Raw genomic sequence first — 238,613 nt, 5'->3', positions numbered from 1 at the left:
CTTGTCCTTGTTGACGGCCGGATATGGGTGTTACGTTATGGCAAGATATGAAAAAAAGGTGTAATAATCTCTTCATAATCCATAAAAAGAGCAGATTTGAATATATTGTGAGACGATCTTGTCTTAGAGCCGAAGGCGTATTAGTCAAGTTCTGGCTTCAGGTCCAACCGTTCTACGATATTTGTCCGTCTCGGGATGGTGACACGCACTGTAGTCATACGATCTCGGGCAGTAACATATACGGACATATTGTCTGGCAGGCGGTTACAAATATTGTGTTTTGAGCACATTTCATTCGGATCTGGTGATTATCTATTTGCGCTACATCGTTTATTGCCGGCTATTAGATGTCCGCGGTGTTGATTTTACTGTTTCAGTAGTCGAACGGGTTTCATATTACACGGGTAATCGAGTCTTTATGTCCATGTTAGATACTTCATTGAGGTGAATTAGAAGAGGTGAACCCAGCACACAAGGGATATGATAAATAAAGTCAAGTTTACTAATGGATAACAGGTTCAACATCTCTCTGATATTTGTTCATTTGTCAGGGAACAAATATAACGCCGAACACTTTACCCTACATCAACTTTATTATTTACTTTAGCATTAACCGTCCTGCTCTTATGGAATGAATGGATAGTATATATCTACAAATATTGTCCAAAACAATCTTAGCGCTTGCTCAACCACTCACTCACTCAGGACCCATCTCAATCACCATCCATCCCACTCACACACTTACTCACCCACCCGCCCACCATTTTAATGACAATCCTTCCTAACCACTCACTATCTCACCCACCATCAAATCCATTCACACACTTACTCATCCGCCCACTCACGATCTCACACACCCACTCATCATCTCTCACACTCACTCATCATCTCACACACTCACTCATCATCTCACACACTCACTCATCATCTCACACTCCTCATCTCACACTCACTCATCATCTCACACTCACTCTTCATCTCACACTCACTCTTCATCTCACACTCACTCATCATCTCACACTCACTCATCATCTCACACTCACTCTTCATCTCACACTCACTCTTCATCTCACACTCACTCATCATCTCACACTCACTCATCATCTCACACTCACTCATCATCTCACACTCACTCTTCATCTCACACTCACTCATCATCTCACACTCACTCATCATCTCACACTCACTCATCATCTCACACTCACTCATCATCTCACACACTCACTCATCATCTCACACACTCACTCATCATCTCACACTCCTCATCTCACACTCACTCCTCATCTCACACTCACTCCTCATCTCACACTCACTCATCATCTCACACTCACTCCTCATCTCACACTCACTCCTCATCTCACACTCACTCTTCATCTCACACTCACTCATCATCTCACACTCACTCATCATCTCACACTCACTCTTCATCTCACACTCACTCATCGTCTCACACACTCACTCATCATCTTACCACACTCACCATCTCACTCAGAATCCCTCCTAACCACTCACCCATCCATCCACCCTACCAACCCTAAATAGAAATGATAACAGTCATGGCTTACTGGGAACAGATAGCTGACATGTAGCAGCCATTATGCCCACAGAAAATATGTTGGTAGAATATACTGGAAGATTAACACGTGGACGGAATAGTATTTATGGTACATTACCTCAGTTTACTAAAGTAGTAATGTTTGAGTTTTTTCCCTGCTGATCTTGTCACCATCAATTTCGTTAGCGAATCAATGTTAGTGTCCACGGCTGGCCAGACATCAATCTGTTGTATCCCGTGCCATGATATTGCTGGAATATTGCTAATAGCGGCGAAATCTAAACTCACCTACTCTGTTGGACCATTGTCTGATACACCTCTCCACACATACACCAGTCTGCTGCACTACCATATGACACACCTGTCCACACATACACCAGTCTGCTGACCACCATGTGATACACCTCTCCACATATACATCAGTCTCCTGCACCACCATGTGATACACCTCTCCACATATACACCAGTCTGCTGCACCACCATGTGATACACCTCTCCACATATACACCAGTCTGCCGCACCACCATGTGATACACCTCTCCTCATATACACCAGTCTGCTGCACCACCATGTGATACCCCTCTCCACATATACACCAGTCTGCTGCACCACCATGTGATACACCTCTCCACACATACACCAGTCTGCTGCACCACCATGTGATACACTTCTCCTCATATACACCAATCTGCTGCACCACCATGTGATACACCTCTCCACATATACACCAGTCTGTTGGACTACCATGTGATACACCTCTCCACATATACACCAGTCTGCTGCACCACCATGTGATACACCTCTCCACATATACACCAGTCTCTTGGACTACCATGTGATACACCTCTCCATATATACACCAGTCTGTTGGACTACCATGTGATACACCTCTCCACATATACACCAGTCTGCTGCACTACCATGTGATACACCTCTCCATATATACACCAGTCTGTTGGACTACCATGTGATACACCTCTCCACATATACACCAGTCTGCTGCACCACCATGTGATACACCTCTCCACATATACACCAGTCTGCTGCACCACCATGTGATACACCTCTCCTCATATACACCAGTCTGCTGCACCACCATGTGATACACCTCTCCACATATACACCAGTCTGCTGCACCACCATGTGATACACCTGTCCACACATACACCAGTCTGCTGCACCACCATGTGATACACCTCTCCTCATATACACCAGTCTGCTGCACCACCACGTGATACACTTCTCCTCATATACACCAATCTGCTGCACCACCATGTGATACACCTCTCCACATATACATCAGTCTGTTGCACCACCATGTGATACGCCTCTCCACATATACACCAGTCTGCTGCACCACCATGTGATACACCTCTCCACACATACATCAGTCTGCTGCACCACCATGTGATACACCTCTCCACATATACACCAGTCTGCTGCACCACCATGTGATATACCTGTCACTATATATCACTATAAGGTGCACTTACTGTCTGTGGGAACAGTGTCTGTTCATTGGTCTTACAGTCGGTATATTATACACGTGACTGAAGTACGTAAGTAGACAACTGAAGAGGGATATCACCCGGGACTAGATTTTCGGAGGTTTCTTAGCGCTAAATAATCGTAAGTTATTGTTGATTTATGGCACTTACGACTATCTTAGCGCTAAGAGAGCTTTGAAAATCTAGGCCCAGAGGATGATGTTTGCAGCTGACGCAAGCACTCGCCGGGGATGGCAGATGATTCTGATGCTGAGATGGCGGATGTTATCCGTGTGGTGGGTGGCTACACTACGCTGTGGTCACCAGTGGTGGTTCATGCCGTCACAACAATCAGCATTTGAGAACTGCGAGACGGTATTACCGTGGTGGCCATACTTTCTGGCATTCTATGCTATCATAATCATTATCATCACCATCCTCCTCTAGCCCTTTGGCTTTCTGTTTTGAATTATCACCTCCTTTACATATATATAGGTGTCAACTAGATCTCGTGTGATTTTCATCTACTATATTTACATCAGCCAGCTTGACAACAAATATAATAAAACTACTGATAAATTACACAGTGAGCGTAACCTATGATACTACACGTAACGTGTGAGCTTTACATCTTGTGAGTGTGTGAAGCGCCTGTATAATATACCTAGTGAGTATGTTCGTTAACGCTAACGTAACTTGCGTCAGGAAAAGGGTAGATGTATATTACTAAGTATTTTAACTGCATCAAGGCAGATATATGTAACGTATGTGTCCATATAAAGGCAGGTATATGTATTAATTAGATTGTTGTGTCTATATTAAAGCAGATGTATGTCACAGATAGTTGTGTAAATATTTCGGCTGATGTATGTAACAGATAGTTAATATTAAGGCACATGTACTTAACAGATAGTTGTGTCTCTATTAAGACAGATGTGTGCAAGTGAAAGGTATTGTACCGATAATTAGCCTGGTGTATACAGACTGATTAGTGTAACTATGATAATGCTGGTGTATAATGACTGATGGCATTCTGCACGTGTTTAAACACTATATCCATATATGGTTTCCTAATGAAGATATGCGTGGCGGATGCATATTATTTAATGCTGCTGTAGAAAATATGGAATTCATCTCGTTATATATGAAGATATCAATATTCTCTAGGACACTTTACTGTGTTTTTAATTCATTATATTTTGGGGAGGATGACATTCATCAAGGTGTAGCAACACGCTGAGAACTGTGTATCTGACATCCACGCGGACAGTTGGCCGTAACACTAGTGCGGTCATGGCAACAGGTACTCCACCATCCGGTCATAGTCACTGGAGATGAACAAGCGACAAGAAACACAAGGATCAAGCAGCCTGTGAGGACATTTTACCCTTCTCTTCATATATTCTCACAGCATAAACGTGAGTGAGAATTCATCACATTAACAGTACTTGGTGCTCTCCATATAAACTGTTGGAGGCAGGATCTCCTTCGGCATTACCCACTGTCGTGCACACGCTCCCACCTTGCGCAGTGTTCGTTATTACACTGCATCAACTCACCATGTGTCGGCTGTAGTATCCAAATATCCTGTCAACACTAAGGGAGGATGACAATATATGGATGAACAACTTGTATATCCATCAATATATTGTCATCTTTCCTTACTGCCCCAAATTCTAAATGTCCCGAGACTGGCTCCACATTACTCCATGTCCCGAAACTAGATATAGATTACTCCATGTCCAGAGACTGGATACACATTACTCCATGTCCCGAAACTGGCTCCACATTACTCCATGTCCAGAGACTGAGTCTACATTACTCCATGTCCCGAAACTGGATATACATTACTCCAAGTCCAGAGACTGGATATACATTGCTCCATGTCCCGAGGTTTGGTCTACGTTACACAATGTCCAGAGACTGGGTCTACATTACTGCATTACAAGAGAGTGGGTCTGCGTTACTCCATGTCAGCAAGGTAGTCTACATTCCTTCTTGCCTTAAGGGTCGCGTGACTGCGAGATCACAACTGGAATCTAATGTCATTCTATTATGCATGCGGTCGTGCTGGATTTATCCTCGAAATCTATTCTTACACGCTGAACAGTCCTGAAAGGGTTATTTCGATGCATTCCGCAACTGAAGTTTCAGAATATAGGGTCGCAAATTGCTAGTCTATTTCTGGTCTTTCCTCAATGTCGTGAGAAATCACAGGAGTATACTCTTTTCCGGTAGTATAAGCAAACGCCACTGCCTGGCAACATTGATAAACGGGCATATTGTTGGAAATACTTAAAGACAACAACTATTGTCTGAACCGCGGTCTTGTCGGACAACGGTTAGTCATCAGCAAGTTTCAGACCGTGAAGTAGCTGTCAATCAATAGTCACCACGGAGGAATGCTGTGCCCATGGTAACATTGATTATCAATCAATGTCTGAACAGCATAGGCCTTTTGTGCCCGACGTCTGACCGAGGTGCCTTAAGGCTAATCCTTTAAACGAAGGACGTACTTAGCTCTAGTTAGCCTTGAATATATGCCAGGGAGTGTCTTCGGGGATGGTTGGGTGTATGGTGGGATGGAGCTACAGTATGCTGAATCTATCAGTCTCCAACGTCTGTGGCAGGCGGTTGAAGACGGCACATGATTTATATTCACTTTCAACGTCACAAGGTTAGGTCCCGTATGTTCGACCTTTGGATGGGTATAGAAACAAACTGGTTGGTTTAGAGGGGTACGTCGTTTAGGTCGGCTAATTTCAGACAATGGGCAGTCAGTGCTTTTACAACGGTACAGTTAATGCTAAAATGTTCACTGAAAAATAACGGAACAAGGATCGCGCTGTAATATGTCGACTTTTTATTTGTGCTTTCACTTAGGCAGTAATTTCTATTCTCTACATGATAATCATTGATTCAGTAATTGCTATTTTCTACATGATAAATAATACATATAAATAAAGTTGATAGTCTTTAAATAAAATAACATAAATACCTAATGAATTTTTACGTGTTTTACATGTATAGTTCATAGAACTTAAGTATAACCGAATCACGATCATGAGAACTTAACCGACTAGGACGTGTTGTCTAGGCACTGTATCAATGTCAGACCGTTTCTTGGAAGCTTGAAGTTCAATGTGTCAAATCGTCGCTCCAAATCTCTGTAGTTCGTTTTTTGAGAGGCAGTCTTTGGACGGCATTATAATGAATAAAATTTGTATAAATCATCATAACGGATGGTTGTATTTTGATACACGCGCACATTATACATTAAGCTATCCACTGTATTAATATTATTAAGGTAATTAGGGCTTCTTGCCACAAGGCAGATGAGTTATTGTTGTTCATGGTAGTTTTATTATTTGTTATTCGTCATATTTTGTGCTACTCGTACAATAGCACTGCTGGACAGAACGTGTAGACAATATCCATGTGGATGTGCACCAACATGAAGCTGTTTCTGCAAAAAAACCAAGGCTCTAATTCAAAATTAATTCCAAAATTTCAATTTGCATAGCAATGATCTCCGAATCTACACCTCCAAACTGTAGGACCCGTGGGGCTAAGAGGCACCGTTTGGCCGTTATAATGGATTCAAGGAAGTTTGACGTTTTCGACGAGTAAGCATTTCCGCAATCATCAACTCGCAATGTATAATGTCAAGATTTTTGCTTCTGTTGTTAATTGTTAACTCAAAAAAAATCCCAAGGCCATTACTATTTCAGTTATGCAGCTAGAACCTGACCTCATACAGTAACTTTATGTGCTAAACATTTCTTCCTCTTTGATGCATGTCATAATGTGAATTTGTTTGGCGGCCATGTTGGCTTTCTGCAGATTCCGTCTTTTTACATTAGAAACAGCGCACTAACACTAACGCACTAACACTAACGCACTAACACACTAACGCACTTACACACACACTAACGCACGTACACACACACTAACGCACTTACACACACACACATTAACACAGATGTTCTCTTTGTATTTTGGCTCCTGTAGAGGCTCTGTTTGGTTCTTCGGTAGAATTAACGTCATGTTGGCATGCTGCCTTCATTCCCCTGAGCCAAGTTTATAATCAGCATCCTCCTGAACTAGGCTTGCATCATGCACTCCTGCGTATCTCATCCTCGTGACGGACACGCTGCTGCCTCAACCATGACCCATGCGCCTGCCACTTCTTTGGTAGAATTCCAAATCCATTTTGAACTCCCCTCCTCGCCTTTACCAAGCTGCAGTTGGTTTTCAGCTCCACTTCAGAGTCCCCTCCTCGAGTGAGGTTTTCATTAGATACTGTCAAAGTGTAAATGTGTCGTCAGCCAGGATGAAGTAAGGTATGTCTTGGTCATTGCTGAGTAGTGGATCAGCAGGAGGAAACCAGCTGAGGTGTCCTGAAGGCATCCCTTGACTTCAAAATTGTTGAAGATCTGGGCATCAGACAGACCGTCCATGTCAGTGCACGTGAATGTAATGTTCGTGGAATTGCAATTAGGACATTCGAGGAGAAGCCCTTCAGCCCTTGTAGGTATGATATAGGGATCCTGATCTGGGAGGTTTATGTATGGTAACATGCTTTCTATTGTTACGGTTAAGAATTTGCCGTGACAAACGATGTAAGGAACCCCCTGTGAACCAGCAAAACAGAACAAAGATAAGACTAAAGTCACAAAGTCACAAGACAGTTTCACAATACCGATTTCAAATACAATACAAGTGAGACAAAATCTAAGGTTATGGGTCACGAAATATAATATAACAAACTCACCAAAGTCTTAGTGCGAGAGAGAAACAGTAATGCATAATGTAACATAGCGAGGGGTCTGACGGCGGTTCTGAAGAAGCGTTGGCAGTGATTGACATGATACTCTCGTAACACTATGATGGGCTCCAGTGGCACGAGACATGTTCCAATTGAGTTTCAATCAAAGTCTAAGCCAAAATAAGATAAATCGTGGCTATAATATTCACCAAAACGCATTCACATGCACTTGTCTAGGCATACATACATACAAAATGTTCCAAATAGCGATTTTAGTGAGGTCTGTCCCACTCTTCTTGCAGCGCTTAGCCAAGTTCATCGAATATGGCATATGTTTCGTTACTATCAGAAGATCAATTTGCTTGCTGGCCAGAACTCCTCTGTGTGTGACTATTTGCAATTTTTATTGTGTGTAGTGTGTAGTGTACCTTTCTTTTTGACAACATTGTTTCCATTTTCTTGCTTAAACAAATCGACGTGACTATAAATGCAAACTCACTAACTCACTATTCAACAGTGTAAACAGAATAATAATAATAAAATAAATGTATACTTTCTAGAGACGGCCTATCCAGGACACAGGTAAATGATGTCCAAATGTTATTAACAACCTCCAAATTTCAAATTATCTTTTAATTATTTCTTTTGCCGTACAGGGATATCATTACCTTAAACCAGGCTCAAGAGGACCCCTAAGTCGAAATATGCTGCATCCTTTGATTTTGATTTTGGTAGTGTTTTAAAGTATCACCGCTGATATTTACTGTAAAAATGCCCAAAATTATTCACCAAAGGACTGTAATCATAATACGATGTGACTTTGCAATTGCATAAAACCTAATATCGAATCAAGCTCATTAAAATCTTAGTTTTCGCTACGAATCAACAAAGATCTGAGGACACCCATTGCAAGTGACATCAGAACGAGCTTTCATTCGACAAATCAGGGCATTCCACATTAGGGAGGCGACTGTCTAATCATGTCCCCTGGAGAATGTCCCTATAGGATATTACAAACGATGGCTAGGGACTCAAGGACGAATAAAGAGGTGGTATCTAAGTTTGAAACAGTCATGCTACTATTTCTTGGGCACTGAGTGATACCACTTTGGTCGGAGAGAGTAGTAACGTATGGGTTTTAGAAATGTTTATCGGTTATCTACAATTTCACGTTTTGGGCAATTTTCATTTTAAAAGTTATCAAAGAATAATCACTTTTATTGGGATTCTGTATTTCGCAAGTTGTTATGGGATGGTGCCAATTTGTTATTTGAAACTGACAGCCTTTAATAGAAGATACCTGTCAGTGTATTTAACAAGATGTCTCGAGGTGTAGCGCATGTTCTGGTGCTCTGCTATCTCCGGTGATAGTGATTTTATTGACGTTTCAAATATTGTGCTTCGGGTTGTCACTGTAACTATAAAATGTTAAAATACTTCCTCAGTCAGCAACAGCAGAACTAGTCTTCTACGTCAGATTCTGTTCTTCAGTTGTGACCTGCTCCCACGTACCAGGACGTCCTGTAATGATGACACGGGGCACAATGAGAGCCAGTACACTACAACAACATAAGATCAGGCATAGCCACTGTGTGACAGTCCCTCTCAGTGCTTCACCCATCTTAACAGTGGGTATTATGTCAATCATTCTTGTATGTAATCGCCCGAAATCAAACTGTAAATTGGTCCATTAGCCCGTATATTACCGAATAAAGTGTCTGTCTGTCTGTCTGTCTGTGAAATCAAACTGACATCAAAACCTATCATTGACGGCCTGTTCTCCCTAGCTGCACATTCCTTCTTCATTAATTACGGCCCTTCCTCTCTCCCCTAGTGGGACTGCCTTGGCCAGCTGCGGGTTCTCTCTTGCTCATTCACGATTCACTGTCCCCAGCTGTATGTCCTGTCTTCTCCATTCACGATGGGCGTGTGTGAGAGAGAGGATTGGTGTTGAGGGGGGTGGGTGGGTGATAGGGCTGGTGTTAAGGTGTGTGTGTGTGTGTGAGAGAGAGAGAGAGAGAGAGAGAGAGAGAGAGAGAGAGGACTGATGGTGAGGGGTGTGTGTGAGAGGACTGATGGTGAGGGGGGGGGGGTGAGAGAGAGAGAGGACTGATGGTGAGGGGTGTGTGTGAGAGTGGGCTGGTATTGAGGGTTTGTGTGTTAGAGGACTGGTGTTGAGGGGGATGTATGGTAAGGACAGTAAGGTGGTGTATGGTATGGTAAGGTGGTGGTGATACAATCAACTTTTTGTTAGACACCCTTCTTGAGACTGGTGCACCAGTGGTGATGAAGTCAGGATGGTGAACCTTTGGTGATACATTGATGACGCTGTACTGGTGTACTGACCTACATCATGTGATAATGACTTGATGTTGGGCAACAGAATCTGGTCAACAACATGGCGTCCTTTCGTTGCAGTCTACTGTCACTACAGTTAATCCACAGGGCGCCATGGGTGTGGTGACGTAGAACAAAATGTGCTCTGTGTCACATAGTTCTCACTGTACACACACTGTACACACTAGTTGCATCACTGTATGTGGGCTATATATACTTCTTACTGTCAACACACTATACGCAGAGAGTGCGTCACGGTTATATATACTGCCGGCTATATATACTGCTTTCTGTGAGGATACACACGGATGTGTCATTCTGCAATACTTTAGTTGTAGCACGGTGAACACATCTGCAATACTTTAGTTGTAGCACGGTGAACACATCTGCAATACTTTAGTTGTAACACGTTGAACACATCTGCAATACTTTAGTTGTAACACGGTGAACACATCTGCAATACTTTAGTTGTAGCACGGTGAACACATCTGCAATACTTTAGTTGTAACACGGTGAACACATCTGCAATACTTTAGTTGTAGCACAGTGAACACATCTGCAATACTTTAGTTGCAACACGGTGAACACATCTGCAGTACTTTAGTTGTAACACGGTGAACACATCTGTTATCCTTTAGTTGTAGCACGGTGAACACATCTGCAGTACTTTAGTTGTAGCACGGTGAACACATCTGCAATACTTTAGTTGTAACACGGTGAACACATCTGCAATACTTTAGTTGTAACACGGTGAACACATCTGCAATACTTTAGTTGTAGCACGGTGAACACATCTGCGATCCTTTAGTTGCAAAACGGTGAACACATCTGCGATCTTTTAGTTGCAACACGGTGAACACATCTGCTATCCTTTAGTTGCAACACGGTGAACACATCTGCCATCCTTTAGTTGTAGAACGGTGAACATCCATAAAATACTGATATTTTTACTGATATTAGTTTTCCTTCCACATACCAAAGCACAAGAACGACTAAAGTTAAGTCAATATTCATTATTTGTTTTTCATCATTAGTGTCGAGACCGATCATGATTAACCGTGCGATATTTGACAAGACTTTCCTCAAGGTTCTACTGGAGACTCTTGTATTGATAAATCCATACTGAGCAGCTCACCAAAACCTCTGCAGCTTCATCAACGCACATCGCGTGCAGACCGACAGCTGTTGCTATAGCAACCAGTCAAATAGCGAATATCGTCTGCTTGCCATCGTTTCAAGAAACAACGTTTCAACGTTGATCACGCTGACCAAGCAAACGGAATATGATCATGGGCCTTGGTTAGACGTCGTAAAGGTTACTGAAAAGATTGGTTCAGATTAACCATCACGTTAAAGACGTAAAACTAATTTCTCTACAGCAATCCAAATGTGTGTGGCATGAACATTAGGGTAGGAAGGATTCCTGGTTACTGTTCTCTGATGGAGTCACGACATCCCTCTTAGGGTACTTAGCCCCCAAGTGTACTGATTCCAGCGTCGTAACATCTTCTCTGAGGATTTGACGTCATCACAACTTCTCTGTAAGACTCGATGTCATCACATCCTCTTTGAGGACTTGATGTCATCACATCGTCTCTCAGGACTTGACCTCATCATATCTTCTCTCAGGACTTGTCGTCATTACATCATTTCTGAGGACTTGATGTCATCACATCTTTTCTGAGAACTTGACGTCATCACAACCTCTGTGTCAGACTTGATGTCTTCATATCCTCTCCGAGGACTTGATATCAACACATCGTCTCTGACGGCTTGAAATATTTACTCTCTTACAATTCTGTTCTTAACGTGATGGTGTATTTCAGTTGATCACCCATTTGTGCATGAAGACTGTAGTCTTATCTCACATGTGTAAGGCAATATACAAGGTACTCTTAATCTACAACATTGACCTAACTTTGTCAATCAATCCATTGCTGAACTGACATCTGGAACGGAATGAAGACTTTGTTTAATCTCGAAGCTGGATTAGAGATTATTTGTTACACCATACATTTGATTATATTAATGATGTGCACATTAGATAAAACGTACAGGCCGACAATATCCATACGTTGTCCTTTGCATATGTACCACTTGGTGAGTTGAAGAATTCAGATATGAAATGATATATGGGGACGTCAATAGCGGTCCTTGCATAACCTTATGTAACAGAAGCCAATTTTTACATCCCTTGCAGTGCATTCACCTTTGTTATTTTGTCTTTTCAGGGACAGTTGTATTACCCCCAACGCAATAACGAACAACGTGTCCTTCCTAGAAAACACAGATTCTGTTTATCCACTGGACTATGTGCGTCCACGCACCAAATTACACTCATTCGGAACGTCGAGGCTGTCCTGGCGGTCATGGTAACTGGCAATTAATTCTGGAAGTCATTGTAATTTATGTAAATTTGGTTGTCATCCGCTAAAGACCACAACCGCCACGTCCTACAGTTCTACTTCTGTCGTGGCAATGAGGTCAAGTGTGTAAAGTTTCAATTGTCATGAAGTGGAAAAGATGGCAACCCAAATAGAACGCCTTTCACTGTGTGAAGTTAAATGATTAAACCATAGGTCGTCATTATGACGCGCAATTTGGACAGCTCCATTTAACTAAGGGCACGTGTCGGGTCGAGCTTTTTCTTCGTAAGATGAAACTAGTAGTGAGTCTCATATCAACGTCGTTGCATATCCACACAACTAGTTGAGCAACCGTTTCACAACTGATCATCCTGTACGGCATAGCCAGGACAAACGACTACAGCCATATGCAGTTGTTGGTGCAATAGAGGCTAGCATACAGTATACAGTCCTGGTCTCACACCAGCACGTGAAGCTAGGCGAGTCTGATAGTTTAAGGAATTGTTCAACGTGGTATTCCTGGGTAGATCAGTAACAGGTAATCAGTACATTTAACGGAGGAACTGACGCAAGGCGCTTAGAATGTGACAACTGACTGACTGTGTGTCAGTTTAATCCAGTGACATGGATCCTAGTTTGTGATTGCAGCCACAGGTGTGTCTGATGTAGGTTACTTGCTGTGTGTCAGTTTAACCCCGTGACGTGGATCCTAGCTCGTGCTATCAATCACAGATGTGTCTGATGTAGGTTAATTACAGATCACCCTGGTTAACTGCAAATTCCATAGTTAACTCACTGTAAACAAACGCTGAAATGATGATACATAGAAAATAGTTTATACACTCTTTGGGGAAAGAGGGTGATAGACTAACATGTTTCCCCTCCACGCACTTCGACGTAATTTGTGGTAGTATATCTGTATATATCTGTTGACGTATAAATCAAGCTACAGATGCTCCATCGGGTTCTCGTCAGCAAGCCAGTACCGTTTGTATTGAAGTCAACAGTTAGACCAGTTGTCTGTGTTAATGCGACGTCATGTTGAAACAACTCGCTCTGTTGGTTGATAACCAGACGGATGCTACCGTTGAAGAATATGAACGATGTACCGATTTCTTGTCAGATCCCCACAAGTCACATCTCCGTGTGTAGGATATGACCTCCTACATCACAACGGATAAGCTTCCGATTCTATCAACTTGTTTGGGGCAAAACGTTCGTTTCGACGTCAATAGATGCCCCACCCTCCCCTAGTCATGGTGCTTTCGTGTACATTGAAACGACGTGAAACTGTGAGTTGGCTCTCCAGCATCAAGACGTCCTAAGGCGATGTTGCCATTAGCAGTATTCAGTCTCGCACTTTTCTAACGTCCAGTAAGGAGACAAAATGTTCCCTTACCTTTGATCTGTTTACAATGCCATTGTCATTTTACATGATCGTCACAATATACATGTTCCTTCTACATTTGTGTTCTGTGCTATTTTCATGCAGTCGTTTTACTGAGTTAAAAAAGAACCTTCACAAAACGTAATTTGTAAAAATAATGAATAATTTTTCTCTGATGATACATGTATGTATCCGAAATGGACTCCCTATCTTTCGACTCCAGAAAAACGTTAGCAAAACCCACTCAAACCCATCCCACGTGCAGTCGATCACGTGATCTTCGCATCGAAGTTTTATTCATTTGCACGTGTTTGTATTGGCCTCACGAATTGCAACCACAGTTCTAACGGTACTTTAAATGCCACGATTGTCGAATGTGCAACGTGAACATGCCGTTGACATGTTGCAAGTGGGAAAATCAGTTATTGACGTAGCAAGAGCAATGGGATGCAGCCGTCGTACTGTGTATGGCTTGCGAGGTCGTCTACAACAAAATGGCACCACTTCTGATCGCCCAAGGTCGGGTCGTCCACGTGTGACATCACGAGCAGAAGACTGTCAAATCGTCCTGCGACACCTTCGTAACAGATTTCTGCCGGCTACACGAATCAGGGCTGAGATGTTTAGAGGTGGACTAGTACTGTCCTCACAGACCTTTCGAAATCGGTTGCGGGCTGCCAGTCACCATTCTGGACACCCATATTGTGGGCCAAAATTGACGCTGTTTCATTAACGTCAACGTCTGCTGTGGGCCCAGCGTCACCTCCGATAGACCCAGAGAGACTGGAATCGAGTCGTCTTTAGCGATGAATCCAGGTTTACCCTCAGATTCGCGGACGACAGACATAGAGTCTGGAGACGACGCCCAATGTTGTGTATAGGAAGTCGACAGATTCGGGGACGGAAGTTGCATGGTGTGGGGTGCTTTCTGTGGGAACAACCATTCCCGACTTCTGGCCATTCGTGGAAACCTCACAGCTGCTGCTTACCGCGACCAGGTGCTCACTCCTGAACTTGTTCCTTTCATGGCGGCCATGGCCCAGTCGATGAGGAGACGTGTTTGGCAGTGTTGGATGCACGGGGCGGACATACACAAAATTAAACTTAGAAATTTCGAATTTTTATTCTCGTGACTTGACATTCTGTATACCCATGTTTTGGAACGGCGATGTAGCCTAATGGAAGTGGTAGTGGCATTGTCAGTGTATCGAGTACATCACACAGATTTCTGCAATGAAATAATAATTTAACCATCCTATCATCTCTTGTTCTTTTATAGTGCCCTGAATGTGAAGTTTCTCTTTTGACTCTGAATATAACATTACTTCTCTTAAAATGGAGCCAATAGACAAATATAGTTTTGAAAAATGACTTTCTGTGAAATAGGTTTTAGTAGGTTTTAACTAGCAGCATCTCATGGAACATGGTGTGCATAAATCAAGAGTAGGGGACACTATTTTGGCCTGTTACAGTCTTATAACGAGGCAGGCATCTTTTTCTTCTATTGTTTTTATTTGTTGTTCTGTAATCTATTTGATTTCTCTGAGAAATCGAATAACACAGACTAAGAAAACTTAAATTTACGTACAATAATGTTGATATTCCTGTTTAAGAAGTACAACTCCTGTCATCAAAATCAATGACAGTTGCTGGGATACAGCTTTTACCTTTGGACAGAATACATCTCAAAGAGGTAACGTTGAAAACTGAGATCATGCAGTCTACGTTACCACCATATGTATTCTAGAAGACCACTTTGTTTCAATCATTATGATGTAACATGAAACATATTTACAACAAAATTTTGCCTTGTACAAAATGTTATCCCCTACTGACCAGAAATCAATGTAATATTCGTGCTTGGAAAGGGCACCACATGAGAAAACAGAACAACTACGAGTAACATAACATTTTAGCATACGTTACCTCTCATTGTATGGTAGTTCTGTAGCTTACGGTGCACTTGTTATCATGAATTATTATAAAACAATGAACATTACGTATTGATGAAACAATATAAATAGATGCCATGGGAAAGTGACTAAGTATACCATTATAAGGTTAAGAATGTTCACTGTAGTGTAATTACGTTACCAAGGTCAAGAATGCTTGGAAACATAATTCAGCATTTTTTTTTTATTTACTACTATCTGGATTTTGTATAATTAGTTTTGTGTTCATGATACTATGTATTAGTTGTATGTGAAAAGAATGCACTGTAGCTGCCGAGTGGATCACATCACATAACGTATGTCACATCACAGAGATTACATTTGCATGTATTGTGTATCACAGACTGACTCTGTGAATCATCTGTGACATATTACTGCAAGTTGCTGCATCCTCTTGACGCACTGGCCTCTCTATTGTCGGTTATGTCTGAGATTTTATGTTGTATATTTATATAAATTTATTTACGCCATGTAGATTACATCCCTAAAAAACTAAACGATATAGACTCTAATTATGATATTATTATGAAAGCCACCGGGGGTAACCGTCTGTTTAGCTTCAACACATGTTCCTAGTTACTTCTTCATCCATTTAACATCATTTTAAGAATTTGAACAAGGTATTTTAATGTTCTAGATATTGTTAATTCATCAGTTACATAGATTACGCACATACCGGAGGCAATGTAAGTATGGTAATCTCTTTTTAAAAAGTAATATTTAAACGCCATTCTTTTTTTCTTGAAAGAACAACATTACAGAATATTTATAAATGCTATTTGAAAAACGTTTTCAGGATTCTGTATCATGGGTTACATAGTAGAGATAGGTACTCCGTCTGGCGACAAGCGTTTTGTAATAAAACCAGTCCTTTGAACACCTAACAGCAAACATATAGTTAAATACAAACCCTATTTCTTAAGGCTACAGTTTAAGTGCGACAGCAATATTAATATATGGCTCCGCTTCATAGAAAAATTGTGATAAGGTTACAAATGTTTAAAACTGTTGCGTGTATGCACTTTACTAACTACCGAACACGTGACTGACATCGTGTAGCAAACAATATTGTGTTTGTGTTGAACGCGTCATTCACAAGAAATCTGCTTATATCCGTTTCCCTTTTCGTAGACATCTACGTGAGGTTAGTGAAGGGGAGAGCGATATCACGCAAATAAGACCCTCACATTATGACGTGTGTAGCTGAGGATGCCCGTCAGTGAAGGTGAAGACCCTCACATTATGACGTGTATAGCTGAGGATGCCCGTCAGTGAAGGTGAATACTCTCACGTGAAGTAAAAACCTAATGATTTTTAGCTATAATTTCATTTAACATATAAAGCTGTGACATATCACAATGTAGTAGAATGACAAAAGAAGATATGTGAATCATCAGACGGCAAGCGTTGGGAAAAAATATAAAACTATAAAAACAAAGCATAAGCCAGGGATTTGTTTCAAATCCAAAGCGCACTGTGTTAATCGCATTTCCGCCTCGTATCTCGGATTGACACAGAGCCATTGCCTAGTCTGATAGACGACTGAGACATTTAACTCACTTGCAGACGCCAAGCGACGTGCATAAAACAAAATGTCAATTATTCACCCGGTTACCATGTTTACAAATAGGTACATCGTCCCACATACACAGCTCGACGCTACTAAATTCTCGACACAAGATCCTTACATGCCTGGATGAGCTCCTAAAGACAAATGTAAAAGGTGCAATGTTAAACTCCTGAAACCAAGGACGTTAAAATAACATAATGCCCCAACGTCGAAGAGTCTTTTAAATTACTAACCCCCTAGTAGACGGAGGAACCCCCCTGTAGAAGGAGGAAGTGAACAAAGTTCATAACCATTGCAGGAAAACTAGGTAGGCATACTGTTTCACCTGGTGAGACTGCAAGTCATACGGCATGTAGGTCCCCAACTGGCACAAGCTAGGGTTGGACACACGATAACTATAACATAAGGTCGTTTGACCACTTTCTGAAAGGCATTGTGTAATCACAAGATCACTATTGTGGACATGATCTATCTCACTTTAACAAAAATCCATAATTTGATAATAAAAGCGACAAAAGACATGCATATAATCGTAAAGCGGCCTTTCTCAAACAGCAAACTAAAGTTTTGACAACATTATGTTGTTGAAATCTTCAAAGTTGTCAAACTTGCGTTTTCACCCGACAAACACATGTTGTCAAACTTTCGGTCACGTTACAATTTCGTTGACTGCGATTGGTTGTTTCTGAACAACACGAGTTTGACAACACTTCATACGTCAAAGTCGAGTTAGACAACACCGACAGTTTGATGGAAAGGTTGGTGAGAACAGACACCGATCCTATTTCTCGACAACATTTTGACAACTCTGAAATTGGTGTTGGTGGCGAGTTGTTGAAATGTTCACACTCTCAAACTCGAGTTTGACAATATGTGTTTAAGACAAGTGCAATGGACGCTGCGTTATATGTGCCTATCCGACAACAATCCCTCTTGAACACTCCGGTAACAGCCGGTCTTCAGCAACTCATGTTTGTCGTAAGAGGCGACCAACGGGATCGGGTGGTCAGGCTCGCTGACTTGCATAGATTGATGTTCGTGACATCAAACACGGGTTTATTAATGGACTAGCAGCCTTCGTATAGCTGGGCTGATGAGAATTTACGTGTCACGGATGTGTTATCCAGGGTTTACCTCACGGATTATCAATGTTACAATCTGCCGGGACGACATCGATCCTCTATGAGAATGCATAGTATGATAGACGTAAGGGCAGCAGGACAACACCAACACCTCCATATGTTCATCACGTTGTAACGGCTTTCTTAAATTGAGAAAGCATGACATTGCCGTATTGTCGCAGCTAGCAGACCCATCCCAAGAGCCTGGAATCCAAATTAAGGCAACGGTATTTACGACAAGCCCACAACCGGCCGATAACGCATGCTCATTTGGACCAATTTCTTTCGTTTAGGGCGGGTCTTCCCGTTACTAGGTAACGTAAAGTGAAACAAAGTGGTAGAACATGTGATTCAGTAAATCATATTTTGCAACAATAAACTAAATTTTGCAAAGTGATAGAACACGAAATTTTGTTAGCAAAACATTAATTTAACACAAACACAATGCACAAAACTAAATTGAATGGCCATGGACAGATCTTATGTTGATATTGTAATGTGTGGCATCCATTTGGTAAATCTGTTGTTGGTATTGTAATATGTGGCATTCATAGAGTTAATCTGTTGTTGGTATTGTAATATGTGGCATTCATAGAGTTAATCTGTTGATGGTATTGTAATATGTGGCATTCATAGAGTTAATCTGTTGTTGGTATTGTAATATGTGGCATTCATAGAGTTAATCTGTTGTTGGTATTGTAATATGTGGCATTCATAGAGTTAATCTGTTGTTGGTATTGTAATATGTGGCATTCATAGAGTTAATCTGTTGTTGGTATTGTAATATGTGGCATTCATAGAGTTAATCTGTTGATGGTATTGTAATATGTGGCATTCATAGAGTTAATCTGTTGTTGGTATTGTAATATGTGGCATTCATAGAGTTAATCTGTTGTTGGTATTGTAATATGTGGCATTCATAGAGTTAATCTGTTGATGGTATTGTAATATGTGACATTCATAGAGTTAATCTGTTGATGGTATTGTAATATGTGACATTCATAGAGTTAATCTGTTGTTGGTATTGTAATATGTGGCATTCATAGAGTTAATCTGTTGATGGTATTGTAATATGTGGCATTCATAGAGTTAATCTGTTGTTGGTATTGTAATATGTGGCATTCATAGAGTTAATCTGTTGATGGTATTGTAATATGTGACATTCATAGAGTTAATCTGTTGTTGGTATTGTAATATGTGGCATTCATAGAGTTAATCTGTTGTTGGTATTGTAATATGTGGCATTCATAGAGTTAATCTGTTGTTGGTATTGTAATATGTGGCATTCATAGAGTTAATCTGTTGTTGGTATTGTAATATGTGGCATTCATAGAGTTAATCTGTTGATGGTATTGTGATGTGTGACATTCATTCTATTGGTGTTATCACCCGTGAAGGTCCCGGGGTAGAATAGGCCTTCAGCAACCCAAGCAGAAGGTGACTGTGCTTGTCGTAAGAGGCGACTAACGGGATCGGGTGGTCAGGCTTGCTGACTTGGTTGACATATGTCATCGATTCCCAATTTCGCAGATCGATGCTCATGTTGTTGATCACTGCACTCGATTATTTACAGACTGCCGCCATACGGCTGGAATATTGCTGAGTGTCCAACTCACTCACTATTGGTGTTACTGTGGCGTGAGAGACTGAGGGGGTTGATCTGTTGGTATTATGATGTTTGACATTCATTCTATTATTGTTATTGTTCCGTGTTAGTTTGAGGGGGTAATCTTTTGTTGGTATTGTGATATGTGAAACTCCGAAGTTTACCTGTTGTTCCAAGTATTCGATGTCAGAACGAAATAACTGTAATTTGAACACAGTTCTTCAGACAGAACTGTCAGATATGTGTTAAGCACATGCATGTAATGACAATTTTGAAGATCAGATTATAATGTATTCACTTGTTACACATGTCAACTGCTTTTAGGACACCGCATAAAAGAGATATTTTACCATGCTAAATTATTTCACCTTGCATGGATACGGACATTAAATAGACTGATATATATGTTGGATGTTGACTAACGTTTAGCGTTCCGAATAGGTGTTTGCCAACATCGTCTCAAACATTTCCTTAGACTTTCATTCTTTCAGACAATAATTCAGACACGTACAGTTGGTTTGAAAAATGTAGAATTCCGTGGGTGAGTGCATGAATACGTCTATTAGTTTGGTGTTGACTTCCTACTCTGTTGTACAAGTGTGGAACCTATTCAACAACATCCAGTCGGCAACTAGTGTAGACGTGTCCTGGCTGGCGTCCTTACTAACACATGTATATTGTTTCCATGCAACATAGCTTCAGCACCTGACATGTGTTAAAACTAACCTCGATCGTTGTCATGGTAACCGGGTTTGAGAAGGATCTCTTTATCCTAGGTTTATTCGTGCGGAGCGTAGCTTATCATCCTCTGTCTAGCGCCTCCCTGCCATTGGCGCTCGTTCCTGATTTCAAGGATACCTGATATCTTCTGTATTACATATCGGGAAGACGTTGTTCCCATAGCAACGTGTGTTTAAATTACTTCTACGCGTCAGTTTCACATCGTCATATGGTGTGTTGTTTCATTAAACAGCTACAATATTTGTAAAAAGTTTGTCAAACCGCATTAGTGCCAACTTCTTCTTTCTTATACCTTTAAACCGAAGTGTTTCGCCTGAGGATGACAGACTTCGCTTCAGGAGAACCGATTCAGTGATTCGTTATTTCCAAATGTATGAGTCGGGGGGTCGAGGTATCAATATCTTCTGTATACATAGTGTATACTAATTCTTCTGTTGTATAATAAACACATATCAAATATCTACAGCCAACCCCCAAAGTTTAAATTTGATAACGCAAAGTATTTGATAAACCATTTTATTTATAACACTCAAGCAGAGGCACGTTTAGCAGCAATCGTAGTTCGCTATATTGTAACCAATTTCGGTTGTTCTATGCATACAGTGACGAGAATGACGTTCTATGTGGTTCTGTCCTGTTGATGTTCAGCTGCACTCTAGTTTACGTAATCCAGCGACATAGATAAGAGTGCCAATGTGGGCATGTTGATCAGGCGCCATTGATAACGAATGTAGATCCCTCTAAACAGCCCACTACTAAACTGCACCTCTAAAACACTTGTATACCAACAAAAGGTCAGTGAAGCATAACCTATCCGGATTTCCCTCTGTATATCCATATAGCACACCGTGTGTCAAGGCAGTCGTGGTTTGCTGCCCGGGTGTGGAGTTCAGTGCTTTTGTTTGTAGCCTGGACCTTTGTTCTGACCACTGATCTGGTGGGGCGACGCAAGCCATTTGACCTTTCCAAATGGACTTCTCTCGCTACAATATCTTGACTTAATACCTGTAGGTTATGTGCACTGTCTCATTCCATGCCCTGTATCAGATATGTACATTTTCTCATTCAGTGCCGTTATCATTAAGGTATATTGTCTCATTCAAATGCCTATATCGATATTATATACATGTATTGTCTCATTCAATGCGCTATGTCAGTATGTATAGTCTCATTCAGTGCGCTATATCAGTAATGTATATTCTCTCATTCAGTGACCTATATCGATAACGTATATTTTCTCATTCAGTGCCCTATACCAGTAACGTATATTGTCCCATTCTATGACCTATATCTCTAACGTATATTCTCTCATTCAGTGAACTATATCGATAATGTATATTCTCTCATGCTATGACCTATATCAGTAATGCATATTGTCTCATTCAGTGCCCTATACCAGTAACGTATATTGTCTCATTCAATGCCCTATATCGATATTGTATATTGTCTCATTCAGTGCCCTATATATCAGTAATGTATATTGTCTCATTCAATGCCCTATATACCAGTAACGTATATTGTCTCATTCAATGCCCTATATATCAGTTATGTATATTGTCTCATTCAGTGCCCTATGGCAGTAACGTATATTGTCTCATTCCATGACCTATATCGATATTGTATATTGTCTCATTCAGTGCCCTATATATCAGTAATATATATTGTCTCATTCAATGCCCTATATATCAGTAATGTATATTGTTTCATTCAATGTCCTATATATCAGGAATGTATATTCTCTCATTCAGTAACCTATATCGATAATGTATACTGTCTCATTCAATGCCCTATATATCAGTAATCTATATTGTCTCATTCAGTGTCCTATTCCAGTAACGTATATTGTCTCATTCTATGACCTGTATCAGTGTGTATATTGTCTCATTCTGTGACCTATATCAGTAATGTATATTGTCTCATTCAATGTCCTATATATCAGTAATGTATATTGTCTCATTCAGTGCCCTATACCAGTAACGTATATTGTCTCATTCTGTGACCTATATCGATATTGTATATTGTCTCATTCAATGCCCTATATATCAGTAATGTATATTGTCTCATTCAATGCCCTATATATCAGTAATGTATATTGTCTCATTCAATGCCCTATATATCAGTAATGTATATTCTCTCATTCAATAGCCTATATCGATAATGTATACTGTCTCATTCAATGCCCTATACATGTATATCAGTAATGTATATTGTCTCATTCAGTGCCCTATACCAGTAACGTATATTGTCTCATTCTATGACCTATATCGATATTGTATATTGTCTCATTCAATGCTCTATGTCATTAATGTATATTGTCTCCTTTATTGTCCTGTATCGACAGTGCATATTATCTCATGCAAAGCCCAATATCGGTGATGTATATTGTCTCATCCCATGACCTATGTAGGTAATGCATGCTCGTATTGTCTCATTCAACGTCCTCTGTCGGTAATGCATATCGTTACATTCAATGCCCTTAATCGACAACGAACATTGTTTTGTTCGTATATATGAATCCATTTCTTTTCCTTTTTTTATACTCCATCAGCTCCATGGACTGCGAGACCTCGGTCCATGTGGTGTTGTGCTGTATCACCGGGTCATACACCCCATCAGCTCTGTGGACTGCGAGCCCCTGCGAGGTCTGTGTGGTGTGGTGATGGGAGGACGTACTTTATTTGACAAAAGGTTTCTCAGTAGGCGTACCAAATTCAAAATTCGTGAAATATAACACTGATATTTTGGACTGTCTCCCAAGGAAACCAGTATATGTCATGAAACTGCAAAAGCGGAGTAATATTCACATTAAAAAAACAAAACAAAACAAGACATTGTCTGCTCAGGTGATGTACAAAACCTGAAAACAACCGTTCATTTTCGTTTCATGTTTCTGATACTGTCCAGAATTTCCCTCATGGCCTGTATGTGTGATTGCTTTGAAAACATCGATGGAGTCCTGGCCCGTAAGGCCCGCCCCTGGGTGTGTGACGTACGTTAGCGTGGACACCCTCTTGCACATCGCCAAGGCGTGGCCGTGGGCGAAACATTTTGCATGAACGACAGATTTGGCCTGAGATATTTCGTACACGTTGACTGTCTACGCAGTCTACAGAGAAGAGTTTGATATTGTGTTTGAGTTTATATTTTATTTAGCGGTGTAATTATATGTGGTGAAAATGAAGTATATATTTGATATCTGCTGTAGATTATACCGGTCAATGAGGAAGTCGCCAGTGAGTGACAGTGACAAGCACGTTACTAGGGGTCAGTGAGGTCCGACAGGGGACGATCAGTCAGCGTCATTTATTATACACATTCATGGACAGGTATTTACTTACATGAACCTGAAAGATATAGATTAACATGAACCTGATAGACAAACATTTGGGTATTGCTTTTTCATAGAATCTTGCCTGTTTTTTTTAATTTTCTCATAATTTAGAAATATATATATACAACATTAGTATCTAGGTCAGTTCATAGTTCATGTCACAAAAGCCTTGATTGGGCTGCTTCCTGTCACAAGAATATAATCAGAAAATCTTTTACAGTCCTGCGTCTTCAAAGAAATTTTGAACCTGTCTGAACAGAATCTGACGGGTGTGTATGGATAAAACTGAGCACTGATAGTGACCATATTTGTAGGTTTTATATAATATTACTGTATGGGTATGTGTGTAGCAATATTATACAGGCCTATCTAAGCATATTTTAGAATCTGTGACAAAATGTATAATATCTGAGAGAGACAACAACAACGTTCCACTGACCGAAGACAGATCACTTACACATTTGTTTACAATTTAAAGTCACAGCTGTACGTCTCGTGCGTCCTATATAACGCCACACTCAGCGCTCGATATTGGCAAGAAAAGGATATAAATCAAAGTTATGTATCCGGCCTGATTTAAGACTGCCCGGGTTTATTAGTCCGTTAATAATTGATTCTTAAGACAAATTTATTTTCTAACTTCTCTGATGAGGTAAACATTCGTACACCAATACATCTACCAATAACGTGGAGATCCATACTCCACTACACCCACTGATAACGTGGAGATCCATACTCCACTACACCCACTGATAACGTGGAGATCCATACTCCACTACACCCACTGATAACGTGGAGATCTGTATTCCACTACACCCACTCATAACGTGGAGATCCATACGCCACTACACCCACTGATAACGTGGAGATCCATACTCCACTACACCCACTGATAACGTAGAGATCCATACTCCACTACACCCACTGATAACGTGGAGATCTGTATTCCACTACACCCACTGATAACGTGGAGATCCATACTCCACTACACCCACTCATAACGTGGAGATCTGTATTCCACTACACCCACTGATAACGTGGAGATCCATACTCCACTACACCCACTGATAACGTGGAGATCCATACTCCACTACACCCACTGATAACGTGGAGATCCATACTCCACTACACCCACTGATAACGTGGAGATCTGTATTCCACTACACCCACTCATAACGTGGAGATCCATACTCCACTACACCCACTGATAACGTGGAGATCTGGAGCCTTAGAACCTATGTGCCGACCCCTGCAATTCAAGAAATTATCGGCGATGTCGTCTCGTGGATGGCTGTCATTTTTACCTGATCTTTAACACATGCTTTAGAGGACGACAGAAAGAGAGGACGACACCCACATTTAAAGGAATATCGATTAGTACCGCCAAGCTTGGCATGCTCATTTTATCCATTAGAACCTCTTTTAAACTCAATTAGCCCAAAATCAATGATGCTTAACCATGTCGATTGCGGAAAACATTAGTATGAACAATGTTTGTCACACAACCATCGTACATAATTTCATGGGGCCTGGTTGCATAATATGACCCTGAGCCAACACACACAAGTTTGTGTTGACCTCTCCTTTCTGCTCCTGCATGTGTCGGTCACTGTCTACCTGTCTGTGTCACTGTGGTGTCAATCTCTCTCTGCCTATGTCTATGTCACTGTCTGTCTGTGTTACTGGCCATCTGTGTCGCTGTCTATCTGCCTGTGTCTGTGTCACTGTCTTTATATGTCACTGTCTACGTCACTGTCTATTGGTCTGTGTCTGTGTCACTTTCTATCTGCCAGTTTCTGTGTCACTGCCTGTCTGCATGTGTCTGCGCCACTGTCTGTCTGCCACTGGCCATCTGCGTCACTCTCTATCTGCCTGTGTCTTTGTCACTATCTATTCGTCTGTGTGTCACTATCTATCTGCCTGTGTCTATGTCACTGTTGATCTGTGTCTGTGTCACTGTCTGTTTGCCTGTGTCTGTGTCTCTGCCTACTGGTCTGTGCATGTGCCACTGTCTATTGGTCTTTGTCACTGTCTATCTGCCTGTGTCACTGTCTATTGGTATGTATCTGTGTCACTGTCTATCTGCCTGTGTCTGTGTCACTGTCTGTCTGCCTGTGTCTGTGCCACTGCCTATTGGTCTTTCTGTGTCACTGTCTATCTGTTTGTGTCTGTGTCACTGTCTATTAGTCTGTGTCTGTGTTACAGTCTATTGGTCTGTGCCACTGCCACCTGCCTGTCACAGCTTATTGGTCTGTGTCTGTGTCACTGTCTATCTGCCTGTGTCTGTGACACTGTCTATTGGTCTGTGCCACTGTTTATTGGTCTGTGTCTTTGTTACTTTCTGTCTTCCTGTTTCTGTGTCACTGTCTGTGTGCATGTGTCTGTACCACTGTCTATCTGTCTGTGTCTGTATCACTCTGTCTTTCTATCTATATGCTTGTGTCTGAGCCACTGTCTGCCTGTGACTGTGTCACTGTATGTCTCACTGTCTGTCTGTTCACTGTCTGTCTGCTTGGACCTGTGTCACTATCTGTCTGTGTTACTGCGCTTCCTCCGGTATCTGGGGAACTGTGTCTCCGCCTGTGTGTCATGGTCTGTGTCACAGTCGATCTGCCTGGGCCTTCGTCATTGTCTTTCTGAGTTACCTCCGGTGTCTGTGTTTCTGACTGTCTGTTTCGTTGTTCCATGCCTTTGTCTGCAACTCTGCCTGGATGACTCTGTATTTTTGCCTCTGTTTCTACCCGTGTGTCTGACGTATCACCTTTCCACCACTGCATAGACACCGGGATGTTATGTGAAGACGGAAACGTTGTATTTAGTTGCTATAATTAACACCCAGTTCAATGTTAAGCTTTGCATCCAGTGTAGCTCCGTCACGCAGGCGATGACATATTGTCAGCAAATGTTAAATTTCCTGTTTGTAGAATACATTAGACGCTTTGTCTAAAACAGGGTATACCTATTATAAGTGTAGGTATATGATCAGAATAGATAGATAGATAGATAGATAGATAGATAGATAGATAGATAGATAGGTAGGTAGATAGATAGATAGATAGATAGATAGATATAACCAGGGTATACGTATTATCAGAGTATGTATATTGTTTCTGACCAACACAACAACTGGATAACAACCATCCCTAAAACTAGCAAGAAAACAAAACATCTGTCCTGTTTAAACTGGAAATGTTGTGAAGTTATGCAGCAATATCAATGTCTGAAACTGCATTTCTTTGTTTGAGAGGGCAAATGCACGCCTCAGAGAGAATCAACAACGAACAAGTCGGGGACACCCTTTCCATCGTCTTCGATGGTTCTTCGTGCATTATCAAATAGATCTCTCATTACACCATATAAAGCATCTCTGAAAAAACACAGACTATATGACAGTGGTAATAATCTGCCCTGTCTACAGTAGGCAATCCATCCTTCATGTACCCCTTCACATGTCCACGGTTCAAACTGCTGGCGTCTCTTTTATCATACACAGACTGCCGGTTGTAGTGTCTGTAAAGCTTTCGACCTTGCAGTCATGGACACGTTTCTAAATCAACAAAATACGGGCGTCTTTGGAGACAGGTGTCTCTCACTAACAGCATCGTAATACCTGTGTTTGGCATTGAGACAGGTACTTATTGTTACCAACAATCGTAATTCTGGTGATTAACGTTCAGGCAGGTGCCACTATCAGCAATCGTAATACTGGGGTTTAACTTTCAGAATGGTGCCACTATCAGCAATCGTAATACTGGGGTTTAACTTTCAAACTAGTGTCACTGTCAGCAATCGTAATACTGGGGTTTAACTTTCAGTCTAGTGTCACTATCAGCAATCGTAATACTGGGGTTTAACGCGCAGACAGCTGCCACTTTCAGCGATGTTAACAGTAGAGATTAACATTCAGGCAGGTATCTGCTACTATCAGCAATCGTAATACGTGTGTTTAACGTTCAGACAGGTTCCTATCACTGGTGTTGAACGCATGGTGCGGCACGTCACAACTTTTATCGTATGACGTCTTCAGCTGACATTAACGAAACTATACAGAATCACTCTTGTTGTGTCACATCATTCTTAATGTATTTCACTGGAATATATTGCTTCGTTAGTGATTGTGAGTACAAACACTTGGACGAATTCATAAAGAGAAATAAAACAGAAAAATGTATTCTATTTAGATACATTTTGTTCAAGACTCAAAGCTCTAGGTATTTAAAAAAGTATTTACAACAACAAACACATAAGATGATATGGAATATATTGATGGGATAATGTGACTGCACATTCTATCAGTCGTATTCTCCTAGTGGTGTGTCCTCGTGTCCAAACCTCGAACAACTCGTACATTGGGGTGAGCTCGACCCTCCTAGCATCGTCATTATTAGGTTCTGGGCAAGGCCGTCAGTCGCAAGTAACTACGCTAACCTTAGTGCAGTGTGAAAGAATGCTAAAGGTTGTTTCGTGAGAGGAGCCTCCTGTTTGATAATGACCACTTGTTTCGTGAAAGGAGCCTCCTGTTTGATAATGACCACTTCTCCATGTCTGAAACCGGTTCCAGTGCACAGACTGATGAGTGTGCCGGTCACGCATCAGGCGTGCTCGTTCTCGTCGACAGTATCGCACCACGGCCCGCTGAACATCGTGGGAAATCATTAGGAATCAGAATAAACAACTGAAGCCTTTCACGGACAGATGGGACTATTTTGGCCCAGAGCACCTGTTCTGAAATGTTCCGCCTGTCTAACCTAAGGACTTTAGATCTCTGAGTTTATGACAATCCGTGTCCAGGGGAAGGGCGTCCTCTTGCCAGTAAACATTTGTAACAGAAAGTGTACAGCAAGTGGACATCCGAGATTCAGACTGGACGCCAGTCCACAATATATCAGACTACATATCAGACTACATCTTCAGCCTTCATCTCAGCGTGCAGCCTTCATCTCAGCCTGCAGCCTTCATCTCAGCCTGCACATCGTCAAATTGGTTGACAAGTTGCTCTGATGAGGTCTGGTACAACTTTGTCACAAACCAAGCAATAATGGTCGTTTCGCATTACCTAAAATGTAAAGGTTTTTAAACGTCCCATGTTACAACTAAAAGATAAAAGTTATCACTATTCGATAAAATAATATGCATCGCTAATATTCATCGTTGATAAAATTGACGAAACCAACATGTTTCTTTGCCGGTTTTCAAACACATACATATATATGGTAGTCTCATGTTATTTTACAATTTCTCGTTTAAGGTTTTCTCTATTTGCAATAATTAAGTTCTTTTATATATGTCAAAAGTAACTTCTTTTTTGTCTAAAAGAGTATTTGCTTCGAAAGGAATTATTTCCCTCTTCATGTCAAGTAATCGTTTGCAAACACCACAGATATTTGGATGGAATGAAACTACATATCAATTACTTTCAAGTATTGAGGGTACTTTCTCGGGACCAATGTATGTTTGTTTTTCAGCTGACAGAGTAATATAGTTCTTATGCTGTAACCAATTAACTACTAGGGGCTATTGTAAAGCGTTTGAGCATAAAACACTTCTGATATGTGCATGGTAAAAACGAATGTATGACTAAGATGTCACTAGTTCACGACAGAAACGGATAAGCTGGAGTACAGGGTAGACATGAAGGTCCTCGAGGGCCACCCGGCAAAGCACACTGAAGTGCTATTGATAGCAGTAGTCCCATGTCCCTTCGAAGAAAAAAAACTTTATGACTGCTCTGTTCTAACGTTTATCCATTCCTTCCGTTTTAATAGCGGTGCATATGATTACATATCACGTGACAGGGAACCAACGACATCTGCCTGTCAATAATTATGTTTATAAATCGGTTTATACGGTTTATTTTTATCACGCACCATAAAACAGAAGTATTTTAGGCTCAACAGTTTTTGATAGCCCCTCATATAGGTTTCGAACATTGGTTTCCTGGAAAATAAAATATCCCAATCCTTGTGAGTAAATTGTGAAAACATTACATAGTTTAATTTGCTAGTATGTCCATGGACATGTCGAAATGACACTGGTCGGGTAGGCAAGTTTACGTAAGGGTTTCTATAACTGTTAACTATTCAGTTTCTCAGTATGAGACGTGGCAATTTTTAAGCTCTTCATAATTCAATTCTGGCTAGCTGACAATCTCTGATAATTTGTTCTTTTTTTAATGCACATGAATACGATGAAGCCAATTATGAAAATGTTAAAAGTCCATCCGCAAAGGTTTCGTGATCTTTATTGTCCCTTATCATACGGAGATAGCCATATAAAAAAATGCTAGGAGCGTTGGGCATTTTGTTGCATTTTGATAGAGTTATTTGTCAGGTCTACTGAAGTATATGATGTGGGCTAGCATTGAATATTTATTTGTGGATTCTTCCAAGCCTGCTAGTGGACAAAACCTGTCTAACAACACCTTCCTTGGCATGCACCATGCTTATTTCATCCACTATACTTCCATTTCTGTGATATAAAGACAGAGCTAGCTTATAAAGACTCTCGCTTCTTTTTCAAATAGTGTTTGGAATTGTACATTTAAAAGGTTCGATTATGCTGAAAATATATATTTCCATAATGCGTCAGTTTTCTAACTGTTGGAATTTCATTACGCACATGTATGATAACTGTGAACAAGCCATGCCAGTTCTCTTTATGTCTGTTTCAGAAATTTAGTCTCCACGACCATTAGTACCTCTTATGTCTTTGTCTTACGCATATCAGCTCTCATTTAATAACTGTGTACATATGTCACAAACATGGTCACGCGTGAGTGCTAACTAATAAAACGGAGCACAGTTGTTAAGATCCGAGTCAGTGAGTACAAGGATAATCAGACGTAAGTTGGCCTAAGACCACCACAAAGCGTGGCAATATGTGGGCATCCCAGCATAGTAACATCCAAGACAATACCAGCACACAAACATTCCATCATACAACATACCAGCATACTGCGCTTCCTTTCACCAACATAGCAGCTAGATACGGTTTGTCTTAAGACATATAAACACACTAAGGGTTGGGGTACCAACGTAGCAACGCGCCATGGTGAACATATTCACATGGCAACTCACTGTTTTAACAATAACCATTACATAATTATGTTATCTGAAATACGCCAACACTGAGCTTTCCAGTTAGGAGATTAACATTCTGTGTTGGAAAATCAAAGGTGCATAACGAGAATAAAACATAAATTTGAATTATAAGCAAGCACGTAGCGTGAAATTTTAAATAGAACATCTAGAGCTATTGTACTTTGGTTGTATATCTCTGATTTTCCACCACAGTACGTTTATCTCGATTCTGCCGTTACCGCGTTATTGAGATTTGAAGATAATGCGTAATGTGTTGGAAATCGGTATACAGCGTGATTTTGTACCTCCGCATGACTTTGTTTAAGCAATCACAATACAGTATTTTCTGAATTCATGGCAGAATTGTCTGTAACGACCTGTACCGATATAGTACAACAGTACCAATGATACAGGTTACCATGTACACGCAATTACCGCGTCAATACCAGTCTACAGTCATGACTATTGTATCGACCATAATGCCATATCCCTCAATGTAACGCCGTCATGTTATACATCTGATGTGGTGTGGAGAGTGAATAGAATGTAGTACTGACCATAATGCCATATCCCTCAATGTAACGCCGTCATGTTATACATCTTATGTGGCGTATAGAGTGAATAGAATGTAGTACTGACCATATGTCATATCCCTCAATGTAACGCCGTCATGTTATACATCTTGTGTGGTGTGGAGAGTGAATAGAATGTAGTACTGACCATAATGCCACATCCCTCAATGTAGCGCCGTCATGTTATACATCCTGTGTGGTGTGGAGAGTGAATAGAATGTAGTACTGACCATATGCCATATCCCTCAATGTAACGCCGTCATGTTATACATCTGATGTGGTGTGGAGAGTGAATAGAATGTAGTACTGACCATAATGCCATATCCCTCAATGTAACGCCGTCATGTTATACATCTTATGTGGCGTATAGAGTGAATAGTATGTAGTACTGACCATATGCCATATCCCTCAATGTAACGCCGTCATGTTATACATCTTATGTGGCGTATAGAGTGAATAGAATGTACTACTGACCATAATGCCATATCCCTCAATGTAACGCCGTCATGTTATACATCTGATGTGGTGTGGAGAGTGAATAGTATGTAGTACTGACCATAATGCCATATCCCTCAATGTAACGCCGTCATGTTATACATCTGATGTGGTGTGGAGAGTGAATAGAATGTAGTACTGACCATAATGCCATATCCCTCAATGTAACGCCGTCATGTTATACATCTTGTGTGGTGTGGAGAGTGCAGAGAATGTAGTACTGACCATATGCCATATCCCTCAATGTAACGCCGTCATGTTATACATCTGATGTGGTGTGGAGAGTGAATAGAATGTAGTACTGACCATATGCCATATCCCTCAATGTAACGCCGTCATGTTATACATCTGATGTGGTGTGGAGAGTGAACAGAATGTAGTACTGACCATATGCCATATCCCTCAATGTAACGCCGTCATGTTATACATCTGATGTGGTGTGGAGAGTGAATAGAATGTAGTACTGACCATAATGCCATATCCCTCAATGTAACGCCGCTATGTTTGACATCTTGTGTGGCGTATAGAGTGAATAGTATGTAGTACTGACCATAATGCCGTATCCCTCAATGTAACGCCGTCATGTTATACATCTGATGTGGTGTGGAGAGTGAATAGAATGTAGTACTGACCATAATGCCATATCCCTCAATGTAACGCCGTCATGCTGTGCATGTTGTGTGGCGTATAGAGTGAATAGAATGTAGTACTGACCATAATGCCATATCCCTCAATGTATCGCCGTCATGTTATACATCTGATGTGGTGTGGAGAGTGAATAGAATGTAGTACTGACCATAATGCCATATCCCTCAATGTAACGCCGTCATGTTATACATCTTATGTGGCGTATAGAGTGAATAGTATGTAGTACTGACCATAATGCCGTATCCCTCAATGTAACGCCGTCATGTTATACATCTTATGTGGCGTATAGAGTGAATAGAATGTAGTACTGACCATATGCCATATCCCTCAATGTAACGCCGTCATGTTATACATCTAATGTGGTGTGGAGAGTGAATAGAATGTAGTACTGACCATAATGCCATATCCCTCAATGTAACGCCGCTATGTTTGACATCTTATGTGGCGTATAGAGTGAATAGAATGTAGTACTGACCATAATGCCATATCCCTCAATGTAACGCCGTCATGTTATACATCTTATGTGGCGTATAGAGTGAATAGTATGTAGTACTGACCATATGCCATGTCCCTCAATGTAACGCCGTCATGTTATACATCTTATGTGGTGTGGAGAGTGAATAGAATGTAGTACTGACCATAATGCCATATCCCTCAATGTAACGCCGTCATGTTACACATCTTATGTGGCGTATAGAGTGAATAGTTTGTAGTACTGACCATATGCCATGTCCCTCAATGTAACGCCGTCATGTTATACATCTTATGTGGTGTGGAGAGTGAATAGAATGTAGTACTGACCATATGCCATATCCCTCAATGTAACGCCGTCATGTTATACATCTTGTGTGGTGTGGAGAGTGAATAGTATGTAGTACTGACCATAATGCCATATCCCTCAATGTAACGCCGTCATGCTGTGCATCTTGTGTGGCGTATAGAGTGAATAGAATGTAGTACTCACCATAATGCCATATCCCTCAATGTAACGCCGTCATGTTATACATCTTATGTGGTGTGGAGAGTGAATAGAATGTAGTACTGACCATAATGCCATATCCCTCAATGTAACGCCGTCATGCTGTGCATCTTGTGTGGCGTATAGAGTGAATAGAATGTAGTACTGACCATAATGCCATATCCCTCAATGTAACGCCGTCATGTTATGCTCCTAATGTGGCTTAACCGCAAACACTGGCCTACATATATTCCACAAGCAGGCAGCCATATAGCTGCCAGATAAGACAGAGCACTATAGCAGTTGGTTGCATAGACGAGACATAGTGATAAAGCACCATTAACTGTTAACCAAATCTACAGTGGTTAACATAGCACTACCCTGTCCTGGAGCCCTCAGCCCCAAAATAACCTTTACATCTAGTTAATAACACCGAACTTTCATAGTAATACCTTCTTAATGTTTTTGTGTACAAATATATGTGGAGAATTATGATGATGTGACATTAACACAGATCGATATATAACCTGTCCCTTCGCCCGTTCGACCTCTGTTCACGGTGTGCGTTCTTTGTTCACGGGCAGCCCACACATTCTGTCCGCCCTCAAGTGAACACAGTCAACTGCTATTATGCCGAGTAGATGCTGCTCACGATACCTGGCATACTGCAGTATTGATTAGTGTACACTGAAATACTATAATACTGTAGTTAAGCAAGGTACATAACGAAAGTACAGATACTGTCGGGGTAGAGAGGTTTAAAACACGTGTGTGCCTGTGGACACTCATGTCCTGGTATGACTGATTCTTATACAAGGTATGTGGTCTGTTTACAATGCAATGAACCTGAGTCCTGGAATACTGGGAACGCCGGGGATGCTGAGCTAGGGCGTCTCATGTCAATAGTTTCATGCCATCGTAGCCAAATTAAATGCTTCACTGACCTTGTCCAGTCATACGTCTTTCGCAGCTGACACATTTCAATCAAATATGAAACTCTTGTCCTTACTGATACACAGTCAATATTGCAATACCCTGCACTGTTTATTCCATTGCCCCTGACAGAGAGACCAGCTTTCAACAGCAGGTGTTTGTGATTGTGTGATCCTGTGCATAGAATTCTGGTCACTAATCACTTGTGTGAGTGAGTGAGTGAATGGGTTTAGTTTTCCGCCACACTCTTCAATATTCCAACTATGTGGTGGCTATCTTTAAATAATCGAGTCTAGATCAGACAACCCAGGGGTCAACAATATGAGCACCGATCTACGCAATTGGGATACGATAACATGTGTCAACCAAGTCAGCGAGCCTGACCACCCGATCCCACTAGTCGCCACTTGCGACAAGCATGGGTTACTGAAGATCAATTCTAACTCTAATCAGTTGAAGTTAATCAACGTTGAGCGAGGAAAGTCCCTGGATGGATGACCTTAGTTGGCAGCTTGACTCCTGACAGCTTCTAGGACTACAGTCCTGCCCCATATGTGATACATGTGGTCTCACCTAACACAAGAGCGTCTGTTAAAACTTGCCTCCGTTCATAAAGCAGAAAATGGGTACCCGACAGGATAACTCGTGAATACAACCTTCTTGTTCCACACAGTCCTGGTTACCAGAGGAAAAATGAACTGCAGAACTCTTATTTATAATTTGTATAGGCTTTGAGACAGTACATGGTGTATTGACTTCAGCACCATAGAAGTACATATCATTGTTAATATGAGGCCTCTACAAGTGTGTGTCATTTGTGTCACACGTGATCTGACCAGAGTACCACATGCTCGGATGTGTCATCGTGACCAGACATCGTTTGTCACGCTGCCAGCCACTAGATCTACACACAAGTATTAGAACGTTCTAATGATATGTCGTGAAGACCACCAACATTCATGTTTACAAATCGTACAGAGCATATTATATTATGTTGATGTTTATGCTTTACCATATCATTGTTATCACTGAGACCAGTAGGTCGACGCTGGCAGCAGACGCTGACTGATGTCCGGAAGGACAAGGTCATTCTTCTGCCCAGTGATATGACGTAACATTCCTCAGTAGTAAACTATATCGACACCAGATTTAAATAGAAGTGTCAATTGTTTTATTTCTATGTATCTGTACCTTCTTGGTTTCATCGCTGATCCTATTAATTAAACTCCGCTGCGGTGACAGTACAAGGACGGTACCAACAACAAGGCTAATGAAGTAAGTAAGTACATGCAGAGATTCACGTGATTTGCCCCTCGCAGTGCTTTGTCAACTACACTTATAGGTCAAGTCCCGAACGTTACACAACAGCCATGGTAAACATCTCATGTCTCATGTAGAAAGTTCCATTGAAAACGTGTCCATCATCTGAGTGCGTGTGCGTGAAGGGGGAGTGGGGGGGGGGGATCAGGATCGTCACACGTGCAGTTGGGAAAAGGTTCACCTTGTATGGGGTGAGTCAGTGGCATGTGCAGCTGGGATAGAGTTTACCTTGTATGGGGTGAGTCAGTGACATGTGCAGCTGGGATAGAGTTTACCTTGTATGGGGTGAATCAGTGGCATGTGTAGCTGGGATAGAGTTTATCTTGTATGGGGTGAATCAGTGGCATGTGTAGCTGGGATAGAGTTTACCGTGGATGGGGTGAATCAGTGGCATGTGCAGTTGGGATAGAGTTTACCTTGGATGGGGTGAATCAGTGGCATGTGTAGCTGGGATAGAGTTTACCTTGGATGGGGTGAATCAGTGGCATGTGCAGTTGGGATAGAGTTTACCTTGGATGGGGTGAGTCAGTGGCATGTGTGGCTGGGATAGAGTTTACCTTGGATGGGGTGAATCAGTGGCATGTGTAGCTTGGGTAGAGTTTACCTTGGATGGGGTGAATCAGTGGCATGTGCAGTTGGGATAGAGTTTACCTTGTATGGGGTGAGTCAGTGGCATGTGCAGTTGGGATAGAGTTTACCTTGTATGGGGTGAGTCAGTGGCATGTGCAGCTGGGATAGAGATTACCTTGTATGGGGTGAATCAGTCACACGTGCAGCTGGGATAGAGTTTGCCTTGTATGAGGTAAGTCAGTCACACATGCAGTTGGGATAGAGTTTACCTTGTATGGTGTGAATCAGTGGCATGTGCAGTTGGGATAGAGTTTACCTTGTATGGAGTGAATCAGTGGCATGTGCAGCTGGGATAGAGTTTACCTTCTATGGGGTGAGTCAGTGGCATGTGCAGTTGGGATAGAATTTACGTTGTTTGGGGTGAATCAGTGGCATGTGTAGCTGGGATAGAGTTTACCTTGTATGGTGAATCAGTGACATGTGCAGCTGGGAATGGGTTCACCTTGTATGGAGCCACACGTGCAGTGTACATTCTGTATTTAAACGGAAAGAACCATACCGCTCATGACAGGTCCCGTCAACTCTAGTTGCAGATGAGGGTTACAAAGCCAAGATGTGGCAATTACAGATTTTGTAACATTTGATTCACTTGTTCAAGTGTTCAGATAAAATACCCATGTTGTATGTTCATGAAGTATTGAGTTCAAAGTGACCGTGCAAGCATGCCTAGTTTCCACTAGTACACCATTTCCGTGTACAGATATTCACTTCCTCATTTCTTTTGTAATTCTTCTTTTCACATAGAATGATAATACAAGGAAATGTAAAAAGACACATTTCCGGGTGGCTTCAACTTGTTATCATTCAGAAAAGACTATAGACATATATTTTCAGAGGTCGAAAAACACATCTCAGTGGATTGCATGATCGGCTTTAAAGAACAGATCTTTACGTCACATCCGAAACTGAGACAAACTGTGCGATGAGCAGTGAAATGGCTGTCATATAGCGACCGCCTGTGGTAATGTAGAGATAGGTACGTGGATTGACAATAACGATTTAAACCGAAGGGAAACAGTTCTGTTTCAGGGCATGGTGGTGATGACGTATGCTGCTTCCCACCGGTGGCCATGTTAAATTGTTTTCTATAGTTCCTAAACCCACGTTGAGAGGTGTTACCATGCTACATGTGTGTTCTAGACAAGGGAATATTAATAGCTTTTTCATTGTGAGAGAATGTGTGTTCACCAAGCATAGTTTTATACACACACTACAATGTCCAGCTATAGGGAAAAGCCGCAGACACGGACTAAAGTGTCAACCAAAATATTTTGGTTGATCTCGTTGCTAGTACATTCACGCTCATGGATAAAACAAGTCAGTAAATCCAAGCGTGATAAATGAACGGTTTCCTCAGTACTGTTAAGCCTACACCCGTATTAATATGTCCTTATCTCAGTCTCTAAATGGGGTAAATCTGGAGCCCCCGGATGTGGGTAAGCTTAAATATGACGGGCGTCACTGCACATACAGTCCGTGCAGTTACCGTCTTTGTGACTGCTGAAGTCTACACGCGTTCCATGAGCCGTCTGTGACTGCTAAAGGTCATACAAAGTGGTGATGCTCCAAGATGGGTTTCACAGCCTGTGGTTACCACTGACTCTCATCGACTATGTCCCAACTAAATTGAGTGAGTGAGTTAATATTTTAAGTTACATCGGCGTTATTTCAGCCATATTGTGACAAAATATAATTATAGATTTATAGTAACTAAATCAGACTGGGACGAGGGCCTTAACGTTTCCCAGCACCCGCCCCAAGGGGGTTGCTCTTCAAGAGTGCTTGTCCTAACTAAAAACTTCAAATACTTTAATCATTGTAGTTACTGAGACTTCGCGGGTTTTAACTTCTTTGGTTCATTGTTGAATATGAGAAAGAAGGAAAGAAAGAAAGAAACGGTCGCAGGTAAGTCCTTCGACTAAATACCGACGTGATACTGTGTATTTCTGTTTGACAGAAGATATTCCCGTGAATAGAATATGCCCTACGTCACGTTGTAAGATCTGGCTTTCCGTAACCTTAGTGACAAGACGCATTATGTTGTTGGTTTCTTGTTTAACACAACATCTAGCAAAAATCGAACCATATGAGGGGATATAAGAAATCGAGCCGGGCGCAATAGGTCTAGTGATTAACAATAAAACATTGACAATGAGTCGATGACACTGGTCAACCAAGTCAGCGAGTCTGACCGAAAGAGCTTGACCGTCCGTCCCGATCTTCACATGGTTTGCTGAAGATCTGGGGCCCTTTTTACAAAGCCAAATACCTCGTAACTTTTCTCGTAGCATTTGCACCCCTTTTGTTACAGTATGCCAGGTACAAATGGTACGAGAAAAGTTACGAGATCTTAGGCTTTGTGAAACGGGCCCCTCAGTTCTAAATCGGATCGTCACGGGTCCTGAGATGAGTACTTTTGTGTTATTATTCATTTGTAGTTACGTCCTTTTCTAGCATGTTTGCGTCTTGACTTCTATTGGGTATTTGGAATCAACTTTAATGTAATGTCGGTTTGTTTTCCCGCTGTAATTCTTTCAAACACTACCATGTGTTTCTGATAGCTAGGAAACAGCGAAGTGACTCTAGTGATGTACATACTTGTAGCTGTTTACACCTTACACTTGTAAACCTGGCTTCATTTTTCAATATGAAATGTTCTTGCAAACTTTGATAAAGGATGTCAGAATATATAGAGTATACTTATCTAGTTACTTTTAAGAAATATCAGAGTAGATTTACAACTCCGTAGTCAGTTTTCATACGTGGTATATATATATATTATACATAGTCATGACGCCTTCACTATTTTCACTGTTCAACACTATACTCTAAAATAGGTCTGGAAAATCCACATTACACCATCGGTACAGCAAAGGGGACAAAAATTAACCACAAAATACAAAAAGTCTTACTTAGTACCACATTCCGACCAAATTGAAATCAAATCACTATCATGTTTCACCCTTATACTTAGAATTCAAATAAATTTGTCCTATTATCAAAGATAATTTGACATGTTTTATTTCCTGATCTCCAAAAATAGTTTCTAACTTAACGAAGAGGTTGCTTAATAAGTAAATGAATGTCATCGTGTATGGTAGTGTTGTTGCACTTAGTGCTGAAACTTGCTTGGTCTTCCATTGCAAGCTAAGAGGTCGCATATCGGAAAACAGCGCCCAGTCACTGGACTGCCTGAAGAGCCCGGATGTACAGTGCGCTCTTGTGTTTAGCGTCCGCCATGTTGTATGGCCTGCCAGAAATTGACGGTGGCGAATGGGGTCAGAAGCCGATGGCGATGACTTGTTCGTCTTGAAGAAACGCACATCTAGCATACGAAGTCTTTGAAAAACCATGGTAAGGTCATAGTAATTTGTTAATTGAATTCATCCAGGAAAGGCGCCATTTCATTTCTTGGAAAGTGTCAATAGCCTTGTCATTCAAGACCATGGAAGGCTGAAGAAACATACAAGGGTGTCTTGTCGGCTGGTTTTGTGCCGTTAGGAAGTCATTAAATAAGCTTTCTTGTAAATTCTGAATACAATAATAACCATAGCCCGTGCCACAATCGGTGATTTTTTAATCGTTAAGTTCATTTAGATTCCTGCAGTTGTTGACATGGTGGTTGCCCATATTGCTGGCAATGTCAGTGGGCATATAACATGGTCATCCTTTGTCATTACAAAAAATAGACTCAGTATATGACACAGGATCAATGATGAAACCATAAAATATTCCAAGGATGGCCCACATGTGGCTATGACCACTTGTCTTGTTAAAGAATATACTTCTTCATTTTTATTGATTTTTATTGAACTTTGGACTTACAAAAGTTTTTGAAAAGTGATTTAAATTTACACATGTTGATTTTAAGTTAATACTATGGTTTCATTGACCATTTTTGGAGATTTGTAGAGTCCAGCTGTTTGTTTTTCACCATTTCAAGTTCATGACCTACTTTTACGTTACCCATGATCTGGTGGTATTGGTTCATATTCTTCCTCATTAGTATATTTCAAACTATGAATGAATACAAGTTAAGTCGCTTTGCATTTCTTTTCTGCTCACAGTTGCAACAATATGCACAACAAGTACAAGGATGTTTACAAGATCAATGTAGTTAGTGAAGAAGAGTTTGTAAGTTTTTTTCGCAAAACCACTACCTTGATACATAGAAGGGATTTGCCATTTGCTTGACTGGCTTGTTAGTTTAGCAACAATTAAAATAATATCCAAAACATGTACTTTCCTCAGTCTAAGTAAACTTAGTCTCAGTGTATTTCGTTACACTCTACAACTGAGTCTAACAAAACCTAGTAGAAGGTTGCATCAGGTAACCTTTGAGCAGCAAATGGCTGTCCAATCAAATGCGAGACGCTTAAAGAGATTTAACCAATCAGACAACGGCTACTATTTAGGGAACGGAGGGACTTGCAAAAATATTTAAGTCACTGACATGATCTCATCACAAACAAAAGTCCGCACATAACAGAGTTATTTGACCTGCAGTATATACGTGTTGGGGTTTCTGTTGACATGGTTACCATAAGCTAATATTTCCACAAGATAACATCCTTGAATATTGCGAAAAACACTATTTTTCAGTGACTGTTTATTCACCATTGTCATGGTTGTACGTACGCCATATGCATCACCCGGAAGCGAGCATATGCTAAATAGCATTCGGAATCGTTTGGGTACGAAACTTTTCAAGATGAAAAGTTCAAAAGGTATTTGCGAATATGCACTTTCATGATCTGGTAAGCTGTGTTCTGATTGGTCAATCTCAAAGGTTACCTGACACAATCTCCCATAAAGTTTTGTTAGATTCAGTAGTGGAGTGCAACGAAAAGTACTGAGGATAAGTTTACTTAAACTCACATTTTCTTGCAACAGGGCCTTCACTTAAGACATGAGTGCCACGGAGTGTTCACTGCTTTGCATCATATTTCAAGGTGACCATGATAGCATGGACATCAGTGTTTTGTTAATATTTCATAGACTAGTAAGCCATGAAAGGCAATACCAAAACTTATGATGAGAGGTTAAAATTTCATTTTGATTAGATTGTTGAAATGAATTGATGCAATGAATTGATGCATCCTATCTACATGATCTGTGACCTAGATATACAAACAAGAAACCATTCCATTAACAGCAACACATTTTAATTACAGTAATCCCTTTCATTATTGATACATTGCATGTCATGTCATGGGTTTTCAAATGTTCAAGAAGATCAGGTGCTGCATTGATTATCATGGGAACAAGCATAAGACATGTTAATTTATTGGAGACAACTTTATCTTGATCACAAGCTGTTTTCTGAGTATGTACAATGTGAGAAGCAACATGCCACATTATGTCAAAAATGAACATTGACATCCAAAAACATGAGACATTGGTAAACCTGTAATGGTCCAACAATATCTAATACTGAGTACTAACAATACCTAGTGGTCAGAAGGAGTCAGATGAAAATTATGTTTTGAATAACCTTTTCCACATCACCAGTATTGTTTGTCTGTATTTCATTTTCGTCCTGTCCATATCAAGATGTTTCATGCAGTGTTAATAAAGAAAACAAAAATGCAAATGGCTTTGTGCCCTTAGCCAGGGCAGTTGATATATGTATACAAGGGTATAGTAACAGTGTTTGCCCTAGACATGAAAATCATCATGAGTGTCATGAGAGAGGGTCATGGACATATTTTGGGAGTCAACTGTGATTGTCTATTAATGATTGAAAAAAAACACAAGGTAAAGGTCAGGTATTTAATCAGCACTGAGCAGTCAACTGGGAAAACAATAAACTAAGTAGTTTTAAACAACAGCAACTTACAGCTTAGATATTCTGAACTTAGAGCCCAGTGGCAATGTGTCAACAATGACAAAGCTTTTAAATTCACTGCATATTTGAGGTAATATGTACATCAAATACACAGGTTGTCTGCACCAGGGCAAATACTGCAGTAACCCATTGCCCAATGTCCCAATGAAGTGTATTTTTCTGTCAGGCAAACCAATTTGTAGATCACTCTGCCTGTGTCCAGTTGATTTTTCAATGTTAATTATGTTGTTTAAATAAAAAACTGAACAAAGAAAATTGCCTAGTGTGGTGGAAAATATACCAGGGCAGCAAGTGATTTAATGGGTACCATTGTACTAGAGTACACAGCAATATTTATAAGTGATTTTCACCCCAGTAATTTGATTGCATGTACTTATAAATGCAGTTGGAAATCTGTGAGCTTTTTGTACTGATTAATTCCTAAGACAACTGGCAGTGAGAGTGACAGTAGTGACATGTTTTGCAGTGTTAATTGGTTGCCAGTTATACTTGTCACCTAATAGTTGATAGGATTTATGAAAAGTATGAATCAAAGGTTACTTCATAATGTATAGCAATTAAAGGCTCTTCTATAAAATGGGGGTTACTGATGCAGTACTGCTAGTCTGATGACCAATAATTGTCCATTTTGTGATATTGTACTTGGCATTTCCAACGGTTTTTAATGCTTTGGTTTCTTCTTAATTTTGTTCAGTATCACAAATTCCAGTAATGCCTTATTCCATTAAGATATGAACTTTATGGGAAAAAAATTAATGTTCACCAGCAACACTGAAACACAAAAGAAAAGTTGCACTGATAGCGTTTTTTTAGAGCACATACATTAATTCACTCTAATTAACAATCAAAACGAAGGACTGAGTTCAAACTTGACAATTATTGTTAACACATTTTCGGGAATCACATTTAGAGTTCACACAAGCACAGTCACCCCAAAATGGTACCATTAAATTACCCTAAGGTCAGTATTGTGTATAGACCCTTATGGACATCTATGAAGGTGTTGCAAAGTCTGTATATGGAATGCTGTGCTCCCGGTGGAAAACCCAGGCACTCTCTTGATCTGCGGCAAGAGATCAGGAGGTACCAAATTAAGGTCACCGAGAACAATCTGGAGCCTGACGACAGTGTACTTGGGATGCAAGCGAGACATTTCAAAGGCGAGGTCCGCATTTGCTTTATCATAAAGGACAAGATCAGGTTTGTTGTCTCGAATTCGTCTCAGGCTGTATATTGGCCTATTCCAGAGAAGTTTAAAAGCATCATTCTCCATGATGCCCTGGACATGTTCAGGGTCATAGCATGGGTGGGCCTTGGGGTCAAAGCCACAGACATGGTGGAGACAGTAGCAAAAGCAGCAAGCCATGCCATCATGTCTTTTAAGATATGCTGTTTGTGCCAAGGAAGGACATACTCTGACAAGAAGTTGGACAATCACTGTAAATTCATTGCAACGATATCATTTCATGTTCACATTTGGATTAAGAATCACGTTCTGGCGATTGTGAGTGGGAAGTGACTGGTCCTGAGCAGCAAATAGGAATCCCTCAGTTTCACATGTGAGACAAGCCAACTTCATCCAGGCGAAGGAGTCGGTTGGATTGCTGTTCTGCTCCACACATTACATGTACACATAATGCAATGGCTTCTCAGACAGTCTTTCCTCAAAGACCGACTCTGAGCAGACTTGATGAAGGACTTCACCTGGTTTACCCCCATTGCTGTACTGTCCAGCAGTACATCACCATCAACAAAATCAACCTTAAATTTCAGATTGTGTCTAACAACCTTGGCACGCTTAAAGTAGATGTGGATTTCTTGCTTTCATTGTGAGTCTTGACATGCATCACCAGAGGATCATCCGATAAATAAATATGTGCAAAAGTACACAATAAAATCTGTCATGAAGAGTCTCCACATTAATCAAACCCCGACCTCCAGAATTGATTGGCATATATAAATGATTAAGAGAGGAATAATGGTGATGTGCTGTGTTATCAGACATGATCCTTCTGGGTCAGTTGGTCAAGACTCTGGATGTCTTGTTTTGTCCAGTCAAGTACTCCAAAGGAATATTAGAGGACTGGCACAGCAAAAGTATTGGTGGCTTTGACCTTGTTTCGAGCATTTGGCTCTGAACTCCAGATGTTCTTTAAATGAGATTTATTCTCGGCCCAAAGTTTATCTTGAATCTGGGCATTCTGGAGCTTGTCTCGAACTTGAATTCTAAAATAGGTGTATGCCTGATCTTCCACAAGAAGCTCAATAACTCCTCCCCCTTGTATCCTGACCGATCCATCATTGGTTACCTTGCCACGTTTCAAGTGAAGAGTATTACATTTGTCAAGTCCAAATGACTCGACAAAGAGAACCCTATTGTTTCAAATTGGGATCTCCTTTGGCAAGGAGCTTGATGTCATCCATGTAGAGAAAATGAGTAAGTGGTTTTGGGGATCTGTGCTGTGGAGGTCCGGGATGGTAGCCCTCCTCCCTATTGAGCAGAAAACTCAAAGGATTTAAAGACAAACAAAAAAGCAAAGGACTGAAATAGTTCCCCAGAAATATTCCCCTTCTGATTGGAATAGATTCTGAAGTCTGCCCCTACACCTGCACCTGTGAGTACATCTCAAGTTGAGTCAACCAGCAGCTCATTAAAGACTTGAGTAAATCAAGTAGTCGCTGAGTTAGGTCAATGCACTGAAGAGACTTCAGAATCCATTCGTGAGGGACAGAGTCATATGCCTTTTTGTAGTCAATCCTGCACATGGAGAGGTTGTGGTGATAAGTTTTAGCCTCTTCCAAATCATTTTCTGTACAAGAAGTTGTTCCTTTCATCCACAACATCCCTTTCTTGCCCACTTCTGCTCTCTGTAAATTATGTCATTGGAAGAGCAGGAAGATGACAAGAGGTTTGTCAAACACCCTGTGAATAATTTGTATTGTGTATTCAAACATGTGATAGAGCGGAAGTTTTTGGGATCAGTCAAGTCTCTTTTCTTGGGGAGAAGTATTGTGCAACCTTTGAAGAACCATGGTGTAACATCACCTGTGTCCACAAGAGAAAAAAAAGTAAAACAGTGAAGAAGTTGTGCTTGCACACGGAGAAACAGTTTCCAATACCGATTTTGAATGCCATCATGCCCTGGAACTGTGTTAGATTTGGACTTCTTTATAACAGTCTTCAGGCAATCTGGTGAGACAAACAACCTGTTTAATTTCTCATGCATTGCATGGTCATAATCACAGAACCATGGTGCCTCCAGGTTACGGTCAAGGGGTATAGACCACAACTGTTTCCAGAACCTTTCATTGGCATCTATGGGAGGCCGCTATCATGCTCATCAATACCACTTGTCTTGAGTTGCCTGTAAAATTGCTTTTCATATCATTTCTAGAGAGTTTCTGTCCAAACCTTTTTTTTTCTCCTCAAGGGAATCATGAATTTGGAGAAGCACCTTTTCTTTTGTTGTCTGGTATTGTAGTTTAATTTTCTCCATATTGCATTTTGCTGTTATGACGTTAAACTCCCTGATCTTATTTTAAGGCACAGCTCTATCCATGAAATGTTTCTTCGAGTTTCATTAAGTTTTACAAGAAACTGGTTTTTCTTTGGTCTTTTGTTGTTATTATTAGAGGGTTTGTCTTTTAGAAACTGAGTGAAGTTACTCTTATGTTCAAGCGGCAGCATAGACTCAGCAATTTACTTCATGTAACGAACAGTCCTCAGAAAGTTTCAAAGAAACAGCTTCATTTAGTAAATCAATTTCACTTTTGGGAAAAGAAACATTTAGTTGTTTGATTGGCCTCCATTGTTTTCAAAAGTAAATCACAAATTTCATCATAAATAGAATTGAACAATATGTAAAGAGGATTTTTGGGAAAATCTTCAACTGAGGAATAGGAAGAGTGAGGGTCCAAACTTTCGGGCCAATTGGCTCTACGCCGGAAGAGTTTCCATCAGGAAGAGGTAAGAGGTTAACACAGAAGTCCATCAGAAGTTTGGAGTCAGCTGCCACTTGAGCAGTTTGCTCTTGCAAAGGTTCCTGACGGGCACCAGTTGTGGGTTGAAGTGGCTCACGGGGTATGTGATTTCTAAGCCACCGGAGTTTGATCTTGGAGATTTTTCTCCGTCAGTTAAAGGTCACATGCAACGTAAAACACAACTTTGCAGATTCTGATACCTTTCGTTATGCACTTACCGAAACAAATCATAAAAAATGCCAATTCAACCTATAAAGTTGAAAAAAACGTGATGAAAAAAAAGCCCGCGAAATCAGAGTTCAAACGTTTCACTAAATTCCCTCCAGCGCTGGGGGGAAAACTGGTTTCAACAGCTGTGCTGGGCTGCGTCCATAACGCATGCGCAGTGAATAGGTTCGCGGAGATTTGAAACGGTATACATGCCCAGCGTCTGAGGTCGTGAGCAGTAGTCTAATCTTGGCTGTGTACACAAGTACATAATCTACTCGTTACGTAAAAAACCTTGTTGATTGTGGTAAGCAGTCTCTGTCACAGAGAAAGCTCAGTGTCTGGTTTATTCACACCTATATGTCTGCCTGCCTGTCTGCTAAAGACAACATGCAATACACAGCTTCAATCATTGACCACATGCAATTTGAACTTAACACCTATCAGACTATACAACATAAAGAAAATAAGATGATTTATGACTCGTGCACTCGAGTTCCGTATCTGCCACATTATGTAACTAGGCACGTGTGATACACATGACATGTTTGTATGTCTGTGGGTTGCAAACAAACTACATTCATTTTTTTCGGATGACTGGATCTGACGGAAACTGGTGCAAACTCTTGTCAGCTTCAAGTCCTGCTTTGTACTTCGACGAATGACAGTTTCCAGTTCACCATCTCTGCTGAGATAATTTTTGATTGAATCGAACGAAAATTCAGAGAACATGTATTTTCCAAACCCAACATCTCTATATACATTCTTCATGGATAACGACTTCTTTTAGTGTATATGATTTTGTTTGACAACAGTATATGAATCCATACTGAAACGACACATCAAGTACACAAAAAGAAGTTGTTATCCATAAAGAATCTTACTTTCTTGTGACTGGCTATACTTCTAAAATGCCCATCAAACAGATCATCTTTCTGTACACACAATGAACCCTCAGCATATCAGCAAATGAAACAGCCAATCGGAAGCCGTCATTACACTTGAGTGCATATCCACCTGCTATGACTGGGTGCGGTCTCCCGAGGGCTTCGTTTCGGGGGAAGTAAGCCCAAGTACAAAATATTGCACTTTTGAATCGCGATTGTACGCTTATAATTTTGTTTATTTGTTTTTTTAAAAGCAGCAATGTATATTATATGTCATGAATAAGTGATAAATGTGTTTTAATTATGTTTGATTTTTTGGTTGCATGTGACCTTTAAGTATACATGGGCATAGCATTGTCCAGATGCAGCTTTAGCGACTTGCCGTTAATTTGTGGATTTTCAGGCCATCCTATTGCTGTCGCACACTCAAGTAGAGTGATTTGTCTTCATAAACTTTGATGACAGATAAGGTTAGAGCCAACTTACACTAGGTTACAGGTATCCGTGCCACTCATTTTCAGGTAATTAAAGTTCCATTATTTACATGCTCCTTTCATCTCTGCAATATTTGAAAATCATAGTGTTAATATTTTAATACTGGAGAAACATGAACCAAATTTAACCAGGCACTATGCAAATGAGACAGAGCTTTCTGTAAATGAATGACCCGCCCAAGTGATGTAGAATTATCATTAAAAGTGGATTTCAGCATTGTATATGCGACGTGTACATGTACTTTCAAATCAGTTTGAAATCATAATCAATTTAGTTACATTTACTACCCGTAGCATTGAATTATGTGGTTTTGATTAGTGATTTTAATGTGTCAGAGGCCACACAGTCTTTGTTTTTTATGCATATTTTCTCTTTACATTGCATCATATACATAGGTTTTCTGCGTGAAAGGGAACCTTGAGCCCAATACGAATAGACGCGTCTATATTGGTTTTCATGTCTCTCATTTCCATAACTGTCAGGATAGAAAATGTTCTCTTCATAATCGTTGTCATGGATGATCACAGATAGGGCAGGATGATCAGATAAGGTAACTATGTTTCATGCAGTATTTTGATTCAGCTTGTGTTAAGAACAGTAAGTTGGCCTTTAGTTGGAAGGTAGTTTTCCTGGACCATCCTGAAAATGTGTAAGATTATCTCATGTTTTACAGAAGCAAAGTTACAATAGTGGCAGGTAACGTGTTTCTTGTGGAAGATATATGGGAATTGCTAAATGAATTTCATTATTGCTACCTTGAAAGTAAGAGGATGAAGCACCTTTTCTGAAGAATATTAATTCACACATTGTATACTCGATCATCAGTCGACAAGGAATGCATAAGGAATGCACATCAAGGCTTTCTTACTCTTATCACTGCTTGTGAATGTGAAAACAATCACAGGGGCTCGTGGAGTCTCCTGCTGAATGTTTTTACAGAGCTTCCCTGCTGTAAGGGTGATCTTGAAATGTATTTAGTACCCTTGTGTTCAGTTTTCAATCACAACATAGCTGCAGTGACGTGCTGTCTGTTAAAGGAAAACAACACCCCGGGGGTGCCATTTGAATTATGCTTGTGCAACTAGATGCTAATTGTCAAAAAAATGACACTACACCACAGGAATGGTCAGTTACACAGCAAACAAACATGCTTAGTGGATTGATCACAAGCATCATGGTTATCTTACACAGAGGGTTAGTAAAAAGTAAGTATGTTTGTGTAGGGTGGGCAATAACACCAAACACAGTCAACCCACTCAAGATTTTAGTTTATAATCAGTTAATTTTGAATATGTGAAGAAATACCTTCTAAGTTCGAGTGTTATTGCCCATATTGACAGAAATATAATTAATAACAAGATGAGAGAAGTTGCAATGGCCAGGAAATGATTGTCAGAAGGGGTTCAATCAATTTTGTTTAGAGTTCCTGAATTATTCCATTTTATTATGTTTATTAATATATGTAATAAATATACCCTGTTTTTAACCTGAAAATGTGAACTGTTTACTTATAAACTGATGGCAGGGCCCTGTAAATAATGTATTTCTAATCCTGTGATTGGCTACTCCATGGTGATAACTTAATGTCAAATTATGATGGCCAACTTTCCTGATTAAAATTCATTGATACGTTAATTGTGTGTCAGCTGTAAGTAAACAAGTTACTTGTTCCTCATAGAAACTTTATTCCTGCTATTTTCGCACATAAGCAGATCTTTTTACAGCGAAACTCATTTAAAATAAACTTGAATCTAGTTATTTTCTAATTCTTTTACGTAAACTTTTGACTCATGTCATGAGTTCTAAATGTGTGGAACAATCTTTAATACTGGTGTAAACCAAAATATGAAAATTACTGTTACAGATAAAACCCAGGATTCCCTTCCAATATTTAAAATGTGTTTAATTTAATTTAACATTGGTACTTCTACTGAAGAGATGCGACAAGTGTCATGTATATCATCTTTCAAATATAGCTTACAGGAGCGTCAGTGCCTTTCCATTGGGAGATCGATTTGCCTCATTGTTTCTTTCATGAATTGTTGAAGATGACATTTTTCACTGATAAACATGATGATTCTGTTGATAAAGATCCACTGCCAGCTCCGAGCTACTAGTTGATTCCAATGTTATCAAATTCACTCATGATATTGAGAAGCAAAACACACTTAATGGAAAAATGTACAACATGGAACATTTGCAATGGTTCATGAGTGCAAATGGCAAGGGACGTCTTTTCTTTTCAATTGAAAATGTGCATGATACATGTCATGTCTTCATAGCATACTGTATAGTGTTTCCTGCAGACCACAACAAGGGCAGGGTGACGTTTCTACAGAAAAGGGCACCCTAGTTTGAAAAGGGCACAAACCACAATAAAAACCAAAACAAAATGATCAGATTGAGCCTCATGTATTATTAACCTACAGTCTCCTTTGCTTTTTTTCTCAGGAAGCTTTTCACAACAGTTTCCAAGTCGGTGTCATTGTGGCTGTCAGTGTTTAGGCTGATCATAAGATGCTTGTTACAGTTCAACTCAAAGCTTATTCTAGGGGTGGCACTCTGCCCAGTCGATTTTGGTGACCTTCACATAATTTTCATGGTCATGGTGACACTTTGAAGATTTCAGCAAATTAAGCTGAATGTTAAGCTTGTCAGCAAGATACCTCAAGAACCATTCCCAGGATTTTCTTCACATTCAACATCAAGCTTCATCTAGGGAAGGTGCAGGGCCCAGTAGACTTTGGTGACCTTCACTTAATGTTCAAGGTCACAGACACTTTGATGATATCCGCATATTGCGGATGGAGTCAATATGTGCTTTTGTATACATGCATGCATTCCTACTCAGTATAATGTAGATGTTGTTCAAGCTGTAAAATTAATTATTGTTTGAAAGACGCGATGCCTATGTTTCTAACCATTTATTAGCATATTGGTTGATCTGCAAATGTTTGTGGGTATTACAATGATTACGCGTAATTTGAATATGCTGGAATAAATCTCCTGAAACTGGATGGCAGGCAGACCTGTGAAGGTGCCGGGTTAAAATAGGCCTTCAGCAATGCATGCTTGCCATAAAAGTTGACTATACTTGTCATATGAGGTGCCGAATGGGATCAGGTGGTCAGACTTACTGACTTGGTTGACACATGTCATCGGTTCCCAATTCTGTAGATCGATGCTCATGTTATTGGTTCCTGGATTGTCTGGTCCAGATTTTATTGTTTTTATACCGCCGTCATATGGCTGAAATATTGCTGGGTGTGGCGTAAAACTAAACTCACTCACTGATGGCAGACAATTTACTCCTGACACTAAACCATACCATTGAATCATTTTGTTTGTTTTAATTGACGTTTAAAAGTAATTTTTAAACAAAACCCCAAAACATTCAATCAGTAACATTGACTTGCAAGGAATTAAACAGTAATGGTTTTCATAGAAGACCTTCAGTACAGATCATTATCTTTTACTTCATCTGTTGACTTATTGACCATGTGCCATCTTTTCACATTATGTCAGATGGGAACTCTTATCTTAACCGAGATGATTTTTCATCTTTGTTTATCATGCTCTTTGACTGCTTTATGCTGAGGCAGCAACATGGATGTACAAACAGGAAACAGCCTTGAAAATTGATTATGGCACAGCATGTTGAAAAACAATGCATCGTATTGATAACCTCAAGCAATCACTGTTTGGAAGATTAAACAAAAATTGCTGGGAAATTTATTTGTCTTTATCAAAATGACCAACTATTAGGAATAATCGTGATAGAGCTAATTGTTCAGGAGATGTTCCCGTCATGATCCGATATGCAATGGTGTTGGCATACAAGATTTGATTGAGCTTGGGTTTCAAAACATAAGAATGATTGATAGAATTTGTAATCGCCAGTTCCACAGAATAACCCAGGTTATTGTAGAATAGATGTTGACTATAGCCTAAATGGTCTACAAATGCAGAATTTTATTTTGACTGACAAACTTGAGGTCCAGTTAACCTCCAGTAATATTTTACAGATCCTGTAAAGTAATGAAATGGTGTAGTTTACAGCAGCATAATTTTTGATGATTACTAATTATTGCAGGAATTTTATATTTCTTGTCAAGAATTTGATACAGTATAAATTAACCCTTCTTCTCCACTGCATCCATGCTATAACAGTGTATTACCTGAGTCGTTTTGTGTCATAGTGAATGATGAATGGGTCAGCTCACTATTTGTGGTGTTTCACGACTGGTTTGCTTGCTCAACTGGAATAGTGTGGATTGCATAACTGTGAGTACCTCACTCACTCTGGCAGCTGTTATGGCTAGCATTGGTGATTTCTGAAATAATGAACTAATGATAATTATAAAATAGTGACTGACAAATCTCTGGTTTGAGCAACATGAAAGCTGAATCCATCATGGCAGTACAACTCAAGAGGGTCAGCATAAGGCAGAGATTCATGTCATGAATGCAATTTTAGTTAAGAATTCTGTAATGGGTTTACTGTAATCAATTTATTCATTGCACTGTGAACTGAAGCAAGGCAGGAATTGTTCAGATTTGCAACAATAACTTGTTTTATCAACAAATGTGTAAATCAAATTTGACAAGTGTGGCAGATTGACAAACATTCTTCCACATCAGAATACATACATGCATGTCCTACATCAGGTGTTTGTGTATTTCATGCACAAAACTTGGCTCGAACACTCTTAAGTCCATAGGACCTTTTGGGCAGTAAGCTGACCTTAAAGCAGCTAACTCATCAGTGTGACGACCATGGTTCAATTCCCTGCATGGGTTCTAAATGTGAAGCATATTGCTGGACAATTGCTAATACTATGAGTGCTGTAAAACCTTACTCACTCATTCATAGGACATGTCAATCAAAGTAAGTAGAACTGCAGCTGTTATTATTTGGAAGAAGTAGGTCAGAGAAGGTGGCTGTTCAAATGGCAGTCACTACCTGCCAGAATTAAACAGTTTGAGATTCCAATAACTGGCATTGTTAGTTTAGAAATAGAAATAGAATGTCACCATAAATGGTGACAGAATATAGCTTCTCCCAACAATCATAAAGTCAGTGGCAGAAATCATGAACTTTGGAGCACATGACAAAATAGGTGGCAGATGGGACTTCACGGCTTCATCTTTGGGAAAAATGAAAACATAACATTTGTGGCTTGGGTTACAGGTGGAGAGAGCGATGTTTCTGAGACAGGTAGCCAAAATTGATGTAGCTCTCCCGGCGATAGGTATGGTTGCATGAACATGGAATGTGGCTCTCCTGGCTGTGCTGTCAAAATTTGCTGAGTGATTCAAAAAATTACTGATTTAACAAACCAAAACGTGTTTCCTCATAATTTTATTCAGATCAGATAATAAATATCATTACCAAGCATACTTTTTCACACCACCTAAAGCAGAGGAAGGAAGTCGGGCACATGATCCATATACTTCATGTCAGTCAAGTGTCTAACACTGAAATGGCTTTACTATCTCGTAAATGTTAGGCACTTCTGGCCAAGTCTTCTTGTGCCATGCATCTGGGTTGTTGTTAGTATGGTGGTCTTGGTTTCGAAGTTGTTCCAAACCTCAGATAAACCCAGTTGATTGTCACGCAATACATGAATGCAGTTACTTCAGGCCTGGCAGGAGCATCAGCAATGGCATCAAGCCATCCTTTGCATGTCCATTTATCATGAGGTACTAGGGGAAGGGCAGCAGCTCTTCTAACTAGCTTCTTCACTTCCTCATCTTCCTTATAGTTATAGTCCAGTCACCAAAACATTTTTCCTGCATGCAACACGAGACCAGTAAACATCCAGGGTAAAATAGATCTTCAGCAACCCATACTTGCCACAAGAAGTGACTATGCTTGTTCTTCAAGGCACCTAACTGGATCGAAGGGTCAGACTCACTGACTTGGTTGACACAAATCGTCGGTTCGCAATTGCTCAGATCACTCAGGTTCAGATTTATGCAAAAGTGATCAAGTTTGTCAAACAGGAAAAAAATCTATGGCAAGCTACACTATCACCATCTCCATATAAGAAAAAAAGTATGTTGCTTGTTTTGAAGTTCATGTACTTTGGAGTTTAATGTGTTTCCTGTTGTAAAAAGGAAAGAGAAAACAGATAAACAAAATTAACTGTTCTATATTGAGACTGAATGAGCCATGGTTGTTATCGCAGAGAAAGTTTACCATAACTCGAGAACGAAAGATTTGACTTGATTTCCAGGAATATTCAACTGCAGACGCCAGGATTGTCAGGGATGATGCAGATATACCCCAGACAGTCATCCTTCCCTTTCAGGTTAATAATTGACATGCACCACAGCGATCCACCTGGTATATAGTCAACACTAGGGTTTATGTTTAAAAAAAATGAACATGTGACAATGGATTATTGTTCACCTTATTGGTGTTTCGGGTTGAAATGAATTTCTTTAAACTGTTTGTTTCAAATGTAGTAGGACACAAGTGGGAAATCTGTATTGATAACAGTCAAGGTATACATTTTGGTTGACAAGGCCCCTCCCTGATTGTGTGAAGAAGTTCAAGGTCCATAAGGACAACCAGCAACAGTGTAAGCTTATGTGCCAAGCTTATGTGCATATGTCATCTTTTGATGACTCTTGTTTATAGTTAGGTGTAATCTACCCAGAAGAAGTGATAATGTTGGTTCTGGTTTACCAACTGATCTTGACATTCAGTAGGTGTCAATCAGAAGCAATAAAACTAAAGGTGGATTGACGAGAGGAAGCAGAGTGTCCACTTCAGCTCATACAAACATCAACATCTACATGCAACTGTTTCCAGACTCTGGATTCAACACAAGTGAACAAAAGCACTGATGACAATAGTGCAAGAATATGCAGAGATTACTATAAAAACACAATTTTCTCTTTCCTTTATGGTAGAAGTATGTTGCAGAGGACCCAGGAATACTCTGGTGTGACAACACATGCCTTTGAAAAATGTTTACAGAACAAAAAAGCTTGGCCTTCATGTATTCAAACCAGTGCTAAGACAGCGGTCAAGATAAATGGAGAATTTGTACAGTTTGACCCTTAACAACAGCAGCAACCTGTGATGATGACATCATTAGAGTCCTATCTGCTTTCCTCAGTGGTCCATGAGGCTTATGCAATGTGAACTTCAAATCAAGCAAAAACATGGTCCAGATATACTTTGGACACTACCATGTGTTCTTGCAAAACTAGAATGTGCTACATCTTATTTATATGGAAACAGGAAGGAGCTTCATTCATTTATTCATTAGAAGATGATAATCCTTGTGAAGACTTGGATCTGTTGGGGTGGGTGATATTCTGATGCAAAGTTAAAGCTAGTGGCTAATACTGTCCTCATTAATCTCATACTGCCAACATCAGCCATAGTCAGCAAGTGGATAGGGTTATATGGGCATTTAAATCTATAGGATAGGGAATGAATTACAGCCTGTGAATTAATATGATAAAGTGGACAGTGCTTTTATATAGAGGCCCTGTATAAATCTGTTTTTGGTGCTGACTCAGTGTCTGGAGAGCATGTAGCATTTTTCTGTATTTTTTGAGAGTTGTGATCAACTCTGGCCCTTGTCAAACAAACTGCTAAGTGACTATATTGTGTGGTCCACTAACAGATTTCAGTCATATATACCTTTTTGTGGCTGCAGTATTTCTTCCTTTTGTGTATATGTTTCTGAGATAAAATAGATATTGTTTTGGGGCACAAGTTGTTCACACAAGTTCTAAAAACTTGACAGTTGAGTGAAACTATTTTAAAGAATACTATTAATACACAACAAACTTGCCCTGTGTTTTAAAGAATCCATTTAACAATGGGGCTATTTTATGACATGTATCAGCAATAAAGGACGTTACCCTCTGGTAATGGTAATTAGCCTCATCTTTCTTAGCTTGTCAGTGACATGGGAAAGGCCCTAACGCATCTGCTGATAATGGCTGTCATGCTTCACTTGCTCTTAAAACAAACTTATGGTCATTCAAGTGTAGAAAAGTTACTTGAGTGTAGTGATCACGAGAAGGCATTTCCTCTTATATGAGAATGCTTAGAGATGGTGATCTTTGATCCAGACCTCCCTTATCCTGCTAGCTACCACAAAGAACTGTTAGCCTTAGTATCTAAATATAGACGAGCGGTCCTCTCAATGCCTGACCCACTTAGAAATTCAAGTCACAACTGTTTGGCTGAATGCAGTGGTGGCAGTGCCTTCATGCGCTCTGCCTGCCAGCCCGCCAGCAGCAATTACTCACAACAGGTAGATGCCCCCAATTGTCACCGGTAGCAGATGTGAGGAGGCTGATGTGCAGGTGAAGTGACTGCAAAGTGCACCCTTTTTCTTGCCAGCCTCACTGGCTGGAGACTGCTATCAGGCAGCACATGGTATGTGAGGCAGGCGACTTCAGACTTCATCGTTTCAGCTCTGGGTGATGGAGGGGGCAACTTCTTTTGTTTGGCGTCATCATATTCTTTGTTTGCATATGATGCTGAGATTGCTCTTAATGGCCCTCTGCTTGTCTCTATTGCCACTCCTCATTAAGAAAACACCAAATGTTAAGGTCTAGGTTCATTAGACTGAATTACAGTTCAGTTCTTTTTTAGTACTATGTGAATAAAACCTAATTTGCTAATTGCCATAATTGGCATATTTTGCTCTATTGTATTGAAGGCTGTTCTTTTCCAGTCATTAGAATGGCAGTGTTTCTGATAATGAATATATGTTGACCTTGAACAGTCCTGTAAACATAGGGACAATATACAGCTGAAGTTAAGTTTCACCTGATATTCCAAGAAACACGATGAGCATAAATATTTCATTCAAAATTTGTGATTACTTCCTCAAACATTTTGCAATATTATATATAGTTGTTTGACTGTGTAGTAAAAGGAATCTGTATCTTTGTTGATGACTGAAAGGTATTACACTATATGTAAGTTAAGTCATTCATTTTATCCTGGTTTCCATAATCTGGACGCGTCACAATATCAGTGTATAGGGTATATCACTGTTACTGTCATACCAAACCATTAATTTTATGGTCTATATATCTACAGAAGAGAAAAAAATACAAAGTTATGATTTTCTATTTAATTGTGCACACAAAAAACACTATAATACAGATTATTTTCTCAAGAGAAGGGAGGTTAGTCAGTAGACATAATATATTCCAAAATGTGTTTCTGAACATCACTCACATTTCTGGCTAGGTAGTTTTATGGAGATGAAGGTGTATTATTTCGTGAACTAAGCTGTACTCTCTTTTTCTGTCAGATGTGCATTTAAATAACTGTCAAAAATGTGATCTAAAAGAAGTTTAGATGATTTGAAAAGTTGAATTTGAAATAATTTTTCAAGATATGCTGGTATTTTGTTCCAATATCTTGTTATTTTTGTTGCAGCTTTTGTTTTCACTGTATATATATGACGTGACAACATGGGTACAGCTGCTATTATAGTAGCAATGCCACAATTTATCAGAACATCAGTGCAAACTTGGCATAATTTATACCCAGTACATTGATCTTTGTATCGATTTATTTTTTAGACCATATCAACTGTCAGTGTTGATCCTGGTTGTGTTTTGGATACAAAATGGGCTTCAGAACTAGATGGTCTGCCTTTCCTTGCTGCCTGTGATGATAAAGTGTATTAACTGTGATATTGCAGTGACATTAACCAATAAGAAATGTGGACACTTATGTTTTCATGGAGTTCAAAGATAAAAGTGAATAAGAAAAACTGCCTTGAAGTCATTTATTACCATAGATAGTAAGCATGAAGGTTCTTATATATTATGAACCTTACATGAGCAAAGTGTGCTGACATACAGGATGTGTGATATACAAACCTCACATTTCATACACCAGCTGTACTATTGCCATAAACACTCATTTGATCAGTCACCATCTTTTTGGCGTGGTTATTGAGAGCTTATAGTTGTTTGAGTAATGAGACCGTCTTATTATTTTTGCATACAGAATAGTTCACTTTGATTGTGTCATTGGACTCTACTCTCCTATTGACTTGGTTTTCCAAACAAAATGCTATATATGTGGCATAGAGATAAAAATCGTATTTTGGTTTCTGTATTCCATTATAATGGCTTTGTAACAAGGACACTTTTCATATTTATGCCTGTGAAGACGTAAGATTGAATGATTCTTCAGCAACCCATGTCTTTCGTAAGAGGTGCCTAACAAGATCAGCTGGTTAGGCATGCTTACTTTGTAATCTTTTTCCAGTGACATTGATTAAAGTTCATTAATCACTTTACTGAATTTGATCTTGATAGATTATTTACAAACTGTTTTCGTATAGCTGCAACATTGCTGAACCAGTTTGAGTCCATTTCAGAATTTTTTGTGTTTTGCCTGTCACATGACAGAATGACATGTAAATGGGCTTCTATCATATGTGACCCTCAATGCATGATATTGTTGTAATTATTGATTTAACTGTCACATTTTTAATACATTTTATCAGAAAATAACTCTCAACAATTTAGAGCAAGGTTTTCTTGAACCATGGACAACAATGTAAATCATTTATTTATTAATGATGCAAGGAGCCTCCAGAGTGTGACTTCCCAACGACAATACTGCATTGGCGCAGGTTTAAATTGTCACTACAGCCCAAGTATCTAATCAGAATTCACTGGCTGTATTTGATACATTATGCTTGCAACACACTTATAAATACGAAAGATGTAGATTGATCTGCACTTTGATCACTGTTTATTTACAAATTCATGTATCCATAAATTCCCATTAAATAAGTAAAATAGGAAAATGCACCCAATCAGATCACTCAGTAGAAAATTTTCTAAGTAATTCAGGACTATTACTGAAACAGTAAATATGGATTACAATTTATCAACGCAATTCGATTAAAACATCTTCAATGTGATGCACATGTCCCATTCGTGGGTAAAAAGTTTTGGGCAAAATATTTCAAGTATTATGCTCAGTCAAAAAGAAAAGGTAAACAAGCAGGAAATAAGACAGGTGAGAATTTGCAATGAAATGCCACTTTACACAATATTTTACCATTGGTATTTGTTATGAAGTCTTGGTTTTGTATGCTGAGACTATGATTATTTAAAGTTTGGTAATAACATTATTACATTATTATTATACTTCAGAACAGAGATCTGGACATGGTATGTCTAGTATTACGCATGTCAGAGTCAGAGAGGAAAGCCTCAAAACTTACTGTCTCTGCATCTCAATGCATTCTGCCCTCACTGATAAACACAGATGTATGCTTTTATGGCGTTTATCACATACATAAGTCTGGAAATACTTAACATGTCCCCTTCAGCCAACCAGTTTGGTCTATTAATCTGTTGTGATGGAATATGTGGTGCTTCCTGTGTTTCTCTTAGGCAGTCACTTTACTGCAGTGGAGGATAAAAAAAATGTTTGAGCATTTGAAATTAATTGGATAGTTGAAAAGTCTTTTTGTGTGAGCAGCTCCTTAGCTTGCAGAGGAGCACGTGTTGTCATAAGAATTATCCTGGTGGATTGAATGGTCAAGTATGAGGACATAGTGGACTTCATCTCATCACACCTCAATGGGTCAGGCTGAAGAAGTATAAGCTTACTATCATACAGTTGGAATAGAGGAGGGAAAAGCGTGAAGGTTGAAACAAAGTAACACATTCTTTGTTGTTGGATATTTGCTGTATAGAAGAGGCTCTCAGAATTTGTACCCAGAATTATGCTCCATTTTCAATTAGTACAGAATTTCATCTGAAATAATAGTTTTGTAATACCCCAATCGTCTTCCAATGGTTCCATTTCAAAATGTTTTACAATAAAAATCCATGAAATCTTATTGTGCATCATTGTCAAGCTGAGTGGTACTTAGACATAATCACTCCTATATTTTGTCAGGACTATTAGGTCTATCTGTGTGCCAATTTAACTAAAGATAATGCAGTATTTTGTACTCCAGCCCATCAGCATTCTGATTATCATAATATTTGTAGAAAGGTTGGGAACTTCATTAGTCATATATTGATTGTAAAACTGCTGTGGGAAGATAGCCTACCTTGATTCAGTGAACCTTATTCAATAGTGTTTTTAGAATAAAGTGGTTTATAAATATTATCAGCGGGACATAGAAGTGACCTGATGATATTCTTGGGAAGTGATGCATGTTGTGTGAATATGTGAAGAGTGCTTTGTAGCTCCTTTTGTGTTGGATTACTCTGATGGTTGAATGACAGGAACAAAAAGTAAGTGTATTTTAAAATATTATAGAGTTGTTAAGTTTTCAGACTGTTGTCCAAATGTGGTATTTTTCTTTCCTGCTCTACCCTGGACACTGAAACATGTACGTTTTGTTTCATGTGGACAGCCCAGTTTAACCTGCCCCTTGTTTGAAGTATGGGAGGATTGAGCTTAGTGTTAGTTCTCAAACATTCTCACTGATGGAGCTGGCAAGCTTTCAGTTTTTAGCTCCATTGTTTCTATGTCAATGATCAATAGTTCAACTGGCTGTGTAAAAACCAGGCAGTTAGCACAATGTATATCTCACTATGCATTGATCAGTGGCACTCCAATCTTTATTTTACTTGCATGTGTCTAGTGGTCAGTATCAACAGGTTTGTAAAGGAGTTTGTGCTTGAAACATTCAGAATCCTCAATGTTTGTCTACATGCCACTTCCTTACCAAGCTTATGTTCTCTATTAAGTATTCTGTATGAACTGAAATTTACAAAATGGTCTCGTGTTAGTTCTAAAGGCAACAGTGTATTATAAGGTGTATCCATGTGTTTTTTAACCCAAATTAACTGCTGTTGTACTAATTACAGATCAGCAATATTTGTTTAACAATTTGAACCCTTTGGATATCATTATTACTAGTGATATATTTATAGTAGCGACATATTTTGCAATTTTAGATGACACTATGTTACTTTGCTTGCAAGAATTTGGTTGCATATGATAATTCTGAATCCATGCTTGATCCATTTGCGTAATGGCAATTTCTTTCAGGTGTTTTTTCATTTGTTGTGATTTGGTTTTGTTCAGCTTCCAACACTAACCATGGCAGTACTTATATGTAAATATTTTGTTGATCCACAGAACAAGCTAAAGATGGCAGTGGAGGAGAGCCCAAGAGCTAGTCGATCCCGAAACAGAGAATCCTGTGTGCCTTCTCTCCCACCTCTCTCCATCAATACCATGACACAGGTATTTAATTTAAAGATTCTCTGCAGACCCTTACTCAGTTGCACATGTTCAAACACTCTTGTTTTACCCAAAGCCATGAAAAACACAAATGGGAACAAATTTGTTTCGTAAACACTTACTAGTATTATATTACGATGCATAAAAATATCAGTTATTTTCTTCATGCATACTCACCAACTGACAGTAACTAAGAATGAAATGATTAGTTGCATATATCAGAAATTAGGTTTTGCCACACATCACAGTGCTTGGCATGGGCCATATTTCCAAGGGAGGTAATTTTGATATAGTTCTATTTTGAGTAAATAATCATCGACTCTACTAAATGTGATATGGCGACAATTTTATATATATATAGTCGACGCCTCGTCCGTCCCCCGTCCGTCCGTAATCATTTTGGTTCCAGAACATAACTCAGAAACTGTTCAATATGTTTAGACCAAACTTGATAGATATAGTAATCTCAGCCTATGGTTGTGCTTTTCGCTATTTACAGATTTTTGACATTTATATTTTTTTTGTTTTTCCTTGGAACATTTTGGTGTTAGTCTTATGGTGGGGTGGGCTTCGTTTCCGAAGCAGAACTGAAAAACCGTTCAATATTTTTCTTCAAAACTTTTTAGATTTGTGTGACAGACCTCAGAGTGGTGCCTATTGGTATGTACAGGTTTTTGTGATTTATTATTTTCTCGTTTTCCATGGAAACGTTTCGGACTTAGTCTGAAAAGTGAGAGGTGTGTTTCGTTTCCGGAGTAGAACTCAAAAACTTCTTAATATCTGTCACTGTTACTTGGTAGATATGTGTGGCAGACCCCAAAGAGGTGCCTTTTGCTGTTTACATGTTTTTCTGATTTATTATTTTCTCTGTTTCTATGGAAACGTTTCAGACTTGAAAAATGGAGGGCGGGCTTCGTTTCTGGTGCAGAACTCAAAAACTGTTCAATATTATTCTGCAAAACTTGGTAGATATATCAATCGGAATCTAAAGTGGTGTCTTTTGCTACTTACAGATTTTTGTGATGTATTATTTTCTCAGTTTCCATGCAAACGTTTCGGACTTAGTCTCAAAAGTGATAGGTGTGTTCCGTTTCCGGAGCAGAACTCAAAAACTTCTTAATATCTGTCTGTGAAACTTGGCAGATATGTGTGGCAGACCCCAAAGTGGTGCCTTTTGGTATGTACAGGTTTTTGTGATTTATTATTTTCTCGGTTTCCATGGAAACATTTCAGACTTACTCTCAAAATGGAGGGATGGGCTTCCGTTTACGGAGCAGAACTCAAAAACCATTCAATATTTTTCTGCAAAACTTGGTAGATATATCAGTCAGAACCTATAGTGGTGCCTTTTGCTATGTACAGCATCTTGTGATATATTATTATATGTGATTTATTATTTTCTCGGTTTCCATGGAAATGTTTTGGAGCTAGTCTGAAAAGTGAGAGATGTTTCATTTCCACAACCGAACTAAAAAAATTCTTAATATCTGTTAGTAAAACGTTCTAGATATGTGTGGCAGACCCCAAAGTGGTGCCTTTTGGTCTTTAAAGGTTTTTGTGATTTATTATTTTCTTGGTTTCCATGAAACGTTTCTGACTTAGTCTCAAAATGGAGGGATGGGCTTCGTTCCCAGAGGACAACTCGAAAACCATTTCATATCTTTCAACAGATCTTGGCAGATATATGAGACAGATCTTGAATTTGTGATTTTGCTGGTGACAGATATATGAATTCCATGGAAACAATTCAAACTTAGTCTTAAAAAAAACAATGAGTAACTCTCAGATTATTTGTCCTTTCAAACATTTAGGGGCCGGGGGGATGTGTCATCTTCTGATGACTCTTGTTATTTTTCCTGGTTTCCATTGAAACAATTCTGACTTAGTCTCAGAATGGCGGGATAGGCTTGGTTTCCAGAGGACAACTCGAAAACCATTTCATATCTTTCAACAGATCTTGGCAGATATATGAGACAGATCTTGAAGTGGTGCCTTTACCTGTTAACAGATATATGGCATCTATATTTTTCATGACGTCCATGGAAACGATTCAAACTTAATCTAAAAAAAAAAAGACATCAAGTAACTGTCAGATGATTTGTCCTTTCAAGTATGTGGGGGCTGGGGGGATATGTCATCTTCTGATGACTCTTGTTTTAATTTAGCAGCAGTTTTATTGTTATTTTTTCATGACGTCCATGGAAACGATTCAAACTTAATCTAAGAAAACATCAAGTAACCTTCAGATGATTTGTCCTTTCAAATTTCAGGGGGCCGGGGGATATGTCATCTTCTGATGACTCTTGTTTTAATTTAGCAGCAGTTTTATTGTTATTTTTTGTGATTAGGTTTAGTCCAATAATAAAAACCTAAGTTTTAAAGCGTCTTGCTATTTATTTGTTTGGTTGCAGCTTAAGTACAGTCAAGTCTCGCTAATCCCAGCTCTGTTTATCCCATACTTTTGTTGCTAACAAATTGAATAAATGTAATTTAGTCTCATTTATTTAGTCGGACATCCTTATTACTGTGACAAGTTATTGTTCAATGGACGATGTTTGATTAACAAAACTTGACTGTACTGGTGTCACTACTACAGGATGTCTCTACAGAGTCATAATTTTGGTTGTTAGTTCTAAGGGTTCAAAAATACCATGCCTGGGTCAAGTACGTGTTCATTTTGGGCAATCAAATAATGGTATCTTACTTGCTTGTGAGCTACTATTTTTAATTTCCGCTTACAGTTTCAAACTTCAAGTAAACTGGACTTCATTTCATAATTTATGTAGTACTTACGTTTTGCAATGATGACAAAGTAGGGTTATCTCTCTTTGCAGTTATCCCTTCTCGATGAATAGACCATTAAATATTTACATCAATTGGTATATTCTTTCATAATTACATCATTATGATTATGTCAAGACAAGTAGAAAATTAGCAAGGACAAGTTTCTTAAAGTCATTTTATCTGTGGCAAGTGGCTTTTCAAAAAAAAAAAAAGAATTTGAATCCCTGAGTTCTTATTTGCATGCTGGGATGTATTACATTTTGCGAATCTTCTTTTCTTCAATACCATCCAAATTTAAGTCAAAACATGCCTTTTCTTTAAACATTCATGATTGTTATTTGCATCTAGTGATCACAGATAATGAATTGAATTCTTGAATGGATATGGTTCAAATACAGGAGTGAGTTATGATGTCTAATGAATGTCATTTTCCATACAGGCAGTTGAAGCAGCCAAAAGTTAACTGAACTAACAATACCCATTAAAATTGATTATCCCTTGCTGCATGTTTGAGCACGAAGCAGCTGATGGTGTTAGGCTCCATACATACTTATGTACAAGTTGGAATATCTTAAGAACCATTGACTAGGTTCTTTTCATATTTGGTACCTAGGTTCATCACTGTATAAGAAAGTTCCTAGTCAGGTTTGATAACCTTGACCCTTTTTTTCAAAGTCACAAGGAGACTTTAATGTTTTACCCATGTCAGCAAGATTTCTCAAGAACCATTCACTTGATTTTCTTCATATTCAACACCAAGCTTTATCTTGGGAAGGTGCAGGGCATAATTGATTTGGTGGCATTCACATACAAGGTCATGGTGTCACTTTGAAGATTTCAGCATGTTAAGTTGCACGTAAATAGTGAGATGATTTAAGAACAGTTCATTGTATTTTCTTCATAGACTTTCCCAGACTTCCCCTGAATGTTTTTCAATAAGCAATTTCTTTATTACTATTTTGGCATATTTCATACACTTCCCCGTTCATGTCGAGGTCTGTGTATCTTGAAAATATATGTGCATTTGAACAACTACAAAGCACATCAAGATAGATTTTTGTTGACACTTAACTTCATCTTAAATTGTGACTTGCACTTAAACTACTTTTTAAGCTGGATTTGATCATCTTTGGCGGGGGATTATGTCACCTTAGTGACAATGCTTGTTTCACTGCACAGCACCGCACACTTGGTCGGTCGGTCGGTCGGTACTTGTTTTTGACTCTGTAGTGTGTCTACCCATTGCACGAAGTTTGTTTTTGTCTGTCTGTGCAGGGTCAGCTGCGAGAATTTGTCCCTGCTCTGATGAAGGTGGTGAGTGGGAGTGGAGACAGTACCCGTGCACCAGGCCTTATTCAGAGACCTCACTGGTGGCCACCAGATGTACCCCTCTGGACAAATACCACAGGCAGAAACAAAGAGGTAAGCAATATTGTAGGTAACTCATCTTGCTGAGAGTTTTGTTCAGGGTATCTCCAGTGCTTGAAAATCACACACATATGCGTCTTCACACAGACAAACAGACAGAGACACAGACAGACAGAGAGGCCTTTTGAGTCAGTTTTACATTCAGGAATGGTTATATTGGTATAACACTGAATTGTTATATACTAATATTAGTCTATGCATCAAGATCCATACTGATTTTTCTGTAACATTGGAATGTAGTAAATGTATCATTTTGCTTCCTGTAAGATTCTGAAAGGCCATGTAGCCTCCTTATTCTAACAAAAGTAGTTGTCCTGAATATATTACTGTCTTATTTAAGCATTGATGTGGAAGTGGAAATCTGATTTGGGGGGTCATAGTGATGTGTGCAGGATACAGCTGCAAGGGATCAGTTGCTATTTGTCGATTTGCTGGTTAAGACAATGTGGAATATTCTTTAACAGCATCAGTGGACGAAGTTTACTGAGACTGAGCGCTGTATAAATAACCATTAAATAATATACAAATATGGCATACAGCCATTGCATATTGTACTGGCTGTATCTATGATTCAGTTTTTACTGCGGGGTTATTTGTGGTGGCATGTTACCTTAGTTAATGCTATAGTCCAGTTATTAGTAATTGTTATCCTCTCAACATATTTTGCTGGGGGGATTAAAATTTACTATGTGCATCCGTTCCGTTCGTGCACATTTATCTTTTCTGGAGCAGAACTTTAAGACTGTTCAGTATTTCTTCACAGACTTGGCACATAGATCGATCTGGTGATGTATTGGTGCCTTTTGGTAGTTTAGTTTCAGAATAAAATTATTTTTGGTTGTTCCATGGCAACAAGTTTGACTTTCAAATTAGTGGTAGTGCTCTTTTCTGGAGCAGAACTGTAAAACAATTCTCTGTTTCTTCACCAAAGTTGGTCTACTGGTGTACTGCTGCCTTTTGATAGTCTTGGAATTCTGAATAAAATATATTTTTCTTTATCCTGACTCATGCTAATTGTATATCTCCTCTTCCCTGGCGAAGGTAGTGGAGCACCTGAAATCCCTTGAAGTTCCCTTCTAGAAAGAAGCGGGCGTAAAATACACTCACCCATGTGTAGCCTCCCTTTTCCCGCACCCTAGGCCACGTGGCCGGCCATGCTTGTCACTCTCTCCTAATCCCCCGATGTGGGCGGCTGGAGGCACCTGAGGGTCCCGATATGGTGATAAGTTCTTTCTTTATTTTAGTCTTTAAGCTAATTTCTGCTCGTATACGGTACCTGGATTTGTATCTGCATTATATGTTATCAAATCTGTCATAATTATGTCATATTAAGCATGTATTTCTTCCCGCTTGGGTGAGTGCACTCACAGGTCTACTCGTCAATGAAGAGGATCTTCATCAGTCTCCCTGGCTCCAGGCCGGACAGAGAGATCCACCTACGTCAAGTGAGTGCACTCACACCATTGAGGATTCCCGCTCACGTGAGTGCACTCGCGGGTTCACTCATCAACGCAGAAGGTCTTCGTCACTCTCCCCAATTCAACAATCATCACCCCCCTTAACCATGGACACTTTTAGGAGGGATCATCAACACGGAATGAAGGATGATGACATTGATACACTTACATTCCCGCCGATACCTCCTTTATCTACGGTGTTATCTACGGTGTTTAAGTTGGCATCCAAGTTTCAACAACATCATGTACCATCATTCAACGTTGGTCGCTTCCCACTTCATCGTCTGGAGCCCTTCGTCAGAGCACCGGACGTCGATGAAGTTTATGAATCATCAGTCCCGCCTGCAAAAAATCAACAAGGTAGATTTAGAGCTCCAGCATGGAATCTAAACATTGTACTTCAACATCTCACAAGTGATGCGTACGAGCGGCTTGATTGGACCTCGTTTGAACTGCTAACTCAGATGACGCTGTTTTTTTCTTGCTTTGGCTACAACTGCACAAATGTCAGAAATTCATGCTCTAGACTTCATCTGCATGAGTTTTGATGCAAGTCCTCATCAAACAGCTCATCTGGGTCTACGATGGGATTTTCTTGCGAGAAATCAACTACCAGGTCAACCGGATTGACAATTCCACATACCGTCAAACCTTGGACCCCATGATACCCAAGATTTATCATTATGTCTAGTCAGAGCATTGAAGATACACATCGCACGTACCAAGCCTAGAAGGCAACGTTTCAAGCGCCTGTTTATCCCTATATCTACTGGGACACTTACGGAAGTATCCTGCAACACTATCTCAGTGTGAATCAGAGCTGTTACATTGAGAACCAAGAAAGCAGCAGGACTGGAATCGCTATGAGCCTCCAACCCATATGAAGTCAGAGCCTTGGCCTCTACTCTAGCACTACGTGGGAATTGCTCGCTATCAACTATAATGGAGGGCTGCTTTTGGAAGTCGAACATGGTGTTTGCCAACGAGACATAGCCACAGAGGATGTCTCTGGCATTCATCAGTTTGGGCTCCTTATTGTTGCTTAGCACGGGTGGAGGGGGGAGGGGGGGGTTCAGGATAAGTATAAAATATGAGTCAGGATAAGTATAAAATATCAGTTTTATTCAGAAAATTACATTTTTGGTGTTTCCATGGCAACAAGTTGACTTCTCCTGAAATTGGACCTCTTAAACTGTTCGTTATTTGTTCACTTAACTTGACACATAGATTGGTCTAGTTGTGTGCTGGTGGCTTTGGGTAATTTTTTAATTCTGAAAAAAAAACAACATTTTGGAGTTTCCATGGCAACAAGTTTGACCTAGACAGGTATTGGTGGTTGTGTAGACATATTCTTGAAGGATATTTTGCCAGTGCAAGGGATATTGATGACTTTGTCTCCTTCTTGAGGAATGTGATGTTTAAGAGTAATAAATAGCATTTAACCTTTGTTGATGACTTTGTCTTGTGATACTGATTTTAAGGGTCATGTTAGGACCTCGACTTTTGAAATAAGCTTGTATATGATAATATGCCATACCTACTTGATTCCAAATAATAGGACAAACCAGTGTACTGACTATTGATAAAGACAATGTATATTCCATATTTGATATTTCTGTTCTAGGCAACGTTCACTGAAGCTATGAAGAAGGTTGTGCGGAACTGCTACCACCATCTTGGTCAGGAGTCACTGCTGTCCACTGGCAAACTCAATGATTGGAAGACTGTCATAGCTCATGGACAGTCTCGGGGACAGTCTCGGAGACAGGCAAGAACATCACATACACATTCAGAGGTTTACCAGAATAAGTCACTCTGTTAACGTGTGGTAACCATTTTGTATTGGACATTGTTCTCAGGGTAAAATTCCTCATAGAAATAATGATGTCACAATTGAGTATCAGTTTTAAGAGATTCTGTTACAGATTGATCTTTCAGTAGGACCCTACATGTCCATGTTAAAGGTCACATGCAACTTAAAACACAACTTTGCAGATTCTGGCACCTTTAGGTATGCACTTACCGAAACAAATCATAAAAAATGCCAATTCAACCTATAAAGTTGGAAAAAAAAGCCCGCGAAATCGGAGTTCAAATGTTTCACTAAATTCCCCCCAGCGCTGCGCTTCGTCCATAATGCATGCGCAGTGAATAGGTTCGCTGTGCTTGAAACAGTATGCATGCCCAGCGTCTGAAGTCGTGAGCAGTAGTCTAATCTTGGTTGTGTACACAAACAAGTAAATAATCTACTCGTTACGTTAAAAAAACTTCTTGATTGTGGTAAGCAGTCTCTGTCACAGAGCAAGCTCAGTGTCTGGTTTATTCACACCTATATGTCTGTCTGCCTGTTTGCTAAAGACAATACACAGCCACAGTATGTAATTAGGCACATGTGATACACATGACATGTTTTTATGTCTGTGTGTTGCAAACAAATTACATTCATTTTTTTCGGATGACTGGATCTGACGGAAACTGGTGCAAACTCTTGTCAGTTTCAAGTCCTGCTTTGTACTTGGACGACCGACAGATTCCAGCCACGCAGTAGTTTACCATCTCTGCTGACATAATTTTTGATTGGATCGAGCGCAAATTCAGAGAACATGTATTTTCCAAACCCAACATCTCTATATACATTCTTCATGGATAACGACTTCTTTTGGTGTATATGTCAACAGTATATGAATCCATACTGAAACGACTCATCAAGTACACAAAAAGAAGTTGTTATCCATAAAGAATCTTACTTTCTTGTGACTGGCTATACTTCTAAAATGCCCATCAAACAGATCATCTTTCTGTACACACAATGAACCCTCAGCATATCAGCAAATGAAACAGCCAATCGGAAGCCGTCATTACACTTGAGTGCATATCCACCCGCTATGACTGGGTGCGGTCTCCCGAGGGCTTCGTTTCAGGGAAGTAAGCCCAAGTACAAAATATTGCACTTTTGAATCGCGATTGTACGCTTATAATTTTGTTTATTTGTTTTTTTACAAGCAGCAATGTATATTATATGTCATGAATAAGTGATAAATGTGTTTTAATTATGTTTGATTTTTTAGTTGCATGTGACCTTTAAGAATAATTTCTGTGTTTAGTAAGTATATAAGATGTTGATCACACGTGTAATAACATTTTGTAACTGTATTTTCAGAGCTTCAATGCCAACAATGGCTCAGATCTGCTATGTAGGACTCCAGGTAACTTGTTTCTGTTTTGCTAATATATTGATAGTGAATCCTCAAGTGGGGAACGTTTTGAGCATCACTTACTGTGTGTGACTACTGACATTTAGGATGCAATTACTCCACAAAGTGATGAATACAATTTATATCCGTAATATAACGTAATGAATAAGAATAATTCCATGTGACCTCTGTTATTTCTTGTGTATAATTTCTGATTTGCCTGTTGTATGTCAGTATAGTGACATCACTTTTAGTTGCCAATTGATAATAGCTATTATTTGACACAATTGGCCCAATGATCCAAGCCAATGCAGTTCTCCAAACCAAACTCACTCATTCAGAAAAATGGTAGGAAAGAAAATAATTAACTGTTACAAATGTACCTAGTTATATTTTGGCTTGAATGACCTTGCTAACTCACTGCCTCTTTCAGATCTGATCAAGAGTGACAGGAAACCCTTCGTGGAAATCTATGTGTGTTTCTTCTGTAACAAGGAATTTTCTAATAAAGAGGAAATGAGAAAACACCAACTGAACTGTACTAAGCGTCCACAGGAGTTACAGTCTCTCAACACCCCACCTGCTGCAACCAAACGAAACAAGTCTAAAGTAAAGTGTCTAATGTCTAGCCCAACTACTGTCACTCCACCAAGGAGCCCCACTCTAGAAAGCTATCTACAGAAGCTTCACCTCATTCCTGTTTCTAAGGCCAAGAAGTTGAGAGCATCAACTAGAAAGAGTACAGACCTTGACTGTGCCGAGATTGATTTCAGTGAGCCAGAGACGCCCGTCTCCCCCACAACTCCCAAGACACCAAAACTGTTAATATCTCAGTTGAGTCGTGATGACTCCAGGCAGTGTAAGCGACGCCTGTCATATCGGATTCAGGAAGAGCACAGTGATTCTGACAGTGTGGTCAGTGGTAGTAGTGAGGACACAGAGGAGAAGCAGCCTCCAGTCAGGACAAAATCGCTACTCAACATTGAGTTATCTTCGCTCCTTGGACAGAGAATTCAGAAACATCTGAAGTCAGAATCTAGCATTTGTGTTGTGGCTAATGCAGAGGCTTTCTGTAAGACCCCTGTAAAGAATCATTTCCTTGAGAAACTAAGAAAGAAGGAAAATGTATATCCAGTTACTTACAAACCAAGGAAGAAAATCAAGAAACGACCACATGTACATGTGTACTCCTTTACTAAACATCAGAGGCGACTGCAGTTTAGGAGGCTGGAAACAGGCTTAGATAAGAAGAGTCGTTTGCTGGCCAGGTCTTTACCCAAATGCAAAGTTGTTATAGGCAGGTTGTCAAAACAAGGTTTAAAGTACTGGCTTGGCCGTAAGGAGACTCAACAAAAGAATATTCAGTGCATATTCCCTGAAGGACCAACATTCCTCTCTGAAGACATTGACAAAATGCTTGGTTTGAGGAAGAAGAACAAGCCACCAAAGCCAGAAAGGAGCCTGTCCCTGGCCAATGTTGTATCTGAGGACACTAATGCTGAAGTTTTGCAGCAAAAGGTAGCTGTGTATAGAAGTCTGTTGTCAGATCTTTCTTCCAGCAAGGACAAAACACTTATCAGCATGTCACCCAGTAAACAGTCATCACAAAAGCATATGAAGGGAAGCCATCTGCAGGCATCTGAGAAGTACTCCAAAATCTCTGCCTCATTGTTTACAGATGACATGGAAAACCCCAACCTGAAGGATAGATTCCCTCAATTAAATTCTCTACTTGCAGCACCTTCTCTACCTGGTGAACCTCTAACTCCCTCCTCATCAACCTCATCTAGTCCTGTCTCCTCTAGGCAACTCTATAAAAAAACTTTCAGTCAGCCTCTCAGAATTGACATACCTACTCAGGGATCAATTGGCAAGCAAAGGATAATAAGCCCATTCTTTCTGAACTCTAGTCATGGGGATGGTTTAAGAGAACACATTTCTCCAGATGATTCAGTGTCTATTATCACTGTATCTTCAGATGAAGATTCATTTACAAATTCTTTGTGTTGCACAGGATGTAGACAAAGGCAGAAGTGTAAGTGCTCGCCAGTAAAGATTGATCTCAATACAAATGTAAAATCATCACGCAATGTGGAGATTTCATCCATTCGAAATAGTCATGGTCAGTTTTTGAAAAAGGATGCCAGGCCTAAAGCAGCAGCACATCTTCAAGGTGCACTGAAGAAGACTAAAGAGAAAAGAGAAAGCAATATTTCTCTAGTGGGAAAGAAAGTTAAAGAGAACACAACAGAACATAAAAACAAACAGCAAACTTTAGTTGAAAGGAAAATGAAAAATAAGAAGACAGCTGAAAAGCGATCAAAAGAGTCTTCAGTCCTTATTGATGTTAAAGAAAGTAAAAAAGGTTTGTTAGTTTCAGACAGCAAAAAGAAACCTGATGATAAAGTGACTAATGGAGGCCAGTATAGACTGCGCAAACAGGCAAGTTCCACTAAAGGAATCATGAAATTGTCTGTTAGGTCCAGCCCTGTCAGTAAGATACATCCTACAAACAGAATTGCAAAGCCTGGGTTACAAAGTCATAACTCTGCCCCTGCAAACTATACAGGGAAAGGTCTGAAGAGACGGGCATCAGACACCCTTACGAAAAGTGCTAATATATCAAGTCCCAAGAAATCTAAATTGGATGTGCTATCAAGACCAAGAAGGAACTCTGTTCTTGTTTGACTTCAGTCAAGCAGGAACTGGTGGTTGCTTTGTAGTTCACAGGAAAGACTATTAATTGCATATGAGAAAAGCACAATTGTTTACCCTGTTTGTATTCTTATCTTTTTTAAATTATTATTAACAAGTTTTATTTGAAGTTAAAAGTGCGTTTCCTAATCAAAGCCCATTTTAGTGTTTAGGACATGTTTTAGGACATTTTTCATTTTATGAAGAAAGTGTTGTAAAAATCTGTTTTCAACACACTATTTTTTAGCAAGGGAACAAGAGTATTATCTAGAGCACTTATCACCTGAATGTGAGATATACAGAAGTATCACTTGCCTCGCTCACATGCACTGTACATGTAATGTGTAAACAGAAAGGTGCTGTACAGGATCCCTTGTAGTAGCATTTTACATTACATTTGGTATTAATGTATGTATGGTTACAGAATCTCATTCAGGAAACGTGATGGTTTCAGGTATTGCTAGTTACATCTTTGTAATTGACAGTCATTGTGAGTTATCTGTTACACGTTATTTCCGGAGTTTCAACAAGTTGAGCCTTTAACATTTCATGTTTCAGTTGTAACATCTGATCCTGTTTGTAACAAGCCTTTCAGAAAATGGAGAGAAAAAAACTAGTGCATTTGATTACATATTTGATGGTATTGGGATGTTGAGCTGCTGCAATACTGAATGATGAATTAAAGCAGTTTTACCATTCAGTTGTTTCACTTACTGAAATCTGACATATGTGAGGTAATAGACAGACGTTAGACCTGTCTCCATATGAGAATGTCATAAGTCTTCATGCTCTTGTCAGCACATCCTGTACATGCAGCTATAAAAATTAAGGTGAAAATTACCAGTTGTTAGCTTGATGGAGGCAGCTATCATTTTCATGGGGAACTAGCTGTCCATTTACTGTCATTGTGGCTGCTGTAAACATGGCCAGGGACAGTCCAGTTGATAGGTCGCACAAGTAGTACCTTTTTACAATCCGTGAAATTTGTTACAATTATTTTTAATAATCCCATAGAAAAGTACCACTGTTTCTGTGAAACAGAACTATGACACTATTGATGCATGATGTTTTCTGAATTGATTCCATTCGTTGCTCATATATACTCATCAGATGAAGAAAATCAGTCTTCGTGGTATACATCTTGCAGCATACTTCTTCTCATTCTTCACATCTGATTTTTAATAAAGTAGGCAAGAAGGGATTTCCCTGAACCTAATGGAAGTAAAGGATGCATGTCGTCTCAGTGAGATAACAGAATCGATGGTCCTTCTGAGATTCCATTGATCATATGTTATTCAGAATGCAGGGTGTATCCTCAACGAAGGTTGTATTGTCCTGTTGTCCATACTTGTTTTATTCCTTTAATGGTAACGTTAATTGTATTGTTGGCCTCTTTTGTTTTTATTTGGTCTACCAAACTGGTAGCATGTTTATCGTTTATTTTATTTGAAACTATTCAAAATATGGAAATATGTGTAATGGTTTGGCTTTGAGGCTTTGGTTCTTCATGAATGTCAGGCGGAATATGTAGAGCATACTGCCTTGCTTCATGCCTTTTCTGTAATTAGACATAGTTGCAAGACTTATGTCCTCAGTTGCTGAATTTTATGTTAGCTTATCAAATATGTTAGATTTGCTGTCAAACATTTCTACACCCTACAAAAAACTTGTTTAAGAAAGTGATGCATGACTGAACATTATTGAAAGGGTGAATACAGAAAGTTGACATTTACCCAAAATACATATCTTAAGTCTTATTTTTACCCCAGAAACACATGTGATACTGAACATTGAGGATTGCTTTTGAGGGTTGGTAATATTCACTTGATTCAAGGATAAGATAGAAACATCTTCATGTAGAAAATCTTTTATTGTTTATCTGTTTTGTGTCATATGCTAACCTATCGAACTAAGGACAACAGAATGGAAGGAAACGTGTTAACTTTTAATTCTAATCTTCCAGGTTGATGTTTTGGCAGTGATACAATGTTCAGAGAATCCCAGGCAGGTTTCATCCTTTTTGTTGGATTTAGACTTTGTCCTTTATGTTTTGAGCTCATCATTTAAGAAGTGTAGTTGACATTTGACATTGACATTGAGATAAGCACAACTTTAGGCTCATTTGGAGGAAAGTGATTGTATTTTCAGTTGTGGCTGTACATCAGTTTTATGGTGGTAACCATGGGAATGGTGAAAAATGACAAAGATGCAAATTTTCAGAATATTGCTTAAGAAAATGGTAAACATTGTTACATTTATGTGTGAATGGGAGAAAGAGCATGGTAATCCTGACATGAGAATGTCATTGTAGTTTGGCCACTGATCATGCTATGGGCAGTATATGAAATAGCGTCTGCCCGGTGTCCGCTGCTTGCTAGTTACATGGCAGACTTACAACTTAAAAACATAGCCAGCCATGTGGGCCAATAGATTTTCCAAGGGTATATATTTGACCCTGTCATTGACATATTTCGAAAATAATTTACAATCGTGTTAATAACTAGATGATGTCTGAGAAGTTCATGTAACTTCCACAGGTCAACCTACCCATTTATCAAGCACTAAATGTAACTGATCTAGAGAATGCTTTCAGCAAATGAATAAGGTTGTTCTTTTCTGAAGGCAGTGACACTGCATAAATTAACAGTAACCACCAAGTCATGGTTTTATTCAATTTGCTTTTGCACATGTTTAAGTTTAACTACCTACAAGTAATTCATTAATTACTTTCTTTTATCACCATATCTCAATTTCATACACTGGAGTTTCATGCACTGGCGATAGGTTTCTGTTCTTGAGACAGATCTGTGCAATTCATGAGGTATTTATGTACCTTAAGGAATTTAGTTGTACATGAAGTCAGAATCAGTTCAGTGTTTGGAACATGGTCGACAAGCCACTGAAGTTATTGGGACATGGAAACTGTGATGAGATGGAAGAGCCTACTTACTTTTTTATGTTCATATGATATTATGAACATATTTGGCCATTATAGGTCAGTTTTAGGTTGTTACTCCTGTGTTTAACCGTTTGTCAGAAACAATTGTGATAACACTTCTCCATCTTACCACAATACAACTATGCTAATACTTAAAAAGTTTGATTTGAAGAAGAATGGAATTGTTAAATGAAATTTATGCCAAAGAATATTTTATTATTTCATTTATCCTTATTTGTTGATTGAATCTGGACAGTATTGTTAATGGTTGATTTATGTCACTGACATTGTTTATTGTGTTAGTGATGGTTCCTGACAAAATAGACTCAAATCATTATTTGATTGATAAAGACAGTAACTCTAAAATGATGACAAATGACTTGAGTGCAAACAACAGATGATCTTCTGTATGGCCATCCTCACATAGGGGTTCTTTTTTTTTTTTTCAAAGGTAACAGGGCAAGTGACTTCAAGAAAGTAACTTGTCCTGACTAATTTTGTGCTTGCCCTTATTTAATGACACAATGTTTGATGTTAAAGTTTACTGGACTTTGATTGAAGAGTGATAAATTTCAAAGAACAGTAGCTCTGATTTATTATTATTGTGAATTTCAATAGCTACATTATGAGCAGATATGAAATGAAATCCAAGGTTATTTGCAGTTGAAACCCACAGTGGAAATTATCTAGTAGTCCCCAGACAAGTAAAATACCATTATTTGATTGCCTGAAATGAAAACTGACTTGTCCCGGGCATTGGGTGATGTTTTTTTTAAACCCATGTCACATGTGGCTTTTACTTCACACCTTGGCTCTCAATACCTCAATCAGCACCTAATAAATACACAGTTTTAGATTATCCCACCTAATGTTAATCTTTGTAACGTTTATTTTGCCCTCATTTTTTCTTGTCATAAAACCTTTTTAACAGTATTTTGTTTGAGGTATCTAGAGAAATTACTGTATGTTGGCTTAATTTGAATGTATGATATAGTCACATATCACAAAGCTCACGGCACTTTTTGTACTGCAGTGATACCATACCATACAAATGATACCATACATAAATGCTAAGTTCCTTTTACATGTCTGAAATAGTAAATGCATGGCACAGCATTAATCAAAATATTGTTCATTTATATGTATGATGAAGTTCATTTCCTTGGTACTAGATATTTTGATCTTCCCCCTCAGCCCTCTTGACATTTTAGAAAAATAAGCATAAGGAATTATAACTGAAAAACTTTATGCTTGCACATTTTATCCTACACATTTGATTTCTTATTTGTGTTTCGAAACGTAACATGTTCCCTTATTTTGGTTCTTTGTTTTGTGTAGTTGAATATAACCTCGAAGAGAGTTGCTTTTAAAATAGTCAGACCTTTTATTTCATGATTGTGATCTCTTAAGATATTACATTTGAACAAAATAAGATGATCTGCCTCAATCACGGATCTTTTCCATGTATAAAAGGACATGCATTGATATTTTACCATATTCTGTGATCAATTTACCCTGCCGAAAACATTTTTATCTTCCATACTAGACAAAGAGAACAACCATGTACATTGACCATTGACCATTGACCAGTTGTTATTGGAGCACTTATATGTTTTGTATGCAAATATCAGTATTCCATATTGATGCCAAATATATTTGCACTATGTGCAAGCAAGATGGCAGTGAGCATATGTGACTGTAGTAAGATATAAAGGCATTGTTTATCATCAGGGTGCTGGAAAGTGCAAACACATTTTCATTCAAAATTTGTCTCTTTGATCCCAGGTCATGATGTTTGCAGCAGTTCTTACTGAAAAAGATATGTTTCATTTAATTCTAGTTCTACTGCCAGTAGTTGGTTTTGATATTCAAATGACATTTTCAACAATCAACAATGGCAGCTAAAAGAGCCATTCATTTACTGTTGGACGGAAGTAACTACAGTCTCATACTGCATCAGTATAGGTTGTCTTGAAGGCATTGTGTGCACAAGATGTTGACCACTTTACGTGGTTTGAATGCATGACAAGTAGACTGTAGCAACATGGTGATCAGGATCTTTTTGGCTGTTTATTGTGATGATGTACCTTTGAGTGTGTTAATTTGGCAAGTGTTGTACATACTATACATATATTACTGTTATTTTGATGCAATAATGTTTTTGTTGAGATCATCCATATGCCTTCCTTTTATCATGAGCTATTATCATCAATTCCTGTATTTTCATACCCATTGCAGTGCTAACATGCAGCATTGAATAAAGTGTAAATATGTGACATTTGTTTGTTTATGGTTTTTGTTGGGTTTTTTTAATCTACATTTTGCTCTTACAAGCACTGTACCCTGCTCTTCTTTTGACAAGGGTCCCGCACTGGTCTGATAAGGGTATCTGTCCTTCAAAGAAAGAGATCAATCAGGGGTTCAATAAGGCATTATGTGTAAATTCCAGCTACAGAAACTGCTACACAACATCTGAGATGATTGCCACCCCATGTGATTAACTGTCAAACTGTCCAAGGGTCTGACACATTACCTGTTGGTTTTGGTAGTAGTAGGCAAGCTGCTGTTATGTCATTTGTACTGACAGTTCTATACAAATTTAGATATACATTTAGTCTTTTGAATTTACTAAGGGAATATTAACTCCCTGTCAAAATTTATATCCCACTAAAGTGCCTGCGGTACAAGCTTTTACACACACAACAGAGTGCATGCTTTTGTTCTCTAGACTGCCAATACAGGTATCTCTTAGTTTGGAATGACAGTTATTTTTTTATGTATATCAGATGGATATTAACTATAGCTCCAATGTTAGCTCTGACTGGGGAATGTTTTTGTTATCTGCATCTCACAAGTCACCCTTATTAATAAGACTAACACTTTTGAATCCTACACAATCTGCCTTATCTTTATATAATAACAGAAAAAAGTAAGTGCATAACAAAACATTGCATAAAAGAAGTTGTTTAACAGTTATGAAAACATGCAGCAAAATACTTTGTATGAAGTTTGAGTCTTTTCTGTACTCTCCTGGAACTGATTGGACGTAAACCAAGAGTGGTCTGAGCAGTGAAATTTGTACTCAGGATGGATCAGCAGAATAATGCATTTGTTTTGCTGATGTGATGTCATGGATGGTTGGCCAGTCCTAGGCAAATCTCTTGTTATTGCAGCACAGAATGCAGAGGGATAGAGATGTGGCCTCGTCTGTCAGTCCGTCCATAATCATTTAGTTTCGGGAGCACAACTGAAAACTTTTCAATATTTTTAGACCAAAATTGACTTACATTACAAACTGATCTTAGTTTCACAAGATTTAGCAAACATGACAAGTGACTGTTCCATACTTCCAGGATATGAATCTGATCATTCGGCAATTACCATGTCCTTTTCCAGTGAACTTCATAAGGAACGGGGTGGTGGATACTGGAAATTAAATACATCATTACCATATAATCAAGATTTTGTAAATATGGTCAAGGACATGCTTTTTGAAACAAAATTAGAATACTGTAACTGCACTGAGGATGAACTAGGTTATACTGTGGACTCAAAATTACAACTTAAAATAAGTGACACATTGTTTTTAGAAACATTTTTGATGAAAGTGAGGGGGAAAACATTATTCTCTTCCTACCTAAACAAAATCAAAAATGAAAAATTTAGAAAAAACAATTTCTGCAATGGAAGAAGACATCGGAGAAAATTTCCAAACAGTGTGTGAAACTAAACTTTCTGAACTATGTGTATCCAAATGTAAATCAGAATTTGAAAAATTGAAAGAAGTTGAAATAAGAGGCATGCAAATAAGAAATAGAATTCAGTGGTACGAGGAAGAAGAAAAAACAACCAATTATTTCTCTCATCACAAAAACAGAAATTATACCAGTAAACTTATGAATAGTGTCATTAATGATAAAAGAGAAGTAATATCATATGATTTTATGTGAACAAAGAAAATTTTATGAAAATTTATACGCATCAGGTGGTAGAATAGCAAGTAAATATACTGAGATATTCAATGATATTATTACATCAAAACTAACAACTGTTGAGGCTGAAACTCTTGAGGGTGACATTACAATAGATGAGATAACACAAGCTGTTAAATACACGAAAAATAACAAAAGCCCAGGAATAGATGGTTTCCCAATAGAATTCTTTACATTTTTCTGCAAAGATCTCCATATTTGGGTTTGTAGATATATATCAGAAACATTCAGGCAAAATATGTTTAGTCCAACAAGCAAAAGAGGCGTCATCACATGCATCCAAAAAGCTAACAAAAATAGACAGTTGTTAAAAAAATGGTGCCCAATTTCCCTACTAAATTCTGTGTATAAAAACTCAGTACATGTATAGCCAATAGAATTTAAAAAAACTTTGAATACACTTATTCATGAAACTCAGACAGGGTTTATCCGTGGAAGGTGTATTAGTGAGAACATTAGACTTACATGATATTATGTTTGAAGCAAAATTATAGGGTAAAAAGGGACTGTTGTTACTTGTTGACTTTGAACAAGCTTTTGACACTGTCTCTATAGAATTTATAATTCTAACAGTAGGAAAACTTGGCTTTGGACCCAATATAAATATTAATCAATAATCCTACATCTTGTGTTATACAAAATGGTCATTTATCTCAATTTTTTCACAAGGAAAGGGGCTGCAGACAAGGCGACCCAGTCTCTCCCTACATACTCTTTTTAGTGGCAGAAATTGTAGGAATAATGACCCGTAACAACAGTGCAATAAAAGGAATTACGTTGAATAATACTGAACATAACATTGGACAATATGCATTTGATACTGAAATATGTCTTGATGGAAGTGAAGAAAGCTTAAGCATAGTAATTGACACCCTAAATAATTTCTACAAAATGTCTTGTTTAAGAATAAACATAGAAAAGACTAAAGTAATATGGATAGGCTCAATGGCAGGTAGTAACATGATTTTATGTCCGGATCTTAAGCTTGATTGGCACAGTGGGCATTTTGATGTACTAGGAATAAAGCTTAATCCTAACTTGAATAACCTTTGGGTAATTAATACAAGAAAAAGACTAGAAATTATTAATAGAACTCTGGGGAATTGGAGGAAAAGAAATTTGACGTTAATAGGGAAAATAACTGTCGTTAAAACTTTAGCACTCTCATCATTGGTGCATATATTCAGTTCACTCCCAAATCCTCTAAAGGAATTCGTTGATAAATTAAACGACATATTTTATAAATTCATCTCGAATGATAAGCGCAAGAAGATAAAGCGAACAACACTTATTAGAAAATATGAAGAAGGGGGACTCAGAATGGTTAATGTAGAGGTATTAAATAAATATCTCCCCCCCAAAAAATAATAGCCCTAGTACCTGTCCATTCAAGGATATTTATCTGCTTGGAGCCAACATTGAAAATTATGTGAAAATAATGATTCCTATTGGAAAGATTTGTTGGCAGCATGGTGAATATTTTATTGAACACATAATCTTATCTGAACCACTTTGGTTCAACCATCAATTCCAAAATAATAATTTTGTTATAAGACATTGGTATCTTAAAGGTATTCACTCGATAAGAGACTTGTATAATGATCAAGGTATTTTGTCATTTAATTAACTTAAGAAAACTTATAAAATCAAAGGCACAGTTCTTAATTACTACCAAGTTCTTTCAAATATACCAAGAAAATTAGAAATAATCTATTGATTGTTCATAACCACTATCTCAGCACATCACTGATATGTTTACTTTCAGCACCAAAGAGGTCAAGATATTTCTATGATAAGCTTATAAGTACTGAAAATTTCCCTTCTACATGTGAAAAATGGCAACAACTCTTTGACACTGTAATCCCATGAGAACATAATGTGGGAATGTGAATGTGTGAAAACATTCTGGTTAAAACTGAAAGAATATATTGACAATAAAACAACAGAAAAATATACCCTGACAAAATATACCGTCTTAATTGCTGGAAATAATGCTGACTTAATGAACCATAGACGTCTTGCTGGTAAAAAATACATTCATGTATCAAGTATTAAAAACACCAAGTTATCACTGGATGCATTTCTAAAAAATACTAGGTGATATTTTCAAAACTGAAAAGTTTATTGCTATTAAGAATAATAAAATGTTACAATTTGACAGAAAATGGTCACCACTGCTGCCATATATGCAGTATGTATAATTTCTATCCATATGAACGTTTGTCTTATTGTGTACTTGTGCTGTTGCATCATTTATTTGTGTATCTATCTACTGAGGTGAATTAATAAAAAACAAAAAAAAATGAAGCTGAGGTTGTGCCTTTTGCTGTTTACAGATTTTGGGCATTTTCATTTTTCTTGGTTACCATGGAAACGTTTTTGACTTAGTCTAATTTTAGGGGCAGGCTTCGTCTCTGGAGCATCACTCAAAATCCATTCCATATCTTTCAACAGAACTTTGCAGGTACGTGAGGCAATGGTGCCTTTTGCTATTTACAGATTTTTGGTATTTTTGTTTTTCTTGGTTTCCATGGGAATGATTTGGTCTTAGTTTCAAAAGAGATGGTCGGGCTTTGTTTCCAACTCAAAAACCATTTGATATCTTTCAACAGATCTTTGAGTGGTGCCTTTTGCTGTTTACAGATGTATGGTATGGCATTTATGCTTTTCATGATTTCCACGGAAACGATTCAGACTTAGTCTAAAACAGCATCAATATGTGGGGCCCGGGGGATATGTAATCTTTGATGACTCTTGTTTATAATTAATATTGTTACACCAAGGAATTCCATCCATTTATCTGAAGAAATTTCTGTTCAATACCTGAAAACTATTGGTTGGATTGTTTTCAAGTTTGGGGACCATCTTCTTTCTCTAAATAAAAGGTGTATTGCAATTTACAGAACTGAACTTGAATTGAAGTTGACCAACCAATAACATGAAAAATATTGGTCAGAATGTTTTCAAATTTTGCGAAGACAGTGGTCTGTAAAAAGGAGAGGTACAGTGAAAATTTTCATAATGAGATTTAAATTTTTTTTTAGAATTAAAACAATTTAAGTGTTTGAATTTAGTTAAGTTTTAGTGAGGTATATGTATTACATATATGTAAGTATTTTTCTGCAAAACTTGGTAGATATGTGTGGCAGACCCCAAAGTGGTGCCTTTTGCTATTTACATTTTTTTGTGATTTCCATGGAAATGTTTCGGACTTAGTCTCAAAATGGAGAGATGGGTTTCGTTTCCGGAGCAGAACTCAAATACCATTCAATATTTTTCTGCAAAACTTGTTACATACATCAGTCAGAACCTAAAGTGGTGCCTTTTGGTACTTACAGGTTTTTGTCAGTCCCAAAATGGAGAGATGGACTTCGTTTCCAGAGCAGAACTCAAAAAATGTTCAATATTTTTCTAAAAAACTTGGTAGATACATTGATCAGAATTTTGGTATTTACAGGTTTTTGAGATTTATTACTTTCTCAGTTTCCATGGAAACGTTTTGGACTTAGTCTCAAAATGGAGGGATGGGCTTCATTTCTGGAGCAGAATTCAAAAACCGTTCAATATTTTTCTAAAAAACTTGGTAGATACATTGATCAGAACCTAAAGTGGTGCTTTTTGCCAGTTACAGGTTTTTGTGATTTCCTAGTTTATCAGTTTCCATGGAAATGTTTCAGACTTAGTCTCAAAAGTGAGAGGTGTGTTTCGTTTCCGGAGCAGAACTAAAAAACTTCTTAATATCTGTCAGTAAAACTTAGTAGATATGTGTGGCAGACCCCAAAGTGGTGCCTTTTGGTATTTACAGGTTTTTGTGATTTATTATTTTCTCGGTTCCATAAACACGTTGCGGACTTTATTTCCGGAGCACAACTCGAAAACCATTTCATATCTTTCAAAAGATCTTGGCAGATATATGAGACAGATCTTGAAATGGTGACTTTTTCTGATTACAGATATATGGCATTTATATTTTTCATGACTTCCATGGAAACAATTCAGACACAGTCAAAAACACAATGAGTAATTGTCAGATGATTTGTCCTTTAAAATATGTGGGGGCCAGGGGGATATGTCATCTACTGATGACTCTAGTTTCTTCATTGGGTTCACTCATTTAGTGTCACTTATTATTCTTTGAATGTCAAACATGAAGAAGGGTAACAATAGGTAGCATTTCCAAGGCTCAGAGTTGCATCTTGTACAGATTTCGAGACAGTGGAAATTCAGATACATATCTCATATTTGTTAATATGTTTGGGCTCAGTATGTTTGCACAAACCATTTGACCTGCAGTATGGACAGTTTTGCTATTTACAGCTTTTTATCCCCCGGCATGTAAAACAGGGGGATATAGTTGACACCTTGTGTGTCTGTCCGTACATCTGCCCGCACTTCCGCAGTCATTTTTTTCCGGAGCATAAGTCAAAAACCGTTCAATATTTTTAGACCAAAATTATACATATAACAATCTGAGCCTATGATTGTCCCTTCTGCTAATTACAGATTTTTGTCATTTTTATCATTTTTGTTTTTCCATGGAACGTTTTGGTTTTAGTCAAATGGTGGTGTGGGCTTTGTTTCCAGAGCAACTAAAAAAACGTTCAATGTTTTTCTGCAAAACTTGGTAGATAACCAGTCAGAACCTAAAGTGGTGCCTTTTGCTATTTGCAGGCTTTTGTGATTTATTATTTCTTCGGTTTCCATGGAAACGTTTCAGGCTTAGTCTCAAAATGCAGGGGATATAGTCGACGCCTTGTCCGTCCGTCCGTCTCTCCATAATCATTTTGTTTCTCAGAAACCGTTCAATATTTTTAGACCAAACTTGATAGATATAATAACCTCATGGAACATTTTGGTGTTAATCTAATGGTGGTGTGGGCTTCGTTTCTGGAGCATAACTCAAGAACCGATCAATACTTTTCTGCCTATCTTGTTAGACATATCAGTCAGAACCTAAAGTGATGCCTTTTTGCTATTTACAGGTTTTTGTCAGTTATTATTTTATCAGTTTTCATGGAAACGTTTCAGACTTTGTCTCAAACGTGAGAGGTGTGTTTCGTTTTCGGAGCACAACTCGAAAACTTCTTAGTATCTTTCAGCAAAACTTGCCATATATGAGGCAGACCTTAAAGTGGTGCCTTTTGCTATTTGCAGATTTTTGTGCTTTATTGTTTTCCCAGTTTCCATGGGAACGATTCTGACTTAGTCTAAAACAACATCAAGTAACAGTCAGATGATTTGTCCTTTCAAATATGTGGTGGGGTGGACATGTCATCTTCTGATGACTTGTTGTTCATTGTTAAACTTGTCTTGTCTCTCTTCTTCAATGACCATGTCTGGAAACGTACTGTACACTAAGTTGAATCAAACCTCTGCCCCAACTCTGATAGCAGGACCTGCCAGTCACCTCAATAAGCATGCAGATGACACTGATTTTGGCTGCACCTTATTGGCTGGCCAGAAGTTAATGCATCCATGGCCGATCAAAATCCAGGACCACTTCCCATTTGCAGTGATGTGCTGGTTCATCCTAACTCCCATCAGCTGCATTTGTCTCAGCTCATACTCTTCATGCCTTGTGCATTTCACTGCCTGCAAAATGTTTTTTCCAGCGAGTCATTAAGGTGCACTGAATTTCCACAAGGTCACTATCACATTGAAAGAGTTTTGAAGTGTACTGAAGGGTGAGGGGTACAGCACCTCCTACTACAGCATCACTACAGATGGTAGTGGAGTATCCTCAGAATTTTAGAACCTCTCTTAGCAAGGTGGCGATGTCCTTTGACAGGCAGAAGGGTGGTATCATCGGCAAGATTGCCTTTTCTTTTGGACTCGCAGAGAAAACGGTACCGCCGGTAGAAGCAGAATTCCGCTTGCTAAGGCAGTTGACAGTCTGTGTAAAAATGACTTTTCAGTTGTTTCCTCCACTGTGACTCAGTTAGTGGATAGTTTTGCCTTGATTGCCTCTGCTAGTTTGAATACAAGTCTTTGTGTGCCCATGCTAACCCCTTAACTGAATATCTCTTTGGACATAACTTTTCAGATCAAATCAGCGAACTGTCAGACACAAATAAAATGGTCAGTAAAGTGAACAGTTCCACACCAGCTTACCATCCTTACAGACGAGACAGGTTTGTCAAGAGGACACCTTTGTACCGAGGGGATAGAGGTGGCTCACACCAACAGAGAGATGGGGGTCGTTTTTTAAGGGACGGAGTCACCCATTTCCAAACGACCAATGTTTAACAGAAACTCTTGCAGAGGAATGAAGAAGAAACACCAAGATTATTGATGGTGAGTTCCTCAGAGAAAGTGGATGTTAATGTGGCAGGTAGATTATCATCTCACATCAAAGCATGGGAAAGTATCACATCAGATCCATGAAAGGGTATCATATTGAATTTATAGACATCCCATCACATCTGTGCATTTGGGAAACCAAACTAGGTGGAAAACAAGTGGAATTTCTTGACCAGAAAGGGTTAAAGATGATACAGAAAGGAGTGTTAGAAATAGCTCATCCTTCTGACAGGGCTGATGACCAGTATGTCAGCAGTCTTTCTTGTTCCCAAGCCCGACAAAAGTTTCAGAGTTATCCTCAATTTGAAATTACTCAATCACTTTGCAGAAAAATGTCATTTCAAAATGGAACATTTATTTATTCATTATTATATGAATTTTATGCCTTTCCTCCCTTCAGTGTCCTGGAGCTTGTGATCCAAAAGATCAAGGAGGACAAGGCATAAGGACTGGTGAATTTACCGAATTGGCCAACCCAGAGTTGGTACCTGGCACCAATGAAAATGTGTGTCACAACATCCAGGATCCTTCCCAAAGGAAAGAAAACTCTAGGGTTGCCTTACAAGCCACAGATGTTGCATCCACTCCACAACAAGATGGAAGTACTTGTGTACCACTTGTCGGGGAGGGCCTTCAGAACCTTGGCCTGTCCACTAATTCCATTTCCATTATAATGAATTCTTGGTGGAGTGGTACCTGTACACAATATCAAACATATCTGACTCAGTGGGAGCAGTTCTGTAGTGCATTAGGGAGAAATGCGCTTGATCTAGACCCAATATTAGTTATTTCTTTTCTCACAGAGGTGTAAAAAGGTTGTGGGTATAGTGTTATTAATACAGCCAGAAGTGCATTATCTGCTGTTTTGTCTTTACCTTCAGACATACCAAGAGGACAACATGCTCTTCTAAAAAGATTTTTGAGTGGAGTTTTTGACTTTTAACTTCACCCAGATACCAGGAAACCTGGGATGTGAATTTAGTACTGACATTTCTAGATCAGAAGGGTTTCTGATCTATCCCTGAAAGATTTAACATTGAAATTGGCCATGTTAGTATTGGTTACTGGTCAGAGATCACAAACTTTACAGTGCCTTAAACTGGACAACATGACTGTTAGTACTGACAAAGTCATTTTTAGAGTGACTGATCTCCTAAAACAGTCCAGACCAGGGTTTCACTTGAAACCCATAGTACTGACTAGTTTTGAAGTAGAGAATGTATGTGTAGTCAAGTGTTTGTTAGAGTATTTAGAGAGAACCATTGACCTTAGGTCTACTCCTCAGCTGTTGCTTAGTTTTTCCAAGCCACACAAAGCTGTAGGTACAGAGACTATAGCCAGGTGGCTAAAGACTGTGATGCGAGACTCTGGTATAGACGTTACACTCTTCTCTGTACACAGCACCCGGTCTGCATCAACTAGTGCAGCCTAAAGTCAAGGTTTACCAATCCATCAGATTACTGATGCCACTAGGTGGTCCTCAGCATTTTTCTTTGCAAAGTTTTAAGCAAAACCGGTCTTACCTCGTTCTTTTGGTAGTACAGTTTTATCCCATATGTCTAAGCAAACTGACAACTAGTTTCTTGTTAGCTCATGTACTAAGCAGATTCAGCTTAGTTTTCTCATGTGTTCATGTACTGTTTGGAGTTAGCATCGTTTGTGAATCGCCAATACTTTCACCTGTTTCACTTTATTGAGTTTAGCATTCAGAAAATGATTGTTCCTTGAGCCAACTAGGTTGGCTAGGATGTCAGTTGATTGTGCCCTCTTAATATTCAGTTCATCATGTTTGTATCTCTTTGTTCCTTATATAAGGGTAATTTCGTAAACTCTTTTGTTTAACAGGACAAGACATTAGATATATATATAATTGATAGATAGATTCATGATAGGATTTAGAAATGTTTAGCTTTCATCATGGCCTTCCTGTGTATCATCACCATGTTTATCATGTTATATGTTATAGAGACATTCTAACAATTACTTTACCTTAGTATTAAATATGTGTTGTCTATACACACCTTGTTTGTTGATGTTATGAACTTGTACTTTTAAAATCTCATGTGGTCTCTCATATGAGCTGGTACAGAAGGATTTAACGAGACTTACCTGTAAGGTGAAGTTTGACAGCAATTCTCTGAGGTACCAGGGAACAAGTGAGATCACATGCCTCACACTAACTTCCAGGATCTTTGTTTGGATAAGTATGATTTTCAGTCCACCGTACAAAGCTTTAAATACTGAAACTTGGCTGCTCATGCACAATCTCATGTGTTCCCTTGTGTTCCCTGGTCCCTCGGAGAATTGCTATCAAACGTTACCTTACAGGTAAGTCTCGTTAAATTTATCAATTTTACCTAACTCTATGATGGAGGATTAGATGTGCAGTGAGCTTCAGAGCCTTGGTGCAGTTTGACTCAAAATATTTAGCTAGGTCCTTGAGCATCTGTGCGGTTAACATGCATTGTTTGGTCTCTTTTTTTTCTCATAACATATTTAAGTTACACATTCTCAGTCATGTACAAGCATTAGTGTCTACACTCATGACACTTACTTGTTAAGTGGGGTAAACAAAGTATGTGATGAAGCCAACCAGTTTTGACTGTGGAGAATGTGAATTTTAATCCAGGATGGGAATCAACCAAATAAAACTACTGGAATCTGTTCTTTACTAAGTGTAATCCAAATATAACATGTTACAGTGGTGCAACGTCTACAGCCGTGATCTTCCTGTAGCAGTTTCCTTGAAAGATGATGTTTGAGTAGATCTTAAACTGGGAGCATCCAAAGGCCTTGATGATTCATTGACTGAATATTGTTGACTATTATGACGACTCCAAGTTCAGATTCTACCGATGCCTAACAAATCAGTGATGAATCTTGCAGTTTGTCCAGGAACCAAGTGTTTAACAGTTAGCCTTTACAATAATGAGGACTTAACGGGAAGCTTTTGGACTAATGGTACGAACTATTGAAACTCATCAGTGGTGGTTGCCTAGTCGTTAAAGTGTTCGCTTGTCATACTGAAGATCCGGGTTCGATTCCCCACATGGGAACAATGGTTGAAGCCCATTTCTGGTGCTGGCCATGATTTTACTATATTGCTTAAAGTGGCATAAAACTGAACTCATCAGTAGGGGTTCAACAGTCTGGAATAATCTGTCAGCTTGATAATTTGCGATAGAAGATTTTTTTGCTGTATCTAACTTAAAATATAATGTTTATTGTTCAACCTAGGTTTTTCTTGCTGTAGTAGCACGCGAGTTCCATTAAATGTTATAGGTCCTAAGCAGGATTGAGAGTTCTGTAAAGCTTGAGAATAGAAATATGCTGGTAAACACCAACTGGTAAGACCTGACTTACAAATCATGTATCTTCAGTTGCCGAGAATTGGGGTAACTCAGAATGTAGCAAAGATGACTTCAGTGTAAGAGTCCAGGTTCTCTTTTGCAGCTTCTTTCCTTACTTCATGATGTAAACCATGAATCTCCTGGACACCGTTGACTGTTATTATTACAGTATATATTATTATAGTGTATGTACGTATATAACATATCTACACAGACAGAGCTTGCACAAGGCACTGGTATTTGTTTTCCCTTGATCATTGGATGTCAGTCTCATTGTATTATCAATCTCAACTCCCTTGGTAGTATACAACTCTTGCTGCCTCTAAGCGCACCAGTTTTATTGTGGCTTTCTCTTCAATTCTGATGAGAGCTGTAGTTTGATCACTTCCTTAAAAGGACAGGAATTATGGCAATGATGTAATAGAGGTAGGAGTTTCATAGGTTGTCATGTGCATGCTTTCATCCAGGCAATAAATGTTTGAGCTGAAACATGGAACCTTGGTGCACTGCTTATCAGTATTTACACATCAAGTTATGTATTGAAATGAATCTGTTGCAAAAACAAACAACAGGAGTCCAAGAACAAATTTTCCCATTATATTTCTGAGAATGTCATCATGTTTATCAGGTACACTTGAGACAAGCCAATTGGCCGAACACCGCAACGTACAGATGCCAGACACACAGACAACTCTACACTGTCCACGTTTCTCAATACACTCAATGTACGTTTACACTCGGATCTAGTCTGACTACATCAACATGAGGCATCCCCACTTCTCAATTCTGTTTGGTAATATCAGACAAAAGTAAAATGAGATGAAAATAATACAAGTCCTACACAGTAATAGGCTGAACTATCTATCTCGGACTTGCATGCAGAAAACTGCTAAGATGTTCACTTATATTATCTAAAATAGCATACATTCATAGAAATGTTTAGTTGCCCTAAAACAATTGCACATTGCTCCTAAAACAAAGGTGACTTATACCAATACAAATTATCATTTAATCTCCCAAACCTGTATCTCAAAATCAACATACATTTATAGTTAAACTTGCGTGTTTAGTGACCTTTGTTTTGCATGATGAGAAAAAAATGTGTCAAGCAGAGATAAAGCATGAAACCCGATTAATTTTGGGAGAGCAAGATAGATGTTCACCTACTTCAAGGAAAACCATGGTATTAAAAGGGCAAGAGGATAATACCACTTGGTAGAAACAAGATGGAATGGATAAAACTGGAAGAAATGAGTGAAACAAATAACAGACACGAAACCAATGACAGAAATAAAATATTCAAATAAAGGGCGGGGGGAAGAAATGTCATCTGTTAAAAAACCTTCCCTCAGACTGCACTTGTGCATGAATTTTCAAATGCTGCCATTGTTCCACTTTGATATTGGCTCATATGAAATGTTGGAGACCTAAGTGTTATGGCAAACTACTACACAGATTTGTGACAAAATCCATGTTATAAAACTTGTCCTATAACTTGACCCGGAAGTGGAAGACATAGCAATGGGTCATAGCATTGTGCTGGAAATGTGGAAACACAGGAATAATCCCCCTAAGAAAACTATCCATTGCATACAGCTTGTCATTTTGAATATTTCAGTTCAGATTTTCCATAACTGGAAATGAATAAATTGACTGTTTTCTTTCAGAGTCTGATAAATATCACTGGCTAGTATGTTTTTATCCTTAGCTCACATGACAAGGTGACGTCACAAATGCTACAGAAGAGACATCTATGAACTGGCCCAAATAAACTATTTTCAAGACATACAGGAAATGTACAACCATGTCACACTTCAGCATCGTTTATACTGCAGTTAGCTTGCATGAAACACCAATCACTTTGCAAGTTTCAGGTCAACATTCTTGTAGTGTTCACTCATATGGAGATAAGTTAGTTAGATAAGTCTGGTTAGTAACACCAATAACCATATGAAATCACCAGCCTAGTCATGCTTCTCATCATATTGCTAACAAAGAGCGATGTTAAGACCACAGTTGCTTGACTGAATGGCATCTCTTGTAACTGGAGTATCGCCACCATAGAAAGTGGCAACTAAATCTTCATTTCAGAGTCACATTCTGGATTATTTCTGTTACATACTTCTATACAAAAGCATAACAACAGTTTTACATGTTCTGAAATCAAGTAAAACGGGCAGAATTATCACAAAACCGTAACCTAAATTCATGGATAACTTTTTTCGTAGAAATTATGATGGCAACTTCATGTTACTTCGTGTTCATAATATCATGCCTTTCTAACAAGAAAGTTCCAAATCTCTGCATTTCATGTAAGCATACTGATTATAATTTTTCAACACTGAGATAAATAGCCCCAGATCACTAATAACACCATTGTCAAAGTTTATTTTCACAAAATGTGAAGTGAAGAAGATACCGTTAGCTCCAACCTTCACACTTTTCAGCCTCTGCTTTCCTTGATGTCAATTCTTAATGCATAAACTGGGCTTTCATACATAGTAACCACCTACGTAATCCACGAAACAAGGTGACGTCACATTTTGTGGGCACACAAATGCATACAGCTTCTGTAAACAAACATATCATTCACAAGTGGAATATCTGGCATTTTCAATTTGCTGAATGAATTATTACTTTAATCATGCATTCAAAATATCAATTCCACCGCACTTCCGTTATATCCGTGAATCAAGGTTATGCAATTGCAACTTAAGTATACTGTGCCAGATTTTCAAGATATAGTTTTGAATGTTTATGTTACTATTTTTTGCCTATACTTCCCCCCATATATTTACGAGACCTCATCATGACTTACAGTAACACAAAGCTGTGGTGACTGGAAGCAGACCCTCATATAAAAATAGTCATATTATCATCACATTCATAAGAACAAACACCTTAATAAACAATCTAACAAATTATAGTTACAAGACTAATAACCATCCAAAACTAACTGAAAACATTTAAGGGTTCACGTCGTTCATACATGATAAAATACTGGGAAAGATTACATTCTGAATAAGTATATCAGTCAAACAGAACCTCAATCTTGCCTGTATCATACAAGTCAGGACAATTTGTATAATATTTTATACCAAAAGGAAGTAATTTAAATTCATAATTCACTATAACAATAATATTTTGGCATATCAGGAAAGATTTTGATTTTGTTCTGTTTTCAGTTCATTCCAAAACATTTCAGTTTGGCATAGTAACTAAATTAAATCAATGTATTTTAACAGCATCATGATAGCACATATCACAGGACATTTTCAAATAAATAAATAATCATCTTTTTCCATACCGGCTGGTTAAAAAGCAAGGCATGTTACTAATGAGTGATTGCTATGGAACATTTCATTTGGAGAAACCAAACTGAATCTCGACATGCATAGTGTTGTTTTATCAAAGCAAAATCAAATGGCAACAAAAATAATTGTAAAATGTTTGAAAACTCTGAAACTGGAGTTGAAAACTGATTTGGCAATTTAGATAAATGAGGACATACTTTCTCTGTTTTAAATGTTGTTTCAAGAAGAAAATGTAATCTTCTGTTAAATGACATCATTTTTATGTGTAACATAAAACCATGTTGATCCTTGCAACTACAGTATGTCATACATGGGCACCAGCTGCTTCATAACAAATGGCAAGACTCTAAAGCAGACAACACAAGATGCACACTGCATCCATCACAAGGCCCACAGCCAGTAATTCAGCCCTGCGGGCTAGTTGCCCTGGTCCTGACGACTCTCAAGGCTCTTGAAATCCGCTCCTGCAACAGTTCAGAGTCTACAGTACAGTCCTTCATCTACTTCTGGTTCAGGAGTATGAAGACATTTTGAAACTGCAACAGTCTTGTCTGCTACTAGTAACTGCGTGACTGCATACAAGACTGCTGGGAGACAAGATTAGTGTGACTGGATACAGATTTGTCCAGCGTCTGCATTCTACACATGACCCACATTGTAAGCAAGTCTTTCTGAATCTCTAAACCCTATGATAATGTTGCAAGGCCTGTCTCCAGATCAAACTGTGATGAACAAGTTGTGATGTCAAAAACATGGAAGTAATATATCACGTTCAAGTCATATCAAGGGCAGTATTGACACCAAATGTAACACCAGATTTGTGCTACCACAGTGGGAATCAGATCATTGTAGAAACTGTCACTCCAGGCTGTTCATAGACTCCACAATCAGAGTCAACACACGGTACATTCCAGTTAGTTGAATACAGGTATCATGTTGCACCAGGCGAGGTATGAAGATAAAACATGCTTTAGGTAGGATTCTGTAAAAATAATATAAAGGGGCATCACTTCAGCACTTTAGTTGGGGAATCTTGAGCAGAATCAGGTTTGGGAAATTTCCTTGCAACCTCTGGTGATCTCCCTGGCTTCTTCATGACTGACGGTTTAGCCTTGACAGGTGGTTTGGGTTTCTCCGCCACTGGAGGTGGACCTGGGTTCACACCCACCAATGTAGGAAGATCAGATTTAGCGTCTGTGACAGATTTTGAGCGTATGGCAGGTGAAGTGGACTGAACACGCCGAATTATCCCGCCAGAGTTAAATGTTGATAATGGTGGTGGTGGTGGAAGATCAGAGTTGTTTCCCCTCTCAGGGTCTTCAGACAGATTCAAACGATTTGTGGTTGATATGTTGCGTGGCATCGAACTAACTTTCTTCAAAGTTCCTTGATTTGATTTAGCAAATGTTTCAGCAGCACTTATTGTGGGACTATCTGGCTCGCTACTCTCTTGGGAAGGTGGCGAGTCAGAGCCCTCAGGCAGGTCCAACACAAGGTCAGGAGTGTGCTTGGGAGTTTGCTTGGCCTTGACTACAGGCAAACTCATCCTCTTGGCAGACCTCTGTTGCATCTCTAAGGACTTCAGCCCTGCCATCACCTCTTCTAGAGCATTATCAATATCCACAGATATATCATCTGCTGTTGAATCTGGGGAAGACATCTGCCTCTTGAGCTCCTTTGGGGCATCTCCCCCACCAGAAGGAGAATCTACTTCCTCTACACTAGTTAAACTAGGAACTTTTGATGTAATTACACTTGTTTTTGGGGTGGAGGGTTTTGACACTGTGGAAGTGTCCACATCAATGATGTCAGTCTCTCGCACTATGATGTTAGGCTGTGATACCGATTTCTCGACAGGCTTGTCAATGATGACAGAGGTCTCCTCGCTGGCCTGTCTGATGGGGGGTTTGGTGGGTAAGGACTGTGTGGAACTTGTCTTGTCACCCTCCTCACTACTCAAACTCTTCGGCTCATCAATAGATCTACAAAATACAGGGATATATATATACAAATTATTAAAAGATTAACATGAAATGTATTAAGTTTGTAAATACCCAAGATATACTAATTGGAGATGAGGATCTCTATACATAACCCTGTTCAACATGGGAGATATATTTATCGAAAATGAGGCCCTATAGACATATTCCTCTTTGACCAGGCAGATACAATTTTCGAAAATGAGGCCCACTACACATACTCCTTTTTGACAAGAGAGATATATATATCGGTGATGAGACCCTCTATACATACCCTTGTTTGACAAGAGAGATGTATTTATCGGGGATGAGACCCTCCTGGCCATGACAACATCCCTCCCACCAGTCGTTGGACACCTGACTGTAGATGATAAGAGTGTCTCCCTTCTTGAAGGTCAGTTCACGGCCAGTGCGACCCTCAAAGTCATACAATGCAGTTGCCTCCAGCAGATCAGGTTCTATGGAGAGAAAGTCTCAGTAAAAACATCTGTTGAAATTTTGAAAACACACTAATCCTTTAAAGATACAGCATTGACATACCATACTTTCTGTTATATTCAGTGATAAGAAGCTTTAAAATCAATTTATTTAATATTGAGTTTGAAGACAATATTTTGTCAAATCACTCAACACATTTATTTCCCTAAATAATGAAGTATTTGATGTTGTTTTCAGTTAAAGTTTCTGTTGTTGTTGATGAAACCCTACAAATTGTCCAGTCATGATGACAGAGATGAAACACTGGTTATTTGTCTATCTATATAGCTACTGCTACTCCAGGCTTGTCATTCCAACCAACCAGGTGAAACACTATAGGGTAAGCTTGACAATCTATGAACCACCTTAATTAGCTGTATCTGGCCAACACTCAACTGTACTGCATTGTACATGGTTCATACACCATACATTTCAGCCCTTCAAGTATCAAGTTGAGATAGAACTCAACATTAATTGCAGCCATGCATGTTACAAAGCTTCCTTAGGTGAATGTTTTAGCATCAGGTGATCAAGTTAGCAATGAAATGTGAAAAAAAAAATTAACAAAAACAAAAAAAAATGCCATGCAAGTGAACAAAAGAAAACAGGTGACTGTTTGCACTATAAATATCACATCTCCCTCCTTACCGCAAATGGATCCTGAAATATCAAATGTCCAATGCAGACAGGGGAAACAGGAAATTTTCAGATGAACTGACCTAAGCAGAACAATTCAAATCTATTTTTGCTCATTAGAAAACCTAATACATATCAAATCACTGTCTAATGCAAAACAAAACTATCAAGACCAAAACAAAACTATCAAGACCAAAACAAAATTGATCAAAAAGATAATGAGTTTTAAAAATGTACACATAAATCTAACACAGAACTAAAGTAAAACTGGTGCTGAGCAACTTCCGAAGTGAATTCCTTTTGTTCAATGGCCACCTGACTGTTGTGGTCTATCTACACTAGTAGACAGGGTGCCACGTGAATGTGAGAGACCTCTTGTGGTGTACACTAGGGGCTACATGGTGCCACCATGGACCTGATACTTGTACATGGGACTGCGACTGAGTTAAAGTGAGCGTGCTTCATCTCAATTGGTGAGTTCCATAATGCTTCTGGATTGCAGACAGAGAATTCTGTTACATGAGAGACTGGAGAAAGTGTGAGGCAATGATAATGAGGAGTGGCCATGGAAACTCACCTTCCTCATCACTGGGGATGGAGCTTGTCTCGTCATCCTCGCAAGTATCATTTGAGTTGTCCCTGAAACACAACAACGCATGCTGATCAGTGTGAAGGAATTCAGCTCACTCTGCTTGAATCTCACTGTGGTGAGACTGCCTCTCAGTCCTACAGTTGACGAGGCACACAAATACTGAACAGTTGAGTCCCCAGTAACATTCAGTTCTGTACATGATGAAAAGATTAAATACAAAACTTTGATGACTGTACTCCAGAACAAACTTTTCAAGCGCTTCCATATACCCAACAATCCACTTCTTACACATACCCCAAAATACTCATACACCTTCACATACCCAAGAATGAACTTCATAGACACATCCATATACCCACAATGCACCTCTTTCTTCTGAAGAGTACATTTTTCATGCTCTTCAATGTACCCAAGAATACTGTTTTCATACACCTCCACATACCCAGAATTCACCTCTTTCTTCTGAAGAATACATTTTTCATGCTTTTCAACATACCCAAGAATACACTTCTCATACACTTCTCCGCCATCATTGGGAAACAGCTCCTCCTGGTGGGTGATGATGGTCTTGATGATCTCGTTGACGGAGCCCTGGAAGGACACCTGGTCACGGTCAGGTGGGATGGGGAGGAGAGTCGGCCCAAAACAGATGGCCAGGTTGTAGGGATCCATCATGTTCTCATCACTGTACTCTGATAAGCTGGAATACAATGTGAGATTTTTACTGCATTTCTACAACCATCATATTTTAACGTGTTCACTTATAGTTTCTGTGTTCAAGGGCTTAACAGAGAAAAGTATATGTTTGACTCACTGGTTGAGGAAGGCAAAAAGATATCGCATGACGATGATGATGCATCTTGGGAGTGTACTCAGGAGATCTCGAAGTCTCTCCACACGGCGGCTTGTTTCCTCGCCTGCAATGTCACACATCAAAACAGATGAAATAACCATAACCCAGATTTGAAGAGTTCAGATTTCAAAAGTACCTTCATGTACAACTTACGTGTGCAGGAAACTAGTTCATCAAATAGGTGCAGTGGGAACAGTGGCTCTCGGAGCTCCCTGAAGTACAATTTGAGGACTCCAGCAACAGAATTGATGTCACTTGAGTCCACAACGTCAATTAGGGGATCTTCACCTAAACAGAGGAAGAACTCCATACAAAACTTCTGTATGTCAGACAAGTTACAAGAATAAACATACAACGCAGCTGTAAGCAATCAAACACAGAGTAGAGTATTTATTTGCTATTTGCTTTTTGGATTCTGTACTCTTTTCTTCCTTCTCTGTATCATCTGTTGTGAGCATCCTGCACAAGCAAAGATGATATACATACACAATAGACGAGCATCACCATACACCAGTTATGTCCCTTGACAAACAAAATAAATATAGCTTAGATTCTCCACAAGACTACAGAGACTCTCCAATCATGTCACTTTTCATATAAAAAAAAGTGATTTAACACCCCCTTCCAAGCAGCTTTACAAACAGGTATGCCAGTAGACCATGAACCGTGACCAAACACAAATCACCAGCAAACTTACATGAGGAGCTGTTCATCTGTACACTGTGAATTTGGGCTCATCAAATGGTCATAGCCCTGGGTAAATGTGTGCAGAAGTTCATGTGAGTTTCTCTCCCTTTAAACTATACAGACTAATGAGCACATGACACACTTGTGTGATGTGAGACTTTGTTGTAGCAATTCCTTCAGGAAATCTGGGCCAGGATGCTCAAAACAAAATCATATTGAGATGAGATTTCAACATGTAACTGGATGAACACATACATGACTGCCATTACTGGCTAACTTCACCACTGGGGAGAGAAATGGCATGGCTGCATTGAGTTCTTAACACACACTATCTCAGCTCTGTTTGGTGAAACCGGTCTGAAAACTAAGTTACCTGATTCAAAAGAGTTCTTGAACTGATTAATGTCCAGCTGTGCTCCGGACACTCTGAAAATTCCCTGGTGGTGCATACCTGCAATACAAAAAGTGTGATTCTATACACCTTAGTCAACCAGCATACTGCAATACAATCCCAAATGTATGATTCTATATGCCATAGTGAACCTGGATACTGATTCTAGACCACAATGCTATATCCCATATGATTTGTTTCAGTGGCATTCTAGAAGTTGTTGGTATAGAACACAGACACTATCGATGATCAACTTCTTAATTTTCCCAGTAGCAACGCTTTGGAATAGCTTTTTTCAGAATTTTTAAGCATGACAACAGTATAAGAAGCTATAGTACATGACTAATTCACATGTTCACACGACGATCACTCACCATACAGGTTGACCACTCGTATACAGCTGCGGATGATGCGAGGTATATCCACATTCAGGGCCTCACAGTACTCCTCCAGACTCCCCCCAAACAGCTTGGGCTGACCAACTGGGGGAGTTCGACCTATTCGCCGTTTCTGAGGTTTGGGTGGAAGAGCAGGTGGTCTGAAATAACCAATCACATTTTTCTACTTCTACAGTACTTTGGCACTGCTGATCACTGTTGTCAGATATTTCTCAGTTAAGGAAGCATCTCCAACACTCTCCATTGCAAAAACGTTATGTTGGCAGGTTATGGTCAAACAGCAACTAATAATGACTTTTTACCAGTTAAGGCATGACATTTTGTCAGATATATTATATATAATCTCTGTCAGTGGTAATTGGAAGATATAACTTTGTAAGTGTTCTGTCCTAGTTGTACATTCTTCAACAATTTCCATATAGTTCGTAGCTGAAGGTTGCTCTTTTCAAATCTCTACTTCCTTTGTCTTCTTACCTGGTCACCCCAGAAGACAGATCCTTTTCTCCCAAAGCTTTCTGTATTGCATTGTACTTGGACTGTAGCCGTGCAAGACGATTGCAGCTTAGTGTATACTCCCGGAATTTCTGAAAACGACACAGCAAAAACGTATCAGGAAAGTCTTGATATCAAATAGATGTGACTAGGTGTCACTGCCACTGGTATCTGCTTTTGAGTGGGTGAGTAAAGTTTTACACCGCTTTTAGCAACATCACAGCGAGGGACACCAGAAATAAGCTTCACAAATTGTGGGGAATAGAACTAGGGTCTTGGATGTGATGAGCTTACACACTTCTAACTCTGCTCTTCACCTGTATTGACAACAGGTAGACATGCAGCAACTGCAGCAGCAGCAGCATGGACACACAACACCAATACACACACTGAACGCCACTTACCGATAAATAGAATGTTTCCGTCTCCTGGCGATCATTTCGATATTTAGCATCTTCATGTGGTGACTTGGGTGGTGGGTTCTCTTCTCGGAAGAACCTGGACACATCATAGTCCTTCACTTGTATAAGATCAACAAGTGCTCTCTCAGTTGTCTCCAGTGTCTTCCATATCTGGAAAAATAATAGGTTCATGCTTATTTGTTCATAATATCTTACAGATTCAAACTACTACATCAGGCAGACAGCCACTGACTCTCATACATACAGTAATAGTACCTGGCCAATTCATCTCATACGTCTCAGTTCAATAGGAGAAACAGTGAGGAAACAGATTCCCATACAAGAGTCTGTCAGATACTATCTATAAGTTGTTTCAAGTCTTATCTAGCAAGCGAAAGCAAAACACGAGTTGTATGATTGACTTGTATTCAACGGGTACGAGTGCAGATTTCTGCAATTTAACTGTTTTACCACTGAATCATCATATATTTAGCATCATCTCAATAATCGCAGCAGAGTATTGATACATAACACAACTGCCATCATCTGTCCTACCACGTACAAATCATTCGGAGCATCATACAAACTTTTCTGATGTAACTGTGGATTATCAAAGACAATAATTAAAATGAAAATACATCTAGGCACACTACACTCAAACATTTTGTGCTGTAGTTCGCCACTGACCTCATTATTCTCTGCAGTGAGAGATGCAAGCCGCTCCCCGATGCTCTGATGGCGCTGGACCAGGTCGTCTTGAACAGGCTTTTGAGCACTGATCTGACGAACCTGCAATACATTCAGTGCTAGGTGGAATGCACTTTCTCTACAACTTATCACAGATAGTCCTGACTATAATTATTTTAAGATTTCAGATGAGAGAACAATCTGGATGGAGCCCAAACCCTGGACAATCTGTTGTAAACCATTAGAAACATATTAAAAAAGGAAATTTTCTGGAAATGATAAATAAAACAAGTTATTTTAATAAATGTCTGAAATAAGAATAACAGAATTAAACATGTTGTAAAGCTCACTACCGAAGTACCTGGATATTACTGAGAGCAAACAAACTTCAGTTATAGAAGCACTCATAAAAATCTGATTTTCTGAATAAAATTGATATTTTATACTTATCCCAACTCATGCTTAATTGCTTATCTCCTGTTCCTGGCGAAGGTAGTGGAACACCTTAAATCCCCTGAAGTTCCCTTCTAAAAGAAGCGGTCATAAAATTCACACTCACCCAGGTATTACCACCCCTCCCATGCACATGGTCAGCTGACCACCATGATACTTCACTCTCTCCTATAATCGTTTGACATTAGAATACGAGAATTCAGCCAGTCTGTGAGGGGCGGCTGGGAGGGCTTTCGCCATGAGTCGGGATAAGTATAAAATGTCAGTTTTATTCAGAAAATTACATATTTTTCCTTATCCTGACTCATGCTTAATTGGTTACAGAATCAGACGGAAACAGTGGTGGGTCAGACCATGCTGGACTCTGCTGTCTGTTCCAAATTACGCCCAATGATTTCCCCCATTAACTGATGAATGCCAGTGACGTCCTCCGTGGCTATGTCTCACAGGTAATGGTGGGCAAACACCGTGTTTGATTTATAAAAAAACAGCCTTCCATAATAGTAGAGCAATTTCCATGTAACGCTGGTGTAGAGGCTAGGGCTCTGACTTCATGCGGGTTAGAAGCTCGCGTTGGGTCTAATCCTGCTGCTTCAATGCCCTGACTGGACATACGAGGGGTGATTGAGGAGTTTTGAGCCTACCACTGAAGGAGAGTGGTACAGATGAAATCGTTTGGTGTGCTGATAGAACAATCAAGTAGAGCCACAAACACAAAAGGTGGAAGTATTTGACGCATTGTTTAAGAGAGCAAGGTATAGACTGCAGAGGGGGGTCACCTGGTGACTACAAATGGAAAAACAAGAGAAATGAGCTGTGATCAAGTACCTTTGGAAGAAAGGCTTGACACCAACTGAGATTTTTGAGGGTATGTCATCTACACTAGGGGACGATGCCCCATCATATGCAAAAGTAAAAAGATGGGTGGCAGAATTCAAACATGAGCAAATGAGTATTGAAGATGAACCCCGTCTTGGCCCAAGTGTTGTGTCTTCAATGCCAGAAATGGTCCAGCGAATCCTGGATATAGTTATAGATGACCGAAGAGTGACACAGTGACAGAGAGCCAACTTCGTGGACATCTCTCAGGAGCGAGTGCATTTCATTCTGACTGATATTTTAGGAATGCACAAGGTTTCTGCTCGATGGGTCCCCAAACTTTGGTCAGCGGATCAGAAGCATGAAAGAGAACAGCTCTTCAGGGAGATTCTCAATTTTTTTTATGGTGATCCAGAGACTTTTCTCGAAAAAATTCTTACCATGGAAGAAACATGGGTCCATCACTTTGAGTCTGAATCAAAACAAGAGTCGAAACAATGGAAACATGTCACATCTCCTACTCCAAAGAAGGCAAAGTCAGTTCCTTCAGCTGGGAAAATCATGGCTTCTGTTTTTTTTTTTATTCTGAAAGCGTAATCACGGTCGACTGGCTTACTAAAGGTCATACTAGCGCCGGAGCTTACTGTGTGGAACTCTTGAAACAGTTGAGAGAGAAAATCAAAGCTACACAACGTGGAAAGTTGACAAAACGAGTCCTTTATCGCCATGACAATGCTTCTGCTCACACGTCAATGACTGTAATGGCAAAAAAATCCATGAAATGGGCTTTGAACTTCTTCCACATCTGCCCTATTCACCTGATTTGGCCCCGTCGAGCCATCATCTGTTCCCTGAGCTGAAAAGACATTTAGCGGAAACTCTTTTCCAGTACGATGATGATGTCATTGCAGCCGTAACCAACGTTGACTTCTATAAAAAAGGTATAATGGCTCTTCAGCATCACTGGCAAAAGTGTGTAGACTTCAAGGGTGATTATATTGAGAAATAAACAGGTTTCATATCAAATGGATTATGTTTTCCTTGTTAGGCTCAAAACTCATCAATCACCCCTTGTAATGATAAATCTTGTGTATCATGAGGTCCTAAGATTGAACACTAGGCCGGTATATGGAACTGTCTATCCGGTTCACCTGGTACTTGATTCTTTGCTATGAAATTCCATCTTAGACCCAAATGAGTTGTTTCTTGGTGACTTGTACCAAACTTTGTTCGATTAAAGTCTAGAGCATGAAGATGACTTCTCCCCACGATTGTTGAATTTCTTGTCCTCCCTCTTTGAACCGTGGAGAACTTGGATCTGCTAGTGTAATGCTGACTTGTCTGTTTAAGGACAGAAGTCAAAGCGTTGATGGATTTTATCATCACAACTTCCCTTGAATCTTGAGTAACCGATCCTGCTACCCTTCAATCCTTTCGTCAAACACAATAGCTGCAGACCATGAGGCTTGATACAAAGACTTTGTGCAGCTCTCACTTCATGATGCGGCAGACAGGAGCCCCTGTCTCTGAAGTAGATTAATACCCATAGTAGTAGAGGCTAGATGTTTGGACATAAACTGTTGATCCTTCCTCTGTGTAATAAGCGCAGACAGGATCATCCAGGATTGCTGAAATTTGTGATGAGAGTCTCATTGATGGCTCTAGATCGAGCTAATCTGAAGAAAGTTTGCCTCGTAGTAGTGTCAAGTTGCACCAGTCTCTTGTCTTCTACTTTGTAAAATCTGCTGCAAGCTGAGCTGATAACTTTATAACCTTCGTCTATATCAGGTGCTCTGATGAATAGCTCCATGTGACGAAGAGGGAAACGACGTGCATTAAAAGGCGGCACGTTGCTGTTGAAACTTGGTTGCTGACTTAAATGCTGTAGACAAAGTCTCAGGGATTGTACATACAGGAGCTATCGGTGGGAACGTTAACGTATCAATGTCATCATTCTTCATTTTATACGTGTTGAATTCATTGGAATCCTTAGATGGTGGAACCAGGTTTAAGCCATCTGTGATTCATGATGTGAGTCGGAAAATAGGGCTTCCTCTGGTGACATATCACGATGGTGTCTAGCTTCATTCTTCCTAGAGTAAGACGAATTAATAGATCGCCGATGATCACAACTTTGTGAGTCTAAGTCCGAAGGGGAGGATGACTGCATACAGCGTCTTCAATGAATAGGGGAGACTGAGGGACACCTTCTCCATTGATGAGTCCATCCATGAGTCCACTCACGCGAGCGCGTGACGTCACTCACCTGAGTATAACTACTTATGCGAGTGCACACACTCGGGTGAGTGTATCCTTCTCTGTACTGCGACCCAATGACCGGGACCTGGATCTTCTGGAGTGCGTGAGGGCATGCACGTCTTCTTCATCATCAGACGTGAGTGCAAGTCTGGATGAATGCTCTCACTGATTCCCAGTCAACATCGTTGACGAGTGCAGTCGTCTTTCCTCTTCCAACCGCCACTCCATAAGATTCATCATCTGCCTTGTGAATTGTTGCATGGAGACGCCTGCGTCGAATGCATGCATTGCGTGCATTGACAACTGTGTTGAAGAGTTGTCTATGATGCCCAAGGTTGCAGTCAACATCTGTGATGTCTTTTGTAGATGAAAAGGGTTCTGAGGCGTTAATGATTCCATCAGTGTTGATCTAGTTGCTGATGTCCGTCGACTGATGTCTTCACTCTGTATCATCAACAAAGAAAAATTGACACTCTTCTAAGGGTATGATCTCTTCCCCAAATGATTTCTTCATCAAAGAGGGATGATTCTGAGAAGATCTTACAATCGAGGACTTTGACTTTGACAACTTAGATGGCCTGTGACGGCCCTACCTCAATAGATGGTCTCTTCTTAGTCTTGGAAAGGGACTCACCCGAACCTGGACACAACCTCGGAGATACAGCTGGCATATCGCTGGAATGAATCTCAGCATCAATAATTAAACGGTTACCTGATTTTATTTCACCAGAATACAAAATTTACAACGAGTATGAGCAGAACATAAAGACTAAATCTCAGTTGACGAAATATGTGCTAGAAAAAGGCACAATAATCACAAATTTGCATAATAATAATATATATACGAGCCATAGAGCGCATACAACACAAATTTACTTAGAAAAACCAAAAGAACGAAAGACTTATCGGGTGATAAGGAGAGAGTGAAGTATCACGGTGGTCAGCTGATCATGTGCATAGGAAGGGAGGTAATACCTGGGTGAGTGTGAATTTTACGTCCACTTCTTTCAGAAGGGAACTTCAGGGGATTTCAGGTGTTCAACTACCTTCGCCAGGAAGAGGAGATAAGCAATTAAGCATGAGTCAGGATAAGTCACATTAATGCCAGTACAATCACACGCAGGCATGCACGCAGGCACGCAGGCAGGCACCCACACACACACCCCAAAAGAAAATATGGCTGTAGAACTTGGGCAAAAATGAGTCATGATCTCGTGGGGAATAAGGAGTACAGTGGGACATCAGGATACCATCCAGTGAGGGGATAGGGACTGCATGGATGACCTCTTTAAGTGAAGACAGAACCAGATTCTCTGAATTTTCATGTTTTAAGGTAGAGCGTATGACTTGAATGAAGCAATGACAGCCAAGCTGTATTTTTGCCCATGGGATAAACATTTATCTGTTGATGATCCATGCTTGAAATATACAGTATAGCATACACATCTGTTAGGTACACAGTGAAGTTGTTAGATACTAACACACAGCATACAAAAGCATATTTATATTGCTTTATGAGGAAGGAAAATCTAATACCTCCACATCATAACACCAGAACAAGAACATGACCTTGTAATAGGGAACAATTTCTACACACCCAGTGATGTGGAACACCATGACCTCAAGAAAGGACACCATCTACATGACCCTGTGATCAAGAACCATCTACATGACCCAGTGATTGAAAACCATCTACAGGACCCAGTGATTGAGAACCATCTACATCACCCAGTGATTGAGAACTATCTACAGGACCCAGTGTTTGAGAACCATCTACATGTACAAATTGAGAACACCATGTACACGACTCAATGATTGAGAACACAATCCACACAACCCAATGATTGAGAACATCATGTACGTAACCCAGTGTGAGAACATCATCTAGACGACCTAGTGATTGAAAATGCTCTACACAACCCAGTGATTGAGAACCAACACAACCCAGTGATTGAGAACCATATACACGACCCAGTGATTGAGAATGCTCTACACGACCCAGTGATTGAGAACCATCTACACGACCCAGTGATTGAGAATCATCTACATGACCCAGTGATTGAGAACCATCTACATGACCCTGTGATTGAGAACCATCAACACGACCCAGTGATTGAGAACCATCTACACGACCCTGTGATTGAGAATGCTCTACACGACCTAGTGATTGAGAACCATCTACACGACCCAGTGATTGAGAACCATATACACGACCCAGTGATTGAGAATGCTCTACACGACCTAGTGATTGAGAACCATCTACACGACCCAGTGATTGAGAATCATCTACATGACACAGTGATTGAGAACCATCTACATGACACAGTGATTGAGAACCATCTACACGACCCAGTGATTGAGAACCATATACACGACCCTGTGATTGAGAATGCTCTACACGACCTAGTGATTGAGAACCATCAACACGACCCAGTGATTGAGAACCATATACACGACCCAGTGATTGAGAATGCTCTACACGACCTAGTGATTGAGAACCATCTACACGACCCAGTGATTGAGAATCATCTACATGACACAGTGATTGAGAACCATCTACATGACACAGTGATTGAGAACCATCTACACGACCCAGTGACTGAGAACCATCTACACGACCCTGTGATTTGAGAACTATTTACAGGACCCTGTGATTGACAACAGCATCTACACGAACCTGTGATTGAGAACCATCTGCATGACCATGTGATTGAAAATCATCTACACAACCCAGTGATCGAGAACCATCTACATAGCTCAGTGATTGAGGACCATCTATATGACCCTGTGATTGAGAACCATGTTCATGACCCAGTGATTGAGAACAGCAACTGCACGACTGAGCTGAGAACACCATATACGCTACCCAGTGATTGAGAACTATGAGACCCTATAATTGTGAACTATCTTCACAACCCAGTGACTGACAAACATCTACACGAATGAGTTGAGAACCATGTACACGACCCAGTGATTGAGAACTATGTACATGACCCAGTGATTGAGAACCATCTACAAGACCCAGTAATTGAGAATACCATCTACACAACCCAGTGATTTAAATCCAGTTCTATGTCTCTTTCAACACATGGCAATCTCAGAAAAATAGATCCATATAACACAAGATTTACTACTGGATATATAGTTACAAATCCAAAACAACTAGCTTTGCTATAAATTGCCCAAGCAGTGACACCATGTAAGGATACTCCTTCACAAGCCCTCAAGATATGTGAAAAATGGGAGAGATCATGGACTGGAGCTGCATCCCCACCTGACACAAGTAACTGAAGTGCAAGAACATAAACACTACTGGAGCTACAGCGCAATCTCAATACTCTAATGTCATTACTGAAGTCATATCAATAATGTAAGTTGCTAAGCATCAAGCCATATGTTAACAGAAGAAAAACAGATAGCTCTATTTCATTTATCTTGAAGTTTGACCAGTTGAACACAAAGGGTACACAAATGGTACAGATGGGATGTATATTATGGCCATTCCAGCAGATATCTAAAGCTGCAGCTACAAAATCTACAAAATAAACAAGACAAACAAAGTTCCTGTGAACAGGGACACTGAGGACAGAAACAGTTCCACTTAACAGAAACCAAATGTCAAAGTCAACAAAAGGGTCATGCAAACAGTGACAACACGAGCTGGGAAAGCACAATAGAATTACTCACGGGGATTTGTATTTCTTTCACACCCTGAAGACCAATCAGATTATCTTCAGAATGTCAGATGAGCTAGCATGTGAATTCAACTAGTCATATGACCAGTTCTCAAGCCAAATTCAAGTCTGTTTGTAGTAATCCAATACATTACAAACATTTTCCCCAAACAGAGGTTTTCATAATTGACCACTGGTCATTTACTCCAATCATGAGATTAATTGTGCAGAAAAAGTCATTAGATGATTTACATGCACAGAAGCAACTTCCAACTAGTAGTTAGGAAAACAGTATATATTAATATAAAAGTAATCTAATCATTGGAACTGCAAGTCTACTGAAGCTGCAGATGAATGACTAGGATGTCAGTCGATGATGATGGATGAATCCCAGGCCATGATACCTCATCACAACTTTCAGTAAGCGCATGGCTTTGTGTATAAATCATGAAACAAGGAGACTAGTACGTAAACAAAGAAATGGTTGTTTCATAATTATTAGCATAAAATATATATGGCCTAGCAACTAAAATGACTTTGAAAGAAACAGCACTTGAAACTACAAATAGAACAGACCAAGGAAGCACAGTACATTTGAAAAAAAACAACTTGTAATTCATCTGCTGTGTATTTAGCAACAGTGGTCATCATAGTACAACAGCAACAGAATACCATCACATTACTGGCACCAAAAAAAAATACCCCAAATGGTCATTCAATATGTCCTTTTTCAAAGTTTCAACCAAATTCCCTTGCATAATTCTGTTGGTGTCCTTCATATTTTTGTACAGCAATTCTTACTAGTATCAAGCTTTCTTGTCAACAACACACTAGAAGAACTATGATAGAACAAACACATATATTGGTAAGATAATGATAACATCAGCAATTTCCACTGCATACACTTGATGGCTCACATGGATGGCTTTCTTAGACTGGGACAGAGTCATGTTTCTTGAACAGGGTTTAATCATAATGCTCTAACCTCATCTCCCTTGAAGGGCTGGAACTCAAATTTCTTTGGCAGCATGAACACTTGATTGTTAAGCTCCATGAACTTCTGCTTATCTGCCCTTGAGTCAAGGTCGGAGATGTTCTTGTTGATAGACTCAATGGCGGACTGGTGCGTCTGCTTCAGTTGTTCATGTACTGAGAGGTACATCATCATTGTTCGTCCCACAGAGTTGTGGTAGCCGAAGTCCATACACTGAAACAAGGGAGAATTTTCTCAGACCACTGAAAACATACACTTATCATATAAACATCATCCTGTTTGCAGCAATTAGTGAGCAGTGGGCACTGCTTTGAACATGTCAGAGCACATGCTTAATAATTGTCATAACATTGCTTTATTATGGGCTGCACATCACTAATGATCCACTTGACTCATATCATCCACGGCTCCCAACACAACATCATTAACATACTATAATGCAGTTTTGTTGTATCTAACTGTGGCATCTCTATTTCTGCTAAACAGTTCTAAATACTTTCCAACAAAAAAATTACTTCGACTAAACAAGTATCCATGACAACATGACTCATTAGACATAAGTTTTCTTACAGAGTAAGCCCAAACAACCCACTGTAACTATTTAGGGTGTACATGTTGTAAATACACATGCATAAGGTCAAGTTGAGAAGGACTGAAATGAAAAAGTTTACTTGCAGTTGGTTTGATTATAATGAGTAATGTGTTTACATGTTCTTACAGGAGGCTGAGTTGAATCTACATTCCAGAGTTCACATTGTAATCCAAATCATATCTTGTGAAATAGTAAGTTTCTGGAGTGCCATGTTCTACAACACTGCACATCTGCTTGCACATATGTTGCAAGAATGACTGATGACAAAAATCTAATATTCTTCAGCTTCACACATATAATTTGGTGAAAAAGGAATGAGTTTGTCTGCTATCAAGAAACTTAGATTTAGATATTATGTAACATTTTCCTGATACAACTTCAAACACAAAACTATGAAAAAACCTCGTACAGATGATGTGTATTACATCCAGTATGTTGAACATCATGCGATACAAAACACTCAGGACAATCTGTATCTGTTAGGGATATTCTCCTGCACCAAGTGTGGTTAACATCATCTAAGTTTGGGTTAAATTTGGCCCCAGTTTTTAGAAAAACACCCTGTGAAGATGTCTCACATTACACCGCTCAAAGCTGCAAAGGAGAAGCACAGAACCTGCTCAGGGTTTTACCACAAATTTAGGGCCATCTGTAAATGCAATGTCCAAAAGTATTTGAAAGATGTTTGAAAAACACTATAATGACTGTGATTTTCTTAGAGGCATCTAAACACTGAGCTAAAGTTTTTATGAACCACACTGGAGGAAAGGGGCATGAATGTTAAAGACTTGATTTCTCAACAATCTCAGAAAAGTTGTGATCTCCACGTAAGTAAGTCAAGCAAAAAACCAGTCTAACACTCTGGGTTCACTTTTTTCGTTTATCCAGATAAGTTTACCCCTTGTGGCAGTGCCTGACATATCTTCTCACCATCATCCAGCTAGTATGAAGGAGGGACAGATATACACGGGCTATCAGACAAGTCTGTTTAGGGATGGTAAATGTCGGGAATCAAGGATAAACAGTGACTGTATTTATGGAGACTTAGTGTATATTATTCTTACACTGTATATTACCATCACAATATCACACAGTTGTGATAACCTTGACATCATATAATGTCTTTAAGAAATATCTCTCACAAATGATACCTAATTGACAGGCAATGCTCAGAAGCTAACACCTGACAAGGTAGACAAATAGATTATTGATAACAACTTCTTTATGAATTGTAATAGTGACCTTGTACCACTGGTAGGACTTCTCCAAAGCTGCCTCCACATGTAGAAGGTGGCAGATTTACCCTCGTCAGACATATAATTACCACTTGTAGGAGGTGGCAGATTTACCCTCGTCAGACATATAATTACCACTTGTAGGAGGTGGCAGATTTACCCTCGTCAGACATATAATTACCACTTGTAGGAGGTGGCAGATTTACCCTCGTCAGACATATAATTACCACTTGTAGGAGGTGGCAGATTTACCCTCGTCAGACATATAATTACCACTTGTAGGAGGTGGCAGATTTACCCTCGTCAGACATATAATTACCATATCTCACATATTTATGCTGATCATAAAAGTAATTTTTCCAGACAAATTGGTAATCATTTCAGAATCAAATTGTTTGAAAACAATAGTACATGCCTGAACATCTTTCATTTGTATTTAATGTCTCCAAAGGACTTCCCTTTGTCATCCAGTCATACTGCTGAGAAATAATCCTGTTTTGTGACAGCAGACATTCAACTACTTTAAAGGTCACATGCAACATAAAACACAACTTTGCAGATTCTGATACCTTTCAGTATGTACTTACCGAAACAAATCATCAAAAATGCCAATTCAAACTATTTAGTTGAAAAAAAAAAAAAAAACGTGATGAAAAAGAGCCTGCAAAATCAGAGTTCAGTGCTGGGGGAAAATGTGCGTTCAACAGCTGTGCTGCAGTACCCCCATAACGCATGCACAGTGAATAGGAGCTTGAAACAGTATCCATGCCCAGAGTATGACTTCGTGAGCAGTAGTCTAATCTTGGTTGTGTACACAAACAAGTAAATCATTTACTCATTAAATAAAAAAACTTGTTGATTGTGGTAAGCAGCTTCTGTCACAGAGAAAGCTGAATGTCTGGTTTATTGACACCTATATGTCTGCCTGCCTGTTTGCTAGAGATGATATGCAATAGACAGCTTCAATCATTGACCACATGCAATTTGAACTTAACACGTATCAGGCCATAAACAAAATAAATTGATTTATGACTCGTGCACCCGAGTCCTGTCTCTGCCACATTATGTAATTAGGCAGGTGTGATACTTGTACACATGACATGTTTTTATGTCTGTGGGTTGCAAACAAATTACATCAATTTTTCTCGGATGACTGGATCTGACGGAAACTGGTGCAAACTCTTTGTCAGTTTCAAGTCCTGCTTTGTACTTGGATGAATGACAGTTTCCAGCCACGCAGTACTTCATCATCTCTACTGAGATGATTTTTGATTGGATTGAACACAAATTCAGAGAACATGTATTTACAAAACCCAACATCTCTAAAAACATATATATCTAGTGTATATGATTTTGTTTGACAACAATATATGAATCAGTACTGAAACGACACATCAACTACAATAAAAGAAGTTCTCCTGAAGGCTTCGTTTCGAGGGAAGTAAGCCCAAGTACAAAATATTGCACTTTTGAATCACGATTATACTCTTATAATTTTGTCCTTTTCACAAGCAGCAATGTATATTATATGTCATGATTCAGTGATAAATGTGTTTTAATTATGTTTGATATTTTGGTTTCATATGACCTTTAACCTTGTGCACTGTGTGACTGACTGATGTCAATATATTGCACTGCAAATACGGGGAATCAACTCCTGAAGTATGTTCTCTAAACAAGACATCATCTCTAAACAATGCATTTGTTCACTAACTAGCTAGTGCATGATTAACCGGTCTCTACTTACATCCATCAGATCAGAGATGTCATCGGAGAAGTACTTGGTGATCGCCGAGTTGGCTCCCTCGATGCAAAGGAGGTAGTCATTCCGAGCTTTCAAGGACTTCAACTTGTTCTCAGAGTATTTAGACTGGCGCTGAAAAATTAAATCTTGTACCTTGATGTGTAATTCTTTTAACTTCTACAATAAATCTATTAAACTGGGTGCATATGCACATGAATGCACCATCATTGGGATACACATAAAGTGACATTACCAGGACTTCACTATAACCAGCTGTAATAATATCTCAAGTTGGAAATCAAACAGTTTTCAAATGAATCCTTATTAATTACTCATAAAATTTTACTTTCTACAGTTACTTCAATCAGTTCAGTAGCCTGAACATTTCGCCCAAGAATTGGTCTACCATATGGAATACAGTCATCACGAATGGGACCTCCCTGACTTATTCATGGCGAGACATTTTCTTCTTCTATGTTCTGCTGTAGCTCTACACATACAAACAAGAATACTGTACAAAATGCTTGACAAAGGTTTCCTTATGTGTTTCACAGCTTTATAATTAGGTCAATTTGATAAATAACATATACTGCTTTTGTATTTGTTGTGCCATGTTGTTTAGCTAGCAACCAGAGCCATGGATAGGGGCAAATAATGCTTTCCTAACAGCTGCTTGTACATCTAATGTGCAACCCTTTGAACCTGAGTCAGCTAACGTATATCTGAATGTATTTCCCTGTAACTGTGAGGGAGATGTTCAACAGCTACTTCCACCTAAAAGGCTATCAAAGTTTCCGATTACTGGAACTGGGTGAGTCTTCAAAAGCATCACATCTAACAAGATCCCGTGGAAGGATCTGCACAGAAACATGATGATTCCCATCAGTTGAAACAAGACAACAGCACAGCCTTGTGAAATGAACACTGGTTTTTGCTCCATTACAGTTCAGTGTACAAATTTAATGAAATAATGATAGTAACTTGAGTCATATTGTTATTATGAAGTGCACACAAAAGGCAAGCTTTAGTTTGCATATTGAAATTAATTTGGAGAAATGATTCCAGTTTCTTTATGATACTCATGTATTCTACTTATCAAAATGCAGCCGGGAACTCAAACTGGTACAGGCTGCACAACAAGTCACTTTGAAAGTTTCCAATTGGAGAAGAAACCTTTTCCCTATTACTTCAGCCATTACAGATAAGACTGTTACAGACCATGTCCACTAATGCCAGTTGTAAGATGCAGTTCAAAATCTACAGACAATAAATCTTATGGTTAAGAGGGAGAATGAGATGCACTGGCAATCAACCCACTCCACCTGACATGGCAATCAACCCACTCCACCTGACATGGCAATCAACCCACTCCACCTGACATGGCAATCAACCCACTCCACCTGACATGGCAATCAACCCATTCCACCTGACATGTTTCCTGGGGTAGCAAGTGGTGATGTTTTTAAAACATTAAAGAGATGAACATATCACTAATTCCCATCCATATGAGGGAGGGTCAGCTATGCAAGTTTCTAATGTTGACATAAATTTGAACGCAGGTTCATGAACATTCATTCTTATTCATAGTCAGGTCTATCCTGGGATTCCATCCATCTCATGTGAAAGGGTTTGGTGGTGGGCACATTACAATATTTATCCATACACCATCAGTCTTCATTTATGTCATCTTGAAGTTAAGAATAGTGAAGTTAGAATGACCCGACAGAACTCGAGATCATTTAATTATTACATATGCAAAGATGAACACATTAACAAAGCCTTATACCCATATACAGTGAACTTGAGTAATACACCATATTCCAAACTATTTACCATAATAACTATTACAGTTATTTCTTTCATCCCAGACTAAAGACTGGGTGTATTACCTTCTCTGCTTGTCGCTCCAGGCCCTTCAGCTTGCGACTAGTTGTATTCTTGCCCGACAGCTGCTGTTCAACTTTCGTTTTCTGTGACTCAACACTCCTCAGTTTAGATTCAGCCTGCTTGCTCTCAGATTGGTAGATGTGGTAAGTTTTCATTGCCTAAAATGGATCAGAAAAATAATGATTTACAAAAGAAGTGTCTGTGGTGTGTTCAGTCTGTGAAGCAGCAGGATCATGTATTAACATCTTTATGAACCGAACTTAAATAAAAACCTAAAAAACCCTTACATACCCCTTGATAATATTCATCAATCACAATGCACAGATATGAATGTATCTGCTGTTCATAAAAGTCGTGTAAGCCTTATATAAAAATATCTCTTCATTTGCAACACTAGCAGTGAAACTGAAAAAGCAAACAAATTTATGAAACCATTCATATCTATGACTAACCCAATGATACAGTTTCCCAATGTCAGCAGAAACTGAGAGCTGTCCACCGTATTGATCCGGAACATAGCCTGCTCCCTGTACACTCATACATGGGCAAGATTCATTTGGAAGATAACCCTTTCAGCAAAATATCTTCACAAACACAATTTTATCAGTGAATATACACAGAAGTCTTTGAACTGGACGCTTTTTAAGGGCTGACTATTGAAATATATATATATACAGTCGAAACCCGTTTACCCAGACGTTTTGGTTTCACTCAAAAATCGTCCGGATTGCGAGACGTCCGGTTAACTGGATCAAACATCCAAAACTTGAAAATTAAGTGAAAGCAAAAAATATTCATAAATAAATAGTCAGTAGTAATAACAGTGAATCATCATACACACATGCTTTATTCCTTCATACCATCAGAAGACATGCAAACATGAGACCCTCCCTAATAACCCCAGAAGACATGGGACCCTCCGTCATATTTCCAGAAAAGATATAGAGACACTACACACACTCCTTCATGTTTTAAGATGACACGGGACCTCCTGTATACTTTCAGAAGAAAATGAACCCCCATCACATTTCCAGACAACAAAGGATTTCGAGAGCAGTATACAGTCAGAAGGCCTTCATTCATATTTCCCCAAGATCATACAGACATGATACAACTTCCTCATATTTCCAGAACACTATACAGGCCGTCCGGGTGCGGAAGCACGGGGTCCGGTTAAGCGAGTACAATTAATGAACGTAAGTTTCGTTTCACATAAAAATCGTCCAGAAGGCAGGGTTTCCGGATATGTGGTTCGACTGTATATACACATATATATATATTCAATTAAAGTAAAAAATTTGTCACAGGTGTGGCTTTTAATCTCAACTTGCTGTTCATTCATTCACACATTTGTCATCCAAGACATTGTCACCCACTACACTGCCTCCAAGACAATGTCGCCTACTTCAATACATCAAAGACAATGTCACCCACTACACTGCCTCCAAGACGATGTTGCCTACTTCAATACATCAAAGACAATGTCACCCACTACACTGCCTCCAAGACGATGTCGCCTACTTCAATACATCAAAGACAGTGTCACCCACTACACTGCCTCCAAGACGATGTCGCCTACTTCAACACATCAAAGACAGTGTCACCCACTACACTGCCTCCAAGACGATGTTGCCTACTTCAATACATCAAAGACAGTGTCACCCACTACACTGCCTCCAAGACGATGCCACCTCCTTCAATACATCAAAGACAGTGTCACCCACTACACTGCTTCCAAGACGATGTCGCCTACTTCAATACATCAAAGACAATGTCACCCACTACACTGCCTCCAAGACGATGTCGCCTGTTACAATACATCAAAGAATTGCCATCATTGATGAAGCCAAACCTATGATCATGACACCAGTAGCTGAGGGTCAAGAGACATTTTGATTCTGTTAAGCTCAATTTACCACTGAATTTCCAAAACATAAATGCTGTCATCTGGCAGTGTCTGTTACAACTAGCCTTCAGCTCAATTTCCTCAGCTCCATCTTGCTTGAGTTCAGCTGATTTCTTTAAGCTACACAGCTGTAAAACCACACTCATTAATATAAGTATTCCAATAAAACAACCAACACAGACATGACAAGAAGCATTTTTATCCAGAGTGCTTTCTTGAAAGATGGCTGCTGGTAGAATGCGCATGACCTTAAATATCGCAATGCACAGTAAAGAATGATAGGTAGAATGATATATGATGTATATTTGAGTTAAGACTTTGTGAAACTTCAATGATGACTCACTGATTTTCATTTGTGATTTTCTACCATCAGATGAAACAGACATCTTGACAAAAAACAGGCACTGGGAACAATCACTCTCTATGTGTGCTTGTTTGGACTTTCTAAAATATTGATTCTTCCCCAAATAGAAGCCTCCCGTCTCTGCACTGCAAGGCTTGGTTCTTGTGAATTCTGTATCAGTCCTAATTTAAACACTGCCATCTCATGATAACGGAAGAGGAGAGTGGGCTTTAAACCAGCCTTTTTCTCGTCCATTACAACCCTACTACAGTTGTTTACACCAACCTCTCCTACACTTACTTCCTACATCTACCTCCTACACCAACCTCCAACACGACCCTCTACATCAACCTCAACATTGACATCCTACACCAACCTCCAACACCTACCTCCAACACGACCTTCTATAATTCAACCTCAGCCCTGACTTCCTACACCAGCCTCCAATATTGACCTACACCAACCTCCAACACGACCCTCTACATCAACCTCAACATTGACATCCTACACCAACCTCCAACACGACCTTCTATAATTCAACCTCAGCACTGACTTCCTACACCAACCTCCAACACGACCTTCTATAATTCAACCTCAGCACTGACTTCCTACACCAGCCTCCAATATTGACCTACACCAACCTCCAACACGACCTTCTACACCAACCTCCAACACTGACCTACACCTACCTCCTACACGACCTTCTACATCAACTTCAACACCGACCTGGGCCCCGTTTCACAAAACTCTCGTAAGCCTAAGGTCTCGTAACTTTTCCCGTAGCCTTTGCACCTCCTATGTTACAGTATGCCAGGTACAAATGCTACGAGAAAAGTTACGAGACCTTAGGCTTACGAGAGTTTTGTGAAACGGGGCCCTGGCACTAAAAGGACCATACCAAGGAAAGTGGTCACATGTAACGTCTGTCACATTTGTGATAATACTTTCCAGGATTCAAACCCACACGATCAGCCGTCTAGCCCTCTCACCTGGCCATTAGGTGCCTGACTCTGAGGGTGCGGGTTCGAATCCTGGATGGGACTCAACAAAAAAAAGTACTAGAATTTGTACTTGACTAAGAAAGTGTAATAACAAATATGACATGTTACAAGGTTCTAAGGGGTGTTCAGTTACAAGCCACTTACATCATTAAGCACTTATCCTTATTATCAGTTATAATTGACTGCATCAGCAGGGAACACTGCTCACAAATCATAAACAATTCCATCAGCAACGAATCCTGTAAGGTATGGTCAGCTGTATCCAGGATGCAAGATGTAACCAGCCTACAATTGATGGGGAATATTTTTGAAAAAAAAAATTTACGTTCTGAGCGGCCACCTTCCTGTAGTGTGAGATATAACTTTGAAATTTTTAATTGCTCAAGTGTAATAATTTATTTATTATCCATTTTATTCAAGTACAGTACTGCCCTATTCATCGACATTGATACTATGTTCAATTGTTTAATGACATTATAGACAACAAAATAAAGAAACAGTGTTTGCTAGGCAAAAGTGTTATGCGCATATATGCATGTCTGCTATCCATACTTACACTCTGCAATTCATTGAGCACTTTGAGCATGTCTTCATGTGATTCAGACCCAATTTCCCGACACTGGAACATAAACATCAATCTTAGATATAATAACTGAACAGACAACCAACCAACTGGGGTCCGCATTTGAAGTTCATGGCATAACACTGTACACATTACTGAAAAATGAGCAAACTATTTTTTTTTGTCCTTTTTTAACCATTAAATACAAAAGAACTGAGGTTATTCTTAAGCAGACCACCAAATTCAATCTAAAAACAGTTGTTAATTAATACTGAGCAATTAAAAGTTGCCCAAAGTCATCTGTTTCACTCTCGCCGCGAATGGCAACCACAGATAGGTTACCAAACTCTGTTGCCAATGCAATGAGTGGAAGTGACGTAATGTGAGGAAGGATGTTTTAGTTAATTGTATAAAGTGTGTAAAGAGCTCATCAATTAGTTGATTTCTTGGCATCAACAAAAACAAGCCGAATCATTGCATTCACCATGCACTAAATTGAGTCAGAGAATCAAACAGATTATGGTTTGTTTTCATCAAGTTGGAAAATGAAAACTACTTCCTACTCGTAGTTAAATATGTATTTGAATTATGACCAAAAGGATTGTAAAATAATGATATATAACCGTTATGGCAACAAGTGATTTTGACAGAATCATCTATGAAAACAAGTTGTAACTCAGAGGCTAGGCAAAGCAGGTGACAAGATTAAAAGACAGTTGATTGTGAAAACACAAAGCTTCCATTTTTCACAACTATCATGGTCTCAGGTTTAGACAAATATATAAACAAGATAATCTAGTCCTGGAGATGTACATGAATACTACAGCAGCCCACATAGGCATGCGTCACATTATGTCAGGGAGATGCCCTCCTCTGTTTGGTTGACATTTCATTTGCAGAAGAGAATTGTGCACTGTTGTCAAAAAGGTTGATTGCCGAAATGAGTAGTTTTAATGGTTGGCTTTCATGCATAACAATGCAAATAACTGATTTATGTATTTGCATCCCCTACAGTATCTGTGATCTTGAAGTCAGTGACAGCAAGGTTATATGAAGTATGGTCACAGTTTCTATTTTCTTGGGCACATTTTTGATTACATTAATAAAAGTTTGTCAGATATTTTCAAGGCAGACTTGTTACTACACCTGAGATTTGTTTCAATAATGAACCAATTACTCAACTGTCATTCTTCAAATTGCCAGCATTAATTTTGGCAGCCAGCAGATGAATCAATACTGATCAAGGATGCAATTACCCACCACACTGACCAGCCAGCCAACGAGCTGACCCACAGCTAGAAACATAATCAGACAGAACCATTTGCATGGAGCCAACCTTAGCAAACCTTGGTCTTCAGGGTGATGATGAGCAAACACCATAATCACAAGGCTACCCAGCCCCTAACAAACAACTTCTGGGCTTGTAAATTCGCAAAATGAATATTGCTGCCAAGACACATCAACATGATACACTACCCAGTCCTAAGAACAGAAATCAAATGCACCCATGGTATGGTGTAATCGTTCTGTTTGTTAACTGTAAAAGTAATGTTTGCCAGATAACTTTCAAAAAACATTCAAACATTCATAACACAGAAAGTGTATTCTTCAGAAGACTTCTTAACACATTCATAATCACCATAGAAGCAAAAATATTCTGGCATTTAATGCAGTTGTAAGATTGCATAATATCCACTTATCTAATCCTTTCTTAACAGCACAGTCTAAGGAGTATTGAAATTTGAAAAACACATTTCCCAATGATAGTAACATGAGAAAAATACCAGGCATTTATATGTATAGAGATTTGTTTAATGTCTGGTATCATTTAGAAAGCTTTCCACTGTACATATTCTGACTTGGTACAGCGACAATATATGCTCACCTTCTTGAATATCCTCTGTGAGTTTTCGATGGTTTCGTTCAGCCTGTTCATGACGGTATTGCTGTACAGCTCACTGATAGTGTTGTGGTCCTGGCTCTCCTTCCGCGTGATGCCCAGTAAATGTTTCCAACATGCAAACGTTGAAAATGTAGCCCACTGTTCTTGACGACTAAAACAAAAATAAATTACATAAGTTATTGTTGTGATTTGAAAACTTGGCAAAGACAACTGTGTATAAACACACTACCCCCTAACCAGTTGATCTGTGTATAAACACACTACCCCCTAACCAGTCGATCTGTGTATAAACACACTACCCCCTAACCAGTTGATCTGTGTATAAACACACTACCCCCTAACCAGTCGATCTGTGTGTATACACCCTATTATCAAACCACTAGATCTGTGTATACACCCTATCCCCCAACCACTAGATCTGTGTGTATACACCCTATCCTTCAAATACTAGATCTGTGTGTATACACCCTATCCTTCAACCACTAGATCTGTGTATATACACCTTATCCTTCAACCTCTAGATCTGTGTATATACACCCTATCCTCCACCGAGTAGATATGTGTGTGTATACACCCTATCCTTCAACCACTAGATCTGCATTTGTACACACCCTTTCCCCAAACCAGCAGATCTGTGAATATACACTCTATCCCCTTAGCAGTAGATCTGTGTATAAACACACTATCCCCTAACCACTAAATATGTGGGTGTATACACCCTATCCCCCAACTGTTTCCCTCAACCAGTAGATCGGTGAATATACACTCTATCCCTCAACCAGCAGATCTATGTCCATATACACCCTATCCCCTTACCAGTAGATTTCTGTGTGTATACACCCTATCCCCTTACCAGTGGAGTTCTGTGTATATACACCCTATCCCACAACCAGTAGATCTGTGTGTATACACCCTATTCCCCATCCAGCAGATCTCTGTCACTGTGCAAACAAACCGCATCCCCCAACTAGTAGGTCTCAATGTAAATACAACCTATCACACAACCAGTAGATATTTGTGTAAATGCACCCTATCCCATAACCAGTAGATATCTGTGTATATACACCCTATCCCATAACCAGTAGATATCTGTGTATATACACCCTATCCCATAACCAGTAGATATCTGTGTATATACACCCTATCCCATAATCAGTAGATATCTGTGTATATACACCCTATCCCATAATCAGTAGATATCTGTGTATATACACCCTATCCCATAATCAGTAGATATCTGTGTATATACACCCTATCCCATAATCAGTAGATATCTGTGTATATACACCCTATCCCATAATCAGTAGATATCTGTGTATATACACCCTATCCCATAATCAGTAGATATCTGTGTATATACACCCTATCCCATAACCAGTAGATATCTGTGTATATACACCCTATCCCATAATCAGTAGATATCTGTGTATATACACCCTATCCCATAATCAGTAGATATCTGTGTATATACACCCTATCCCATAATCAGTAGATATCTGTGTATATACACCCTATCCCATAATCAGTAGATATCTGTGTATATACACCCTATCCCATAACCAGTAGATATCTGTGTATATACACCCTATCCCATAATCAGTAGATATCTGTGTATATACACCCTATCCCATAACCAGTAGATATCTGTGTATATACACCCTATCCCATAATCAGTAGATATCTGTGTATATACACCCTATCCCATAATCAGTAGATATCTGTGTATATACACCCTATCCCATAACCAGTAGATATCTGTGTATATACACCCTATCCCATAATCAGTAGATATCTGTGTATATACACCCTATCCCATAACCAGTAGATATCTGTGTATATACACCCTATCCCATAATCAGTAGATATCTGTGTATATACACCCTATCCCATAATCAGTAGATATCTGTGTATATACACCCTATCCCATAATCAGTAGATATCTGTGTATATACACCCTATCCCATAATCAGTAGATATCTGTGTATATACACCCTATCCCATAACCAGTAGATATCTGTGTATATACACCCTATCCCATAATCAGTAGATATCTGTGTATATACACCCTATCCCATAACCAGTAGATATCTGTGTATATACACCCTATCCCATAATCAGTAGATATCTGTGTATATACACCCTATCCCATAATCAGTAGATATCTGTGTATATACACCCTATCCCATAACCAGTAGATATCTGTGTATATACACCCTATCCCATAATCAGTAGATATCTGTGTATATACACCCTATCCCATAACCAGTAGATATCTGTGTATATACACCCTATCCCATAATCAGTAGATATCTGTGTATATACACCCTATCCCATAATCAGTAGATATCTGTGTATATACACCCTATCCCATAATCAGTAGATATCTGTGTATATACACCCTATCCCATAATCAGTAGATATCTGTGTATATACACCCTATCCCATAACCAGTAGATATCTGTGTATATACACCCTATCCCATAATCAGTAGATATCTGTGTATATACACCCTATCCCATAACCAGTAGATATCTGTGTATATACACCCTATCCCATAACCAGTAGATATCTGTGTATATACACCCTATCCCATAATCAGTAGATATCTGTGTATATACACCCTATCCCATAATCAGTAGATATCTGTGTATATACACCCTATCCCATAACCAGTAGATATCTGTGTATATACACCCTATCCCATAATCAGTAGATATCTGTGTATATACACCCTATCCCATAATCAGTAGATATCTGTGTATATACACCCTATCCCATAATCAGTAGATATCTGTGTATATACACCCTATCCCATAACCAGTAGATATCTGTGTATATACACCCTATCCCATAACCAGTAGATATCTGTGTATATACACCCTATCCCATAACCAGTAGATATCTGTGTATATACACCCTATCCCATAACCAGTAGATATCTGTGTATATACACCCTATCCCATAACCAGTAGATATCTGTGTATATACACCCTATCCCATAATCAGTAGATATCTGTGTATATACACCCTATCCCATAACCAGTAGATATCTGTGTATATACACCCTATCCCATAATCAGTAGATATCTGTGTATATACACCCTATCCCATAATCAGTAGATATCTGTGTATATACACCCTATCCCATAACCAGTAGATATCTGTGTATATACACCCTATCCCATAACCAGTAGATATCTGTGTATATACACCCTATCCCATAATCAGTAGATATCTGTGTATATACACCCTATCCCATAACCAGTAGATATCTGTGTATATACACCCTATCCCATAACCAGTAGATATCTGTGTATATACACCCTATCCCATAATCAGTAGATATCTGTGTATATACACCCTATCCCATAACCAGTAGATATCTGTGTATATACACCCTATCCCATAATCAGTAGATATCTGTGTATATACACCCTATCCCATAATCAGTAGATATCTGTGTATATACACCCTATCCCATAATCAGTAGATATCTGTGTATATACACCCTATCCCATAACCAGTAGATATCTGTGTATATACACCCTATCCCATAATCAGTAGATCTCTGGAATGGCCAGTAAAACAACTGACAGAGCAACATCATCAAGCCAGTCCTCACTGACAAAGTGAGTGAGTCAGTTTGGTTTTAAGCAGCTTTTAACAATATTCCAGCAATATTACAGCAGCGGACACCAGAAATAAGCTTCACACATTGTATAGTTGTTATGAAATCAAACCCGAGTCTTTCGCATGACAAGAAAACATTTTAACCATAAGGCTTCCCCACCATTCGCATTGACAAAGTTGGTGTGGTCTGTTTGTGGAGTATACCTGCAGGCATCAATACCTTCAGTGTTGCATGCTTATGCTCAGCAGACATTCCAAAATGTTGGCCTTTCTTTTCAGCACCACTGTCAGTATATTACAAGAGCCCTTACTGTGATCCTTCCCTCCTGGTTGCGTTTCTACTTGCAGCCATCAAGTCAGCATCTGACATACAACTAACAACCCATCCAGTACTAAGCCCATATTTCTCTGGAGGATATGTAACAATGATGCAAAGCTAGGGGCGAACACTTACTCATCATTACAAATTACTCATCAGTGACTGAGGCATTGCTGTAAGGGGAACAGTACATTACTTTGACTGGATGACTGAGGCAGTGTTGTAAAGAAAACAGTACATTACTTTGACCAGATGAATGAGGCAGTGTATGTTGTAAGGATAACAGCATAATACTTTGACTGGGTGACAGAGGCAGAGTTGTAAGGGGAATAGTAGATTACGTCAACAGACTTCAGTCAATAACATACATGGAATGGTAGTAAATCTGCCTGGGTTGTCTGTCCCATCATCAGCGAACCTCTATCTCACATGTTACATGGGAAACAAGATCTGTGGAGGGCATTAAACTATCAACTTGGAAGTCTGCAATCTACAAGCAGTATCAGGCCATTTCCGGTAGCCAGGTGATAGTGAAAAAACATGGGAGAAAAAGTTCCATCCAAATTTATCTGTGACTGAGGAGATCTTATATCTGATGCCACTGCTACTGCTTTGGAAGGAAAGTGATACACTGACTACCCCCTGCACCTCATATGTTGAAGCTCTGATGGACATACTGCATGGCTACTTATCCTGAATGCTCTTATCACAAGGGGGAGAGGGGGGGGACGTCCTGCCATTCATCTTACCACTGGATACTGTGCACCCCCATTTGAGATATATCCCATGCCCTGCCTCCTAATAGCTTGTTTATTCCTGTCACACAAAACATGGAAACCTCACACATCCAACACCAAACATGGAAACCTCACATATCCAACACCAAAAATGGGAGCCTTACACATCCAACACCAAACATGGAAACCTCACACATCCAACACCTAACATGGAAACCTCAGAACATCCAACATCAAACATGGGAGCCTTACACAAACAACACCAAACATGGAAATCTCAGAACACCCAATACCAAACATGGAAACCTCACACATTCAACACAAAAAATGGGAGCCTTACACAGACAACACCAAACATGCAAACCTCACACATCCAACACCAAACATGGAAACCTCAGAACATCCAACACCAAACATGGAAACCTGAGAACATACAACATCAAACATGGGAGCCTTACACAGACAACACCAAACATGGGAGCCTTACACAGACAACACCAAACATGGAAACTTCAGACCATCCAACACCAAACATGGAAGCCTCACACATCCAACACCAAAATATGGGAGCCTTACACGGACAACACTTATCTCCCTCCTCCCCTACACCAAGCCCCTAGAAACTGAGCCCAGATTCAGCAAATACTTTTTCAAAATGTTGCTTCACATCAAAGTGATTTATCTTCAGACAGCTAACAGCAACAAAGATGCAAAGTTCAAGCTAAATTTATGTAGAGGTCAGCTAAGTCAAACAAAGTTCAACAGCAACAAATTAGGAAAGCTGAGAAGCAACTGCTTCTCCCCCAACCGCTGAAGGTAAGTTTCAGGCAGATTACTCGGAGTAGAACAATATTCCACTCCCAGTTGTAAGATTAACATTTCTTTGAACATCCTCAGATATATAATTCTGTCCCATCTTAAAGGTGTTAATGTTATCATGTTGCCTTTGAAAAGCAATGGATTTTATCTGAAATGAAGATATTCACCTCAAATCTATTTCCCACACATATAAAATCATGTAGCATAAAGCACAATAGGTCCATAAAGTTACACTGACAACATGTCAGCACAGGTTCTATCTCACATATGTATGTACGTGCCCCAAGTATGTTACAGTGGGGGATGAGTCTATATTCTGCAGTAGTTCTTCCCATTCAACAGACTGTGAGTGGTATTATGCATCACAAAATATTCATTACTGAGTTTGCATCTAATACAACAGTATGGTCAAGCAAATGTCACAGAGTGCAATTTACCAGCGTATGTTTCTGCTTTCTACTTTTGGGTAGGGTACATTTCTATATACAAAATTGTACCAGGGTACACATCTGTACTATCCATTCTGACAACCCCTTCAGACAACTTTTGGGCACATTTCCTCACTATCATTCACTACAACACCAGTAGATTCAAATCTCCGATTTGCCCAGTCTGTGTTATAGATTTTCACATATCTAATATGTGTACATTGCATTGCAAAGATCACAATCATTGCATGATCTTGATTAACATTTGAGGAAATACGTCTGAGTCAGGAAGACTTGTGTGACCACATTTGCATCTCCTGTCTATGCTGATGAAGCTGGGGTCAAACTGAAAGTGCCCCTCCAGCCTCCAGCCTGACAGGTGAGAACATGATAAGATTAGCCTGGGGTACCTCACACCACTGCATCTCAGCTAGATTTTAGACTCATTACCCCTATCAACTGGACAGTCTCCTTTATACCATCATTCTCCACTTCACTGCCTTGTAATGTTCTAATATAACACTTGGTCGCTCAACCCTGGGATAGGCTGACTATTATCTGTACATCTCTGATAACTAGACAAAGTCAAATCACACTTATCAGTACTACATAACTTTCACATACATAACAATAAAACTACTGGACTTTAAGAAAAACAACCACCTGCAGTGTGATGATGTAAGTAAAATATAAAATATTCCCATTTCTGCTGGTGGGTGTATCACACAAATGTCCAGTCTACTTCAATACTGGACCCTTCATAGCTTATAATGTGTCTTCTGTAGACACTTCATCAACAGCTCAGCAGGAAGCTACACTTGCCCCTCGATTCTAGAACCCTTATACCATTTCAAATGTGGCACTATCATCAGTAAATATATAATATCAGTAGCTGATTCAGACCACCATGACCTGACTGCAATACATGGCAACAATGCAGCACTAGTATGACTACATGCTGACAGGTCAAGTTTTCAGTGTAATGTTGACACCAGCAGTCTACAACACTAATAGGATGCAGGGGTGTTAAACTTACACTCAATCTAAATGTTTCCAAACTGGCCAATGATCAGAAGTGAGCATTCTTTTACAGCAACATTCATGCAATAGCTGGGACAACACAAATCATCACATATTCACCTCTATGTGGAATTATTAGAATACTAATGTCTATTACATCAGAATCCGAATTCCTGTTTCAGTTGCCAATCACGTCATCATGACTTTTCACAGATGTCAACTTTACTGCCAATATGCGTGAAAGTTGTGAAGAAAGCCCAATTGCTCCCTTTGAGTACAAGTTTGAATCATTTCCATATCTACCAAATTTTGCTAAAAAATATTGAACACTTTCTGAGTTATGCTCCAGAAATGAAGACCACCCCTCCCGTTAGACTTAGACTAAAACGTTTCCATCGAATAAAAAAAATATAAATGCCAAAAATCTGTAAATAGAAAAAGCAAAACCGTAAGTTCAGTTTATTATCTCTACTAATTTTGGTAAAAAAATATTGAATGTTTTTTGAGTTATGCTCCGGAAACAAAATGATTACGCATGGATGGGCTAGGCGTCGATGGTATCCCCTACATTATATGCCAGGGGGATAAATATGACCACTCCCCCCCCCCCACACATTACATGTCAGGGGGACAGTTCCTTTGAATCATCCACCTGTCCCATCATAGCCAGGATGCACCTGATGCACTCCGGGGATGTAACATCCCATGGCAGCCGGATGCAAAACTTGGGATAGATATCTACATGTATACATTCTGGATAAGAAAACAGAAGCATATTCCTGATATTACTCCTAGACTTTCTAGGTAGGTCATTTTATGAAGTATTATCACGTCTAGGTCTGTGATGTCACTTTCTGACATCAGCTTATTACTGAAGTCTTAAATGAAGTCACTTTAAGTACTGACATCGTAAGAGGCGATTAACGGGATCAGGTGGTCAGGCTCACTGACTTGGTTTACACGTCATCGGTTCCCAATTGCGCAGATCGATGCTCATGTTGTTGATCACTAGATTGTCTGGTCCAGACTCGATTATTTACAGACCGCCGCCATATAGCTGGAATATTGCTGAGTGCGGCGTAAAACTAAACTCACTCACTCACTGACATCAATACCCTTAAGAATCCTAAATGCCTCTCAAAAAGTGGTCAAAGGCATTAAGTGTAGAGCTCTCAGTAAAATACAAATGCTCACACTTATTACAGTTGAATCCCATTCAAGCATCTATCCACTGTCTCAGAGTAAGACACCAGACTGCCAGCAGACTATCTTTGATCTCTGATTCCAGTGTCTGCCAGTCGAGTTCAGACAAGGCCAACATTCCTTGAGTTCTAGGTATTTCTGGAGTCTTCAGCCTGACATTCCAAAAGAAGATTATCCTCTGTGTAACAATAAGGGCTCCCACATCAGGCTCTGGGGATCATTGTCCATACAGATCTCACAAATCAGTTTGAAAATCACACACAAGGAAGAAAGTTTATTGTGGAGTATTGATGGACTGAAAACAGACTTGTGGCTACAGTTCTGATTTCATGATCTCCAGAGTTTCCGATACTGGTGGTCTTCTGCAGTGGTGGTCTTCAGCAATGGTGGTCTTCTGCAGTGGTGGTCTTCTGCAGTGGTGGTCTTCAGCAATGGTGGTCTTCTGCAGTGGAGGTCTTCAGCAATGGTGGCCATCAGCTATTCTTCCACAGATGCCTTGGTAGCATCCTTTCCTGGTGAAGACTTGCATTATATGTACTTTGATCCACTTTCTCTGGGTGGGGAATTATAATTTTTTCAGAGGGGGGAATTATATTTGAAAGGGTAGTTTAAACACGAGTTGGTACAAGGTCATCTAATTCTAGCTCTCTGGTTGCTTTTCTTGAATACCTGCAATTGTTGTCCATGAAACGGGTAAGGTCTACAAGATTTGAGGAAAATATGTGACTTTAGAATCTCTACATGGGTCAAGATGCTACTGTAAAGGTTCCTCTGCTGTGCCTTGGTGTAGCTGACTTTGGGATGTACTCTAAGCTCCCTAGGCTAAGGCACATGCTCATGCCCTGAAGTCATGTCTTTGGTTGGGAGGATTTCCCTGAACTTGAGAAGGGGCCTACGATTTCTGTGTCCAAGAAGTATCAAGCTCTGTGAGGTTGTCCTTAAGTGTCTCTCCCTTAGCCTATGACGCACTGCATTACAAGGTCTGTACAATCCTGGAGTTGAATTCACAATGATAGCAAAATTTCTTGACTGTGCACTAGAGGACAGGACAATCACTTCAATTGTATATAGTCTTCCATTGATGAACCTGTTGAACTGTAACAATCTGTGACAGCATACTTCCAGAATTTCCTGGCGCAACTGTTGTATATGCTGAACAATCTCCATGAATTACATAAAAGAATTTCTAGTTTAGCTGTAACCTCAATGGTGTGCTCTTTAATTGTCTTCAGAATTAATTCATATTTTTCTGGCCCATAGTGACACTGTAGGCAATTCACCTGCTCAAAATAATTTGTCCATGTTATTGACATTCCACTCCCTTTCTAGCCAGTTCCCAGCACCACATACTGGATGTGTAAGGACACATTGTACGCACCTCACCATTTGTGAAGATATGGTAGCACACCCACATCTTGCAAAATAATCGTGAAGCACATCGAAGTTGGCATGAGGTCAGTCTGCTATGATTCAGAATTACATGATGCTTAACAAATGAGAATAATCCAGTTATGTGATATGCAAATTGGCCAGCTGTGAGATGATATTCTAGAAATTCAGCTAACAGATTTTCACCAATGAAAAGTTTTGCTGTGATATTTGCCATATTCTATCAGAGCTCACAACATTCTGAAGGCCAGTCAATCACTCACTAAGAACTTTCTTATTTATAGCCCTAGAGTTTCCGTGGTCAACATTTGCCATACAACACTGAATGCTTGTAGTGCGATAAGGCTCAAATGGAAACAGTCCCGCATCTCTTCAAGAAGATAGTTTCTTTTTCTAAATTGTTAGATATGTTGGTAGAGTAGAAGCTGACTCTTCAAAGTTTAAAGGATATCATAGTGTTACACAGGCCCCAAAATGAATATCATGTTATAATATAATACAGACTGGGTATTTAGGGACATGCAGGAAATGTTCTGCACCCACATAAGAGAAATGAACCTTGGGCTTCAGTGTGATGAGTAAACAGTATGTACATTGACTATGGCAATATGGCAAACTATACTGTAAATTGGACATCCATTGTCTTTCTTGGAATAGACCCTGTATCTTCATCGAATATCACTGTAATTTGCATCGTGTGAATGATAATGATCAAAGAAATAGGGTTAAATGTATGGTTTTGTGCCATCACCAAGTAATCGGTATGTTTATAAGGCTTTAAAGGAACTTTCCCATCACACTTAGCTGTTGTCATTCATAAAATGAATCACTCTAAGAACATTACTGTACACGCAGCAAACACACTTAGTAGCGGATTGCTTATCTACGATATATACCAGACTTGCACATGTACTTACTTTTGTTTTTCAGCTCGATGTCGTGTAATCATTTGACGCACAAGTTTATCCAGGTTCTTCGAATATTCCATTTCCACTTCCGCGCGTCGCTTGAAGAACTCCTGTAGTTCTGCGACAATTGCAACCTGAATCTCCAGCTTGTTCTCGAGACATTTCAATTGGTCACCTAGCTGGGCACGTATATCTGAAATCAGAAAACAGTGATATATGTACCAAAGAGATGTAATTTTTAGCAAGACTGAACCAAATTCCAAAAGGTTGTCACAGCAAAACTGGTCCATGTCAACCAGAAGATAATAATACGGCCAAACAGCTAATCAAATCCATCAGTCAATGACCTGACGTTTTTATCTTTAGCATCAACATAGAAAACAACATCAACAGATCCACAACCATTCTGGGACATACTGCTGCTAAGATAACAAGGAGGTTGTACTGGGTCTGAACCTTCAAACATTGGTTTCTGTTGCCACCAAGGGACATAACTCTCCACACCAAACTGTTGTGTTCCAGGGTTTAAAATGAATTGTTTGAAGTAGCAAAATTGATATTCAAAATATTATTTAGCTGCCTGAAAAGAACCCACAGTTGCTACCTGGTATCTTCGTTTGAAACGGCTTACATTCACTAATTAGACATCATTCTTTAAGGATAAAGCTCCAGTTGTGCACTTTCACTCGCAAACTGAGTGCACTTTCACTCGCAAACTTAGAGATACTGTATTCTAATTTGAAAAAAAAAAATTCATCAGAGCTTTATTGGCCACTGACACATCGCAAAACTCACAGAGTTGCACCAGAGAACCATTCAACTCAGAGTGCATGTGCATAGATAGGTACAACATTACAGCTTCCAATGTTTGATAATGGACATTCGTCATTTTCGAAAGTTAAGGGCCACAAATCATCATCTACTAGTTCTCATAACTAAATACCTGTATGCAGAAGTACTTGACATGATATGAACTGACTATATGGTGTATATATTTTATGCATGCATTTTTATTTTAAATGCAGATCAGTCAAAAACAAAGTTCTATTCATTTATGAGTAAAATGTTCAATTATTTTGTCTTTGCTGTCAAAATGAAAGATTGATTCATTCATGAATAAAAAATTTAATTACGGTATAGACAATGACAGTCACAGTAAAAATTATCAGACTATTTCCTATTCAATCTCTAAAAAGTCATAGCTATCAGTACAGTAGAAATCTGATTTTAAGGAAAATGATTCAAGTGTGAAGAAAAATAAGGTGTTCTGTGATTTCAGTAAGGATGAAACAGCTTCCAATGGATATCCAACAGGCATGCATCAGAAAATGGTTGAATGGTAGAGATTAACAGCAATATAGAAGAATCATGCTACCAGGTAAGGGCATTAGGTGGCAATTTTAAACAAGTGTAATAAGTACTTGCTACTTGCTCAAACAAGGTAATTTTGGACACTAGAAACTACTAGCCCCCTTGCTCTCCTCCTGAGATGGACGGAACTGCTAGTGTGGACAGGCAAATGCTTTATTCACACGGTATTCAATTATCATCTGATTTATAAGCCCACCAGTGACAAAAGATCAAACAAGGGGGGATAATTAAATTTTGTCTGCTTGTTATATAGCTGTGATATATTGTGACCAGACACCACAAATGACAGACATTAAACACATGTATAAAGAATTCACAGGCCCTGTTCACCAGCGCCAGCATGTTCTCTCTACCAGCACTGTTTGACATAACACAAATGGGTTTATAGTGCCGAAGCCCTGGAAAACAGTTACAATGGTTACATAATGGACTTCCTTCTACTATTGCAATGAGTTCTTTCCTTACATCAACAGGATTAGTTTCTTCTTGAGCAAATTATTGCCATCTCTTAAAATGGGACACACAAACACAACCCGCACCACCCTACCCCACCACCCCCAATTTATATCTAATACACCTAAGTTGTCATACTGTTGCCAAAATAGAAAAGATACACAAGTTTACAGGAGAAGCACAACTGTGTCACATACATTATTCAATGTTTGTGTGATATGATGGCCCTTGGTAGAATTGATGGTCTACAGAAGATATGTTCAGCAGTGAACAGTTGCATACTACACAGATATGATTGTATTTCTAACACACAGTTTCCCTTGGTTTGACGAGGAAACATTAACTGTTGAACACCAGTTCTATTCATAAGTTTCAGAGTTGTAACTCATTCATGAACTGGCAATTCAGGTAAATCTGCATCCTTTCCTTCCTGAACAGACCTAGTCATACAGCATTAATATAACTTAGATACCATGTGAACTGCCCAAACCACTGCCCTGCTGAAGCAATTGTGTCACTGCTACTGAACTAGACAATTAATACAGTAAAATGTGTTACATTTAGTAACTAGACTTACATAACAACAAGTAGTCAAAGATACAACGTCTAATTTGGACAAACATTATAATTTACAGTCAAACTTAATGTGTACATGATGTGTACAATCTCTGTTGGAATTTGGAAATCTTAACCAAAACAATTTATTCAAATAAATTCTTTGCATTTATGTCATGAGAAAAGGTCATGATTCCAAGTAGGTCAATGTCTTAATTACAGTCAACTGCATCTACTGAGAAAGAACAGTGTTCCCTGTTGACGGAAGTGTAAGCTGCTGCAGCTGTGCTTGGTCTTCACTAAAGAGGTACATAAACATCATTACCGCTCAGTCAGGGGAAAATTTGTCTCAAGATGAGATTGTGACTAGGCATACTCGACAATCAATATTTACTAACAATGGCACTCCAGCGATCTCCATTCAGGGGCGCAGATGAGACCTGGGGCATGCTGGGATATATTCAGAATGAAGTTGCTCCTACACACAGCAGTAGCCCACATGTACAGTCATATGTGTGACACCAATATGCAGGAAAACAAATATACTATCCAAACCAAAGGGAATACGTATGTTAGGGCAGTTCCTCTATCAAAGACATTAGGGAATTCAAATACGCTGGAATTTCTGATGTTCTAACAAAAGGCTTAAATTCCAGTTGAAACTAGAAGCTTTCTGAAGCTGTTGTCCAGTATCAAATGCCCCTTAGACAGGAGGAGCCTGATAGTCAGGCATTCCACCAATGCTAGTGCTCCTGAGACTAATATGGTTCACAGTGGCTACCTCATGACTCTTCAGCCAACACTGAAACTTTCATATTCATGGAGATGAATTACAGAACTGCAGTAATTTCTCAAGTATATTCCAGTCAACATATGTCAAAATAAACGAATACTAAAACCAGACACACCATCTGTTCATATTTTCAAATCAAACTCATTTAGTAGAGACTTGAATAACTTGCTGAACCATGAAGAATACTTAATAAAATTTCTGAAAAACACTTTGAATTCATACAAGCTATCCTATCCCTCTCGATTACATGACAGCAAATAACAAAACATTCATTTTGAAAGACAATTTTGTATCGTGCATTTTGACAATTCTGTTTGGAAAGTATTTCTGATTGCTGTGGTATTGGTCTGCTGATGCTAAAGGCTGAAATTCACCCCTCTATTATGCAGACGAGAATTTCAAATTGCCTAATACTGTGGTATTGGTCTGCTGATGCTAAAGGCTGAAATTCACCCCTCTATTATGCAGACGAGAATTTCAGATTGCCTAATACTGACCAATGCCTTCGGAACCACATAATCGATGTTACTAAAAGCTGACCGATTTCTTGAACTGATGCTTGGTAATAAGAAGTGAGGGGCAAGTCTGCTGCTCTCCAGCCCACGTGAAGATCAGTTACACAACTGCTCAGTCCAGCTCCAAAGATGAGTGCATGGCAAGGGAAGGGGCACAAGTTGAGGAACTATGTTGACATAAATGATTAAGGTCTTTATAATGGATATTTGACTATTCATACACCATAACATCTAAAATATAAAATAGTTTCCAGAGAGGACCTGCAAAATCCTACAACATTTCCTAACCTTGGATTGATAAAAAAAAACCATAACTACACAAATCAATTTTGACAGAAGAAGAATAAGGCTAACGGTCTATGACACTTGAGCAAGTCTATGATGGGCTAAAATGTCATGCGAAGTGTCACGGCAATCTTAAGTAACTAGTATTGGTGCATGTCATCTGTAAATCACAACCTCAGAAGGCATCAGTGGGTCCATCAGTTACCAGATATACATTGCTGTGTTACACAATGTCCCAGAATATCATACTGGTTGTAAGTGTAGGTCTCTCACACACAAGGAGGCTGTTGGGTCATTCTCCCACAATCTTCCCTGACTTCATGTGAACAAAGAGGAAAAATACACTTCAACATGATCAAGTTATTTAATGTTCACTACTTTCACCAAATTGATGCCTTCCTTCACTATAGTATCACAATGTGACAGCAACAACTGCCTCTCCATATTGTCACATTGTGAGAAGATCCCTACAACCGGGTCTCCTCTGTGAAAAGATCCCTACAATAGGGTCCCCTCTGTAAGAACACCCCTACCATAGGGTCCCCTCTGAGAGAAGATCTCTACAACAGGGTCCACTCTGTGAAAAGATCTCTACAATAGGGTCCCCTCTACAAGAAGATCTCTACAATAGGGTCCCCTCTGTGAAAAGATCTTTACAATAGGGTCCCTCTGTGAAAAGATCCCTACAACAGGGTCCCTACTGTAAGAACATTCCTACAATAGGGTGAGAAGATCCCTACAATACTGGTGCTGCTGTGTAAAGTTCCCTTCAATATTTTACCATTAAGTTAATGTAGACACAACAATGTTACATGCATCATGCAACAGCTACCAACAAGAAACAGACTAAGCATTATTTATTTGCAACAAATGGGCAATCAAAATAAAAATATTGATCTCTTAACCCAGATACCCATGGCCGGAACTGCATTTAGACAGAAATGGCTCAAGAACTCAGTTGTTAATTATTCATGGTCTCAAAGGCTGTCTCGTACTAAAACTGATCTCACACCACACACAAAAATGCTTCATGACCTATATTGGTTGTTGGACATTCAAGTCATCTTCTCATAATGAAACTCATAACTGTTAAAAATCGGATACAGGATAAATTTCCATCAATAATAACTAGTATTCCTACACCAGTTCCCCTCAAATGTACCACTGAAACAGAGCGTTGAGTACATGGTAATAAAGTGATGATGCACTGTTTGTTTAGCATCAATCTTGTGAAGATATACACTCAGCACTTGCACCTAGCCACCTGACACACATCGCTGAGCATTTCATTGATCTGTCACATGGAAGCAACCACATAACACTATGTGACCTACAACAGAGGTCGATATGGTCGCCACCCATACAGACAACAACTCAAACCTACAGCAGGCATGACATGTGACATCTTCTATCCCACTATCCTTCTACCCCTCACACCATCTCCTGTCCCACTATCCTAACCCTCAAACCATCTTCTGTCCCACTATCCTACCCCTCACACCATCTCCTGTCCCACTATCATATCCCTCATACCATCTCTTATCCCACTATCCTTCAATAGTTCAATCCATCACACATCCTATCCCACTATTCTTCTACCCTCCACACCATCTCATACACTCATCTTTCTACCCCTCACACGATCTCCAACACCTACCCTTCAACTCCTCAAACCATCTCCTACCTTCCTAGTTCTACCCTTTACACCATCTCCTATAACAATCAATCCATCCTTAACACATCTCCTACTACTATCCTCCTACCCCTCACATCATCTCCTGTCCCTTTTCTTCTACCTTTCATACAATCTCCTAATCCTTCTACCCATTTACACATCTCTTACCCTATATTCTTCTACCCCTCACTCCATCTCCTGCCACTATCCTAAAACCATCTCCATCGTTTTAAAATTCACTGGTATTTGAGATAACTTGTGCATCATTTTCTGTGTGAGGGCAAACACTGCCCACATACTATCTATTATCCCTATCCTCTTTCTACCCCTCACATCAACACCAACCCATATCCGTCTATCCTTCTTACCATCTCCTACCCCTATCCTTCTACCCTTCACACCATCTCTTATCCCCATATCCTTCTACCCTTTACACCATCTCCTATCTTCTGTCCTTCTACCTGTCACATCTCCAGTTAACTACAGCAAACCCAAATACAGTCAAGTCTCGTTAATCCGACATCGTCAGTTGCACATCAAATTGTCGGATTAACGATGATGTCAGACTAAATAAAAGAGACAAAGTTACATTTATTCAATTTGTTAACAACAAAAGTGTTGCAGTAAGCTGATTGTTGGATAAATGGAGGTCGGATTAATGAGACCTGACTAAATCATGCAAAATGCTTCTATATCCACAAAATCTGTGCACATTGCTTCAAATGAATAGTATACATACCGAAAATGTGTGGAAGTTCAGAAATAAAGTCTTCCTCAGGTTTGGTGCAAGCAAACAGAGAGTACCTGTTCATGGCCGGCATGCTGGCGCCTTGAGTGCGATGACAATGATGACGATGTCAGCACTGTTACGCCATGTTCACAGATTACACACCTTAGTGCTCAAGCAGACGCATGTGATTGACAGGTTATGTCATCTAATCCTTGGAAAATTTGTCATCAACATTTAGATTGAATGATAATCTGCTTCTCCTGTAGCTTTGATTCAGAAAGTCTGATTTACAAATAGTAATGATGACAAAAATATATGCTATACACAAAGGGTCACAAGAGTTGTGAATCACTGCTTCCCTATGCACTGATGTGACAATAGATATCAAAGTGCAGCTAAATAACATCCTTTTCTGGTCAAACATGAACTCAGGATGAGAAAGGTGCAAATGTGTGAAAATAAATCCTCCATGAAGAGCAAACAAACAAATTTGAGCACATTTTTAGAAAAGCCAGCTCCTGTATCCGCATGATTCACGTCTGACCATATCTTGAAGTCTGACACATACAGCTTCCAAGATCCATTACTTGTTGGGTGAGGATGCTGGCTGGAGATTACGTCTGCTACAACACACACGCACGCAGCTGTGTTGTTGCACATGCGATAACACAGTGCCGACATAAACCTGACATGACAGGGTCAGTGATTGGTAGAGGGACAACGCAACGATTCTGCCTCAACTCTTGAAAAACATCTGAAGGGAAAAAGCAAAAGACCAAGACCTATGATAAAGTTCAAATGGTTAGGGATAAGAGGTAACCCTATCTTGGCATTGGAGGTGAATACTGCCATCATCCACATGTGATAATGTGTTGCATATCTCCCAAAGTAATCATAATCCTTTGATATTCCAAACACATAAATGATAAGAACAGAGTCTTCACATATCACCAAACTCAGCAATAACACCCAGTGGCATCAGCCTCAACTGTGTCCAATTTACTGCCAAGGAATTTCAGTCAGAATCCCCTAATGCACAGAAATTAAAGCCTTCCATTTGTGATAGCAGCAATCGGCTCTGTGGTTGGTTGTATTGCTGCAGCCAAATGTCACAGTCACCAGAAACCATGAATGAACTCCACACAGGTTCAATCAGGGGTCTTGTTTATCCTTCCCCTCTCCTGAGAGCTCTGTACAGAAGTGGAGACAGGTAACAACTCTAGCAAAACACAATAGTTGAGTGTTAGGGAAGGTTTCCTGTCTTGTACAAGGAATATACACGTCTGGTAGGTAGTAGGTTGAGCCCAGCAGTAACGATCCAGTGACATGTGTAATCCATACACACCAAGTGAAGTTACATGGTATGAATGGCCTGCTTGGCTGATCCTAGTGATCTGTCACCTGTACACACCACGCCTGACTGACTGGCAGGCAAAGTCACTACTTCACCACCAGCTTTGCTCTAATGTGGCTTGAAGACCAGTAGCGAGGTTGTTAGAATCGGACACACAGAGACAAAGACAAACAGAAAACCTCGGATCAATCAATACAGCAGTTAGTGGACCAACATTTCGCTTTCCCTCTGCCGGGCTATATATAGCAGTTGATGATCCTGACACCCTCCTCAGTTATCTCAATCTAAACTTCACGAAATATTTATTCTGTTGAAGAAAATGTCTGCCTTGAGAGAGTAACGCTGCTTAGCTGAGTGTCACTGCACAGCACTGCTGTTTAACATGGTGTACAAGCTGTCGGTAACACATACAGACAGAGTGTAACAGATTTATCAATGAGTGTCACACACAATTCATTCAGTTAAGTAACTGTGGCTGTTCTCCAACCGATCCTCTTTCGTGGCTAGTTCAAATAAATATGTTAAGGGGAAAGAATCATTTCAAGTGAAAATACTGTTTCAGTTGTTGATTACTTTGGCAACAGATGGATCCAGTTGAGTAATACTGTAAACATGCGACAGATGCCACAGAAACATATTCAGCTTACAACCATCTGCCGCTCCACGTCACAAATTAATAATGCACTGTGGTCTATTTGCATGCACGTTCCTTTAATTCTGTAGTTGGAAGGAAACATGTGACCAAGTAAAACCTGTACAAGGCTGCTCACAACTGCATATCACAAAGGAGACGAATTCACTGTATCTGGAAATGGTGGATTGTTTTGCCAGAAAGCCTTGTCAAATTTCTCTAGTCAGTTCTTTGTCCCTGCTGACAAAATGTCATCCGTATCCTCAGTCTGCTTCATCCCTGCATCTGTGGCATGTTGTTGGAGCCAGACTCCAGCTCCTAACAGCTCCAACAGTCAGGCACGGAGGACAGATTGTCCCTGCTTACACAGAGAAGGCAAGACAAGCATCGTCTGCTTCAAGGGTCATTCTGTTCTACAGTCGCACTGCAGTCAAGCTACACAAAAATCGAATCAGATCACTTAATTCAATCTCATTTGTCTGCCAATCCTGTTCCCTGTGTCTATTTCTCATTTCCCTTCCTTATTCAAAGAACATGGTACACCAACTGTTAGAGTCAACTTAACTTTGTGAAGGATTTGCAATGTTTGTTTTGCCGTGTGTGAGTTTTATGTAGCTCATTGTTGGGCCTGACTGGTCACTGATCTTGGTCAGTGTTAAGGCCTCAGATCAATACACACAGGATGTTGGACAATGTCCAGTTATGTGTCTGTTCCTAAGTCAACAGACGGTCAATCTGATGACCAAGAGTGCTGTCTGTATTCACACATTCTCTCACAACAGTCATTATCCCCTGCCTGAACAGTACATAAACACCACATTAAGACAAGTAAAACCTCCTGGTCTGTTGCATTTCAAACGCCTTATAATGGTGTTCCAAAATCTCTCTCTCTCTCTCTTCCTCTCTCTCTCTCTCTCTCTCTCTCTCACACACACACACACACACACACTACTTTTATGCCACAACTGTTCAGTTCCGTGAATTTTCAAAACATGTGGTGCTTTCGTCTGTCTCAGAATATGACCTTGAAAAGATCAATACATTCGTAGAAATTATTACCCACATATATTTAACCCATACAACAACATTAACCCATATTTCACAAGATTTGCTCCATAATCTTCAGAAGACTAACTATCCTGATGTCAGTATATGTGATCTTGACAGTCAGTATATGTGATCTTGACAGCATGTTATGGTAACCATGTAAATATGATACCTTCACTCCCGAATCTATCTCACAACAAGCTGCTGACAAGCTGTAAGTGACTGGGTCAACATTGTACATGTTTACATTATCTTACATCACACGTAAATGTTGCTGTCTGATTGGCTGAGTGCTCTTCCATTATTTTCAATGCACCCCTGTACAAGCAAGGTGCATGGCAATACACCCCGCTGCCAATAGCAACTAATTTGGTACTTTGTGGTAGTTTCTTTTTCATCTCGAATAACATCGCATGATGCATGGAAACTACCAATGTTTTGCAAACGGAAATCAATGGAAGGGAGATAACTCTAAATCTGTTTTTCTTGTATCGTCCACAAAATCTAGCGATGACTACAAAAATATTTGACTTTCTTTCCAAGGAATAAATTTTGACAAAATGTTTAATTGTGGTCCCTGTGAACATTAAGAAGGGGAATTTCATCACAGTGACTTTACTAAGACAATACCTACAAGGGAAAAAAAGCAAGATGCAAGATTGAAATTGTTTGACTCACACAGGTTGGCTGAAGTGTACAATCAGATACCCATGCTTCAAACAGTTCAAAATTAACATTGAGATGTTCCGTAAGAAAAATATGTTGTGCACTGGTCTCTTTGGGGATCACGGGTTGAGGTACCCTTGATGTTTGTTTATGTTTGTTTATGTATATGTTTATGTTCCCTGACCTCAACCCAGGGAACATAAACATGAGGTTGTGGAAGATTTCATGGCCTGGTGCACGTGAGTGGTGGTACTGAGGTGTTCCCACACTACACCACCACCACAAGCCCACACACTGCTGGGCACAGTGTGGTAGTATATCCTATCCTACACCACCACCACCATCAACTACAAGCTCGCAAACTGCTGGGCACAGTGTGGTAGTGTGTCCTATACTACACCACCACCACCATCAACTACAAGCTCGCAAACTGCTGGGCACAGTGTGGTAGTGTGTCCTATACTACACCACCACCAACCACCACAAGCCCACACACTGCTGGGCACAGTGTGGTAATGTGTCCTATACTACACCACCAACAACCAGCACATGCCCACTCATTATAACTGTGGAAGGCCAACTAAATGTCTTTGTAAAAGAAGAACACTTGAAAATCAGGTTCGATCTTGCTTTGAACATAGTACGTGTTCACTTTATGGAGGAGAAAAGTCTGAGGTCATGCAGGATGCGTACCTCTCAGTTACATTTACCTGCATCAGTGCTGACAAACCAGAAACATGATCGGGGTGATTCTGGGATTCAAACCCCTTAGCACAGCTTTTGACATGGCAAATTGAAATATCACTGATGACAAAGCAGCACATAGCCCCTACTCTACACTGTATAAACTGTTTCATCACAAGATATAACCAGCCTGATATGATGATTTCAAATACTCACCAAACTAATTAGCTGCTGTTATTGTGCACCAATGTGTACCCGAGTCTGACTGACCAGCATGGTGGGGGTTACTGCTGACATGAGTACATGTCAGGGGACTGTTTGTAACCTAATCAGTCCCCATAGTTTTCAGTCATGCACACATATGTGAAGATCATGACAAATCAGTCCAAAACCAAATATGCTAGAACTCATGCTAGATGCTAAAAACATTAGAAAGCCTGCCACCCCCCAGCCCTCTGACAACATATCAAAGAGGGAGCTGTAATCTCCCAGCCTCTGTGTGATGTATTCACACCTACATGTTCACCTGCCTGATGGCGATTAACACATGGGTGTCAACATGGACAGTTAATACAGGTAAGTCTTCACTGGTACTTCACACAAGGTCAGTGTTAGAGGTCAACAAGACAATATTTTGTTGTGTTCCCCTTATTCAGTAACAAGGTGACCTGGATATCCTGACATCCTGTCACCTCTTCTACAGGACCCAAACAAATTCTCCATAAATTTTTCTCACCTTCAGTGTCAAAGCAAATTATCTCCCAATCAGATGGTGTAAGTGGTAAACCTGCCCTCTTTGAAAAATGATTCAGTGCAAATTCTGACATTCAAGTCACACAGTTACATGGACATGTGACATAACCAATGGACAGTCATCACTGGTCATTCTGAAGAATCACATTCACTAAGCCCTCTGTCTTCAAATGACATTCTAGGGACAGCTCAAAACATATTGGGAACCAATTTCCCCAATCAAATGAACTTGAAAAGGTAGAGGATTGAACGATCTTCCACATAAGAAATATGCAAAAGTTACATCTGGCAGTATTACATTGTATTTTGATTTGGGAATAATTCAATCTGAGAGCTATTATCACCAAATCCTCCAAAACACCAGTTACGACTAGTTGTGTGAAAATAGTACCATAGGTTCAAATACTCTACATGCTCCAGCAGTTGTGCTAGTCGTACCACAATGTACTAGCAGTCCAAAGAGTTCATGATATTTACCTAAACATGCAGCATGAACACTAAGTATGGATGTATACACATTGCTCACATTTAACCTATGGTAGTGCTTTTGTCAAGTCTACAGCATTCATCAAACATTGGTTTCAGCCACCAGATGTCACCACTGCTCATCTAAGTCAGTATCTGTCAATCACAAAGCTATATTCACAATTATTACCCACATAGTGAAACATACCCAGTGTCATATATATCATATGTGTAACTTTTGCCTAGAAACCATTGTTTCTGCGTTTTGTCGTCTGAGACATCATTAGACAATTGAATGTGACGTCAATGATGAGGGCATTCACACTCACTTAACATGTTTTACTGCAAAAATGTACATGAATAAACAGATTATAAAGACATTATTTTACTTCTGAGTGTAGCAATTACTATATTATCAATTTTATTTATGTACATTTTGGCAGTTAAAACACATTAGCCAAAATGTGCCTGCCACTCTTGTTCAAGCAAAACATAACTTTGCACAACTCTGTCTCAGTCATATGGCATAGTTGTGAGCGTAATAATCTCTGTATCTTGACGTCACTCTCTTGCATATTCAATGCACAAACATTACGTCAAGATCTACAGCATAGAAAGCTGTTTTCAATTCAGTTGCTGCTCTGTTGGAGCAATCAACAGCAACATTCAATCCCTATCACTGCAAACTACTCTTCAGTTCACTTAAAGCTCTGTAAATATTTTATCAACTGACAAAATGTCAAGATGAAGATTGTTTGTCTTTGTTATATAGTGTCTAACTAGGAGAGTCATCATCCAAATATTTCTAAAATCCCCAAACTAAGTAACCAAGCCACATGAGACTTACTTGTAACCATTTCATCTGCATCCATATATTTTATCATCACCACAGACTACATTGTCTTGTCAGCTACCATGTTCCTCTTTGTCACTTCCATTAATTACTGTATATGGAATGTACTAATCCTCAGCTTTATAAATATATAATCTTCAATACGCTCATATACCTTAAAACGAAATGCCTGCAAATTAAAAACGTGATTGCCAAATTTCTCGGCACGCTGTTGAAAATAACGGCCATTGTTGACTTCAAGCACACGACATGAGTAGTACCTAGTCTAATATTTTTTTCATAATGAAATATTCTTTGATAGTTTAATCAATATTTTTGTTCTTTGACGAAGAGAAAGCTCATAAATTTCCTATTTTCGAAAACTTAGTAACTTTCGGCTTAAATAATTATTAACAAAACCAATCTCAATGTTACATCACCGACTGGACGAACAGGAACGATTATGGCAACAGCAGTGAACAAACGGCCATGATGCCGAAGAAAATGTGCCATCATTTTGACATATCCAACCATTTTATCTGGAAATAATTACATGTTGTGACTAGGTAAATGTTATTATCTCTGCACAGACATTACCAGATTTAGTGAGTGTATTTTGATTTGGTTTGATAAACCTTCCAACATTCACAATGTTGACACCCGTAGGTGACCCGAAAGGGCGGGGCCAAACTCGCGGTTTTTCTAAGTGACAAGACACGAAGGATGTTTGAAAATATGCATTCATAAGAACAATCTGAACTCATATACATTGAAAGAAAATGACTCAATACCGATATCATGCAGATCATGAAAAAATATCACAATATGTGTAATTGTACCCGACCTCAATGAAACCGGAAGTACGTACACAGCATGGCCATCATGGAGGTAAAATATAAACAAGTTGGAAAACGACCATTGACACATTTTCTAAATTGATTCAAATTCCTGTAAGATCCATACTATACACCATAATTACCTTTCAATCGTCTTCAATTGTTTACTGTTAGTTGTGTTCGACAGCAGCTGTCATTTGTTGCTTGTGTTGTAGTATTTTTCCTCCTCAAGTTAGCCGCCGTTGAGTTGATCTTTATTTTAGCAATTCCGAAGTCAATGATTTCCGCAGTCGATTTTTTTTCAAAGAATATTCTGACATGGGGAGACTTATAAAATGTCAGTGTGTCATGACAATAACATTATATTGTTCTGTGCATATCGTCACAAGAAGTACAATTTTGATGACTGAAGATGTCATGAATGAAATCTTTTTCCTTTCACAGAAACAAAAGAAACAAGAGCTAGTGAGAGAATGTAACGTAAATGGATTTCATAAAAATTCATGACTGCTTACAAAACAACTGTCATCATCTGTGTGAATCAGTATTTATTTTAGATATAAACACAGCTAAACAGCATGATTCTTTTGTTCAAGATATTTTGAGCAAAAGTGAAATTATTCTGTTACTTCAAAAAGCAGAGCATTTGGAGTTTAATTCTATGTACTGTATTGCAGGTAATTTTTCAGATCAAATCGTTTGACGTGAGTACATATTTATACAAATAAAATCATATCCTGTGAGCAGTAGGTGCAACGTGTGTTAGTCTGTGGCATCAAGGTAATCACGTAAAGTGGCACCAGGGACAAATAGATTTCTATTTCCTAATACTGAACTCTGCAGTGAGTGGATTTTGTTGTCCAGTTTGGAGCTGTTTCATTAAGACTTCAATTTGGAATTTTTCATTGCCATAAGTATGGGGCAAAGACATATATCAAATGCTTCCATACCCTTAACAAAAGACTGCTAAAGGCCTTGGCATTTTGTTATTCAAAGAAGACTGTTCTTGACATTTCTTGTTTTATGATGGTTTAGGCTATTGAACACTAAATAATTGGAGTACATCATAATCAGATACTTAAGCAAACAGAAGCAATCCTTGAAAGTTCAATAGATTAATTTCATATGGTGACATTGCTCCTAAACCCAGGAAAAAATATTAAGGTAGGATAATTTCTATTTACAGAATATGAGGCCTGTTTACTTTCACCAGAGACCATATAATTTTATTGCATGTATATGTTTTGTTTTTTCATCAAATGATAACATTTTCTGATTAATCTACTGTTACTGCAGCATCATAAATGACATTAGTTATGTGTGATTCAAAACAATACACCAAACAAAAGAGATACTTTTGAATACAAAAATAGTTCATCACCTATTTGTATTTGATGTACATTTTAGCAAGATATTATGTAGAAATAAAATACACAAAATAATATGAAACATCTATCCATATATTTTATGGCATACATGTAGTTGTGTTAAAGAATTATGTAAATTGTTAGTTTTCCTCATCACTGAAAGTCATTAATTAAAAATTGGCCATTTACACTTTGCTAATGCATTGACAGATCCTGTCTCTTTACCTATGACTGCTGTATTTGGGACAGAAAAATTCTTGTCATATTATTAATATCAATTAACATATCAAGAATATATTAAACTGTTTAAAGTTATAATCAGCTATGAAACATAAAGCACTGACAAATCTATCATAATTATTCAGCAAGAACATTAATTCACTTCATATGTGCCAATAATTTAGTCAAAAATACATGCAAAATTGCTGTGAGCTCTGATTAATCTCTTTTAACAGTTATTTGTGCTAAATTTGGGTTTGCCAGACGAAATATCTCAGAATTTTCTGTCACTATTTTATCAGTCAATCCCTGTCTGTGACATCACATCAAGTGGCCTTTGCACTTACCAGAAAACAAATCTTAATTTTCATCTGTCTCTCATCATACTAAACGGAAAATGATAAATGAAACACTAATAGAATGAAAAATTCTCCCTCTTTCACCAGGAATTACACAGGAAACTTTTGTAAACTTTCTTCTGATCAAAATAGCTATTTGCTTTCCGTACGTATACCACGATCCAACACTGATTTTCAGTGGGTTTGTGCAAAACAATAATGAACCATAACTCGTGAAGTTAGGACTCGTGAATGATTATAAATTATGTATTTATTATGTATTTTATTCTGCTATTTCTATGACATGACACTTTGAAATAAATGTAAGAGTGCCATTTGAATAAAACACATGATGACATTCAAAATATGATTCGTTTCCGACGAACGTTTTCGATTATTTTTTTTTCAGAATTATTCTTAATTTGTTGTGGGATATTTGTGGATACAAATATATGAAATAAAGGTCTGATAATTGTGAGATATCGGTAGTGAGAATATTGAAATTGGTTTGCATTAATTTGACAATTTATTGGGGTCCTAATATAAAACGCATTCGGCTGCCAATTACATACTTCAGTTAAATTCAGGAAAATTTACTTTATTTATGTTTGTCTTGTAATTAACGTCTGTATGTTTGAAATTATCTGGATATTTTTTTATAATGATGTTTATTTTTCTGTCTAGCATCAATGAGTTAAATATTTTTTCAGTTGTTCCTTATTTAGTGACACACCGACTGTTTGAAATCACCCATCCTCTTATCAATGCCTTATGCTGAAATTAATTAAGCAGGCTAAAGGTTAAACACTCCACACCCCAGTGTTGCCAAAATAGTTCAGTCAGATTCACCTACATGGTTAGACATGTCTGAAAAAGGGATCAGTCCTGAACCAAAATATTTTCCAGATGACTAGGTTCAACTACAAGAAACACACTGCAACTTGCATGAACACAAATCATACACGTGCAGTTGATGGTCATCTGCATCTACAGAAATAGCAGGCTTATGATCATAGTCAATGTACAATGAAGAGGATAAACATTTAATACCAAGAAACCGAACTGACATGTAGTGATTCAATAATAGCTGCAGATGACAGTTTACATTTTCCTGACATTGTTTTATACATTGATACATTTCATTTGTTGATAATGCCCAACGAAATTATCAACACAGGGTTGTGGATCACCTACCAACATACATCCTACACGGGCTAAGGTCTCTCTGCCTATACATACACCATTGGATGGCATTTACTTCCTGCATAAATGCTAACTTGCAGGAAGTCTAGTATCTGTGTCCTCCACTGTTGTTACATGTTATTGTAGTTTCGCATCTCACACACCTATTTAATGAAAAATGATAGACACGAGAGAACAGGGTCTTCTGAAACATTTCAGCCCACAGTCCTGTAAAATCAATAAAGGTATAATGCAAGCAGTGATGGGTATACCGCTATACTTTAACGGTATACCAACAAATTAGACAAATTAACACACAGTTATGATTAAATGGTCACAGTATGGCCACAGCACACCTAAATGAGTGGGTAGGATATTGACAATTGTACTTGGCCATGTGGAAGGTTGGTCCTCGCAACATTAAGTGGCTGTAATAATGGGTTACTTCAACATTACTTACTTCCAAAAACATGCACTTTGAAATGGCAGACCAAGTTCTGTTCTTCCATTAAATGTAACAGATATATGCGCAAGCTAAAAAGCTACCCAGAGTAATAAGAAATGCTTTTGTGTACAAAGATGATCAATACTGAAGTTCTCAGAATGTGAAGATCTCATTGATGGTACAAGAATGGAATATGGACATTATGTGTTATTCATTCTCTCTTCCTATCAATAATATTTTCTCCCAAGCAAATTCCACATATAAACCTCACTCTTGTAACATTTTAATGTCAGAATTATAATAACTGGGAATTTTTTTTCAAGTTGACATAAAAATGTTCATATTTTTCTTGATGTTTGAAGATCTCCAATGACATGACTGTCATCGTCATGGCAACTTGTTGGCAGCTGGCCTTGCAAAATGTAATATGTTACATCCTATCTCTAAAGCAAGACTGGGCATGAGGAATTCTTGTTTCCAGGGCAATCATGCCTCTACATCATGCCTGATGTTGAAGCAAGGGAGAGCAGCTTCAGTGTGTGTTTGATTTGTTGAGAAGTCAGACTCTAGACCAAACAATCTCTCATCACCAAGCAAACACAAACATTCACACCTCTGAATTTTCAGGACAAGAAATTATATTTGGGTTATTTTCTACATCAGTGTTCAATCACAGCACCACAAGAAGCATTTGTGAAATATTTACTTTTTTGCATGACATGATTTATGAATATTTAGAAAAGAGGATATGGCAGTAAAAATGTTCATAGTTACAACAAACAAAATTTGCACTTGGATGTAAACAAACATGTCAAAGCCACTATTTCCATGTCAAATACATATAAATGAAACTGTCCAACTCAATGAACAGCCACCTAATTACAAATACCTACATGCAAATTTCATTCATATGAAACGTGATAACAAGCTGGCACAGAATTTATTGCTTTAATAATTTGTAACAGTAACTATCTGGTGACTATCAATCAGACACAGACCTTAGCAATCAGACACAGAACTAATTGTTTCAATAATTTGTAGCAAAAATTATCTGGTGGACAAATGTGGACAAATTCATTCTCACAAGGAAGTATCCAACCAGATGGGGTAAGTGCGCCATCCTGGGAGCTCTCAGAACACTGAAAGTTGTCAACAAGCTCACCATGTTGGACTGTCATCAGTAATGTGCTGATTATTTATTGCTTTGACACGATTCAAATGTGTAACAAAACACACTGTATTAATAGCTGCCACTCAGAAGGACGGGTGCATGACCCCTTGACCTCAGGGACAGGAAGGCAAGTAGGAATTATGGGAAAGCAATGATCTCACAATGTCAAAGGGCTAGAGTTTAGAGGATGGTACTCCAGGAATAATGATCGATAACTCAATCTAACTGACACTCAATGACCTTTAGAAAGGTCTTCATTATCTATATTTTGCAAAAGAACTAAATCATTCACACAGACATAATGTACGCTTGACATAAATCACACAAAGCATTAATCAATACATTCACAGTTAAATGTACTGCATAATGTTGGAAAAGTAATACTGAGGATAGTACTCAGTAATACTGCAGTACTGTGTACATCCCTATAGCAATATGAATGTAGTACTGAGTCTAGCCCTACAGGGAGCAGAGTCATGCTAAGTAGCAGAGAGAGCAGTTCTGTAATACTGTAACACTGTAGTATTGAATGTAGTAATGTAGCACTGAGTCTAACACCCAGATTTTATTTCTAGATTTTCAACCACCATTTTGCAAACATGTTTTGGTATGCCTACCCATGTCTCAAGGAATATTTGCTTGTAAACGAACAAGTAAGGGTGCTATCAATAAAGATGATCCTCTGTCTAAACACTTCTGAGGAAAGAGCTCTGGGAAATATGACAAAAGACACAGAAGATCATCGTGGACATTGGATGAAAGCATCTGTGAAGGTCACTAGTGGAACATGGCGTCTCCATGTCAAACTTGGTAATCACTCATACACCATGGGAGGTGCTCAATATCAGTTATACTGTCTCCCACATCCTGCTCAAACAGAAAACAATTATGGAGGAATTTTCCAGCTGGTCTCTTCATTACACCAGGACAAGTGAAAGTGTCATTAAACAGGGTGTTGGAGACATGTACAGACATAACCACCCCTCACACCAGCATGTCCTGTTCACAGCTTCCAGCTGAAGAGGGACACAGAATGTTACTCAAGTGTTTGGTTCCCAACAGTGCTTAAAACATCACTTTCAGAAATCTCAACCACTGTACATAAAACACATCACTTTCAGAAATCTCAACCACTGTACATAAAACACATCACTTTCAGAAATCTCAACCACTGTACATAAAACACATCACTTTCAGAAATCTCAACCACTGTACATAAAACACATCACTTTCAGAAATCTCAACCACTGTACTTAAAACACATCACTTTCAGAAATCTCAACTAATGTACTTATAAGACTTGACTTTCAGAAGCCATTACACAAAAAGGTTCTTAATGTTGAAGGATAGTTAAATCATACATTAAAATGATAAATAACTCTGTGCATGAGAAGTAACAGATCAAGTAACAAATTTTCCACCATTAACTCCAAGTAATTCCTACCATTGCTCATTTAGTTTCTGGGGAGCCCTAGTTATCTCTGGGAGGCAGCACACTGTTGATAACTGCTGATCTCATATCAGTTTTCCATCCACATGATTCAGTTACAACCAGTTTTTGGACAGTTGTTTTTTTGTCCATAATCTGATCTAGTCAACTGCTCCAAGAAGATATACCAGTAAACAGCAGCTTGGCACTACACAATAAACATGAATATTTGGTTCTAATAAATTGAGTACTATTACACAAAGCAAAAACCTAAATATTACACATGAAAGGATAAAATATATTCAGTGACACACAATCCGTGGCAAACGATTGAAATATGGAGCAAAAGTATACTTCTACACAACCAAATCGACAGCAGCAAAGGTGAATCACCATCTAGTGTATGGATGGCTCTATTCTTTCATTCTCTTTGTTGTTGTCTTGCCTTGTGAACCAAATCGGACCAAATCACCCATTAAACCCGGACTGCATTCTCAGGGAGGCACAAAGTATACTTCAAGCACAGTTCTGCTCAATTAATCACAAGCAACGTCAAATTTTCCATTAGGCGTGTGAAAGGAGTTGTTGAAAAACCTAGATTGATGAGTGAACATATGAGTATGGTTTAAGGCAGCATTTAGCAATATTCCAACAATACCACTTTGGAGGACACCAAACGCTGAAATATTCCAACAACACCACTTTGGAGGACACCAAACGCTGTAATATTCAAACAACACCGCTTTGGAGGACACCAAACGCTGTAATATTCAAACAACACCGCTTTGGAGGACACCAAACGCTGTAATATTCAAACAATATCGCTTTAGAGGACACCAAATGCTGTAATACTCAAACAGTACCACCAGAAATAGGCTTCACACACTGCATCCAGAAATGTACCAGAGTCTTCAAAGTGACAAGCTGAAGCCTTCTCCATTGGGTTACCCAACAACCATTTCAGGATAAGACATGGAATAATATGAAGAGTGTGTCACTTACTCTAAGGTGAAGACTCACGGACTATCTGCTACAGCATGGACAACACATCCTTAGAGTACTAGTGATAAAGTATAAACACCCTGATTTTGCTAAATTCATTCTTATAGATTTAGATGTGATATGCACATTCAGACTATAAATACACACATTTTTTTCATCCAGTTAAGAAATATTTACAGGGTACTTATTTGAAAAAGTTACAGGAATGACAGGGTCATGGTGACACAAAACTGATGACAATAACTGATGTTACACAATGGATTCCTCACAGAAGCCCCAATTAATAACCCTTCATCTGAATATGGAGGAGTGATAATACCTTCAATAACTACTAGTAGCTCTGTTCAAACACATTTAAGCACGGGCATGTTTATTTTTTCATAAAAAGTAATAATATATTTTTCTCCAGTCAAAAGTCCTGGACCTGGTTGTATCAACGCATGATTTTGTTATCCTCAATTAAACACTAATCACTGATTAAATTCTTAATGTTTGATAAGTTAATGAAGCGTTTAAATATGGCTATATAAAACCTTATTTTAACACCCATTAACTAAGTATGTTGCTAATGAAGGTCTTGACATTACACCATGATTTTCTTAAGGGAATCCTAATCTATGGTCTGTCGTGGAAATCGCTGTAATACTTTTGACAGCTGTGAAATACAACTTCCAACAGATCTAGTTGAAGATCATGTCAGTGTGTTAAACCGCAAACTATCTCCATTCCCCATGACAAAACGAAGCAGATATGGGACAAAATAATGGCCGAGATCAATAGTCTAGTGGTACGCAATAGAACGTCCAAAGAAATGAAGACAAAATGGGACAATATGTTTCAAAATTCAAAAAAAAAGAAGAATTTTCGGATAGGTAATTGATGGAATGTTATGCTGTCTGCCATGTTGATACTGCAACTGATGATACCCCCAAACCCAACCTTCATTAGCTTAACGATGGATTAAATGAAGGGATTAATTTTTAAAGGGTTCCATACAAGTTGTTACAACTGAAGATAATAAATGACTAATCATATTATAATTAATGATTAAAGCTTTAAGTTTGATACAAATAGGTCCTGATTCTGTACATTGCTGACAGTTACAATCAACTTAGCTGAGAATATATAACATTAAGTATTTAACTTGAGTAAGTAAAGGGAATGAAGGTACTGGACAGACTACCTCCAGAAACCATCCAACCCCTTCATAGGTCATTCCTGACTGCAGTTATGGAGGACTTCAACACCTCATCCCATGCAAATTATGTTTACATCAACATCACGACCTGGCTTCATTTGTGTACAGACCACAAGCATTGTAGATACACACAAAAACACACTCAACAGATAACACTGATAGAGTTACCTCCCTTCTTTCATCACCCCTCCTCCTATCTGCCAGTTCTGTCACGGTTGTCTCCCTTTCACCACCACCCTTCCATTGCAGCCTTACACATAAGTTCCATCTCAGTAAACTGTTGTTTCCTGCAGTCAGACTTTTCTAAATTGTCATCTTTCTTGAAGATGCTTATTTATATTATTTTCTTGTAAGTTCCGAGCATCCCTGCTGCACCCAGTGGAAGTACAAACGCCCAAAACACTCTTGGTAAAAAACTATCATGACATCTTATTAAACGAACGGGAAAAGAAGAAGTCTACAACAAGCTGCAAGTCTTATATTATGAATGTTGCAGAGCAAAGTAGGTCAGATATTCCATACACTGGTGCCACATCACAGTACATTCTACACCCGAAGGCAACATCCATGTGCTTGTTTCCTCCCTTGTTGACAGCAGGGTTCCTGTGCCACTGGCTACACCACAGCTGCAAACGTCATCAGGGACCACCTCAAAAACCCTTGTTCATTATTACTCAACAACTATAATAAACAATATTGTACAATAACCATGTCTTACACCACACATATACCAGATTTACTGACTGATGAATGTATTTCTTCTCACAACATAACTACATCATTGATTCCAAACACTTAGCTAGTTCAAAATGTTAGAAGTTTTGAAATGTCCTTCTAACCTTCCCCTGAAGTAAAGTAGGTCATGTATATGATATAATTACCCAACACTGAAACTGTCAAGCAGGCAGACCACTAAATATCTACACGAATGCAGGCAAGTCTAAGCAAGTAAGGCCATACAGGGTCCTTGCTCTTCATCATGTCAGCTATAGTTTTGGCAATGATAGACAGAAGCAAACTGCACTCACTTTCCATGGCAATTTAAAACTACATTCATGCACTTTTCCAGCATAACTGAATGTCAGTGATTCCTTGCCAGGAGTGTTTACAAATCAAACAAACGGAAAAATGCTGAATATATGTAAATGTTTCACAAGAGTCATATACAGTCAGCTGAAGAAAGGTCCAACTTACATGACTTCCAGTGGTAACATGCCAATTCTCCACCATACAACATGAAAACACTCAGAACAAATATCATCTAGAAGGAAGCATCAAATCAGAATGACATGAAAGACAAACAATCTTTTTCTCTTTCCAATATAGTGCAGTGTCGGGTATTACCGAACAAGCAGTTACTACCGAATAAAATTCCAGTTCTGTATCGTTTTCTCAAGTTGCCGATTGGTACAGCATTTTTAATGCGCAAATTGAAACTTCCTCTACTGGAAAAACAATTGTCTGGCCCTTAAATATACTTTAAAAGACGCAGAAGAGAAAATGGACGAAAACACAAGCTACTGGCATCGTATCCTTAAACGTTGTGCATTTATCGTCAATGAGATGGCTAAGCCAACAAGTCTTGCTTAACATTGGGATACCCAATTTTAAATATAGCAACATGTCTATGTAAGTGCATTATGCAGTTCCAAACCATAATGCAAGGCTTTGTTAGTCATATATGGACTTTACCATCCGATCAACACTGACCCATCAGCCCTGTCGTCCTTTACAGAACAAGCACCATTGACATCAGCAATTCTCGCTACGCTTGTTTATGCCTCCGGCCATTTATGTCGCTTATTTGATGATACTAAAACAAATGGTCTTAATTAATCCGTCTGATTTATGTATATAAATAATCGTTAACTTTGGAAACGTGCCCTGCTGAAAAAACACAATGTTTCATAAAAGAATGTGTCGTATTGTACAAGCTATTGTGTTCTCCCACGCCAAATATTAATAAAATAAGACAATCATTCCAAACATTAGTCCAGGGAACAACTTACTTTTACATCAGAAATATGTTTGTTGAAGGATGTCGATAAACATTTGAAATATTCGACCATGACCTTATAGGAATATCCAGGGCAGTTAATGTCATGACTTTGCTGAGAGTGGTTTCTCTTAGTACCCCACTACTAACTGGTGGGCACTTTGCACATCATTTCCACCCATGACCTAATTCCTAACTTTCCGTGGCCAGTTATTTTGTCTCCAATAAAATATGTTCACATATCATAAAATACATAAGTGTTAATCTTGTATTTGAAAGTAAGTCTTTCACTAATTATATTTTCCTGCATCCTCATCTTCCGTATGCCCAATGTTTTAAAAAAAGTTTTGTATTCAGACAAGAAATAATAGAGAGTGTCACTGCTGTGTTAAATAATGCCCTTATGTGATCAAGTTGCTCTGCACACAAAACAGTTCAGGTTTCTCCATACATACATTTACAGAAATAATGTTAAAATAAGAAAGCAACCAGACACATTTCAACTCAATAATTATAAAGGTCATTAAATAAAGACAAATCTACATTTGGAAAACCTGATAAATAAATACACACTGGAATAAATTTGTCCAGAGACACTGTGCATTAATACCTGATTCATTCGTGGAAAATACATGACTTACAAGTGAACACAAGAACTGCATTTTCAACAAAATATCGATCAAGTTACAGTGCTAAAAATTAATGCAACGCATCAATGACATACTACCAGTGGATTATTAATGACACATACAAATCTTTACATACAAGCATTTTTCAACATATCAACTGCTGTCTACCTTGAATCAACCAATCAGTTGTTGTGTTGTTGCATATTAATGATTATACTTTAACACGAACGATTTACCCATGTACTTCTCTCCTACAAAAATGCTCATTCATAGGTCATAAATTTATCTATTGATTAATTTCAAAACGATCTGCCTCTCATGATTAACAAATATATTATAATATAATTATGTTCTGTTTAATGTACACTAACACTTAGTCCCTGAATATATATAACACTGATTGTAACAAATAAACTCATTTAAACTAGAAAAGAGCCCCAGTGAGTTGGGAGATTGAGGGTAAATTTTGACTTGCTTCATATAAACCTTTGCAGGGCGGGCAAGACAGTAGGGTAAATGAATTGGTTGAAGGAACTGTTGAGACAGACTATGTTTAATGCTGCTTAGAGTAATAATCTCGTTAGATCATAGCATGTCTGCTCACACTGGAGGAAAACCTCTATAGTCAGCACAGGAATGGTGTTGACAAACTTGGAAGCATGATGGGGGCTACCTGGTGTTCCTTTGGAAACTCAAGTTTCATAGTTATGCAAATGCTGCTGTTTCCATTTGAGAAACATTAGATCTATTTGTTGACACTAGATGGTGCAGCATATCTCTCAAGTCCTCTCTCACCTAGATTACTGTAACAGTTTATTGTTTTGAGTTTCCATTGAGTTGATCAAGTAGTTACAAAAGATTCAGAACATCTTGTCACATATCACCCATTCTCCAAACTCTCCATATGCTTCACATTCATTTATCATGTCACCATATTTATCATGTCACCATATTTATCATGTCACCATATTTATCATGCTTTTCCTGAATCTTGTCAATCACGTTGCTGTCAAAAGGGACAGAAAATTCAGTTATATATATAATTAAATTCATTGGCTTTATCAAAAAGGACAAGATAAGGTCTGTTTGCAGGATTTTTTCTGTGGCTGTATATGGGCCTATTCCATAGAAGTTTATTACTCTTTAATCCTCAAATCTGGAATGCCCAAGGGATGCAGGATTCCAGCATATTGGATGCAGAAATTTGATGAAGGACCCGCAAACTAAAATCCAGTGTGTCCTTTTGGATGCAACATTTGAAAATTATTTTACAAAAGATTTCTCAAATAATATGTATGGTTGTCTATTTCTCAAATTCAGTGGTTTTCCACTCACTGATGTGATACAACAATGGGATATACCTCATTTTTTTTAGGCTTTGAATGAACAACATGTGAGATGATTTGTTTGATGGTGGGTGTCGTTTGAGAGCTCTAAACATCGCAATATAAAAAAGTATTTTACTGTTGTAAGAAGTGATTTTATTGGATAAGTACTGGTTTCTAACAACGCTTATTGTCCACAGTCTGCTATAAGGATTGTGATTGGTCAAAATTGGTCATGTGACCTACAGCGGCAATCATATTACAGCAATGGCTATAATGCTCGTAAATGAAAACTTATACATTCGAAATAAAGTTTGGTGTAAAATTTCGCTACTCTGATTTGTGTTAGGCAGAACATAACCTACTATACATACATAGTGGAACTCGGTGGACGTATCATGCTTGGTTATGACCTGTGACAAAAAATGTTTCATGCATATACTTTGGTATTAAAATTTGCATCCAAGCATTGAGTTTGGGGCAACGAAAGTTGAGTTGTCAAATTACATTACATAAGATAAATATGTTGTCCAACAGTCCCTCTGCTGATATATGTCAATGTTTTAGGCTCGGGGACATGAACTTACATGAAGGATAAATCAAATCATTTTTTCATCAGGATCTGAGGACAACATGCAATAGTACTACAACTCAATAACAAGCTTTGGTATCCCTCAGGTAACCAAGTAAATACCTACAAGTAATGTTGGAGGAGTCCATCCAGGTACCCTAACACCTACCCTTACATTAACATCCACTATACATCTCAAAGGTATGGTATAAACACATTCATTTCAGACTTGTTTTATGAGAGACCTAACAATAGCTACTTTCACATATATAAATACATATTTGTGCATGCACATAGATAGAAAGTGTTAAACAAGAGTCATCGAAAGATAACATATCTCCCCTCCCCTCCACCCACAACCCCACATATTTGAAAGGAAAAATCATCTGACAGTTATGCGATGTTTTCTTAGATTAAGTTTCAATCGTTTCCATGGAGGTCATGAAAAACATAAATGCCATGTATCTGTAAACAGCAAAAGGCACCACTTCAAGATCTGTCTCATTTATCTGCCAAGATCTGGTGAAAGATATGAAATGGTTTTCCAGTTGTGCTTTTGGGAAACAAAGCCTATCCATCCATTTTGAGACTAAGTCAGAATTGTTTCCATGGAAACCAGAAAAAATGAAAATGCCAAAGCATTGTAAAACAGAAAAAGGCACCGCTTTGTGGTCTGCTTCAAATATCTGCCAAGTTTTTGGGGGGGAAAGAAAACAAAAAGATACACTCGAGCTGAGAATCTATGTATCCTATCTCAGCCATAGACTTGGCTATCTTGACCATGGACCTAATTGCTTCGGTAGGAGTTTGAAATCTTGAACAAAACAGCTGGAGAGTCACCATCTCCACAGACGTGAACAGAGTCGTCTTATACAAAGAAAATTGTGATAATTCAACTTTACAGAAGAATATACTGAATCTAATCAGCTGAGGTATTTGTTTTTAATGCCTCTTTTACTGTTTTTGCCAGGGTTACCATGTGTGGAATAACATGATCAATTGCCAATTACCAACATCATTGTAAAAGACATTAATCTGGTATACAAAAGATGGTGAGTTTCCTAGACAGTGTCCTTTCCCCATTCCCTGAACAGGAGGTATCAGCAGGAGTGGCTTACACTAAAGAATCAAACACACACATTCCCTTATATGAATACATTTCTACCCTGTAGGTACATAAAGCATCCTGTGGACAATATCAACTGCAAGTGGAATGTACATATCTCTTTATCAAAGCCTCAATAGCTGGTATGTCTAACATACAACCCAGAGTGGTTTTAGATTTGTACTTGGATAAATGTGTGCACAAACTCATACTCATTTTGCAAATTTGAATGAAAGAAACAGCTTGAACTGGTATCTGGTCATAACTAATCCATCAAGCCTTGAGCGACTTGTTCAGAAAACTCTGTCTATCCCACTCAGGCAACAGGGCATACTGTCTATCCTAAAGAATGTACCATCTATCCCACGGTACTGAACGTTTATCCCACAGGGTGTATCCTCCCGCCTACTTACTGTACCATCTATCTCACAGTGTACCATCTATCTCACAGTGTACCATCTATCTCACAGTGTACCATCTATCTCACAGTGTACCATCTATCTATTCCACAATGTGTCCCACCTATCCCACATTATATAACATCTATTCAACAGAGAGTATCCTCTCTCCCGCTTAGCGTACCATCTATCTCACAGAGTGTACCATCTATCAAACAGTACGTAAGGTCTATTCCACAGAGAGTATCCTCTCATCCAAATGAGTGTATCATCTATCCCACAGTATGTAATATCTACTCCACAGAGAGTATCCTCTCTCCCGCTTAGCGTACCATCTATCTCACAGAGTGTACCATCTATCAAACAGTATGTAACGTCTATTCCACAGAGAGTATCCTCTCTCTCACAGAGTGTACCATCTATTTCACAGTATGTAATGTCTATTCCACAGAGAGTATCCTCTCTCCCGCTTAGCGTACCATCTATCTCACAGAGTGTACCATCTATCAAACAGTACGTAAGGTCTATTCCACAGAGAGTATCCTCTCATCCAAATGAGTGTATCATCTATCCCACAGTATGTAATATCTACTCCACAGAGAGTATCCTCTCTCCCGCTTAGCGTACCATCTATCTCACAGAGTGTACCATCTATCAAACAGTATGTAACGTCTATTCCACAGAGAGTATCCTCTCTCTCACAGAGTGTACCATCTATTTCACAGTATGTAATGTCTATTCCACAGAGAGTATCCTCTCTCTCGCTTAGTGTAACATCTATCTCACAGAGTGTACCATCTATCAAACAGTATGTAACGTCTATTCAACAGAGAGTATCCTCTCTCCCGCTTAGTGTACCATCTATCTCACAGAGTGTACCATCCAACAAACAGTATGTAACATCTATTCCACAGAAAGTATCCTCTCTCCAAATGAGTGTATCATCTATTCCACAGTATGTAATATCTACTCCACAGAGAGTATCCTCTCTCCCACTGAGTGTACCATCTATCTCACAGTGTGTAATATCTACTCTACAGAGAGTATCCTCTCTCCCACTGAGTGTACCATCTATTTCACACTATGTAACGTCTATTCCACAGAGAGTATCCTCTCTCCCGCTTAGAGTACCATCTATCTCACAGAGTGTACCATCTATCAAACAGTATGTAACGTCTATTCCACAGAGAGTATCCTCTCTCCCGCTTAGTGTACCATCTATCTCACAGAGTGTACCATCCAACAAACAGTATGTAACATCTATTCCACAGAAAGTATCCTCTCTCCAAATGAGTGTATCATCTATCTCACAGTGTGTAATATCTACTCTACAGAGAGTATCCTCTCTCCCACTGAGTGTACCATCTATTTCACACTATGTAACGTCTATTCCACAGAGAGTATCCTCTATCACGCTTAGTGTACCCACAGAGTATACCAAGGTTCAATTTAAGAAATATACTGAGTCAAAAAAGAAACTTCAGAAAATGTAATTTTTAAAAATAATGAATAATTTTTCTCTGATGATACATCTATGTATACAGAATGGGATCACTATCTTTCGACGCTAGAAAATGTTAGCAAAACCCACTCAAACCCATCCATTCGTCGTGCAAATGACGTTAATGCCAAGTCAGGTTTTGCACATGCAGTTGATCACGTGATCTTCGCATTGAAGTTTTCTTCATTTGCACGTGTTTGTATTGGCCTCAAGAATTGAAAAAACACTTTCAAACCACAGTTCTAACGGTACTTAAAATGCCACGATTGTCAAATGTGCAATGCAAATGTGCCGTTGGCATGTTGCAAGAGGGAAGATCAGTTATTGACATCACAAGAGCAATGGGATGCAGCCGTCGTACTGTGTATAACTTGCAAGGTTGTCTACTGGCACCACTTCTGATCGCTTAAAGTCAGGTCGTCCACATGTGATGTCACCAGCAGAAGACTGTCAAATCGTCCTGCATCACCTACATGACCTACGTGATAGATTTCTGCCAACTACACAAACCAGGGCTGAGATGTCTAGATGTCATTCGAAATCATTTGCAGGCTGCCAATCTCCATTCTCGACGTCCATATCGTGGGCCAACACCGTTGCCGTTTCATCAACGTCAACGTCTGCTGTGGTCCCAACTTCACCTCTGATGGACCCAGAGAGACTGGAATCGAGTTGTGTTTAGCGATGAATCCACATTTACCCTCAGATTTGCGGACGGCAGGCATAGTGTCTGGAGACGACGTTGGGAACGGTATGCCAAATGTTGTGTACAGGAAGTCGACCGATTCGGGGACGGAAGTTGCATGGTGTGGGGTGCTTTATGTGGGAACAACCGTTCCTGACTTCTGGTCATACGTGGAAACCTCACAGCTGCTGCTTACCGTCCAGTAGAGAATGTTTAGGATGCACTTGGGAGAAGGCTTCGTGGTTTCAGGAACCAAAGTCAGAATTTGCAGTAACTTGGTGCTGCCTTGCAAGAGAAATAGCACAGAATCCCCAATCACGTGTTCACAAGCTTCAGGTACTCACTGAGGAGATGGTGCTTGGCAGTGGTGAATGCATGAGGTGGCCATACACAATACTGAACTGAGAAATTTCGAATTTTTATTCTTTTGACTTGAGATTCTGAATATCCATGTTTTGGAACTGCGATGTAGCCTAATGGAACTGATTGTGGCACTGTCAGTGTATCGAGTACATCACACAGATCTCAGCAATGAAATAATACCATTTAACCATCTTACCATTTCTTGTTCTTTTATAGTGCCCTGAAGAAATAATGTGAAGTTTCTTTTTTGACTCAGTATATTAACCTACTTGCACCAGGTTTACTGCTTTTATTGCGATATGTAATGAAAGAAATATGCTCTTGAATTGTTTTTAATTCAGTGTTAAATTCAGTAGTTTAGCCAATCAAAAATTGACTTACACCTGCTGCAAGTTACACTATTAATTAAGTTGCACTTTATAATATTTGGTTGTACCTGTGCAAGTAATTAAAGCACTAAACCAAGCCCTGGCATACCCTTAGTGTACACAAAGAGCATAGCCATGGGCTGTGCTGACTGCACCTACAGAGAGTACCCATGGACTGTTAGCCTATTCTGCGTAGTGAACCATCTACTGGATGGAGTGTTTCCTGTGTGATCCCGACCACTTCACATGGTCTTGCACACAAATGGAGTACATTACCCCAAGTGGTATCTTCAAGCTGATCTCCCACTCAATCAGGAAAGTACTTACCTGAAAAGGAAACAAAGGCACGTTAACATTGTCATAAATGGGTATACACACTTTTGAAGTTCTGTACTAGTAGTGCTTTAATAACTTGTCTTGTACAAGGCAATGAACCTGTCTTAAATGCCTTACACAATCAGTATCTCAAAAAACTACTACAGTCTGTTTGAGTCAGAAATGGACCGATGAATTGCAAATTTTATCATTGTACAAAACCGCCACATAAATATAAATAGTACACAATTTATCATTTACTAATACCCAACAGCTTTCTTATAATTGAACATATTCCAGACCCTACCAAAACAGTTGTTTAAGAAACTATCATCATTGAAAACGCAAAAGTTGTTATCTGTTGCAGCGGAGTGAAACCGCAGAAATGAAACAGCCACTATCTCATTGTGCACGGGATACAAATGCCTGATGAAAAATGAAGTTGAATGTTGACGTGCAAAAGTTGACAATTAAAGTGTACGATTATTTCTGTGCTGAAGCCGAAAAGGGCAAACCATTGATAAATTCTGTACGTGGGCATCGAAAGCTTTAGGAGTATCAGCAAGGATATTGACAAATGTTCTGGAACACAAACATTGTGAGGGTGATGCGAAGCAGGTAGGGGTTGTGTCCAAAATCACACAAATTAAAACATTTGGAGAACTTTCAAAAGAACCTTGTAAGGCAGTCTATCAACAAACTCTATTCTGAAAACAAAATACATGTTACTGAAAATTTTTAAAAAGCATTTGAATCAAGAATACCTCAGAGTATCAAAGTACACACTCTGGTGACTCTTACATTCTTTTGGGTATCGTTATAAGTAAATTTCAGGGGAGAATAGGTCAGTACTCTGTGAACGCCCTGATATCATTTGCTTGAGAAAAACATTTCTCAGGGTAATAAAGAAGAAGCACGAAGAAGGGTTCGAGCCAGTGTGCTTGGACGAAACCTGGGTCAATGCCTCTCACACCAGCAGTCAGTGGGTACCTGATGGGGATGATAAGGGATCTCGTAGATGCCTCTAGGGAAAGGATAAAGACAAGTCATTCTCCATGCTGGTTGCTCCAGCAAAGGCTTTCTCCAAGGCTGTCACTTGGCATTCAGTAAAGCCCTGACATCGAACAGTCGAAAAGGTGATATGATATGGCTGGCCAAGGAACTGACAAGTGTTCCCGGAAAAGATTTTGAGATGTCCCTTGCCATGACTGGCTGTTCCTTTTTAGCGGTTTCAAATGGATTTCTTTCAGTGTGGGTAGATGTTTCCAACGTTCCGTCACAATAATTGTGACTATTTTCTCAGCCAATCAAAGCTGAGTATTAGACTCCGGCTAAACACAGTATTTAGATAACCAAGATGACAGCTGTGAACGTGGCAGTCAGTCCACCAATCTGGCAAGGAGTGGAAAGACACAAGTATCCCCTTGAGAAATAATAACAGTGTGGCATTCAATATTCTTTCCTGTATGTCTGCATCATCTGTTTGTAGTTACATCTTCAAAGGAAATCTACTAACTCCACCTCTCTGTGATAAGATAGGATAAGATAGTATATTTATAGCATGAACTACAAATATGAACACAGTAGTTAGAATGAGTGAGAGAGTCTAGTTTTACGCCACACTCAACAATATTCAAGCTATATGGTATTGGTCTGTAAATAATCAATCCAGTGACAGACAACATGAGCATCAATCTGTGCAACTGGGAACCGATGACATGTTAACCAAGTAACCAGTCTGACCACCCGATCCCATTAGTCGTCTCTTATGACAAGCATAGTCGCCTTTTATGGCAAGCATGTGTTGCTGAAGGCCTATTCTACCCCAAAACCATCATGGGTCACAGTAGTTAGAAACATTTAGAAATACAGATACATAAATGATGTACATTACAATAATACAATAGAATCACTCCCGTCCTGAGTACGCCAGCTAATGGCACCACCAACTGTATCTGGTTGACAACACAAACAAATACATTGTTCAGTCTGATCTCAAACCACATCAGAAATCTTTGATGCTGAACACATGACAGGGAGTTCAGCTGTTATAAGTCTATTGTCAATCTTTCTCCTAATAACTCTACTTCAAGAATATCATCTTACACCCTATTCACTTTGTCAATATTGACAAAATTTAGTCTGGGAAAACACTTCCTGCACTGTTTTTCTGTGAACTTGAGATTTTTATACTGAAGATTTTGTCAGTCCGCTTATGAAAGCATTATAAACACATCTGCCTCACTGCACCAGAAACCTCAAGCAGGTGTCAGTTTAGGATGTCATGACAAGGTCAAGGTCATCACATCTGTAAGTTTGCACAATGTGTGAAGAAATTCTTTCAAAGCAGATCACAAGAGCAATCATATCTCTTACATTTCAAAATTCCATGTCAGTAATCTATGTAACAATCATATAACTTCATCAGTCAGGAACTAGTGACATGAACCATGAGAAGACTGCAGGGAAAGTGGTTTTGTGGAATGTCGAAAGGAAATAAACATGACATGGTTTTCATGTTCCCTGAGAAGAAATCTGAAAAATGTTCTTTAATTTCTTCTGAACACTTCTGCAGATGAAAGAAGTTAGATTTAAGAGGGAAAACAAAATCCTACTTCGAGTTTCATTATGTATTTAAATTATACATAAATTTGTTTTTATATGTTAAAAATATCTGTTCAACTTTTCTATTTAATTGGAGAATGTCTCAAAACTAACAGATTTTTTAGTTTGAAACAATGTAAAACACAACTTTGCAGATTCTGATACCTTTCGGTATGCACTTACCAAAACAAATCATCAAAAAAGCCCCCCGAATTTGGAGTTCAAATGATTCACTAATATTCCCCCAGCGCTGGGGGGGAAAAGTGGTTTCAACAGCTATGTTGCACTACGCTCTTAACTCATGCACAGTGAATAGGTTTGTGGAGCTTGAAACAGTATGGATGCCCAGTGTATGAGGTCATGAGCATTAGTTGTGTACATAAACAAGTAAATAATTTACTTGGTACATAAAAAAACATGTTAATTGTGATAAGCAGACTCTGTCACAGAAAAATCTCAATGTCTGGTTTATTGACACCTATATGTCTGCCTGCCTGTCTGCTAACGACAATATCAACTTCAATCGCTGACCACATGCAATTTGAAATTTACACCCATCAGGCTTATAAGCCATAAACAAAGAGCCAGCTGAGCATATCGGCAAATGAACCAGTCGACGAAAAGGCTTCATTACACTAGAGTGCATCCCCACTACCTCTGACTGGGTTCAGTATCGTGACTGCTTCATTTCGAGGGAGTTAAACCTAAGTACAAAATATAGCACTTTAGATTTGCGTTATATGCTTATAATTTTGTTTACTTGTTTTTTATCACAATCACCAATGCATTTTATATATCAATGAATAAGTGTTTGATTTCTTGGTTGCATGTGACCTTAAAGATTCATTTCGAAACTATTTATTTAAAATCTAATGGAACAGGCAAAACTTATAAAGTAGACGTGAACTGTTCTTTTGTCAGTTTAAGACACAATTCATCTGCACTGTGGTTGTTGAGGGTGTAAACGTGCTGTAGTTCGTTTTCAGTAGTCCCTGTTGTGATGGACTACTTTGTCAGGTTCATCAACAAGTGTTCCATTCTGGTCACATAAAGTATTGATTTTTCATCACATTTTCCCCTGAGATCAAGAGCAACTCGCAACTGACACTTCCTGTCATGCTCTAGTATGCAAACACCATGTCTGACGCCATCAATCTTACAGCAACTTATCGTCACGACACTCCCTACACACAAATGACTTCAAAAACATTAATGACAGAGGACTTCACTGAGGTTAACGGACGGTTAAAGCAAGGTTTGATACCAAACTCCAACAAAATGTTGCATTTCTTAATGAAGGTGCTGCAAATCATGATGCATTAAAATGGACGAGACACAATCCGATAAAATATTGATTTATGTCTTTGCAATGTTCCTGGCAGCTGAAGAAGCCTAATGATGTCCTACATTGTAACCTCTCACTGTACGAACACAGATAAAGCAGAACATTGCCAGCGAATATATGAGGAACAAATTCCTTTTGATCAAACATTCATCAATGCCCATTTCATTGTGTGTCGCTGTGAATTGAGATCTTCAAGATGTTTGTCATGAAGATCTCGACCAGGGAGCACCAGCACACAAGAAACTACCAGATTGGAAAATAACAAGGTTTAAGAAACAAGTGCAGAATCATTTCCACTTAGGATTTTGGAACATTTTTCACACAATTTTTTTGCCCATTTGACAGCAGTACTTGAGGCAGTTTGATTGGCCAGGCTATAATCCATCACTACTCCCAGCAGGACAGAAGCAAGTAACAGTTAAGAAAGCAGTGTCCCTGTCCTACTCCATCCAACGGTAGTCAAACAGGCACATGCCTGCCAGCCAACTTGAATTCTCAAACTTACCACAAAACTTGTCAGGGTAGAGATTGCGATCGGAGTCTCTACAAGTAGAGATGGCGATTGGAGTCTCTACTGGTAGAATCTCTGATCCTACTAGTAGAGATTGAAATCGGAGTCTCTACTGGCAGAGACTCTGATCATATAAAAGAACCTGTACAATCACAATCCCTACCAGTAGAAGCTCAAATTTGTCAGGGTTGAGATTGCAGTCCTACACTTATGCAAGCCAGTGAATATTTAGAAACACAAAATGTATTTTCATATATGTAAACATAATGTAAACATAAAACAATATGTCACACCAGTAGAGACTCTGATCGCAATCTCTACTGGAAGTGGTAGAATTTCCAATTCTACCAGATCGCAATCTCTACCCTGACATAGATATATTTTTCCATGGGTAACACTGGGAAATAGGACAAATAAACAACTAAATATATTCAACGTGGCCATTTTGTATGGATATTCTCGGGACATTTAAGTCCATGTCAGAGACTAGGTAGCTGTATTCAACATATATTCCATGCTTCTTAGCTGCTATTACTGTAGGGCTTGAAACCTGTTTATACTTTACTTGACTGTTGATGTGGACTGTTGATTAGAGTCACTTACAGACCTTCAACTACAGCATTTTCCTTCCACAATCCTGTCCAACGCTGTAGCATTAAATGAAGCACACCCAGATTTTGCACAGGCTCTGAGTCTAGTTTCTCATTTAGGCTCAATTCAATTTAAAATCAAGCTACTTGTGTAAATTCAAAATTGTGTATTATCAGTAACTAAGTGTTAATCCAACTGTTGATACACCATGTACTTTGTGTAGCCAAAATGTATATTGCAAAACATATTTCAAGCATCAATAGCAACAAACCATATATTTTGTAAAACATTCCTGTTCACACTGCCAACACATTCAGTGAATTGTTTGTGCCAGACAATCCAGTTACTGACGTAATGACCATCAATCTACAAATTTGGGATACAATGAAATGCATAAACAACAGCAACAAGTTTGATACCTCCCCACCCCCACCTGCCTTCCTTGTAAGACATGTGATTAACAGCCAAACATTTCACAACCAGCTTTCACCAATTCTCCACTACTTCTAGAGTTGTGATGAATGACATGAAAACATTCACATGGTCCCTCGTCTTCATGCTCTTGCCTTGCAGTATTCCATCTTCAATCTCAGATACAGCTACATGTAATTGCCATTTACATTTTGAAACAGAAGTACTGCCTCAAGATACACATCATATCACATCCATGGTATCAGGATAACACTTCCATAGATCTCTCTGTACCTTGTGTCTTGTTTCAACATTCAAGTATCAATCATACAACATAGATCTCACTGTACTCTGTGTCTTGCCTCAACATTAAAGTATTTGTACAACGTAGATCTCACTGTACCCCGTGTCTTGTCTCAACACTCAAGCATTGTACAACATAGATCTCAATGTACCTCATGTCTTGCCTCAACATTAAGTATCATACAACATAGATCTCACTGTACCCTGTGTCTTGCCTCAACATTCAACTATTGTACAGAATAGATCTCACCATACCTACAACAAGCTGCTGCTGGCACTACATCCGTGTAAAGCATATATGCAGCACACTATCAATGACAGGCAGAATTTAATTAACCCTTACAATCAACAAAATCATTTACCTTACCCTTTTTCTCATTACTCAACTTTCACCATGGCTGTGTGGTTGGAATTCTCCAGACTTAGAGTGCAGTATGTGATAGTAAATACTATGTACTGAAGAAAAGCCAGTATGTTGTTGCAGCTTCAGATGTTACTCTGATATGCTGTGTCAAAATGATTTGCTAAATCATCAGCATGTTTCATACATAATGCAAATGAAAGTTTGAAACATGCGTTTCATAAGCACTGCCCAATAACAAAGTCAGTTAAAGGTAATCAACTACCATGTTTAGGATCTTGATGAAAATATGTCCAGTTCCCACTAACGACTACAAATTGTCTTCTTTCAATGTTATACATATATATAAGCTAATCTGTAATGTCAATATAAGGTAATCTGTCCATAAGCCACCTTATCAATATGTTTACATGTTGTAAAAATAACTGATAGTACAAAATCAAGCAAAATATTGTACCTGTGCATTGAAAGAACTCAGATCACTAACATGGGCAGGCAGATAGATGCGCCATCCCTCATGTAAAAGTACATCCTGTCCAATGGTCATCAATGCCAGACAGGAAGTCCATCCTGACAGATACAAGAGTCATCAATGCCGAACAGGAAGTCTATCCTGACAGATGCAACGGTCATCAATGCCAGACAGGAAATCCATTCTGACAGATACAATGGTCATCTATGCCAGACAGGAAGTCCATTCTGACAGATATAATGGTCATCTATGCCAGACAGGAAGTCCATCCTGACAGATACAATGGTCACCAATGCCAGACAGGAAGTCCTTCCCAACAGATACAACGGTCACCAATGCCAGACAGGAAGTCCTTACTGACAGCACATTGGTTATTGGACTAGGATGGTAAAAGATCTTAAAAGTTAAAAAGGTCTTGATGTCTCCACGTAAAGAACATTAATATACAGGGTTTCAGATTGTCATCAGCCTTCGGGCATAGTCTGAAAAATTTTCAAATGACTGATTACTTTCTTGTTAATTAGGGCACTCAGGCTGATCGAAAATTTCGATGTTATTTTCACATATGGATCTACATTACCATTTACAAATTCATTAAAAACTAACCACAAAATCTTATTAATGTTTCTGTGGCTAATATGTGTTTGTGTATCCATTTTTGTCACAAAAAATGCCATATGTACATGCACTGGACTGCTCGATTAGCTGCTATTTTAACCCATGGCCAATCAGAGACGTGTTTTTCAAGCACGCACCCCACCCCAAAATGTTGAAAAACCACATTTCTTGGACATATGGTTTGGCAACGGGTTTACATCAGAGATGTCAAAGTGTATAGTAATGATGTTTCGAGGGAATAATTATAAAAACTGAAGTGAAGAATAAAATCAACAACAGTTCTCATAAAAGCTGTCAAACGATCTTTATAGTGTGATCATGTAATATAGTTCAAGTGACACCTTGGCTTTTGTCACCTAGAACTTGACACTCGGACAAAATGTTCAATACTAAAATATATGCATAAAAATTTCATGTTGCAGGACATAACCTAACACTGTGCGAGTACAAAGTTTCATAACATAAATATAGGTGGCTATTTTCACACGTTCAGAATAGCCAGATTCCACCCAAAACGTTCATCTGAATCTATAGGTTTTTGTTTACAAGGCCAGTTTCCATTGCTGTAATTGCCTTAGGGCTCATGTAGCCGATTGTGGTAAATAAGGCTAACTAGAAACCAACCCTTTGCCAATAAAATCACTTCTTACAAGAGTGAAAATACTCTTGGCAATGGTGCAGCGATATTGCTGATGTTCAGAGCTACGCAGCTGTCATATTGCAGCCTTGAAAAGGAGGTATTTCACTCTGTTGTTTCATATCACTGAGTGGAAACAAATGATATCGGGAAATAGATAACCATACATATTATTTCAGAAATCTTTTCAAACATAAATGCATCATACATATCTTTTAATTACATAAAAATGAAAATGTAAAAGAAAAAGGTAAGGGGATATTGTGAGTGATTGAGTGAGTTTAGTTTTACGCTGCACTCAGCAATATTCCAGCTATATGGCAGCGGTCTGTAAATAATCGAGTCTGGACCAGACAATTCAGTGATCAACAGCATGAGCATTGATCTGTGCATCTGGGAACCGATGACATGTGTCAACTAAGTCAGCGAGGCTGACCACCTGATCCCATAAGTCGCCTCTTACGACAAGCAGAGTCTCCCTTTGATAGCAAGCATGGGTTGTTGAAGGCCTATTCTATCCCGTACCTTCATGGGTGAGGGGATATTGTGACATGTACAAAACACAGGCTTCATCTATTATCCCAAAGTCATAATATCTGGGAAATCAACGTCATGGCAGTAACAGCCTCTGGTGGTGAATGAAAAAACAAAACAAGTGTTTGACACTAAGATGGTAATGTCCCCCACTGCTAAAGAAGAATGAAATATTTATGAAATATTCACTACTTTTTGCTCACACTCAAGATGCGTTAAATTACTGGTGTCTGGATAATCACCCAATGTCAGCTGTTGACAAAATTGACCACACTGGTTGCAATGTTTTATGAGATATTGTGGTAACATAAGTTTGAAAAGTGGACATTGTGGTCACATTGAAATAGGATCAAGGTCACCAAAATCTACTGGTGTCTGCGTAATCCTCCAACACAAGCTGTCACTACATTTGAAGACGCTGGATACAACAACAGTTCATGAGATATCGCATTAACAAGAGTCGTGGCTACCTTGAAAATAAGGTTAAGGTCACCAAAATCAACTGGTGACTGCATAATCTAATGTAGACTGTCACCAAATTTGAAGACATTGGGTACAACAGTTCATGACATATTGCATTAACAAGAGTTTAAAAAGCAGTCAGGGTGACCTTGAAGATAAGGTTAACAACAAAATCAACTGGTGTCTGTATAGTTGCCCAGTGAGGGCTGTCCTTAAATTTGAAGACATTGGATACAACAGTTCATGAGATATTGTGATAACAAGAAACAAGACATGCGTAGACATACAAACACTGCTTAATACACTATATATATATGTCCCCTGTTCGATGTTGTGGTACAAAAAAAAAAGAAAAGAAACATAAACGAGCCTTTCAAGTCCGATGGTTGAAGTTGTACCCTTGACTTACTCAGATGTATATTGTGTATGAGTGCCGTGAGACATAACATGGTCTCTTTATTCACAAAGGAGTTCTTGCATGTATTTTTTTAAAAAGTTTCAGACACATCAATTTGTATGATTTAGCCAAAAACTGAGCCGCACTGTGAACAAACTTTCACAGCTATCTTTGTTGACACTGGCATTCTCAGTTGTGAGAATGAGGAGCCAGAAAAGGGAGGTAACAAAATGATAGGACATCTACAAAATTATAGAGGCATCCAGAGTATAGAGGAGAGTTATCGGAACATATACCCTTGAGATATCAAGGCTGCTTTTCCTCTGACAACACGTCTGCTTCTGATCTGGTTCTCTAGTCCAATGACACTTTCTGCAGGAAAATAACAGTTAAGTTCTGTCACCAGATATGGTAGACAGCTCTCTTGATGTTAAGCACTGTCAGTAAGTGCCAATGATATAGACAATGAGCCATCAGGTTGATGGTGCCAGGGACCTATCTGGTAACAGGAAAACCTCCTTCTTGCTATGATCACAGCAAGCCCTCAATGGAAACATTCAGGCATGAAAGCTGATAGTGTGTTATTATCTGGCATTAGCTGTGCATTGTTTGTACAATGAGGCCATATCTGGGCTGATTATACCCACCATGTGCAGCATATCAACACAGGCTGTACCTGTGGAGTCTGTCTTAAGGGACAGGGATTACGAGTAACATCGGTCTCATACAGCTTAGTACTGCTTTCTTTCTATTAAAAGACTTACAGCATAATTTGTGAGGAAAGGCTTCGGTGAACAAATCACAAACTTAGGTAAAGATCATAATCAGCATGAATATATTTAAATACTGCAAATTGAATTGTAGTGGACCAGTGGATTATCTATATTCATAGATATATATTTATATATATATAATACATGCAGTAGCGGTACATCACATGTGTATACTTCAGTACTGTTATCATACATACAGCAAGGATCACCATCACACATGCACATGCAAAACCTCGAGTCATACCCAATTCAACCTGGTAGAACCTTAACATCTCCTAGAATCAACCTACGTTCCATCTGCTGGTAGAATCTACACTCCATCTGCTGGCAGAACCTACACTGCATCTCCTGGCAGAACCTACACTAAATCTCCTAGTAGAACATGCACATCTACTAGTACAATGTACACTATATCTCCTGGTAGAACCTACACTACACCTCCTGGTAGAACCTGGACATTTCCTAGTAGAACCTACACAACATCTCCTGGTAGAACCTACATTACATCTCCTGGTAGAACCTACACTACATCTCCTGGTAGAATCTACACTACATCTCCTGGTAGTACCTGGACATCTCCTGGATGAATCTACACTACATCTCCTGGTTGAACCTGGTCATCTCCTGGTAGAATCTACACTACATCTCCTGGTAGTACCTACACTACATCTCCTCATAGAACCTGCACTAAATCTCCTGGTAGAACCGGGACATCTCCTGGTAGAACCTACTCTTCATCTCCCGGTAGGACCTGCATTACAACTCTCCCTTGGTTTTTTCTGATTTTTACAAATGTTGTGAAAGTAAAGATGACAAAAGGTTCTCTAATAATAGATCTATGTTAAAGTTTTCTGCCTGACTGGCAGTAGTGAATCAATCCACAGGCTCGGACACCTGCTAGCAGCCAAGACTCTCCATGTTGACACACTGTGGGTAATGGCCACCAAGCACAGCTTCACAGCAACATAAATAGCGTCAACATGTGCATCTGGTTGTAGGAGCACTACTTTCCCCCTGCCCCCCTCCTACCCCCCACTTTCCCCACTTGCTAGGTAACATGGTAGCTGGACTTATCTGCATCATGGTGCAACCTGCACTCACGGGAGGGTACAAGTGGTTCCACGCCATGGTGGAGGTGAGAAGTTCTGTAACAGCCTCCACACCTTCCCATGTTAGTTACACTTTATTTACCTTGGCGGGCTTTTAGCATTAACAGATTTTCCGTCCACAAGGACTTGGAAATATGAGAAGGTGTATATCATTCGTGTTGATAAGTTAATGAATTCCTTAAAAATTTCTTGGTAAGATCTATTCACCTCAGGAATGTATTATGCTGAGCATGAAAATAAGTTGTCAATATGTTGCTCCCATGCTTGATCACCTGATCAAAGATCGTTCTCTCGAACACACAACCTGATCCAGTTTGTTCTTTATTTTTGTTTCATTTGAACAAGGCACTGCCAACCTGCTATGACCATCAGCTGCCAGCACCACTGTTTGACAGCAGCACTCTGAGCGTATTTTTACAAACAGTAAACATCCTCCTGATCAACTTGGGCACTGCTCTGCACTCCTCAGGCTCTATACAACATCACACCAACAACCTAAATTCAGCATATGTTTGTCAGTGCAACTTGAGTGTGCATACAAGACAACACACAGTGACGTTGTATAAACTGTATACTGTACTATAGACCCACCAACCTCAGTAAACAAACTTGTGCAATATCACAGGCAGGATCAACTCACACAGCAAGACACACATGGCCCACATCCAGCCTTTGCATAATCATAAAATGAAGTAAGGCTAGCGTGTTGACGTTTACATACTAATTACAGAATCTTGAGCTGAATAACATTCTGCTCCTGACGTCAACCATCATTCATGGTTCATTTAGGTGATGCTTGTTACCAGCTGGGTCGGTCTCCTTGTAATGACCATTGTAAACCAAAAGTTACTGTGTTCTGTAATCTGATTGGTTGAAAAACATGATTAAATGGTATTAGATTCCCGGAAACTGAAAGACTATTCACCGCATATTGACACGTAAACAATTGTTTTGTTGTGTCATCAACAGTGGTGACGTCATTCAAATCATATTGTGACGTAAAGTTAGAATGACGTCACAAATGAGCAACTCCAGATGCTACCATGAGAACCAGCTGAAACGGCCAGCTGATGACACTTCACTGCTGTGTCCGTATTCGATGTAAACGAGTGCAGACACTAAAACCCCTTTGGTTTACTTTTGTGTTTACAATGTCGATAAACATCATGTGTTGGCCAATTTCCGGGTGTTATTGAGTATTTGAAGCACGGGAATATTTCATTTGAAACCTCCGGCTGACGCCGTCGGTTCCAAATGCATTCCCGTGCTTCAAATACTCAATAACACCCGGAAATTGGCCAACACATGATGTTTATCTCCTAAATGCATACAGGAGGCAATAGGTAGATATCTATCTGTTGATATCCAAACTTACCTACTGTATGAATTCTTAACATATCCACAGTCTTTTACAAACATAGCTGCTTCTTTGTTTATGGCTCATAAGCCTGATAGGTGTTAATTTAAAATTGCATGTGGTCAGTGATTGAAGTTGTGCAATGCATATTGTCACTAGCAGACAGGCAGGCAGACATTTAGGTGTCAATAAACCAGACATTGAGATTTCTCTGTGACAGAGTCTGCTTATCACAATCAACATGTTTTGGGGTTTTTTTATGTAATGAGTAGATTATTTACTTAAGGATTGACTGTGCATTTCTTTCGTTGCATTGAAGTATGAAACTAAAAACCGATGTGCAAACTGTATGAATCCGTGTATTTATAATTAAATTCAGCAACAAATACTATACCCTTTCAACAATATTTTCTTTAAACATAATCACATTCATCGAAACAGATGTCTTTGTTACCACCGATTAACATTTTCGGTGTAAGAATTCGGTAATGGCGTGACATGACTCAGGTGACTCATTTACATAAAATGACACGCCTACCAAACCATTAGCCAATCAGCATACAGCACCGTCAAACAGCCGTCAGTCAACCAAGCTAACATCGGTCGGCGAATCAGGGTGGAACAACTCAACGTGACGCGTCCCGGTATCGGCAAAGTTTTAAGTTTCAACGTTTGAATTACTACCTGCGAACTGAAAGAGACAGTTTGAAAAGTGAGAATTGGAAATGAAGCCCGATGATATGAAGTTAGTGGAACTGAGATTGTAGTATTTGCGCAAGTAGAAAGAGGGTGTGATGTGACTGAGATTGCGATGCCATGAACTGATGTTCCAACGTGTGCATGCTCTTGTCGAGACGTTGCAACGTTGTTAACGTTCACGGATAATTTTGAGTTGTTTGTTTATGTTAATCACAATGTATCACTTCAATGTTTACCCAAAGTTCATTAAGGTACCCGAGTGCAAGGGAATTCCCTCGCTGTGTAAAGGTATTCCCCGACATTCCTCAGGTCCGAAAGTAGTCCGGCTCGGTGGGCGTGGCTTATTTTTTTCAGATTCATTGGGAAATGAACTCAAAAGAAATGTTCCCAGTTAACCAATCAGATTGCCACAATTTTAATGAACACAATAAAAATTTAATTATTTGTTAGTGTACACAACAAACATTAGACTACTGCTCACAACCTAATTCTCCAGGCAGCCATACTGTTTCAAGCTCCACGAACCTACTCAATGTGCATGCTTTATCAGCGCAGCGCAGCATAGCTGTTGAAACCACTTTTTCCCCAGCGCTGGGGGAAAATTAGTGAATTGTTTGACCTCCAACTTTGCAGGGTCTTTTTCATCATAGTTTTGGTTGTATTGACATTTTTTATGATTTGTTTCGGTAAGTGCATACCAAAACATATCAGAATCTGCAAAGTTGTGTTTTACATTGCATGTGACCTTTAACAGCCTAATCAAAGCCGAATAACTGTTTTCATCCACCAGGTGGAAGATACATACAACCAGCCATGTCAGCTGAAATACATAAGCAACTTCAATCAGATACTACCAGACTGAAGAACAGAATAGCATGTCATTGAATAACATCATGCATATCAACGTAGTATTTATATAGGATGACTTTAGGTCCTGCTGTTGATCAGGGTATAAATCTGTGTATCTACCTCCTGCATCACAACAATGTGAAGATAGGATGCAATATTGCATCATTTCTATCATATCTGTTGTGTTGCAATATTGACAGAGTGGGGGGCAGACAATGGGCAAGTCAGCCAGCTGTGAAACCCATGCTTCACCTTCGGTCAGCCATGCATGACCTCTCTTTGTGCCTGGTTAATCAATGACATCACACCATGTAATCAAGCACTGAAGCCATTGTTTGCACTGCAACAGGTTCTCTACTTAGAGCTAAGTTGTTTGGCACTACCAGGTGAGAGAATTCACATTCAGTACTCATGTCACACTTTAATCAGTTTAATGTTGGAAGATCAGTCCTTTATGAATACAGTACAATGCTCAATAGTGCTGCATGCAATTTACACACAAAACATGCTTTCCTTCAATAAAGAAAATGCACATTCTGAAAGATTAGTTGGTTAGTTTTGTTTGTCTGCTTTTTTATTAGTTGTTGGGGTGTGCATGACTTTTAATGAAAAGATTTACTCACACAGCACATCATTCCATATGGATGAAAACATGCAGACAGACAGACAGACAGACATACAGACAGACAGACAGACAGACAGACAGACAGACAGACAGACACACACACAGATCAGATAGACTATTATTCTATGAAATGTTGGACGTCTGTACACAGGTATTATGAGAGTGCCTGTCATCATTCATTGTCTACTATATGATCCATCACTTTCACTGAGAACAAACAACAATACACATTACATGGATGCTGTCCAATTCCATGTTGATATTCCTCACAACCAGCATGTACACCTGTGCAAAAAGTCCAGCAGTTAAAATAACTGCTATCAGATACCCACCACATGTCACCTGTCAGGTGACGGCCCAACCCCCACACGTCAATTCTATATTTACCTTAAAAAGGAGTGACTCATTCACAAATCAAATTTGAAATTGCTTACATTTTTTAATACAAATTTGCCACCAATTTAGGCATGAATACTAACTGTAGAATGACTAATATTTACCTTCAAGCAAACTGTGTTTTTAGGTTTTAATAATTTGACCTCATTCTTTTTAAATTCAAATGTTCATTTTCAAATTATGATTAAAGTTTATCCAACTGTGAAGCTGTCAGGGATTACATGAATCTCAAATCTTCGTGTTACACAAATACCAGCAATATATTCAGCTTTGTCAGTGTCACAATGACCCAAGTCCTCCTGCATAAAACAGCATTAACACCTAAGCTGGCAACTGTAAGACAGTTATGATTGTTAATGTGCTGAGACTACTTCATGCAAACATACACTGGAATATTTTGATCTGATCTAAGGGTGACTGAAAGACAGACCTGCAAGCCGACTTTCTCTCTTAAATTGTGGACAATATAGCCAAGACTGACACTATACAAGGTGTGGTGTAAGACTACATTTACATGGAAATACTGCCTGTCATATTCTCTGCCTGAGGAAAGCTCCATAGTGATTACTTGACAGAAACTGGTCTGACAATATGTGCATGCTTCACACTGCTTTCTTGCCACCAAACATGAAACATGATTTAATCCTGAAAGTCATATTATATTATATTATATTATATTATATTATATTATATTATATTATATTATATTATATTATATTATATTATTCATCTGTCTGTTTGCAGTGAAAAAGTACCGATGAATTTCACGGTAAACAAAAAAGTAAATCAAATAAATCGAAATCAAGATTATGAATCCTCACAATTAATTTTACCTTAAATTTAAATCTCAAAATTTTATTCAACTTAGGATAAAAGCTGTTTAACACAATCATAGTTTGAAATCAGTATTACTGGTTTGTTTTACAAGGGGGTATGCACATTATATGAAACACCGAGAACAAGGTCAGTTAGTCTAAGTTAACGCTCATCACATACTGCACGTGCATTTGTTTCACTGTTCCAACTACTGTGCTTACCCCCTTGTTATACAAAGCAATATAAGTGATTTGAAACTATGATTGTTTGTTAAACACCTTATTTTCTTAGTTGAATAAAATTCTATGATTTAAACTTTCGATTGGCAAGGTAAAATTACAAGGATTCACAATCTTGACTTCACTGTACTTGATTTACACTTTCTTTGAAAGTGAAATTCAAGGTTACATTTTCAACACAAAGAGACCATATACATATGAGAAATATAATGAGAAAGCACCGTTAAATGATATCTCACATGGACAGTTTGTTACATTCAGTGGCAAAACTAAATCCTGTCTGCTGGATTGCTACACAACATTTTTAATTCCAGCGTTGGATCTGTATGATGTTTTAGTTAACTATAACCAGTGAACAGCACTGGGAACCAATAAACCAAGAGACACATCACTACTAAAACAGGACTCCCTGACATCAGTTGCGTTAAAACTTTAAAATGAAACATATACCTTTAAAGATTACAACTTCTTGTTTATTACATTGAGCGACATTTCTATGTAGATTCTTACATTGTTTTCTTTTAGCTTGAAAAGGATGTAAGAATCTACATCGAAACATCGCTAAACGTAATAAACAAGAAGTTGTAATCCATAAAGCTGTATGTTTCATTTTTGACTCACCAACTTCTAGAATGCCCATTAAACATGTTTTAAAACTATCTGACAAAAACTGAACATCTTACAAACCATATAACATCAACTTATCACAGACAAAATAATATCAACCTAGAGACTGGAGACCAAAACACAATGTGTATTTACCAGGGACATTCTTCAAACAGTATACTTCTGAGGGACATTTATCCTCCATTTTGGAATATTTGATGGTATAAACATTTATCATTACGATTTGTACAAGGTGTTACAGAGCCAGGGCAAGGACCAGAGAGTAAGGTTCAAACTGGTTCACGTGATTTCAGAAGGTTAGCTACATTTGTCCAGCATTCTGTTTACAGGTCTTGCTAGATATGGATGTTGCATCTTCAAAAGAACAATGCATGGTTATCACAACTGTTTGACTATTGTTTCACATAAAATAGATAAATTTCCAGATGAGGAGAAAATGAGTCACTTCAAGATTACATTACAAGGCCACGACCTGTGATCTGTGTCAAGCACAGGAACATCATCCTTCATATACTGTGACAATAAGGTGAAGGCCACTTTGGTGTCATATTGGCTCTCTCACATGGTTAAAAGTAAAATACAGGACAGTGGGAATTGTCAAGACATATCTTCTGATCCATAAGAAACTGCCAAAAGAAAATGATATGATCATCATATATGTGTGGAGTAGCCTATCAAATGTAATAGATTCTAGACACTTTTTGACTTGTGTTGATTTACTCATCAATAAGGGCAACACAAAATTCAATGCTGAAAAAGTCTGGTCCATGTACAGGCTGTTGCATGACACTGATTTTGCTGTTGGAGAGTCTGGGTCACAATCCTCACAAGATGAGCATGAAACATTATCACCTTGAAAGATGAAATCTTTGCAGAAACGTTGTACAAATGGCATGCACTCTACACCAGCTGCCTGTTGAAAGTAGTCCTTAATCTGAGCTAGAGTTCATGCACTCTGGTGCAAAGAGTTCGGGTATCATCAATGTTTTAAGTTTGTTGTAGTCCCATGATGACGATCTGCTGTTGACAGATTGAGAAACGTCCAGTGTTTGTTCTACAGTATTCTGACCTACTCAAGTCTGCAACATAACATGGCTACTTGAAGTTAAGCCTGTTGGAAACCCCACATCATCAATACTGTTACTTCTATCATGATTAAATTGTTATGTAACTGTTCTCAGGTGTTCTAAGAAAACAATAACAATGCTTTCACATGGGTCAGAGTGACAATGTTAGATGAATGGGAATACCATCCAATGTTCTTTCCTAGGTACCATGTTGTGTTTGGGAGGTTGAACTCTTCAGAGATGCTCTTGCCACATAAATATCTTACACCACCAAGCACTGATGAATGCTAGGGGTGAAAAGATACAGAAAGTGATACAATATGTATCACAAAACACGATCTACATATTTACATTAAATCTTGTAGAAACCTTGAACATATATATTTCACAGTAGGTTCCAAAGGAAAAGCTTAGTGTACATTCATGTTTGTAAAGGATAATGGATGATGGATGAATCATTCATTACAATTTATTTTGAAATATCTCAGCGTTTTGGGATTGGGAGATGCACTGTACAAATGGTAGGTAAATATTTCAGCAAGTGTACCATCTAGTATTGGTACAGAGTGAAATGCATTAAGTCTATCATGTCAATGCCTGAAAACTACCATGTATCAGGCCACTGGTGGGTCATTTAAATCCAAGTTCCTGTAATTTCACACAAAAAGCAAAATGGCCATAAGTTTTTTGGACACAGTATATTTGGTTTGTCAGCTTTTAAGTTTTGCCACTTTTTCAATTCACATATATATGGTCTGAATAATGCCTTACAAGCATCTGATTCTCCAGTAAACTATGAAATATTCCCTCCAAGTTTAGTGCTATAAAGACTAAACATCAAGCCCAAAGGTTAATCTACCAATGTCAATCTAGAAACTTGAAGCCTGGCTAAGATAAACAGACGTTGTGCACACTTTCCTGATGTTTGAAAATAATCAATCATAATTTATTTCAACTGGATGAGTTAACTGTAGCCTGAGAGGGCACAAACAGGAAACATTGCACACAGGTTAGGGAAGATAGGTTTATCATCCATGTGCTGATACCTCCACTCAGGTCAAACAGCCAGGAACACCAATACAGTCTATTCCAGCAAAAACATACATAATGTGGAAGGCAGGTCTGCCTGATGCAGTATCTGTCAGGATTTGCTCTCTAAATGAGTTAAACAGACTGCGTCAACACAGCAAGATAAATATGTCCTGAAGCAGAAATTATCTGGTCATCTTGCACATGTGGTGAAACTGTTACTTCCTGTGTCTGATGTTACAGTGGCCAACATGGGTCTGGCTGGGATAAGAGACTCAAGACACAGCATGATGGAACAACAACCTGTTGCACCCATTCACACACAAGCTGCTAAAAGGAATTATACCTACACTGCTGAACATAAACCATTTCTCATTGTCTCCAAAATAAATTCCACAATCCTACTTACATATTCATGGTGATATTTCATGTAAATCTTTACGTTACTACTTACGTGCAGCGAATCCTTGTTTCTTTTTTGAGGATCTGCGAAGGGATGATGTTCGACTGAAGTATGGAGGAACAGATAGCTCGGAAGTAGGAGAAGTAGCCATTATATCAGAGCATGTGATACGACAAGTTATCCAACCCTCAACACACAACACAGGTAGATCTATCCATGAGATGCCGTGACATATTTACTTCTACAGCTGTTCATCGAATGTGAGAATCAGTTACAGTGAGACAGTCTCTAGCTCTGTGTTCCTACTGTGATGAGCTCTCTCTACAAAGTAATAAAAGGGTTATGTAGGTCAACCCTTGGCTTAGTCCATTCCTTAAGAGTGTCGCTTATCAGGGAGACAAGGAGTGGTGTCACAAACACACAAGGTGACAAGGGTGGCACTGCTTCACTGAGCGCCTTCAAATCAATAACTGTTACAAACACAACAGTTTGTGACAAGGCATGAAAGTGAAATCACTGCTGGCCTCCACAATGTGGCAATGAGCCAGACAACAGCCTTGCACCCCTGTGTGACAGCCAGTGAAGAGTGGACTAGCCCGATTACTGTCCAGTGCTGTTTCCCCTGAGGAGAGAAACTGACAGAACTGGCCCCAAACAGTGTAGTAGACCCAGGGTAAGACCTTTCACTCACACAGCACTACCTGTTGGTGTGCCTTCATGAACTTGGGCCATTTATACATGCAAAATTGGACACCCTGCAGTAAGGTTGTGCTCTCTTTACTGTATCTACCTGCCATGCAAGAAGTCCCATCCTGTACACCTGTAGGTAACTTGATCAACAAAAACATTGAGATGCTAATGATTTGCCAATGAGTTCTGATAAACCAGTAACAAATTGACTTAATCCATCTGTTCTTACTTGTTTACACAAAGCATAGAAGACCTCATCTTGTAGGATTGACGTGGCTCACTCAAAAACACTAGTTCATTTCTAATGTGTAATTTGTTTTATAGTGAGTGAGTTTAGTTTCACTCCACTTTTAACAATATTCCAGCAATATCGTGGCGGAGGGTGACACGAGAAATGGGCTTCACACATTGTGCCCATGGGGAAAATGAAACCCAGATTTTTGGTGTGATAAGCGAATGCCTTACCCACAAAGCAATCCCACCACCCCAATTCATCTTATAACATTGCAGTGAGCAGAATAAGAAACATACACCGGCCGCCTTCCTCAAAATATGCAAATATTCCTAAGACAAGAGGACATGCTCATTCCAACCAGTATTTATTAATTAAGGTTCCTGGTTATTTCAGACCTCTGCATGCAATACATTACTACATTCCGTGATTGACATTTAAGTAAGCTTGCCCTTGTAGTTGCAAAGATGAATATGAATATTACTCATTGAAACTGGATACGATAATTGTAAACGAAATGTCAGTGTGCACTGTAATCTGAAAAAGATGATCAAATATTATTTGATTCCCAGAAACTGCAAGGCTGTTTGCTGCATAGTTGACACATAGAATAATTGCACACAATTGTTGTGTTGTGTCATCAGCAGTGGTGATGTCATTCAAATCATATTGTGATGTAAAGTCAGAATGACGTCACAAATAAGCAGCTCCAGATGCTACCATGTTATCCAGCTGAAACGGCCAGATGATGACACTTCACTGCTGTACCCGTACTCGATGTAAACAAGTGCAAATAGTAAAACCCTTTGGTTTACTTTTTTGTCTACAATGTCCATAAACATTGTCTAGCCAATTGTGTTGGCCAATTTCCAGGTGTTATTGAGTATTTGAAGAACGGGAATATTTCATTTGAAACCTCTAGAATATGCCATTGGTTCCAAATGAATCCCCTGCTTCAAATACTCAGTAACACCTGGAAATTGGCTAACACATGATGTATATCTCCTAATTATTTCAGTGTAAATACATACATACACCGGTTGAATTATGACACCTTAAGCAAAAAATAAATTTGTTATAGTGCAAATAAATTTGTATAAATTTGTTATACAAACCATATGGACAGTTTAATGGCTATCCCTATCGAGGCAGTGCACCAATTCATTATGATACTATAGTTTAACAGTTCCCTGTCCCTTGTTATTCCCTTAACTGACACTCTACAATATTTAAAATACAGGGCCCTCTGGTGACATGAGAACAGCTGGCTGTAACAGGGACTTGCCTACAGACACCAGTGCATTCAGCCACTCCCTTACACTCTATGATGCACCCAGGACATTTATCACATTTTCACATTTTGCTCATGACTGTCAGCTGTAAAAGCAATGATTTTCTCTGTGCATAGGCGTTACATACATCAATGAGTGGGTATGGCACAATTGCTTGTTGTCATGGAAACAAATAACGTCTATTTGCTGAAAGCTCCTAAAAACAAATTTCACCTTACATGGCTGGCTGTGATGACATTCATGACATAAAACAGACCAAATTAAGAACAAAACTGTCTTTTGATACATTTCTCTGGAGGCATAATTCAAAACTTGAATGGCAGGAGCACAAATGTCACAGTGTGTTAAATCCAAATACTACATACTGTAACACATTTCACAAAAGACTTGTCATTATAAATATTAAAGCAGAATACAATAAAATCCTGTTTCTTCCTTGGGTCAGCCTTTACTGTTTCATGTGTGATATGTAGCTTCAATCAACATTATTACACTGCTGTGTCGGAGTAATTGAGGTGATCTTGTACATGTAATCAACCAAATACAGACAGCATGATACACAGGTCAGATGGTCTCACAGTGAGATACACAGGTCAGATGGTCTCGCAGTAAGATACACGGGTCTGATGAACTCGCAGTGATATACACAGGTCAGATGATCTTACGGTGAGATACACAGGCCAGATGATCTCACAGTGAGATACACAGGTCAGATGATCTCACGGTGAGATACACAGGTCAGATGAACAGTGGGATGTGAAAGTTCCTGAACTTGTGTAGTATTGAAATCCGGAACAAGTACATAAGGAAATAGTTACTGATGAAAGCATACTGAGGTCACCATAAATTGATGCACAGGGTGAAATGTTCCAAATACTGATATGAAGTTATAATGTCTGAACTCCAAAAGGTATTGGGTTTTATACAATGTGACAGGTAATCAGTAAAATGAACCATGTGCAACAAGACAGGATGACTGTACAGTTTTACACTACATAGTTATATAGCACGTGTTTTTCTACTGCTTTACCTTGACTCTCTGAGCAAGTCAATTTTCAAATTGACTTCTGAAAGTTATCTTTTAAAAGAAAATATAAGATAACTCATTATCAAATACACCAGAGCCATTAACATGGTGTTTTTCTCAGAAGAAAACATTAATAACAGTATAATCTGTAGAATGTTGATTGGCATTCCAAGATTCTCCACAACCATGCCAAGATCCACCGAGGGCCTGTTCAGACTCACCTAATGCTTGTTGAAACCCATGCTAAAAGCCATGAAGGCATGCTTACACTAAGGATATGCTCAGACCCTAATGTAGCCCAATATTCACAAGTTACTTAATTGTGTATCATAATGTTCAGAAAGAGACAACTTCTTTGATGTCATGTCACTCAGCTGTTTTCAGGGGTTTTTTTGATAACAGATATGTTGTTCATTAGAATCTGCCGGTATGCATGCTTCCATAAAGCTATCTGCAACAAGACAGCTATCTCTGCACTTGCAACTCTCTCTCTAATTTAATTTCTGCTGGAACCCTAGTTCAGATGATCACAAGCTGATCTCACTGATCAAGCCATGTGTTATATAAAAAGCATACATTTATTTTAGTGAAAGTAAACTTATCCTCAGTACTTTTCATTACACTCCACTACTGAGTTTAACAAAACCTTATGGGATGTCGCATCAGATAACCTTTGAAATTGACCAATCAGAACACAGCTTACCAAATCGCGAAAGTGGACATTCACACATACCTTCTGAACTTTTTATCTCGAAAAGGTTCGTATCTGAACAAAGTCCAAATGCTATTTAGTGTACGCTTGCATCTGGGTGATGCACATGGCATACGTAAAACCATGACAACGATGAGTAAACAGTAGCTGAAAATTGTGCTTTTGACAATATTCAAGGATGTCATCTTGCGGAAATATTAGCTAATGGTAAGCATGTCAACAGAAACCCCAAAGCGTATATACTGCAGGTTAAACAACTGTGTTATATGCAGATTTTTGTTTGTGGAGAGATCTGTGCCAGTGACCTGAATATTTTGTAAGTCCCTCTGATCCCTAAATAGTACCCGCTGTCTGATTGGATAAATCTATTTAACCGTCTCGCGTTTGATTGGACGGTCATAGGTTTCTCAAAGGTTACCTGATGCGACCTTCTACTAGGGTTTGTTAGACACAGTGGTGGAGAGTATCAAATAACACTGAGACTAAGTTAACTTACACTGACATTTATTTGCTTTGAACAAGACATGGTGTATTGATTTTTGCATATCATGAAAGTTCATTGCAAGTCAGATCACTACATGAGCATGACCGAATGCAAGTGAAACTACATAGGAGACTTCCACCTGCAGGAGAAATATGCATGGGCAAACCTGTAGGTACTTTATTATCAGGAATGTTCATTGGGTCTCATTGCCAGTGTTTGAGGGATACAAAGATTTGGACACATGCTCTACCTGAGGGTCAATAGAGGTCATGGTCAGAGAAACAGACTTGGTCATTGTTGCCGGGAATTCTGGGAATGTTGAGGCCTTTAACACACAGCAGTCAGAGGAGGTGGTTCTTTGTTTTGGTCAAGTTGATTGATTGAGACAAACACAACACAAACAAACCTTCAACTACACAATATATAAAGCAATTAGAACTTTGACATGTTGTAAGTTAGAAGGCTGTGAGAATACTTCCGAGACGGATTAGTGTTTCCTGCACATGGCCATCTTTAACACATCTACAGGGCTAAAACCCTGAACACAGTAAACTCATTTGAGGGCTGCCCAATCTTCATTGAACTGTCAAGCATTCTTATTTCTCAGAAGCTGCTGTCTAAGGTTTATCACTCCATGTCTTACATTACATTATCAAATTTGCCCATTTGAACATTTAATTGCAACATTCACATGTTGCCCTGAAAGCTACCCTTAATGACATTTGATATACAGACATACAAATTTAGCAAGCGGACTTAAGTTGGATCCAGTTGATTGTGTGTATGTTTACCATAAAAGGTCCCTTGGTGGAAGATCCAAGTTGATAGGACCCCAAGTACAAGTTGGGTAAACAGACAGAGACATATAAGTACATGGGGGCTTAGGGCATTGCTCACTGTATCAAACACTGGTTTGTCTCAGCACGATGTGATGTTTATGCCACCTTCATGAAGCTCGAATAGTGCATATTGTTCAAGTCCTTAAACAACTAATATCATTATCAGTTATGAACTCATAGCTGATGAAGCTGCACCTTGCTCCCTGTATGAAACTATACATATCCTAGTGAGGACGCCCACTCATTGTGATATACATAGAATCTGTGAAAGGCACTAACAGATGCTGTCCTCCACGACCTACTACTGCGTGCTGCTAGACTCAAGCTTAGTATCTGAATAAATATAATTTTGATAGTAACAAACTAACACACATAATTTGAAAACGAGCCCCAGGGAGCCCAGAGATTCAGGTTCTAAATCTGAGGAAATCTAGACTTGCTTAATATATGGCTTTAGTACTGCAGAGAAGACTTGGAAGTAGGGAAAATAATGTGGTTCAGGGACTGTGAGACAGACTAGACCATCGTCATGTGCAAGGTGATGTTCAACACATCCTCAGACTACCAGTGACATTCCGCCCACCACTCCAGCTGTCTGCTGTGTAAGTCACAGCAGATTCTATCATAAACCCTGGACACCCAGCCCACACAACCTGTCCATCTCATGAATCAAGCAAGGATCATCATCAGGATCATCATCATCATCATCATCATCATCATCATCATCATCATCATCCTCCTCTAGCAGTCCTGCCTGGCTGGATCACCTCATACTTGGAGGATATAATATGAGTGTCCATGTCAAACTATGTGTACAACATAGAGCATTCTCAGTGACTTCAATGTACCAATGATTGTCAAAGTGTGTATACATTACTGAGAGGTTGGAACTGATGCAGCTTTCAACTGACGATGTGGCCTGGTTCATATCACATGTGTTTACAGACTAGTTGTTTGGCCAAACACAGTTGAAGTTAATGGTGAATACACCACCATGAATAGGCACAGAAAAGCCAGGAATGAACAATTTCTGAAGTTGATGAGGCACTGACAGTTGTCACGGACTGTTAAGTGTAAGGCCATGGATTTTGATAGGCCTTTTTGATAGGCCTTGTCATTTGTGAGTCGTTTGCATCCAGCAATATTGGCATGTTTAACCATTTGTCTCATCACAGGCCATAGAATGCATTTGCCGATTGCCATTCTTTTAAACCATAGCTGACCCCTTCTTGGAGTGGTTTTACAACAAGTGGCAAGATAGAAAGGAGAATCATGAGAACTGTAAAAAGCTGGTCAGAGTGAATGATAACGCTTGGAGATTCTGGCAGGGCAGCATGAAGGATTGTCCACATTTGCCCATACTCGAGATTGAACAGATCAAACATGACAAGTATTTTCACCTGTGCAAGTGAGACTCATTTTACTCGAGGTTACTTCAGTTACTTCTTTCCTGTTTCACGTAATGTCCCCCCCATTACATGTTCCTGTGTGACTGGCCAGACCCTATATCGAAATGCACTGCTTACCCACCATGAAGTGTTGATGATGGACTGGGGATCTGAATCCATCATTTGACTGTATTTCCACAGTTGGTCAACTTTGTCATCATTGATGGCTTCAGCTCCATGGGTACGCAATCTTTTCCCTCCTTTTAGAAATTTTTGGTTTGATTTTTGGACCTCACATGATTTTGAAAATTTATATTGCTCAAAAGCGATACAAGAAAATTTGATCTCCTCAAAAACCTGTAAATACTCGAAAGCATCCCCCTCAAAGAAATTGGCTCACGTTCATTCCATTTGGCTTCCTGACCCCAATGAAAAATTTGCAAAGGATATTGTTAAACTCCACTGGAGAGATATTGTAAACTTCTCTGGAGTCGCCAAGTTTGTGTTCCATGAAAGATATCAAAATACTGACATCGTATCTGGATTAATTTTGGCTGTATTTCAGTTTTCCTGATTAGCCCAAAAGGCTGTCAACCACAACAAACCTGTCACGATCACTTCCACTGGTCTCCTGTTTTACATCTCCTAAAAGAATCCTCCTCCAGTATCTCCACTATTATAGATTGTGGTTGGTCAAATTGTTCCTGGTGAATGAGTGACAGTCTCAGGGAGGACATGCAGGCGGTGTCTTGGAATTTGTTTCACACTGTGGTTGGGTTCGAACACTGTACAAATGAAATGTCCCAAGCGGTTGGATAACACTTTCTCCTCTACCAAATATCTGCCATCAATCTTGATAAGATCATTGACTTTGATTCAGGTAGCTGTATTGTTTGTTTAAAGGTCACATACAACCAAAAAATTAAACACAGTTACCACTTATTCATGATATATAAAATGCACTGCTGATTTAGAAAAAACAAATAAACAAATTTGTAAGTGCAATATTTAGTACTCGGGTTTACCTCCTTCAAAACGAAGCCGATGCGATACCGAACCCAGTCAGAGCTGCGTGAGCACTCAAGTGTAGTGAACCTTTTTCATTGGTCACTGTTTCATTTGCTGATACGCTAATAGACGGTTCTTTGTTTATGACTTATAAGCCCGATAGGTGTTCATTGCATGTGGTCAGTGGTTGAAGTTGTGCATTACATATTGCCACAGCAAACAGGCAGGCAGACAAAAAACCAGACATTGAGTTTTCTGTGTGACAGAGTCTGCTTATCCCAATAAACGTGGTTTTTTCTAATGTAACGAGTAGATTATTTACTTGCTTGTGTACACAACCAAGATCAAACTAGTGCTGGAGAAATTTAGTGAATCATTACGCGGGCTTTTTTCATCACATTTTTTTTCAACTTTACAGGCTGAATTGGCATTTTTGATGATTTGTTTCAGTAAGTGCATACCGAAAGGTATCAGAATCTGCAAAGTTGTGTTTTACATTGCATGTGACCTTTAAAAGTAAAAACTTTTATGAGTTTAAATTGATTTATGTCTTTATTTGAAAAATACACTCAACTGAACAACTTTTGAAAATAAATAATAATATTTCATGCGAATCTTGACTGTGATGATAGTTCTGAAATGCCAATCTATGAATGACAGCATGGTAAAATTTCATGAACAAAGTAGTACTTCCTTTCCAAATTGAGGCTTGACATGGAGCACTTCCTCATAAAGGAATATTTTGCCCAAGGCCATCCTATGAAAAATATGAACCCCGAAATGTTGTAATCAAACATAAAACACAATCCTCCTCCTGCCACAAGCCTGGGGAACAGATTCAGCCAAGTAAAGATTGAATGGGTGCCCTCAAAGAGTTGCTATGACAGCAATTCCTACTTCTGGGTATAAAAAGAACTCTGAAACAAACACTTGAATCATTCTTGAATGGCTTCCAGAACTTCTCTGGCCATTCTATCAACTTAACAATCCATTTTCACATCATGCACAACCTTACTCTCATCTCCTACCAACAGACACAATCTGCCATACACCATGCTCTCATCCCTCATCAACAGACACAATCTCCTATACACCACGCTCTCATCCCTCATCAACAGACACAATCTCCCATACACCATGCTCTCATCCCTCATCAACAGACACAATCTCCCATACACCACGCTCTCATCCCTCATCAACAGACACAATCTCCCATTCACAATCACACTTCCATCTCCTATCAACAGACACAATCTCCCATTCACAATCAGTCACATCCCCTACCAACAGACACAATCTCCTATACACCACGCTCTTATCCCTTATCCATAGACACAATCTCCCAGACATGACCACCTTCTCATCCTACACCAACAGACACAATCTCCCATTTATAACCACACTTTCATCTATCAACAGACACAATCTCCCATTCACAATCACAATCTCATCTCCTATCAACAGACACAATCTCCCACTCACAATCACAATCTCATCCCCTATCAACAGACACAATCTCCATTCACAATCACAATCTCATCTCCTATCAACAGACACAATCAGACTTAGCATTAAAGACTCTTCACCTACTGGTATTGTCATTAGGTAAATACAAGTCATCACTGTCACACTGTCACACACTGAACTGGGAAATGCTGACAATCAAATTAACGACTTTTTATTGACTTTTGCTGAGGACTTGGACGTTAATGTCAGTTTTTGTTACTGAAAATCTTGCAGTCTAAATTGTTTCAATACTTTGATGAAGAAAGATATGTCTAAAAAATTGCTCCGACAGAGTACTACACTGTACTGGAGAACCGTGCAAGCAATGTACACCAAGAACAGCTAAACTGCAGTAATGTCAGTTACTCTTGGGGTTATCAACCAAATGATGATAATTTGATGATATTAAGTTAAATTCAATTATTTCTCTACTGATATGATGAAAATGAAGCCTGGTTGTGATCTTGTAAATATCACCTACTTTACCCTGGATTTCTTATCAGTATTCACCAGCACTTGATATACCTCTACCTGAAGTATGCTGAGTACAGTTCTGATGAGGTAAGTAGATAGGTAAACAGTATCATCTGTGGAGCATACAGCAGACTCAAAGTGCATAACACTGTTTCATACCGAGTGGGGCTAATGTGATGAAACAGGTAGCACGTTAAGCAAACACATCACTGTAGCTAAAAACATCCACTGAACAACTATCAGTGGGTATCTTTACCACTAAACAAGGCAAGTGTACTACCAAATATGGGGATGATACAACTAGATAGGGAGATGGTACAGCTCAACAAGGAGACTGTACAATGATACATGGAGATCATACTTATGAACAATTATCCAAAAGTTGGGTAAACTGTATTCCCAACTAACATTCTTTACCCCTTAGTAGATTCCAGCTGATATAGATTTGTGTAGTGTTCAACAACAAATTAGAGGCAAAATCAGAGGTAATGCAACTCAGTCAAGTCTCTGTTGAAAGAAAGTGCAAGAGACTGATTTCACAATATCATTACCACAATTACATCAAACAATGATTATTATTAAATACCCTCCCCAACACAGCCAGACAGACCCTGCCACCACTGTCCAATGTTTGTCAATAGATTAGATCAAACAAAAGCAACCAAGCTCATTTTTTGACAAAACACTTTCTATACTGGAACTATAAAGAAAAAAAAATCACAATAATATTTTTTTCAAGCGAAAGATGCTAAACATATAATATACATCTTAACATACATAATACTGATCCTTGATGGTGTTTTCTGGTCTGTTCTGACCCCATCATCAGGTAAAACTAATAAAGTTCTCTGATGATAGAGCTGGAACAGGCCCAGAAATGTCAGAGAATAAACAAAGATGAAATCCACAAATTTCTTTACGTTCATTATATAATATTCTCATGGTTAGTGTGAAACAGGAAGTAAAATAACAACAAACTGTCTAGGTTCCACTACACTATATCAATATCACATGCTCCCCAAAAGAGGACCATATGGAAACAACTCAAACAGACAGAGGCCTGTGACAGCTGTGATTGGAAGAAATAGCGTAAGATGTTTATGTGTTTTAAAAGCACATCCATCCAGTAATTAAAACTGACCACAATTTTAAGTATTCAGTGCTGTCATTTTTTGTCACCATGACTTATGCTTATGTGTGCACCAATATTTTCAAGTAGGTGACATTTGGTGCGGAATGAAGGGTTCATGTGTTCCGCTTCCTGTGATGGGAAAAACAAGGACAAGTTGGACAGAATTTGTGTTTTAATGTAGTATAAAAGTCAGACTGTAACCCTATGTACATGGTTTGGCTGTTGATAGCCTGGATATTTTTTTTAAAAATATAAGGTTAGTACAGAACTTTAGAAGTCTATGGAAAAACATTTGGTGTTGTGTAACCTCTATTTCACATACAGGTTTAGGGTTACTCCCCTTTCACTGAAACAAACATAAAAGAGTTAGCTCCCTTGCATTGTGTACAAATCTACTGACTTGCAAATTGTGTCTGAGTGTGAACCATTTCCTTTACAGAATAAAGCCATGTCTATATACAGATGGTTTCGTTTCACAATGGCCACTTACCCAGATCATGAAGCAAGGTGTTTTGATACATCTCTATACAAACAGTCATTCAGCTGGTAAATATTTACAGATTCCGCGGGGGTTGTATCAATCACCACTACAGTATTTCCAGGTGAGATGTTGTTCCTGAATAGTGTGTGCCAAAATATGTAAATTTACAGAATCTCACATGCTGATCGTTTTACCAAGCCATTTGAAAATTACTGAATGCAATGTACTTGAGAAATAAGGCAGCTTGTTTTGACACTCTCCCTCAGTCCAACCTTGTTGTGGAGGTGTCTACTTTGTGAATGTTATTTAGCATCTAGGATAAATGAGGAGGAGACATTATGGGAGCTGGGAAATAAAAGTGTTCAGATGATCATGACTAACGAACTCCCACTGGATGAGGAAACACTTTGTTCTTGTATTCACTTATTGATCAGCTCACATCTGTAGCTTCAACTGAATATTTATAGCAACTCAGGAGATCAACTGTATAGAGTCATTCTCAAAGAATTACATTTCTCAATCCAATCCCTCGCATCAAGCTCAGGAATCATAAGTGACTTCACAAATCACGTAGCATGATAATTTTTGTCAGGTCAATCTCGTACACTGAATTCAAATCATTTCATAATGATTTCAGAAATGAATACTGACAATTGACAAAGGCATATATGTAAAATGAAAACATTCTACAAATACATTTGATTTTGAGAACCCATAAATACGAAAAGAAAAATGGCTACCATGTTTTTGAAAGGATGCTTTCTAGTTTTAATAGAACTGAAACCAATGTGCACAACTGATGATTCCTTTGTTCTTTTTACGCCTCTAATAAAACCTCATAATTGCCTGAATGTGGGGACATCCTGATGTGACCTCTCTATCGTGACAATCTGGAAACTAGAGCTGTATTCACAATGGGCATCCTCCAACAGGATGTGTCAAGTGCTCCACAAAAGACACTTAACTTTGAATCCATCAAAGTATTGCACAAAGTTTTCATTACCCTGTCACAGAAATATAATTCTGATTTGAATTTATACTCAGTTACAACAAATATAAATGTAAAATACTGTTTGGTATCTTACTTATCCATCAAAGAGAATTTCAGACAGAAATATTCAGACCCTGGTAGACAAGCTACAGAATGTTTGGGAAAATGTTTAAACAGCACATTAAACAGTTCTCCTCACATAAATAGTACATGTACGTGTAATCACCTCATACATTCACTACTTTGCATATAAACAGAACATTAACGCATTCCCATCACATACATTCACAAGTTCTCCTCCCATAAATAACATATTCACCACTTCCCATAAAAATAGTATGCTCACATGTTCTTAACTATTAGGTTTAATTTATCCTCCAATTCTAGTCACATTAAACAATACCATTTATCAGATACTTGCACAAATCATACATCCACAGCTTCTAAAAGAGCTTCTTTTTTTCACAGAAGTGTAGGAAAAGCCAAATATGTTTAGACTTCAAGTAAGTGTCTCTGTGCATGACAAAAACACCCTTAAAATGACAGAAGTACAAAGAAAATGTTCCTGGGCAAATGTTTATGTGAAGTTTACCTTTCTTATACAGCAAAATATCCCTCTCAGAGAGGAGCAGCACCATAGTGACTGCAGGAGGTAGACTGGTCACACCCACACTCTGCGCAGTGCTGTGCTTCAGTGACCTAATGCTGCAGTCACAAGTTGCCAATAACAATATGGCTAAGTTTCCAACATTAATTGGAGACTCCTTTTGGCGTCTCTTGGTAATTTCCTGTTATTATGGGCATACAATTTGTATGGCTTAAATAGAAGAATGAGAACAGACTCCCTTCATACGGATATGCTGCTATTAATAACTGACATTTCACATATACTAGGTGACGACAGGTGGAGCACAGTTACTACAATATTTAAGTATAGCTCCTGTCAGAGGTTATGGTAGTTATTTCTCATTATGTAATATGCTGTAACCATCATCCTCATTTTTATCATCAGATCACCATCAACATCATTGTCCACATCCATGCATAATCCCTAGTCCCATAGCTGACTTACATCCAGATTGTGCTCTGCCTGTCTCTGACTTACATCCACATTCCCATCCCACCAATGACTTACATCCATGTTTTCCCCTGCCCATCTCTGACTTACATCCAACTATAAAAGTGGTCTGTACCATGCAAATATCTGCCTTTGTGTTCTAGCACTGCATTATGTGAGTTAACTGGCTATGTCCTCTGCCCTGACACAGCCTTCTGTAGTTACTTGGCATCATGTCAGTGCATTATGGTACTACAGCTGACATACAAGACTGGCTGATCTAATCTACATCACTGATGTCAGAACAGACAGACGTCCAGGAATATTACTGTAACGCTATAAACATATTTCCAGCTACAAGATGCAACACATTGGACAGCTTGCGTATCCCATAAGTAATACCTCATATGCTGGTTTTGTGAAATTCTCAGTGAATATCTATAACATCCTTTCAAACAGAAAATGTCTATCTATCAAAACATAAATACTTGCTACAAAAGTGTTATTGAATGTAATATTATCTAGTTCAGATAATGGCAGGTCAGGTACCTGAGATACACTGTAGTTACAGTTAAACAAACTTTTAACTCTGATAACATGCAATAATGTTAAAACTTCTATTCCACACTGACTACAACTTAAGTGTACTGGGTTTGTACAAGCCCCTTGTCTATATGTACTGAAGAAATCTGGACTAACAGCTACAGCAAAAACTTCAACATAAACACTCAATACCACATAAGGGACAGTGACAGACGACTGAACCTTGCAGCATTAAGGATCTGATGCATAAAACTTTTTCAGATTGTTTTCAAGCTAAACTGAGTGTAAAATAAAAACAAACAAATATAGCTACTATATATTCATTCAAATATTACCTCATCCTTCCATAAAATCCTCAAACTCAAAAGCACATGTATCAACTTCAATTAGTGAAATCAAACTTGACCAAGAAGAGTTTAGTAAAAAGAAAGAATTCACTTTCATATTATCAGACACTGGCATAAAACAGGATAACTGCAACACAAAAGCCAATCATTTGAATAAAGCACTCTTGCTACAATAACAAAATAGTGACATATTGGTGACAGTCTCTCAAGAGTTATGTCCCTTCTTTTACATTGGTGACATCCCTTGCACAGTCCACTGCAACCATGGGAACATGCCAGAATATATTACATCAGCTGGCTTGGAGATGACACAAATTACTTGGCGCAGTTTCTTGCAACACTTGGCAAGGAATATGGTGTGCCAGGTTACCTTGTTTGTTGCCCAGTGCAGGTCCCTCTGCTCAAGCTAAAAGACTTTCCCACACTATTTGTGAACTAACAGCAGAAAGGTGGACTTACCTGAAAGAGAAAGAAACAGGATTAACAAGGCATAAAATAACCAGGACATCTAATGGAGTTCAGAAATATATTTTAGACACAACTAAGTGGTAAAGGCTTGCCAGACTGCTGATTCAGAAATGTTTCTGGTGGGTCTGGGCAATGATGGACAAATTAATATCTGAAACATTTGTGCATGTGTTCAGCAGTAGGACTGCACTGGTCAGGAACAACTGGCACACTTTTAACAGGTACTTCTTGAGCATTATCAGTTGGTAGGGAGAGTGTTATGCCCCTTGAGGGCCTAGCAGATGGACATTGTGGTTGGGATGGTATTATTGTAGCCGAGCATTCGAAATGTTGCATGTTCTTTTTGAGTATAGAAGCTTCAGTATAAATACAGATATATGAGATATAAGATGCATCAGTCCAATGTGTGGGAGACTTTCCAAGATATGTAGTGATAGGGCAGAGTAGACACTTGTAGATTTGGTTTTCACACAACATGGTTGGAGTTAGTGAGTGGGTTCCACTATACAGTGGCAGTGTACAAATAATCCAGTCTGGATCAGACAAACCAGTGATCAACTGCATGAGCATCAATCTTCACAATTTGGGAACGGATGACGTGTGTCAACCAAGTGAGCTAGCATGACCACCCGATCAGTTAGCTGCCTCTTAAGAAACTGGTTAGATATTTCTCTGTAACAAAGTCATATCTGTTTTTCTGACGACCAATCAAGCTTGATTTCACACATTCTAGTCAGACTGCTGCTCTCACATTTGGTGTTGTTTGTTTTCACACTGTCTAGTTTGATGTCAAGACTCTTGCCCATGTTTCTGAACTGCAACAACACTTAATGTTTTGTCTCTGATAAGTCATGGCAGGTGAGTCCTACCAACAATCATCTCAACACAGTGGTTGTTTGACTCCACAGGCACTAGTGCATGCTGGGAAGGAGCAGGAAGTGTCACCACAGTCGGGCAGTGAGGGTCACCTGGTCTCAACATGGGACTTGACTCAACACATCACTGTCATCAAATTCCCCAGCAAGGTGTGTGCACAACAAAATGTCCACACACTGTTTTGGGTGACCTGTCAAGTATCTTCAAATTTAATTTCTGCCATTCATGGTTTACAAGCATATAGACTATAATGTCATATAGTATGTATAGTAGACAACCTCTTGGCCCATCTTTCCAGCCTGAGTTTGAGGCTTCATCAATCAGTTTGACCATATCCCTTTGTTGAAGCATGTACCTATAGCTCCGTGCTACAGCTTAATCTCATCAAAGACAGACAGACAGACAGACAGAAAGACCTCTCTGGAGAAACACATCCATATGCTTCTAATGTTTATACAAGGCATTAGTCCTTTGTTGGAGCATGTACCTATAGCTCCATGCTACAGCTTAATCTCATCACAGACAGACCGACAGACAGACAGACAGACAGACCGACCGACCGACCGACAGACCTCTCTGGAGAAACACATCCATATGCTTCTAATGTTTATACAAGGCTTTAGTAGGCTGGGACATGAAGACCAGCATGTTGATGATACACTAGGAGTGGGTCTATCATTATGTTTCACATACACACTGATAAGGTTCTGTGTATGTTGATACAGCTGGATGTAACTTGTGCATAACTGTAATGCCTAGTTCCAACACTCTACCTGTATGTACTGCTAACAGAATCTCCACAACAAAAAGTCGTTCCAAATATGACATGCCCAGTACAAGTCAGACTGAAGATGGTGTTAACTACGTTTAAACTGATAGGACATGGATAGGAACAGACACCAATAGCAACAAAAACACTGTTGCATGTTGAACTAACTCTGAGTATCATATATGATGCAAAACAAGAGAATATTCCTTCACTCACTCACTTGATGAGAAAACAGTACAAGGAATATTTGATACCAGTAACTGATGTTGCTATTGCTCAATGCGATTGGCCTTATGCCCTTGATGTTACACCAGCTTGACTGACTGACTATCCGCATGATCAACACTGCTGTCATCATCACGTACCAGCTGTTGCAAATGTTGCTATCGATGTAGATAAATATCTGTTGACTCACTTTCAATACAGATCAATTTGTAGCAAATAAATGAAAGTGCTCACAGCAACAGAACCTAAGTTTTCACTGCAAACCCTCTGTCAAAGATAATATTTCAACCACTGAAACTGTTAAAACAGATACAATAACTTAGGTCAGTTTGTAATTGAAGCATATTTACCCCTTCTCATGAGGGTCTGACCTCACAACATACTTAGACCATATCAAGACAATCAATGCTACAGTTTGACCGAACTCTGTACTTGAATGATGTACCTAGGCTCCATACTACAGTTTGATGGCCTTATATCATACTTAGAGCTCACTCTGCAGTTTGATGATGTCACTAGGCTTACTGCAGTTTGTATGCCTCATGTCACAATTAGGCTTTAGAGATCACTATGCAGGTGGACTGTATCATCAATCAAATACTTGATCTGACATCTCATGCAGTGAAAACTTACAACCAGTGCATGCCCAAGTCAAGTCTTCTGGCCAGATGTTAATTATGAATTACTTGACTGTGAAGTAATTCTTATATCAATGTCAAATGACATTTAATCCTTATGAAAACATATAATGTAATATTGTGCATTGATTTCCTTATACCAGCACTACAGCACATACTTCCTTGTGAAACGATTTGTCACTATCAAAGAAAGCTTTGCATCCATGTCTACTTGAGAAGTGAACCCTTCAACAGCAGGATATCCATGTGTAAGGCCACATATCATGTTTCACTTGCAGCTTGTCAAAATAAACTTTGGACTACTTGTGACTAGCTTTCATAGGCTTATCTCAGCTTGGACACAACGCAGACACGGACACATTTTTACAATGAAATATTAGCAAATCACATCACTATAGCCGACACTAGGAACAGCCAGCAACACAAGCTACATCATTAGATGTCTTGGTGACACCCAATAGCTCCTTGATAATTAAACCATGAGCTGGAACTAACTAAAGTGGTGAACACATCATGAGATGAGATGACCCTCATACAGTCAAAACAATGTTAGTTGGCATTAATTACTTCAAAGGACACCGACAAGTGGGCCTGGTGCATCTCTCTGCATGTCTATTTTGTTCAAATGTCTGCCTGGCGGGACACCTCCAAACAACAAGCACAAAGTATACACCAGCTAGAAGAGTTTAATCTCACCTCCACGTAAAGATTTCAAATGGTTCATTCTTCTCAAAGCAAGACATGCTCTATGAAGCACCAAGGATCTTGAACAACTAATGACATTCTGGTATCATAACACAGATCTCATAAACTGTGTATATACACTCTGTACTCCCTTCACTCTTGCATCCCGCATCCAAACAGGATAAGACTGACACAAACTACGCCAGTATTCAAACAACACTACGTCATAACAACCAAGACACGCCAGCAATTTCAGTGACAAAGAGTCTAAAACACACTTCACTTCCATGACTACCAGTCTATGTGAGCAGCACTTCTGAGCTAACATTTCATTTACTCTACACAGAGCAATACACAATAACATCATTTGAACTGTATCTCACTATGTAACAGATACAGCTACATAATACTGACCTTGTCGACATGAATCAGTTGTCAGTAATGACTATATCTGTATGTACCTGGGTATTCTAGAGTAAATCGGAGAGTATAGAGTGGTATGCTTTCTTGTGCACCCTACACTGATTGAGTCAACCCTGTGCAGCCAATTGTCTGGACGGATGAAGTAGAACAGCATCACAGACAGCTGTACTGCAATATACCTATCATCCTACAGGTCTGTTGTCTCTCTCTCTATCTTCAAAACATCCGTACTATTTCGTAACAGAAATGTATCCCTGAACTAGAAATAGGCCAGCATATATCACTGTAACAACACCTGGACAATGTTATCAATAACAGGAAGAAAGAACACGATAAAGTCTAGGATCAGAAACAAATGATGGAAAATAACAACAAATTTGTGTGACAGAAATTATCTGTGAAATTGTTTCCACTTATATACAGGGACAGAGTGTCACATGGGAAAATAGCCAAAGTGACACATGTCATTGCCATTTATAACTTGGGGAAAACCCACAACTTGGGCATGGCAATAGAAGACATCTGTTTGTGTATCCAGGACTGATACACATGGAGGTTCCCCATGACAACCAATGATTAACTATTTCAAGGATCCTTCAGGGTTCTCTAGGGTACAGAAAGGATTTCGTGTACAGAACTGTAAGCTTTTATGATAATATCAATTACAGGACCTTCACGTTCTTGTTGAGATCAATGACATCTGGGCACAGAAGGCTTAAAATAACAACACTGCAACAAGATCATCTAATTAGATCAATTGTGGCAAATCTGATAAAAATATCCATCAAAAATCAAAAGGGAGTGTTGAAGCATGACAGGGAGATTAATTTCAACATGATCAGGTCTGAGGAAGATCATCTCTTGGTGTGGGAAAGGATCCATTATGACAAGAGAACATATCTGTTTATTCTAAATGGGAACCCAGTTGACCAGGAATGTTTTGGTCGAATTTCACATCCTTCTTTTGTCAATTGTACAAGAAACATTTGGAATTTATAATTTGCCAATGTTGTCTAGGAACAGGGACAAGGAACTAGAAACAGGCATGCCAAGTCACCAGACACATTCCCCCATAAGCTTCCATGGGGCATCTTTAGACAGATTTTCCACAAGGAATCCAGCACCAGTCAATATGGTCAAGTCTTTACTGGCTGTACAACAGGAATGGCCGGCAATTCCAAGTGCAACCATTAACATTATGTTAGCCTGCAATATTTTCAGCATACACTGACCACCACTGTGGACTCACCTGACATTAACATTCACCCATACAATATGTTTTAGCCATTCCATCCACAGTGTGACATCACCATGATTTTCTTTACCGCCTTACTTTTTGTCAATGGTATGGAACCATCTACTCCAGAATGTATGATGGTTGCAGCAGTGATTAAGACCTTTCTGGAGCTTGTAGTCCACACTGGCAGACGATCAACAGTCATGCCTCACAGAACACCTGAGATTCACTAAGTATTTGAAAGGGAACATTAATCATCCTCCGTGGGTGTATGCAAGTTATGGGCAGGAAGTTTAGTGTTCATGACAGGTGGTGAAGTAACCTACACCATCCTACCGACCTGTTCATGAAGGTATCACACCTGCACAGAATGTCTCTGTGCAATGCCTGTACGGCTGCCAGGCAGAGCTGTTGAAAAGCCAACTGATAAAACAGAGACAATTTTGTTTAAAAGCCTCCTGTTTAGGCTGAAGTAAAACTGAACATCTCTGTAAACCTGACTGGTGCAACTGAAAAGTCAACTGCCCATGCTATCATTTAGATTGGGAGTAGCTTGGAAAAGGGTTTCCTGCAAGCCGAGAAATGCTTTTGTCCATACAACCAAACTCTAACAGTTTCTTTTGAAAATCCTCTTAAAAACATCTGATTTTGTTAAAAAAAATCACTACATGACCTGACCTGAATTAAAGGTTAAAATCCCACAATTATTATTATCATTATTTCTGCATGACAGAATCAATGATTAAATGTGTAAAAACGGTCACTTCTTCAAGAACCACTCCAAACATTCCTAAGATGGGATGACTTTCTCATTAATTATTTCTAAATGACTTCAGATAAACAAAAATTGTCACTGGCAAAAGTCAGTCAGAGTTATGCATACTAAAATGTTTATGTTTTTGATGGTTTCACAACATTTTTCTTTTCAGACCAACTTAGTTTTAATGTTTGTCAAACCACACCAAATCATGGACACAAATACAGGCTTTCTCTAAATCCTATGAATGGAGAAATGCAGACAAAAGGTCGGAAGGAGGGTACACCCACGTGTATATGACACACAAAGAAAGCAGTTAAGTCTGACCCACTGTCTCCTTGTCGCAATTCATTTTCTGCCATGAAAGCAGACACGCTTCAATATTTAATCAATCTTCATTACTTTATGTCTGTTATGTCTGTTACGTCTGTGACTGCACTACAAATATATCATGCTTGTGAAATCCAGACTGATCACTTCCCCAAGCAGAACAGCAGGGACAGACCATTCAGCTGTAATTGTGTAGCATATGTTTCATCTCACTATGAAAATTTCAAATGCCAATCTCAATTGCAGTAATTCAGTAAATGGGGATAGAAAATTATTTGACTCTCTCTATTGGAAGCAGTTAATCATATATAAGAATGTGTGTATGGATGATTTCAGTTTACTCAGTAAGAATCAGTACACGTCTCATTCTGATACAGGCCTCCAAAGCAACACAAGTATTTGCATCAAAGTTTATTTCCCTCCCCCATTTCCATACCACACCAATCTTATTACAGTCTGAAAATAGGCAAAACTTCTATGTGAATATCCATTAATGTTCCACATGTTCGTTCAGATATCTTTTTCACTAGTATAATTATTTCTGGCTATAATCATTCTGTTACCATCATCATGTCACAAATGCCATATTTGGCATTACACTTTCTTAGTAAAGTACAGTTTCCAGAACTATTTTGGTTGAGTCCCATCTGGGATTCGAACCCACACCCTCAGAGTCAGGCACCTAATCGTCAGCCCCCAAAGTCGCCTGCCTAATGCATTCAGTCATTGCGACTTTCATCATGTCGCCAATGTAAATCATGATAAAAGATTACTTCAACAACTGACAAGGTATTGTATTATCAATAGGTGTCAAGGTGTTATAAGGGGTCAGGGTGTTGTAGTGGCAAGGGTGTTGTAAGGTGTCAACACTTTGTAGGGTCAAGAGATGTTAAAGTGTTGCAAGGTTTTGAGACATTATCAGTTGTCAACATGTAGGGTCAAAAGATCTCAAATGTTGTAAGGTGTCAAGGTGTTGTAGGGTCAATAGATGCCAAGGTGGTGTTAGGTGTCGATGTGCTGTAGGATCAATAGATGGCAAGGTGGTGTAAGGTGTCGATGTGTTCTAGGGTCAAGAGATGTCAAGGTGTTGTAAGGTGTTAGGGTTTTCTAATGTGTCAAGGTGTTGTAGAGTCAAGAGATGTCAAGGTGTTAGGGTGTTGCAGGGTCAAGAAAAGTCAAGATATGTTTAAGGAGTTACGGTGTTGTAAAGAGTTATGGTGTTGTAGTGTCAAGGAAAGCGAAGGTGCTGAAACTTGACAGACAACAAGATTCCAGCAGACAAGAGGCATGACAGGCCTGGCTGACTAAACCCAAAGAACCATCACAAAGTTCAAGCATTGACCAAAGTGAAGTATCAGACAATGTTATTGATTCAAGTTGGTAGACTGGTCATAACTATCCAAGAATGCTGGTCAAGGACTGACCATGACTTCTGATGGCTAACCAATCATTTTAGGGCGTAATTTGCACTGAGGAAAGAATTTGTGTGAGTCCACGGCCTGGCTGTTCTGGATGAAAGCTTTGAAGGATGCTACTGCCTGCTCATGCGTCATACAATATTGATTAGTGGGAGCCGGTAATTATCCTCCTCTGGTAATATACAAGAACATAGTCCTACTGCTGTATGGACATTGCTCAAACAGATAATATACTTAACATAAAGCCCTGCTGTTGTACTGGATATCACTCAAACAGATAATATACCAAACATAAAGCCCTGCTGTTGTACTGGACATCACTCAAACAGATAATATACTTAACATAAAGCCCTACTGTTGTACTGGGCATCACTCAAACAGATAATATACCAAACATAAAGCCCTGCTGTTGTACTGGGCATCACTCAAACAGATAATATACCAAACATAAAGCCCTGCTGTTGTACTGGGCATCACTCAACCTGGGATTGATAATATACCAGACACACAGTCCGACTGCTGTACAGAAATCACTCAACCTGGAACAGATAATATACCAGAATACAGTCCTATTGCTATATGGACATCTGACACACTCAGCCTGGAATAGATAATATACCAGAATACAGTCCTGTTGCTACATGGACATCTGACACACTCAGCCTGGGATAGATAATATACCAGAATACAGTCCTGTTGCTATATGGACATCTGACACACTCAACCTGGGATAGATAATATACCAGAATACAGTCCTATTGCTATATGGACATCTGACACACTCGGCCTGGGATAGATAATATACCAGAATACAGTCCTATTGCTATATGGACATCTGACACACTCAGCCTGGGATAGATAATATACCAGAATACAGTCCTATTGCTATATGGACATCTGACACACTCAACCTGGGATAGATAATATACCAGAATACAGTCCTATTGCTACATGGACATCTGACACACTCGGCCTGGGATAGATAATATACCAGAATACAGTCCTATTGCTATATGGACATCTGACACACTCAGCCTGGGATAGATAATATACCAGAATACAGTCCTATTGCTATATGGACATCTGACACACTCAACCTGGGATAGATAATATACCAGAATACAGTCCTATTGCTATATGGACATCTGACACACTCAACCTGGGATAGATAATATACCAGAATACAGTCCTATTGCTATATGGACATCTGACACACTCAGCCTGGGATAGATAATATACCAGAATACAGTCCTGTTGCTATATGGACATCTGACACACTCAACCTGGGATAGATAATATACCAGAATACAGTCCTATTGCTATATGGACATCTGACACACTCGGCCTGGGATAGATAATATACCAGAATACAGTCCTGTTGCTATATGGACATCTGACACACTCAACCTGGGATAGATAATATACCAGAATACAGTCCTATTGCTACATGGACATCTGACACACTCGGCCTGGGATAGATAATATACCAGAATACAGTCCTATTGCTACATGGACATCTGACACACTCGGCCTGGGATAGATAATATACCAGAATACAGTCCTATTGCTATATGGACATCTGACACACTCGGCCTGGGATAGATAATATACCAGAATACAGTCCTATTGCTACATGGACATCTGACACACTCAGCCTGGGATAGATAATATACCAGAATACAGTCCTATTGCTACATGGACATCTGACACACTCGGCCTGGGATAGATAATATACCAGAATACAGTCCTATTGCTATATGGACATCTGACACACTCAGCCTGGGATAGATAATATACCAGAATACAGTCCTGTTGCTATATGGACATCTGACACACTCAACCTGGGATAGATAATATACCAGAATACAGTCCTGTTGCTATATGGACATCTGACACACTCAACCTGGGATAGATAATATACCAGAATACAGTCCTATTGCTACATGGACATCTGACACACTCGGCCTGGGATAGATAATATACCAGAATACAGTCCTATTGCTATATGGACATCTGACACACTCGGCCTGGGATAGATAATATACCAGAATACAGTCCTATTGCTATATGGACATCTGACACACTCAGCCTGGGATAGATAATATACCAGAATACAGTCCTATTGCTACATGGACATCTGACACACTCGGCCTGGGATAGATAATATACCAGAATACAGTCCTATTGCTATATGGACATCTGACACACTCGGCCTGGGATAGATAATATACCAGAATACAGTCCTGTTGCTACATGGACATCTGACACACTCGGCCTGGGATAGATAATATACCAGAATACAGTCCTATTGCTATATGGACATCTGACACACTCGGCCTGGGATAGATAATATACCAGAATACAGTCCTATTGCTACATGGACATCTGACACACTCAGCCTGGGATAGATAATATACCAGAATACAGTCCTATTGCTACATGGACATCTGACACACTCAGCCTGGGATAGATAATATACCAGAATACAGTCCTATTGCTATATGGACATCTGATACACTCAGCCTGGGATAGATAATATACCAGAATACAGTCCTATTGCTACATGGACATCTGACACACTCGGCCTGGGATAGATAATATACCAGAATACAGTCCTATTGCTATATGGACATCTGACACACTCGGCCTGGGATAGATAATATACCAGAATACAGTCCTATTGCTATATGGACATCTGACACACTCAGCCTGGGATAGATAATATACCAGAATACAGTCCTATTGCTACATGGACATCTGACACACTCGGCCTGGGATAGATAATATACCAGAATACAGTCCTATTGCTACATGGACATCTGACACACTCGGCCTGGGATAGATAATATACCAGAATACAGTCCTATTGCTATATGGACATCTGACACACTCGGCCTGGGATAGATAATATACCAGAATACAGTCCTATTGCTACATGGACATCTGACACACTCAGCCTGGGATAGATAATATACCAGAATACAGTCCTATTGCTACATGGACATCTGACACACTCGGCCTGGGATAGATAATATACCAGAATACAGTCCTATTGCTACATGGACATCTGACACACTCGGCCTGGGATAGATAATATACCAGAATACAGTCCTATTGCTACATGGACATCTGACACACTCAGCCTGGGATAGATAATATACCAGAATACAGTCCTATTGCTACATGGACATCTGACACACTCGGCCTGGGATAGATAATATACCAGAATACAGTCCTATTGCTACATGGACATCTGACACACTCGGCCTGGGATAGATAATATACCAGAATACAGTCCTATTGCTATATGGACATCTGATACACTCAGCCTGGGATAGATAATATACCAGAATACAGTCCTATTGCTACATGGACATCTGACACACTCGGCCTGGGATAGATAATATACCAGAATACAGTCCTATTGCTATATGGACATCTGACACACTCGGCCTGGGATAGATAATATACCAGAATACAGTCCTGTTGCTATATGGACATGACACACTCAGCCTGGAATAGATAATATACCAGAATACAGTCCTGTTGCTATATGGACATCTGACACACTCAGCCTGGGATAGATAATATACCAGAATACAGTCCTATTGCTATATGGACATCTGACACACTCAGCCTGAGATAGATAATATACCAGAATACAGTCCTATTGCTATATGGACATCTGACACACTCAGCCTGGGATAGACACTCAGCCTGGAATAGATAATATACCAGAATACAGTCCTATTGCTATATGGACATCTGACACACTCAGCCTGGGATAGATAATATACCAGAATACAGTCCTATTGCTATATGGACATCTGACACACTCAGCCTGGAATAGATAATATACCAGAATACAGTCCTATTGCTATATGGACATCTGACACACTCGGCCTGGGATAGATAATATACCAGAATACAGTCCTATTGCTATATGGACATCTAACACACTCAGCCTGGGATAGATAATATACCAGAATACAGTCCTATTGCTATATGGACATCTGACACACTCAGCCTGGAATAGATAATATACCAGAATACAGTCCTATTGCTATATGGACATCTGACACACTCAGCCTGGGATAGTTAATGTAAAAGTCACAGTTTCTCAACAACTATTGAAAACTAATCCTACACAAAAGAAAACTATTACAGAGAAAGATTCTGAACAGGGCACTGGTCCCTTATTTATCAGCTCTTGTGATTACAGCACACATCAACTTAAAACAAGGCAAGCAGATAGAGAGAAGTGAAGGAACTCTTCCGGAGTGTGCAAGCATGCCTAAGATAAGCCCTATAGTCCTCTATATGTCTGGTTCAGCATGTTAGCTGACCGGGCAATATCATGTTTACTGGTGATTACTTGAAGTGGTCAGTGTCAGAACCAATATCAGCCTTCTGTCAGACAGATTAACAACATCAGCAGACACACACAAGCTGTATTTTAGGGTCTTAACAAGTACATCAAAAATGAGGAAACGCTTGTCAATACTTTAGTGTGAAAAATCACATGAATTTCACAGCTGTCCAGCACATGCAACGAAAACCACATTGCCCATTCAATAGGATACAAAACATACATAAAACAAGTTTCACATACTGTGACTAGAACTAAAATACTCACTTAAATGGATATACATCATGCATATATAGAATTTGTTCGATCATTTAGAATTTGAAAGCATATGTTCACAGAGGCAACAACAAAATGGAAATCAACTGGCATTCTGCAACACACATTTGTTGTCCCCATCAAACAAGTACTAACTGGAGTAAAGTACAATAAGCACTGAATTTGTACAATAGTTTATGTTTCTTCTTCTGCTACAACAAAACCTATATCAATTCAGAAAACTGGGCAAGCCAAAACCTTAAAGAGCAGATCCTTTAGGATTTCTTTGGTTGATATATTTCCCTTTGATTTGGTGTCTTAACACTGAATAAGTTCAAGACTATCAGAATGACAAGATCCAAGACATCCACAAATTCAGACATTAAACAATCAACATCCAGTGGTCAAAACTGGAAAAAAGCAATTTTTCTAATTCTGGGCTATAACTGTGGCTTATGCTCTACTTAGCATATGTGATAAATGCTAACATTAACCCCTCCATCTGTCAACTGACTGGCTGATGAACTCTGCTGGAGGGCGGGCATGGCCAATCAGCTGCCTCCACTTACATTACAGGCCAAACACAGATGTGGTCTATTGAAGTGACTGTGTCAATAAACACTCCAGTTTTGATCCCAACAGGCCAGCCCTCCTCTACCAATGTACAGAGAAATGGCACTGTCCCACAACCATCGACAGAAGATTTCTGCCTGAGCTGTCTGTCTGAAAAACATGGATGGACAACCTACAATGTTCTTGGTTTGATGATGACTAAACTTTCCTCACTTCATGCCCTCATCAGCCCATACAGGGAGCAAACTGGTTCTGACAATACCTCCAATAGCTGAACTACCTTAATTGGTTTATTTGTCAAGAAAGTATCCTCACCTCTATGCCTTGGGTAGAAAGTTTAGGCAGTCATTACTGCCAATACTCCTGACAAGGATGGTGAAAAGGCACAAGGGTATTCTTGGAGAAAGTTCTGAGTTATGAGCTCTCATTTTCTAGTTGACGACCACAACACACTAATGGAACCTACTGGAGGTCACAGCAACGCCCTTGTACAAAATGATCAAAAGATATATAATTAGGTACAGACTGCAAAATATTGAGCTATAACAAGATGTTTACAAAGAAAGGATTTGCCTTACATGGATATCCCTGGATGTAGGAATATTCTGCATTCAGTATATTCAAAACCTGTCAGAAGAACCAAGTTTACTGCTCAATAACTGATTTCTTTCATTACAACATGTAAGTACAATGTAACAAAGCAATACTCTAATGTTGTACAGAAACTTAAACGTTACGCTGTGGAAATAACATGTTTTCATTCAGTTCAAGAAGCAGTTGTGTTGACAGAACACAATCATTTCAAATGACTGTTCAATGCATGTGATACTGACTTCAGACCTTGTGTGACTGTGAACAATAATACATTCAGGATATTTTCAGTATCTTTATCTTTAGAGAAGTAATGAGTAATGAAATCAATAATACAGATGTTGCAAACCTTGAAGTCTATGTCAAAACCAAGCAATGTGAATTGTCAACAGTTGCTAATATAGAACAATACTAGACAGAGACACACACAGTCTTGCTGTCAGAATGAACATAAAGCCTTCAGAGTTACAATGAACAGATGTTTCTGTCATTGCAGTAAGAACTGGAGTATGTCCTGGTGTTCAACAGTAGTGATTTTCCTTCTGGATTTATGACACACTTAACTTTATCTGTTCTGGTTCAAGAAAATCTTCAGGATAAATGTTAGTGATGACAGTACACAGGCTGATCATATATTAAAATTTCTAAAAGATTATGGACGCTTTGACGGAATGATGCCAATAGCTGAGATATGATTCAGATTATGTGAAAAAAGTAGAAAACATCTCATCATATTTTCTCAAAAGAACACATTTTTTACATGTTTTTTGCAGTAAGAAGAACATTCCCAAATGCAGAAAAGTGAATACTTCCCTTTGCATTTTCTGCCTCCCGGAAGAACTACGCATTCTTGGTTTTCAAACATAGACTGGCATATATGTTTCAACATGTGAAAGTACTCATTTCCAATTTTGCCTCATAAACATCCTCACTACAGAAATATTTGATAGGATGTTAATTTCATTACTTAGCCTCACTCACGCTCTGGCTATGTAGACGCTAACCATTTCCAAAACATGAAAATGCTGCTTATTATTACACAAAATCAAGCATGTGTGGGAAAATGTCAGATCAGCTTAAAACAAAACAGAAATGAAGCACACATCCTCAGATGAAATAAATTGCATGAAAAGGCATTGTCTGCAATCATGATGGTAAAATCATCAGGACAGGAGTATTTGGCTGCCTGTTTGTCTGCTATGCTGCAAAGTTATCAAGCAGTACAACAGCAGTAGTTTGTGGTTATAAGTTACATGTTATGCAATGTGATGTACAGATATAGAAGTTTTCAAGCATTCAAACTGACAGCTAACACAACATTCCAGCTAGTTGGATTATGTGAAACATTTGTAAAAAATGATCTGAACTGAAATGTCAAACACAGAGTACAACCATCCTTGCCAATCTCACTCACATTTCATGAAAGCCTAGATGTAGCATTGTGATACAGACTTACATATTTAGTTACTTGTGATCGTGATGTATACAGATCAATGTGCGTATGACAACACAAGAGGATGCTGATACCCTTATCATGCTTCTGGCAGTCACACTTACACACGCTGATACCCTTATCATGCTTCTGGCAGTCACACTTACACACGCTGATACCCTTATCATGCTTCTGGCAGTCACACTTACACATGCTGATACCCTTATCATGCTTCTGGCAGTCACACTTACACATGCTGATACCCTTATCATGCTTCTGGCAGTCACATTTACACACGCTGATACCCTTATCATGCTTCTGGCAGTCACACTTACACACGCTGATACCCTTATCATGCTTCTGGCAGTCACACTTACACACGCTGATACCCTTATCATGCTTCTGGCAGTCACACTTACACACGCTGATACCCTTATCATGCTTCTGGCAGTCACACTTACACATGCTGATACCCTTATCATGCTTCTGGCAGTCACATTTACACATGCTGATACCCTTATCATGCTTCTGGCAGTCACACTTACACATGCTGATACCCTTATCATGCTTCTGGCAGTCACACTTACACACTCTGATACCCTTATCATGCTTCTGGCAGTCACACTTACACACGCTGATACCCTTATCATGCTTCTGGCAGTCACACTTACACACGCTGATACCCTTATCATGCTTCTGGCAGTCACACTTACACACGCTGATACCCTTATCATGCTTCTGGCAGTCACACTTACACACTCTGATACCCTTATCATGCTTCTGGCAGTCACATTTACACACGCTGATACCCTTATCATGCTTCTGGCAGTCACACTTACACACGCTGATACCCTTATCATGCTTCTGGCAGTCACACTTACACACGCTGATACCCTTATCATGCTTCTGGCAGTCACACTTACACACGCTGATACCCTTATCATGTTTCTGGCAGTCACACTTACACATGCTGATACCCTTATCATGCTTCTGGCAGTCACACTTACACACGCTGATACCCTTATCATGCTTCTGGCAGTCACACTTACACACGCTGATACCCTTATCATGCTTCTGGCAGTCACACTTACACACGCTGATACCCTTATCATGCTTCTGGCAGTCACATTTACACACGCTGATACCCTTATCATGCTTCTGGCAGTCACACTTACACACGCTGATACCCTTATCATGCTTCTGGCAGTCACACTTACACATGGTAAAAAAGAAAAATATGTGATCTTGACTTGAACAAAACAAACCTTCCACTGACAAAATATTTTTCATGTTTTATCTTCTTGCATAAGTTAGCAAACCTTGACCTTGCACCATCACTATCAACCTTGACCTTTGCACTCAAAAATGCATCAAAAGGTGGAAAGTTACTAGTTCACACCTGCCTTCCTGCATCAGTTCCACAGATTATTGTTTGAACATATGGCCTCCTGTGAGCCCAACAGAAGTGTTACTAGACAGGTCATGTGGCTTAGTAAAGACCTTAGAGTGTGATTCCTATTGGAATGCTGGTGAGGTACCTCATACTAACACTGACATATAATTTTGCTTGCAAATTAATATGATACTATCATACACACAATTGTACAATATCAGATTGAAAAGAATATTGATCAAACGCACATTTACCAATAAACTATGCAGTGTACATGGTATATGAGAACCTCTTCAGCTATCAATATCCTCATGAAAAATGATGCCGCACTCATGTTATATCAAACATGACATTTGAATATACAAACCAGTGTTGTCTGGTCACATAACAACATGAAGTAAGGTGCATGGCATGTTTATTACATAGAGAACTCTTTATCCTACCCCTGGCGTGGCTTAGGCTGTTAACATGTGGAGTGACACAAGCCTACTTCCTCATTGTTACAGCTCATGCCGCACAACATGATATACTAATTGTTCTAACAATGAGCCCAGGATTATACAGTTAACTTTCTTTTACTGCAAGGTTCAAAGAGGTATCACAGATCATGTGACACACTTCCTAGTGTACTCACTGTCTTCACTGTGCCTGGAGGTGTTGGGGCTCCAGCAAGTGCTCTCAGACATATTTGTGTAGAATGTCAAGCAAAGACATAAAACTAAGTTTCTTCATTGTCATAGTTAAAAAAACATATTGTCACAATGTTTGCCACAAGCAACACTAAACTCTACCCTCATCATCGTTAACTATTGATGCTAAACATAACAACTTCATACTTAACATGTCACACACATAGGGTCTGTACACCTAGAAGACAAAAATTACTAGATACACCACAATAATAAGCAATAAATCATTTTTCCAGCAGTTAATGACAATCTGTTGTTTTGAATCTGAGAAGACATTGAAGTGTGATAGACTGAAGTCTGAGATTAAAGGTCATTGCTCATGGATGGTATTACACAAAATAGGAACCAATATGATGGTAAACCTAATGACTTGTGTTTCACAATATAGGAACCAATATGATGGTAAACCTAATGACTTGTGTTTCACAATATAGGAACCAATATGATGGTAAACCTAATGACTTGTGTTTCACAATATAGGAACCAATATGATGGTAAACCTAATGACTTGTGTTTCACAATATAGGAACCAATATGATGGTAAACCTAATGACTTGTGTTTCACAATATAGGAACCAATATGATGGTAAACCTAATGACTTGTGTTTCACAATATAGGACATGACATGATGGTAAACCTAACTCAAATTGACAAATATGAAAATTTGATTCAGTTTTTAACCATCTGACAAATTGATTGGATGTTCCAAGATACCCATATAATAATATCAATATTCATTTAAATGATGCTAAACTTGACTCGGGTGTGCTCATAGTGCATACAAGAGCATAACCTTTAATCATAAATTTGCTGTACCATACCGAGCACCACTTCATGAGGTATCAGTAGATTCCAGGCATGGAAGTGCGAGGTAATCAAGCAGACGTCTGCATACACCAGGATGTGATATAATATAGTGAGGGACAACAAACACCTTGTATGAAACAAGTCTAGTGGAGTTGAGTTGCTGAAATGAGACAACCATTGCACCAGCCTGCCCAGATACTCATTAACAAGCAGTAGTATTAATATTTGTTATTAATACTACTCAAGTTGATGTTATTAGGTTCAAATTTATTATTTTGAATACATGTATGTCATATGCAGCATAACTGATGAGCGGTCACCATTTAATTCTTTACTTCTATATCAACAAAGGTGACATAAAGACAAACACTAACACTAAATCCTATCAATGACCTCCATGTGACCTTGATCCTTCATTGTCCTGGACACAATGAAGGCGTTCTTCAGCTCACTGGACCGAAATAACAGGGCAGAGGTGCTAACCACTCCAAACTGATCAATGTGCTTATCAAAATCTGCAATTATAACCACAGCAACACTATGCCCTGTTTCCAGAGATGAGAGTCCATTAACTACACTCAGTAATGACTGATTTGACTGAGGTGGCCATGTGGACATCAATATGTAGGTCGTACAGCAGTCACCAATACGGTGAAGACAACCCTTCAGTTAGTACAAAGAAATACATCACAGAGTACTGAAACACAGATGAATAAACTTGATTATTCATTTGCCAAGTTCCAATCATTATAGAAACATATATATAATAAGAATACCTCTACCTATGTGTGTAGTCTGAACAGTATTTGCAATACACTCAGACCTCGTATATCCGAACTTCAGATATCCGAATACCTCTGTTTCCTAACATTCTTCACAAAAAACAAATTTTTCTAGTGACAATTGTACCTTATCCGAACAGTCAATTTTACTAATGAAACATCAAATTGTGAAAAAATTTGCCTCATATATCCGAACACCAAAGCTGACATCAGCAAGATGTCGGATGTTTACCGCTTATTAACAGTGATCACTACTTTTACCTTTGTTGTCGGCGAGATATCAAAACACGAAGTCTATCATGTCTTCCACTTGCCAATTCATTGTGTGTCAAGCCAGTTAATTTATTGTTTATTGAAGACAAGTATTTATCACCGGGCGTGTAGGTTAATTAGAGAGGAAACAATTTAAGTTTGACACTGAGTCAAATCATTGATTGGGTAAGCATACAGAAACAACTCTAAGACATGGATGACAACAGATCTCATTCGTGATTGGCTGATGTTTTTTGACTGACAGATGAGATCACATGGAAGGCGGGTGATGTTGCTTCTTGACGATGTAGCAAGTCACAACTGCAAGAATCTTAAACTGACTAATTTTACTGTCCATTTCTTGCCACCGAACACAACTGCACACATCCAACCCATGAATGCAGGAATCATACAGACTTTTGAAGTACCTTATAGGAAACAAGTGGAGAAACATTTCTTTGACTATATTGAGCATGATGACACCCCTGTTGTGAATTTGTGGCAAGCATTATGGATGGTCAGTGTACAATGTAGTTATGCTTCAATGTTGTTTTGTTTTCATGTGTAGCCAACCGCCTAGGTCCTGATTCAGACATCTGAATGATTCGTATATCCGAACAATTCAATAAAAAAACAAACTGTTCAGGTAAACAAGGTCTGACTGTGCTTTAATTTCCCATTTGGCCATCAGGGCCTGCTGCTGCTGCCTTCAGGTCTTAAAATCTACAGGCCCTGAATGAAATCTGCAGGCCCATGTTGTCCCAGTCAAATCCAAATAACAAATAGACTACACTCTTTTTCTACAAAATCAATCAACGAAGCGTATTGCACAGAGAGAAGTTTATATTTGTTGAAGACTGGCGTTGACATGCCTATGGGATAAATGCTGAAATAGAGGGTGTGAAACTAAGTTATTGCAAAATGATGGATGATTCTCGAACAATTCTAAAGAAAACAGTTATGGCATAGATTCCAGTTGAAAAAATAACAAAACTAAAAGATAATTTACTGAAGGCCACAAGGGCCTGCAAATATTTGGAACAGATTACAATAATAACTGGTGCGGTGCTGGGCCTCCGTCAGGTGCTTATTTTGGATCTGAGTCTGAATGATGACAGGTCACATGGAGACTGAGTGAGGCCCAGGTCCACATGAAGGATGAACAGAGGGATTACACACTGGAGATCTTTTGTTATCTGTCACATGGAATCATGCAACAGTCAAATTTCAACAGGACTTCCAAAAGTATCTAAATACCTGGAAAAGCAATTACTGAACAACATGAGATGCTGAACCACCAGAAGAAGCTATTATCAAAGTCGTGCAAAGAGATGTTTTCTGAGCACTGCAATACCCTGAACAGAAAGATCTGCCGGTGTACTGTATCAGATAAGGACTGAGCAAAAACAGCCAGACATGTTCCTTATTTGAAGTCAGAAGTTAAAAGATGGCCTGTCGGCTTCATCCTAAACTATTGAGCTAAACAGAAGACCCATCTTAAATAATGTTCTTAACTGGCTGATAAAACCATTGTACCATGAAAGAATGATCAGAATCCCATTAAAGATGGAGGAAAGACATACACCATAGGAACACTGTGATGTAGTCACCCGCAGCAAGTCTATCTACGTTATCCCCGTCTCATCTGGAAGAGCTGGCAAAGATTCAAAGACACTCTGCGCCAAGTACTCCCACGATACTTTGATCACCCCGAGTCTTACACCTGAACCTTGCCTGGTCCTGAACTCTACTGAAAGCATAAGTCAAAATACATCCAGCTCAAGCGATCAGTTTAACCATGCCATGGCTGCTATTTCTCTCCTGTCAGTGATAGGCAGGAATGAATTTCAGAAAATCTCACACTCAGTTGATTGAAATCTAAATTGGTCAACACTATCTTACTTGAAAATGATCTGGCAATATAGCTGGAAGTAAATGGATCCTGGTACCATTGTTTTTGCTCTCACATAAATCAAGCATGTAAGTGATGGCGTCTTTCTTGTGTCAGAGAACAGTTGTCAAACAGGATAGACCAGCAAATATATATGATTCTTTTGTAATCCAAGATGAACAGGACTAATTATAAAAACTGGCATTGTGTAAGATTCGAAGTGGGCTTCAGGTGTAATGACCTTGGTACACTAGGGAGCCTGTATGTCCATTTCCAAACTTATCAGGATCTGTGTCTAGTATGACATGTTTCAATCACTGTTGAACACATTGCACATGATTTTATCCATATTAACCTGTGCAAAAATGTTTCAGAATATATGACAAAATTTGGGTATTTATGCTGTCAAGCTTGCTGAAAAAATGTGTTTGTTTCTTTCATGACTGAAACATTACCAGTTTCTTTCATGACTGAAACAAACAATCGGTTATACCTAAGTCCATGTGAAGATGTTAGGTCATTGTAATGAAATACTGAAATGTTAAAAAAGAAAATATTGCCAGTTACCATAAAAACATTGTTCCAAGTATGCAACACATAAGGGTATTTCTTAGTACCAACACTATTTTAAGTCAAACCTTAAGTACAGAATTTGGAACAGTGATTGTGTCACAAGCTTCAAGAAGCCCTGTTTTCAGTGGACAATGCATATATTTATCACAGCTATTCTACCCATTACTCCGCAAATGAAATCTGTTTCTGAGCTTAGACAAGACTTGGCATTCTTTAACACTATTGTTTTATACTTATTCAACAGTGGTACTCTGGGCATATTTCATTTCAATATAGGAAATTGGGAATTATGAAAAAGACATGAAATTCTGCAATGTTTGCAAGGGAAGTTTGTATTTGGACCAGAATGTATGAGCAAACAGTAACACCTGAAAATCTCTTCGTCACGCCGAAGACCCGGGTTCGATTCCCCAATGGGCACAATGAGTGTAGCCCATTTTCTGGTGTCCCCCGCCGTGATATTGCTGGAATATTGCTAAAAGCGGCATAAAACTAAACTCACTCACTCACTGTCTTGAACAAAGTCTGCATAATTTTAAAGGAAAATAATCCAGTTAACGTATCATGGTAAATGAGAGTGATATTACAACCAACCACAAACAGGAAGCATTGCTTAACTGAGTTATCTCATAATGTCTGCCCTTCCTAGTGAAGATTGATCTTTGGCTTTGTTTCAACAAGTTCAGAAAGAAGACACTGATACCTCAATGTGCTGCAGTTCTAGGCCCCATGTAGAAGGTTTCCATGAGTTATTCACGTCCTGTTGTAAGTGACATATGAATGAGTTCACTCAGGTTCGTTTGTATGAAAAAAAAAATACATATTTTCTAACCATTCAAAATGATACAGCTATCAAAGTCACAAACCAAACTGACTTAATTCAAATAACAGTGTCAAACAAACATTTGTTGTCCAGAACCCACCGACATCTTTCAGTGGACAGTCTCATGGATCTATCACTATAGATATGTGTGAGATGAAGGCAGACCATAAGGAAGATCACAACAATCAAGTGAAAGGGGTCAGCTGGCAATATTGGCTGTGTGCCAACATGCTATCTACCTCAGTACATCTTCACACTAAAGTCATAAAACACAACCTCAACTGACAGCTCACACAGCAAACAGAAGCAGTTGATGGCAAGAGGAAAAACATGGCTACTGCAAGCCAAGCAGCCAGCAGGACAGAAACATGTCAACAAGGAATGTTATTGTTAATGAGAAACAGGCAGACAAGAAAAACAAAGTCTACAACATGTTAGTCTTGCTTTCAGTGTTGAGTTACCTCTCAAGGTTTCAGACCTGCTCTCAGAGAATAACAGTTTTTGTCAGTTAAAGTATATCTTCTCGTAATGTTAAATATGTGTACAAGGTCTGGCTTAAAATAATTGAGATGCAACAAGGATGTTTCAGTAAAACAACCTGGCACTCTCTACATTCCTTTTTTTCAATATCAAGTTTTGTGAAATGTGTCAAATTAATGTCAGCTGTATGAAAGCTTATTTCCTCATTGTCTGTGAACAAGTTTCAGGAACTTAAAGCCAAGGAAGATTTATCAAAGGCAAAATATTTCCATTTGAAGGCAGACTACTATAATTCGTAAAATGATCTCACATGAAAAACGAAATATGCTCAGTATCCTTTATGTTCTACAAATGATCAGCCTGAATGTATAAACTTCAGCAAAGTTAATTTAACAAAGGTGCATGCAAACTTAAATCTTTTAAGGTATGTTCACACATAAGTGGCATATTTTGAATTTTTTCCCTGTTTGTATATGACTAAATAAACTAACACATGCAAATATCAATTCAAACTTGATTTCTTCATTGAACAAAACCTGCACACAGGGCCCCACAAACACTGTTTATCTAGCTAAATCTCTCCCTGCCAGAACCAAGCCAAACACAGGAGCTGTCCCATGCCAAGGAAGACAGTATCGACATTTCTGACACAAGATGTTGACTGTTGACAGCAAGCCATCCTCTAACTGCTGTTTTGCCAGGTCAGGTGTATAAAACTGACACTAACGCCTATTAGTCAATCTTCTTCCATGGCTGCAACGTTCTCCCTCTCGGTCTCTCTACAAAGCACACCTACCTTATTTAATACAAACTGAAACACTCACAGCAAATACCAGAAACATTGGAAACACACAATTTGAGGCTCACAAAAAGATGTCTGTCAATGTTACCTTTTCTGAAGCAAAAAAAATTTGGTTTAGAATGAGAGGAGACATCAACTGACTGTCAAACGTTTGCCATGTCAGCTTGCAGTGACACACTTAAGACAGAGACATTCTTTCTTGACAGTTTTCAATATGTCAATTCCACTGAGAAAGTGAAAAGGAATGACCCAATATTCAAACAGATTTTCACTTTCACTAGTGGCTTTAAGGTACTTGGCAAAGACTTTATGCTGTTATCAGATGGCATACTGCCAACATGTTGAGACACCATACCCCAGAAAATCTGTATGACGAGTGAAGCTGATCTGGATCGTGCGCCTGAAATAGCAGCAAGCGCTCATCATTGACTGTACCCTAGGGCATACAAGTGATAGGTGGAGCATACCATCCACACTCTATGAAAACCAGAGAAGAGAAGGCACAATACGAGAAAAAAAATTACTAATATAGCACACATGTTGAAACAGCTACTCCCCATGCCAGATATTGCTGCCGTAATCAGTACAATTAGCACTTGCCCAATAACCCTATATATGGGGGCCAGGACTACAGCATATCTGGATGTTTGTGATGACTGTAGGTGGGACAGGGACTATGTCTGGACTACTAGGTGACGGTTAACTGTAAGGTCAATACAAAGTCAGTGGTATCAGTTATGCACACTAAGATGACCTGAGGTAGGTATGTGTGCTTCAGGTCAGTAATGACTTGGTCTAGTGAGCTGAGATCAGACAAGAAGTCGGCAACAGAGCCATCAAATGTTAACTGATCAGAGGAAGAGCTGTTCTTGAAGATTGTTGAACCAGGTAAATTCACAGTGTTTGGTTTCACAAACAATTGAAAATCCAATCAACTTCCATGAACTGTAGGGTCACAAGTCCTTGGCAGAATCTGCACAACACATCACATTTAACCAAGGAGGGCCCTAGCATTTCACCGACAACATCCATATATACATGTAACAGTCTGCAACCAACGACTCACCCTGTGATAGATTCAAGGACAGGCTTGATGGTTTGTAGCATTGGGAATCAGAAACCAAACCCACAATCAATTATCAGAGAACTTGAGGTAAACGGTTATCAGTTTTAGTCGATATATATGTTATTTTTATGTAATCATCAGTGTTACGGGGCTTAGCCCAAATTTTTCTGATTAATGTTTTACAAACTAACAAAATGTACACATGGAAGAAAGACACTGGAACTGTACATCAACAAGAAAAGTGGTTAAACAATGCAAACAGCTTTACACAGTTGAGCACATGTTTGTTTGCGAATATTCATGGTTACTTTACTTCATTCAAGTGAGTTATAACAAAACAACAAAATTCCACTAAATCAAAAATATATGTTTTTAATCCTTCTTTCAACTGACTTTTTCTGTTAAATTTGATCATCAAAATCCCACAAGTGATTTTGGTTGATGTTACCCAGACATTGCTCTGACTGCAACCAGTGATGCACTGGTCCACACTTGTTTGTGTACTGAACATGGAGATAGCAGAATGCACACGAGTCACATGTGCAGATAGCTACCTACAAAAAGTACACGACATGGGAGCAGCCATTAATCCTAACAGCCTTCACCAATAAAATTCTCCTGAATCTCAAGAATAGCAACTCAATGAAACCTAGCAAATCTAATAAACATATTGTATTCATAGGTAACAATTTTACCATGCAAACCAATGTGCAATTTCTCAGTCATGTTTCAGTGAAGCTGCTGTAACTGTCCAACTAGCAGATCTCTTCCACATAAATGTCAGTGACAAATATAACACTGGACAGTGTCAAAGTTTCCCAACATGGAGTAAGTTAATAGCATTGCAAGTGAGAATATGTGCATGACTAAGAGCAATCTTCCAGGCATGTGTGTACATGTAAGTTACTGGTAAATGTCACAGTCTGTCAACATAGTTGTCTTCAGCAGTTATCACTGGGAATGAGTTAGTTTGGTTCATTATGTTTAGAGCTGCTCAATTCTGCAAGACATGTTCCTGGTGACCTGGGTCTTTATTTCATTGAGCACAATTTATGGCAAAAGAAATGTTCTTTAAGTTTAACTCTTTCAACCAGAGGCATACACTGCCATGACACTGAGTTCCCAGAGACTCTGAGGTCATAGATGAAGTTTATGTTTATCAAGGAAAATATCATCTCATATCATACACCATTTGAAAGGTCTAAACCTACTGTTTATAAATATGCAAGTTAACATATTATTCATGTAATATGAGTGCAACTTCAATAACTTAATTTTTTATGAAAATACAGGCTTTACACATTTTATATCCAGATAAACCACAAAGGAAACAAAAACTGGGACAATATTTACACAATCGGAAAATTATTATGAAAGGATTTCTCAGATAATATGTATGGTCGTGTATTTCCCGATATCAGTAGCATTTCGCTTGGTAGCGTGATACAACAGCGCAAAATACCACCGTTTTCGAAGCTTTGTACGAATAACATGTGCGGCAATTCATTTGATGGTGGGTATCATGGGGAAGTTCTGAACATCAAAAATGTCACTGTACCCTTTGTCAACAGAACGTTCTGATATGTAAAAAACGATTGTATTGGATAAAGACTAGTTTCTAATGACCCATTTTCACCTCAGTCTGCAATAAGGATTGTGATAGGTCAAAATCAGTCACATGACCTAAGTCAGACAATCACATAACGGAGTAGTATAAGTAATGGTTGCACTGGATACTGTCCTCGTAAATGAAAACCTGTAGATTCAGATGGAAGTGTTGCTATTCTGAAAGTGTTACACCAAAAATCACAACCTATATCATGGAACTTAGAGGACGTATCATGTTAGGTTATGACCTGTGACAAGAAAGTTTAATGTATTTATATTTCAGCATTAAATATCCTGTCCGAGTGTGAAGTTAGAGCTAATAGAAGCTACAAAAACAAGATATCGCTTGAATTATATTACACGATCATTTGACACTTTTATGAATACTGTTGTTGAGTTTATTCTTAATTTTAATTATGTCCTCTAAAGATTGTTAATTTGCCCACTGAGAACTCCAATGTGAAGAATAATTTTTTATAATAATAATAATAGTTTATAATCCTAATCCTGTCAATAATATATGGCCATTTAAAATGTAATAAATGTTGACAGGCATTATGAAGAGTGACAGATTTGGCAAATGAATCATACATTGGTTAGGTTCCTGAAATTACATATAATTTTAGCCTACGGTGTCTGGGGACTGGTGATGTCTTGGCTGAAAAATTCGGCCTACAGTGTTGAATCATCAATGATTGAATGGGTTAATGGTCATAATATTTCAATTTTGTCAAAAAGTATGAGTTATATTACCCATATACATGCATAAGATTATAATTCAAGGCCAGACTTTCTCCTGATAAACGAGAAAATGTGGACCAAAACCCCTTCAAACTTTCTGATTTCAGAACACTTCCTAGGTAACTTACTTGTACAAACGATACAAAACATGTAGTACAAGCATTGCCATGTTAGTGGAGTTCCACAAGGTGAATTCTTTAGACCAGTTACATCTTACAGTATAGTCAATATGAATCATGTACAGATTTCTGTGTAGCCCAAAGCGGACAAATCCAGCTGATCTAACCTGTGCACAAGTATAACTGTGAGATGTTAGTCAGTGTCAGCAGATGAGACACAGACCGGTTTACCTCCTGCTGCATGTGCTGTGGAGGTTTGCTGAGATCAGCCCTTTCTAAACTGAATACCTGGAATCCCATGGACGACATGAAGTGGTCCTGCCCAACTTGTCCACATACTGCTTCAGACAAACAACTACAGTATATCGCCACAAGTAAAGGGACCCCGCATTGAGGCGACCAACTTGTACAAACCTTCAGAATCGATGCCAGTTCATATACTTTGTCTATCATGTAACCCTGAACAAAGCACATCATCAGAGCATACACAAATCTAACATTTATAATAAAACATGTTCAGTTCCAATATATTTTCACACAATGCTTGGAACTTCAGGACATGGCACCAGTTGGTGTGTTGACATGGTCCAACACCATAATAGTGACATTAAAAAATTCTGCTTAATACAGTGCTGAAATTAGTTAGACGAAGACAGTTGAATTCCTGTAACTTAACTGCTAATAATCTGCCTTTCAAGTTGATGGGATTAGTTTTGTTTATGAACATGTTTATTCAACAGTCTTTGAAATGCACCTTTTCTAACACTTGCTAATAAATGGAAAAGAACTGTGGAAATTTATATAAGGTTCACCAGTTAAATATTAAGTGTTTCATCACTTTGGTAGCTGATCAGGAATGTTACAAAAATATAATTTCATTACTGGTTACAGTTACTGCAACTTCATAGTTAATTTAAATACAGCGATATATATTGATACCAGAAACTGAGTGATAATTTAAATGAAACATACATTTAAAATCCCCACATGGGTACAATGTGTGACTCTGAGGCCCATTTTCTGGTGTCCCCTGCCGTGATATCGCTGGAATATTGCTAAGAGCGGCATAAAACCAAACGCACTCACTCACTACATATAAAATTATCTGTTATGCCAAGTTGTGTCTGAAAATTTTAGATCTTACTCCGATGACTATTTTTGTAAATCTGGGGTTTTTCCCTGTGTCAGCTGGACTGGTAATAGTAACAGAGGCAAGGTTCATTTAAACTTTATTTGTAGATTTACTAGAATTTGAGTATTATGAACAAGAAATCCTCTCATAGAAAATGGAAGCTTATGTACCAAAATAGTTCTTTAAACACTTATTTCAAATGAAATATGAAGCTTTACTGTCCAGCAACATCAGTTGCTATATAAGCTTATATATATGTATCAGCCGACAGAAAAAATGTGAGATCTACCACCCTGTACATAAGGCAACCAGCCCTCAATCCTACAACATCACATACACCTTGGTACAAACAACTTGGCTTACACTTATAAATATAGTACATTTGAAACTGAGTATGATTTTGAATCACATACTCAGTTGTCAATAAATCAGATGTATGTTTCTGGAGAAATGCCAAAGAGGTAAAAGGAAGTAACATCATAGAAAGGTCAAAGGCAAAATAGACAAACAAACACCAACTCAAGTGCATAAATGGGGCATATGGCTGCCAAAAGAGCACTCTCTGCTGGAACTCACTGTAGCTGAGTAGACAACTTCCATACACCATAAAATAATGCTTGTATACCTGCAACATGTTACTTTGTAAAGTCTTTTTAATTAAAAAAACACATGTTTGTTTCAAAATGGTCTGATATCATGCAAAATGTTGATCAAATAGAAAAGGTAAGTAAACCTGGCCTCTACTTTGCATGTACATGTATTATAGAGACGCAGTATCAATATGCTCATGGCAACAAACATGCATAATAGTAGTATGAAATGTTCCTTTCATGCATGTTTATGCATTCTACAGGGCACTGCTTGTATGTATGTGTCATGTGTCATGATACTTAAAAGCAGCACAGAAAAATGGTAAAACATGTGTGGACATGATTACCATACCATGAATGTTAGCTTCACATGTGACATTGAGTTATTTGAAAGCTCTAGAAGTTCATGAATGTATGATGAATTCAAATGAAATAACATGACAAAAAATTGTCCTCAGACGGGTCATGGCATATGACTGATAATATGGGCTTTTTCGAGACACTTACGTTGTTGCAGTACATCTTACTTCAGTTTATTCAAAATCTTGACAAATGACTTGATTTCTTATATCTATAATCTACATTATATAACCTGATTGGGAGGATGAGTTGATGCAGAGTCTTCTTTCAGCAATATGACACTTTATGTGGCTTAAATACTAGAGTTGTGATGATATGCCCATGCCACCATATGACACGTATCACGATACTGGTAGTCCGATACATACGATACGATACGTATCACGATATTTTGTCCTTGCATACAGAAAAATAAAAGTACTGGAAATAATGTGCTGTTATGTTATCATTTCAGGGAAGGTATTCTTCTCCCAAGAAAAATAAAACATGTCATCATGAAAGACATTTCATTAAAAATGTTTAGCATGTGTCAGTAAAGTAGTGTTTTTAGTAGGTATTTCGAACACTGATAAAGATACACCAATGTCATTGTGCAACTTGTTACTTCTAGTTCTAAATCAGATACCACTATAGACATGTCATGTTCATTTACGAATGTACTCATGAAAAGCAAAATAAATCTTTTGAATCTCCAAGATAACTGGTTGAAATTAAGAACAGCCATGGCTCCTAAGCTGTAACATGACAGATGGTATGTTACATGTGGTCAACTGAGGGTTTGCAGGGCAATTGTTTTCGCAGAACAAGTCAGATGCAAATTTGTTGCTGAAAGAAGACTTCAACAAAATGAAGATAAAAGTTGGGTTTTTGGAGCTATTTCTTGGTCCTGCACTGAACAATGGGTTCCATGTATAAGAGTATTTGCATGCATGCATAGAAACCTGTCTTATCCGTGCTGTGAGTGCTCTTTTCATATCTATACATAAATCTTCATAATTGTTTTAGAATCACCATTAACATCACTGACAACATTTACCTGGGATATGTATATATCCGTGCTGTCAGATTCATGCAGTCTGTCTCAGCTATTCTATTTTCACCCAGTACCTTACTGTAAAGTTCAGTCCAAATTGAAGTTGAACCAAGTCTAGATTCCTACTGAATCTCACAAGGGGTTGAATGTTTCTATAAAACATTCAACTTTTCAAAGAAACAAACATTTATCTAAGCTCAAACAATCAGTTTCCAAAGATTATTTTTCTCTATACGAAATGTGACAGAATGTTGGTAACACACTATAATCAAGTTCTCACAGCTAAGTTCTAAGGTTGGTTATTTGGTTCGAATTGTGTTTCATCTAAATAAAACTTATAAATAGATCCAAGGCTACAAAGTTCAGCATCATAGGTAATTATGAACAAAGCCAGCTCTGTTTACCAATGCATGTGGCAAACATTATGCTTGTCTATCACTAGCTGATCACTGCGTGCACTATTCATCCGCATTTTCTGCTTGAAATTTGCATATTTATTATGCCATGTAATCCTCACTTCCAGCCACTCAATGAGTTTTACATCAGTTAGAATCAGTGTCAAGCAAAATACAATATTTGCAGTGTGTTATGCATTGTGGTTAAGCATGTATATATGTGGCAGACTCATATGTATATATATATATATTTGTATATAGTTCTTCTTAGGTATCAATCATGGCACTGTTTCCATTTGATAACAATGGACACTTATAAGAATCTTAGCAATGTTTTACACTTCATTTTACTCTTAGTCCATAGCTCTGCATAGTAGGCCTTATTTACACTCAGTCTGATCTCCAGTAATTGTCAATGTCACACTGCATCCTTTCAACACTCTTTGCCACAGCCCTCAAGTCATTTCTATTGTTCGCTGATAGGCCAAGCTGACCACTGTTTAACACAAAGTTCAGATTTTAAACTCAGATGCTGTCTTGTTTTGTTGAGAGCAACACATAACTACGGTCGTGTGATGATTTAAGGTTGGTCCATATTGTATAAAATACTGTATATATGGATAATTTCTTGTTTAATAGAATCAGAAATAAGACTTACGGTAGCACGTACTTCAGACTTGATATACCTATAATGTAACATATCTTATTAATATGTGTAATAGATATAAGCTATCAGATCACTGTGTTATAGCAATGTTTAAGGATTAAATGCATGGTTATTCAGTTAACTATTAACTAAATCTCAGGCATCTTATAAAAGTAATCACTAGTTCGTTTGAATGCATGAATGCATATGTTTGAATGTGTGTATGCATGTATGTTTGAGACGTGTGGTTAATTGATGCATATGTGGTATATTATCCATAGTTCCGTGTTTGATTTGTGTGGCGGATGCAGTTGTACTCTTAAACCTCACTTTATAGCATATCACTTGTATATAGACTCTTTGCATACATTATTATTTGCTATGCAGATCTGTGGTCACTCAGAAGGATATCTGGTCCTATCAGCTTGGGTACCCTCAACCTGGTATGTAATACCTAAATGTACATCATGGATGTATTAATTATAACATCTCCTGAAGGCACCTATAGTTTTTATGATCGCTGCATATTTATATCGATGTTATGTACCATTATACCTTGTGACATAGTTCAAATATATTTGATCAGATGAATTCTATATACTTATTGAGTGATCTAAATATGTACATACATTATCTACTTAATTGTATTTAATATATTTCCTTTGTTCTTTCAGGCTGCTTAATAACCAGAGTACAAATTAACACGCCAGCCTCACAACCCACAGCTGTTTGTATTTGTTGTCAACGGGATGCAAACATAGTGCTGTTATATATATATATCTGTTGGCATAGAAAAATCTCTGATATTGAAAGAGTTTGTGTATATGTGTTTGTGCAGTTTGCAGGTTTAGGTTGATACTTCTTTCAAAAAGAAACTGTGAAACATTTTAGCTAAATGACATGTTGAAAACACCTTGTTAATGATTCATATCATATAAAAAAATAATTATTTGTTTCAGGATAAAGCATGCAACACCAGTAGAAATATACAGATGGACAGTGACCTCATGTGTGACCAACAGTAATTCACATACATTAACTGTCTATATTTATGCTTTATTCAGATCCTTTGAGTGGCAATGCACTAGTAAATTTCAATCTTGAGCTTATTTTCTATTTCATCTGGCACTCTATATCACTTACATACCTTTCAGCAAACTGGCAATCAGTTCCATATTCCAGATCGATCAACCAATAATTGATTAATCTCTCCTGGACCACTGATAACTAGTGATCAAGTCCTTGTGTTTTGATAAGCTTACAATGGAGTATTACATTCATAGTTGCTACACAGCTCACAGCAGTCTACTTCCTGACTGCAAGGTCTTGGCATTGTTGATATTTAATGACATATCACTTAAAAGGAAAACATGGGAGGAAATTCAACAAATACTATGCACTCGACTGATAAAATCATTCATATTAACTTATCAACTTATCAATCCATTGTTCCAACTTATCAATCCATTGTTGCATTTGTTGGCTTAGATTTGCACTGAGTACAATTTAAATAAAATGAACACACACCAACAAGTTACCTTGGTATAAATGACAGAAGGAAAACAACAATGTTTATCACTTTACACAGATGGAGAGGGGTATGATAAGTTTTGCTAAACAAACTCCTTATACTCCCTGGCAAGGATAACTAAACTGGTTATCATGTTATAGCTTTAACATAATAAAGTCAATACAGAATCAAAGCAGTCATATCATCCACGAACAATCTGCTCCAAACTGTTTATAACAGATACCTGAGTTGTCAGCTATGAAAAAGTTTGGTATATGTTGTACAAACTAGTGAATACATTGGCTTTGCTAAAAAACAATTGTCATGCTTCAAGTCCAGCATTGTATTCAGAGCTTCTTGCTGTATGCTCAGTCCAGTACAGCAGTGTGTTTGTGTGGTACCAGCTACAATGTGCAGATTACTCCTTCATTAGCTGCAATGCTTCACTAGTCAATTTACACAACCTTTAGCCATAAACCAAGAACAGGTAAACAGAGCACAGTATGATAACACCTGCAAGCTTCGGTGATTAGCAGGTGAAAGGTTACATATCCACCTCTGTAATCACAGTTCAAGAGCCATACACATTAAGATGACACAATGGTCATAAATCTTCACCAAACATCAACACCTTGCTTTCAATTAACTCAAATGATTGTTTGTATTACTCCTCTCCTATCAAAACAATTACACCCTTATCAGCCATCATGCATATCACTGACCAGTCACAGCCGTTACTTTATTCACTTTTGACTTACAATCTATGAAGTGGGTAAATATTTAGATCTGATAAGAAAAACATCATTATGAACAAAGTAATATGACACAAACAATATAATCACAGGTGCTTGTCCTAGGTCCTACGTGACATTTATCTGGCTTTAAATTCTCTACCAATCCTGGCTGGCTGCATGTGTGCGTGCGTGCTCGCTCTTCACTAATTTTGTTGTAGATGGTTATCAGTCCCTGCAATTATATTATATTGGGAGCCTAATATTGTTGCTGATAAAAATTATCTAATTTGTTATTAAATGACTTTTTTCTTCTTTTCCAGATTTTAAAGGCATCAGATACTTGCATAGAGTGTTTTCTGAGAAACTTATGTAAAACGCATATGATGTGAGTGAAGTGTGGTTTGATTCAGTGGTAAGTGTGTCTGCATCCTAACGATATCAGCTGTGGTTCCATGCATTTGTCTCAACAGTTGACCACGGTAAGTGTGTCTGCATCCTAACAATATCAGCTGTGGCTCCATGCATTTGTCTCAATAGTCGACCACAGTAAGTGTGTCTGCATCCTAACGATATCAGCTGTAGCTCCATGCAATTGTCTCAATAGTCGAACACGGTAAGTGTGTCTGCATCCAAACGATATCAGCAGTGGTTCCATGCATTTATCTCAATAGCCAACCACCTTACAAACTGTTAGAAAACTTTTCTACAATCAATAGTGTACTTTTAACATCCATGAGGCGACTGTTCATGTTAAGAAAGGTAAGAATAGTGTTTTCTCCATCAAATTGGGGCGCGCGACGTTTTGCTGATTCCCGTCTGTCATCAACTGTCATTTGGGGGCTCGTCACCCACAAACTACTTGCAAAGAGGAAGTTGTTATCCACTGGGGCTAAAAAGGTGTGTCTGTGACCCGTGAGAACACATGCCATCAATACAACATTATAATATCACCACTTTTACAACATAATCACGCATATGTGAAACATTGTCTAATTTGATAGGTTCTCGGTATTTCATGTCGGTATAAGGAAAATTATGCGATGAGAAACTCACAAAGAATGATTGACATTTGACAGGAGCCTTAGTGTCGATTTCACCGGGCGCGTGCAGTTTGCAGCTTCTCCGGGCTACTTACCTCGCATATGACTTTCAAACTCACTGACGATCTCCTTCTCCTTTTTGGCTTTTCTTTCGGAGGCCATATTGAAACTCCGAATATAAGCTCATCAAGAATAACTGGATTTATGAGTGCTCTCAATTTTATAATCCCGATAGATCGCACTTCTACACTTCAACGTTACTCGCGCAGAGCATTATGGGAATTAAAAGTCCAAAATCTCGTGAGTCGAACGCGACAACGCGCACAGGTGCGAGATGAAAACATTGATCCGTTTGACCAATCGCAGCGGTCTGTTTCCTCGTATACTGCTTTCACTCCAACAGTTATTGTATCTTACTTCGAGAACTTCAAACGAAGCATCTGAAAGTTCATCTGTTTCCATTCCGTTATGGACCGGGGACTCGTTTCACAAAGCTCTCGTAAGCCTATGATCTCGCAACTTTTTCCCGTAGCATTCCTACTTCCTATATTACAGTATAGGGGGCACGATTGCTACGAAAAAAGTTACGAGGTCTTCTTAAGGCGTACGAGAGCTTTGTGAAAAGGGCCCCAGTTGTACAGAGATCGTTTTCAAATCTTTGTCAACTGACTTGAATACTACTATAAATGTTATGACTTGCACATATTTTCAGTTATTTGTGACGATGATGAATATATATATACGAGATAAAAATTGCCCATATTTTCCTGTTTATGAAAGTTTGTTATTTCGGACGTATGTAGAGGCCGCACAGACGTAGGGGGTATATATTGTGCCAGTAATATTGTCTAGTACCACCAATTCGTCACACAAATGTAAATATTTTATCTAAGTTTTATCTATTCTCCTCCCTGGAAGAGGAAATGAGTCGTATGATTATCGTGAATAATATGTATCATTTTCTCAAAGACATCTCTCAAGCTGCCTTTTTCTTTTGTAAAAGCTGCTGTTCCGGGTAACCATTTGCTGTTGGGTAACCAGCGACACACTAGCACCAAGTCAGTTTCACCGGGAGACGTCACACGTTGGGACACTTTTGTTTGAATGAATGCCTTGGTGCTTCCACCATCTGGCCACCACCCTTGAGTGTTCCCTGTAATGTGCTGAACATAGAGACAAGTGACAATGTTCGGCGCTAATACATATAAAGCATCCTAGTCCATCGACTTAGTATCACTGTGTTGACTCAACTCTATGTCAGCTTCACATCATCCAAACTTTCATTAACAGCAACGTAATTACTATTGGGATAAGATTTCAGCACCTGTGTCATGGAAAGTAGTGTATAATGTCTCCCTGGGGTGTTTCGATTGTTCTCTGTGCAACATTGTGCAACATTGTGACGTCATCAACATTGTGACGTCATCAAGCTGGCGGGATCCAAGATGGCGTCATCCAAGATGGCGGCGTCCAAGATAGAGGGTAAGATGGCAGCAGCGGCACCCGCCAAAATGGCGGCGGCTGCCAAGATGGCGACGGCGCACCAGATGGCGGGTGGGAGGGAAGGGATCCATCCATCTTGTTTTCTTGTGATAAATGATTAGACAGTTTTGAAAGTTGCTTTGCAGTACAACCAGGCACAGGGCAATCTCTCTTGACGCGACCCATGTTTTGACACATCAATGGTTCTCGCTCAACTGACCACACTTGTGACGGCGGCGGTAGACGTCTGCATGCTTCTCGTTTCAGTCTGCAACTGATGAGGAGGGCTGGAAAACCTCGAGTTTTATATCCAGAATCGATGACGTCACACGCTCAATCCAGCGCATCTCATTGGTTCATTGAGTCTCAATCCATGCACCTCATTGGTTCAATTCCAGCGCATCTCATTGGTTCACTGAGTCTCAATCCAAGCACCTCACTGGTCCCATTCCCGTGCGTTTCATTGACTAAGCTCTCTTATATCAGGAGGAGTGGAGACAGGGAATGTTGTCACTTCGCAGAAGAAGAAGACAATAGAAAAAAGGATATCATGGCCCAACGTTGTGAAAACTGGGACTTGGAACTGATTTCCTTGGAGACATCCTCACCCTCGCCCCTACCATTGTCACCACCAGCCTTATCATCATGGAGGCCTGCCCGTGTATTGTAAGGGAACGGATGAGTATAGTGGAACGTTTCAATGCGTCTATTGTGGGACGTGTCTGAAAGACATGTATCATCATCGCCTGACTCACGGGGCCAAGTGCCCCGTGAAGAGCAAACTGACCATACACCCCTGTCAGTGCATGATGCCCCCACCGTGGTCATTGTAAGGTGTACTCAGTACACACAGAAAACCCGGTCTCAAAAGAAACTTGAACCATGCTTGACACACTCTCCACTTTCTCAAACAATGCTGCATTGGATGTAAACACATAACAACACGATAGGATGCCATTTTATATTTTATTTCCCCCCCTGCTAACAAGAACATGAATAAGCACCATGCTCATGATGACCATGCCATGTATCAACAACACTTAAGAGAAAAACACCACTTCACTTTGTGGCAAGTCCATCCCAAAGCAACTCCAATGTGAGGATGAGGAGGAACCCCTTGGCTTGCTGCTGCTGTCCTCTTCCTCCTTGCACCTGAGTCTCGGTTCACTCTGCATGATGGGAATGCCCCAAATGACGGTGACAGACGGATGCCACCCTTAGACCAGATGAGCCGCAGGGATCCATGAATCAAAGCTGGCCGGGTAACCTGACCATCTCACCAACACTTCTTCCTTCTTTTGACGCCGTCGACGTTTCAGCACTTGATTGACTTTGTACACATCATCCTTTTTCTGAATGGGTTGTAGTTCTTCAGGGTAAAAGGTGCCTTGGAGCATCTTTCACTCGGTAGACAGGAGGAACACGTCCTTTCACGACGCGATCCACAGTGAACAGTTCGGTGGTCCAGTTGGGAAGATACCCTTTGTCAAAGGTCCCTTTGGTCTTGTTCCATGTAATCTAACACCCAGATTTCATCGTGCGGGGTGGTGGGATGCACATCCACAGGTCGTTGACCAATGGTACGATGGATGCGATGATTGTAGGCATGCAGCAGTTGGGGCAAGACCTGGACGTAGTGTCGTGTTCCATGCTGAGTGAAATAACGCCACATACGGTTTTTGAGCGTCCTTTGGAACCGTTCCACCACCGAGGCTTTGGTTTCTGAGTTTTGACTGGTGTAGAAATGAATTCCCTGTTTCTTGAGGAAGGCTTGAAAAGGCTTATTGACAAATTCAGTTCCTTTGTCTGTCTGTAATTGGGATGGCACACGTCCTTGGGGTTGTTTCAGGATCCGTTGAAAGGTCTCGATCAACATCGTACTGGTCTTGGCTTCATGGGTTGCACCCAAGCCATTTTGGAGAAGACATCATGACACACAGCAAATACCGATAACCTTGGTTCTCTTTCTGATAGGTGAGAAGATCGCTCAAATCAGCTTGCCACAATTCATCCACGCCACTCACACGATAATGGTCCCTAGGAAAGGACCATCGGGCAGGTTTGTGCAAAGTGTAGGTGTCCTGGGTTTTCAACCATTGACGCACCTGACGTTGGGTGGGTCCCTTAAGCCTGGAGGATAAAGTTTTTTTGCCTTGATATGCTGCTGCTGCTTGCCACAAGGCGAACCACCCTCCATCGCCTGTTGGATGTTTGGGATCATAATAGGTATAGTGAAGCCATCGTCTCCAGGCAGGAGACAAAGAGGATGACGAGGAGGATGACTTGCTGCTGCTGCTGCTGTTGTTGTTTCTCTTGGGACGTCTCATGTTAACACTGACATCAACATCGCCTTCGGCTCTCTTTTATGATTAAAAATCAATCCACTTACGAACTCGGTTCAGAGGGGAAAAGGGAGTCTCTGCCTTCTTCTTCTTCTTGACGCCAGCAAGATTTGATTGAGGTAGTGTTAAAAACAAGGCTTCCCCTCCTGGACGTTTGACAGGGGTGTCAGGTGGTGTTGCCTGTCGTGTGCCAGGTTGCTGGGTGGATGCTGATCCTTTCGTTTTCATCATCCAGGACCAACGGAGAGGGTTGCCAATCAGTTCATGAGGGACGTTGCTGGAAGCCAGATACTGAGCCAGAATGTTCCAACCCTGTGGAGGATCTGCTTTGGTACGTTGTCGCACCAGATCATTGATGAGATCCACCATGTGAGTCCCAGGCATGGGTTCCCCTTCCACCACGAATTGGCCATTTTCATTCCAACCCAAACCAGGATGGGCTTGTATCTGTGCCATCAACTGCTTGGCCTTGCCTTGTAGCGTTTTAGGAATCGTTTGCACCACTTCATTCAGAATGAGGTTGGAGGAGGAGGAGGAGGAGGAGGAGGAGTGTTCTGAAACAGAAGGATGAAAGAACATCATGAGTCAGTGACTCTGTAACCGGCTTCACACTCTCCATGCTTAGGGGGTCTAAGACAGTTCTCTTAGTCTTAAGACTTGTAGACCTAAACTTCTAGGTGACCTCTACACAGGCCAGAGTGTGACTCAGTAAGTAAACCGTACTTACGGGGAGCAGCTAGGAGTTGAGTCGCTCCTTTCCCGATGGTAGGTGGTAGGGATTCCGTTCAATGGTTGCGTGTTGCTGGTGTGTCGTGCTGTTGTTGCTGTTGTTGCTGCTGCAGCTGCTTTGTCTTGAAACGCCAACGTCTGTTGCAACAAGGTGTTATACTGCTGCTCTCTGTCTCTGAAGGGAACCGTGTCATCACGAACGAGGGCATCCATATCGTGAAGCATGTGTAACCGTTTCTGTTCCAACAGGTTGGCCTTGAGCAAATGACGTCGTTTTTCGTCTTGCAGACTTTGCCATACCTCTTCTGGGACCATCACCATCTTCCGTGCATGCTTCATGGTTGTCGTCATCATGCTGGTAGGACAGAGGCACAGAGGCAACTAACCCTGTATCATGGATGTGTCCTCTATTTATTTATTGCCTCCCCAACAGACCAGACACCAAAGGACCCACCACCGAGGCCAAGGCAGACAAGAGATCCAGTCCCCTGCCTTTCTGATGTAACAGTTTGCATTTCTTGGTCACAGACACTTTCTTTTTCATCAACGTATGCATGAGTGGTCCATGCTTTTGTAAATCATGTTGTTGCTGTGCTGTCATGGGAATGTTACCTCCATACAAATTCACCACACATTCGCAGATGGCTTGAATCAGTTCAGACGGAGCATGTTTCAAAATAGCCTGTCGCATGGCCGGTGTTGCTGTAGGACTACACACATGACAGAGCGCTTCTTTGTGACGTTTCAAACGGGCAGACATGATGTTCCTGCTGCAACTGCTGCTACCATGGAACTGACGAGGATAAGGATGGGATACCTCTATTTATGGTAGCGTCGGTGGAGGAAGTGGGAGTAATGCCGTTGTCTTCTTGTTCCTCTGGCTTCGTAACACCATGCGGGTCAAGGCTGCCCCTGGGACTGTTTCTTGTCGTTGCTCTTCTTCTTCTTCTTCTGTCACCACTGAGGTTTCTTTGGGGGACCTGGACGACCCGGACGATGAGGTCGCTTCTTCTTGTTCTTCTGCTTTTGCTGCTGTTGCTCCTGCTGGAGGTAGGACTGCCAGTTCAACAAGATACGGGTCAAAACACCCACCAACATCCCACTTCCACTCCATTTTATCAGGTGATTCAGACGTTCATCCACAGACAGGCGAGGATTAGCAGTCTTGGTCAACACGTCTTGATGCTTCATCAGCCAAGTCTTGTGCTGAGCCTTCAAAGGAACACGTCCTCCTCACATATGTAGAACAGCAATGACAAACCATTGCAACAGCCGATGGCGTCCTTTGACAGCCATGCTCTCTGCTGAAGGCAGCACTCGTTTCATGCGGATGGGTTTGACTTTTCTGAGTGCCGTGGGCTTACTTCTGACACGTTTGGTGCCGCCTTGGCTGCGGCATGTTGTGCGGCGTGGGGGGCTAGTGACAGCACTAGGAGTATGATGTTCCGTCAAGGGTTGAAAGGGTTGAATCATGGCCAAAGAAGAAGAAGAAGCAGACGGAGAAGAAGCAGACGGGTCAGTCAAGGGTCGCATCATGGTAGAAGAGAGAGGAGACGAGGGGAAAGAAGGGGGAGAGGTGGGGAAGGACGATGGGGGAGAGGAGGGCGAAAAGGGTGAAGGAGGAGGAGAGGAGGAGTTGGGGGATGCAAGGCGATGCATGCTGACAGGGACAAACGTGTCCATCGTGGGTGTTGTGGGATACAGGTGTTATAAGGAAGGTCTTTGTTTGGAGCTGACAGAGGGTGCAGAAGGAGGAGGAGCACTTAGACTTTCGTACAATCGTTGTATACCCGATTGATGTTGTTCCGTGGGATCACGTCCCAAGGTAGCCAGGAGCGTTTTATGGATCGGTTTAAACAAGCCTGTGGCAACAGCACGTTTAAGGGGGGGTGAGCCTGTTTCCGTCTGTTTCCCATGACAGTTCAGACTCGACTGATGGGTCAGGTCGATGGCCATCTCTATTTATCCCTTTGGATATTTCCCTTGGTATTGAAACCCTTTGGATATATCACCCATTTGGGATGGATCATCCCTTTGGAATGTACAGGGTGGTAGGGTTGCGAAAGAGATGGGTACGCACACGATGTTCTTTGGCTGTGGTGGGTTTCAAGTCCAGAAACAGATAGGAATAAGGAGCCAAGGTAGCATCCTCATAGGCTTCTCGAAGGAAAGCCGCCTGTCCTGGAAAGATTTGTCGAGCCAAATGATCCATTTGAAAGGCATCCCTCTGGTTTTTAAACAGCACCAGATAGTGAGCATTTAAACTAATGGTGCAATGATGAGGCGTCGAGGCAAAGAGGTTTTGCGTCAGGTACAACACGGACGTGTTGCGATGGTGACTTTTCTTGGTAAACCATCGCAGGACATCCGCCTCTTCCTCTTTGGTATGGTCACCCAGCAAATCGTCAATGACCAACCAGTGGGGTGCAGGCCCCTGCCCCATGCTGCCCCTACCAGACCTTCCTGCTGGTGCAGCGCCAGGTAACTGCCTGTTGGCTTCACTCATGGTTTGCACAAAGGTCAGGGGAAGGCCTAACCTCGATGTCAGCACTTCCAAATCCTCATGCATGGGTTGCCATTCACTGTACACCCAAACGATCCCCTGAGGGGAAGATTGAGGATCCCCGGTTGAAACACGTGTTCCATCAACGTGGAACGACATTTTACCTGACCCTGTAGGGCCTGCAATCAACATGGTAAAAGGATGACGTAACATGAGTGGGGTGACCATGGCATCCACCAGGTCTAACCCTGAGATAGTAGCCCCTGACATGATAAGAGGTTCTCGTCCCTGACAGAGTCCTTGCCAGAGTCCTTTACAGACGTCTTACCCCTAGGCAGGTGACCCCAGAAATGACTCCAAGGATGGAAGATCCTGAAGATATAGAAAACCCAAGACAAGGACATGTGTTATCAGAGGTTTATTGAACAAGAAAAAGAACAAGGGTAAAACATGTGAATAGGAAGAAACCGTGCAACAGATCACCACCAGTACAGGTGATTATAGGGGTTAGAGTCACTGCAACATAAAAAGTCCATTTGACCTTGATGGAAATGATTTTTAGCATGAAACATGGGAATGTTGAGGATGGGTTCGGATGGCATCTCCTCCTCCTCCTCTGGAGCCAGCACGGAAGTCAACAAGGGATCCTCCGTCTGCAAGGTCATCTCTGGAACCGTCTGCTGTGGAATCGTCTGCTGTGGAACCATCTCTGGAGTCATCTCTGGAGCTATCGATGGCGTTATCTGCTCTGTTTCACTGGTGAGAGGCATCGCTGGTATCGGGAGTTGATCATACCATGTGAGAAACTCTGCAGGTAACTCTGCAGGTAACACTGCAGGTAGCTCTGCAGGTAGCTCTTCAGTCACCACCAACATCGGCTCATGATTCAAACCATTAGGGATGTACGTAGGAGGGGCCACGACCCCATAGGATTGATTGTCAAATGGAGGAGGAGCCCTCCACGAGCCCTCTGTGACATCATCGTTCTTTGGCTGTTTGTTGTTGCACATGGTGGTGACCTGAGGGATGGCTGCCTTGGTGGTGGTGGTGGTGGTGGTGGTGGTTGTGGCTGTCGTCTTGCTGGTTGCCTTGGGGTGGTTGCCGTCTTGCTGGTGGTCTTGGTGGCTGCCTTGGGGGTGGTGGCTGCTGTCTTGGTGACTGCCTTGGTGGTGGTAGCTTGGTAGCTGCTGCCTTGGTGGTGGTTGCGTCCTTCTTTGGCTTCTTGATGACAGGAGGATCCTCCAACATCTTTGGTGTCTTCTTGGTCTTCTTCTTCTTCCAGAAACGTGGTGTGAACTTTGATGATGGTATCACTTTCCATTTGGCAGGAGCAGACTTTGGTGGTGTCATGAGGAAGGTGACTTCTGGATCACCCGATCCTGGCTTACGAATGACATAAGTGGCATAGATGTAATCTTCATCGATGATCTCCATGTCCCACAGTTGATAACATTCTTCATCCCTGAAGATTTCAAAGAACCTCGGAGGGGAATCAATGCATACTGTCACCATGATGTTGTGCTGGTAATTCCCAATGAGAGATTTCAGGTCCCTTGCGCAGGAATAAGAGGAAGAAGGGAGGTCAGCAGCAGCAGAGTCTGGCTTTCGTATGGCATAAGTGATGCATAAGTCTACATCGATGACACTCACATCTTTCACTTGACAGCGTTCTTCCTGCAGGATTTCACACAATCTCCCTACGTAACTGATGTATTCCGTCACCAAGATGATGTGGTGATGACCCATGATGCCTTGTGCATGTTTCACGTGCTTGTTTGCTGCCTGCCATCCCATTCTGTAAGTAAAGGAAGAAGGAGAAGGGCGCTTGCCTGGAGATTTCATCTTCAGATAGGTGTTGTCCCAGCAGATGTGTCGGTTCAAGTGATGACCCGCCCCCAATGGATCCTGACTTTTTATAGCCCACAGCTGCACGTGCTATGGCGTCACGCATTGGCGTCACAAAAACTGTGATGTTGCAAGGTCGGGA

General features: G+C 39.2%; 2 protein-coding genes across 3 annotated transcripts; one reads left to right on the top strand and one right to left on the bottom strand.

The window, feature by feature from the left end:
* The first annotated feature begins 40,038 nt into the window (after positions 1 to 40,038).
* Positions 40,039 to 78,270, top strand: LOC137295876 (uncharacterized). Its single transcript, XM_067827437.1, has 6 exons — positions 40,039 to 40,210; positions 61,395 to 61,502; positions 65,559 to 65,705; positions 68,793 to 68,936; positions 70,329 to 70,374; positions 70,796 to 78,270. The coding sequence occupies exons 1-6, from the start codon at positions 40,208 to 40,210 to the stop codon at positions 73,048 to 73,050; spliced, it is 2,703 nt and encodes a 900-aa protein (XP_067683538.1). The 5' UTR covers positions 40,039 to 40,207; the 3' UTR covers positions 73,051 to 78,270.
* Positions 78,271 to 90,221: 11,951 nt separating this feature from the next.
* On the bottom strand, positions 90,222 to 229,854 carry LOC137295548 (SLIT-ROBO Rho GTPase-activating protein 1-like). 2 transcript variants are annotated; one of them, XM_067826935.1, is made up of 18 exons: positions 229,666 to 229,854; positions 130,378 to 130,561; positions 119,898 to 120,066; positions 118,007 to 118,069; positions 114,203 to 114,358; positions 112,317 to 112,445; positions 108,734 to 108,955; positions 100,544 to 100,645; positions 99,860 to 100,027; positions 99,438 to 99,547; positions 98,940 to 99,103; positions 98,548 to 98,625; positions 97,641 to 97,775; positions 97,449 to 97,551; positions 97,131 to 97,334; positions 96,620 to 96,681; positions 95,204 to 95,387; positions 90,222 to 94,932 (listed from the first exon to the last, which is right to left on the bottom strand). In XM_067826935.1, exons 1-18 carry the CDS (start codon positions 229,730 to 229,732, stop codon positions 93,957 to 93,959), a joined length of 3,276 nt encoding a protein of 1,091 aa, XP_067683036.1. In that variant the 5' UTR covers positions 229,733 to 229,854; the 3' UTR covers positions 90,222 to 93,956. The 2 variants fall into 2 exon arrangements, with proteins under 2 accessions (XP_067683036.1, XP_067683035.1); XM_067826934.1 differs by lacking the exon at positions 229,666 to 229,854 and adding an exon at positions 180,907 to 181,207.
* Positions 229,855 to 238,613: the final 8,759 nt, after the last annotated feature.

The sequence above is a fragment of the Haliotis asinina genome, chromosome 9, assembly GCF_037392515.1.
Source record: "Haliotis asinina isolate JCU_RB_2024 chromosome 9, JCU_Hal_asi_v2, whole genome shotgun sequence".
NCBI classification, from domain to species: Eukaryota; Metazoa; Mollusca; class Gastropoda; order Lepetellida; family Haliotidae; genus Haliotis; species Haliotis asinina.
The sequence above is the reverse complement of the archived record's forward strand: the minus strand, read 5'-3'. Positions and strand labels throughout refer to the sequence as shown.

What these genes read in the sequence shown, in the direction of transcription:
- LOC137295876 (XM_067827437.1), top strand. An exon ending in CCATCAATACCATGACACAG is followed by an intron (nt 61,503 to 65,558) that starts GTATTTAATTTA and finishes CTGTCTGTGCAG; the next exon opens with GGTCAGCTGCGAGAATTTGT. An exon ending in GGGGACAGTCTCGGAGACAG is followed by an intron (nt 68,937 to 70,328) that starts GCAAGAACATCA and finishes CTGTATTTTCAG; the next exon opens with AGCTTCAATGCCAACAATGG.
- LOC137295548 (XM_067826934.1), bottom strand. Translation starts at nt 181,006, where the DNA reads ATGGCTACTTCTCCTACTTCCGAGCTATCTGTTCCTCCATACTTCAGT. An exon ending in ACATCTCTGATCTGATGGAT is followed by an intron (nt 108,956 to 112,316) that starts GTAAGTAGAGAC and finishes CCCTTGTTTCAG; the next exon opens with TGTATGGACTTCGGCTACCA. An exon ending in AGCCCTTCAAGGGAGATGAG is followed by an intron (nt 100,646 to 108,733) that starts GTTAGAGCATTA and finishes AATGTATTGCAG; the next exon opens with GTTCGTCAGATCAGTGCTCA.